The 288358-nt window shown below is 41.3% G+C and overlaps 2 protein-coding genes and 3 long non-coding RNA genes across 12 annotated transcripts; 3 read left to right on the top strand and 2 right to left on the bottom strand.

Annotated features, from left to right (window-relative positions):
• Positions 1-98196: 98196 nt before the first annotated feature.
• On the bottom strand, positions 98197-129323 carry FGF9 (fibroblast growth factor 9). Its single transcript, XM_052671181.1, has 3 exons — positions 128214-129323; positions 122445-122548; positions 98197-99589 (listed from the first exon to the last, which is right to left on the bottom strand). The coding sequence occupies exons 1-3, from the start codon at positions 128488-128490 to the stop codon at positions 99344-99346; spliced, it is 627 nt and encodes a 208-aa protein (XP_052527141.1). The 5' UTR covers positions 128491-129323; the 3' UTR covers positions 98197-99343.
• LOC128074884 (uncharacterized) lies at positions 127277-132468 on the top strand. Its single transcript, XR_008203497.1, has 2 exons — positions 127277-127848; positions 132235-132468. It is a non-coding gene; the product is annotated as an uncharacterized LOC128074884 (long non-coding RNA).
• A 9541-nt stretch (positions 132469-142009) lies between these two features.
• On the bottom strand, positions 142010-152901 carry LOC128074993 (uncharacterized). The gene is made up of 3 exons (XR_008203552.1): positions 152819-152901; positions 143853-144011; positions 142010-143219 (listed from the first exon to the last, which is right to left on the bottom strand). It is a non-coding gene; the product is annotated as an uncharacterized LOC128074993 (long non-coding RNA).
• A 7-nt stretch (positions 152902-152908) lies between these two features.
• MICU2 (mitochondrial calcium uptake 2) lies at positions 152909-284242 on the top strand. 8 transcript variants are annotated; one of them, XM_052671399.1, is made up of 12 exons: positions 152909-153163; positions 225594-225741; positions 250317-250348; positions 250457-250532; positions 255708-255755; positions 260235-260317; positions 263646-263708; positions 272826-272923; positions 281639-281810; positions 282091-282199; positions 283287-283444; positions 283751-284242. In XM_052671399.1, exons 1-12 carry the CDS (start codon positions 152924-152926, stop codon positions 283853-283855), a joined length of 1332 nt encoding a protein of 443 aa, XP_052527359.1. In that variant the 5' UTR covers positions 152909-152923; the 3' UTR covers positions 283856-284242. The 8 variants fall into 8 exon arrangements, with proteins under 8 accessions (XP_052527359.1, XP_052527360.1, XP_052527365.1 ...); XM_052671405.1 differs by lacking the exon at positions 152909-153163 and adding an exon at positions 177699-177740; XM_052671403.1 differs by lacking the exon at positions 152909-153163 and adding an exon at positions 210571-210618.
• Positions 178904-202017, top strand: LOC128074994 (uncharacterized). The gene is made up of 2 exons (XR_008203553.1): positions 178904-184458; positions 196797-202017. It is a non-coding gene; the product is annotated as an uncharacterized LOC128074994 (long non-coding RNA).
• Positions 284243-288358: the final 4116 nt, after the last annotated feature.

The raw sequence follows: 288358 nt of genomic DNA, 5'->3' as shown, positions 1-288358 counted from the left end.
ATGGAAGCATCCTCCGATCTCACCATAGTGAAAACAGCTGCAAGCCCTGCTGTTTGTCCTCCCACAGGGTGACACTAGATGGCAGCAATTAAAATGGCAGCTGGAACTTCAGATCTCTCTGGTCCTAGGAGAAACTCTGGAAAGCAGCTGACCTGGTTTTGGTGACCCCAGCTGGCAGTCACCTCTTCTCTGTCTGCCACAGTGCCACAGAAGTTGCTGCAGTGCTCAGGCAGCTTGTGAGCTGAGTGCAGGCATGCAAATGAAATCACTCACACTGTAGCTGTTACATTCACTCATGCTTTTCTCTAAACTGACTTGCCCGTATCTGGTAGACCAGTTTTACACCTGAGGCCTCTCTGTAAACATTTCCCAAACTAGCAAGATAGAATCTATTAACCATCCTGGTGTTCTAATTGCTGCTTTGGAGATGAGCAGACAGAAATGCTTTTGCCCAGCATTTTAGAGATGCTAACAGTAATAACCTTGGCAATATCAATTACAGAATCAACAAGCACAATAATAGATTAATAATATCATAACCACTATCCAGAGATTTTGTTGCACATCCTCCCACTTCTGAAGGAAGCTGATGGAGGACAATTCTGAGACTCTCCAAAAAACAAGCAGCACCAGTGTAGGATACTTTCCTCTTGTTCCAGTATAACAAGCCAACAAAATCACAGACTGCTCAAAGTTTAACAATGATATGTCAAGAGACAATGAGCAGCAATCAAAATAAATATTTCCTTGGAATATTCACGTGCCTCTTCACACTGGTTTTCTCAATAGCTCTGCCACAGTTTACAGTTTAAGTTGTCCCACCGTTGTTATACCTGTTTTTTTTTCCCAGGGAAGTAATTGCCAAGTTCTGAAAATATATCTGGGCATTTAATCTGGAGTTCAGGCTTTCAACTTGGGAAAAAAGATCAACCTTTGCAAATTAACTCAGATGCTGACTTTGATTTAACGAAAATGAAATCCAGTGCTTAGTCACTGATGAGAACTACAGTCATTTTACTCAGGACCTTAGGACTCAATTGTTTGATGCAACTTCTGGTGCTGCAATGTAAGGGAAGTTACCTAAAGATAAGTGCCTTATGAGACAGCCAAACCAGTGACTTCTTTGGTTGAGCAATTCTGGCAGTGGCCGTGCTATCTGTCTGCCAAGCCACAGGTAAGTAGAAGGGAAGGGCAGAGACATTAATTGTCACTGTGCATAAGCATACAAGAGGTGAGAGCAGGGGCAGGTGACCTAGGGGGAATAGAAACACTGCTGAAGCACGCAGGGACAGGATTTGGGAAACTGAAGTCCACCAGGAGATTAATCAAGAAAGGGACATGAAAGGCAGCAAGTAAGTCGTCTTTGAACATAAGAGCAGAAAAAAAGGAGGTCCAACAAAAATATGGGCCAGCTGCTGAATGGGAGAAGAGACTTGGAGAGAAAGAAAATGGAGAAGGCTAAAGTTTTCAATATCATTTTCATCTTAGTCTTTACTGGTATGAGCAGGCTTCAGCAATCCCAAACCCTGAGACAGAGGAAAAATCTGAAGCAAAGACAACTTATACTCAGTAGAGAAAAATCAGATTAGGGAACATGTAAGCAAAATGGACGAAAACAAGTTCATAGGATGCATAAACAAATGCTGAGGGAGTGGGCAAGCATCATTGCTAAGCCAATCTCAATTACCTTTGAAAAATTATGGCAATCAGAAGAAACTCCTAGCAACTGGAGGACAGCAAATACCACTCCTACCTTCAAAAAGGGCAGGAGGAAAGATCTGTGAAACTACAGGACAGTCGGTTGCTAGGAAAGGAGGAGGATCAAGACATTTTGGAGGCCATTTACATCCGTAAAGGACAGGAAGATAATTGGAAGAAGCCAGTGTGGATGGCAAAGATGAACTAATGCCTGATCAGCCTGATAGCTTTGCACGATGAAATGACTAGCTTGGTAGATAAGGGGAGAGCAGAAGATGAAGCGTCTTGATTTTAGCAAGGGTTTCAACACTGTCCCTTGTAACACTATCAGTGAAAAACTGAAGTGTGAGCTAGATAAGTGGATAGTGAAATGGAAAACTGGCTGAACTGCCAGGCTCAGAGAACTGTGATCATGCCATGAAGTTCAGTCACTGATGGACTACCTCAAGGGTTGGCACTGGGGCCATTACTGTTCATCATCATTAATGATGATAATGACAAGACAGTGCACTCTCAGCAAGTGTCCACGTGACACATTGGAAGATGAGACTAATACTTTAATCTGATACAGATGGGCGTCTACCACCCAGAAGGACCTTAGCAAGGTGTAGAAATGGGTCAACAGGAGTTTCGTGGTGCTTAATGGGAAAAAAGCTAAATATTGCAGCTTTAATCCCAGGCACCAGGACAGGCTGGTGGCTAATTGGGTGGAAATCAGCTTTGCTGAAAAAGACCTGGAATTCATGGTGAGGGAGCAGTGTTTATTACCCATACTGAATGCAGGCACCTCAGCATGCTGTGTTCATAGAAAGTGTTTTTAGGATTCCTTCATAATGATGCCTCATGGGCATTTCCTTGCAAGTGCTGGAGGTAACCCCATTTACTCTCCTTTTGTTGATTTTTATTATGTCTCTGTCTCACATAATCCCATGTCCTTTGTTCATCAACCCTGTGCATCACTCCCTCACAAGACTGCTGGTTACCATCTCCTTCCTCCTTTCTATTTTAAAGTCATTCTCATAAGGTCAGACATCCTATTGACAGTTTGTCTGCACTGCCTAGTGAGGTCAATCATGTCTCCCAACCAGACATCAGTCCTCAAATAGTTCATATGGTCATATAATGTGCCCTATTCCTTTACATCACAGAGCTAGTGGTATCTTTGGCTGCATAAGAAAAGCATTACCAGCATGCTGACAGAGGGAACCCTCTCCCTCCTCTCAGCACCAGTGAGACACATCCAGAGAGCTGGTTTTATGTCTGGGCTCCTCAGCACAAGAGGTGGACATACTGGAGTGATTTCAAGGAAGGACCACAAAGATGATTAATGCACCAGAGTATTTGTCATGCAAGGACAGGATGGAAGAAATGGGACTTTTTAATATAGAAAAAAAGGAGTCTCAGGAGGACCATAGTGACCTGATGGGGACAGAAGTGGAGCCAGATACTTTTCAGTGATATCCAGTGGAAGGACAGGACAACAGCCACAATCTAAGATTCAAGAAATACAAGCATGAAAAAAATCTTTTTTATTGTGCGAGTTATCAAATTCTTACTTGTCAGGTATAATTGCCCAGAAATGTTGAGGACTGCCCACTTCCAAAAAAAACCCGATTGAACACAGTCCTGGCTCTAGATGAGCTTGCTTTGAGAAGAGGCATTGGAGTAAGTGATCTCCAGAGGTCCCATCCAACCCAAACCTTTCTGTCACTATGTGAATATGTGATTCTGTGTCCAGCTTAGCCTTTAGATGTCCTTCGTTGCCTTATACTCAGCAGAGACCTCATACCTTTGTCCAGAGGAGTGCTGCAGGGCTAGTATGTGTGTATACCATAAGTACACATAGCAGTCTGTACCTTACAGTTATGCCTGATTTCTTTGTGCTGTGATCATTGTAACAAACAGAGAAGATGCCTCAAGAAGTCTGTGCAGAGATATCATTTTTCAACAGTAGCAGGAAATGAAAAATCATCTTCACAGCCCAGGGACAAAGCATCTTTTCTGGCAGCTCTCTAGGGAGCTGGCTTTGGCTCAGTCTCGTTTCCTCAGCAGCACAAGAGACTGTAGGATTGAGAAAATAACAGGAAAAGATTAGCAAGCACCTTCTGGAGTCCTGCTTGTAAGATATCTGGTGTTCTGTTTGAGCTGTACATATATGACATTTTAAAGAAATAATTGTGATTCTGAGGAAACAATTATTCAAACCTTACTGAATTGGAAGAAAATTGAAATTAGTCTGAAATTGGTGCTCTCTGCCAGTATAAAACACTTTTCAGGATGAATAAACATTTGCTAAACTGACAGAACCTGTGAACAAAACTAATTATCACCTATACTATAAAATTAACAGCGGAAAACATCCTGGTTGTGAAACTGTGACAGTTAAGGCTGACCAGGCCCAGTTGCACCAAATGAACACTTCCATCAGAAATACTATAATATTTGATGGTTTTTCTTTCTCAAAATTAGTGCAGCCCCAAACATAATATCAATGCTGTGAACGCATGAAAATTTATCTGAAGTTGTCCAAACCTTGTAAATACTGGCAAAGGCTTGAAAACACAAATTCTGAAATGTCAGATGTCTACATGGCAACAACAGCCTGGATTAATGATAGTTGCAGAGAGCCTATTCACAGCATTTCAACACATGGGACCAATGGAGTTCCTTGTTGTTCCTCCTCTCTTTTCTTTAGACAAAGAAGTCATCCTCTGCTGCTATTGTAGGGCCCAGTCATCTGTGCGAGGCCACTTTTCGTTTTCTTTTTGAAGAGTCAGGTAATGAGTGTTCCTGCAAAGATGAAATTTATAGTCTCCATGAAAAGTGGGGATCAAGAGGTCTAAGAACCTCTTCTTAACATAGCCCAATAGTTTATTTCTTCCTTGAATCATATCCTATTGACATCGACTAACTTTATAAACATCATTATTTTTATTAATAAATACCCCATAAAATTTAGCAGCAGCTCCAGTGGCACCATGTGTTACAGCTCAGAAGATTTTCAACTTACTGTCAACTCTCAACTTTTTACTCATCATACCAAGTTCAGTATGTTAAAGTTTAATAAAAATCACCATGATATAAAATTATTCTTATTTTTCAGATGGCATTTTAAAAATGTTTTTATTGAGCTCTTAAACAGAATATGCTTTTTCCATTTTTTCTCCTTTTACAAAAAAAAAAAAAAAGTATGCTATTGAGATATTTTGAGAATACTTCTGACTGCCAATGCTCTATGAACAACAGGAGACCTTGCTGACCCCACCAGAGATTAATGGATCAAAATCTGTGTCTTCCTGCAGAATGGAAGACGTCAACACTAAAAGCTCCCTAACCCCACAGATAGCTGGTCTCAGTCCTTTTGTTTTTTCCAGTTTTCAGAAAAATCCTTGGCAAGAACTGTCATTTTTCCAATCATCAAATTTCCAAGAATCTTTCCTTCACATCCCTCTTTTTCTTTTGATGGACTCTCACATCATAGTAAAAGCAAACCTCCTACAGGAATGTGGGCCAGACATGTCTGTAAGCCAAATGGCTAATGCCTGGAACAACAGCAAATGAGCAATGAAGTCCAGCAACTAGAAGGAAAAAAAAAATCACAAGGATTATTTTTTTTCCATGAGTGTTTCTCCATGTTTTAATTGTTTTGACTTAACTGTGCAGTCAGCTGTGGCCCACTGCATGGCCATCTAATCCTGTGGGGACACTGTATGCTGTGCCTCCTTACACAAATTTCAAATTGTTTTTTCAAAACTGGCAACACTGCAGAAGTTTTTTCACACTTAACCGAAGACAAATCAGGCAGAAGATTTTTTTTTGCTTTTTTGTCTGAGTTCAGGTATACCCTTTTGGGTACCTTGTTTCTTCTAATAGATGAGGTGAATTTCTGTAAATGAGTGGACATGTTGTTGCCCTCTACTGACTGACCCATAAAAACTGAAGTTGACCTATCAGTAAGTAATTTCTGTTAAAATGGCAGAGTTTTGATTTTTTGACTCGCCTTTTGCAAGTGTGAGACTCTGATTTATAAAATTAGATACACATTTTTTTTCTTTTGAAGTCTTGATCCAACAAATGCTTTAGTAAGTGTTTTATATCAGGTGCACTACACAAACTTCTTAACCTAAACATAGATTTAATTGCTTAAATAGTTAGACTCCTCATTTGGGGTGTACAGTTTTATGTAATCTGACTTTCAGATATCCTCAAGGGATATGTCTTAGACTATTATTCTTCAAAATTTTTACTACTCCTCTAATGCTGTCTGGCCTCCAATAAGTTAAGAAGTAGAATATTCTTTGTCTTCTAGATATGAAGGCATACAAAAATGCTTTTAGTTAGGTAAAGAGAGAAACTCTAAGGAATAGATAACTGATCCCTTAGGAACGCTCTTATTTACATCTTAGTCTACAACACCAAAATTAATAGTTCTCATATATGAAGAACATGATAAAACTACAAAAAAAATGGTCAGCATCACTGTAGACCCTGTAAAGAATATGCACTAATTCATTAATAAAGCCATTTTCAGGAAGCAGAAGGTGTGACTGCAAACAACCAGAACAGATTTACCAAGAACAAGTTGTGCTGGCCAACCCAATTGTCCTCTGTAAAAAGATACTTGATTCTATGGACAAGCGGAGAGCAGAAAATGCCATTTACCCAAACTTTATCTGGGCTTTTGATATCATTTTCCATAGCCATGGTCCAAGTCCTCCCTGAAGCCAGACTGGAGGATTTGGACCATGGGCAGGTTCAAAGGGGAGTGGAAAATTTTGCTAGACTGTTGTTCTTAGAGGGCAATAGTCAATGCCTTTAAGAAATGACATGTTTATAATCAGTGTCCCTTGACAATAGATACTGGGGCTGATACTGTCATCATCAACAGCTTCAGTAGTGACATGGATTGCACCCTCAGCAGACTGACATTACCATCTGGAGAAGTGAGTTTTTCCAGCTTGAAGAAGACAAGGAAGGGTCTTTTTGCTATCTTCAACTGCCTAGAGGGAATTTTTAGAGAGGTCTTAGAAGAGCACAGTAAAGGCGAAGAGACAGCAATCACATTCTGCAGCAAAGGAAAATCTGACCAGATCTTGTAAGGGTGGTAGCTCTGGAACAGGGGCTCAGAGGGGTGGTGGCATCTCCATCCCTTTATGTATTCAAAATATATCCGGGCAAGGCTTTGAGCGATTGGATCTAGCTTTAATCTTTGAGCAGGAGTTTTGTCTGGATGACCTCCAAGGTCCCTTATGACCTCAGTTATCCTGTGTCTGTAGCTCTAAGGATATTTTAGGTACTGTGCAGTATGGAGCAGCAGTAGTCACACCCAGGAGCCCAAAGAGTGTTAAGATACAGGACTTAACATCCTTCCTATCTATAGAAATGTTAGGAACCCATGGCAGGGGAGTTGGAACTAGATTGTCTTAAAGCTCCCTCCCAACTCAAACCATTCTATGATTCCATGATTCTGTGAAATGTATCTCAACTCATATTTGAAAATACTTCTCCTTCTTTACTCTTATTGGGAAAAAAAGACAATATGCAGTTTAAAATCCTGACTATGAAGTGCTGGGAGGAAGAATTCACTGATGAAGAGAAAGGAGGCTGTGATGCCACTAAGCCAGTAAAATCACATTTTGCTCTTTTCCACTCTGCTACCAAGAGGGGACAAATATAGAGGAGAGTGACCAGGGAGCCAGGGTGACCAGTGCCTTCTTCTGTGAGGCCATCTTGTGTAAAGCCACCCGTGGCCACGAGCAAGAGATTCTAGTCAACCCAACCCCTTTCCACCATCACCATGCTTGTTCCCAAGGCAATAAATAGAAAGGCTATTTTGTCAAGCCCAGCTGTTTTTATTCAGGAACTTCTCAGAGGAAGCCGACGTGCATAAACAGGAAAGCAGGGGCTGTTTTTACCTCACCCATCTATAGCCAGCACACGCGGGCTGACATCAGGCGAGGGCCAGCTGCACTGAGCGCACCCAATAATTTGCTCCCAAGGCAGCACTGCCAGTGTCAGAGGGAAGCACAGACAGACAAGCAGCCCCTCCAGGTACCCCTTCACCCTCTCCAGTCACCCCCATTGCACTCAGAGGAGCACCCTTCCTCCTCAGGTGTTTTCTCCTAAATGGGAGCCAGCGCCTCAGAGCAGCTTGCTGATGATAAAGAGCCTCATCGTGGGCCCCCAGCACCCATCCCCATGCTTGTTTGATGTAGAGTGAGCTAGGAGCACTGGACACCTAATTTTAGCCCCCATGGGCTGGAATTGCAGTCTGCATAACAGATCTCCCTACAGAAACACTGGTGGAAGGAAAAGCAATACCACACTGTAATTTTGTCTCCAGTGATGGGGTTTTCTTTCTAAAACCTGAGTATCAGTTTCATTCACTGCTCCAGGCTACAAAAAATATGCTTTGCCTGCAGCCATAACATCTCCTCTCCTGCCTATATGTCACTGTATAATAAAACGTGAACAGTTTTACAGTCACTACAGAGTTATTATATGACATATGTATATAAAGCACACTGGCTTATATGACCACACAAGTGATTAATAAAACCGGTTGCCTGCTAGATGTGATCTTTAACTAAAGGTTCAACAAAATTGGTTTGAAAGCCTTGAGAATAATTTGAAGTGGTTGCTTAAATCACAGAGACACAAAGCCTGCAGGAGATAGATCTTCATGCAGCGCTTTTTGGTGCTGTCTTCCTCCCTAAAATCTCAACACCTTTAAATAGAACCTCCTTCCAAATAATATTGATGTTAATTTGTTTATTTGCTACCATAGAAAAAAGAAACAACTGCAACAACACTGTTAAGAGAATCAGCATGAATAGTAGTGAAGAAGTGCCTTGGCTATGAGTAATTTCTGCCTCTATTTTAAACACAGTGAGTAAATTCTGCCCTCAATTACACCAGCCAAAATTGGATAAAGGTGAATTCTATGAGAACTCAGAATTAGATTTAGCCTGCAAGTTCAAATCTCACTTCAGAAAGTAGTCAAATTGAGCAATTAATTATATTAATCGTTGTCATCTTATTTTATGTCTTCCTTCTAGTCAATTGCATGCTGGCATATGTAAACTGAACATAAAATTAATTTCCTCTTGTGTTTTACAGCTTGCTATTAACTTGAAAGCCACAACAGTAGTGATTTAATTTATACCAGAGAGTAGAAGAGCCATGAGCTCTGCAACAGAAAATGATGGGAGGTATGGAACTAGCGAGCTCTGGTCTGCCACAGCTGCACCACCTCATGCTTAGTTTTGTTGTACAAATCAGGCTAAAAAGCAAGAGCCCTCAGATATAGACTTACCCCACCATTTTCTGGCTCTTCGATTCACAATGAAGAAAATCACACTAAGGCCTGTTGGGAGGCATCCATTTTTCTGCATTTATCCTAGCAGTAAGTGCACTTACTCATTTCCCTCTCTGCCTTTAGCCTGGAAAGGATAGAAATAAGGAAATAGCAAGGTAGATTCTTCCTTACTATTAACCAGCTGACTTCCAATTAACACTCACCTTCCTTTTCTAAACACCCCTTCTGCTTTAACTCTAAGCAGGAGTCATATGCAATTCCCAAGAATCACTGGATAGACTTCAGAATTTATTGAATTTATTTAAACTCATCAGGGATCTCTACAGCTGTACAGAACGGACAGAAGTGTTGTGCATTTTACCCAGGATTTAATGTTAAAACTTCCAACAAACACACACCATTTTTTGTGGGCTTTCTCTTACAATGAAAATGCAGAATTTTCTGGGTTTGCCAGTTCAAATTGAATAGGTAACAACAGACACTGGCTGTTTTGGCTGAGTTTCATAGAATCGTAGAATCACCAAATGGTCTCGTTTGAAAGGGACCCTTAAGATCATCTAATTCCAACCCCCCAGTATAGGCAGGGATACCTCCAACCTGACCAGGTTGTTCACAGCCCCATTGAGCTTGGCCTTGAATGTCTCCTGAAGGGCATCCACAAACTCCCTGGGCAATATGGTCCAGTGTGTCACCACTCATAAAGAATTTCTTCCTCATATCTAGGCTAAATCTAGCCTCTTCTGCTTTAAAACCATTTCCTTTCATCCTGTTGCTACCTGCCCTTGTAAAAAGTCCCTCCCCAGCTTTCCTGTGAGCCCCCTTCAGGTACTAGAAGGCCACTATAATGTTTCCTTGGAGCCTTCTCTTCTCCAGGCTGAATAGCCCCAGCTCTTTCAGCCTGTCCTCATAGGGGAAGTGCTCCAGCTCTCAAATTGGATTTGTTGAACTTATGCAAATAAGGAGACAACAACTCCTAGAAATTCAAGCAGCATAAATCAAGTATAAGCTACATAAAATTAATGGAGTTACTCTCATGCAAACAAGAGCAGAGCCAGACTTGAGTCTCCTACAGGGAACACAGCTGTGTTTTCTGAAGGAGATGGCTCTGTCCATTCATATGGACATCTAGTGAGTCTACCAGATGCTTTTAAGAGCAACTTCTATTTCACAGCTACTCTCAGTCAGGATAGAGCAGGTTCTTCTTCAGCCATATTCATGAATCAGTGTGCCAATAGAGAGGTAAGTGAGCTCCTGTCTGGATGTATCACAGCATTCTTTCCTAGTTCCTTCTGTTCTAGCCTTTCAGGAAGTGCAGTTATCAAGCCTTTCCTCATCCCAACACAAGCGAGCAGTATGCTGGTGTCCAAACTCATTTGCACATCTTCACAGATAACATAACACAACATTTCACCAGTCTCTACTTCTCCAGACCTCTGAAAGCCCAAGACAGGCTTCCACCTAGATGTGGAGGGAAGCCACCTTTGTATCCTGTAACTGCTGAGTGGCAGTTCAAGGCCAGCAGTTTTCTATCTGGATGATCCCAAAACCAATAGTATTTCAGTGCCTTATTTTGTAGAATTGCCTAGATTGGAAGGAATCTTAAAGATGACCCAGTTCCAACCCCCCGCTGTGGGCTGGATGCCACCCATCAGATTTCCACAGCTTCTCTGGGCAGTCTATACCAGTACCTCACCACCCTCTGAGTAAACAATTTTCTCCTAACATCTAACCTAAATCTCCCCTCTTTTAGGTCTAAACCATTCCCCTTTTTCCTACCACTATGATTCTACGATTATATATGACTATCACACCATGTAAAAAGTTGCTCTCCCTCCTCTTCATAAGCTCCCTTTTGTTTCCCTCAGGGAGGAAGAAAGTGCCTTTTTATCATGAAAAATCAGTTTTTCAATTTGAAAACAAAAACAGCAAGATAGATCAATAGATCAAGCAAGCTTTTACCGTTCTGCTCCAAGGGAGGTTTCTGGCCTCCCTGAGCTTGCCTTAGGACACCTGTGTTACACTTTGACAGGTGTACCGCCCCGGTCAAACTTCCCACCTGATGTTGTCCTCAGAGCAAACGTATGAATGCCATCCATTTTTGTAGGAGATGGGAAGCTGGAAAGTGAAGCCTCAGACTAAGCTGGGGACTTCAGGACTGAGCCTCTTGCTGCCCCCACCTGTAAGCCTTTAGATTTTGTAAACTCCTGCCCCTCTCCCAAAAGCAGCTCACATGCATGTAGAACAGCACAGAGGTTAACAGTGAGATGGAGGATGAGCTACATACACACAGGCGGGAATTTGGAGCAGCTCAGTTGTTGGTTTGTGCAAAAGAGAATGAAGTCACCTAGCATTTCCACGTCTGGGAATAAGAGAGTTGCAAGTGTGAAAACAAAGGAAGGCATGGTAAAAAGCTAGAAGCTTCCCAGAGAATCCTGAGGTACCTGTTTTCAAAAAACAACCGTTTCTGGGATGAAAGGAAAAATAAAGAAGAAAAATATGCCTGGAGATCCACTGCAACATTCAGTACCGTGCGTCATGGTACCCAGAAGAAATAAAATGTGAACTCAATAGGTTCTGCATTTCTGAATAATTTGCTTTTTCCTTTCCTTTTACACTTCCCTTTCAAGCCTTTTTTCTTGATTTCTGAATGAAATTTCTGCCTTGCCTTTGTGGTCAACCATGCCAGCCATCTAAAGGTCTCTTGAGAGGGAGACTCTTTTTAAGAGTTAGTAATCATGTGTGAAGAATTTTCTTCATAAATACTTCAGGGATGTTGTCAAGAATAAGATGCTTCAGAAATAGTCAAGTTTAAAAAAAAAACAGGCACAGTCTTGCAGATCCAACTGCACTTCTTTCTGTCACATGGTCCTCTCTGTTTCATTCAGCACAGGGCAATTTAGAGGATCACATTAATTTCTTCTGCTAGAAGAAACTGCTGGGCATATCCTCAAGAAACTCAAATCTTCCTTTATTAATGGATGCCAAGGGTAAACATCAAAAAAATTTGGGAGCAGCCATCTAGCAATCACCACTGGCTTAAGCGTACACTCATAGTTTCTGAAATTACTAATGATTTCTCTGTCTGCACTGACAAGGACTTGGTAGACAGCAGCTACAATATGCCCAGAAAAAAATAGGAAAAGCACTTGTTGAGGCTGCCTTTGCTGATAATCTGGTAGTCTGTGTCTCATACACAGTATGAATCATATAACCATAGAATCATTTGAGTTGGAAGGGACCCTTAAAGGCCATCTAGTCCAAGTTCTCTGCCATGAACAGGGATACCTGCAGCTCCATCAGTTGTTCAGAACCACATCCAGCCTGACCTTGTGTATCTCCAGGGATGGGGATCCACCACCTCTCTGGACAATCTGTGCCAGTGCCTCACAATCCCTATTGTAAAAAACTTCTTCATTATATCCAATCTATATCTCTCCTCTTTTAGTTTGGAACTGTTTTCCTTTGCCCTATCACAACAGACCTTGTTAAAGAGTCTGTCCCCTTCTTTCTTATAGACTCCATTTAGATACTGAAAGGAATGCCAAATGCATCCTCAAAACATCACTTCTCCTCTGCCAAACATGCTGCAGGGCTCCATTTCACTGGATGTTGTCCTGCAGCCCGTGTGGCCCTGCCTGGTGAAAGCACAGTGTGGTCAGGAAGAAGGACCTCCGTGGGAGCTGTCAGCCTTGCTGCTCTCCAGCAAAGTTCCAGCCAGAAGCCAAAAACAGAGAGATGTTACATCTTGTTTAATGCTTGTCATCCATTGAAGAGCACTTTTTAACAGCAGAGGTTCCTTGTGAAGGAGAAGTCAGTCTCTAAAGTCCTCTAAGAAAATCTTCCACATTGTTTGCCACAATGCAGGTGTCCTTTTCTGAACAGGTAGGACTTCATTTCTGAACTCTGTTGGATTTCTGCTTTGTATTAGTTTACAGAAACTCCTGAAGTAATTTCTGAATAAGGGCTTTATTTGAAGCTCTCTTTGTGCAAGTGTTGTGCCTATCAGTAAGATAGGGCAGCAATTGTTCCCTCTGTTTGTTCATTCAGCCTGATGTTCTCTTCTGGCTAAAATAATGCCATAAAATAAAGCAGTCTGATGTCCTCCCCTCCCTCCTCCTCTCCTTTTCTTTAAAAAGAAAATCATTCATTATGAGAGAACAGAAGTCCATCACATGACAAAGCTTCAGTGATTTCATTATGACTGAAGTCAGGTGGAAGGCACTTACTGTTAGGGAACACATGCTCACAGAAGTGTAGTTTGCACCTTGTCTCTGCCATAAGAATCGATTACTTAGAGGACAGAGCTCCTTCCCAACAACCAAGTGAACTGAGATTCCCTTAAGCCTCTAAAGAAATAGACACATTTAATGATCAGAATATCCTTGCTTGCAGACCGGGAGGCCAAGTGAGAGTCAAAATCCAGGAGACACATTTACAACATCCAATCCATTCCCACTGAATCCGGTTCATAGATCATAATGTGAAGGCAGAGCAAAGCACTTAGCAACTACTGCTCTGCTCAAAGTAACAAATGACTTTTCTCAAAGTTTGGACAAATAAATAGATGTTCTTATTACATGTTTATATGAATCATTTGAAATGATTTATTGGTTTGTTTTGTCATTAAAACTACAGGCGCTGAGTATCGTTCAACTTCTGTTGTGTGTGTTCAATTTTATCAGTCACATGAACTTTAATTTGGCTCTATTAATGGCTCCGGCTTCTTGAGTTTGAAGAGACCATGGGGAATAATGCAAGGAACTATTTTAAGTCTGTAGCTATTTTCTATGTTGGCAAGAAATAACTGACAGTAAATAAACATCATGCCATCATTTAGATACACGTAGATGATTCTGGATGACCTTATGCAGCCCAACAAAATAGGAAGCAAAAAAAAGTCAGCAGCCAACATAAGGAATGTGCAAAGATGAGCATAATACCGTTAAATTGCTAGCAAATGGAAGCTTAACTGTACTGAACTAATTTGAACACTTCTTCCTTTTCAAAATTGAGTCTGAAATGAGCAGTTCCTGCTGGACTCATTGCAGCTCTAGAGTCTACTTCTTGAAAGAAAACATTTGTGACATTCTATTCACAATGCCTTAATTAGACCACTTCTATAGTTTTTCTCATGCTTCAATTTCTAAGATCTAAAGTTTATGGGAATACATATGGAATTCTGCATCACTATGCACCACAGTCCATTTCTCACATTGGCTTACCTTTCCAGACTAAAGCTGCACACTGCCTCCGTTTCCACTCTGATAGAAAGAGCAGCACCTGATAACTCTTTACTTATCTTTCATGCTATTTCATAAGATCTTAAAAACAGCTGCAGTAGTTTGGGCAAGCTTCCAGCAGTGCCCAGAAGTAAATACTTGAGGAGAAAACTCAAGGGTAGAATGCCTTTACAAAAAATTCTCCTAAATTTTCGATTCATTTCTTCCTTAGAGACATCAATCTGCTGTCTTATCCCACCAGGAGGTGACATTAGGTTCTTGTGTTATTAGAAGTGCAAACAGCCATACTATATTCACTTTCTCCTGCCATTCAAGATTTCCTCAGAGCCAGTGTGGTTCTGTCATTAGCAGTCCTTAAATTGCAGAAAGCAGTTTCCACAACTGAAGCAAATCCAGCATATGCCACACCTTCCTTCTTCCTCTCCACACATCAGATCTTTGGTCCCATAATACAATACTGCAACATAACATTGCTGTACCAACCCAGGTGTGATGAGTGCCTTTTTGAGACCACGCTGTAAACCACATCAGCTGTGGTTGATCACAGAGCGATCTGTGATTAAAATGTTTTTTCATCAAAACCCCTGTATGATTAGACTCCAATCTAGCATTTGAGAGGTTAGATCCTAGTCTACATGAACCGTAATAGATATTACTCTGTGAGTGCCATTCTGGCTAAATATTTCACAAGGCTATCTTTTTTCTGATTAAAACATCCTGTGGTCATCACATAACAGTAGCTGTATGGGTTAAAGTGCTTCTTTAATTTTTGAAAGCCTACTTGTGAAGTGGTACTTTATTTCCCTTCAGTCCATTCAGCTCACTATACTTAATTCCCAAAAATCCAGTAGCTTTGAAAGCATGGGAGATCATAAAGCTCTGGATGAGTACCTTCTACAGGCACATCATGTATGTTTGGGTATTAGGAAAAGAATTTTCTCAGAAAGAGTGGTGATGCATTGGAACAGGCTGCCTAGGGTGGTGGTGGAGTCATCATCCCTGAAGGTGTTCAAGAGATACATGGATGTGTCACTGAAGGACATGGTTTAGTGGGCACGGTGGTAATAGCTCAACAGTTGGACTTGATAATCTTAGTGGACTTTTCCAACCTTAATGATTCTACGTTTCTATGTGCAGGCAACTGAACCAAGGTCATATGTTATCTCTTCAAACTTTTCTTCATCTGCAGAGAAAGCAAAAATAGTTGCAAACCAAAATTTCTACCTCTTTCCAGGCCATTTTAATGACTCAGTAGAGCAATGACTGCTTTTAACATACTCTCCTTTAAGAGTGGATGTAACAAAGGAGCCCCTTAGATGGGAGTTGAATTTATCCTGTTGTGCAGATTCTCCTTGTCCCATTTTCTAGCTTGTCTTTATCACCACTGAGATTACAGAAGTCCTTCCCCCCACAAGGAACTGGGCTTGCTTTAGCTGGTAGTGCTCCAACTAACGTTATCTTTATCACTAAAATTGCTAGAATTCCTTAGAAATCCTATGTGGGATGATATTCGCTTATTTGGCTAATAGTTTTAGAATATTTGTTTGTTTTCTCTCAGACAAAAATATTCAGGCCATTACACTGTCTAGTACATTAGGGCTGAACTCACCTCCTCTGCTGCAGGGCATGTCAGGACTGGCAAGATCTACCCACAGGACAAACCTCTTCCCTGCCTGTGCTGGTGATATGCCCAGCACAGCTGTCACTGCTGCCACATCAGAACAAGTTCTAGAGATGCTTGACAAAACCAAGATCAGCTCACATGAGAAAGTTCAATGATAAAGGCAAAGACATCTGCTTGTAGGGTGAGGGAGGTGATTGCTCCTTTTGCTCTGCCCTTGTAAGGCCCCTCCTGGAGTACTGCACCCAGGACTGGTGTCCACAACAAAAGAAAGATGTGGAGCTGTTGGAGAGGGTCCAGAGGAGGGCCATGAGGATGATCATAGGGCTCGAGCACCTCTCCTGTGAAGAAATCCTGAGGGAGTTGGGCTTGTTCAGCATGGAAAAGGCTGCGGAGTGACTTCATTGTGGCCTTAGACTACTTGAAGAGAGCTTTACAAGGAAGGAAATCAACTTTTCACACAGTCTGATAGTAATAGGACATGGGGGAATGGCTTTAAATCAAGATAGGGGAGATTTGGATTGGATGTCAGGAGGAAATTCTTTACTTGGTGAGGCATTGGCACAGGCTGCCCGGAGAAACTGTGGATGTCCCATACCCGGAGGTTGGATGGAGCCCTGGTCAGCCTGGTCTGGTGGATGGCAACCCTGAACACAGCAGGAGAGTTGAACTAGATGATCAGTGGGCTGGAGCACCTGTCCTGTGAAGAAAATCTGAGGGAGCTGGGCTTGTTCAGCCTGGAGAAAAGAAGGCTGCAGGGTGACATCACTGCAGCATTTCAGTACCTAAGGGGAGTCTATAAACAGGAAGGGAGTCAACTCTTTGAAAGGGTAGATAACAGCAGGACAAGGGGAAATGGTTTTAAGTTGAGGGAGGGAAGATTTAGGTTGGATATCAGGGGAAAATTCTTTATAGAGAGAGTGGTGAGGTGCTGGAACAGGCTGTCCAGAGAGGCTGTGGATGCCCCATCCCTGGAGGTGTTCAAGGCCAGGTTGGATGGGGCCCTGGGCAGCCTGGTCTAGTATTAAATGTGGAGGTTGGTGGCCCTGCCCATGGCAGGGATGTTGGAGCTTGATGATCCTTGAGGTCCCTTCCAACCCGGGCCATTCTGTGATTCTGTGACCTTTGAGGTCTCTTCCAACCTTAATCATTCTATGATTCTAGAATTTTACACATTTATTCTTGCACTCTCTCTCACATCTTCTTTGAGCTACCTAAAGTTTTTTGCTACCTAAAGGTATTCTACTGTATCGTGGCTATGCCATAGCACAGAGAAAACCAGAATGTTTAGCAGTAGTCCAAAGAGACAAAGCTCTTGAACACAAATCAAGAGTTAAGCCTGCAGTAGGTAGAAATTGATCTATTTTCATTGATTCCTTTCGGTCTATGACATTATGGTTTTCATTGGGTCATCTTGCAGGTAAATTTTTCAGTTTTCAATACTAAGACACAACAAAATTATCTGGCACAGTTCTTAATGGAATGGTCTCCATTGTGAAACACAGATCATCAGCTTGCTGTTAAAAAAAGAATAAAAAAGTCTCTAAGTTCATTCACAGGTTGCTTTCATTTGCTGTTGAGGTTTTGGGTCATTGGGTTGTTTTTTGTTTGTGGAAGTATTTTTTTAGAAAGTTCATCACTCATCCATATCCACACCTTTCAAAAATCACTTTGTTGTTCTTAAGGAACTTGCTTTCAAAATAAAAAACTCATCCACATGTCCCAGCGCTGGAGCTGCTGGAGTGCAAATCAGAGCTGCAGCCAGTACACTGCAAAGCTTTATTCACTTAGCAGACTGCTTCGTTTACACAAATTGCATACTTGCTGGTTTCACCTGTCCAAATTACAAAAACAACCATGTACAAAAGAGTCAAAGTAAAATCTGAGCACACATTCAGAAGACAAATGACACTGAAATTGAACTTTTTGTGGCCGGAGAGCATTTACACTTGCATTCAGTACAGAGTTATCAACGTGACAGCTTCCTTTTGTTCTTGCTATGCATTGGCTTCTATTACAAACCACCACAGAGCTGAGGAAAAAGCAAAACTTTCACATTTCCCAAATTATTTCTGGAACATATGAAGGTCAGAAGGGCGAATTCTGCTCCACACCACACCCGCCAAGCTGACATCAGGGAACATATCTGCAGAGGGAGAGCAGCACTGACAGACCTTAGAGGAAACTGTGATAGCTGGGTTACACCAGTTCATCTAAGATGCTACAGGGAAGTAAAAAAAAATTACAGTTCTGCTTCTACTGGGTCATGTCTCCCAGTTCAGTGGTTATGGGCTTGACTGCCCATTGATCTTTTTAATAATAAGGCATGTTGCTTTTTTTTTCTACTATCTATCTCTGTGCTTCCACGACTCATATCTCCTTCCCAGTCTCAGTGGACCACATGTTCTTCCTCTCTAGCCTCCCCCACCTTGTTTCAGATATTTCTCTACTGCTGTAACCATGGCTATCAAAGCAATGCCACAGCAGACATGCAATCAGTGTCCAGGGTAATACTGCAGCTCTGGATCTCTTGCTAACACTACACAGGCACTTCTCTCAATCCTTCTCTCAATCAAAAATCCTGCATATTTTTTTGCATCTTTCTTGTCTCCACTTGTCCCCAGGCACTTTCCCTTCATACCTATTGCAAAACACCAAATTTTCTACGATAATACAGTAAGAAAACTGAGTTCCTCACTTAATGCAAGCACTGGCTTTATTTCTACTGCCACTGGATGCCACATGCGTCTTGCATTTCACACTCTCACGTAATGGAGGGTTCAGGTGTTTCTGATGTTGCTGCCAGGCACTAAAAGAAAAACGATACAAATGTGAGCTAAAAAGAATCCTTCGATCCTGAACTGCAGTCATGGATAAAGCTGGGAATTATCCAGCACACGCTGAGCAGCTGCTGCTGTGAACAGGCTCCAGGGATGTACTTTGGTGCATTCCTGGCCTGACTTAGTGCCTCGTGCTAACTCCATTCTCAACCACAGTCATTTTTGCACTGACTCATTGTTATAGCACTGTAAAAATAAAATGTTTGGACAGAATCTCCTTCTTTCTACTGCTCTCATTTGCATAGCAGGCTGTTATTAGGTATAAAGGAGTGGCAGTTGTTTCCATCAGAGCACTTCTGTAATTTTCCTATCAGATTATTTCTTCAGCTTTTGTACACCTCTGGTACAACTAACAGGATGCTTGGTTCATCTCTGAATAGCAAAAGTGGTACACAACTCAGCAGGACAAATGTAAGATCTTCTGGACTCGATATTGTTAACTGAGTTGTTAACTGGAGATAACACTGAACTTCACTGTTAATGTTCTGAAGCATTTTCTTGCATTTTTATGTTTATTAAAAAAATCATTGCATTGTAATCATTAGGAAAATATGTTTTCTAGTGATTAACAACTTTGTATGTATGTAAGCAGCTAAATAGAATGAATTTGAGCTCTGTTTTAATTTGGATGATATTAGACTTTTCAACATTTGATGGAGTGAGTTCTATCCACTCTTGAGACAGATGATTGTATAGTGTCTTACTTTTCTGTTGCTATTTCAAGTTCTGACTAAAATTTACAGGAAAAGAAACAACTACATTCAAGACACCGTGATTCTTACAGCTATAAATCTCTCTGGCTCATGAAAATGCTCAGTAAATATTGGTTCCTCTGTCTCAAACTTGCTCACCAAAACACTTCCAAAATACGTTTGTCTTCAAGACCCTCCAGTCACTCCACTGAGGGTCTTCAGACTAAAATATTAAGGAAAATTGATTTCTTCATATTCATCTTTCCAGTCTACTCCTTGAGTACTCTCTGCTCCCATCAAAAGGGCATGGACCTGCTGGAGCAGGTCCAGAGGAGGTCACAGGGATGATCAGAGAGCTGGAGCAGCTCTCCTGTGAAGACAAATAGGATGAAGAGCAATGATTTTAAACTAAAAAATGGCACGTTTTGACTACATATAAGGAGGAAAATCTTTGCTCAGACTGTGGAGAGACACTGGAACGTGTTGCCCAGAGAAGTTGTCAATCACTACTGCCCATGGCAAAGGACATTGAACCTAGCTAATCTTTAAGGTTCCTTCCAACCATATGATTCTATGATTATAACATTAATCTGATGTTTTCATTTTAGTTTTGGACCTCAATGACACCTTTGAGGCAACTGATACTTTCAAAAAGTGCTTTTAAACAAAGACAAAAAAAAACAGCTTTTGCAACGAGGCACTAAAATGCAGAATTGGATAAGAGGTGTGTGGGAACTATGACTGCCTTCTGTAGTACATAATCTGTTATGAACATTCTTCATTGTTTCCCAGGCCATATATAAGACTGACAGTCTCTATCCCAGGGAAAAAAAAAAAAAAGCCATTTCAGTGATTACTGTAGGTTATGTCCTGGGGAGGCATTACCTCTTCCAAGCTTCTGGATGGAATTTGACCTACATCAAGGTGAATCTGAGGTATGCACAAGTATCTAAGGTATGCCCTTTCTGGGTGTTCAGTTGCCAAAGGACACTTGCAAAACAGTCCCACCACCCTACTGTGACCAAACCTGGACAACTGAGACCAAGACCTGTAAATAGGCTGTCCACTCCTGACAAATATTTCAGGCAACGTCTTCACTAACGTCATAGCATTAATCCTACAGAGATGCTGCATACGGTAAAATTTAATATTGTGGTTCTTAATGTTCCAGAACAAAAGACGTTTTATGTATTGTCTATATTGTCTTGGGCAGTCCATATCTACAAATGAAGAAAACCAGTGCAGATGCTTACAAAAACAATGCTGGTAAGATTAGGAGTGAGTCAGCCTTCTTTATACCCAGAACCAGATCATAATTGACAGTATTCAATAAGAGAAAAATTGGTAAAAATTCAAGCGTGGTATGTATTTGGCTCCCAGAGCAGGGGAGGAAAAGGAATGTAGAGAAGAATTATCAAATTTCATCAGAGAAAGTGCTGAGGAATAAAAGCAGCCATTACATTAATCCCCGTCTTCAGACAAATGCTACTTCATGTCAGCAGTGGGGAAAAGGAGTGGCCGAAAGGTGACAATGGGTAATCTGCTCTTTCCATGTTCTTAAGCTTCTTGGCAACTCCACTGCCTCCACAAGAGCTGGACTTTTAACCCTTCAGATAATGGATGGAAGTTGCATTCTTTTTCAAACATAGAGAAAAATGCATTTTTCTCATCTGAAAGCTGCCTTGGCACTCAGTTAACATTGTGACAAACGTGTGTCAGTAATTGTATTCACCTTCACTTGACCTGCAGATAAAGCCTCTGAGTCTCAGCCCAGAATCAATTCTTTCCTGTCTTGGTGGGAAGATCTCAGTCAGACATCAGAAGTCAGGCACCTCATCCAAACAGGTGGCCTGGGCATATGTGATGGTTTCATCACCCCCTTCTCTTTCCACAGAGCAGACTAGACCGCTGGCTTAAACCAGACCTGTAGCTTATAAAAAGCTTGTGCTAGACTGAATAAACTCACCTCCCTGAATTTTTTGGTCTTTGGACAACTTCCAGTTGCTCTAGCTCCACTCTGTCTTGAGTGTCCTGACCACTGCATACTGGGAGCAGGTAATACCCACAGTTTTAAGTGCTTTTTAACAGACCGACGTGGCAGCAGTATCATGTGCCTGCTGAACAGGTCCTCAGGCAATTTACTCCTGACCTCTTTTAGTAAAAGAAGCTTAAAGACAACAAAATTTTGAAAGAGAAGCTAAGTAGAGCTTGTTTGCATGCAGGTCATATCTGTAAAATGTCTACTAAAAACAGAACACTCACTGACTTAAAAGTCATTTGATTCTTAAACAGCATCAAAATCCAAACAAACTGATCTTTAAATTGAACTTGTAACTCCTTTAACAAAATCAGCCCTACTGTTGAGGAGTCTCTGACGAGCCTGGAGGCAGATCATTTTTTCTATGCATGAGTATTTCAGTAAGTTTGCAGATGAATTCTGTGAGCTTTGGTGCATAGTGAGGCTGTACACTGAATGTGCTCTTTTCAGCTCCTGCCAAACTCCAGCTCACTGCAGGATTAACACATGTAGCATTACAGCTGTGGGATGTATCTGAAAGGACAATTCAGCATGGTCCTCACTACAGCAGTGCCATAACATACCTTCTAGTCACCATAAAAACCACATCAACCTTACCCACAATTAGGCACAACTGAACTAATAATGAGAGTGAGAGGGCTGGTGACCTACTTGTCTAGACACTCTTTAGAGACAATATAGAAGGAGACAAGTACTGCTTCAGTGGAATGCATGTTGTAAGGGGATGGCATGGCATGGCATGGCATGGCATGGCATGGCATGGCATGGCATGGCATGGCATGGCATGGCATGGCATGGCATGGCATGGAGTGATGGGATGAGATGAGATGAGATGAGATGAGATGAGATGAGATGAGATGAGATGAGATGAGATGAGATGAGATGAGATGAGATGAGATGAGATGAGATGAGAGGGGATGAGGGTGGGGGAGTGGGTAGGATAGGAGGAACAAAATGGGACTGGATGGAAAATATAGCCTCTCTGGAAATGTTATCCCATGTTACTAATGCAGGGAGTCAAGACAATTATCTTAGGATAAATCTCTGACTTCATGGTATACAGTCTGTTGAGATGAAACCTGTCCATCTCTGAACAGGAGAAAGTTCACACTTCCCTTATTTTAATCCAACTTCTCTTTACCCTGAAACGAACTCCCCTTAAGGTCAGAGTAGGTCATGCCTAAGAAGTAGTTTGTGAAGCTGTTTTTTGTCTTCTTCACATTTCAGCTTTCATTTTCCAGCTTCCAGCTCATCCCAGATCCCTGGCCATGACTGTGTGCATAGTCATGATGCTAAGCATGTCAGGACTGTTCTCAAAATAGGGAGATCAGCCACTGAGTTGCATAGACAGCCTTTGTCATCTCACTAAAGAAGGGGCAGTAGGAACTTTATGTTTCTGGAATTGCCTTGTTTCCTTAAATGATGCCTCAAGTTTACTCATTTTCTTGTTCTTTTCTTCCTGGGAGTCAACACTGTTTTTATTCAATCACGGGAAAGGGACAAATGATAGGACATGAAGCATATGTAAGTTAGAGAAGATTGTCTGAGTGCTAAACTCAAGTGTACTGGAGCCGTAACATTTATCAGGCCTTATATCAAGCTCTATTTTCTCTGTATTATGTTCGTGCTGGCTATTAATATCCTATATGACACCCATATGACCAAATAAATCTGGCCACTATGGAGGACTCATTGGAAGTGTGTGCTTGCACTGTGTGTGGCCTGAGTTTATGAGGAGATTTTGAGGAAGCTGTTCAGGGATTTCATTGCCCTCCAGAGATGCATCATACACAGGAGCACTTTTGGGATAGAAAGAAGAGTAGAGGAGGAAAGTGAGACCTCCAGTGTGAGTGTGATACCTCCAGCTACTGCCTGCCCAGGGCCAGAGTGGAACTGGGGACTTTGCCTTCCAGCACCGGTGCCCCAAACTCCTTGTTTCCCCTCCTGATGAGTGAGAATTTCAGTCTTTCTTTGTAATTTGACTTTATTCCATTTTGAAGCATCTAAATGGTAAGACAAGCCGGTACTTAAAATTCAGGCTTTCTCTATTTCTAATCGGTCTCCTAAAGACTAAGGGCAAATCAGTCTGCTAAGTCTAAGGGCTTGGATCATTAGGTTTTTACAATTGTAATTCTTTTTCAACAGTGTAAATGCCAAAGTGCTGATATATTCCTTAATATGGTTAAAATCACAGATTCACGGAATCACAGAATCACAGAATGGCCTGGGTTGGAAGGAACCTCAAGGATCATCAAGCTCCAACACCCCTGCCACAGGCAGGGCCACTGACCTCCCCATTTAATACTAGACCAGGCTGCCCAGGGCCCCATCCAACCTGGCCTTGAACACCTCCAGGGACGGGGCATCCACAACCTCTCTGGGCAGCCTGTTCCAGCACCTCACCACTCTCCTAGTAAAGAACTTACCCATGACATCCAACCTAAATCTTCCCTCCCTCAACTTAAAACCATTTCCCCTTGTCCTGCTGCTATCTACCCTTTCAAAGAGTTGACTCCCTTCCTGTTTATAGGCTCCCCTTAGGTACTGAAATGCTGCAATGAGGTCAACCCACAGCCTTCTTTTCTCCAGGCTGAACAAGAGCAGAGTAGAGACGGACAATCTCCTCCCTGTCCCTGCTGGCCACCCCTCTTCTGGTGGAGCCCAGGATATCATTTGCTTTCTGAGCTGCAAGTACATACTGCTTGCTTGAGTTAAGTTTTTCATCCATCAGAACTCCCAGGTCCTTCTCTGCAGGGCTACTCTCAAGGACTGCTGCTTCCAGTCTGTATAAATGCCATATTTAGAAAAAAAAATCTGCGATTAAGCAAGGTGGGTTTTTTTGTTGTTGTTGTTGTTTTTTTTTTTTCATTTTACTTAAAAAATCAATAATGAAATTTTTTAAAATTGTTTGCTTTGCCTTTCCCTGAGAGGCCTTGGCTAAGTACTGGTTTAGATATGGCAGTACATACAAGTTACATGCTAAAGGGACTATCCCAGAGCTGAATTTACTGCAGAACAAACAGAAGTGACATAAGCAAACAGGTGAACTCCTGAAAAGCTGGGCTGGGCAGGGCAAAGATTCAAGTTATCTTTCAATGGTTTTTCTGGTTCAAATGGCTTAATTTCTCAGAAAGAAAAGAAAAAAAAATTGTAGTGTATGGCCAGGCAGTACTAGTGACGCATGTTAACTAAATAAGCAATTTTAAACCATTCAATCAAGCTAACCAAGGGGAGTGGATGAAAAAGACATTTTTAAAAGATATTTCTTGTAGTTGAGGTGTCTTTTTTCATTCCTCTGGTCTCCATATTCCAGGACATGTCTTTGCACATCCCCAAAATCTATATGAAATCTCAAACAATAAAATTCTCTACTGGGGGCTCAGGTAGAATGTGAGCAGTCATAAATTTTAAATCACCTGATACATGGAAGGAATTTCATTCAGTGGATTCCTTTGGTATTCTACTAAGTATATTTTATTTACATTTTGTAACTGTATCTCCTGCCTGCACTACTGGAACCTTGTAGCAACTTTTCGGCAATGAATCTTCTGTGTAATGTGCTTTTTAAAGCTTCCTGAAATGAACTCTTCACACTGTATATATTATAGAACTAATATTGTGCTAAAACTCTCTTTTGACTGCATTTTTTGAAGAGGCAGAGGAATTCATTCTTCCCATGCCTCTCAATGGTACGTATCTCAGAATCATCCATCATGCACAGATCAGCAAGGTCGTCATCAGAATGAAGAAATAAGAGTTTTAAATTGCAGCCTTACTACCTGAGATATCCCCAGCTTAAGACTTAGCAGGGTGTTTGCATTCCTGTCATGTAACCTTGCACATCCATTTAAGGCTAAGGCTATGTCTGAAATATGGCATTCTCTGGGAATAGCTCTATGGATCACAGCGTGGCTGATCTATGGATGAAGTGATACTTTCTTTGAACCTTTTATGTTAGAGGATCACTCTGATGCTGGAATTTTACCATCTGATGCATATTTTATTGGCAGTTCAAATAAGAATTGCTCATGTCTTCTGAGAAGCAAGTTAAGTTGTCAGTAAGTAGAGGCAGAAGTATATGCCCTGTTGTTATTCTGTGCAGGAAGACTTGGTTGGACTGCCTGCATTTCCCCAATGTGATCAAACTGTACTCATAGCCATATAAACACAAGAAGAAATCAAACTAATTTTCCATTGAGATCAAAAGGCAACCATTTTTTCTGGCATGATACATGTTATGTGAGATCTTGTGTATGACTTAAAAATTGCTACCTTCCAAGATATTTTATATGGAAAATGAAATACATTAAAACATATAGAAGGTGCCAGGAAGACCTGAGAGCAGCCTTTTTGTATCTAAAGAGAGGCTGTAAGAAAGAAGGGAACAGATATTTTAGCAGGGTCTGTTGTGACAGGACAAGGGGAAATGAGTTCAGACTAAAAGAGGAGAGATCTAGATTGGATATAAGGCAAAGTTTTTACCATAAGGGTGGTGAGGCACTGGCACAGGTTGTCCAGAGAGGTGATAGATGCCCCATCCCTGAAGACATTCAAGGTCGGGCTGGATGGGGCTCTGAGCACCTGATGGAGCTGTGCATGTCCTTGTTCACTGAGGAGGAGTTGGACTTCCAACTTAAACGATTCTGTGATTCTCTGATTGTATAATATGTCTCCACTTTTTGAATAGAATGAAATTAAAGCAGAGGCTTCTAAAAAGACTCAAGAAATGAGTTTCTCTATCTGTGTTCACTCTATTGTGCATTTTGGACAAGGTTTCAAAGGGCTTCCACAGCCAGCAGGCTCAGCAGTAGTCATAGTTAAGCAAGCTCAGAGAAAGTGTGATGGCATGTTTAAATGAGTTTAGTTGCCACCAGCCTAGATCTGTTTCAGAATTTGATATACAGAGAGACGCTTACGGGCCTCTCTGAAGCTTCATCTTCATTCTGCAGACCCATTCTTTTAATGTCCATGTTTACCTTTTCTAGATGCAAGCCAAAGCATCATTTGAATGTGACAGAAGAGAATAGGAGCATCTCATTTCTTTAACAGCAGAGCATTTTCTTTACCTCTATCAAGAAGCATACAATACAGAATAAAATCAGTAAATCTGCTCTGATTCAGACAGAGTCTGTCTTCTCTTGGTGGTTTTTAGACACACTTAAACATGCTAACTAATGTATCAAATGGTTAATCAAAATATTTTGGTACATGGTGCAGACGATTCAACCTCCTCCAAAGCTCCAGAGAGATGTACTAACATGCATGCTACGTATCTTCTTAAGTAATATGTAGTTTTTCAAGTCCAAACTCAATATGAAAGTACGTGTCAATAAAAACATCCACTTGCTAAACACTGCTTGTAACATCACCTGAGAGATGCTTTTTACCTGTTTCATATGCTGAAAAATGTAAATATTTATATCATAAAACCAATCCTAAACACGGGGTATATCTGTAATATTTCTTCCTCACCCTTTTTCTTTGTTTTATCTCTGCTGTCCCATCGTCCCAAACACCACCTTCATTCTCCCCTCTTGTGTTTCGGGATCCTGCCATAACCTGCTTCCTTTGCACTTTCTGAAGAGTTGAATTTCAGCCACTGCATGCTTTGACACTTGGAAAATACAACAGAAGATGGAAAGGAAGCAATGCATATTTACAGCTAATGAAATAAAAAAGAAGTAAAAGACATTAGAATTGTAAAATGTGATAAGAATAGCACATGATTCCCCAAGGGGAAGGAACTATTATTTTTATCTTTGTATGGGAAAAGGTGATACTGCAGTCACCTAACACATTGGTGAGATTAAAGGCTGCTGATATCATTCTTTGGCAGCATTCAGAAGGTGAAAAAGGCACACGACAGTCATATGAGGAATATAGAAAGATGGCAACGAAACACCTGCATTACTTCCACCTCAGCTTTGAAGTCTACTGCCAAAATGCAGCTTTTACATTTGGAAACTCTTAATCTATATTCTCCTCAGCTGTACTTTCATAAATCCACTTACTGAGATAGATAGCTGCTAATTATTTGCACTCTGTAAGTCAGACTGGAACCCAAAAATGTGCATTCAGATCTTCACCTGAATAAGAATGTGTAAACTCACTGAAAAGGTATGAAGAAGCCAACATCCATGTACAGACTTTCCAGGGATAACCAGCCTCTAGAAGCAGTCCTATGATTTTATTCTGATTTGTATGGTAGATCAAGCATAGATAAAGAAATCACTAAGATATATCAGGTGGAAATGTTCATACTGCAAAAGGAGAATAAATGAAAACATACCTGCAAAATGCTGTTTTTACTGTGTGACATTTTTACCACCAGAGCATAAAGCCTTGTTTATTCAGTTTTGGTGATAACATTGACTCACCTTCCGAGCAGCAAACCAAAGATTTCTCCTTTGTGTTTGTTTTGCAGATGCAACTTGCAAAACAGGCAGTCCTTTTAGGAGCAATAACATTTTATAAACACAGAAGGGCTGTCATTTTTGGGGCTGGGAACATAAAATAGCACTTTATATTTACTGTGTTCATACTCACAAATTTAAGATGATCCTTGTGTATCCCTTCCATCTCAGGATACTCTGTGTTTCTATGTTTCTAAATACTCTGGAGTGGAAGACTTGAAAGGCTTTGCATACAAGCTACCTTGCACGGAGTTTCCTGTATTCTCTTTTTTTTTTTTTTTTTTTTTTTTTTATATTAACAGCTTCTGCTTTCTCCTGGGTTGTTCTTCCCTCTGCTGAGCTTCATCCCCCCTGAGGTCAGAGGTTGTATATGTGTACTGTGTTGAACTCTATGTGATCAGGGAGGTCAGTGTGGCCATTCAGAGATGCAGAAGCTGGCTCTGTGTTTGGGTCATGCTGTGAAGAAGACAGCCTGTCCTTCAGCTTTTACTCAGAATTTCCACCTGCTTTAGTGAGGTTTCTTGTTACCAGAAGAGACCTCAGGAAAAAATGCAAGTGCATCAGACTTGTTACCTCAGCTGAGACAGCATCTTCTTACAACAGTGAGATATGGCCCTGCAGTGCATGGAGATATGCTTTAGCTATATAGTCCACCACCTCAAAACTTTTGAGTTAATAGTGGTCTTTAAATCTCTCCCACTTTTTGCAAGAAGCAGAAGAAAATGAATAAAACTAACAGACTTCTTTAACCCCTGTTAGACCAAATCTTTCTCAAACCAAGGAAGAATACATCCAGCCAGACATAAATAAATCAAAGTTAGGAGAATGTAACTGCATAGGATTTTGTCCCATGCTGGGGGACAGCCCGTGGGGAAGTCTAAGTACACATAAAGCAGAGGCACAGTTTGCAGATACAGCCTGCTTGAGACAAGGAGAGCTGGATTCAGTTCAGAGCTTGGCAACAGGCCCATTTCCTCCAGTTCACATAGAACATCAGGATAATGCATTAGCAGGTTCATGAGGAGAAGGGGAGATGTGGGCTGCTGTCTCCCATTAACGTCTTCTATCTTGCTGATCACACCTAACAAGACATACGCACGTGAAAAGCTCTGCTTTTATTTTTTTCTTGCACTGCCAGCAGCAGGTTTGAAAAGTCATTGTCCAAAGTACCTAAAGGGGTGAATTCCTCATTAGGAAAATTGCAGCTATGAGTCCTCAGTAGAGAAGAGTACATGCACATCTTCAGCACAGGGTATGGGGCTTGGCTGGCAACAGCGCAGCACCTGTGGGTATGTGAGAGTAAAACTCACTGTTTAACAGCACAGCCATTTTACTTATTCAGTCAGAAAACCAGACTTCAGCCTGATTCTCCTTAGAGACTGGTTGCATGGAAAGTTTCAGCTTGTAATGGTGTCATTTTGGTTATGGAAGTGAACACAGAAATGGAAGAGCTTGACTGAAAAAGCATTCAGCACCTGCAGCTCCTGTGGACTTCTGTGGGATTTCTGACTGCTTGACACTTCTGAAAATGAAACTGATGATCGTATGGCCGAAAAAGGGTTTTTTTCTTCATCGCAACACAAAACTGATCGATATGTTATATACTGACTTGGGGGAAAAAGGGATCTTTTAGGGTTGAAACCACACAGGGAATTTTCATCCAAACAATGCAGTAGAGACATATGTATTCATAGAATTCCCTGGTTGTGCTGCAACATAGTGTTCTGCTGCAATACAAAAAAAGAAATGATATGAGTATGATTACTAGAGTTGCACTAAGTGATTACAGCAGTCACCAAACTCATTTTAACTTCACGTCCTCATTTGTCTCCCTGGGATTTTTTGTTTTGTTTGTTTTGGTGTTTTTTTTCAAGTGAGTACAAACTGTTTTTTGCCTTTTGCAGGCTCTAATGTTCTAACTCCATTTTTACATATCTCAAAAACAGCAACTTCTGATTTAAATGGCTCTGAGCAAGCATTTTTAATTGAATTCTACTACAATTTTTGAATGACACCACAGATAGGTTGTTTGTTTTTTCAAGCTAAAATTAGTCATAGCCATCAATACAAATGTGCTACGTACCTGCAAGTCTGTGTCCTGGGCTGCCCACAGCACCCGCATGGTGCCAGGTACAAACACAAACTAGCAATTTGGAAGGATTTCAACATCAGCCTTCCCGATTTCTCTGTCTAGGGGCTTTCTGCATAATTAAAGATTTCCAGGCTCTTGCTGGAGGCTACCAGGTTATTAGCAAGTGTCAACACTGGGCTCTGATGAACTGTCACCACCTGGACTTAGCACTGCCTAAGTGACAACACTTCTGAGAGAGGGCACCTGCTTGGGAAGAAGCAGTGGTTGTACACACATTGCTATAAGACAGGATTTCCAAGGGACGATCTGGAGCAAACTGGGAAAAAAAATAAAGAAAACTATCTCAGTAAGATGCTTTCAAGGCTTATAGGAAATGGTGCCTTTGGAAAGCACATTTCAGTACTATTCTATTAGAACAGAAGGACATTTAAAAGCATAGCTTTTCAAGACTGGTACTACTCCATATTTTCAGTGGACAACTCAATATAATGCATCTTTCTAGTTTGCAGACCATAGAATCATTGAATAAACATGTAAGTTCATAGGGGCATAAATCTACAGAATGACTTAGGTTGGAAGGGACCTCATAGATCATCCAGTTCCAATCTTGTGCTATAGGCAGGGTTGCCACCCACCAGCTGAGGCTGTCCAGACCCCCCAGCCTGGCCCTGAACACCTCCAGGGATGGAGCATCCACAGCTTCTTTGGGCAGCCTGTGCCAGTGCCTCACCACCCTCTGAATAAACATCCAACTTAAATTTCCCCCCTTTTATTTTAAAGCCATTCCCCCTTCTCCCATCAGTATCACACTGTAAAAAGTCAGTCCCCCTCATGCTTGTAAGCTCCCTCATGTTCTGGAAGGCCACACTGAGGTCTCCCCAGAGCACTTTTGAAGCTAAACAAGTCCAACTCCCCTCAGCCTTTCTTCATAGGAGAGGTGCACCAGCTCTCTGATCATCATTAATGTGACCAATAAAGTGCTCTTTAATGGGACCAATACTCTTTAATATCTTCATCAGTAACATTGACAGTGGGGTCAAGTGCACCGTCAGCGAGTTTGTGGATGACACAAAGCTGTGGGGTACAGTCAACACATCAGAGGGACAGGATGCCGTTCAGAGAGACCTTGACAGTCTTGAGCATTTGGTCCAGGTGAATCTCATGTTGTTCAATAAATCCAAGTGCAACGTCTTACACCTGCACCGAGGCAGGTCCCTGAAGACTTTCAAGGCAAGGCTGGATCTGGCCCTAGGCAACCTAATTGAGCTGTGCATGTCCCTGTTCATTGCAGAGGAATTGGATAAGATGACTTTGAATGCTCCCTTCCAAGTCTAAGGATTCTAGGATTCTAGGATTCTACGATCTTCATGGCCCTTCCCTAGACATGTTCCAACAGCTCTGTACCTCTGTACAACAATATCCCTTCTGGTACTGGGGGCCAGAATAAATGTCAAATTTACTCCAGAGGGGACCTTAAAAAGGCAGAGTAGAGGGAGACAATCTGCTCCCTCTCCCTGCTGGGCACCTCTCTTTTGATAGAGTCCAGAATACTGTTGGACTTCCAGGCTGCAAGCACACACTGCTGGCTCATGTTAATAGATGATATCAAATAGAGAGTCTTTAGGCCTGTGGAAGGAAAGGATAAACATTCAAAAGTGTCTTGAAAAATAGGTAAAAAATAGTCTAAAAACGATAGAAGACAGTTCTCGAATGTACAAAGTCATAGAGTTAGGGAGCAATAACAAACCCCTCAAGTATGAGAGCATGAAGAATGGTTGTTCCTCAATCAGCTTGCAGTAGGTGAGCACTAGTGACCAGTATCTTGCTGACATAAAGAAATAAATACACTGAAACACAATGTCAGATTCAGTGTAAATCTGCATTTCCCAGAAGAAAAAAAAAAAAAAAAGAAAGAAAGAAAAAAAAGAAAAAAAGCTTAGCAGGAATGTTCTGTACAGCTCTCAGACAGAAAGTTCAAGGAAAACAAGGAGGAGTGGAAAGAAATCAAAGGAAAGCAGTAAGAAGCCCCAGAGGCACATGGTCTGTGATGGACAGCTGAAGGAAACAAAACATTCAGTGAGGAAAAGAGGGAGGGAGATCTATCATCTTCAAAAGCAAAAAGGTAATTACAAAGAAGAATCAAATAGATGGGTCTTCTCATTCAACGTGCAAAAATGAGAAAGAAAAGCTGTGGAAAGACAGAAGAAAAAAAAAGGTGAAGATCTTTCTAGTGAAAAAGTTGCTTAAGAAGAGGAACAGACCATCTAGGGAACAAAGTAGACAAACATTTTCTAGGAATAAGGTGGGTGCCACCCTTGGATGAGGGACAGAACTCTCCTCTGTGTCTGCTTGGTTTCCATGGATGTCCAAGGCATTCCCAGTCAGCTGACAATGTATGAGGAAGAATCTTGGCTTCCAGTGACTTTTAATTGTATACTACTCTCTAAAACCAGGCAGTAACCCCTGGAATTGAATCTTACTACAAGGCAATATACTGTTCAGTATTCCACTACCCTCTAGTGTGGACTTTTTCCATAACTGTGACTTTGCAATGCAGTTGTTGTCCAAATGTCCCTGAAAAACGTATTTCTGTTTGAAGATCTTAGAATCACAGAATGGCTTGGGTTGGAAGGGACCTCAAGGATCATTAGGTTCCAACCTCCCTGCCACATACAGGTTGCCAACCACTAGATCAAGTACAAGATCAGGTTGCCCAGTGCCCCATCCAGCCTGGCCTTAAAGACCTCCATGGACAACCTCTCTGGGCAGCCTGTTCCAGCACCTCTCCACTCTCTCAGTAAAAAACTTACCTCTGACATCTAATAGAAATCTCCCCTCCTTTAGTTTAAAACTATTTTCCCTTGTCCATTCACTATCTACTCATGAAAAAAGTTGATTTCCCTCATGTTTATTAACTCCCTTTAATTACTGAAAGGCTGCAATGAGGCTTCCCGGCAGCCTTTTCTTCTCCAGGCTGAACAAGCCCAGTTTCCTCAGTCTGTCTTTATAGGAAAGGTGCTCCAGCCCTTGGATCATCTTTGTGGCCCTCCTGTGGACCCTCTCCTAAAGCTCTACATCTTGCCTGTGTTGGGGGCCTCAGACTTAGGTGCAGTACTCAATATGGGGCTTCACTAAGGCAGAGGAGAGTGGCAAAGTGACATCCTTCACCCTGCTGGTTACTCCTTTTTTGATGGAACCAGGATAACACTGGCTTTCTGGGCTGCAAGCACACACTGCTGGCTCACTTTAAGTTCTTCATCAACCAGGACCCCTAAGTCCTTCTCAGCAGGGCTGCTCTCAAGGTGTTCTTCTCCCAGTTTCTATGTGGACCTGGGATTACTTCAACCCAAGTGAAAAATCTTACACTTTGCTTTGTTGAATCTTGTTAACATAATCTTATATGTTTGTATGGATGGATGGAACAATATTTGAGAAAATGTTTTCCTTCACCATTGTATGGTTTTATTAATATTACTTTAGTTTCTAACATGATTATTGAAAGCACAGATCCTAGGATAGAGATCTGTATAGTTATCCTTACCGAGCCCTCATAACAACAAGAATTCTGAGGGAAAAATGTTTTTCCATGAACTCAAATGCTTTCATATTGGAATAAGATAATAACATAATCACAAGAAAGAGAGAAGATGGAAAATAAGCTGCACAGGAAGGAGATGACTTAGACCTACTGTACCACTTCTGCTGGAAGAAACTGAATGTAGACTGGCATGTAAATTCTCCTGCCTCAGATCCACAATCAAGAGGAGAGAAGAGGGTAAAGAGAGCCTACATTGTCAGCAGGAAGATGAGACCACATGAAAACTGAAATCAGACCATTAATATTTATTATTGGCATGTTTCCCTTACATAGCAAAAATACCAACTTCTTACTTATAAGTGGCCTGAAAGTGAACAGTAGTGCCTGTGGCCCTGAGGCTGAGGAAAAGAGGTGATGCTGGAGAGTTGCACAGGGAGGAACCTGATCAGGTTTAACAAGACCAAGTATAGAGTCTTGCACCCGGAGAAGAACATCTGCATGCATCAGTGCAGGTTAGGGGCTGGAAAGGAACTCTACAGAGAAGGACCTGGGTGTTCTTGCGGCCATGAGCCAGCAGTGTGTCCTTGTGGCCAAGAAAACCAATGGCATTCTGGGGTGCATTAAAAAGAATGCTGCCAGCAGGTCCAGGGAGGTGATCCTCCCCCTCTATTCTGTCTTGGTGAGGTCACATTTGGAGTGCTATATCAGTTCTGGGCTCCTTTGTTCAAGACAGACAGGGATCTTCTACAGAGAGCACAGTGGAGGCCTACAAAGATGTTGAGTGGCCTGGAATATCTCCCTTACAAGGAAAAGATGAGAGATCTAGGGCTAGACTAGCTAGAGGAGTCTGAGAGGTCATCTTATTAACGCTTAAAAATATCTAAAGGGCAGGAGTCAAACGGATGTGCCAAGCTCTTTTCACTAGCTCCCAGTGACAGGACAAGGGACAATAGGCAAAATGGAACACAGAAAGTTCCATACAAACATGAGGAAAACCTTACATGCTATGAGGGTGACAGAGCACTGGAACAAGCTGCACAGAGAGGTTCTGGAATCTCCTCTGGAGATATTCAAAATTCCCCTGGACATTTCCCCATATAACCTTTTGTAGGGAACCGCTTTTAGTTCTCTTTGACAAGATCATCTCCAGAGGTTCCTTCCAACCACTATGATTCTGTGATCTTTCGGTCTCAAAGTGCCAGATGGGACAAATATTACAACTGAATATATAGAACTGGCAAATTTGGAAGCAAATTTTGATCTCTGACTCAGGGAAGCCTCAAACTGTATTAATTAACACAGTACAGTATAGAAATAGAAAAAACAGAGAATACAGTGCAGAAATTCAGTGTGCTTCTATTGGAAACACAGGAATCCCCATTTAGCACTGCATTTAGTAGGTAATCTGTTCTGCCATCTGCCCTGCCAAACAGCAAGTACTTCAGGGGCAAGTACATTTAATCTCATTCTAAGAAGTTACAAAGCAATACACCAATGAAAACATTTCTTCCTAACCATGATCATATTTGTATCACTTTAAAGATATATTAATACAGAAATATAAACCTTGTACAATAGTATATATTAGGTAGTTAATGTTATGCAAAGGTGCTAGCACTCCAGGATGATTTTAGAAATACATAGAGTTGATTACTTCACAGAATCCCAGTATCATCAAGATTGGAAAAGACCTTCAAGATTATCCAGTCCAACCACCCACCTATCACCAATAGTACACACTACACCACGTCCCTCAACACAAAATCCAACCTTTCCTTGAACACCTCCAGGATCGGTGACTCCACCACCTCCCTGGGCAGCCCATTCCATCCTTGCCTGACCACTCTTTCAGAATAGTAGTACTTCCTAACGTCCAGTCTAAATCTGCCCTGGTGCAGCTTGAAGCCATTCCCTCTAGCCCTATCACCAGTTACAGGAGAGAAGAGGCCAACCCCCAGCTCACTGCAACCTCCCTTCAGGTAGTTGCAGAGAGCAGTGAGGTCTTCCCTGAGCCTCCTCTTCTCCAGGCTGAACAATCCCAGCTCCTTCAGCCGCTCCTTATAAGCCCTGTGCTCCAGACCTCTCACCAGCTTTGTTGCCCTTCTTGGCCTCAATGCCTTTCTTGCAGTGAGGGGCCCAAAACTGGACACAGAACTTGAGGTGCGGCCTCACCAGAGCTGAGTACAGGGACACAATCACTTTCCTGTTCCTGCTGGCAACACCATTCTTGATGCAAGCCAGGATGCCATTGGCCTTCTTGGCCACCTGGGCTCACTGCTGGCTCATGTTCAGCCCAGCATCAATCAATACCCCCAGGTCCATTTCCTCTATGCATCTTCCAGCAACTCTGCCCCAAGCCTTGCCTGGGGTAGCGTTGCCTGGGGTTGCTGTGGCCAAAGTGCAGGACCTGGCATTTGGCCTTGTTGAACCTCATCCCACTGGCTTCAGCCCATCTATCCAGCCTGTCCAGACCGCTCTGCAGGGCCTCACTACCCCCTTGCTACTACCAGCCAACTTGGTGTCATCCATAAACTTATTGAGGGTGCACTCAATGCCCTCATCCAGGTGATCAATAAAGACATTGAAGAGGACAGGCCCCAGCACCGATCCCTGGGATCACCACTTGTTTCCAGTCGCCAGCTGCATTTAGCTCCATTCACCGCCACTCTCTGGGCCCGGCCTTCCAGCCAGTTCCTTATCCAGACAAGAGTGCACCTGTCCAAGCCACAGGCTACCAGCCTATGGAGGAGAATGCTGTGGGAGACAGCGTCAAAGGCCTTGCTGAAGTCCATGTAGGCTACATCAACAGCCTTTCCCTCGTCTACCAGATGGGTCACTGGATCACAGAAAGAGATCAGGTTGGTCAAGCAGGACCTGCACTTTGTGAACCCATGCTGGCCAGGCCTGACCCCCAGTTGTCCCACACATGCCGCATGATCTCCCTCAAGGCAATCTGGTCCGTAACCTTCCCTGGCACTGAGGTCAGGCTAACAGGCCTGTGGGTCCCCGGATCCTCCTTACAACCCTTCTTGTAGATGGGAGTCACACTGGCAAGCCTCCAGTCTTCTGGGACCTCACCAGTCAACAGAGAGCACTGATAAATAACGGTGAGCGGCTCGGCTGTCACCTCCGCTAATTCCCTCAGCTCTATCAGGTGAATCCCATCCTGCCCCATGGACTTGTGACAGTGCAGCTGGAGTAGTAGGTCTGTGACTGTGTCCTCTTGAATTGTGGGGGATTCTGTCCATACCCAGCTGAGACTACCAGGTCAAAGAGTGGAGTACACTGAGGATAACTGTTCTGACCTTTAAAGACAGATGTAAAGAAGGCATTCAGAACCTCTGCCTCTTCCTTATCCTCAGTGATCACATTCCCAGCCTCATCCAGTAAAGAATGAAGATTCTCCTTAGTCCTCCTCTTACTGTTGATGCATTTGTAAAAGAGTTTCTTGTTCCTTTTTACCCCAGTGTCCAGGTTGAGTTCAAGCTGGGCTTTTGCCTTTTTGATTTTCTCTCTACACATCTTAACAAGTTCTCTGTACTCTTTCTGAGTTGCCCATCCCTTCGTACTAGAGTCTACAGGATTTTTCCACACAGAGATCTTTTAAGCAAATTCATTCTACAGTTCAAAATCAACAAATGGCGTAACAAACAAGTTGCAGTATCTCTATGAGTTTTGTGCTGGCATAAGGAATAACACTTGACAAACCCAGGTTTAACATGCTGAAAGCCTCCTAAAGAAAGCAGATTGACTTTATAATTTTGCTAATATTTGCATAAAATTAACATTACTACTGAGATGATTGTTTTATTAATGCATTCCAACTTGCAAATGTAAATATTTGCCAATCCAAAAGTGATTTTCCTTAGTCTAGTTTCAGGCTTAACTCCTTATTCAGCTTCTGATGGTCAGTTACACAAACACAGGCAGCATATCGGAGCAACCAGCAAACTGCTCTGTTATACCAACGCAGTACAGCATAGAAACTTTAGACAGGATCTGTCAGGAGATATTTGTCTCCATTTGTGTGATGTTCTTTAACCAGTTTTCATACATTCCCATTTCATGTAAATATAGCCATGTAGAGCTAATTCTGTGGTACAGGCAATCGTTTGAGACTCAGCAAAGATTAAAGGGATACTGTTAACCTCACTTTTGCCTCTAGCTGGAATATTTCCTGAATTTTTTGAAGCTTTTATGTATTTTTTCAATAATCTAGGAGCAAAAATAATTAAAATGCCCCTTTATTTTTCTGTCAATTCCTTGCACTTTGAATGCCAGAAGCCACAAACTTGTTATAGGAACCTAGCAGCCTTGACATGGTGATACTAAGAGTTCTTAAAATAAAGGAGAAAGAATAAAATAACCCTTTGAACCTAATTTCAATTCAAAAGAAAAAAGAAAAAAAATCCCAGGCTTGTTAACATAAATAGTATGTGCAAATATGCATAAGACAACAGCCCCTTGGTAACATTTTTCCCACAGGAGGGAATTCCAGCAAAATTGAAGGCTATGTACAGATACTTTATTTTCTAAACAAAAATCGCATTATGCCAAAAGACGTATACATTTCATCTACTATTAGAGTATAATTAAATTATGTTAGTTATCTTTGTTTGTAATACAAGGAACAAGATTCCTGTTGAAAGAACAAGGCGCTCCTGAGTTAATATCCTTTCATCTCACTAAGTGTCACACTGTAGGTGGTCTGCAGTGCTTTCTTTTATACAGAACTTTTCATGGGATTTGCTTGATTCAATGCTACTTTTTAGCTTCTGGGTCAAGTGAAAAAAAAATAGCAGGAAAGCCACAAGAGGACAAATTCTCCTTTCAGTGACACCGTGTAAATCCTGTTGAATGGGGAAAGCGGGACAAAGACTAAATACTGTGCCTTTGACATAAGGGGGAATACAAATACTCCATGAACAGGCAACAAATATCTTTGAAATGTTCTACAAAGTACCAATTTCAGTAAAACTGCAGGCCCTATTATTTCCTATTCATTAAAAACATATGTTGATTCTGATGATCAGAAGCAATCAGAAGTCATTTTATTTCTCATTCCACAGACTAAAACAGTAGCTTATTTTTAATTCAGAACCAATTGTTACAAAACATCTGGTGAGCTGTACCTTTCATAGTTTATAGACAAATTTTTTCTTTAAAACCAAATTGGAAAAAATCATGCCTTTTTTCCCTATAAATACAGCATTCCCTCAGCCCCTGTAGAATTTCTTTGCCCTCCTTACTCACTATTTCCACACAGCCAGTGAACAGGAATATTGCACATATAGCTTTAAAAAGAAAAAATAGATTTTTTAGGACAAACTCTTGCTCTCCCCCTCTTCACTTCCCACCTTCCTCTTTTCCTTGCACCTAACTGTGTCACATTTTATTCCATGCGTTCCTTGCTCCACATTGCTTCTCAGCAGCCTGGAGCCTTGCATGGTATGGCTGTTAGCACAAAGCTTCCATGCATTAAGGAAAAAAACAATGTCATGCCAAACATTCCCAGTGTATGATATGAACAACCTCCTTCCCTTAAGAAGGAAGCCACTAAATTTTGTGTATACCAAGGTCTTAATTGCTAAGACACATTACGCTGATCTCTCTTAATATATTAGATCTTTAAAACATTTCTTCAGGATAGAATCATTTGAGAATGGACCTTTGAAGGTCATCTAGTCCAACTCTCCAGCAACTCTCCAACAGGAACACCTACAGCTAGATCACGTTGCTCAGAGCCCCATCCAGCTTGACCTTGATTGTCTTCAGGGACAGGGCATTCACCACCTTTCTGGACAGCCTGTGCCGGTGCCTCACCACCCTTGTTGTCAAAAGCATCTTCCTTATATCCAATCTAAATCTCCCCTCTTTAAGTTTGAAACCATTTTCCCTTGTCCTATCCCAACAGACCCTGCTAAATAGTCTTCTATTTACAGCCCCCCTTCAGATACTGAAAGGCCGCTCTTGGGTCTCCCTGAAGCGTTCTCTTCTCCAGGCTGAACAGCCCCAGCTATCTCTGTGTTGCATTTGCCTCATAAATCTTACCAATTATTACAGATTCTCATAGCAGCTGACCCCACTGTAATTTCAAAACTCTCCTACTGTACAGAATTTCAGCTTCTGTGAAGTTTGCAGACTGTGCTGAAGTATCAGCCTCCAAACACACAGAACAACCTTTTTGATTGCTAACCATGACACTGGAATAGATTATCAAGTGATAATCCAAGAGGCACAGCCATGCCTTTAAACCAAGGAGGACCAAGGAATTATGGGGAGTATACAGAATGGAAGAGGGCCTGCCATTACACAGCACTGCAGCATATATTGCTACAGGGGCATATAAGGAGCATTAGGATGATACATAATCCAGAAAAAAGAGTTGGAAGGCAGATCTGAAACATGGAAAGAATGGTCTCAGTAATCCTCCAGCAGCAAAAAGAGAAGAATCCCAAAGAGACAAGGATGTTAAAAATGATTCCTAAACGGGAAAGTGCACCAGATCCATGTTTAGTTGTAACATGAGCAACAAGAGGATGTGGTTTTAGTGAAGACAGACTTTACGCAGAAGGATGAGGCAATGGTTATCTAAATACAGCAAAAGGACTTATGTTTCCCAAAGGCTCAATATACACGAGTTTGCCCCATAATCCAGAATTTTAGCAATCAGCTCAGATATGAAAGAACTCTACCATCTCCAGAGCTCTGGGGTGCCAACTGCAGTAGGTAAATATAAATTAATATTAGTTATAGGTTAGGGGCAACAGCAATCTAATCTAGCACCCAAGCACATATCACAGTTCCTAAATAAGGGAAATTTGAAATTTGTAGGACAATGTGTTTGATGGATTTGAATGTGAAAACAAGGGGAAAAAAACAATAAATTATAAGTTCCTAAATATAATCGGAAAATCAAGAAAGAAGTAGTTCAGCAGAGAAGGAAAGCAATCAACAGAGGATGCCAAGAAAGGCCAACTGTTTAATAGCTTTCTCCTTCCTTTTGCCACTAAAATGGCAGCTGACAACTATGATGATTGACAAAGGAAAAAATAGCCAAAATGAGTAATAAAAAGCACATAGGTAACATATGAAACGATGGGTGCTGTGAAAGATACCAAAAGTTGTCTGGAGAACTAGCTTATGCAGTCTCTGAAATATGATCAGTTGTCTTTAGAAAGCTGTTGTGGACTATGTCATTCCATCTGACTGGAAAAAGGCAAATATAGCAGTAATTCTTCAAACAGATGCAAAATTAGCTAGGAAACAATAGGCCAGTTCATTTTTTAAGTCTCCTACAGTAACAGAACAAATAATTTCTCCTGCAACACAAAAGAAAGAAATGACACACATACAAAAAAAAAAAAAAAAAAGATGTAGTAGTAGCGAAAGTATCTGTAAACTTCAGACCCTGTAAAACCAATCTAATTTCCTGCAGTGACCGACAAACTTGCTTTGAAGATGAAGGAAGGAACACTGGGAAAGAAGACAAATAGTAAGTGTCATGTAGTTTAACAATAACGTATAGCTTTACATTATTAAATCTTCTGGCACTGCCTAGCATGACATTTTTGTAAGCTTCTTCAGAAAAGGTTGATTATAAGTGGGGGTGGAGTTCAAAACCATACACAGAACCAAACAGAGAAAGCAATTTCAAGTGGTTCATTAAAAAAAAAAAATGTATTGAACAGTTTATATTTAATAATATCCATTCTTTTCCTGAATGACTTAGATTATGGAGTAAATATCCATTACTAAATATACATATACATAGAAAGATTCAGATACACTGATATACAAATATATATCATGCATAAGTTGCAGTCAACAGCTATTGCAAAGCACTGAAAAAAAAGAGCAAGATTAAAATCCAAAATTATTTTTTTCGGAAACTAGATACAGATTACAAAAGATCAGGATGTGATTAAGTAAGGACAAAGTGTTACAGGTAGGTAGAAATAACCAATTACATAAGTACAAATAGAGAATTAAAGGAAAATATGGTTACAGGAAAGCAAAACCAGACCATGAGTCACCATGTTGTTCTACTGCCAAAACCCAAGCCTCACTCTGGAGATACTGTCAGAAGGAATTGCTCTCAGGGATCTGAGATAGTTCTTACACCTTGCTAGGCTCTGGAAAAGCTGAGTATGAGTTTCTGTCCAGTTTGGGGCACAACAAGTTCAAAAGATCCTTTTAGATAAATTATAATGGGAGATTTGTCCTCAGAAGTTGTAGAGTTGGTACTATTCATCTGAGAGAGCATGCAAGGCATCACAAATTTCTGCAGAGGAAATCCTGAAAAATTTTGTAATGCTGTATATCATTAATAACTAGAACAAACTTTAAGAAGTTGCATTTATCCTATCACTAGAGTTACTCATTCTGTTGGACAAATATTTAAGGCAATTGGTGTTGTCTTCATGGAAAGGAACGAGCTAGCCAACTTCTTGGGATCCATTCTTACCCAACTGGATGGTTTTGTATCAAGTTTTGGCAGTTACTACTTACCTGGAATTGATACTTACTTGGAATTTATTGTGAACTAGAACATCTTGCCCAGTGAGGTTGTGAATGCACCCACCCTGGAGGCATTCAAGGCCAGGCTGGATGACGTTTTAAGCAACTTGGTCTAGAGGGAGATGCTCCTGCCTATAGGAGGGGTTTGGAACTAGATAATCTTAAAGGTCCCTTCCAACCAAGCCATTCAATGATTCTATGATTTTATGATATCTTCTATCACACCTACAGCTAGATATCTGATCTCACTTGACTGGTAGTTGGCCCATTTCTCTTTTTATTAATAACAATTTAGCAAATTTTTCTCTGACATGTTCCTTGTTCACGGAGGAGTAACTCTCTGTTGCCTTTTTCAAGTCTGAAAAACAAACCATGTAATCTAAAGCAGTGTCCCCAAATATCTGCACAGTCACCAGCCTTCACAAGGCCGGGCCAATTCATTCTCTGATGTGCCAATGGCCTTGTGGTCAATGCCCACTGTTGCCACATTTCTTCTCATCTTCTCCTTGACTGTTGTTCCACCAGCTCTGCTCCCTTCTGACATGCGATGGGTTCTGTGGGTGGAGCTGTCCTTTCTGCTCTTTGTTCACACGGAACAACTCCTGAAAAAAAGTCCCAGGAGCTACAATTAATTCATGATTACTGATTATAGCAGTGTTAATGCTTTCTGTTTACAATTCCACACATACATTCTTTTATTCTGTTTGTACTAAATATATATTGAAAGAGAGGTGATATTTCATGTTTTCTGAATAATCTACTTCCAAGATTCTTTGAGATTGCCAGATATGAAATATTGTGTTTCTTCTATATGAAGTACAACACAGTGATTTGGGGAAGGCAGAGATAAGGAAGGGGACGAGGCTTGTTTTCCTTGTTAAGTTTTCAGTGAACTCTTCTAGGGAAATATTGCTCTGCCTGTTATTCTTATAGCAGACAAATATTAATTCTTATCTTGCATCCACCTGCTTATCTACCACATTACAGAGGGGTCCTGCCCACATTTAATCTACTGGTTAAATGCCAGTTTAATTCTTCTATGCTGTAGGCCACAAGAAATGTGTTCAAAGGACAGCCCCTCATATACACACTACAGTATAAACATTTTAATGAAAGAGAATTTTTTGTAGGAGGAAAGTAGTTTCTTTGAAAATAATGAATAAGCTCTCATTGAAATGAACCCTTTATGTATATCTTTATGTTTCTGATCTGGCAGCTTTGAAGAGCTGATATCATCAGTTTTAGATCCTGGAGTCTGGCCACTATTTTCTGAAAAATGCTTTACAATGGAAAAGACCATTTGAAAGCAAGTAAAACAATACAGAGCAAAAAATGCAGGTACTTTTCAAAGCTTGCAAACTTTTTATTACTCTTCAGACCTTTTTCCCTAACTTCTGAACAACTCCATGTCTCTCATTTATTCACACTGCTGCCCTGCTGCTCTGCTGCTGCATTTGAGATGCTAGAGCTACCAATGGCAGTTTACGCACAGTATTACTTTTCCATTGGAAACTTATTGTGTAATTCCCGTTGCATGATGCTGTGCTGATGTTCTTGCCAGTGTGTACAATGATTGGCCAAAGCAAGTAAACAGTGCTTTCAGTTCCTCTCATTTCTAAGCACAAAGGCATACTCATGTAAGCCCGATTGCACTGATATTAGAAGCAAACTCTCTTGTGAGCTTCAGCAGAGGTGGGAAACTTGCTCTAACAACATTCATCAGTTACACAGCACTTCCCACAGGAATTACCCGAGTTAAATTTAACTCTCTTCTGTGGACAGAGGAACTGAGGCAGTGGCCATAAGGATCAGCAAGCCTTAAAGTCTGACCCCTGAATTCAGCAAAAGCAAAGGTGGAGCTTTTGGATCCCTTCCTCCCCTGCTCCCCACAATTTACTCACCCAGAGCTGCAGCAAGAATCAGAACTGGAGCCTTTCTGCAAGAAGGCTCAAGAGTTGACCGACTAAATGCCTCTGAAGGGCAGCTTTATAGACTTTCATCCCACCACCTGTGCTGATATTCCTGGCAGGTCCATGTGCTGCAGTGCTCCTACTCCACAGGAGCTCCCCATCATACTGCTAAAGGGCTCCCAGGCGTCCCTCATTCCAAAACTGCCCCAGAAGAAACTAAAGGCTCAAACTGTAGGAGTATTTTTAAACCATTCAAAAATGCATCAAAAGCTGAGGTGCCACAGTGTTTCAAACCATTCAAGTATTATCAGGCTTTTAGCTTATAATGAAAAAAATCAAAAACAATTTCCTTCTCCTTTTATAATCATTTCATAGCTTTCCAAAAGGGCAGAATCCATATCAAGATGTGCTCTGGATGCTCTTGCAACAGGAATTTGTTCTGAGCATCTCAAGTCCTGGAGGCACAACTCCTTTCCTGTACATTCTGGTCAGATACATGTCAGAAGACAGAGAGAAGATCTCAATAGAAGCCTTCAAATATTCTGTGGAGCCAACAGGAGACAGCAGTTGGATAGAATGTCTGAAAACAAAATCACGAGATATCAAAGAAAGACTTCTGGAGTAATCCAAGGAGAAAACACCAACTCCAGCAACCAATGTTCTCCAGTGAACCTCGGTGTTTCACACATGGACTGTCCACCTCTGCTTGAGAACTACTTTGTCACAGCAAAAGTCAAAAGTATTCAAGGGCTTCTCCATATCCCAAAATTAGCCTTATCCTATTGGAGCTTGTGCTGGTGGAGGGTCAGGCAGTGCGGAGCGCAGCTCTTATGAGCTCACTTGCTAATTATCCTGCTATCAGCGTATCCCTTCCTCCCACTTGCACCAAGAGGGAGGGAGCAGCAGGCAGAGAAGGTGGCTCCATAAATTTGGTAAATCAGAATATCAGTACCCATGAACTCTCTGGATTTACATTTATGAGCAGCATCTAGCCTTGGAACCATCAGAATTAGTCTCTGGGCTCTGCAGTCCCCGAATTATAAAAGTTTCTTACATTCATGTAAATGTTTAGCATAAGGAAAACAAGATTATTCCACTCACAGGCAAACTGAATAACAACAATCCAGTGCTGAGATCTGATGAGGATGGCACTCACAGCACATTTCAATATAGCACTACTCTCCTGCATGAGCTGTTGTGGATGGGTAACCAAGCTCAGCTCTGAGGCGCCAGGACTTTGTTCTTGCCCAGGGATGACCCAAAGCTCCTCATATTCCTTCTGATGTACTCTACCAGAAAGGTAGTAGACCAGATGCGTTTGGGCTCATCACCTGCCAGTGTGCAGGTCACAGAATCACAGAATCACAGAATCACAGAATCACCTGGGTTGGAAGGGACCTCAAGGATCATGTAGTTCCAACCCCCCTGCCTAGCAGGGCCACCATGCAGGTCTCATGCGGGTCTTTCTATCACAGCCAGTCCCATGGCCATAGCCCTGGAAGAATCATAGAATCTTTTGAGTTGGTAGGGATCATCTAGTCCAAATCTCCAGCAATGAGCAGGGACACCTACAGCTCAGTCAGGTTGCTCAAGGTACCGTTTACCCTGACCTTGAAAGTCTCCAGGGAAAGGGCATCCACCACCTCTCTGGGCAACTTGTGCCAGTGCCTCACCAGCCTTACTGTAAATAACGTCTTCCTTACATGCAATCTACATCTCCCATGTTTGAAACCAGTTCCCTTGTTCTATCATAACAGACCCTACTAAATAGCCTGCCTCCTTCCTTCTCCAGGCTGAACAGCTCCAGCTCTCTCAGCCGGTCTTCACAGGAGAAGTATTCCATTCCTTGGATCATTTTTGTGGCCCTAAAGCACAGGCACTCCCTAAAAGCTAATACTCTTACCCAGGAGATATCTGAAAGTCTTTACATATTTTTCTCTTGCCTAGAAAGAGAATCAAAACTCACATGTAGTCAACAGCATTTGATCATTTGAACCCCACACACTTTCTCACTGTCCTGACTCCCTCAATGTCCCCGTTTTCCCTCCTCCTTTCTTCTTCCTCTTCAACATATGGAAGAATCAGGACTACAAGTAAATACTGCAGAATGGAAAATGTGAACAAACAGGCAGCCTCCTTTGCTTGCAACTACTTGGTGACATTTTCTTGTACTTCCATGGCTAATTCATGGCACAGTGACTTTGTACTTTGTTCAGTTCATACATACAGTTTTTTCAGGAGGGTTTGTGGCCAATGCCTGTAGCTCATTTCCTATATATGTCTCTGCATAGTGCGGCTGACAAGCTCTAAGCAAGGAATAAGATGCCCTGTAGTACATCAAGGGCTGCTGGGCACCCACCAGTTCTTTGCTTCAGCCACAGTTCAGATTGAATATTAAGAACTTCTTCTCAGAAAGCATGGTGAGGCACTGGCAAAGGTTGCCCGGGGAGATGGGAAAGTCACTGTCCTTGGGAGTGTTCAAGAAATGTGGAGATATGGTACTGAGGAATATGGTTAGTGGGTGTGGTGGGGATAGGTTGATGGTTGGATTGGATGATCCTGGAGGACTTTTCCAACCTTAAAGATTCTATGATTAAAAGTTCACTTATCTGAAGATCCATTCAACATAATCAAGTAAGATCTAATTGTCCTCTCAGTTTTAGTAGTGGAAATTATGACGGCAATGGAGCTGCACAGAAGAAGATGATCAGTTCTGTAGTTCCTGCTGATCACCTTGCTGGCCACACTCAGAATCCCTGCAAACAGGCAGACCCCAGAGGTGGCACCTGACAGCAGGCACAAGCTGGCACAGTCCTTCTCTCAGAAGAGAACTGAGAGGAAAGCCACTCAAGCAGGTAGGTCATCTCTGAGAAACTGGAAAGATCTGCACAAAAATACGTGACATGCTGAACTGCCACAAAGCATTTTCTGTGATTTTCCAAAGTGAGAAATGAAAAAAAGTACATTATGTTTCTGGTCAGTTATTGGTTTTTATTTCCATTGTTCCACTGGCCTCACTCAAACACTTTCCTCTCCCAGATCTCAACTAAAACAGCTCAACTGTGTTTTCCCTTTAATAATACTTACTTCTTTCTTCATTTCTTCTTTTTTCAGAGCAAAAGTCTGCTCTTTTTACATTTGCTATATAGGCAAATTTCACATAGAGTTCACTTGCGTATCCTAATGTAGGCTTATTGAAGGCAGGTGCACACTTTAATATATATGGGCAAAGAGACCCCCTTCTAGACTATAAAAGAATACTAGGCATGTCCTCATGTGGAATATCTCTAGGGGTTTTTTTTTAACATAAACCTAAAAATATGAGCTGTTCTTTTGCCTGTACACGTTACAAGTGAGTGTGAACAGGGAGGCACTATATTTCTACATTACACAGGGACTGTATTAAAATGGCCACGTTAGCTGTTTGCTGGCATGTTGTCTTTATGTGACAGTAATGAGAAAAGAAAATGTTATTGCAATATTGGACACAAGAAAACATAAGAGGTTAAAGTAGCTTCAGCTAGCCTAACTGCCATCATTTTATTTAGTCTGGAAAGAGGTGATATGGTGTGCTGTCAAACCAAAATCCTTCACTTGCAAGCTAGCAATCCAATTGCATTAGTAATGCACAATGGGTACTATGGGAGGAAAACAATTATTCTGTCTGCAACAAAGGAACATGGCCCACGTGATGCTATACTCCTAGACTGAGATTGTTACAATGTGGTGCCCGTTTTTATTTTGATAGATATCTGCAAAAAGTGATGATGTTAAAAGAATATAGTTTCCCTTTCTGAAAGCCAAAGAGAATAAGAGAGGTTCCATAGCTCATTTTTTTTATACCCATTTCATTGTCCCTGTTCACTCAAACCTATGTAAAGCCAAATCTATACAACCTGCAACTCCACACAGGTGGCATTATGGGCTGTGACACATGCCAGGCCATCTCCTGTTCACCCAGACCAGTGACATACTGGAAAAGGCAGCTCTTCCTCCCTAAAGCAGTTGTTTATGTTTCCTGTCCTTGGAAAAAAAATAAAGGAGACATGAGGAAAACAGAAAGAGATGGTGGAGCTGTGTGTGCACAGGGTTTCCCTCAGCATGGAGTCAGGGTGCAGTGCCCAATGCTTAGATGTGGCTGAAGTATCTGGCAAGAGATTTCCAGGGTATCTAAATACTTCTGTGAGCCTGAAAGTGCTTCTACACCAGTAACTGAGGGAGTTTCCTGGGAATGACAATTCTGTTGTCCAACGTGATAATTTGTTAGTTCAGTCTCTGATATGAATTGAGCACACACTGCCTAGATGTCCCCAAACATACCTGAAGCTGGGAGTAACTGTGAGTAAAGAACTATCCCCAAGAGGGAACAGGGAAGCAGCTCCCCAGGTGTGGAGGAGAAGAGAGCATAACCACATCTGCACTTGCCCTTCTGTGCCAGGCACCCTTAGAGCCAGAAGGAAATTTTCCAAAGTTTCCAAACCTTTCCAAAGGCTTTGTTACTCAACATTCACACCTATTTTTTTCTAAGGATTTGTTTGGGATCGTGCTTTTTCCCTCCACACAACAAAAAGTTGCAGCACCTATGGTGCTTCCCCCCTCTGAATTTGGGTTTGTCATATCAGCTGCCAAGACGCTTCTGCTTCTTAATTCTTAGATCACACTAAATAGGGAATCAGGCTTCTAAGTCATCTGTGAGTAAACAAAAATTGTATCTTTGATTCAGTCAATGAGTTTGCTTATGATGGCATCAGCACCCTTGTGTGTTCTGGTTCAGATGGCAATTGCCTTTAACTACATTTAAGAGGTTACTTTCACTCCTTCTGAAATCCATACCTACAAGACGTTTCTCTAAAATCATGGGTTGCAACGGCAGCCTATCATAAAGTTACATACTTCAGAAAGCACAGGGCTATGCACTGCAGACTTGCCTCAAGTCTGTGCCAAGGAGCAGCAGGGCCCTGATCTGGCCTAAAATTTGCACTCAAGCACCGACATACACCCACGCAGCAATGACAGGAGATGAACTTGGGCTCTGGCCAGAGCTCAGGCCCCAGCCGACTCCTTAGTTATACATTCTGTTTCTCTGTTAGTTTCTGGAGAATTTTAGAGGCTCCCTACATTGCTTCTTTACCCTCTGAAGTCTGTACTGTGAGGAGAGGAAATTTCCTTTGACTTGCAACCAAAATATACCATATTCATTTGTGCTGATGTGTACATGTATGCATAAACATATAAACAAATGCTCACTGGTCACCCAACACATGCATGCACACTCAAATTATTTTCTGACTATTTTCCCCATTACATTAGATCAAAAACAATAAGCTTCAGCAGAAGAATTCCATTCCATCCATAAAAGGGGCTGAAAATGGAGAAAAAAAATCTCCTATGCAATCTTCTCATCTCAAAAACAAACAAGAATTGTTGCTGTACCATTTTGAAACGTTGAGTGTGCAGCTTTGATGCTCTAGCTCACATCCCCACCGCATCCCTTCTGTGCTCCAACCTTACTTACAACTCACTAGAACAATACTAGACTTCTGATAAAGTTTTGACAATATCAGCTGTCAAAGAATGGACTTTCTCAAAGACCTGTGTAATTCAGTATTTATTCTTCCACTGACAGATGCAGCATTCCTGCGTAAGTAGCCAATACAGACAGTGAACTGTTATCTACTGCTTCATTACTATTACCTCCCACCAGTTTGGTGTGAATGTCTTACTCAAAGAGCTCCTTTATACCTGCATTTATATTTTGTTTTCTTTTCTCACATCTATTTTTTCCCTGGTAACAGAGTTGGCAAGTGTAAACAATATTAGCTGCTTCGGTGCTGGAAGTGGTATCACTTCCAGATCTATCAGTATAACTAAAGGAATAACAATGGCACAGGAATTAAATCCACTTCTTTTTAACTACCTGAGACTGACAGAATCAAGATTTAAAAACCTGTTATCATGTACATGCATAAATCATGAGCCAGAAAAAAATTTCATCTTTGATCTCTCACCACTGAAACAAAAGGGAAGATATTTTGCAGGCGAGGCTTCCTTGGTGGTATCTGTGTTCTTAGCTATGTTAGAAAATTGTGAAATCCTCAGTGAATTCTCTACTTTAAACCTTGTACTAGGAGAGAAAACACATTAAAGCACAATTCTCCAAGAAATGACTGGAACATCAGCACCTTTTCACTCTGTTTATCTTCCCCCATGCATGTATTCAGAGACATCTCTTCTTCCATTAGTGATAATGGGAGGCTTTTTCTACATTTTATTCCTTTTATCACTGCAGAGGTCGTCCTGGTAAGATAGCTCTGCATCATTAACAGCATTATGAAGCCAAGCACCAGCTCCCACATAGAACAGAGAGATAGAAGCACAAACTGAAGACGATGAGATGACACAACTCAAGTATCTGAGAGTTTTGCTGAGCAGTATTTGTCCCAGGACAGAGGAGGTCCAAGACAACAGATCCAGTTTAGTTTTCTCTTCCCTCACAGCATTTACAGACCTGACAGTTAGAAACAGCATCTCTTCACAAACTGAGAGTTTGAATTAGAAATATCTGAGATGCAGTAATGTAGAGTGTCTTTAAGTACCTTTCTTCATTTTTCTGATCAAAGATGAACACTCATATGTTAGAACCTAGGCTGTCATCACCAGAATACTTCCTCTGCAGCCCTGCACAGAGAAAGGAATGCTTCCAGACATTGCCCCATTTCTGAACCATTCATGACATTCTGAAGAAATGTCATATGAAAACTTCATGGGTAGCTGATAACACCTCAATTCCACTAAAAAGAGGTCATCTTGCTCTCCCTCTCTGTTCACTGCTCTCCCTTCCCTCACTTTGCCCAAATGATTTTTTACCAAGCTGGGTGGTTAAATTACTTCACAAAAAGGCCTAATGAGCCAGCACACAATAAACAGAAGATACATCATATAATCCTAGTATCCTTAGAGTTGGAAGGGACCTTTAAAGGTCATATAGTCCAACTCCCCTGATATGAACAGGGAGATGCTCAGCTTGACCATGTTGCCCAGGGCCTGATCCAGCCTTCCCTTAAGATGTCCAGGGATGGGGCATCCACTACATCTCTGGGCAACCTGTTCCAGTGCCTCAGCACTCTCACAGTAAAAGATCTTTTCCTTATATCTAACGTAAATCTCCCCCTTGTTAGCTTGAAACCATTTCCCCTTGTTCTGTCACAACAGGTCCTGCTAAAGAGTCTGCCCTCTCTTTCCTGTAGCCCCTCTTTAGATATGAAAAGGCAGCTATCAGGTCACCTAGGAGTTTCTAATGATCAAGAGTGGTAGGGCAAGAGATAATGGCTCCTAGTTGTTCCAAGGGAGGTTCAGATTGGGTATTAGGAATAACTTTTTCTCTGAAAGAATGGTGAGGTATTGGAACAGGCTGCCTAGGGAGGTGGTGGAGTTACCATCCTTGGAAGTGATTAAGAAATGTGGAGATGTGGCACTGAGTGGTACAGTTATAGGGTGAGGATGGGTTGATGGTTCGACTACATGATCTTAGAAGTCTCTTCATACCTTAATGACTGTGTGATTCTATGATTCTATTCTAGGAGCAGTATTTGAGAGTGGAAGAATAAGGGACCTTACCCTTTCAGCAACAGTAAGCTGTTAAAACAATCATTACATCTCAGGGAACCACAGCCTAAATTAGGTGTGAGGAACTGGGCAGTGCCTGCCTTTTTCCATTGACTGTAGGCAGACTCTAGAGCTCAGACATCTAGCCTCTAGACAGCTGCACTTCGGTGAAATCAATCCCCACAGGAGTACTTTAACTGCCAAGGCAGATCAGGCTTGCTTCATTTTTATCACATTTCCATCCAGGACAAATCTTTAGGTCCTTTTCAATCTCAGTGCTCAGAACCACTGCAGTGATAAAGAAAGGAGTAAAATGTATTTAAGTATTTACAGACAACCCTGGAATTACAGCTTAATTGTGGAGCCTTCTCAATGCAGCACAGACATTCTCAGTAGAACACTCAGGAACCTGACAGTGAACTCACAGCTATTTTAACTTCTATTTTCACATATTTTTCCAGGAAAAAGTAAGTACCTACATCCAGAGTTGAACAAGATAAGAGAAACAAGTCCACTGTTTTAAAGGAGGAAGAGGTTAGTGACAGGAATGAAGGTGTGCTGACCGGCATAGTGTGTGGTAGTTGTACAACAATATTTATGCACCAAAAGTAGATGAGACAATAAGGAAGAGATGAAAATTTGCCCTTATGACTACTCCCTTCAAAAACACTGGTCTCTGTTTACTAATCTGATTCAAGTGAGATTTCTAGGAAAGTACTGACGGAAAATAAGAGAATTAAATATAACTTCTTTTCAAAGGATAAGCATACATTCACATTAAAGACTTGGATTCCCTAAAGACAGAAGAGAGAACTGTATGCCAAACCTGCACTCTTAGGGTGTCTCAACATAACTTCCCCAACCTACTGAGCATACTGTGAACTTGGATATATAAGAAGACATTCAAGGCATTTTTATGCTAATATAACAGTACATTTACAGAAGAGACCAAGGTATCATATATAAGAAAGAAAGTACCAAGTTTAATGTGAAGGCAATAGAGTTCAATGAATGGATCCAGAAAAAAAAAGGCTCAGAAAATGCAACAGGCACATCAAAGAGAAATCAGTCTTTTCTCCAGTGTCCAAGCAGAGTTAGAGAGCCATTTGGGGGATGAAGCCAGATACTATGAGCTGAAGTGAATTGTCCTGAAAAGCCTTTGGAGGCATTTTCTGTGACTCTGGGACAAGGACTATTTGTAGGACACCAACTTAAAATCTGGTAGATTTTAGAGATTTTGAGATTATTTGGAAGATAATCCCAAGATCACAAAATTCAGACTGTGTACAAAAAAATGCTTGTGATTAACTGAATCACATATGGTCATTCTCTATTGTAACTGATTCATTTGATGCTGATAAACCACTGATCCTTTTATTATCAAATATTGCTAACATATTTTCCTTTTAAGCACATTCTGTTCACAACATGCCTTGGTAAGAGATATATTCTTTGGTTTTTTTCAGCCATTCTTGTTAATGTGCTAAGTTCTTCCATCCATTACCTTAGAAATAGGCAGCAAGCTTTAATTTAGAAGGTGGTTTCCTGTCCCTTGATGATCTGGCTCTTTAGCAAATCCTTCTGTGTTAAGCTTTGTTTTTATTACTAACTGACAACATTAGGACTTAGAAAATTTGTACAGCTAAAGTAGGTGTGGTACTATTTATAAATCAAGGGCAAGTTATGCAGTTTTCATAAGGTGGTTTATATTGCATATTTGAAATCTGGATGTGTTTCAGGAATGTATCATAAAAACCACCTTCTATAAACTGTCTCTCAGGAAACAGTAATGATAACAGAGGCAGACAGATCTCACTTTAAAGAAGTTACCTTGTACCCTCAATTTACTAAATTTCTGGCATTTCTTAACCAGATTGAAAATCTTTCCAATTTTTTGAAGTCTTATCAACTGAGTTTTCAGATTTGCTCCACTGCTAACATTTCCAAACACTCAGTAATATGAGTCTATATGTCAGTACAAATCTAGCTCCATATTTTCTACAGAATTATGACAATCTTCACTGTATATAAAGTATGGGATAAAAAGTAAAAATAATTCCAGATACAAAATGATAAAAGGACACACATTAATTAAGCTACCAGACCCAAAAGTGTGTATTATGAAAAAAGATCTGATATCCATATGATGTAGTGAACACAAACTGTAACCTTAGGATTTCGTCTCTCTTATTTCACAGAAGAATGCATGCAAATCTTCATGGCTGACAATGTGGGTGTCAGAAGCCTGAAAAAGGTGAAACAAATTGGAAAAGTAGAATAAAAATATATAAAAACCTGTAAAATTGCTATGTTCCCTGACTGTAGGCAAGAATTATATTTAGACCTGGTAACCATAATTCGACATTGGTCAGAAGATGAAGCACAAATTTCAATACATGTTCATTACTTTAAAGAAATTACACCTTGGAGTAAAAGCCTTTTATATTGAAAAGAAGTACAGCAATGGAAAAACGAAAGGTTTCAGATGGAGTCTATATTCTTCTGTGCTCATTCTACTTTTATTGAATGTATCTGTGTAAATAAGAAGTGTCTTTCACAGCTCAGGTTCTCCATTTGCTCACTCAATCCGTGAAGTCTGCTCACAGCATCACAACCCATTACTGTGTGACAAAGCACTGGGAAAGTTTTATTTTATTTTTCCCGAAATACTTTTCTTGCTCATTTATTATTGAAGTTCTAATAAAACCTGCCTATCATCTGATATTTATCTCATTTGTTATTGTTGTTTTGTTGTTTTTCTTTGTGGAAGACCTTGAAGACCCAGAGGAATGGTTAAGATACCACAGATAAAACATAGATACTGAGTTTTTACAAAGGACCGTTTCTTCTAACTGCTTCCCAAGTATTTGAGCTTAATGTGCATTAATTGAAATGCACAAATAAAGTACTAAATGATTTCATTCCTCTAAGCAACTCTAAATAATTCCCTTTTTATACAATGATGTTATAATCACACTGACTACACCAATACCTACTGAAAACAGTCTGGATTTGTTACATTAAATACAAACACCCATAAACCAGAAAAGCAGCAGTAATAAAAATAAACCTTTCCAGATTCTCTTCCAACAGTCAGGAATTACCAGTAGAAATACTCCTTTGAGGAACACTTCTTATGGAATTGTTTAGAAAAGTTAAACAAGTCTGAGCTTTGATTATTGCATATTGTACAATATTGTGTATATACACCCAATTATACATGCAGAGTAAAATTAATATTTATAAAAGATAGCATGTCGTAATAGCTTAAAGCTAATAATAAGATAGAAAAATAACAAAGCAAAAAAGCTTCACTGGAACTCAATCTGATTCAAGAGATTCTGATTCCAACATGATGCACTTGAAATGGAGACATAACAGTGGAATGTCCAAAAGGAGGTGGCTACTGCCCCCATCCCACTTCCTCCTCTCAGCCTGCTTCCTCTGGGACAGCTGTGAGAGCTGGTTATTCAGCAGACCTGATGCTTCAGAGCTTAATTCCAAAGTGAAGTCACAAAGGCTTCCAGATGCATAATGTAATGACATTAAAATCCACTTCAGCCTCACTGTGCATTAGTGAGAATACGATAACCTTCCAACTCCATACAGATGGGAAAAATAAGGCATGAACAGGTCACTACTGTAAAGCAGTGGCCAGAACGCATGTTACTTGGAAGCTAGTCACCTGGCACAGGCTGCCCAAAGATCTATGGATGTCCCAACCCTGGAGAAGTTCAAGACCAGGTTGGATGGGGCCCTAGACAATCTCAGCTGGTGGGTGGCAGCCCTGCCTATGGCAAGGAGTTGGAGCTCAATGATCTTTAAGGTCTCTTCTAACCTAAGCCATTCATTGATTCTACTTTTATCCTCTGACAACCAGGACACATTGCCATATTTCAACTAAGTTTATTCTCACAGTGAGTACTAAAGCATCTAACACAGACAGCTAATCCTGCTGCATCCTGTAGAGCCCAGAAATGTCCAGGACAGGACCGGAGCTGGTAGGGTCTGGTTCTTGTATTGTGACCTCAAGTTAGATATGGCTTCTGCCTACAGCTGATCTTATGTGCAACTCCCAGGTTCCAGCCTGAATACATTACCTCATCTCTTTGTGCAAGGAAACATCAAAGGAAAATACATAGCAGCTAAAGGGATGAAAAAGAACCAGTCACCTAAAACCTAGAAATCCTTTCCCAAAGTCTGACCAAAAAAAAGCAGTGAAAATTTTCTCCCTAGCTTTCACATGCCAGTTTGGAATCTCTGTGGGGACCTCTGGGTGGAGGAGGCAGAAAACATAGCTGTGCATCCCTTTGGATCAGCAGTGCCACCCTAACATGCAGCTGACAGGCCTATGACCACATTCTTCTTCCTCATCTCACGGATGCCTGGAGGACAGGTACATGGCAAGCACAACCTGCCTTGGATGCTGCTTGCTTGGCATATACCCAACCTCTGGGCCCCAAGAAGTGACAGTCCCAGACTGGGCTCAAATGGGGCCTGAGGACATGGGCAGGGTTAGGAAAGACACGGAGTGGGAAATTTTAAAAACCTATGTTTTTTCCCTTCTGGACACTGGACATTAGTTCACACTACTTTGCTGTTAATGATACCTCTGTGTTGCTTGTCATCTGCAGATGGAGTGTTCCGCCACACCAGACTCAAAAGAGCTCTACTCAAAACAAGATCCACCCAAAGATAGAGAAAAATGTTAAAAGAGAAGATGCGGCTGTTTGATATATTGTGGATACAAAAGCTGGATATGTTGTGGATACAAAAGCTGGATAAATGCTGAGCGTATCTCCTATGAAGACAAGCTGAGGAAGCTGGACTTGTTTAGCATGGAGACGAAAAGGCTCCAGGGAGACCTCAATGCAGCATTCCAATACTTAAAGAGAGCAGGATAGAAATCAATTTTTTACACAGGTAGACAGAGAAAGGACAGGGAGGAAGGGTTTTAAACTAAAAAAGGGGGATTTTTAGTTTAGATGTTGGGGAGAAGATTTTCACTCAGAGGGTGCTGAGACACTGGCACAGGTTGCCAAGAGAGACTACGTTGGATAGGGCCCTGGGCAACCTGATCTGGTAATTGATCTGGTTGGCAACCATGCATGCAGCATGAGTGATGAAACATCATGAACTTTGAGGTCACTTCTGACCCAAGCCACTCTATGATTCAAGATTATCTGTATATTGCCCAGAATAAGACTATCCTGCTGCCTTTTCAGTGCAACTGATGGCATAGGTCTGCTCTGTGATCAATGAAGATGTGTATGATCATCAAAATAGTGCCTTCAGCAAAGAACACAATTCCAAGAACTGAAAAAACTTCTTGTTATTCACTTGGGAGTGGGTAGATGGACAACCTTACAATCTGTCTTCTGCTGACGTTTTCACTGTGCTGTGAAAACTGGAATGTAAAAATGCACATCAAAAAGTCCAAAAGAGTAGACAACATAGTCTTTAACTTGGAAGGAAAATAAATGATCTTGAGATCTAGAGCCTGATAGTTGAACTCAACACCATGCATAACTTGAAAACAAAATACTTGAAGGGAATAATTAAAGACAAGGTGATAAATAGAATATGAGATAAAAGGTTTACCAAAAGCATCACACTAGATTCAAAAGAGCTCTTGTTCTGAAAGATTAAATTAAAAAAAATAAATTTATATGGGAGATATAATCTTTCTTCGGAAAATTAATCAGCATATGGGATTAATGCAAGAATTGCAAGGTGCATAAGGAACTGGCTGAGGGCAACCAGCAAACAGGGAAGTACCTTGCCACAAAAATGTTGGCATGCTAATGAAATTTTCTGATAAGGAAAATTTGGAAGGCATTCTTATGAGGGAGGAGAATCTGAATAAACAGGAAGAACTGGATGACCTTAAGGAGTGAAGCAATGGAAATGGTATAACATGTAATAGTATCAAATGGCATGCTTTGTACCTAAGGATTTATAAAACAGATTTATGCAATAAACTGGGAGTGCACCAGCTCAAAAGCTGAGAATGGGCTAACCGTCCACGGGATCTGTTGCAAATGTAGTGCAAACCTAAAATGTTTCTAGGGACATTTCTAATACAGTTCAGCAAGTATTGGCGCTATTGTTAAAACCCTGGGAAATGATGTCTGGACTGCTTTATATAGTCACAAGGAAAGACTTGTCTGTCTCCTTTAGGTTAGGCATTTAAAGGTTGAATATTTTAGCATGAACTAGTCACCCAAGATTCTTTTAAAAATCCACAAGACCACAGACTCCAGTATATAATCGTGTCTAACACGAATCTAATGCAATGGCTTCTGAAGATTTCTCTTTTATTTTTCTTGTCTTTGATTGTAAGGATGGTCAAAGCTGCACACCTCACACACGTGACAATAGGTAAGGTGAATCCAGGTCAGGAAAAGAGGATGAACTCTATATGAACACTACAAGAGGATGAATTTCACTAGAATAAAAAAGATAAAAATTGACAAGGAATTAACTGAGTCTGAGAATAGATGTGTCTATCACAGCAGTGAGGGTTTACAGCCATCGTGCAAAAAGATAAAACAGGTTTTAAGATGAAGACCAGTGCTGAAGAAGAGCAGCAGAGAAGGTTTGAATGACTCCACTCAGTCCCATGGTCCTATCTTGCTAGTTATCCATTCTTTAATCAACTTCTTGTTTTGCCAGCTATTTAGGGATAGCCATTCAATAGTATAGACAACTTTATGACTTTCTAGTACTTGCAGTGTATTTATAGCAGACTCCATCCTAAAGTAAGACACTGTGTAAACAAAGCTGTTCTAGGCTAGCCTGCTCCTATTTGTCAGTGGCTGGCAAACCACAGTGTTTGTCTGTTTGCTAAAGTCATCTTTGTTTTACCATTACCTTTCTTTGTTTTTCTCCTATTCACAAATTGGCAGAGATACTGGCTGAAGAGGAGTATCAGTATTAGAACTTTGTGAAAAATATCACTTAACACTCTAACCATGCGCATCATCCACGTCAATAAATGCAAAATCTTTTCAAATAAACAATGTAAATCTTTGAAAACATCTTGTAGAGAAAATGATGGAACTTCAAATAAAGCTGTCTTATCTTCTTAGTATAAAGCTTTTCCATTGCTATGAATTGCGTTAGCACACATCAAATATTCTATTTCTGCACGTATGTTTCTTAGATAGTATGTTTCTGGATTATTTTGTTAACTTGCAACTTAGCCTAGCATTAAATCATGAAAAGTTCGGCAGCTGAGTTTTATCATTGCCTGCAGAATAAACTAACTGTTACTGCCTCCATAAATGCCATTAGTCATTTAAACCTGCACGATATATCCATACAAATATCTACATTGTCTTTTTCTTACACATAACAAAGAATCATTAAAATTAGTGCATTCTTTCTATGTCTCATGATTTTCACAAAGAATACACTGGAAGGTTTGCTTATGACCACACACCTCTCTGCTCTAACCACAGAACAGTCCTTTGGCTGAACACCTATAATTGAACCTTTTCTTTCCTGTACCTCTTTCTTGCTAATGCAACCTGAGCTATAAAACCAAGGATAAAGCCTTCTTTCTAGGCAGGCATCAGATCCCTTATGTGGATCTCAGTCAGGTGGAAAATTTGCAGCAAACATGGAATGTATTAGCTGTGATATCTTCAATATCCTGCCTGAAGGTGTCTGTGCTCTTCATGCTTCTCTACAATGGCTGACCCATAGAAAGTCCATCAACCAGTTACAGCTGCTGGATAATGGAGTTATTGACTTCTGTGCGGTATTTATTCTGTGGTTTTGTTTAGTTTTGAAAAAAAAAGAAGAAAGAAAGGAAGAAAGGAAGAAGGGAAGAAGGAAAGAAAGAAGGAAAGAGAGAAAGAGAGAAAGAAAAAGAGAGAGAAAGAAAGAGAAGACAGGCAGGCAGGCAGGCACGCAGGCAAGCAAGCAAGCAAGCAAGCAGGAAAGAAAGAAAGACAAGCTTATGTAACTGCAGTGTCAGGCAGCTCCTGTGATAGATAACTCCTGGAGCCACTGGCCTAATACAGCTGAATCTGGAAGAGCTTCAAAAACAAATTAACTTCCTGGAGTTCTGTGGGGAAGAGTCAGTGAGGTAGAGAAGGTAAAGCCCCAAGACAAGGGTCAGAAGGGCAGTGCAGGGCAGACTGCTTTGTACCATCTGCTGGGAAGCAGTGGCCTCTGGATAGGTATCTTGGGGAGGCTGGACAGTTGGCTCATTTTCTGACAGGTAAAGTCCAGCACAATCTTTTCCTCTTGGAAGTCAAATTCAGATTTGACCACAAAGATAAGAGAACCAGTGGAAAGACCTGTTTGGCTAAAATTTTCCCCCCCTAGGGAAAGCTCCAGCCCAGGCAGAACAGCACCCACACCTCCACTGTAGCTGGTGACTGCCCATCTTAGCATCACTCTTTCCTATGGCCGTGCAACTGAATCACAGCAACATAAATAACCTAAGAATATCACAACAGTTTTACCCTTTTGCTTGCTTTACAAGACGTAAAATTCTTGTAATAGAAGTAAAATATTCCCCACAAGAATATAATCCTCATTATGCTATGAAGTTTGTAACTTCTTCCAAAATTTACTCCAAATGCCACAACTCATACCAGTGATTCTGCTTGGAAACAGCAATCAGGGCACAGAACTGGGGAGCTTTCTAATGAAAATAGTTCATTCCACCATAAGTCAACAAGATCTGCGTTTCAATGTAAATCTGTGCCACAAAAGTAGACATTGAACCATTCTGTCATTCATTTCTTAATGAATAAACACTGATTTTTCCTCTTTTGTGAAATACTTAGGTGACTGAAATTGGAAAAGATCAGTATGAGTCTTCAGGGAAAGGAGTACAAGATTTTGCTTGTCCAAAACACACTGAAGCAGATCTGTTTTACAGGGAATTAACATACACCAAGGAATATTTGAAAGAAGGATCCTTAAGTCATTCACCAGTTTAATATGATCGGCTCTTGGATGCTTGCAGGCATGTTTAAATTAAGCAGAGCTCTCCAGATCTGCAGAAAAGGGAATGCTGCTGTGTCAGTTGAATTCCCATATGATCATACTCTCCAAGGAAGGAAGGAAAAATTTTATTATTGCATGCAAATATTTCTTTCTGTGGAAACTAAACTTATATGGTTTAGCAGCTTGAAATTGCTGTGAACACTTCCAGCTCCATTCCCCAGAACAGGATCAGAGCAGACTCCTGAAATTTATTACAAATAGAAGGGGGATGAGCTGCACCTTGGAGAAAAAAATCTCCCAAGAACAAGCCACAGTCAACATGTCATCCAGACAAATTAATAACCCTACTCCCAGACAGAGAATTTTTTTTTTTTAAAGGGAGGGAGAAGGGGTGCTATTTAGATTTATAGGAATACTTCAGAATTCAAGGCTCAGTTGTACTTCAGGCACATGAGCTTTCTGAAGGTACTGCTTCTTTCAAGCAGTTATCTCCTTGTTCCCTTCTTGAAACTCAAAATAATCTCTAGCAATACTTCCTTGAGCATGTAACAACACACTGAGATGGAACTCCAGGCTGTAAACAGCAAACTGCAAACAGATTAAAATCATTAACATGAAGGAAAACACAAAGCTTGTTCCATTCCTAAACAAAGTTTTTATCCTTTTTATTTCCTGATTCACCTATCAAAGATAACTATATTTGTTAGAAGGACCTTCTGAGTCCAGCAACAATGAAAGTTCTCAGTGTTACCAGGGAGCTCCTTGCGTGTCACAGCTTCACACTCTGATAAATTAGTGCCTAATCCCAAAGACTGCCCATTGGTTTTCAGTATTAGGCTCTTAATCTCCTTCTCTAGCTCAGGAATCTTCTCACCCTGCACCGAGAGTCCATCTGTCATTCCTTGCCCAGAGTTACCAAACAGCATTCAGGTTTTTAGCGAAGATGTCGAAGTGTCTGTCTAAACATCTTTGGGTTTTGGCCTGAAACTGATATGGCTTGAAAGTCTCCTGCTTTTCACTAAATCCTGACAGTTGGCTAACAACAAGTAAAAAACAGTCCAGTGATTTACTGTTTCGATCCCACATGGTTGTGCTCTGTGTTTCTTTAAGAAAGGTGTGAGTATATGTGTAAGAGTCTTGAAATACAGTGGTTACCATGGGAATTATCTGTGTTTAGAGAGCCGAGGAGAGTAAAGTTCCATGTAAGTGGCCAGAGTAGAGCGCAAGTTAAACATGCCTCTTTGCAGGTCTAAATTATGTACTTTTCTCCCCCCCACTGAAAATATTTGTGAAAATATGCATAGATTGTCTGATGAGCTCCAAACTATTTTGCAACAGGGCCAATATTTACTCCATATTCCCTTCACCTGTAATTCCTGGAAGAATAAAGCACAAGCAGAGGAAGAAGAAGGTTTTTTCTGAACATAGGCTTTCCTGAATTGCCTGACTGCACTCCCGTCCTGGACTTTGCTTATCTGGTTCACTTCTCCTTAATGGTACAGAGTGCATTACTCTTACTGAACTAACAGATCAAAAATAGAGGTACAGCTAAATGGATGTAAATTTAATTGGAAGATAATGTTAGATTTGTATAAATCAACAGGACAAATAACCCTTAGCATTTATATTGTGCTTTACATTTTCTAACTACTCTGTGGACTTGTTATTTTTTAACAAATGTGCATTGTGCTTGGAATGGAAAGGCCATACTCCATAAATCTTTGCTCTCTCATTCTCTCTTATTTTCTTTTATCAACTTAGATTTTTCCCCCTTTCCTTGCCCTCATGATAAGAGTATGATTCACAGCCTCCACATGCACACATGCAATTTGGGTCCTTCATGTGCCATGTGTTCAGTTCTTAAAGCTGGCTCTAAAGCTCGGTGCAGGGCTCTTTTTGCCTATGAAAATTCTCGTGCTTACATACAGAGATCATCAACAAAGGCTGGGCAGTCTGATGACTGCTTTCTCTGATTCCACAGGGAAGATGTTCATCTTGGATTCCAATGAAAAAAAATAGTGATTTTTTAAATATCCACAGATTACCAAAATACAGTCACAGTCAATTAAGGTGTATGAATCAGGATCACGTCTGCACAGCAGGTTGATTTATTAGGTAAGTATACTCCCTTCTTGTAGGCAATGGGGGAAGAAGGGTAGCAACTTAGGAGGGATCTAGGTAAGACAATACTGATGAACAGACAGAGAATAGATGCGGGAGAAGTTTTTTATGATTAGAGATGTACTACCATCAACAGAGTAAGAGTGCCATAAAAGTAACTGTGCCCTTTCCCACTACAATACAGTTCCTGTATTCCAAGCCCTGTATTTCCAAGCCCTGGAGAATGGTAGATTTTGGGGATCCCACTACATCCTCAATTGCAAAGGAAGCACTATATGAGTATGAACTTCTGACTGAGCTAAACTGAACTTATAATATCCAACAGAAAAAAATCTCCCAAATCCACCATCACAGAAAAATTGCATTTTACATCTATATAATGCACTCATTTCCCTAACATTTTATTTACCCCCGTTACTGCTATTCAGTTTGTTCTCTTGTTTGTTCCCTGCTGATTCGATAAGTATGGGAGCATGTTGCTGACTCCCCAGATAATCCTAATAGTGTTACTTAGTGTGTCTCAAAGCATGCTAGATGCTTCTCAGGGTCAATAAAGAGCCTTCCCTGTAGATCCCACTACCTAAATATTCAATAAATATGGTAACTTCTAGAAATAAACAGCAATAAATAGCATTTTCCATCAGGCTAGTTCCGTTTCAAAAAGTAATCACTTTCTTATGCATGGTATTACTGTTCTCTCCATAAGCCAACATCACATCACCTCCTTCATTCTGTTCCTGTGGCAGCATGCAGCAAGCAGTCCTCATGCTAGTCTGTGGTTTAACCCACTGTCTGAAGACATGGGCTAAATTTGTATTGTTCTTCTCATGTATATGCACACTGTCTGAAAATATTCAAAAAGTTCAGGAGCATAAGATTGAAAGAAAAAGGCAACATAGCAGAGTAAAAATTTACTGGTAACCAAGAAGTCCTTTGATTGCCTTGGTCACTTTTAAGGAGACAGGTTAAAAATGCAGGAGTCTGGAGAGAGAAAACAGCCATCTTGTCACAACGGTGTCCTGCAAGTCCACACTATTCAGTGAAAATTAGTATAGATAACTGCCCTGTTATACTCAAGAATGTAGGCTTATGAAACTCCAAATGACAGTGTTACTGTGCGACCATTTATGATCTGTTCCTCTTCACCATGTGCCTTCCCAAAAATCCCACCCTTCCCTACTAGATTGTGGGTCAGTTTTATCCTCAGTTCACTCTCACACCTCCACAGCACACCCAAGTCATGATTAGCCCCCTATGAGTGTCACGGTGATGGGACAACTCTGTCAGATGGACATGGCTGTATCATTGCTCCTGGGGAGTCTGTGGCACATGGGACAAGACGCTCAGCTCAGCCCATTCAGTCCATCCAGACATGGAGTGGTGTGCGGCTCAGGTGTTTTCTAGATCTTACAGAGTTATTCGAGTTGGGAGGGACCCTTAAAGGTCACCTGGTCCAATTCCTTGCAATGAACAGTGACACCTACAGCTAGATGACGTTGCTCAAAGCCCCATCCAGCCTGTCCTTGAATGTCTCCAGGGATGGCACATCCACCACCTCTCTCAGCAAGATGTCCCAGTGCCTCAACATTTTTAAAAATGTTTGCCCTTGTATCCAACCTAAATCTCCCCTCTTTTTGTTTGAACTCATTTCCCCTTGCCCTATCACAACAGGTAAAGAATCTATTCTTGATTCTTTCTTACAGCCTTTCAGAGAATGAAAGGGCCCTCTCAGATATCCCCAGAGCCTTCTATTCTTCAGGATGAACAGGAAAGTGTTCCACCCCTTGCATGATTTTTGTGGCCTTCCTCTGGACACATTTCAACAGGTCCACGTCTCTTAACATTATTTTAGCTTTATAGAAAGCATTAGATATTACAAAATAATTTGTAGATGGTGCATCTAGAGTGCAATTTTTTCAGGACTTTCTCTATGCTTAAAACACGTTTTGCTGGATTGGTTCTCAAAGACCCAGGTACTATTCAGTTCATTCATGTACCACAATGAGATAGTTTATACCAGATTTTCAATTTCTTGTAGTGCTTGGTCCATTTCAGCAGTCATTCTTCATGGCATATGTGCTAAAAATCAAGAAGCATTACTGTGCAGTAGAACTGTGGAGGGCTGACTACCTGCAGTTCAATTTGCCTCTGAAAACAAGTAGCATGTCTCATTTGTAAATTTTAAAACAAATCAATTAGCGTGGGAAAGGTATTAAATAGAGATGCCTTAAAAACAAGTAGGGAAACTCAGTCTTTCTCATTATGTTAAGAGAGTGTGACAGCATATGGTACATAGTGGGTGGCTGTTCTAAACATAACATGTATGTGTTCGACCTAAAATATTTTATTGGTTCTTACTTTATGAGAGCAGCAGCTAAAAATGAATGATGACTATTCTTTCTGTATGAGCAGCGTGTAAAGACCCTAGGAAAAAAAGTCTTTATATTCATAAACACATTTTAAGCAGCTATAAGACTGTTTAACATAATGCTTTTTTAAAGTACCCCAAGTTTAATGTTTCCTCTTCATGAAACCATAGCAGTATAGCATTATTAATTACTACTATGATTTGTAGGTAATTCTAAATACGTCCAAAAGAGGAAACAGTTTTCTGTTCCCTCAGTTACTGATGGGAACAACAGCCTTTGAGAGCATAGGTTTACGGCACTACACTGAGCACCCAGGTTAGCTTAATAAAAAGGAAAATGCAAGTCATGTACGTGCACCCTAGATCTACAGGAGAAAACAGTTTTCTCCCCATTATCTCTGTGACCAAGTACCTTATAAACATGAACATTGCACAGAGAGAGAAATCTCACCACTGTCCCCTCCTTTCTCCCCTCTGAGAGATGCTATCATGCAAGGAACTGAGGCCAAACATGGGGAATCTTGTGGCATGCCCTACATAAGGCCAGCTTGGTACTAACCTGTCCTCCTGTAGCAGTTCTCATTTAGAGGCCAGCTGCCAAGCATGCTGCTTCTGCCTCCCACGTGAGTTTTGTCCATGTGGTCAGCTGTTTCTTGGAAGCTAAGGAGCATAATTGATACTGCAAACTGCATGCAGAATGAGCTAACACAACATTGTGAACATGCTTTTCTTGCCCTCTCCACCCACCTTTCTCTAGAGCTATGTCTTTGGTGGAAACAATAGGGCTCAAGTGTCAGTTCTGTGGGTGGAGCTCAGGTGCCTCTGGCAGATCACCATACTAATCTCCCCTTCCATGGATCAGATCATGCCCAGGTGAGTGAGCTCAACCCAACAGCACGAGGGGGCCATTCCACATCCCCTGCATGTCAGCAGTGCCAGCATTACTGGCTGGTGAAGGACCTCTGGGCGTAGTGGGAGGCTCAGTGGGTGGGTAGTTTGTGTGCTGGGAATGGAGACATGTTGCATATGTGCCTTCTGAACCCATCCCATGTAGCTCTCTCAGTATCTATTTAGTCTCTTTGATCGCTAGGTGTTCAGAAAGAAATGTCTGGCCTGGTGGGTGTGAGATAATTCCCTAACCACTGGCACATTGTGTGCATTTGTCCCAAAGCAGCACAGCAAATTGGAGAAGTTTTGAAACTAATTCAGAATTGTCTGTGGGCTCTATGGCTGTTTTTGTGGGGTGTTTTTTGGGTTGGGTGGGTGAGGGGTTTTTTTTTTTGCTTTTATTTCTTCATCATACAGCACAACTGCATGCCTTTCCAAGAAAAGAACTACAAAGCTGCTCGGCAGCCACTGCCATGACCTCAGGAGTAATGACACCCATGGGCTGCACTAAAGGGTTCTGGGACAGAAGTCTGCTTTGTATTTGCACAGGGTTTTCTCCCTGAAAAATGAAAAAAGTCATCCACCCAAGCTGTAGTAGTAAGCTTTTGTCAGAATTAGAGCACAAGAAGATCATTCTTTTCTATTCTTCTGTGATTTGTCCAAGTCTGGAAAAGGAGACACCACTGAGATATTATGTCCTTCAATTGTTATTGTCATAAGAACATCCTATCTCCTTTTTCATGAAAAAAAAGAGTACATCTATCTCCATATGTGGAGTCTGAATTAAAACCATTATTGCTTTTGTTGAATGTTGATCTGAGAAAGCATTCAGATAGCCTGCCTAGGATGAAATCTGTGCACCCTTATTTCACTGTTTATTATGCACATAGCCTCAAACACCTGAGTATGCTCTTAAAATGCCTGAGAGATTCTTGTCCCAGAAGATTCTAATCTATCTACTGTACAAATCACTGAGTGAAGATATGCAAATTACTGTGGGGGAAAAGGGAAAGAAAAACAATCACAACAAAGACAAGTGTGGGAATTTGGTTGCAATAACATTATATGATCTCTGGTAATACACACGTCATATTATGTACTTTTCCCAGATGAATTAGATTACTTTAGATTTATATAGCATCTCTCATTTATTTTACTAATGCCAAATGTGTTTACATTGGAGGTTTCTACAGAGCTACTTGGGAAACTTCACATAGTGTTGCAGTACAACACACAGATAAATCCTGAGCACACAGGACCAGCACTACCCTTGCCTATTGCAGCACTGTGAAGTCAAATGCCATGTAGAAGGAAGTGTCAGGTGACAGAACAGCTCAAAAGACTGAGACAAGAAAAATTGCCAAAGAGTAGCCACCACCCCCTTCGAAACTACTCTTCCAGCTGTATAATATTCCATGATGGTGGAAAGAACCTCGTTTATTAAACGCAGAAACAGAAATTCACTATATTTGGGTCCTTGGGAGTATGATTACGAAAACTGACAGAATGTGAACTTTGATATAACTCAGAATGGTTAATATCAAGATTTCCAGTGGGGTTTTAAATTTGTTGTTTGAGACTACCTGTATTTCTGGCAAGGAGTTTGCTGCAGTGCTTTTCTTTAGTGGTATTAAAGGTGTTCTCCTATATTAAAAGTTTTATATTTTGATGGGTATTAAAATTAAAGGAAAACTTTATTAAATCACTGTATAATATAGTAAATGTAATGAAGCACATTTCAAATTGAATGGATTGGAAGGAAAATCTGTGTAACCGTTGTCAAGCAGGGTTCTCTTCAGAAGTAAAATTGCAGTTTTAATATACAATTCTTTCTGACTCTAGTATGAATTGCCCAGTTTTTCAGTATTAAAAGATTGAAGAAAGCATAGAAAATTTTCATGTGAAAAGCATTCACTTCCTTAAATTTAAAGCAGTTTTGTCTAACTAGTTCAAATACTGATTTGGAGTGCATAAAGCTGAGAGGGAACTCACTGAACATCTGCAAATAGGGAAGAAACCAATAGGTGAGATTTATTTGCATGTCTTCAATTAACCACAATAATCTTTTTCAATGGAAAAGATTATGGAGCAGCTCAGTTGCATGAGTGAGTGAGGTCAGAAGCTTCTCTCAACCCAAGAGCACCATCATGATGGATGAAGCCTGCTGTAAGTATTTGTTTTCTTTTAATAGTTTTCTATAGTACCTAGACATGATTTATTTCAAATGGAAGTACTGAGAGCAGCTAAAATGAGAGAAGTCATCTCAAAGTTTTATTGAGTGATTCTATCAGTAGCATTGAGAGAAAAAAATTACCTTGATATTACAGATGTTTAAAAGCTAGTGAAAACAAATAATGCACCAAATCACAACTTTAATGCATTATTTCATAACGCACTACACAGACGAATAAAATCCATTGTCATTCTTCTAGTTTCTCCAGAAGCACTTGCTGTAGGGCCTCAATGGACGTACTAAGTACAGCAACATGGGTGAGAATGGACACAAAACCCTTGATATGGTTGAAGAAGCAACTCATGGCAGTGTCAGTGGGTTACACAATCAGGGAAGCTGCCAAGCCAAGGCACATGAGGATTGGAGCATTGTAAGAACATCTTTGGATGCATGTCTCTGTGCAGCAGCTCTAAGGATACCTTCCACACAGAAAATAAATTGATAGTTAAGATGATCATAGAATCATAGAATCACAGAATGGCCCAAGTTGTAAGGGACCTCAAGGATCATGGAGCTCCAATCCCCCTGCCGCAGGGAGGGCCACCCACCTCCATATCTAATCCCAGACTAGGCTGCCCAGGGCCCCATCCAACCTGGCCTTGAACACCTCCAGCAACAGCACATCCAGAACGTATCTGGGCAGCCCGTTCCATCACCTCACCATTCTCTTGGTCATGATATTGGGAGACATCTCACATACATAGGTGGGACTTTATCCTAAAAGGTGTTGGCATGGCTCCAAAAGTCATCTCCAGCTGTGAGAAACACGGGCACAGTTACTCATAGAGGTCCCTGGATCTGCTCCAAAATAGGTAATGAGTCTGCCCCAGAGATGTTTCCTCCTTGTGCTTCCTCCTTCAGCACCTGCTGTGATAGACTCTGGTCTATCACACCATGTCTTCCTATTATCTTTGCAACCCATTCACTCAAAGAGCTCTCAGACATAACTGACTGATACTTAGAGGAGTGTTTGTGTCAGTACTTGCCAAGCCCTCTCTTTTATTAGGTACTCAGAGTTAAGCATATGCTTAAATATTTTGCTGGATCTGGGCCCATTCTCACACACAGAAACCAGAGAAGGACAGCTAGAAATGGTGAAAGAACGATGGGACAGTTCTCTCTAGGATAACACATGAAATGTCATTAAATGGCACGAATTGAAAAAAAAATAATAATAAAATATTGATACCATTATCCAGCTGTTGAGTGACCAGATATCCAGTGTGCACACACTTCTGAGAAAAATTAAATTATGGGCCTAAGGCAAGCTGTTGCCTGGCAGACTGCTGAGTGTATGGGATTTATGTTGGAGTAGTTAGTTTTAAATTACACTCACAATGTAGTATCCAAATATCAGCAGCTGTGTCTTGTATCCATTATTTCTCTTCTCCCCCACATATAAACCTTCCTTACCTTTTTAATTAGAAAAGCTGTTTATTGACTATGACATGGAAACATCCTAGATGTTGTTGTCCAAAAATGCCGTAATTAAATAAGCACTAAAATATGTTCAGTGCAAAATAGAGATGACCTTTAAAACAATGTCAGACCCACACACTCCATGACTTTCATGTAGGTATGTGTTACTCTAAGAAGAGAAGTTGCTGTATATTACCAGTTACGTGACACGGAAAGCTGCTATGGAAAGTATCTTTGGTTAAAGAGGTGTAGGGCAAATAACTAATTAAAAGCTAAAGTGCATAACTACGAACAAGTAACTTAAGCAGAAAACCACCAAATTCAAAGCTGATCATGGGACACCTGTTTTTATATTCATTGTAACTCAGATAAAAATTAATCAATTTTTTATGTTGAAAAACAACTTGTAGAAGTTAACCGAGGTCAGGACATCTACTTTTCGGCTGACTCATCTATCACATGTATGGCAGCCTTCTCATGCATAACAGAGAAGCACTGGAATTGTATAAGGAGAGAAGTGGCATTGAGAAATCCATGAAAGACTGAATTGACTTGTGTAAAAGGATGCCATTTTTCAGAAATCATTTACAGAAAAATAATGACAAGAATTAATCCTCTCTGCTCCCCATAACATGCCAGTGAAATGGGAAGGTTGTGGCACTTCAACCTGGCAATTCCAGGAAATCAGCAAATATTTGCATTTTATTATTCAGTTTGGTTTGTGTGTAGAGGAGAGAGAAAGGAGAGCAAGAAAAGCTCTTTATACGACAACAGGGCAAAACACTTACTGGTAAATTATTGCTAAAGTATTGTGAACTTATACCAAGAAGCCCCAGTAAACTGCTTTAATGAGGATGCAAATGTAAGTGGGTAAGAGACTCCATGTGTAACATTTCTTGTTGGTAACAATCCTGTGTCTGTAAGAGCTTCATTCACTATGAGAATATCCAGCTTCAAAGTCTGCACTACTAGGCACCCATGCCTTTACTATCCGTACCATCACTGAGAAACCATCACACAAATGATGGTGTCTATTCTATTTGTTTTCTGTTACTTCTTTTTAAAGGCTATGGCTGGATGTAAGAAGTAACTGGATGTAACTCATTGCCTTGGCATTATGTGGGGCTTACTTGAAGGAGGGAACCCTGTGTTTGAAAAATCACTGGGTGAGGCAGCCAGGAAAGCCATGGACCTGTGCTCCCCATGTACTGGTGTTCTGCAAAACAGCATTTCGGAATCTACTGCAAGCAGCACAGAGCAGGCATCCACCAGAGACAGAAGAGGGATGGATGGATGGATGGATGGATGGATGGATGGATGGATGGATGGATGGATGGATGGATGGATGGAGCTTGTTCTCATGACACAGACTAACTGTGTGGTGTCAGTGGACCTCCAAAATTTAGGAAGCTGGCAGTGTGCAGCCATACCTAGAGGAGAAGGCCTACCTGCAGAAACTTGGGATGCAGAGGAAGATGACTCTGTAAATCTCTTCCTATTTTTTGAGCTCCATTAAAGATATATATATCATTTATAGAATCTGTTCAGACCACTCTGAATTTTAATAGCCCTTTCCATAGCTTTAGAGTCCTCTCCCTCAGGGTAGGCTTCCAGGCAGCCTTACCCAAATGCCCTGCCAGAGGTAAGTGCCACCACTTTTTCCCTCTGTGGCAGAGCTCTAACACCCAAGCTGGTCAGGTGAAGCTGTGAGAAAGAGGATCAGATTGAGATCCAGCATGCCCAGGGGTTAACCAGACCCTTGAGTAAGAAAGGGAGTGACAGATAGACTTTGAGCTCAGTGCAATCCTGACGCAAGAGCTGAATACTTTACAGGATCCTCGTTCCCCAATACACCATGGGAACCACACATGGAGGGCAAGGGTTGATAGAAGGAGGGAGCAAGATGCAAATAAATAAATGTTTTTCTTTAGTAAAAATGAGAGGTCTGTGGAGAGAAGGGTGGAAGGCTCATTTCACAAGGACAGACAAGAGTATGGCAAGTGTATGTGAAGGCAGTCCCTAAGGTGCTTTCCTAGAGGTTTGGTGAAGAAATCAACTGAACAAATCTCTGGAAAAAATTGCTGATTTGGTAATATCACCAGTTTTCATTGAAGCCTACCTGTTCTAATTAAAGTTTACTGAGAAAGTGGCCCAGAAGCACTGAATGAAACATGAAGACAAAGAGAGGGAATAAGCCATTGCAACATGTTGGTGTTCAAAGTATCCAGTTATCAGAGAAAAAATGTTTTGACTCAATCTAGAACAGAAGTTGGAGCATGAATCTTCCTTCCCGTGAGTGAGTTCAGTAACAAATATGAGATAAGAAAACAAGGAAAACAATGTCTTAAATTTCAATTCTGCTCCCATCCTTCCTGGGCATATTGTTCTTTGTCATGTGTGTTTTCTCAGTCACCCCAATGATCCTGAATAATTTGACAAGTTCTACTACTTGCACTGTCTTTGTTCAGGACTCTTCCATCTGCTTCACCTTAGTTTTTTCTCCATTGCTGAATTTTTCACCAATTTTGCCTCTGCCTGTGCTAAGTGAATAAGGCCTCCTTTTACTTGCTTTGTATAAATGCATGGATGCATGCATGCATGCATGGATGGAACTGTATAAATAATTAATACACACCTTGATTTGAAGATTGTGAAGAAGAAGGTGGCGATTGCTGCAGGAAGATTAACGTGCATTGAAATAACTCAACCAGGCTATAATTTTCTCTGGCGACCCATGAAATAATTAACCCAAAGGAGGCCCCTTTAAGTACTTTTGCAGATAGCCCAATAAATTCCAGGTATGCCTTCACTTTTCATTCTTCATTTTCCTCTTTCTTCCAAGACATATCTGCATATCTTATATGCAAGCATATATGTATCCTTGCCTGTCCTCTAGTTTCTTCAAGTCATTTTAAGCTGTGGATTCTGCTATGTAGTGTAAATCTTTTCATGATGCAGGCATCATGAAGCTGAAGGGCAGAGGAGGGGCAATTACCCACGTACCTTCTTGCAGAGTCCTCTAGTCGTGCTGCGCACAGCTCTCAAAACAAGAACTCATCGTCCCATGGAAGATGGTTACAGATTTGCTTGCTGGTTCTAAGCCTCTTATTTTCTAAACACATCCTGAACCCTCGAACTCAGTGCCCGATGAGAGGTAGGACAGACAGAGCAAAACAGGCAGGGGTCCATCAGAAAGCTGCCCAAACCTCCACAGGATGATGTTGTCAGCCCAATTCTTTGGTCAAGTTAATCAGTCTTTCACAAGGATCTATTAACAAGGAGTAGCCTGGTGACAGCCAAGGTATACTGCTACTCAAATCCCAAACTCAGTACCTTTGTACCTATTACCTGATCTCACTTCAGCTTGGATCTGCCTTATTTTTAGGGGACTTGAAACAGCTCAGCTGGGTGGGAGCTGGATATCACCACGCAGAGGTGTTTTGCCACCCAACATGGGAGCTCAGTGACCTTCAGTGGCAGCAGGAGTCCAAGACTGGCTTTTTTTCCTCGGATTACAAGTGTTGTTTTTTTTTAAACCTTCTATTTTCTTGGTCCTTTCCTCCAAGATGCTGTAAGAATGGATGAATCTGGACAGATTGTGAGGACTGTAAAGAGGGAGGGGGACAAAGAAAGGAAGCACCTGTGACCAGCTAGAATGAATGCAGCTACAATAGGGGAAAGGTCTTTTTTCACCCATCTGTCTTTCTAGCTGTGCCTTAGAGGGAGAAAGTAATTTTATAATGGCTAGAGTTTTCTGATGCCAAAGGGGAATGAAGGAAAGTTACTTAAAAGCCAAGAGCAGGCTTGCACCAGACACCATGGTAGCAGCAGCCGAGTGTAGCACTGATAGTTTCCACCCATGGAAAAGCCTTCATAGAGAGCAGGACAGAAGTGGCTTGGGCTCTCAGGGCTGGCAAGGGAAGCAGAGCACATTTAAGCCTGAGGTTTTATGACTAAAGTGGGAACTGTGTCCTATTAGGCGCTGCAGGGTGGGAACTTCAGGAGAGCATATACAGCTGGGCTTGAGGTCTCAGTGAAACACAGCCGTGTATCATCTGATCATGACAAAATGGCAGGGGAATTTTTAAATTGTAAATGCAATAAATCATCAGAAAAAGCTGATTCAGCTCTATGCAGAAGACATTCAACTTCCACTGATTTGAGCGGAAGCTAAGGTTACTCAGCATTTTGCTTGATCAGACCTTATAAGCAAACTTAATGGTAGCCCCTGAAGCTCAGCTTTCTCTTTTAATTTACATCAAGAAATGACTACCATTTGTTCTCCTCTGTAAATTTGCAAGTCTTTACCAAAAACGCTGATTTTCTTGCTGGTGTAACCTACTACATTCCATTTATCAACCTATTAAAAAAAATGGGTACAGTAATTTTTTATATGGATTAGGTGTCTCAGATAATTCCCAGATACTGCTTTTCAACTTTTGCAGATTTCTGTGCTCACCTGCAAGTTCCACCTTGATCCCTTTCTCTGCTTGGCTCCCACACATAAAAAGGGAGCCTCAAGTGCCCAAACACGCATTCTTCACCAACAGTTTACATTAATGTCTCTCTGCTTATCCTGTAATTGCAGTGTATGTACTCTACAAACATGAATGCAAAGAATTAGAAATGGATGTAACTCATGTGTACCTGCTTTACCTGTCATAGCACCAAGAAAACAGAGACATTTTGAAATGCACAATTGGAAAGCATGTGGCCAAACTGTTCATAAATAAGCTGGCTGGCCTCTTCACCCAACAGTGAAAAAGGCTGCCTCAGTCTTAAGAAATGTTGGGAGTGTGGGGCGTTACGTGTGTTCAATTGCCTTACGTTCCAAGATCAAATTGAAAATTGTTCTTACAGGTAGTTTTAGGCCTTTAACTTTACAGTCAATGCTGGTGTTTGGAGTAAAAAAAGAATGACCATCAGCCACAGTTTTTTATCACACAATCAAGATGTCACAACCATGCAATAACTACACCATATTGTGGTTGCTATTAACATGGTGTTTTTTGTCTCTAGTCCAAAAATCTTATCTAAATAGTAGTGCTTTGAGTAACTACATTAAATAAATAGATAATGGCATTAAGTAACTGCTGAGGGTGAATAAAAGGGCTTTAACATGAAATTTACATGGGCATATAGTGATAGGACAATGGGGAATGAGTTTAAACTAGAAGTGGGGAGATTCACATTAGATGTTAGGAAAAAATTCTTAACTCAGAGGGAAGTGAGATACTGGCACAGCTGCCCAGCAAAGCTGTGGGTGCCCCATCCTGGAGGTGTTCAAGGCCAGGCTGGATGGGGCTGTAGGCAGCCAGGTCTGGAGAATGACAACCCTGCCCATGGCAGGGGATTGGAACTGTATGATCCCACCCAAACTAATTCATTCTGTGATTATGAGTCTGTGATTCTATGAAATTAGGGGATAAGTGCTCCCTTATATGCCTAGCTATATCATGCACTGCAGGATGTCTATGAAACAATTTAGGATGGAAAGGCTCAATCATGCGGCATGCTACATGTTCTGGCCACTCTGTAAGTACAGTCTAAATTTCAACCAAATTTCAACTAAATTAAATCTGGGGAGTGTAGAGGAGGTGGGGACTAGTCCCCATGCACAGGCTCCTGCTGGAGTTAGTGGTTGGGGATCAGATCAAAAAGGAGTTCAGCTGTCACTGAAAAACAGATGGGGAGTTGGTGAGGTGGAAGGAGAGCATAAGCAATTACTGCAGACAGCTGGCAGGGCTGCAAGGCAGCTCTGACCACCAGTGGTAGAAGGAAGCAGAGAGCCAAGGGATGGCTGGTAACAGGGTTTGCTCCAATTTCCAGGGAACAGGCATAAAAGGCTTGAGTTCTAGACCAGAAAATGAGGTTGTTGAAGCTGATGGTGGTCTGATAATCTATACCTCATCATGCTGGCAGCAGGAACCTCAAAAGTCAGTGATGCCCCTCAGTAATGTGATATCCTGCTTGGGTGAGTGGAGAGGGATCCCGCAACACCAACAGCAGCCTGGCTTCTGTGGGGCTCTGGAAAAATGCCCAGTAAGGAACAGGAGCTGCAGGAGCAGCATGTAAATGAGTAATCAGCAGAGCATGCTTTAAGCAAGGGAATCAAATTTGCAGAAAGGCTACTTGCCTTGTAGAAAACAAGATGCCAGGTGGAGCATCCTCCTGAGACCTGCATACTGAGCCTTACAAGTGCCACCATCAGGGCTGACGTGAAGCACTGTGCAAGAACTTCCCACAAGGAGCTGCCTATGGTACCAGGAGTCTGCAGGCTTTCCTGGACTTCTTGGGATAATCTTTACATCCTGATACCTGGAGTTGTTTTTATGTAAGTGGAGTTTCAGCATTCACTTTCCTGAAGAAGACAGTCTGGGACCTTGTTACAGTGGAAATCTTGAAATGTTTGAAAAGGACAAATCAAGAGCTTCAGGATCTGCTCAAAAAAGTCACAATATTTACTTGTGTTTGATGGCACCATGGGGCTTGTGGTGGTTTCAGACCACTTGGTATGGGTGGGAGCTGAGCATCACCTCCTTCTGCAGTGTCTCCAGGGTCAGTGCCTGGTCACCTGTAGAGCTCAGTTCTGCAAAGCAGCTTTTGTCTTAGGCCATCCTGGGCAACACAGCAAGCTCTGATTTTGAGTAGGTGGAAAAAATACTTCCACTATTTAAAAAATATTAACTTCAGCTAGCATTAACTTATATTTCTTTTGGTTTTCTCCTTCTCTTCTTACTCAGGACTGTACATACTGTACAGTTAGGCTGCATTCACTATCAAAGACCCTACAGAGCAGAGAACACTATCTGAAGACTGATGAATCCCTACTGAAGGAGACCCTGTGATGTGGCTGCCCACAGAAGCAGAGCAGATTCAGTGACCATAGAGGTCCCCTCCAGCCCTGCCCACACCTTCCTCCCATGGTGCAGCTTCGTACTGGGGTGTTTTATGTTTAAACAGAACTTTTAAAAGCTGCTGAAAAACCTGTGAAACCACAGATGGCAATCTGACATGTGAAGCAGACTTAAAAAAATCCGTGCATCTCATCATCTGATCCACTAAACCAACTCTCCTAATTCTGGTTGTGCAGCAAGAAGGGCAGATAAGCATAAAGAGGTGTCTGATTGTGCCACAGTTAGGGAGAATAGGTAGCTAGAGAGCTGCTTATTGCAGCTATGGTATAATAAATGTTAACTCAAAAACTTAAGCAAAACCAAGCCAAACTAACTCTTCAAGCTTCTGGTTTCATATGGTTAATAAAGCTGTGCAGAACTGCAGGGTCCAAGCGCAGCTATCTCCATTCTAACTATGCTTTTTACTGGCTGAAGCTCACCATATAAATCTAGATGTTTGGTTATGTGTTATTTTAGTATTCTGCTGTAAAAATAATTTTTTGGAAACAAATAAAACAAAACCAACTCCACAAGTCTAAATTACTAATAGTTTTTGCCAGCACAATTGCTGAAAGCAGTACAATTAATGCAATTATCACCAGTTGTACGGTATAAAGTAAAACATATATTCTACATTGTAAAATCCTTTTCAGTGTTATAAAAATTAAGCTTAAGCAAATTTCCTTTTGTGCCACCTTGAAGTAGAAATGTTTATTTTACATTAAAACAGCTGAACTCAACATTGTTTTTTTTTAAAACATAGCTTGATTTTTTTTAATTCTAATGGCTGTTAGTTTTCATATGCAGCATGTGGAACCTGTTAATTAAAAGCTACTTCCTTGTGTTAGGTCTTGATCATGTTCCAGAGCCTCATACCTAATGTGCTATTAAAATCACTCTTTGACAGCCCGAACCTGGGAGGTGCTGAATACCATCAACTCCCTGTGAACTTTCCAGGTCGCTTTGCACTTTGGAGGTTTTCTGTGGGTTAAGAATCAGGCCGGACTGTTGTTTCTCCCAGCTGGCCAAACATCCATGCCCCAGCAATGCATACTCCCCAGAGCCTCAAGTCTGGTGCTGTGCCCACATCAAAATTAAATTTTGAGCAGCTTAGAGAAGGCATTAGCCATTCTTATCTGATGGCTCATTGCTTTTGCTCATGTGCTTCTAAAGGAAGAAGTACAGATGCAGAACTCAGAGCTCAGTTTTCTCAAATAAAAATATTACTTGTTCTGGATGCCATCTCCAAGCAATTGGAAGAAAAGAAGCTTATCAAGTGTAGACAATATGTATTCACCAAGGAGAAATCATGCCCAATCAACCTAGTAGCTTTCTATGATGTCATTACTGGCTCAGTAGATGGAAGGAGCAGTGGATGTTGTGTACCTTGTGTACCTTGTTGTGTACTCAGCAAGGCTTTTGAAGCCATCTCCCACAGCATCCCTGTTATGAAACTTAGAGCAGAATAGATGACTGGACAGCAATGTGGATTGAGAACAAGATCTGGAAAACTGGGCAGGGAGGAACCTGATGAGTTTTAACAAGAGCAAGTATTAAGTCTTGCATGTGGGGAGGAATAACCACATGCATCAGTACAAGTTAGGGGATGACCTGCTGGAGAGGAGCTCTGTCAAGAAGGACCTGGATGTCCCGGTGGACAGCAGATTAGCCATGAGCCAGCAGTGTGCCCTGGTGGCCAAGAAAGCCAATGGTATTCTGCGGTGTATTAAAAAGAGCATGGCCAGCAGATCAAGGGAGGTGATCCTCCTCTTCTACTCTGTCCTGGTGAGGCCACATTTAGAATACTGCATCCAATTCTGGGATCCCCAGTTGAAAAAAGACAGGGAAAAAAGAAGGAGTCCAAGAGAGGGCCACAAAGATGATAAAGGGTCTGGAGCATCTCCTGTACAAGAAAAGGCTGAGTAACTGGGTCTGTTCAGCCTGAGGAAAAGGAGACTGAGGAGAGCATGAGACAGACAGGTCAGTGAAATGGCATTCCTAGACCTTGCCAGAGCAGCTTTAGTGCACTGAACATCTAGCTGAGCCTTTGCATAAAGCTCATCATGGAATTCATCCCAGTGATTCCTCCATCAAGAGCAATATCTTACTACAGAGAGTAAAGACAGTGCTTTAAGGTTTCTAGTCTTGATTTCAATCTTCAAGTGATGCAGTCTACTACATCTCCTTCATGAACGTTTCCAATGGTTAACTGTCCACGCCGTTAAAATTCCCACCATCTGTAAGTGCTCTCCTAGCACCTTTCGTCCTCTTGTTCTGTTACTTTTGATTTTGGGTGGTCCTGTGTGGAGCCAGGGGTTGGACTTAAAGATCTTTGTGGGTCCCTTCCAACTCAGATATTCTATGACTCTGTGATAAAAATAAGAAATAGTGAAACAGAAAGTTAGGTCTGGATCTCACATCTCTCCCCACTCTGGTAAATAACTTCATCCCTAAAAAAATAAATCTTCAGTGATTAACTATGACTTGCAGGCAGTCTCCATGCATACTGAGAACTGAATTAAAGACTGTGCAATTTGAGAAGAGAGCTGTTAACAAGTGTCTGAAACACACCACTTTCCTTCCTGTCTTGTCTCTGTCTCCTGGCTTCTGAGCTGCTCAGCTGGGCCTATCTGAGGACCCACAAAGCTGGAGGACTGAGACCGAGGTGCAGACGATGGGAAGGTGACTCTGCACATGCTAGTCCTCAGCCCCGGGACCTGGACGGATGGTGGCCACTGATTTCCACTTAGCATGGTGTAGAGACTCAGCAGAAATTAACATTTTGAGGCAAACCTACGGGTGAGTGCTAAAGGTCAGGATGCTGGCAGGGAAAATCTACAGTGGAGCATAAAGGATCTTTTCTGCGGAAGTGCTGTTGGATAAATATACTTAGTTGTGAGGAAATGCCAGAGTAGGCAGCAAGGGGATTGAAAGCCATCCAGCTCACCGGGGAGGAGGCAGCAGCACCCGCACAGGGCACCTCACTGTATGCCCTCCTGCATAAAAGCAATGAGCAGGGCTTGGAAATGCTGACTGAAATCCCAGCACCATGGGGGGACATGCTAATGGTGAGCTCCAAGCACATGCTCACTTCCCGCCAGCTGCTGAGCACATGCCATCAGGTAGCAATGCTATTTGCTTGCTACTGAACTGTGCTGGCCTCCAACCCTGCTCCCAACGCCTGGTAGACCTCACTGCCACCCAAAACATTTTTTTAAAGAGAAAATAGTTACCAAGATGTATTACGCATAGCAGGTTAAGATTAATGCTATTGTTTTCACCTAATAGCCATGCACTGCTAAAGCTCTATGAACTGGCAAAGGAAAAAGTACACCTATTCATAAAGATTTTCTGTGAAAGTGTTCTTGCATAAACAGGAGTTCTTGTAAACACTGTGTACTCTCCAGATGTAAATATTCAGAAGAGGTGTTCAAAACACCTGAGATGGTTCCAGCTCAGCATTTTATTGATAGGAGATGGTGAATTTTTGGTCAGCTATTAAGTACTGTTTAATACGATAAAGTGTTTGTTTGCCTATCAAGACTGGCTGCTTACACTGACTTACCTGCAAGGTTTTGATAACAGATACTTTAAATGCTAGCAAATACCTTGTGCAATATAGGGAGACTAGATAGGGAGCACGTTGTTGAATGCAGGCTAAAATGTAGACCAGGGAGTTTACAGAGTTCAAACGGGTAAAACAGGTTTGATTTGGGAATTCTGGGGATATCAAGAAGACATTTTTTACAGTAAGGGTAGTGTGGCACTGGCACAGGTTGTCAGGTGGTGGATGCCACATCCTTGGAGACAATCAAGGTCAGGCTAGACAGGGCTCTGAGCACCTGATTAACTGTAGGTGTCTCTGTTCACTGCAGTGAGTTGGACCAGACGGCCTTTAAGGGTCCACTCCAACTTGATTCTGTGATTCTATGGTTCTAATATGTTGTTTTGCATTATTATGAAATTAAAGACTAGCAGCTAATTTTATTTTTTTTCAATCGTTGCTCACATCTGAGCTGTCTGAACCCAGAGTCTACACTTTCTGTGCTAAAGTGAAGGATGCATCGTTTGTTCACTGTATTTGGTGATGATGTGATGTGATGTCCCAGCTGAGGAGCACATCTAGGGCAAAGGTTCAGGAGCACTGCTCTGCTCTGTGGGTGTGGGTACAGGGGAGAAGTTGTCCAAGGGCTTGCATCCTCATCATGACCCTGCAGGGACTTTCAGGAGGGGACGCTGCACTGTGTTCAGCCAGGCAGTCCCAGCTGACCAAACTCAGCACTATTTTTCCTAGCTTGTCCTCAGTCTTAATTACTGTTGCTGGAAGAACACTGCCATCCTCCTTCTGTGCAAGTTGGACAGAAAGCACCTGCTGGGGTCAGGCAGTTCAATTCCCTCCTGCTTTGGGAGTATTCCTACTGTACTTTATTTATTTTTACCCCAGAATAACTCTGAACCTCCAAGAAGCAAGGCTGCTGCCCACTGCTTCATCGGACTGGGAGAGCTCAGCACCTAGCCCTTCTGTGCTGAGTTTGTCCATTGTGTGTGCTCTCAGCACAAAAAAATGGAACTTAGGTGAAATTGGAATGAAGATTGTGCCAAAATAATGGGATATGATGGCATCCCAGCTGTGAGCAAAACCCTCTGAGGGACGTGTGCCTTCCCACAGCACATCGCAATTCCGTGACACAGTGCCAGTGGTGGGAGAAAACAGACAGTGCTACCAGAAATGAGACATAAGAGGACACAGAGGTTTGTCCTCCTCCCTGCAGTGATGTGGTGCTGTGAGGTGTTTGAGCCGGCCCTTCTGAAGTGGGACAGGATGGCACCTCACACCTCCACTATTGTGGCTATGCCAGAGGTTACTGCTGCTTGGAATCACCACAGCATACATAGCAGCAGATCCCTGATCCACCAATAGAGTTGTGAGAGGAGACCCATAAACCACACATCAGAGGTGCATTGCACAAAAAATGATGTCTTCTGTGCTCATCACTGTAGGGATGGGTGGCCCTGGGCCACAAGAGGCTGCTGCAAAGAGCACATACACATGAGGGAAGGTCTAGCAGCATCTCCTGATACATGACAATTGTATCACATACCATTGCTAGGACAATCTGCCTTCCTCCATCTCCCTGCAGATACGTACCACTGGGGATATCAGCCTTGTCTCACCTCGCTTCCTCCTCAGAAATCTGGCAGAGACTGCAGCCTCCAAGCTTGAATCCTAAATAGGGCTGTACTCCAAAGAGCATCTCATCTCACATGGGACATGCCCTGGAGGTACCTGCCTGAAGAAGACCGAATTGCACCTCAGCCTGAAGCCTGACACAGCCTAAACCAGACAGCCTGAGCCACCTCCCTCCTATTTTTTCCCCTGGATCACATACTGGTGAATGCCAGACATCCCTCATTACACTGCTTTAAATCATAGCATGCAAAACTTTTTAGTGTATTGACTGCTGCCACAAATCCTTTATATACTGTGGCATTAGAGGCAGTTTTTGGCTCATTCTTCACTTCTTTATGTTTAGAGCAGCGAAACAAAGGAAGGGGAGGGTGGAGTAATCTTTACACTGTCTATTTAAAGGCAGAGATGGCTGCGTGCAAACCAAAGCACACAGCAATGGGAATTACGTGGCTGGAGAAAGCAGTTGGATAGGTGTCTGTCTTCTATGACAATTTTTTTCCTAATGTTTAGAGAAGTAGAAGAGGTGCAGAATTTGCACATCATGCAAACTACAAACATTATTGAGAATGTACTAATGAGAATTAAATTCTGGTAGTTGCTTTCAGATGTCATCTGAGAAACTGAAGCGGTGAGTCCCAGAAATAGGTTGCCAGCTGTCTCTGGTCATATTCTTTGTACAAGAATGCTAACAGTTCCCCCTCCTATCCGCCCAGGGACAAACCCTGCTGTCATGTAAATCCATGTGAGCCTCCAGCTTCTCCAGAACTGCACAGCTGTAAAAGGAATCTCACAGTTTTATTAAAGGCTGAGAAAAAACACTTGGCACTGCTGCCTGCTGTCAGCTACCAGTTTTCTGGGAAGCGCTGGCGGTCCAGCCCAGCTTGCAGTTTCTTGCCTCTGCAACAGGCTCCATGTGGGCACGTTGTTGGGTGCCCAAGAGGTTGGTGCCAAGAGCTTGGATGTAAGTCCCCCTATTACTTGCAACTGCGTTATTCCCTGTGCTTCTCACTCCCAGGGTGCTGAAGCCTTTCCCTGCAGCTCTGCATCTCTCTGCTCAGTTTTGAGGAAATCCCATTTCAGACTGGTGGAGCACAGACCTTGCAGCCTCCTTCCTCACATCACCCAGCAAAGCAGTCAGGGCTGTCCTGAGGTACACGTTATGAATCTCACACACCTACAAGTGAGAGGGGTACTTCCCAAAGCCCTCTCCTGCCAATGATAGCATTGGCTCAGTTCTCACTGTGATAAGCCACATATTTAATTTTGGAAGTGAATATGCCAAACTGATTGCCTTATGAACAGCATTTGTTCTCAGGGGCTTACACATGTTGCCACAATAATTGTACCTCTGGTTTGAAAACTGCCTAACTGGAATATCCTCTGATATCTTGATTCTAGCCCTTTGTACAAATGATACATGAATAATTTTCAACTTTACTTTATGCTTAACAGTTACTGGAAAAAGTCCACCTTTCTCTCCTGGAGCTTTATCAGTTTTTTCTATTTCACACCTTATTCCTGAAGAATTTTCTCTCTCTGAACATCCATGTGCCCTCTGCTTTTCTCTGGTACCGACTCTTTGTGACTTGAGCAAGTAGCAGCCAGTCATTCAGTGTCCTACATGTTGTTTCCACTGGAAGAGAATGACGCAGACAAGGATTTATGTTATTTTCTGCTGTAATCTTGTTTATTTAAAGGCCACATATAAAGCTCTGCTTTGGATGGACTCAAAACCCAGAATGGTTTCTTTGCTTATTTATGCAACAATTGCCCTGTTCCCCAAATTGGCCCACAGCATGTGTTGCCCAATGTCTTCCCCACTCACCCACAGCCCTTACCTGCTTCCCCACTCACTCCCTTCTGGGTTCCATTCTTTTTCTGCCTACATATATGTAGCTGCCATCTCACAGGCTTGCCTGAGGTCAGCAGCCTGAGCAGCCCCTTCCACCAGCCCAGCACCAAGCTCTGGTGGTTCTCCTGGTGTTTCAGCTGGCTGTAAGATGAAAGCTGCTTCATTCTCGTGTTGAGCTTGAATCATACCTTGTCACATCCACTAGAAGGAACGAGGCTTCTCCCAAGTTATCGGTGAGAAAAAACACTATCTCTATTGTACTGTTCACCTCTGTTTTGTTGATGGCTGTTGTCTGCATTTGTCAGAGCATTCCTAGAGCCTAATGAAGTCCTCAACACTTCAGTATTTATGGCAACAAGGACAGCCCGACATGGTGGCTGCTGTATCAGCTCTCCTGGAGTCAAGCTGACATTTTTAGAGGCAATGAAGCAGGCATGCACTGAGCAAGCTGTGCACAACTAGCAGAAAACATTTCTTTGATAAAAACCTTTAACAAATGAGAACTGGAGGAAATGTTGCCTGGATTTTCTTTTGAAAGTGGAAATTGCTGCCTCCTAAAATTAAATTACAGAAAGCTGGGCAAAGAAAGATAGCAAACTACATGCTAGACACATTGTGACTCAGCTAATATATTGCTTTCTAAATATAAAAACAACCTACTGGCAGTTCAGTGCATAAGCAAGAAGGGAATGATGTACAACACCAGACTGAGCAGAGGCTGCAGAAGTACTGATGAGTTTTAGTTTCCTTTCCGTGATAATTTATGGAAGAATGCTGGGGAGACAGGGTAAGGCACATCCAAGGTGGAGCAGCAGTACAGAAGTCGCTCAGCAGAGCCCCTGTAGCAGCAGCGGCTGTCCAAACCCACAGCAACAGCCAAAGGACTTCTGCTCTATTTCCCACAAGATGCCTTTCCTTGTCCTTTCATCTAACTACTTATTAACACTTATTAAAAGGAATGCCTATAGGCCATGGCAGTAGCTTCTGACTCGCTTGGCCACAAAGACAATGTAGGGCTCTCCCTGAAGTTACCCTGAATCTCATTCCTGGAGAAAAGCAGAATGTAAAATGTTCAGTTGTTCATACCCTTTCCTGTTTTGCTCAGCGCATTCAGCACTGCAGATTACAAATAACCTTCCATCTCACAAATGTCAAGTATAGGACACTATGAAGACTGTCAGGTTTTTTATCTTATTCCAATTCCCTAGTCTCATTCAGCCAGGGAGTAAAACAGTGAAAAGAAAGGAGCAGATAATTTTCTTGTTCTTAGTTCTCTAACCTCAGTTTCTCCCCTGGCCAACCTCACCAGAATGCCATTTTTACAGTGGGCTTCTCATCGCTTTTCAAATTGTAATAAAATCAATTCACTTGTGAAAGAAGTTATTTTTAGATCTCATTTAATAAAATTAAAAATTAATCTGTAACACTTTTCTGTAGTTGAATTATCTAAAAAACAGCATTTTGGAGACCATGATTCATAATACTGAATCTCACATATAAAATCCAATTGATAATTTAAAAACTTACACAATTACATCCTTTTTTTGTTTGAAATTCAAAGCAAGATTTCAGATCTATTAGACTGGATATAAGGAAGAAGCTTTTTACAATAAGGTTGAAGCACTGGCACAGACACCCAGTGAGGTGGTAGATGCCCCATCCCTGGAGATGCTCAAGGTCAGGCTGACCAAGGCTCTGAGCACCTGATGGAGCTGCAGGTGTCCCTGTTCTTCGCAGGAGAGTTGGACGAGATGGCCTTTAAGGGTCCCTTCCTACTCAAATGATTCTGCGGTTCTATGAACCTAGGAGACCCAACAGGTCTTTGATTAGGTATAGTTGTGTCAATGCAAAGTGAAGTTCTTTTTCCTTGAAGAAGAAAGAAGAACCACAACATTCTACCTTCATGCTTCTCCAGCACTCTAAGCATCAGTTCTCAACAGATTTTCAATGCTGCACTCTCAGACTCTGAGAACCAGAAGCATTCTCATTAGTCATCAGCTCCAGCAGCTAGGGAGGGTCCTTTGGCACAGTTCTATGTCAGCAAAGTATGAAAACACAGATTACTGTGAGGATGGCAAATCTCTTCCCACACCTGCACTTTGATGGCCATTTTCTCACAGAGAGATTCTGCTATGGCACAGTCTCTGCGAGGGCCAGCTTGGGTTTGGGGAGAGAGGAAACACAGCAGCCTCCTGGATATTCATTTCTCAAAATTCCAGAAATTGTTGATACCTGACACAATTTAATGGTGCAAAAATGTTGAGAAATGATTTTGATTAATTAGATAGCTCCTGCATTTTGAGGCTGAGCATTGCATAACATGCCTGGGCTAGGAGTACTTTGGAAGACAATGCAGAGGAACTCTCAGCATCAGTTTCAACAGGGCAGAACTGACAAATCTGCAGCACAGGCTTTCTAGAACCTTTTCTAAGTAATCAACCTGAAAAGGACGAGTTTGGTTTCGTGGCTACTTTCAGCAGCTGGACTCCCAGCCAGCAGGAGTGCTTTGTGTTAATTTCAAACGCCTCAATCATGATTCGAATATGTTCCTATGCCAAGTGGTTTCCACTGAGTTAACAAACAGAAGTATTCAGCCTTGTGCTGGAAATCTATTCGCATTCCAGAGGACTTGAGTCGATGGGCATTGGCTTGTCATTCACATACTCTGTCTAGCAAAACAACGTTCCCTGCTTACTTACACAGAGCAGAAGTGTTCTAGGAATTTGCAAGTGTGGTGTTCTTAGAAACAGTGACTTGCAGCCACTTCTCCCTAAAGCATTAACTTTTGTGGAGTGATGGGGGTAGAGCCTCTGTGAGGAACATTTGCATTGAAAAGGTTGGACAAGTAATGGGTGAACAACTTCATGAAAATCACAGTGCTACTGTTCCTCTTGGGGGTACTCCACAGTGTTGTAAGCACAGGATGCAGGAAGGACTTCCCGACTCTTACCAGGACAAGGTGGGGGAGCTCTCCCCCCAGATGTCCATCTTTCTGTCCATTTAGTGGAAGGTTGTGCCTGAAAGAAGGTAAAACCTGATGGCCCCATATAGGAAATACTCTACCTATGCAATCAGTAATCTAAAAATAGAAAGTGTCAAATAGAGAAATATAAGAGAAATCAAGTTCAGTGTGGAGCCGGAAGGAATAAACTGCTTCCAGCACTGAGCCATTTGTGTAAGAGACTACAGACACTTGGGTATCCTCACAGTATTTCCTATTTTGCAGCTGAAATTACATCAGTAGGTCAGGCAGACCCACTTGTGCAACGTTCATGTGGTTTTCAACTCAGCATCACCATCCATCCTGTGAGGGAATTGCCACCTCCCACCTTCTCCAGTTTTAAACACCATCGCTCATCAGCACAGAGAGTCATTGACCAGGAGCTCACAGATTCCCTCAGTCTGCCGTAATAAGAATGACCAAACAACTCAACATTTCATGACTCCTTTTGCATTGTGGGAGCTCCCAAAATCACCCTTTGGTCTGCTCTGCTTTAGTTGTCTCACATATACAAGAAAAAAAGTGTTCAAGACTTGAGGAGCATGTGTGGCCTTGCACGGACTGTCAGACTGGAGTCCAGTCTGACAGAAAATGGCCAATTTAAATATTGCTCCAATGTTGCATATCCAAAGTACATTTTCCACACAGGTCTCTTCTCTTGAACTGTCTAGCTCAGCTGAAGTTTTCTCCCTGAAGGCTTTGGTTGCTGTTGTTTTTCCACCTCTAGCAAAAAAGGCCTCCAATGCCTCTGAAATGGAAGCTTTCCACTTCAGTGGATTTAAAATATATTTAAAAAAAAAAATCCAGTAAGAAATAATTCTAGTTCTTGCATGATGCCCCAAGAAGTTTTTTCACTTCTGTGATCCAAGTTTTCAGATAGAGTATATCAAAAAATATATGCACCAGTTCTAAATAACAGATTGATTTTTGCATATGTTTATAATGAAATAATTTGGTAGAGCAACTTGACTACCTTCCCTATGATTAGGTAAAAAGAAAAAAACTCAAACCTTGTCAAATTCAGCAGCAAAATTGGTGACTGATATTCAGAGCAACAGGCACTTGCCCATAATCTATATCATAAAACCATAACTGGCTCTCTCCATTAGGACCAAAGTGACAGGAATGTTGCAGGTTGGGACAAAGGTGTATTTGCAGCCTGCATACTTTCTGCACGCATTAATAGTCCTTCATGAGTATTATGCTCACATTTTTCAGAATGTATTTATGGTATTTTATTTGCTAAAGCCTGGCTGGGTGGTCACTGCTGTCTGAGACATAAAATTATGAAAGCCCCTGGCCTAATCTGCAAAACCAAACAGTCAGAGCTCACTCAGGCTGCTCAACAAGCCGTGCCTGGCAGGGAGCGGTGCCATCCTCTGAGTATCCTTCTTGTTCTGCCTTGGCTGGAACATCAGCAATCAGAGAGGAGAGAAACCTCCTTGGGAAGGATGAGAGAAATGCTGAAAATGCACAGTACGCACAGCAGCAGAACTGTACCATTTGCTTAATTTACCTCTTTTTTTTTTTTTTCTTTTTTTTTTTTGTCCCAGCATGAGAGGAAGCTGAGTTTACAAAATAGCAACCACCTAACAGCAGGGAACGTGCTTACCGAGCCCTGACTCATGCTGCTGGTCTTTCCAGGGTCAGGAACTCTGCTTTTGCTTACTCACTGCTGCAGCAGTCAAAGAAAATCAAATCTGGTGCATGAGACAGGATCAGTGTCTGCCAGTGTTCTGCCTGGCACCTGCATAATGTTTGACTTTCAGGATTGGCTCATCGGCTTTGACAGGAGTTTTTGGGTGGCCAAAAGAAAGGCAAGCAAAGGGTGCCCTGAGCAGGAGATGAGCCCCTTCCTGGTGCCCCAGCTGTGTCCCCACCACAGGAGTTGCCACCTCATTCCTTGGGCTGGCCCAGGGCTGATCAGCATTCGTGGGCCTCCAACATCCCCATGGACTGATAAGCCCCTTGGACAACAATGCTGTGAGCCCACAGCTGCCTCCCCACCAGTAGCAGTGTGCAGCAAGCAAACTTCTGATGCTTTACAGCAATAAAGGTGCCTTGCAGGGAGATAATGTTTTCATCTCTCTCTCTCAGCCCTTTGTTTCTCAGCTACATTTTCATGCAACTCAGACAGGTCAGTCCAAAAGCTGGTAACTTAAAAACTCCAGTAAAAGCAACCCATGTGAAGCGAAATGGTAAAAACTCCCCTAAAATGCCACTGGTCCAGATTCCATAGTCAGTACTGATATTTTTCAACAGCTTCTCCTCAAATATGTGTTGTCATTAGCACAAATTAAAACCAAGCCTGATAGCCTGCTAACTGCAGATTAATTAACATTCCAGATGAATGTTTTTTGTTTTCAGAGAAAGGACCAATCTGCTGAAGGTCACTGTGCTCTGAGGGAGCTGGGAAGAACACACTCTGCTGCACCACACTCTGCAGAGCCCAGAGATTTAGTCTTGTGAACCAAATGCTTCTAGCAGATCTCCACATTTTGATATACAGAAATAACTGGACACAACACTGTAACACAATGCTTCAAAGCAGGGACAAGAAATAGGATTAGGGTTTAGTAACTGCATCCCATGGTATGAAAGGGTCTTGGCTCATTGGAGTCCCTGGAGATTATTTTTTATGAAGGAGATGATAGGACATCTCTGCAGTACATAGTACTGGGATGTTCAGGAGTGCTGTGCCCAGTTTTGCACAACACATGCAAGTCAAGAGGAACAGTGAGAAACCAGAGAGATTCTAAACTGCAGAGTCACTGAGATGGTGACAGCAAATGACCTGCAAGGACAGGTGAGCATCTTGCAGCTACCTGAAGGACAGGGACAGCAAGACTCAAGCCAAGATCGGAGCAGACAACAAAGCAGGGAAAAGCACAGGGAAGACAAGGGGCTTCTATATATCTGCCGATGAAATACCCATTTCAGCCCTTCCACTTCACCTCACTAAGTAACATAGCTATCCATTTGTCAAAGACAGTTTTCCAATTTGGAGATTTCAGGAGCCAGTGATCTCTGTTTTTACAGATCTCACAAGAGTTCTGGTGCTGAATGCTCAGCCTCAAAAAGATTTGGGAAAATATACAGGGCAAAACTTCAGTCAGGAAGGGCAATCATTCTTCCCAGTGTTTCATTATATCAATGTTGGGTTTTTTTTGTCTGATATTCCCTAGATTTATTTTATTTCAGTTCAGAAATCCAGCATTCTCCTATATTTTCTGTTACCATACTGTCAAATATAGACTGTTTGGCTGCAATTAGAATCAGCTGCCTCCCAGAACTGCAAAATGTGTTCAGGTCCTGGTTCATCAATTCCTGTTCCAATACTCACACAGTTTGGAGATCAAGATGTCAGTGAGCATAATCACAGCCAGAGAAACACCCCTACACAAAACATCCAGTTGTGTATTTGAGGAGTAACATTACAGAAGAAAGGAAAACTTCAGAGTTTTCCTACCTTCTCTCACCATTAAGCCTGGTTCATTAGTTACACTGGTTATACTGATCACACAAGTTTTAGCTATCTCCAAGCCAGAGTTTAGCTGTTAATCCATTTATATGAAGACAAATTAAGAGCAAGTTTTTCATGCCTTCAATAATGCCCTGTTGTCCTGGGGATGTTGCAAAGAAGGGACATGGGTATCTCCTTCACATTGGACTCTCTCATATCTCAGCCAGCTTCCTCCTCGCCATTTGCTCATGTCAACTTCCTCACGGCTTGCTCCAAAAGTAATGCCTCCAATTTATTTGCATGGAAACCACTACTGATACAAATAGCACAATAACATTTGCTTTTAGAGCAAATTCTCAGCTACAAAACTCTATTTTTCAATGTAGTTGCTACCATTGGCTAGGCATTTTTGCCAGCAGTGAATAAGAGCCTGTGTGCCACACTTGTAAAAATCTGCATGACAGTCTGTAAAGTGGCTTTTTTTTACATAGCTGCCACACACTTCCATGTCAGACACCATCCTGTCAGACTGCCCCTCTGCTGCCATCTGTCACACAGCAACAACATGTAACAGGATATTGGCAGGAAGGCTCGGCCTCTACTGCCATACCACCATCAACTCCCTCTGAATGTCATGGGCCAACGTAATAGAACAGGAGGCATTACTTTCAGAGCAGCCCTCATCGATCTTTACAGACCTTAGCACATGCAGAAAGGTCCCAGCAGGCTGCAAACCAAACTCCCCTCTTTGGTCTAAATGCTTTTAGTGCCACTTGTATTGTGGAAATAACCCTAGAGGACAGAGATCACTCATTAAAAGTGCACAGTGAATGATCTAGAGCTGCTAAAAAGAAAAAAAATATATTTCCACAATCTATATGTTTTCATACTGTGCTAGTACTCCCCAGGTAAACCCAAGACCTTTGTTGTATATGTTTTGAAATGAACCTAATTTCCTCCACTTCTCTGTTTGCCACCTCACTCCTCTTTACAAGGCTGTGGCTTCACCTCCTTGGGAAGGACTTTCCCTGCAGAGGGAAAGGCTCTGGTGGAAGCTCAGCCTCACAGCTGGCAACAGGCAGCTGAAGGGAAGGTTTAATGAGCGTCTGTGGCAGGTGGGCAGTAAGCACTTTTACTGGGCATTAAAAGCTCAGCATAGCCACGTAACAGCTGGACGCAGTCTCCAAGACTACATTTCTGTGAACAAATCACATTGTCCATCAAGAAGACAAGTAATGTTCTGCTGCACATTGCTTCATAGGCTGTGGAGAAGTTCGCTATTAACATCTCTGCAACTATGACTATAAGTAACAAGGCTTTGAATGTACAATTGCAGCTCAGGATTATCTTGACCAATTTTTAAATGGTTATTTATGTGAAGTAAGAACAAAATTGGAAAGGTGCATATTCACATATACCCTCAAGTTTGTTGTCCATCCAGAGCATGTTTTTTAAAGTCACAGCCACTACGTTTATGTACCAAACGGTATCCTGGGCTCCATCAGAAGAGGGGTAGCCAGCAGGGCCAGGGAGATGATTGGCTTTCTCTATTCTGCCCGCATGAGCTCCCATCCGGAGTACTGCATCCAGGTCTGGGATGTCTCACAGAAAGACCATTAAGAGTACAGAAATTTCCTCATATGTATCTTAACAAAGGAAAGTTCACACTAGCTCTCGTTCAAACCCACTTGAAATAAATGGTAGCATTGTATAATCTTCTTTTCCATCACTGTTTTTATCTCTTTTTTTTTTTTTTCTCCCCTTTTTCTCCAGTGAATACAGGCTGGCTTGATTAGAAATGAGATTGCATTGGATCCGACCACAACTGTTACAAAAAAAAACAGATTTCCTAGACGGTATCTGTCTCAACAACCAAATACTACAAAATAGCATTAAGATTAAAACTAATGGTTGGAAGAGAATGAAAAGGAAAAGAGCTAATACTGAAGAGCAGGTGACACAGCAGGTCATTTGGTACTGATTTCCATGCCAACTGAGAAAGCCAAAAGAGCCACTTCTCTCTAAAGGACAATGGGATGGACTGGCACCAGTGAGGACAACTTTCTTACTGAAATTGGGAATGTGTACGTGATTTTCATTCTCCAGAATATACCTCAAGTCTTATGACGAATGTGACTGACAAGTGAACTCTACAACTTTAACGTATGTGTTGAGTCATTACATGACTCAAATGAGAAGTCATATAATCATAAAATTATAGAATGTCTTGGGTTGAAAGGTACCTCAAAAATCGTGAAGCTTCAGCCCCCTGCCACAGGCAAGGCCACCAACCTCCCCGTTTAATACCAGACCAGGCTGCCCAGGGCCCCTTCCAACCTGGCCTTGAACACCTCCAGGGACAGGGCATCCACAACCTCTCTGGCAGCCTGTTTCAGCACCTCCTCACTCTCTCTCTGTGAAGATCTTCCTCCTGATATCCAACCTAAATCTTCCCTCCTTCAACTTAAAACCACTTCCCCTTAAAAAGGGACCTGGCAGTCCTGGTAGATGAAAAACAACATGAGCCAGCAGTGTGCTCTTGCAGCTCAGAAGGCAAATGGTATCCTGGTCTCCATCAGAAGAGGAGTGGCCAGCAGGGAGGTGATTGTCCTTCTCTACTCTGCTCTTGTGAGGCCCTATCTAGAGTACTGTGTCCATGCGTGGGGACCCCGGTACAAGAAAGAAGTAATACAGTGAAGATGAGAAGGAGAGACTTCAAGTTAACCAGACCACAAATGAATAAACTGATAGAATATATGGGGCAGTCTTCTAATGAGTCTGTTCGGAGGCAAGGCGTGAGATAGACCCAAACCATCCTGAAGAAGAAGATATGAGCACTTATTTCATCTGGAGTCAAACCAAACAATGTTCCAAAGGAGAAGAAAATGCACTGACAATCACAGCCAGCAAGTCTTCTTCTTCCTTAGAATGAAGATGAGGCTGAACACGGATCTCAGCCCACGGCTTCTTTATGAAGAGCTATGAAATTAATTACAGTCTCCACATGAAAAATAATGGTTTTATCAGGATGAGAAAAAAAAAAAAAGAAGCTAGCTGAGAAATGTTATGTAATATTACTGTCTTGTCTGCCAAAACATGGGAGAACTAGAAAATTAGGTTATCTGAAGAAGGTAGTCATACATAATTTAGCTGTAACAAAGTCAACGTGTGTAGGATATTTATACAATGCAAAGGTTTCTAAAAAGAAGTAGAAATTACATTACATAAGAGGTGTAAAATAAAGAAATAGACACTCAAGCACAGCTGTAAGAGAATATTTCATGGCACTGTTTCAGTGTTTACATCTACCCTTTCAGAAAAGGTAGGAATAATAATAGTTTTATTTAAAGCTACACTCAGGGAGACAGTTTCAATAAAATAAATGTATTACAGCATTTCAGAAATGCTCCTTTCACCTAGACTTACTGCCTCCAGTAAGTAAGATATACATACATATTCAGGACCTTTGAACATGAAAAATCTACAGGACAGAGCTTGCATATCACCATAGTTTTATTGTCTGTGATTTCTCAAGAAAACAGAAATGGGAGAAATATGTTGACAGTTCAGTCTAATTGCAGAATTCTTTTGACTTAGTGCCATAGTTGCTACGTGTGAGTATTGCATATAAAAATAACTTTCTCTGACCTAAAAATACATAAATGAATAAATAAGGTTGGGTTTTTTGTTTTGTTTTGTTTTGCTATGAGATGAAAACCCCCTGCATCACTAAGCAATACAGCTAAACTGTAATTTATACACTGCTCTCCGTGGTAGGACAGCTGTGAGTGTCTGTTTGAGAGACTGGCTTAATAAAGTCTGAGTGACTTGAGGACTATTTTAAAAGATCTCTCCCAGGAAAACATCAAGATATAATGCTTTATGCAATCAATAATGTTGCGGCCTTCTGTTGATAGCTACCACAGGACAAGGTCATCCTATAGACTACACCATCCAGTCTGAGCATCACTGCAGCATCTTTGTAATGCACACAGTCATCTGTCCTAACCAAGGATCTCACACTGAATTTCCTGCCACAGGGCACAGACCAGAATAGCTCTAAAAAATTATATGTAGAAAACCAGACTTCAGAAACACTGAATGAAAAATTAAAGAATCTTTTCTAATAGAATCAGGTACGGGAAAATGTACACAAGCTATTAACGTTATATAATCATTGGAGGAAAAAAAAAAGACAACAGAACTGTTTTATAAACTCCTTAACAGGTCAAACTTGATTATTATTCTCATTCTAAATTCCTGACCATTAAAAAGTATTTTTTTATTTCAATTTTCAAGGTAAGCACACAACAGAACCATTGAGACACTTTGCACGATAGCATCTCCTTTGTTTTAATCACTAATTGTCGTGGGTGTTCTTGTGCTTGGTGGATAAGTTTTATAAATCCTAAATTTCAAGCATAAATTAGTCATGCCTTGCTCACTTCATAATGCCAAATGTTCAGCTGCAAGGTGCTGGGAAGGCCTCTCCCAATTCCTGACAACAGGAGTTCAGTTTATGTCCCTGGTACTGAGTCAGCAGGTAGATGTAAAGCCCCTTTTGATGCTCTCTGAAGGTGAAAACTGATGCTAAGGCAGAGCAGGATTGCACTGTGAGCAACCCATGGACAGCTCAAGAGCTTAAGAGAAGAGAGAAAAGTCTGGAAAACAGAAGTCTTTTGGTTTTTGTTCGTAGATCAGTAAATGATGTGCCACGAGGAAAAAATATTGAGGAGGATGTTGGCTGCTTCTTCACTGAGGTCCCTGCTTCCAAATATGACTGCCTGCACCTATCTAGCTACACCAGCAGGAGCCAAATCTCCAAGATTTCAGCCAAATTTCTAAAAAAAACAGAACCTCGCACATCTGCAGTAGAAGCTGTAATTGTAAGGAGACAGATCTCCACATTTGCAAAGCAAGGACAATTTGTGATGGGCGTCACAGGTATCATGTGTGATGTCATGAGCCGGGACAGGAGCTTGAACAAAGAGGTACCCAGTATGAGTGGCCACTCATTTATTTCTGCTTCCATAGCCAAGGGTAGCAGAGCTGGAGCTTATATTTGCTTCTTTGCTTGATACAAAAGAGAGACTGAGAGAGCTGGGGCTGTTCAGCCTGGAGAAGAGAAGGCTCTGGGGAAAGCTGAGAATGGCCTTTCAGTATTTAAGGGGGGCTGCAAGAAAGAAGGGGACAGACTCTTTAGTAGCATCTGTTGTGATAGGACAAGGGGAAAAGGGTTCAGTCTAAAAGAGGGGAGACTGTAGTTGAATACAAGGAAAAAAATATTCACAATAAGGATGGTGAGGCACTGGTACAAGTTGCCCAAAGAGATGGTAGATGCCCTGTCCCCGGAGACACTCAAGGTCAGGCTGGATGGGGCTCTAAGCACCTGATTGAGCTGTAGGTGTCCCTGTTCACTGCAGGGAGTTGTACTATATGACCTTTAAGAGTCCCTTCCATCTCAAACAATTCTGTGATGCTATAAGATTATGCAGAGCAGAGCATAGACTAAGCAGCAGATGGCAGTGACTCTGAGACATGTAGTGAAGACATGGAAGCTCCAGGTTCATCTTCTCCTACTTCTTGCCATTTTCCATTTCCAGAGAAACCTGGGACTGCTCTGGAAGCAGTCTGATCAATTCCCTGGGATCAGTGTGTATTAAACATGTTTCTCTTCTTCCATGAGGACAGTAGTTATGAGCGACTTTTTCAGAGACTGGAGAGTCCCATCTCCAGACTTCCAATGTTACACCAGTCATTCAGATAGGTGTTTCTTTTTCCCTTCCAGTTGGCAGCAGGCAGTTCAAGTTCTGCACAAATCAGTAGTAGTCTAAAACAATTTTCCTTTGATTTTTCCCATTCTGCTCCCTGCACTGCCAAGGTTTCACCCCACCCCACTGGGCTTGGGGCTAAGCCTGACATGGTGTGCTTGTAGCCCCAAACCAGTCAGTGCCATAAAGCTTCTCTGGATCTCCATCACCTTTTTTGCCCATGCTGCTCACCCAGTAGTTGACAGATCCACGTGGGGTGAAATACTTTATCCATTTTTTGCTGTTTCTTCTGACTTAGAAAAAAAGAAAGAAAATCATCCTGCTCTTGGTTCTCCTGGAATTTTCTCACATCCTTTCCAGGCATAAAAAGATGATGTCTATTTGCAATCTCATTATTACAGATATGCACAGTTATTAAGAAAATGCTGTGAAGGCACATCAAGCAAATAATACCAATTTTCAAAATTCTATAGCAATGTATTTATACAATTTACAGAATTCTGTATGTATTTTACACACCATTACAGAATGTCAAGTAAATAACACCAATTGCTCTGTTTTTTCCCCCTCAGATTTCTCTTCAAGTGAATTTTAATGCTAAAAAGGGGTGTCAGATCGGCAGCAGTAGGAAATGAAGAGTTCTGTTTGTGCACGGCTGCGGGGCAGCAGCAGCACACGTGTGCCCATGTCAGCTCAGCTGCGTCCAACCCTACATTGGGACCAAAGCAGGGAGGAGCAAGGAGCTGAAGCGCATCCATGCCCCTGGCACGGAAGCCAAGCAGCACCCAGGGGACTAAGGCTTTGTCCACCCCCGCCAGAAAACAGAAATAACTCATTTTGCACAAGTGACTGAACAAAATCTGTTGTTCGGTCCTTGAGCCAGGCTGGATTAGGCCCAGTCAACATGCAAGGAGTGGTAAATTGCGAGCTCCTGGACCATCCAGTCTCACAGTAACGCCTATGTTAAATTACATGTTTCCATATTTACAGAAAGTCAGTATTTACACACCATTATGGGTTATTAGAGTAAATTGGATACAGTTTATTTATATGGACTGCCATAAACTCATAACATTTTTCTTGGTTTTAATCCTTTCTTTAGAAAAATACAAAAAAAAAAAAAATTAGAACATGTTAACGAGTAGTAATGATTTGTCTATGACTAAAAATCCAAATCTATTGAACATTAAGACTCAGTCCATGGCCTAGCACCCTGGCCTCTACTCGTCAGGTTTTTAAACTTTGCAGTTCACTTCTTGGCACACAAGATTTTCTGCCAAAACATAGAGTCACAGCCGTCCTTCCTTGAGTACCATTGGTCTGTTTGACAAGTGGTGAACCCAGCACGTCCCAGGAGCTCGCTTACTCGTTTGAGCTTTTGCAAGGCTTTGTGCTCCTGGCCCAACCATTCAGCACCTGGATAACCTGCAGCCACATTTACATGCAGGTTTGAAAGGGTTGGAAACCAACCGCAACCGCTGTGCTGAAGGTTGGGCTTTGGCCCCTCAGCAACAGCAGTCCCCAGGCAAGTGCATGTGTCTGACTGCATCTTACAAATCAACAATCTGCTTCCATGTGTCTTTATCACTCAAAAACATTACAACAAAATGCCATCTTGTAGTGAAGGTTGCTGGTATCTCCTAGTTGAGGCATGGCTCCTCCTACCCACAGAGCACAGAGAGCTCCCGCTCACCAAGCACACCAAGCCATGAGCTATTCCAGAGCAGACTTATGCTTCGAATCCTATCTGTTTATACTGCACAGACAGGTGTGCATCAGAGAAAAAACAAATCAGGATTACATAATTGTGAGCAGGGTACAGTTACAGCTATGCCAAAGCATGTTTTGGCTCAGCTCTAGTGCTGCCAAGGGCAGCCGGGTTATCACGCTCCCTCCAGACCCCACAGCAAAAGCTGTGCTCACATTAATGGCACCAGGTTCAAACCCTAAAGGATGCAACATCCCCAAAATGCATTTGTTGTGCGGACCTTATGTGACTTTCCTCTCTTTTTTTTTAACCTTCAGAGTACTGGGGAAAAAAAATGTTTCTTTCTACAGATTAATTCTCAAATGGTAACAGCTCATCAATGTGTTTGTGTGCTTAACATACAATGCTACAGTTCCTTAAGTATTACACACTGTTATTTCACAGTTCATGAATATCTGAACATACTTTAAGAAAAAAGTCTAATACTTTCCCCCCATTGTCATTATTGATAGAGATTTATTAGTTTCATTTTGCAAGTTTTACTTTAAGAAGGGTGCTAATATCATGTATTATGACAGTTCACACTGAAAGCAATTTTCCATAAAAGATGTTACAATGACCCCTATGGAACTTGTATAATTTCATAGTAGATAGTTAAGTGCACAAATAAAACACATTTACAAGATTGATCCTGTTAGCCTGGTTCTTGCCCTCTGAAACCCTTATGTGCTATTTGAGGAATCTTAAAATTAGTACAACTGTTGATATTACTTATGCTGTTTCTGGAATTCTGCTTTAGAGGAGAGAGAGAAAAAAAAAAAAAAGCATACTTCTCATTTAGCTTTGGTATGATCTGCAATAGGTTTTAACAAGTAGAATATATTCCAACCCTTATATTTTCCGCAGCTGTGAATTTTACAATGATGTAATAAGTCATTTTACCAGAGAGGAAATATTACAGACACAGAAAAATAGTTGGAGACCCAGTTTTCTTTTTAATCCTCTGGGGGTAAGCTATGAAACAAGCAGTCAGAAGAGTGAGTACTCAGTGTCATGAGTGGTATGCATACTTTTACAATAATATGGGCACAAAAGAGATTGTCGCCTTTAGTACATGAGGGTCACTAGAATTTATTATTATTACCTTTTTATTGTTATTCTCTTTATCCATGCACCTTTATATTTACTTGCATGAATTTACCACAGGTTCATAGTGGCCTTTGCCATTTTAATGCTTACAGAGCCTAAAGCTTCCAAAATGCCTATCTGGCCTGTACATATTTCATTAAAAATAAACTCTATATAATAAATAAATATATAAAATAAATAAAATGTTGCCTTTGGAATTTCTATAAATAAATTTAACTTTTTATTTTTATTTGTTTTTACTAAGAGGTCTTTGCTTTAAACTCAGCGGGGTGAGACCCAGCGAGCGATTAACTGAAAAGTCTCTTGTCTACGTGAGACTGCACCCTCCATGCCTTTGTAAATGCAGCGTACACTTGAGCAGGCCACCAGCCAAAAATCCCGATGAATCAAAGTATGGCAGCTATGCTGATATATGACGAAGTACAACTGATCAAAAATTTAAAAGCGTGTCCATTCCCCAGCATGCATCAGGCCGTTCTCCTCCTCCCTCTGGCTCCCCTCTCTCACCCCCATTCACGCTCTCGCTTCCTCTCGCTCTCACTCACTCTCTCGCGCTCTCCCTCTCGTACTAAATCAAGCGAGTGGGCATAGGCTCTCCTCCAGGAGGACAAACCTTTAAGTGCAGAACAAAATCAGCATGTTCCATCCAAGCCTCCATCATACATTATGCATGCGACAAAGTTTGGCAACAGTGGAGCTGATGTGATGACACAGCTAATCAATAAGAACCCACCGCATGAAACCTTTATAGTGGTTACTTTTTAAGGGCTCAAGTGAAGGAATTGTCTTTGTCAACTTTGGCTTAAAATATCCTTATATAGTTCAGGTACTTTCTCAGGGTCCACTGGTCTAGGTAAAAAATGTGTAAATTTTTGATGCCGTTTAGTCCTAGTCCCTTCTCTTGGAGTCCCATCTTTATTTAGCGCAACGTAGTATCGTCTTCCAGTGTCCACGTGTTTATATAGATTTGATGAATATGTGTTATACCAGTTTTCTTCAAACTGCTCTCTGAATACACACTCCTGGGTTAATTTTTCCTATGAAAAGAAAAGAAAAATTGGTAAGGAGTTAGCCATAAAAAAATCTACTTCGTAAAGAATTATGAATTTCACTACACAAAATCAGTACTTCCTTGTTCAATTTACAGAATGAATCCTTGCAGTGAATAATCCCAGTTTTAACTAAATAAAGCAGGATTGCTGAGTGTTTCATAAAGCAGTCACATGGGTAGCACACAGTGTGTGAAGCAAAAAAGATCCTCCAGAAGCACTGTTATCAAAATCAAGTCAGCACCAATGAAAATGGAAACAAGGATTTTAATTTATGAGGCAGCTCACAAAATATTACTGGGCTTATATAAGCAATTGCTTGATCATGAGTGCAAGTGCTTGAACAGACATTATGAAAGGTTTGTAGAGTGGTGATATCATTCAAGATCTTAAAATCTCTACATCTTTTTATCACCAGGAGTACTCAGTGCATCTCATTAATTACAAAGGATGCAATTCAATACCCATCATTTGGTTTGTTATCGCAGAACCACAATTCACAAAAGCCTCAAACAGGAGCAGTAACTCTACGTGCTGAGATGAATTTAGGTGAAGACAGGCTTCCAGACTATATAAGCATTGTTTTTGTCTTCCATCCTATGGAAGACATCCACTAAAGGCATCAGCCATTCACCATCTCCCTTGTCAGAGAGTCCCACTCCTTCCAGTTCACTTTCTCATTGAGTCAGTGCCTATCACCTACACTCTTTTGCTCTAAATGAATGAGGTTGGCTTAAAAAACAGCTGCTTATAACCTGATTTATTTGGAATAAGTTAGGAAGTGCTTACACAAATGACTGAGAAAGAAGACTAGAAAAAAAGTATTAGCCTCCAATATGGGGAAGCGGATGGAAAGTTGGGAAGAATAAACTTGGGAATAGTCTTATCAGCTGGTACAAAATATAGTAATGATAATTTAATATTTTTACAAGAGTTTTCAATCAAATAGCGCTCACATCTACCAAATTCAACTTCTACTTGAGGATCACCTCTTCTTGATTACAAAACTTCATACAGCACCGGATTCTGTAAGCATGTAAACATGTAAAGCATGTGTGCATATGCCTTAGAGAAATTAAAACTTTAAATGACCCTTTCAGATAGATACATAGAGATGGAAAAACAGAGATCAAGGACCAGGTGCAGCAAAGCCTTTATGGCACATACACCTACAACCTGAGCACAACCAAGGAGCCATATCTCAAACTCCAGTTCCTTCCAATAAACCACCATCCACAGCTTAACCCAGGAGCTTCACAAACTGTACCACCACTATGTTGCAATTTGGCCTGGGGCTGAAGGAGACTTTGAAGGTCACTTCTGTGTCTCAGGACTCACAAGCTCTTTTCCTACAGCAACATGCTGCAGTCCAGAGGTTTTTCTGCTGTTTCAGGATATACCCAGAAATGCCTTCTCCTTGACAGAGCCAAGATGGCTTAGCATGCACCTTGAGACCAAAGGGTTTGACTGGGAGTGGAGTGGTCCCAGCAATCCATGAGAGGCCCTGGCACCAAAGCACTGAGTCCTCATGGTGACACTTCATCTTGCTGACTGCATGGCAAGCACCTGCTCCCCACGAGGGGTCTGCACCCCACTGGGGCTGGAGACCAGGGTCCTTTTAGGATCCAGGGAGCCCTACATACTTCACAGGAGTCACATAGGAACCAACCCACATGGGAGAGCAACCAGTCAGTACTCCACCTACTACCTGGGGACAAGGCTGCAAATCCAAGATCTTCTTCAATGCCAAAAAGGTTAGGATTTAGAGGGGCTTTTTTCTGTGGGGTTTTTTTCCTGTAGTTAACCTGTGACTAGTCTGTTAGTCTAGAAAGGCAGCAAGCAAGCAGTTCCTGACTCTGTTGGGAACCTCATCACTTCTCAGGAAGGAGAATCCCCTCCAGGGCCAGGCAGGGGGACATTAAACACTTGAAAATTCACTATGGCAGAGGCAATGGCCCTGCATAAATTCAGTTGGCTGTAGCAGAAGAGAAGACCGCAGCCCCATTCCTCACAGCATCTCCAACCGTTCCACCACCAGATGTCCCTCCCTGCAGGCTCAGCTGAGCATAGTGCATAAAAACGTGAACAGGTCCGCAGAGCTGCTGCATATAATCATTTATGTCATTTTCTGACTATGACACTTTTACTGTGTGAAGTAGAGAGTCTTTGGAGTTCCCCTCCCTAGAGATCTTCCAAAGGTGCCTGGCCATGGCCCTGGGCATCCTGCTCTGGTGTCTCTGCTGGAGCAGGGGTGAAGCAGGTGACCTCCAGAGGTCCCTGCCCACCTCAGGCATCCTGCCATACTGTGAAATAGCTCAAACACAGCAACACCCATGCTGTTTAGAGAAAGAAAAGAAACACGTACTTGTTTACATTAAATCTTTGTATATGAGCCAAATCCTGCAATCAGCCATTGATAATTTCCTCCTATGTAGTCTGACAGCTAGAAATTGCAGCAGCAATGTGTATCACCGGACATCTGCAGCAGCTAAATGTTAGGCACATTGCAGTAGCCCCTTGTACAGCCTCTAAGTACTATAAAAAATATTCAGCTTCTACAAAGATCATTTTTAAGCACAGCTCTCATTAGTGTTTTATTTTGCATGATGTTCAAAATCACTTTCTTTGCTTTAATGCAAAAGCAGATGCTAAGAGATACTATATGCTGAATCTGTCAGACCATTGGGGAAAGAGAAACTAATGCAAATTGTTTTCCTGCTCTCAGAAGGCAATAGGATCACATGACAAGCACTGCAGAAGCGCTCCTTACTAAAAATAGCAACAATTTAGAAGGATATTTCAGTCCTGTCTTGAATTCATTAATTATTCACTTCATCTGCATCTTTTTTAGCATCATCATAAATTTCTATCTTCGTGTGAGCAGTACTTTCCCGTGCCCTGAAGGAGAAATTTTAAAATAGCCTCTCTTTATCTGGCAGGTTTGATCGATTATGACAGTGCTGTGGTGCGCTGAGCTGGCAGACCTTGGATAAGGTCTGCATGCTGGGTGAGCTCAATGGATTTCAGGCTTACAAACTGAATCTTCATTTTACAAGTTCAGTCTGCTTTTACTTTTCGTTCTCTCACAACACAGCTAGTTCTCTCCTACCTTTTATGTGATTCTGAGAAATCCATACAAGAACTTTAGGGAAATATTTCAATAAAAACCTCACAGAGCAATCAGGATGCAGGGTCAGATCTGTAATTATACTAATAACCACACATTCAGAAAAGTTAAATAATCACACTTTCAGTGAAGTTCAATATTTTCATTAGAAATTCTTTAAACAGTTCTCTAGAAATTCTATTTAACACTAGTTCACACTCACGCTTTGAGCATGTGTTTTATCCTGCCAGCAAGAAGATAATGCAGGGGTGAGGCCAGTCCATCCTGCCAACACACATCTTGTTGCCTCACCAGATTGGGATGGGAAACATGCTGGAAGCCACCACTGCCAGCACAGGGTGGCAATCATGTCTGCTGATTGCAGGTGGCTGCATTTTATAGAATGACAGACTCATTGGAGCTCAAAGGAACCCTTAAGGCCACCTACTCCAACCCTTGCAATGAATAGGGACACCTACAGCTTGATCAGGTGCTCAGAGCCTGGTCCAGCCTGACCTTGAGTGTATCCTCTCAAGGAGGGATAGGGCATCCACCACTTCTCAGGGCAGTGCCAGTGCCTCACTACTCATCATAAAAAACTGTTTTTCCTTATATCCAATTACAGTCTCCCTTCTTTTAGATTGAACTCATTTTCTCCAGTCCTATCACAATAGACTCTGCAAAGAGTCTGTCCCCTTCTTTCTTACAGCCCCTTTAGATACTGGAAGGCTGTTCTTGTGTCTCCCCAGAGCCTTCTCTTCTCCAGGGTGAACAGCCCCAGCTCTCAGCCTGTCTTCATAGGCTACACGTTCCATTCCTTGGATCATTTTTCTGGTCCTCCTCTGGACATGCTCTTACAGTCCTTTCCCTTCTGGCTGTGACCTTTACAAAGCCCCTAAATACAGCTGAAAATATTTGGACCTTAGATTCAGAACTTCTAGAATCAACTGATTTCTCTGTTATTTTCCAGTGCCAATATTTTATTGCACTACACCTGATGTCACCTGACATCTCTGTCGAAGGCTGACACAAATACCAAACATACCCAGCTGGAGCAGTAGTGGAAAGCAACCTGCTTTCCTACACAAGGGGAGGCTGCCTGCCTTGAGCAAATTGTTCAATTCAGGGACCAAATAAGGAGGTGACCTCAAAATTATATAAATCATGTGTTTCACCGCATAGCACATGTTTTCAATGAAGTCTGTTCATATAGTATTCAACTATGAATTGATCAATTTCCAGTTTACTACATTCCCACTTTCTACCTGTGTTTTTAAGCTTTTATTTAACTCAAATAGTTCAAGTAATTAAAGTGTTCAAAGATGCACCTATCACAAAAGTAAATAAACCGGTGGATTTAATTCAGAAGCCTGACAACATCTGGTTCGCAGCTAAATATGGAGCAAAACAATTATACTGTTCTATTTCCAGGTAGACCCATTAACAGTGAGACTGTAAATTAGTGTAGCAGACAGTTACAGCAACCACAAGGAAAGTTTTGGCAACCTATTTAAAACAGATATCCCTGTGAAGCAGCTAACTGGAAATAAGTGGAAATAGGAAAAATCCTGCCCAGAGGATGGTTTCATAATTTAAAGAATGGTTAGACATTAGTATTGCTTCACAAATGAAAGCACAGGACAGGGTCCTGTATAACTCTCATCAATATTCTTTTTTTGTTTTCTTTTTTTTTTTTTTTTAATAAACTGCAGAGCACAAATTTATTTTGTAATATGACAAAAGGAAATAGCTCAAAAGGCCAAAAGGAATGGCTCCTCAGATCACCAGACCTATTACCACAGCAAACAGGTTTCATGTTTAGCAAATGACTCCATACCACATACAGTTCTGCCTTAGGTAAATTACTACACTGAATCAATATAGGAACTTTACAAGAAAATATCTATCCAGAAGTCCAAACAACCATTAAAAAGAAGCGTATAGGATGCAGTCAGCACTTCCTATGTATCTGCTGTGTGTTACCATTGTGTTAATCCATGCTGTGTTAATAAAATTATGTTTAAATAGATTGTCTTCTAAATAAGTTCACACAAATCCCTTTCATGCCTGTATAACATTAATAAAAACGGCCTATGTGGTGAAGAGAAGCAAGCAAAAAATTCCCTGTCCTCCTCTGAAGTGGTTTTCTTTGCTCCTCTGCCTACAAACACATGCATGTTACATATGGTTGGCCCTTCCCATGCCATAAGGCAAACACCCTCTAGAGCACACTATCTTCAGCTAATAATTAACACTCATCCAGAGTGGTCATAAATAAAGGTGCAGTTTAGCATGCTATGTTGGGAAGTCTCTGGCTGCATGGACAACATCTAGCCACAAACAGAAGCCAAATCTCAGAGTCCAGGCAGTGCCACTTTCCTCCTAAGTTAGCGGAGAGCAGTGTGAGGCAAGCACTGCATACTGAATGCCTGATCCAGTGAGTGTCAGAGTTATCCCAAACCATTTCATTCAGCAGTGTTTTTCAGAACACCATTTAATAATCTCATAGAATATTAAAAGAGAGAATGAAAACAGGCCTGTCAAAAGGACTAGTTGCCTTTTTTAGCATGTTTGCACCACTGCTTCTCCATGAGCACTACACAGAGATGGCAGGAAACCCTGCATGGCCAAAAGACAGACCTAGCAAATACCTATGCCTCCGTTCTGCCATTCTGATGCACTGCATATTCCACAGCAAAAGACAAGGGAAATGAGGCAAGTGCCATGGCAAAACTACCATTGGGCAATCGCATTTTCCCTACCTGAGGTCACCTGATACTCTGGCATGAATGGAGTGTTCATCAGCTTCTCCTCCCAGACTTTTAATTCATTTCATACAGGCCTTTATTATACATACACCCTCACTTAAACATAATAAATAAATAAATATTGTTTTTTAAAAAGTTTGAATGTATTGTACTGTGCAAAGCAGTTACGAGAGCGCCTGAAGATGAACGCTTTCACACAAAAAGTTAGTAAGAGCTGGCACAGCCCTCTCTCCTTGGGAGCCTTACCATAAAAAACATCTACACTGGCACAGGAACAGAGCTATCTCCATGTCCTGATGAAGGCAGCAGAAAACCAGCATTTCGTGAGCAAAGCCAGCAGGCTTCAGCATCAACAATGAAATACCAAGGGGACCATCGTGGTCTCTCTGTTGGGCCCCATCGCTCCTTTTTTCCTATTCCCATGTCCTCTGCACCACCCGGACCTCCTCTGGCAGGAGCAGATGGGGATCCAGCATTACGTTATCCCAGCACGCCAGGGTTGTTTACAGAGCTCTCCAACACGAGAGATGCCAATTAGGCCCCCACCCATTTCTGCCACTGCCAAATCTGCAGCTCGTGGTTTTAGTGATATCTGCTCCTTGGAGGTTTCAAGTTTGCAGCAGCTGTCACGCTTCATGCATGCAATCCCCAAACACAAAGCCATTACAGGAGGACCGCCCCTTGGTACTAGAGCTTACGTCTGCCAGCATAGGCTGCCTACCAGCAGCCATCTTCTGTCCCTCAGGGTTTCCTCTAACCCTGCCCAACCAAGCAAGCAGGAGGAAGGCCCACTGCCACCTCAGCACCTGGGCTCTGCTCACACTTCATAGAATCACAGAATCACAGAATGGCTTAGGTTCAAGGCAACCTTAGGGATCATCTAGTTCCAATCTCCTTTGTGTTCAGGGTTGTTCCCCACCAGCTGAGACTGGCCAGTGTCCCATCCTGCCTGGCCTTGAGCACCTCTAGGATGGGGCACCCACAGAATCACAGAATCACAGAATCACAGAATCACAGAATCACCCAGGTTGGAAGGGACCTCAAGGATCATGTAGTTCCAACCCCCCTGCCTAGCAGGGCCACCAAACGTACACATTCAGATCAGGTTGCCCAAGACCCCGTCCAACCTGGCCTTGAACACGTCCAAGGACGGGGCATCCACAACCTCCCTGGGCAGTGTCAGAAGTGGGATACAAGCCCACGCCTCCAAGGGAGACAGCTCTCTATGCAGCCTGTGCCAGTGCTTCATTGCCCCCTGAGTAAAAAATTTCTTCATCACATCTAATCTAAATCTCACCTTTTTTTGTTTAAAGCCATTCCCCCTTGTCCTATCACTATCAAACCGTGTAAAAAGTTGGTTTTCCTCCTGCTTGTAAACACCCTTCACGTTCTGGAAGGCCTCAATGCTGTCTCCCCAGAGCCTTCTCTGCTCCAAGCTGAACAAGCCCAATTCCTTCAGCCTTTTTTCACAGGAGAGATGCTCCAGCTTTCTGATCATCCTCATGCCCTGTCCTGGACTCACTCCAGCAGCTTCACATCCTTGCTGAACTGGGGATCCCAGACCTGGATGCAGTACTTCAGACAGGATCTCACAAAGACAGAACAGAGGAGAACAATTCCCTCCTTCTCCCTGCTGGCCACCAATCTTTTGATGCAGCACAGGATACAGTTGGTCTTCTGGGTTGCAAGCACACACTGCTGGCTCATGTGAAGCTTTTCATCCACCAGGGCCCCCAAGTCCTTCTCCACAGGGATGCTCTCACTGAGTTTTCACAGTCTGTACTCATATCTGGGATGGCTTCAACTAAAGTGCAATATCTTCAGTTGGAGGCCAAGCTGACATTCCAGGGAGAGACCATTGAGGGCTTTGCACAGTGCCACGGTACCATTCCCCTGAGAGCTAGGAGCTCCCTCCTCCACGCTGGCAACAACAATAATGGCATGGGGAAGAAGTAAACTTTTCAAAACCATGTGAACAAGCAGGTGTGTTCCCCTCTGTCCCTGCCAGCAGGACCAGACCCATACCATGCCACTTACCATTCACACTTCTGACCTCTATTTTATTTTTGGTTTCCCTGGCATAATCAAGAGCTGTAGTCATCAGTGTTATCTAAGCATCTAATTCATCACGCTTGGCTGAATCCTTCCAAGAATCAGAAAACAAGGTGGTATGCAATCTGATACAGGGCCTGAGCCAATTTTTAAAGAAGACAGCAGAAAAGTTACCATCAGTTTAAATGGAACTTGAATCAGGCTTGTGATGATATAAAGGCAGCAAATATTTTGAGACATTAAAAGAGCCATTTCAGGCATGCTCAGATTTACTGAAAGCTGTAACCTGACCCACACTAGCTTCCCGCTCCACAAATTCTCTTCTGTCAAAAGACAACATGTATATCAACCCAGATCTGCTCTCCTGCAGCTATACACATACTCTTCAGGCTGTACAACTGAAATGCTAGTCGAGCTTTTCACTGAGTAGAGATTATAAATAAATTGTGTTTTGTTTAAATACAGCTAAGATTGAGCACAGCATCAAAGGGTTTCATCGGTGTTTTTTATTTTGCTTTGCAGTTCTTTAAATACAGAACATCAGATTAAAGGAGATAGCCCTCCTTGAGCAGAAAGCACATGACTTCTGCAGGATCAGCTAAACTCACATTCTAAAGACCTTATAGCACGAGGGATGGTAGTAGTTGATCTACATGAGTGTTTACACTCAGCAGGTACCTCCCAGACTTGAGTTACCCATAATCAGAGAAGCACTTGATTCCTCCACAGTGTCATCATAAAAGCTGCAGAACACTCAAGACTCTTCATAAAACACATTGCTATGGAGATCAAATAATTATAATAGATATGCAGTGACAAAAATTCATCCCATTCAAGTACTTTATGTTTTACTCTTTCATCAAGATTATTTGGCCAAGGACTGACAACAAAAGCCTGACTCCAGATAGCTTTATGTAAAGCCAATAACAACATCTGCTAGGTGCTAGCTCAGAGGACAGGGACATCAGTGACTACAGTGTCATTCTGGAAAGGGACTGATCTGGATGTACTTTAAGTATCACCAAGCAAAGCATCCCAAGCTAAGGCATTTTGGAAAGATCCAGTCTTTCTCACTAAAATGCCGAGCAGCATCCTGGAAAACAACAAATTTGCTAGACAGACTTTAAAAGTTGTAGTGCTCCAGGATCTGCTGCTCTGAGATCTTCACCAAAAAAAAAAAAAAAAAAAAAAAAAAAAAAAAATCCCAAAGATTTCCACATATCTTTGGTGCTGCTGTGCCCTCACCTAGATTGCCAGTGACACAGCTGACCCATCAAATTCTTAAGCAGGTCAGGTAGCTCTGCTCTTCTGCTGTCCCCCTGATCCTCACACTAGCACAACACTGGAACCTGTCTTTTAATGGGTCAGACTTGAGCCATGCAATTAATTTTGGCTTTGATGAAAGAAGTTCAATCTGACTGGAAAAAAAGAAAAGAAAAAAAAAAAAGAAACAAAAAAAAACCTAGTTATGTAGTAGCAATTTCAACAGAAGGGGTGAGTGAAGAGGTCAGAGATCAGGCAGTTAGACTACCAGGAACAAAAAGCACGTGGACCTTCCAAAGAACTTCTAAAATGCAAAAAAAAAAAAAAAATCACGAGAGTTCTTTTTTCCAACTTTACACATTTGTATATTCTAAAGTGACCCAAAGGATTTTCCTCAAATCTTCCCAACTAAGTTTCCTGTACTGAGTTCAGATTATGCATTAGTTGCTTTCCTAATGAAGGCACCAGCAGGCCAAATATCTGCCTAGGTATTCAAAAGCAATAAACGTTTATATGCTAAAAGACTATCTTTATATTGCAGACTCTTACAGGAAGAAACTCTGTCTAGATTTAGGTTTTTAAAATAATGAATACAGTAGTGCTCTTATCTTGATCAGGGTCTGCTGACACAACCGTAAAATTAATAGGTGGTTTACAGGAGCAGGTCCAATCCTGCTTCCATTAAAGTCGGTGTCATATCAACCGTAATAGAATCAAGTCAAAATTTCTCCTGAGTCACAACTGCAGTGCCTCCATAATTGTGTTGAAGCCAAAGAATGAAGCTGAGCAGATGAGAGCTGCCCGGCCTGGGCCAGGCTCAGGAGCTTGCAGCATCTGCAGCAGAAGCCAATTTATTTCCCAGCAGTGGTCATGGAGCACAAATTTAAAATCTCAGCTTCAGATCAAAAGTAACAGCAGAAACCTGACATTACAAAAGGAATGAAAAAGAAGCCAAAGGGCCTCAGAAAAGGGAAAAAATGGATTTGCACTGCAACAAGCTTTGTTTCTTAAGCTTTCTGAATGCAACACAAATGAACTGCATTATTGAACATCACCAGATCAGCCCAAGCACATTCAGACTGCAAAGCCAATCTCAACCTAGACAAAATCCCTAATGAAGTCCCCGTGGGGCAGACTTTTTCTGCACTGCCTTTGAAAATGATGAATGGTGAAGTGGAAAAGAGAGCCACATTCACATCCCACTGGCTCCTGAGTCAGAAACAGAGCACATCAGATCTTTATCTGATGCAGCGAATAATCCCCAAGCATATCTCGGTGTGTCACTGCTGATGATGCTCTTTTAGTGTGTCATTTCAACACGCTATTCTCAGATCAACTCAGTATGCAGAAGCTTTTCACACTCCTGTACTGCTAACAAGGCTGACTGCAAAAACATTCAGGGCAACAGAAACTGGGGAGCTGTACAACCACAGAGAAGCAAATCAGAAGAAATTCAAGCTGAACAAGCCCAGCATTTTCTGGATGAGTAGGATCTAGTTTTACAGTACAGTTCTGCCTCTACAAGAATGGCTGGTACCATCAGGCCAGTACCCAAGGTTCAAGATCTTGCTTTATCACAGCTTAGCTAAATTCATAGACACTGTCCAATAAATTCTATTTATCGATATATAAGCACACAGAAGATATTCTAAAACTCTCCTGTTCCAGGAATGTAACCATAATCCATATTCAGCACAGAATCATAGAGATCGAGACAAGGAGATCACTGAGAGTTTTCTCCCTTATAAAACTAACATCTGACCTAGCAAGCACCTGCAGTAAGTCCTCTGAGGAAAATCAAAGACCTAAGGAAAAGTGCAGTACCTATCCCACAGGGCACTGTTAGCAGCCTGTGGTGACAGGTGTTAGCATCTGTGAAAGTCTGATCTGAAAAACAGGCTGAAATCTTAGTTTAACAAGAACCACAGTAGCTGCAGTTTCACACACAGAATTCCCAGACTCCCTGGGTTAAGTGGATTCACCTATCGGTTTTTCCTACCCCTATTTCAAAAGACCTTTCTCCCTGCAGAATCCTTCATGCCTTGCTACCATCCTGCTGGCTGGCTTGCATTCACTCCCAATGCTGGTTCATCCAAAAGTCACATACAATAGTACAGTTTTCAGAAAGGCTGCCCATGTAAAAGCAGAGAAGGGCTTTCTGCAAAGGTACGGGAGATGAGATTGTGAGCAAATCTAGCCAAGTAACTCAAGTTTCAGGGCTCTTCTGGAAACTACACCTTCAGTGAAGAAACTGTCCATGGTAATAGATCTATTGCCTACCATTTAGTGTATGGAGGAAGCGGTTTCAGCTTCATCTCCCAATTCGCTGCAGAAGTTCTTCAGGCTAACTCAAAATCTCACTTCCTTCTGACCCAAAATTTCCTAGTTATCCAACCTCAGTTTCCTTATGATCCATTAAAACTTATTTTCTTGTCCTTTTTTTCAAGGACTTTTTTTCTCTTCTTGGCACTAAACATCAGTGTATTTACAGAGACCAGCAGTGTATCATCTCAGTTTTAATTCTGCAGGCTAAATAAATCAAGATCTTTAAACTCTGCCATTTATTAGCTTTTTCATCCTCTGATCATCCCATTCTGCACATATGCCAGTTTCAATTCATCTTCTTTATCACAAAAGACCAGAAGTGCACTTTGCCTTTGGACCAGATCTGACCAGCAGCACTAACAGCTTTCCCTGAGCCCAAGCCTAAGAATTCACATTTTTTGCACTGTAGGTCAGAATCCCTTACATGAGGGATGGGCTGAAAACTCTGCCCAACTTTGCAACATCTGCAGATTTCAATAACATACAACTACTTTTTTATTTTATGACAAGATGTTTAATGTCCCTAATAAAAGCAGAGCGTAAAACCAGCCCAAGGACCAACTCATGAAAACTCTTCACTGCCTATGAAGATATTACCTCTAATACCTCTCAACTCCTCATTGCTGTCTTCTTCTCAGTTTTTTCATCATCTATCATACAAGTTTTCCACTAACTCCCATTTTAAATACTTCTTCTGCTGGGCCATAACCTAACACAGCCCTGCAGTTTAGAATCATACAATGGTTTGAATTGGAAGATACTGTTAAAGGCCATTTGGTCCAATTCCCTTGCAATGAACAAGAACATCTACCACTTGATCAGGTTGCTCAGAGCAACCTTATTTCTCACTTCTAAAAGAAGGAATTCCCACATAAAGTAAAACAAGCAAGATTTCCTGACACTATCTATCCAATTTTAGTAACCTCACCTCACAGGCCCTCCTCTCTTCCTCCATGCAACAACATCCTGCCATACGGTGAGCACAACCCAGGTCAGACCAAGAGCTCTGCAGCTTCCCGAGTCCTGTCCCGAAACACAAGCCATGCAGCAAGAGGTTCACTGACACGTGAAGCAGGTAAGCACCTGCATGCATTGTCCCCGATTGAAGCAGCCTCTCCCTCAGTCGAGTTTGTTCCCCTCTTTGCACATCATAAGGCCACACAGTGAACTTAATGGGGATCCACCATTACTGAACATAGCCCTTCGGCATGGCCAGGCTGACTTCCAGCTTCCCTGCTTCAATTTGCCATGCGGCAGCAGAAAGGCTCGTGCCACAGCATTCAGGGAAAATGGCCTCTTCTCTGCCCACACTTTGTCAGCTCATGAAGTGAATCAAGTGACAACCCAAGGTGCCTATCAGGCACTCACTAGCCCAGACAGCGTGTTGTGCAGCCACGGGCAGATTAGCCTGCATCTGTACAGTTTATATTGTATAACATATACTACAAATTATACATTTATTATTTATTACATTCATATTATACAGAGAGTTTGTAAAGATCATAGAATCATAGAATGGCCTGGGTTGAAAAGGACTACAATGATCATCTAGTTTCAACCCCCTGCTTTGTGCATGGTCACCAACCACCAGACCAGGCTGCCCAGAGCCACATCCAGCCTGGCCTTGAAAGCCTCCAGGAATGGGGCATCCACAGCCTCCTTGGGCAACCTGTTCCAGTGCGTCACCACTCTCTGTGTGAAAAACTTCCCCCTGATATCTAACCTAAACCTCCCCTGTCTTAAATTTCTGTACACTTTCCATTTCTATAGCTTCAAATTTTTTTGCCTATCCTTTTTTGCACCTGACTCAGCTTCACTGCAGGAATTGCCGTTCCGTCCCTGTGCTTCTCTCTATGACCCTTTTGCTTTTGCTTTTCTGCAATCTGTCCTTCTTCACAGACTTCTGCCAAGCAATCACAGCCTGTTAGACCTCAGATCTCTCCCTGCACTTAATCCTTACTGGGATATTGTTCTCCAGAATTTCTAACAAGTTTTGAGTTTCCTTCACATCTAGGACCATTTGTCATAAAATCATAGAATCATAGAATCATTTGAGCTGGAAGGGATCTTTAAAGGTCCAACCCCCATGCACTGAACAGGGACACCTACAGCTCCATCAGGCTGCTCAGAGCCCCATCCAGCCTGACCATGCCAGTGCCTCACCGCCCTAAGCATAAAAAATATTTTCCTTATGCCCCTCCTGGCCTCGCTTCTTTTGATGCAGCCCCTGATATGTTTGACTTTCTGTGCTGACCTTAGAATCATAGAAGGTTTAGGGTGGATGGCACCTCAGAGAATACACAGTTCTGACCCCCCTGCCATGGGCAGGGTTGCCACACACCATATCAGGCTGCCCAGGATCCCACCCAACCAGACCCTGAACGCCTACAAAGATGGGATATCCATAACCTCTCTGTGCAGCCTGTGCTAGCACCTCAATGCTCTCTGAGTAAAAAATTTCTTCACAGCGCCCATCCAGAACCTCCCCTCTTTTAGTTTAAAGCCATTCCCCCTTGTCCTATCACTGTCAGACCATATAAAAAGTCAGTCTCCCTCCAGCTTGTAAGCTCACTTCGAGTACTGGAAGGCCGCAATGAGGTCTTCTCAGAACCTTCTTTTCTCCAGGCTGAACAAGCTCAACTCCCTCAACTTTTCTTCACAGGAGAGGTGCTCCAGACCTCTGACCATCCTCATGCCCTCCCCTGGATCCACTCCAACAGCTCCACATCCTTGCTGTGCTAGGGATCCCAGACCTGGTGAAGTACTCCAGGTGGGGTCTCACAGGGGCAGAGCAGAGGGGAACAATGCCCTCCCTCTCTCTGCTGGCCAAACTCTTTTGGTGCAGCCCAAGACACTGTTGGCCTTCTGAGATACAAGAGCACACTGCTGGCTCATATCCAGCTTTTTATTCACCAAGACTTCAAGTCTTCCTCCATAGGGCTGCTCTCAATGAGTTCTTCTCGTAGTCTGTACTTGTATCTGGGATTGCTTCAACCAAAGTACAACACACCTTGCACTGGGCCTTGTTGAACCTCATTAGATTTTCCTGTGGCTACTTTTTTGAGTATGTCTTTGTCCCTCTGAACAGCATCCCTCCCTTCTATTGTGTTAACTGCACCACTCAGCTCAGTGTCATCAGGAAGCTTGCTGAAGGTACACTCAATCCCAGTGTCACACCAGTCCCAACATGGACCCCTGGGGGAAAACACACATGATCAGCCTCATCCTGGACACAGAGCTGGTGACAACAACCCTCTGGATATGACCATCCAACCAAATATTTATCCACCTAATAGCCCAGCTTTCAAATCTACCTTTCTACAATTTAGAGACAAGGATGTGGTGGAGGACTATCTCAAAGGCCTTGCACAAGTCCAGACAAACAATATCAGTTGCCCTTCCTTTGTCCACAAATTCCATCACTCCATCACAGAAGAGCACCATATTGGTGAAGCATAATCTGCCCTTGGTGAAGCTATGCTGGCTGTCTCAGATCACCACATTGTCTCACGTGTGCCTTAACATGATCTTCCCAGGCGCAGACATGAAGCTCAACTGACATGTAGCTCCCCAGATCTTTCTCCTTTTCTTGAATATCAGAGTTATGTTTCCCTATTTCCAGTTATACGCCCATTTCACCTGACACAGTCACAGTTTTTCAGATATGATGGAGAGCAGTTTGTCACAACAACCAGTTCCTTCAAAACCCTGAGATGCAAGTTATCTGGTCATACAGACTTGTATACATTCAGTCTCATGAGGTGGTCTCAGTCTTGCTTCGATCTAACACTGGGAGACATTTTGCTCCCCCAACCCCCCTTAGATATGCAGGGACAGGAGAGGCATGAGAAGCCTGACTGGACATGAAAACCAAGGCAAATAACTCATTAAGTACCTCAGCCTTCTCCATGTCTGAGGGCGTCAGTTCTCCCTTTTCATTTATCAGAGGGGGTACACTCTCCTTTGCTTCTGTGTTCTGCCCGATACATCTAAAGAATCCCTTCTTGTTGTTTTTCACATCTCTTGCCAAGTTCAATTGCACTTTGGCATTCCTGACTCCAACCCTCCACATTCAAATAGCATTCCTATATTCTTCCCAGGCCACCCATCCCTGCTTCCATTGCTGACACTTTTTTTCCCTCAGCCTGGCCAGCAGGTCCTTGCTCAGCCATGCTGATTTCCAGTCTCCTCTCCCTGGTTTCTTATTCTGAGGGATGGAGAGCTCCTGTGCTCTCAGAAAGGCATCCTTAAAGTGCTGCCAGCTCTGTTCTATTCCTTTGTCCCTAAGGACAGTTTCCCAGGGGAGCTCATCCAACAATTCCCTGAACAGTCCAAAGTTCACTCTCCTGAAGTTCAAGGTCCAGTCTCTAATCTTTGTCAGACTCACACTCCTTCAGATCACGAACTTGACAGGTCATGATCACTGCAGCCCAGGCTGTCTCCAATATTAACCTCTTTCACGATTTCTTTCACATTAGTAAGCACCAGGTCCAGCAACACTTCACCTCCAGGAGGTCAGGACTCCAGGAGTCTCTTGGACTGCTTGCAGCCTAGAATACTTATCATAAGATGCAGCAGATTGAGAGCCTCCACTAGCACCTTATATTTCTAACTTAGCTATGCTGTCCCACGCTTAGTTGTGGGCAGGCTCAGTATCACCCCCTACACCCTTCACAGTATCATAGATCATTTAAAGCCCTGTCATTGAGCTGTGGCAGCTCTTGGGCCAGAACTCTTTCCACTCCTATGACCCAGGTGGATCCCATCAGCAGCCATCAGTCCAGGTGCTGAGTAAATCAGCCCATGGTTGAAAAAGCCAAAATTCCTGCAGTGGCACCAGCCTCTTAGCCATGTATTTATCAGGTAGGTTTTCCTTGTCCTCTCAGTATCCCTCGCTGCTACTGAAGAGACAAACACCACCTGTACCCCCACTCTGTCCACTAACTGCCCAGTCCCCTGAAGTCCCTTTTGATAGCTCTCAGGCTTCTCTCAGGGACATTATCGCTGCCAGTTTGAACTATCAGTAAGGGATAATAATCAGATCTGATATTCTGATAATAAGGGATAAAAATAATCTGATACAGTCAGCTTTCTGGACTGAGAGTACCTTTATGAAGCTTTTAAGAACCTTTATGACCCCTTCAAATCTCAAAGCCTGCACTTTCAAACCACTTGCAAGCCTGCTTCTTGCAACTGTCAGGAAAGCATGAGTCACTGCTGCTAACCAGCACTACTGGGTAGTTCATCATGGGGTGCCGCATCCTCCTGCACAATTTGCTTGAGTTGAAAGCCAGAGCACTCTGCTCCCCACAGCTCCACTGTCGCAGGGGCTACCCTCTGCCTCCCGCATCTCACCGTTCAGCAAAAGGTACTTTATTTTACACACAAGCAGAAGAGGGTTTCAGGCACTATCAGAGCCACTGTCCCTGCTGGGCTTTGACCACTCTCAGCCTGGAAGTCTTCACCTTCATCACTCTGCCCTGTTCCCAGGCTCACTCCAGGCACAGGTGCCTGCTTGCACACTGAGGGACAGATAACCTGAGTTATAAAAAGAATAAATAAATGAATTGGAAGCCTATGGAACCCTTCAGATGAGAGGTGTTTAAGATTAACAGGAAAGTGTCAACAACTCTGCGGGGTAATTTTATTATCTGTCCTATTCTTGGATACCTGCACCGACCATGCACTCGGTTCCAGCACTGTTCCCAACATGCATCTGCACTGTTTTTTTCTTCACGTTGTTTTTGTGCACCTTGCCCTGTCATTGGAAAGCTGAGCAATTCCCTTCCCTTATTTGCCTGGGAACATAAAAAGTATTTCTAGAGTGCAGCAACACCTACACCAACTCATTTCCAGTGAACTACAAAAATGCGTCCCTTTTTACACAAAAGCTTCTGTTTGCCTCTCTCTGTACTGCAGTCCTCCCCACACTGTGAGACCCAAACAATCACACAACGCCTGCAGGTGCAGCTGCTGGGACAATAAAGAGGCGTATCGTCACCTCCCTGCACACTTACTGGGAAAATATGTTTCCTCAAGGACAGCACTCTCTCTCCCTTCTTCTACTGTTTCCCCAGGAATTATAGAAGCAAAAGACAGGTCCAGTGTCCCAAAAACATTGGGACAAACAACATTCCAGTTAATGTTTCAAAGGATAGCAATGTATTATATATAAGCAGTCCTAAGTCTCACTGTGCCGTGTGTACCTGTAAGTCTGAATTGCAGAGGAATTGCAGAGCTCACTCCCCAGCTCCAAATCTGATCTTCTTGGCTCTGTCCGAGCTGTTCCATGGGCACCTGAAGTCCTTCTCTACTCTTCCTCTACTTCCACATGCTCCCAGCCCTCTTCCCTTCCCCAGCAAGCCCACTGGCTTCTTTCTGCCTTGCTCTTCTTCTCAGCATAACAGCCTCTGTAGCTGCTCCACATCTTCCCATTATCATTTTTCCTCCCAGTCAGCCAAGCTGCCCTGCCTCTTGCCACATGCCAATGACACAAAGGGCAATAGGGACACCAGTTTTTGAGGAGGAGTGGGGCAGCTCTGTGACTGTGGGAAACAAATAGGGCAGGGACACCAGCAGGGAGATGGAGCACAGCTTTCTATGGGAGGAGAGCCCAGGACACAGGGCATCTAGGCTGAAGGTGTCAAAAGAAGGACAACAAAACTGGTGAAGGGTCTGGAACTCAAGTCTTACGGGGAATGGCTGAGGGAACTAAGGTTGTTCAGTTTGGAGGAGGCTTCAGGGAGATCTTATTGCTCTCTAAAACTGCCTGAAAGGAGGTTGTGGCTATGTAGAGTTGGCTTTTTCTCCCACATAACAGTGATAGGACAAGAGGGAATGGCTTCGGGTAGTACCAGGGAGGATTCAGGTTGGATATTAGGAGAAGTTTCTACTGAAAAGGTGTGGTGAGGCATTGGAATGGGCTTCCCAGAGAGGTGGTGGAGTCACCATCCCTAGAGGTGCTCAAGAAACATGGAGATGTGGCAGTGAGGGATATGGTTAATGGGCATGGTGGGGATGGGCTGACAGTTGGACTAGGTGATTTTCATGGATATCTTTTCCAGCCTTACTGCTGCTATAATTCCATGTCCCATGCTCCTGTCATGTTCAAGGAAGCACAAGTACTGCCTGAGAGGCCAGCCCAGGATAGGAACCCCATGTGCTACATGAGTGCCAACTATGGATACTCACAAGGCAGAGGTGTGGGGCAGTGTGAGTTTGGGGACAGCCCACAAAGGCATGAGGGTCATGGGACTCAGCATGAAGATCTTCACTGCATAGCACCAAGGAGCACAGCTACAAAACACTTGTTGACACTCTTGCAGAGGTGTTAGAAAGTCTCAGCTGGCACTCCAGGAGGGAAAAGGAGTTCACGTCTCATCTTAACACCCTTTGGATCCTATCTGGAGTTTTGATTTTTCCTTCTCCCCAGTGACAAGCACAGGAGCTGCTGTGAAATGATGAGTCATAGCTGCAGGCTGCAAGGGGAAGGCAAGGTAAAAGGAGAGCAGGAAAAGAGCCAGACAGACAGAGCAAGAAAGGCTGCTGTCACCACTTAGCTCCAAGTCTGTGCTACACAGCCACCTCTGGCTTCCTTGCTGAGCCACACACATATACTACCTGCAGCTTTGCCTAGCTAAATCCATGGGGTGAGAAGGAACATGGGAACAGCCACCCTGTGATACGCGGTCCTAAGAACAGCATGACAGTCACAGAGCTTTTTGAACCAGAAGATGTGAATTAACCCCTGTAAAGGTGACAAGTTGGGAAGTGCGTTTGTTGAGCAGCTAATTTAGATTTAGGAGGAAAGCAGCACTTTCAGAAGGCCAAGAGGAGCACGTCTGGATCAAGATATGCTAAAACTGCCTCTCCTGTTGCCTTTCAACAAAATTGGCAGCAATTTCCCATCCTGGCTGATCTGCCTCACCGTATGTCCCATCCCTAGCGGCACCACAAATACACTGGGAAAAATCCTCCTGTGCCAAATGTTTTACACATACATGTAGAAGGACATGTGTCTTTCAGGGAGCTGATTTGATTGCATCTCATATACTTTTCATACAGAAATCTGAATATGGATCTGATGCTGCCAGAGACATGGGGCACCTCATCCAACAGCACCAAGTATGGCAGAAACACACCTGGGTAGATCTTCAACACTGATGTAGAGCAGGACAGGGATTTCACCGGTTGCTGCTCAGTTATGAGTGGGAAGCAGTTTCTCCAACTTACAGAGCATGTCCACAGTTTCACAACCATACTTGCTCCATGACAAAGGCAATACTGTTGTTCATGGCCTTCTGTCAAAGACTCACGACAAAGAGCCAGCTCCCAGAAGTGTGGAGACCTTGCTGGTGCTGCAGCACCTTACAGGTTCCCTGCTTCATCCAAGTGATAACTTGAAACCCCAGCCAGTCATACAGCAGACATTAATTTCAATTAAACTGATCTCCTCTATCCGTGCCTGGACTGTAACTTGTTTCTGGTTCAAACTGTGGCATTTATTCCCACCAGAGAACTTCACTTTCAATTAATCATCCTTTTCTTTTTCACCAAAACCAAAAGCAAAATGCTGTCACTTAAAAATGCTCAGCCATTTCTACATGAAAACATGCTCCGAGGACTGCTTATCTCAGAGTTTCTACCAGAACTGACAGTTGCTGAAATATAGGCACTAGGATTGCTAGTGTTGACAAGGCTTTAAAGCATCATCACACTGAGTAGCCATTAGAGGTTATATTTCAATGGAAGTAATGTAATTCAATTACCATCACTCTTCAGCATGTGCCATCTCTGGAGGCTGACAATAAGCCATATCATCCATCAGATTTTAACATGAACTTTGCATTCTGGCCCTATAGATTGCCACTTCTCCATTATGAATGGCTTCATATTTTTAGCCTCATTTATTAGGGAAAAGAGGTTATCTAATTACACTGTCCATCCGTCTGCCTGCCTGCCAACCCTCCTCAACTTTTCAACCAGTTTCAATCAAGAGGCAAAGGTCATCAAGAAAATTAAGTCCCTATCAGTTTTGCAACTAATCAGAGGCAGAGTAAAGTAAAGAAATCATTTGAACATCCCACCTGGGAGCTCCATGCAAACCAACAATCCAGCAAGTATGGACATCTAACACCACCTCTCTATGTGCAAGGCACATAAAAGCCCGGGGAAATTGTGTTACTGCAGGGAGAGAAGGTAAGAGAGGTCCATGCCTGGGAATGAGACACAAATCCTTAGGAAAGTGGGGCTTTTTGAGCACTGCTCTTCATGGAACAACTGTTTTATCAATGCAGTAGTCATTGACAAAGAATTTCTTATGCATATTAGCCAAAAAAAAAAAAAAATCGCTCACAAAATACAAATTACACAGAAAAAAACAATGTAACATTGGCTTTCCAAGTCTATGCATTTAATCTCTACCAATGCCAGCCACATCCACGATTCTTTTTCTGAATATTTGAAACATAGAATAACTTTACTGTTTCACTGACTATGTGCATCCTTTTAAATGATTCCTCCTACTGATGATTTTCAACCTTACTGATTCACAGTACTATTGCTCTTCTGCCTCTGTACTGCCATAGAAGTACTCCTGACTTGGCTACTTCTTTATGCCGTGGATCAGCTGTACAATTACTCTGATTTATGAAAACTTATTTACTTTTCACAGGCAATTTGTGTGCATCTGTCATTGCATCTATTCCTTTTCTCTCTTCCCCTCCATCCTTGCAACCTTTTCCTCCTCCTCCTCCTTCATACTGCCATTTATTCTAAATCTCTTTCTTTTTTCTATTCCCACTCGCTAGTTCCTGTCATCTCTGTATCTCCCCTTTTCCTCCTTCTCCACACGTTCTCCATCCCAGCCTTGCCCCTCATTTGCCACCTCTTCTTTTGCCTCCCACATACACTTTCACACTGTACACCTTCTGGCTTCTTCTTCTAACTTGCTCTTTGCTCAGAAGATGGACCGTAGATGCCCCGTCCCTGGAGACACTCTAGCTAAGGCTGAACAGGCTCTGGACAACCTGATTGAGCTGAAGTTGCACCTGTTCATTGCAGGGGAGTTGGAATACATGACCTTTAAAATTCCTCAAATGATTCTATGATTCTGTGGTTGATTCTAAAGTTGACTGTGACTCTAAGATAGTCACCTTCCATCCCTCACACACAGTAATACAAGAAAGAAACCAAGAGTCAAACTGGACACCTTGTTACAACACTTCTAGTCTTGTTTCCTCTCACTACTCTATAGATCTATTGGGAAGCTGAACTCTCAGTCCTGCTCTCACCTGCAGCATCGTCATCTTCTCACATCCCTCCCACTCTCACAATTGTCCCACTTTTCCCAGTCACCATTTCCAGTTATTTCCCAATTATTTCCCTGTAATACAAGGGACTTCAGTCACACCCAAGACTATATTGTCAATTCAGCTCTTTATGAATGTCTTTCCCTGCAATGTTCATGCTCTGCCTCTGGTTTACCACTGGCATCTTTCCCTCTGTGCCTCTGAAGAGCCCCAGTGCACAGAGCCTCCCTTCACTTCAAACATTTGTTTTCCCTCCAAACCTCTTCCTCCAGTACAGCAGTTTCTCTAATTCTTGCCACTGTTGGAAGCTGGCATTTGTCTGCTAGAAGTGGTTGCCTTCTATTGTCTGAAAAGTTACCTACGTCAGACACCCACTGCCCACAGTGTACCCCACTGGGAGCCCCAGTGCACAGCAGATGTCCAAAGGAAGGGACATACAGCACACAAACACAGCTGGGTAGCCATTCTACTCCCACAGCAGAAGCACCAAGCCTTACTCCTGCCCCAAGCCCATCACCAGCTCCTGCTGAGAGCCCACAGAAAACACCAGCTGAACTTTCAGGACATGACCACCCAGTCTTTTGCCTTCTTTTACAATTTATAACTTTTATCTACTCCTCATTTTCTCATCCACATATGCCACCCTTTACCTCCCCCTCGACTCGCTTTTGTCAATTCCTAGCAAATTCTCTGCCCACACACAAAACACAGTGACTTTGTCTCACTTCAGTCTCTACAGAAAGGACACTTTTGCAAACCCTGCAGTACATACATCCTTCAGCCCTCAGTGGCCAGCAGTCTCCACTCTTCACACCCATATTGCCATCAGCCCACATCATCACTCTTTCTGGTTTTTGTCACCATTTTCTCTCCCTTCCATGATATTTGTTTCTTATTAGACATTAAGACTTCTCAAGCAGAAGCAGTACTCGCACAGCAATGAGGCCTTGCAGGAGCAACCAGGTATTCTTACCACAGAACAGAAGGATTAGAACCTCCCAGGACAAGTAGGGACTTACCGAGCCGTAGAGTTCCCCTTTCTCATTCATTCCAAGGTAGAGTCCGCTGTCTACTCCTCGGATGCTGACCAGGCCCACTGCTATACTGATGAACTCCAGTATACCTAGAACATACAGGAAAAAGCACACAATGTACACGTTGTACACTCTGGAAGGTTTTTTCCCAGATGTGACTGATCCCTCAGTGACAATCAGCTGGTGCCAAGGGTTGCTTTCCCTTTTCAGTGTTGATTGGACAAAGATGAGGAACAAATGAATGCACCTTAAATACGATGCTCGAATGGTGAAGTCCTTTAATTTCTGCTCAAAGGATGCATTGCAGACAATATTAATGTGTCAAATTAAACGATTATTCTTACGCTTTCCTGTCATTTCTGAACACAAAAATGAAGCTCATCCCTAATGTAAACTTGTCAGCATTGTGATTTGTGCAACGCATAAAGCATTCAATGAAAAAAACTGAGTTTTGGGACAGACAGAATTACCTTTATTAAAGCACCTATGAAATCTGTCTTGCCGAGTAAACTTTAAAGAAAAAAAGAAAAAGAAAAAAAACAAAACAACATTTGAGTCAGCATTGTGAGATGAAAATAACTTTACACATGGAGCCAGAACTCTACTTCCAGGCATCAATGAATCAGGAATACGTGGAAAGGTTTACTCACAGTGTCATCTTCAGAGGCTTGAGAAATGAGATCTGTAGCACAGTCCAGAGGCTCACACTATTCCTCTAGATACTAGGTATTCTCACTGGTATGGTATTTTTTTACTCATCTCAGACTTGAAAATCGAAATACTCTAAACCCAAGGGATAGTGTATGAACAGTTACATCCTCTTGTACAGGCAGCAGGGAGCTCACACAGATGTTTGCGCCCCGCAGACAGGGCATTCTGCAGACAAGCTCTCCCTCCTGCAGATCTCCCAGGTTCATCATCCGTGTGCCCAGTACTGAGAGAATCAACTCAGGCACCGCCTCCTCTGCGTCTGAGCTCTGGTTTTCTGGCAGCCTTTCCATCTCAGTGAGGATGCTACCAGCCAGACCTCACCCACAGCCAGAACTGTGTGGAATCAAAGGGGATCATTCCCTATTCCAGACTGTTCATGAAGACCACAGAGTGACCCAGCCCCATTCAGAATCACCACGCAGTCGCACCAAGCTGCGTTCCAAGCCACAAAGTAAAAGCCCAGCACAGCATTTCCAATGGAGTTTGTGAATTCTCATGTCTAAGCCCATCACATAACTATTTTAAAAGCTCGTTGGGAATTATATTTGCATGAAACAATAAAATAACAGCATAGTATGTGTTGAGCCTCACGTGGCCAATAAAAAAGCACTTTCATGGATTTTTGGAACAATTAATTTGGCATCTCCCACAAAATAGTTGTGCTCTAATCAATAGCAGGCATGAATCACATAAATTTAACAAAGCACAAGCTGAAGCCAACAGGGAGAATTTACAGCCAATCTAATGTAAAGATGAAATGTATTCCCTGCAAGGGACTATTGATCATTGCCTTATATATTATTCAGCACTACAAATGCCACAGTCTATTGTTTTGATAACCCTGCTTTAAGGGTTCATCTTAAATTATCCTCTACATATGCACAAATCTTAAAACACTGGGAGGAAATATTTAGTAATTACAGAATTTTTTGAAGCCATAAAAAGTGGCCCCGTGCTGTTTATCTGGTGTGCACAGTATCACCGATACAATCGATCCATTGAAACAATCCAAACATCCCCGCTCTCTCTGGCAGTGCAATACTGCCAGACTTCTTACTAAAGCTTTTTCCGTAAAGCTTTTACCAAATGATCACGTTACTCGATACGTATTACCAAGAACTTGAACTGAAGTTAGATGCTATGTGAAGCATTATCCCATGCTGTAAGTCAGTGAGTCTGGCACCTTTCACATTAATACGAATATAGACTTTAATTGCTGTCCTCATTGCAAATATTTGGGCACATGCTGCTTAGTATGTCAAAGGAACAAAAAGCACTGTCACATCCCATTGCAAATACCAAGAGAATTTAAGGTACTTGGCAAAGAGCATCCACATATCTGGGATCAGAATAGAGATTTCCTCATTTAAAACAGTCAGAAGACTCTTAGCAGCGTTATTCTATCTGGAGCCAATTGTGAAGTCGTAAGCAAGTTGAAGTGTTGCATGGTTTGGCCCAAACTTCCACGTCTTTTTTCACTTTATCATTTCTGTAACATACACACAGTGCACAGCACCTGAACCAGATATTAAAATAGACATCTCTCAAAATGGGGCTGGGCCAAAGGAAAATCAGGACAGCTCCAAACTTTATAAGCTACGGCCCTATTAATAGCTGACAGTGGGGAAGAGAAGAAAAGGAGAGAGGAAACGCATCTCATTACATGGAGTCCTGAGCGTCCTCTTGTCAGACAACAGACATTTACTATAGCGAAACCACTCCAAAGGAAGGACCAACAAAGAGCTTGGGAGAATGCTTGGAGAGATGATTCCTTGCAACCCTCCATGCACCTCCTTCACTACAGCCCAGCTCAGGCATGGAACAGCACACCAAGAACTTGGGGCCAGTCCCACCGCCATCCCATCGCAGGTCCTCCACAGAAGGTGACACTGTGACTGCCACAGGACACGCTTCCTCCAGCTCTAAGCAACGAGCATCTTAGCAACTTCCTTGGTTCATTCTGCCCTTTGGACATTTTGGTCGTTTTCTATATATAGATTCTTTTCCTGTTGTCGGATCAAAGCAGCGCAGCTTCAACTGCGCATTCTAAACACAGCTACGGGAGGAGGCCGGAGGGGATCTGCGGGCAGTACGTGGGGTGCTGCAGTGCGGTTGGCATCTGCGGAGGGGGGAACCGAGAGGATGAAGGGAGCAGACCTGGGGCTTTCCCCCCACCCCCAGCTCTCAGCAGCCCCGGTTCCCAGTGACGGAGCTCGAGCTCTCAGCTCGGACGCACCCGCGTGTCCCAGCTGTCACCGCTCCTCCCACTCCCCCTCCCTGTTCCAATTAAGGGACCGAAGCGCAGACAGCCCCGGCCTCCCCCCCCCCATCCCCCCCCCGCCCCCCCACGAGTCAGCGGGGCCCTGCTTCACTTCTAGGCTGTCTCAGCGTGCATCGTCCCCGCACCCTCTTATGGGGGCACTTGGGGAGATCCGCGCAGACCCTCCCCAGGGGATGGACCAGAGGGTGGGTGAGGGCCGCTCCTCTTCCCTATAAATCCACCCCCTTCGAACTCACCCCCATAAACCCAACCCCCCACAAACCCGCCTCTATTTCCACAGCCCCAGAGGGCTCAGACCCCTGTGCTCATCCATGCCCCGCACCCAACGCTCAGAGAAAGCTGCAGCCCCGATCCGCGCCCCCCGCCCCCATCAGCACCCTAGGGCGGAGATGCACCCCCCAGCTACAGCCGCGCCCACAGCCGCTGGGCGCCTCGGTTCCCTGCGGCAGCAGCGCAGCAGCACGGCACAGCAGGTACCAGGGAGAAGATTTCACCTGCTGACAGCTTTTTTTCCCCCCTTTTCCTGCACGCTCCTATTTTTTTTTAATGCTGTGCATGCAGTCCTTGTGCTGACGCACAGGGACACGCCTCTCCGCTCTTACAGAGTTCCTGAATTTACAATGACTCCACTGTGTGGCAAATGCTCTAGACGAAAGGAGACTGCATTAAAAAAAAAAAAAAAAAAAAAAAAAACCTTTTGTCACCCAGATGAGATAATACGGCTTTGATCACCCACAACTGCATTCCGAGGGGAACCGGGCCGTACCCTCCCGGGGAGCTTTTCCCTCCGACATGGACATCTCCGAGTGCTGCTGCCTCTGCTGCTACGGGCATTGCGAAACGCCGGGCTGCTGGAGCCGGGCGAGTAGAGACACACAACATGGCTCGGCTTATTGTACGCCACAGGCACGCATCCAACATCGCATCACAAAAGAATTGCTCTTATCTGATGTCTCTCCAGAGGGGTGTGTGTGCGCGCGCGAGCGGGGAGGGGGATTCCCACCGTACAGAGCCCCGAGAAGAGTTTGCGCGCAGCCCCCGGGGTTCTCTTTGTCCTTATTCTTGAAGGAAAACTTCCTCCCCCCAAGAGAACCCCCTGTTCACGCAGGTTTCCTTCACATGCTCCGAGGTTCCGAGTTCACCGCTCTCCCTGGGCAACACCCGGACATCACCACCCCTAAACCTGAATAGCGACCGCCGCTAGGGTCACCTCTGGGCGGACACAGAGGCAGCGCCGCGGCGCCGGTACGGCACCGGTACGGCACCGCCGCTCCTGTCCCCACACGCAGAGCAGCACGGAGCCCCAGCGCATCCCGCGGCTCCGGCTGCGCGCTGGGGGGCACCGAGAGGGGAGAACCGAGAGTCGTTGCCGAGGCGTAGCCTGAGGAACCACATCGATGAGGACAAATAATGCTAAAAAAAAAAAAATCTACGTAATGCCTGGGGTGCAGTAGAGCTGCCCCGGAACCCCTCAGCAGTGGCCGCCAAGCCATTTTTAAAGGCAGGGTCCCGCAGAACGCGCCCCCACCCCGCAGGCAGCAGCCGGCGGCTATACCCCCCCCCCTCTTCCCACACCAAGGTGCCCCGCGGTGCCGCCGCACTGCCCTCCACCTGCCGGGCCCGGCCCCGCGCTGCGATGCGCGGTGTGAGCGCAGGGAAACCCGCGCGGGTGTGCGTGTGCTGTGCGGCTGAGTCTCCGTGTGTCAGGAAAAAAAAGCACCGTGGGTGAGAAATTCCTCCATTCCCCGCGCCGTGCCGCCGCCTCTCCGCGCCGCGCGGGCACTTTGCGCACTTTCTCCCCGCTCCGCTTCCCCCAGTGCGCGGGGCGGCGGAGATGGGCGCAGAGTCCCTCCGCACCCTGCGGGGATTCCCTCCCGCAACACCGCGATCGCCTACACGGCTCACAAAGCCGTAAAAGGCAGTTTAGATACCGCTCAACATCTGGCATTAAAACACGAGAGGAAGAAAAAAAAAAGAAAAAAAACAGAAAAAAAAAAAAAAAAAAAAAAAAAAAGCCTTCACCACGGGACTTTGTTTTTACGACCGAGTGCGCGCTGTCAGGTTGGGTCGCTCCCGAGTTAACTCCTTCCCGCAGCGCGGAGCGCCGCGCCTTACAGCCTGGCGCATTCCCCTCACCCCTCCGTAACACACAGCCCCGGCTCCCCCGGGCGTTCCGAGGCGCTTCGGTGCGTTCTGTCCCCGGCCCCAAGGCAGCTCACTTCCTCCCCCCCCCCCCGCCAACTCCGGGCTCCGGGGTGCGGGCAGAGTACGGAGCCCTCCGCCGAAGCCACAGAGAGACCGAGAGCCGCGGAGCGCTGCGGGATCGCCGCGGGAGAGCCCCGCACGCTTCGCCAGGAGAGCCCCGCACCGAGAGGGGGGGGGCCGCCGCCCGGGCAGGTAACCGGGAGGGAACCGAAAGAGGAAAAGCCTCGTGCATTTGCGTACGGGACGGCAGCCACTCCCTTCGGGAAAGTCGGTGTGTTTTAAATCGGAGCGGTTAATGATTAAAGCCCCTTTAAACTCGCGAAATCGCGGCGCTCCGGTGAGACGTCCCGAGCGAAATTTCCTCCCCGCGTGGATCGGAGCGGAGCTCGGCCCCCGGCTCGGTCCGGCCCCGCATCCGCCGCACCCCGCAGTGCTCCGTTCGCCCCCGGGCAGCGCCGCGGCCCCTCTGCCCGCCGCCCACCCTCCCCCCCTCCCGTCCTCGGTCCCAGCGCGTTATTCCATCACATGACCCCTCAAGGGTTAAGGAGAGTACCTACCGAATCGGCTGTGGTCTTGCCTGGTGCCCTGGATAGTACCATTGGGGAAGATTTCTAAATGAAATCCAGTCCTGCAGTAGAGCTGCCTCCGCCTGAGGATCCCCTTTAAATGGTCCAAGTCCGTGACCGCGGGGCCCCTGGGCAGCCCACCTGCCTCAGCCTGGCCCAGGTGGTCACTGAGCAAAACCGGGCTGTCCGCCGGCAGCGCGGGCACGTTCCCAAAGGGCACCGCGTCCTGCACACCGAAATAGTTCCCAACTTCACCTAAGGGAGCCATCAGAAGATTCTGCTTTTAGAGAATAAGAATAAACAGTAATGATGGTGCCAAACCCAGGAGATATAAGATAGGTATATTCCACTCCTCTCCCCTCCCTAGCGCGGTTACAGAGAGAATGTTCTTTCTTCAATCCATTAAACGCATAAATAAAAGTAATATTCTGCTTTGACTGGTACAGGTTCAAGGTCAAACCAGTTAGTCTAAGAAACCACCACTTTATACTCACACACTGACATATTTATAAACATATAGATGTGTATATCTATAGAAACGCATATATCCCCAGCTCTTAGCAAGCAATAAGGTCTTCAGCCCATCCAACCATAATAAAGAAAAAAATCCGTAGTTTCTCCATTTGGTTTAAGAATAGAATGACCATAGCAACTTAAATACCTAGGCGGTAGAGGGGTTTTTTTAAGATGCACAGGCTACGTCAGGATTTATGGATTCTGACTCCAGAAAGGCATGCGCTGTTTTTACTCTATAACAGACTGCATACATCAGCATGAATCCCGCAAAGGGGGAGGGGGGGATCTCACGGTGTTGGCTGAGATAAATCCAAAAAAAAAAAAAGAAAAAGAAAAATGCAAAAAAAAAAAAAAAAAAAAAAAAAAAAACTTTTGACGTCCAATTCTATTATCCAGAATTCTCAGGAGGCTCAGCAGATGTCCACTGGTTTGGGGGTATTGCCGATCCACAAGCAAAGCAGCACCATACAAGTGCTGGTGTCTCTCTTGGCTGGCTCGGAACAGGTGTTGCTCCTGCAGGGCTCCCTGGGCAATGTTGTACTCCAGCACTGAGCTGCGGCTCTTGACTGTGGATCTCCATCCAGCACGCAGAGTGGCGCAGGAAGAGGCATTGGGCTGGGTTTAAGGTAGTCCTGAGTGCTGCTGGAAGGATTCTGCGAGGTCCTAGCGCTCAGCCCTACCTGCTGCAATACAGAACCGCTTCCAGCGCCGGGCACAGCGCTTACTGCTCTGCGGCAGCGCGGGCGGGGGGGCACCGACCACAAAGAAACCACCGCGAGAATTATTTTTCTTTTCCCGTGGGCTGTGCTTCGGGACCCAGTCAGCATCCCCCACGACCCCTCCCCATATTTACACCCAAGTGGGGCGCAAACTCAAATTGGCACTGCCAATGGGAAGTTTGGGAGAAATTTTATATCTTTTTTTTTTTTTTTTTTTCGGGGGGGGGGGGGAGGAAGGGGGGGCGTGGTTCAGTGCCACTCCACATGGTTTCCCCTCCCCCCGCGATCCAAAAGCCCTCCCCGCAGTGCCCCGCGCTGATTTTCGGGGATGCTCCGTGTCGCCGCATGGTGCCCCGAAGCTTCAGGCCCCCGCCGCCCGCAGCGCTCGGGGCACCCCGCGGCGCCAACAGTGTTCTCCTCCCGCATGCAGAAGTTATTTAAAACCGCCAGGAGAGAGCCACTGGAAGCGGGGTGAGGGGAGGAGGGAGAGGGGGAGAGGATTTATGTTTCTTCTGTGATGTCGATGATGGATGTTATTGTTGTTTCGCAGCGCTCCAATATAGCTGCATTAATTAGCAAAGGGACAGAAGGGTCTCTCTCCTTCAGGAAGAGCCCGAGGACCGGGCTCAGCGCAGAGGCTATTTGGTATTAAATGCAAAACCTGAAGATAGGCTCTTTTATCTATCTATCTATCTATCTATCTATCTATCTATCTATCTATCTATTTTATTTTATTTTTGCAAGGGAGAGAGAGGGAGGAAAGAAAAAAAAAAAAAAAGAAAAGAAATGCAGTATCATGGGAGTGATTGCACGACGCCAATGACGATGCGCACCCCAGAGGTGTCAGGGTCCAGGAAGGTCCCTTGGTGGAAAATGGAAACAGAGCCCTGGGAAAGGAGAATTTCACAAAGGGGGTATTTAAAAAATGCTCAACTCTGTGCATGTCTCCCTGCTGGGTTGGAACAGTTCTCCCAGGCTTCCCCACCACCGAGCCAGCAGCCTCACTGCATCATCCCTTGTCACCCCAACTTAACACTTGGGAGGAAGGAAGGGGACTCCCAGTTTCCACGTCTGTGGGGAGGGCTGAGTCCTAAACCCCCAAGGATGTGCAGGGAGTGGAGGTGCTCCAACCCTTTCAGTCACTTCCATTGGTCCATATTTCCATCTGAAAGATGGGATTCAGGAGCTTCAGGGCAGGGTCCCTTCCTGCCCATCCTGCACAAGCCTACCAGGAGCAGCAGCTCTGTGTCAGCTCATGTAAGAGCCAAGCAGCACCCCCACCCCTAAGCAGGGACGTCTCCAGTCATGTTCCGTGGCATTTGCCATATATATCAGGTTTAAGGACACTCCTCACACACACAATGGGTGTATCAGTGTGAACAACTGCAGAATGACTTGGGAAAAACTGCAGAACTCGCCATGTCAAAAATCATTACTCTTTATCAACTTGATCACGGCAGCACCCGGAGGCCCCGCTCGGGGATCACAGTCCCATTGTGCTGGATACTGTAGACACATGTAATCAGAGAGATGGTCTATGCCCAAAGAGCTTATGATCTTAACCCATGATGAAAGACAACAGGTGTATACCACAGACACATGGGGGAAGGATAAGGGAAAAGCAGCGTTGAGAATAAAAAGCAACAGGCTTGGCCAATGGCAAGAGTTGTGCAGCAGAAGGAAGTTTTAAGGAGATTTGAAGGAGAACAATAAAGCAGCTTTATGGTTATTAATGGGAAGCTTTTTCTATGCACAATGTGTAACTTGGAAGGGAACATAAAATTGCTTGTTAGGAAATTGGGCTGCTGAGGAGTGAAGGCTTGTGCCACTAGCAGAGAAAAAGGGAGTATCTCAGAGCGGCCAAAGGGCCTGGGATCTGCAGTGCTGCTCCTTCTGGGAACAGCTGAACTCCTTCCAGTGCCTTGAAATTTACAGTCATAGCCCCAGAGAAAAGGAAAAGAGGGAATTTTATTTTATTTTTTTCTCTAGGCCAGGTTTCATTATTTTCTATCTTGTACTTTAGGCCAGCATACCTCGTGAAAAATATCTGAAGGTAAGAAGGAGGTATTGGCATCGTTATTTTTTTTTTTTTTAGGGAACTTAAAAGAAAGCCCACATATTATTGGCTCTAGGAAGTTTAGTGTTATAAAAGTGTTATCTAAGTTGAGGCTTTGATGTCTGAATTACTCATAAGTATCAAAGCCACACATGAATTATGCAGGACATCCCCAAAATTATACCCATCTGTGAGTAGGTGGTGTTCCAACCCTGCTTCACATAAAATCTATGTGTGATGTGTAATGTCAAACTTTCCCTTTACAGAAGTATGGCTTCACTGATAGCTCAGGCTGTATTAAAAACCTACACTTTTATCCCCAAGACACAGAGGCATCCCCAGCTCCCCTCAACTAGAGATTCACACCCACTTCCCTTATACCCTTCTGGAATTAAAGATTGCATCCGCCACAGTGACTCATCTTGAGCTTCCTCATCAGCTTTTGCAGGATTTTACCTCCAGCTAGCAGAGCTGGTCAGAAGGATCCTGCATTTCTTAAGTAGTTCCTGGCACACATTCTCCTCACCCACACTGTGCTGATGTGACACCTCTGGCAAGCTTCAGGCACCATGACTTCTTTTTTCTTAACTATTTCACCTGTACTCTGCAAAACCATTGAGATTAATAAGAAATTGTCACATAACAAATGGTGAATGTCATTTAAAAAAAAATAATAAATCAGACTGCCATAAGAATTTGTTTTGTTTTGTTTTCTATACAGTGCACAATTTCACCAGAAGTATGGCATCCTATTCTGAATCTACAATACAACCAACCTGCTTATTTCCCAGTCCTGCAGAGGAAGAATTGGAAGATTTGTACAAGTAAATGAGAGGTTCTACAACTTTCCAGTGAGACAGATGGCATTTGCCAATGTTACTAAAATGCCTTGAGTCAGCAAACTGTAAAAAGCTGCCTTTGCATAAATAGAAAACAGTACAGAAATTAATGTTAATTTCAGATCTGTTTACAAACTGGAATTCTTAAGGTATGTTGGAAGCGTGGTATAAACATGAATGTGATAAGAGCATAATTCATCTTACATCACTTCAATCTGCAAAAATGGAGACATCTAGATAACTTGTTCTTTAATGCAGAGAAATGGGAGCAATTTTAGGGCACAAATCATCTGGCCTATTTGAGGCGTCCACTTTAGGATGACATGACTCATGCGCTAAAGATGCTTAATTCTTTCCTGTGTATGAAGGAAGCCTATATTAGATATAGACTTCTCCATGACAGAGGTCTAGATAGGGCTGGATGGGTCCCACCTGCTGTGCCATACACGTGATTCAGCATTTCCCCAGAACGGGTGGTGAGGGCATTAAACTATTAATACAGCTGCACAAATTAATCCTCCACATAAAACTCGGTGTAGTCTCAGCAAGGAAAATCCACTGAAACGCATGATTGTGAAACGTGAGGTTACCTGGCAGTAAGTATTTGTGAAAACCTATTACCCGTGAGACTTAAGTTGATTGGATTAACTTAAGAAGTGCCTATGGGTTTAGGAAAAGTGATGTAGAGGAAATCTTTCCTTTCTCACTTCAGAATTGGTAGGAAAAAAAAAATAACAGGAAAAAACATGACCCCCCCCTCCAAAAAAAAAAAAATCCTGTAGGAATCTATGGGCCTATTTTGTGAGAGGGGCACCCCATTCCCACATTTTCAGATGACGGGATTGTAAAACATAACACAGCTGAGATGCAATATTCCAATAAAATGTGGGCACCAGAGTCAGCACACACACACGGCTGCAGCGCGGTGTCTGAGGCAGATTTCTTATGCCGTTACAGCGCTCTGCTGTGTACAGAAATAGGTGAGCAGTCGTTAAAGCACAGCAGGCTGCGACCTCTGAGACTGTCCCTGAGAGGAAGCTATCAGGTTACATCTGTTAAGACAGCCGAAGTACGAAAGTAATAATGTCATTATTGGTCAAATACGGCGCAGCACTCTGGCACAGGTATGGATAAAGCCTCCTGGAACGCTGCATGCCTTGGTGACACGTGAAGGCACGCGAGGTGCTGTTAGTGTGCACGCCGACAGACGCGTTTCTCCGAGGCACGCCCCGTGCACAGCGGGTTCCCCACGTTGCTGGGCGCCCCTCCAGCCGCGATGCCGGGCAGACGTGAGGCGCGGCCGTGCGCAGGCCGGCAGGGATGCGGAGGGCTCAGCCCTCGGCCGCTGGCGCTTCTCCTTCGGGCGTTTCACCTTTTGGAAGACGGAGCGGCCTCCCTCCGCCGCGCGCACGCCGATCCCCTCGGAGCCCCTCGGCGGCCCCGGACCGGGCGCAGGTCCCGCTCCCCGCCCCGGGGCCGGCCGGTGGGCGCCGCCCCGGAGCGGCCGCGGCCCTCCGCTTCGGAGCTTCCCCCGCCGCCCCGCGCCGGCTCCGGGCCGAGCCGCGCCCGCCTGCGGGCCTCCACGGCACCCGGAGCGGCCATAACGAGGCCGGCCGCGACGCGTCCCGCTGCCCGGCCCGGGGCCCGCCCTCGCCCTCCCCCGGTGCGCATCCATCCCCGCGTGGCCGCGGCCCCTCCTCGCCGCGTTCCCTCCGCCGCTCGCCCCGAGAGGCCGCCGCGGCGCGCTCCCTCGTTTCCCCGGGCCGGGCGGGAGACGGCTGGCGGGCGGAGGGCGGCCGGGCAGGGCCGGGGGCACGGCCCCGTCGCGCTTGTGCGGGGCTCTCTTGCCCTCTAGCGGGCAAAGGCAGCGGGGCGGCCCCGCCGTACTCCCGGCGGCCTGCCGCTCCTCCTCGGCCCGCCCGCCTCCGTCCCCGCCCCGCGCCGGAGACCCAGGGCCAGGGGACGCCGCCGGTGACCCCTCCGTCGCGGGCTGTGCCGGTGGGTGGGTAGGGGTCCCGGAAGATTCCCCCGCCGAGACACGGCGCTCAGCAGGCGGTCCCAGCGCCCAGCGCCGTGCTGTGCCTCAGGAGCCTCCTGTCCCTTTCAGGCTCACGTCGGTGAAAACTTTGGCTTTTCCCACGTTATTTCAGATGTGCTTTCTCCACCTAACAAAAGGTTTTGTACCATCCTCAGCAATTCTCGTGTTACAAGTATGGTTTAGAAAATGTACATCTTTTTAAGGCTGTCTGTGGCTGATATTCTTCCTCCAATCTATCACTTAAACGTTCCTATTTTGTCAACCAGTTTCATACTTCTGTTCTCTCACCATTTTGAAATTATTACTATTATATATTGCATTTTTGGTCTGACTGTTGCAATCATTTAACTGTAGGTTCACTAGTAGAAATTGTCCTTTTTCTTTTTTTCTTTCTCTTTCTTCTCTTTATTTTTCTTCTTTTTCTATTTCTTTTTCGTCTTTTGCTTTTTCTTTTCTTGTTCCTTTTCCTGAAGTACACAATTTGTCTCCTCTCAGTTTTACCTGTAATTTCCCATTCTTTGGGAAGCCCTAATATCCGTACGGTGCTTGTGTTCTCTGGTTGCGGCTCCATGAAGCTGAGCCATGACAAGAAATCCCTCCTTTTGCTGGTAGCAAATGTAGTCAGATCACTTGGAATGTAATCCCTTGGAAACCTCCACTCTCTGCTACAGTATTATAATCCTCTGTAATGTTTTGCATGCCTGTGTCTCTTTCATTTGCTTAAACGCTGTCCAATTCCTTTGTTGATAACTAACATATTTTACGTGTTTTTGCCTGTTGATTTCTTTAATCATCCTGCCACTATTTCACAATAACACACCAGCATAGCATGTAACTGCGCTCTGATTCAGTGATGTAAAGAGAGAGAAAATAATATAACCATTTTATTCAAATAATTACTCTGGATATGTACTAATGTTTTCCTTTTAGCTGGCCAAGACAAAAGCATCTCTAACTAGAATCCAGACTGAGCGTTACCTCAGTTTGTTTGCCCTGAATTTCTCGCTTTTGCCAAGACTGGAGACTCCTCCCTCTAGGACATGGAGTGAAAGGGATGCTCAAGCGAAGACCACATCTGTGGGGAGCAGAAGAACTGAATGATTCCTAAGCCATTCCCCATGGAGGACAGCAATGTTCTGCTTTATTTCTGTTTTATTTCTGTTTGCCCAGTCTGAAGAAATTTATAATGGAGCTGGACAAAAGTATGAGAACAAATGCTTTACATTTTGGAGAGAGTGGAAGGTTGTGGAAAATGCATTTCATCTTTTGGGTTCAAGAAACTGTGTTTGATTCTCTAATTAAAGTACGAACATAAGTGTGAGGTTCTAAGAGGTTTGGGTACAGCTATGCCACTGCCTTCTCTAGGACAATGGCAGTGGAAACACCATTTGGGAAGTATATGTGTTCCACTTAGCACAATGTGTTCCTCTGGCTGTTCCCTAAGAACCACAACTGCTGGATTAGGGATGTCAGAAGGTACATTGCTGTATATTTCCACTACTATCTGTCTACAGTCTGACTGTTCCTGAATTTGGATAACCCCACATTTATCCTGACTCCATATTTCGTCTTCTATGACAACAAATTCTGAAAATTCACTATTCTCTGGAAAAAAAAAAAACAAACAAACTGACTTCTGACTTTCTTCTGTCAGTTTCAAACCAACCTCTTATTAGTTTCGTTGACCGACTCCTAATCCTTGTGTTATAGCAACAGAATAACAGTTATGCATCTGTCCTCCCTATTCCCTTCCTGTTTTTGTGAACCTTACTCTTTGTCCTTAACCCTCTTTCCAAACTGACGAGTCCCAGCCTGTGGAGCTTCTTATCAGGCACTCAAGAGATGTGAGGGTCTTAGCTTCCCTTGAGAAGACAATAAACACTATAAAGATTACTGAAAACTCAAGTAATAGCAAGCTTAGGTAAAATAAAATAAGCTTAGTGAGCAGGCTTGTATGAGATGTTATGTGCAGCCCACAAGGCAGGCTATCCCAGTCATTTCAACCAAAAGAATCCCAGGGACAGGTTTTGTTTGTTCACTGTTAGGAACTGGTCATGTGTATAGTGTGTCAAATATTTAGTAGAACCGATCAACTCCTTAAAAAATACTTTTAGAGTGACCATCATCGTAGATGCAGAGAGTAGTGGACCTTTCGTATGATGGATCTACTAGTGCACCAAAGAAGTATCCAAGTGTTGACCATTATATTGCTCTGGTGAGCACAGAACACAGTTTTAACCATATCAAAAATTTACCTCAAGTCTTGATTGACCAACCAAATGTGCTAATGCTGTGTGCAACCAAAAATGTTTCTGTTTGATCCTAGAAGAAAATTCAGTGGTGGTCAAGACAATAGCATGGTGGAGTGCTGATCCTCAGCAGCAACATCACAGGCATTTTAATGACATTGGGTAGACTTTCTGAGTTTGGTGGTATTCACTGTCTTACACTGATAAATGTACACTGACAAGGTGAAGGGAGAGAAGATGTACTGCATTATATAAATTGCCATCTGTGTCATCTTTTCATGTGTCATTGTGTGCCTCCAAAAGTATTTTCAGTGTCATCACCAGGTGCTGGTGAAGTGTTGGAAATGCTGGTGAGTTTGAGTTGTTCTCTTCTAGACCTTTAGCATGCACAGCTACAATACACATTTGGTGTCACACGAGGAGTTAACTGATCTTAGTAGTGGTCTCTTCAGGTTTTTTACTGCATGAAAAACAGACTTTAGGGAAAAGAACAGAGCAGTGGTTCTAAGCTGCTGCACATCCCCAGATCTGACTCTCCCTCCCGCTCTAGCTGCCAATGCGCTGTTCTCACAAGGCTCACCAACACAGTTATGAATGTCAGACTGTTTCTCCTCAGAGAATATACTTCCCCATGGAGGAGCTGAAGAAGAAAATGTCTCTGTGTCTCTGCCTCCAGCCCTCAAAATTCAGAGTGTGATTCCATGTCCTGTCTTTCATTTCTCAGAAAAAAAATCTCTCTGCTTTCATAGCTGCCCTTGATAAAGCAAAGCTTTCCCACTCCGTTTTTCAGAGATTTTGTCTCTTTCTGTGAACCTGAAATCCACCATGGGGATTCCAGTTCCCCCCCCAGCAGCTGTTATTCCAAGAGAGCTTAGAAATTTGTCAGAGGATCTGAAAAACATAGCAGCCGTAGGAATTCACACCAGAAATAGATGCTGTCTGAACAGCTTTGCTTTCTCTAGACACTGCAGTGAAAACACTGACAGGCAATTGGGGAAGAATTCATTCAGGAGGTTCCTCTGCTTCCCCCACTTTAAACATTGCTCTAGGTTTAAGGAAGAGAACTGCAATTAACCATTCTCAGAGTGGATTTACAGCACAGCCACGCACTGAGAACTCACTTCTGCAGATATGGACAAATTGGCTCTGACTCCTGCCCTTACTGCAGTAGCACTGCAGCCAACAGAACTATGCGTGTAAATGTTGAGACATCAGGCAGACCTCCTGTATTAGGTATCCTGATTTTTTTAGTGGGGGCCAAGCTTCTAAAGAAACACATGGCAAAACTGAAGGAAAATTTATCTTGCCAAGCCTCCAGTTATGCTATTTGTAAAAATCTTGATACGAACAAGCAAAAGGAATTTGCTTGAACTCCCTGGAATTCATACCTCTTATTCCTGTAATCGTCAAATTGTTCCAGCTCTGTATCTGGGAACGTGGTTCTGCTGAGGGCTCAGATACAGAGCCGGTAAATTTGCTCCCTTGTTTAGAGAACATCTTTTGTGGTTGTGTCTTCCAGCAGCCACATTGCAAACCCCATTCCTCCAAAATACTCTGGATTAGATTATTTGCTTAGGTAACTTGGCAGAGCACCATGCCATTGTTGGATATTTGATGTGAACAGAGGGTAAGCACATCTGGGTCCTTTATTTCCCCAGGTTAAAAAAGAAAAAAGCCCTCTTAACAGTTCATTGTTGTAAAACCTCAGAGTCTGTGGGCCGTTTTTGGCTGCAGCTTCCATAATGATGGAAAACTGTACTCAGCTGCAGAAGTGTGAGAACTGAGTCCTTCATAAATATTCTTGAATATTCCTTTCTGTAGATTTGACCATCGGTAAATTTTTCCCTCGTACAGATTTTGATCCAGTAGTCCCTATAGTTCTGTTATAATTTGAGTCATATGCTGCTTTCCTAATTTTTTGTCTAGTCATTTTAAATATTTTTGTATGGTATTCAGACAACAACAGCGAATCTTGTAGCTATTATTATCTTTGCAATTTCCCCTGAGTGTTAGTGAAGTCTACATAATGCAGAGCCCATCCACTACTTCAAAGTTATTGCATTCCAAAGCTATTAAAATGAGAGGCTTTTATTTGGGATGTCTTTTAATTTAACAGTGAGGATGAAGCTTATTTCTCAGCATTTTTGCAAGGTAAAAATAAATCTAGAAGACACACACAGATGCCGTGCTTGAAAAATAGCAGCATTCTGGTAATATGCTTGGGTAGAGTTGATCATTTATAGGGGTATTTTACATGCAGCATCTCCGTTCTGGAGAGTTAAGCAATTTCCATGACTGAAATTATTTGAAATCTTGTGTTCTGTAAGGCCAAGGACAAATATTCAAAAAACAAGGACTAAATTAAGACTGAAAAGCTAAGGTTCACAAAATGGCTCTTTGCTGTCTCATTTTGGGCAATTAAGTTAAAAAATTCTGAAGATGCCTCATGTGAGTGCTAAGTAAGTGAATTTCAGAAAGTGCATATAGAGAACTAGACCCATTAAGATCTCTTAGTGTCTTTAATTATTTACTTAATTCACTTAGAATGAGGATTTCAGTGCTTGACTTTAAGATATCACCATCTTAAATTCCTGCCCTCATCCTTCTGCAGTGATAGTATGTTTAATGCCACGTTAATCTGTGGCATTTTTGTCACGTGAAAATCTCAAATACTTGCTTTACTTCACTTCATACCTTCTTAGCACTTCTAAAAAGACTGTCAACCAAGTCTAAATCACTGAAGGCTTCCTATTCCATAGGATACACAGCTATGATGTATGCATTAGGATATTTGGGTAGTCACTGAGGTAGTCCCACCAGGTTACAGAGAAGCAGATAAGCACTGTACTTTTTTATTCATGGCACATTTTTATTCACATAATAATTATTAAGTAAACTGAGGAGGAAATCTGGTGCAGGCAACAAGACAACATCAAGACTGTATACAATATATGCTACAAGACAAAGAACATTTATTTCCTACCAAATTCTGCCAGTATTCAGTCTTCCAGCTTGATCTTGTAAGCAGCTTCTTTCAAGATTTAGAAAAGGAAGTTCTGAAGTAGGAAGCTCTAAAATGGCTTTTTTTTTTTTTTTTTACTATCATTTAAGCAAACAGAGATCACAGACTTCACTGCTTTCCCTTTCAGATGCAGGGCAGCCTACTTTCATTCTCCCATACTCTTGCTATTGACACAAAAGAAGGGAAAAACTCAGAATTCCTGTCTAATGAGAGATACTTGTCCCAGTCCAATAAACACACCACCGGTATAAAGAGGCAGGTCGGGATTCTCCCCACATTGCAGAATGCTGATGCTCTTCCGAAGACTTCTGCTTCCAGTCACTGTTAATTGGTTCCTATCACTTCCAGCACTGCACATACTGCTAGCTGCTGCCACATGGCCATTCCTGTTGAGCCTGCAGAAAACTCACCATTTTTTTGCTGACAGCATAACCCATAAGACTGCAGTGTCATGCAAGCAATTTCTCAGGTTCTTTTGTTTCAACTTTTTTTGCTCTGTTTTCTTAGAATCATTGAAAAGTTCTTACTCTTCCCTGCTTCTTTGCATTTTACAGAAGGTGCAGTCAACTGAAGTCATTCATCTATTTCACCTCCAACCTGTTCTCAGCGGCTATCTCATCAGCTCCACATTCCACAGCAGCCTTGCCTTTCATCTTACTCATTCTTTGGTGTGGCTGTTTGACGACTGGAGCAAGAACTACTTGTTCATGTATGGACTCCTTAATCACCAAGCGTCTAGAGCAGAAATTCTAGTGTTTTGCCTTTAATAATACCCAGTGACCTTGCACTGGGTATTGCGGCATTTCATCTTGTTCCTACTCATCTACTAAAAGCTCATTAGTTCTTCTCTTGTAACAATCAGATCCTTTTCCATTTTGCTTCTCAAATTTGTCATCCTCAAACTGTTTGATTCTTCCATGTGTGTAAAAAAGAGACTAAAATAGTACAACATTTTAGGGTGAGATCATGTGCCTTCCTACCAGCTGTGGCTCCTGTGCCATAAACTCATCACAGCTACCTCCAGCACCCAGGGCTTTGCATTTTAGCATGCTCATCCTCTGAAACATTGGAAGCAGTTTGTGTATCCTCCTCTCCTTTCTGATGTGAAATTCTCAGCTGTGCATAGCTAGAGCAGAGCCAGGTGAATGGCTGTCTTACTCTGTCCGACAGATGATATGCCACAGGCACACAGTGCCAACCCACTTTTTGTAAGGAGCTCAGTAGGAATTGGCAGACCTCCAAGTCCTTCCTCAGTTAAGTTTTTCAAAATCAAGTAAATTTCATAGATCTCCAGTGCTCTTTTTTCTCTTTGTGTGATCATTATTCTCGCTGTTACTCTTGGTGGCAACATACCTTCAGGGAACCAATACCCTGCCGTATCCTGGTTCTCTGTAATACTGTTTTTTTCATCCTCCTTAACCCCTCTGCCAGTTTTTGCATAGCCAACATTCTTTAACAGAAGATGAATCAAGGAGATTCACAACTTCAGATTCTAAATATATGAAAGTCAGCAGAGGTCACTGTGAAGAGCAGAAACTCTTCTTAAATATAAATAGAGTACACAAAAGCTGGCAGTACCTTTTGGAATTAAAAATCTCCACAGCACAAATGCAATTAATGTGATCATGAAGTAAAAGCTACATTAACATCTGAAAACAAAATAAGATCTGTGTCACAGACATTGCTAACTAATAGGAGAGAGGTTTGGGGAACTGAGACTCAGAGAAGATTGTCAGCAATATGGAAAGATTGCTTGTTTGTTTGCTTTTGAAAAAGCTTTGATTGAGATTCTTCTGATGTGAGAACCTTGACTTGGAAGCCTTCCAAGCACAGACATCACTCAGAATTCTGCAGAAATTCTGTGGATGTAGAACTTGCAGGATTACATCAGGTACACAGCACACCTGCACATAAACAACTGCATCTGCTTCTCTAGCAGTGATTTGGAGATCTGTAGGCAGAACTGTAGGCTAAGTCATAGAAAAATCTAAAAAGAAGACACTTTCCTCTTGACTGAAGTTCTGGGCTCAGGTTCTAGCCTTCGTTTCAGCTTAAATGCACTCTTACATATAGAACATGCAAAGACAACAATATCCTCTTTATCCTATAGCTGTGATGCTCTTGACCACAGAGCGTCACAAAATCATCAGACATTTTTCAGGCTGCCCATTGGCAGTTCTGCTCTTTACTCTTCAAATACACTTTGTAGGTATCTTCTCTGAAATTCACATTGGGCAAATATTAAAAAAATGGATTGTACCTTAGGTTACTGGGATTTGTTTTCTGTGGGTTTTTGTTTTTTCAGCAAGAGCACAGAATCTATAGGAGAAAAAGCTGCAAATTACAGCTCAGCAAGAGCACAGAATCTAAAGGAGAAAAAGCTGCAAATTACAGCTGACAGGTTCAATGCTCTTATAACTATTTTAATAAAAGATGTTGTGATTTCGAGTAGATAACAGTCTTGTAAAAACAGCTTAGGTGAACTGAGAAAATAATGGTAACAGTTTTGCAAAACTTTACTTGCAATTTAAAATAATTTGGGCGATGGGGAAAATGTGTCTGACTCTGAAGACTACAAAGTGTTCCAAACTACATTAAATTCACAATTGCAGAATCTCTGCTTTTGTGCAATACAGTGGCAGTAATTTCTACTTTAATAGCTGGCAAGGGCAGATTAACATCAAGTATGGAGAAACCAGGCAAAACACCTTTTGCAAGTAAATCCTGCAATTTTTCTCGTTTGCCAGAAAAAAATATGTAGTTTAGAATATACACTTAGCTTGCATTCACAGGCTTAACACATAATATTATTACCAGAATGATAACAGGGTAGTATATTTTACAGTATCGAAGTTTTAACTCTGAGACTCTTTGGAGAAGGCAGGCAGAGGACTTTAACGACATATTAAAGGAGTCAGGAAAGAAACTAGTAGCAATGTACAGCACAAAGAGTGGCACTCTTGTCCTTTGACCAAAGACTTGATCACCTGAAACAAGCTGCGTCACTTCTGTTTGTACATGACCTATAATTACAGCACTTTTTATTTTATGCTATTTCGATAGAAAGCTTGGCATAAAAAAAAAAAAAAAAACATCCTGTCACATTAAATAGTCACCAAATTCCTAAAGCCTACCTGAAAAGCCATCTCAAATTGACTGTCAGCAACCCACAGCTACCTTTCAAAAGTAGTATTGCTGATCATTTGTCCTCCTCTATCCTCACCTTCTAATGATTTTATCTAGGATGTACTTGTTCAGTTACTTACAAGTATCAACAGGGAACATAGTAATATTTACTGCTTCATCTGTATCTAGTAGGCAATATGTAGAAGAAGCACATTAGTTTGGTTTGGTATCACATGTTGTTGATAGAGGCATGTCAGCAAGTTTTTATCGCCTTTCATTTAGAAACTGGTAATTTTTTTCTGAAATCCAGGAAGTTAGGCTACCTAATTAAAATTACTTGGGTACTCTTCCATCTATTTTTCTAAGAGTTATTTATTCAGTCTTCTGCTGTCTCTTCTATCCTCCATGAGTTTTCAAAGCCATGTGAAATACCTGGAAACAGTTCAGAGTTTACTTAGGCTAGTTCCTGAATCACTTCAGTAGTCTCTTCAAAATATAAGTTACAAGAAAGTAGAATCATTAAAGTTACAGCTGAGAAAATTAAAAAATTAAATGTAAGTTGAATATCAGCAGATAGATGAGCAGTAGCAGGATACAGACATAGACATCCTCGGATGCTAAATGTAGACCCCACAAGATCAACAGAGCAGAACTTTTGTCTTTAAAAAAGTAATTGATGATCAACTGAAAACCATCCAAATAATGCAATAATATTTGCAGAAAATATTTTAAAAATAGCTTTTGTCTTCAAGAGTTATTTGCAGCTCTGTCATCAAGCCTTCACAGATGATATAATACTTGGTTCTCGTTGAGGTACCTCAATCCTTTCAAGCAGTCTCCTGTTTCTGAAGAAGAAAATAGACTGCACAGGCAATTTCAATCCCACTTAATATGTAATAATTGCTAACCTATAGTTTATTCAATATAATACTTCAATAATTCAAACTTGCTTTCCACTTGCTTCCTCTACTCAGGTTTGATAGAAGTACTTGGCTCTTTTGGGTGCCAGGATGTTATCACGTGTCATGGACAGCTGTTCTGAGTAAATCTGGGGTAAGATCACACCTTAGACAGTCCTTGGTTTCCAGCAGTTGGTCTGCAGGCTCTGCTGGTCCTCAGTCCTCCACTATTGCCACAGCCACTGGACCTTCTCATTGCTTATCAAGTGGGATGCTCCAGGCAGACCTCAGGTCCTCTGAGTCAATACAGCTGTCTCTTTTGCTGCTGTGGAGAACAATAAACAATAAACTCCCCCTTCATACTCACCACCTGCCACTCAACTAAGCTTACGAGCAGCTGATAGCATGGTAAGAAGCCTCAATAAGTACACAGGTTGTTCCAAAAGTAATACCTCCTATTTATTTCCATGGAAACAACAAGAGATACAAAGAACACAATAATACTATTTGATGATCAAATTCTCAAACATATTTCTCAACATAGTCACCATCATCAGCAGATTCATGTGGATGAGCTGATCAAGATGCTCTTCATTTCATGGGTTGGCATCTGTGCGGGCAGCTTGGAACATGGTTTGTCTTTCACGTCACTGTTGCTACTGCTGAAATGCACCACCCACCACCTCACTGTGCTCACATCTACTGTTCGGTCTCCATAAATGTTCAGCAAGTGCCAATGAATGTCAATGGATGCAATTTTTTCTGTCTTAAGGAATTTAATTCCACACCTTTGCTTCATATGCACTTCCACGTCAGATGTTGTTCTGTCAGACTGGCCCTCTGCTGCCATCTGTCACACAGCAACAAAATATGATGGAATATTGGTGGAAGGTTCAACCTCTGCTGCCATACCACCACCATCTGCTTCTGACATCACAAACATAATAAAAGAGGAGGCATTACTTTTGGGGCAGCCCTTGTATTTTCAGCCACCACAGGCAAGCAGCCTCTGTCACACCAGCCAATTTGCCTTTGTGTTACAGCTGATTTGCTATGGATCCTGACTAACGTTCTATGGGTACATCTTTTGTGTTACATAGAGGCACGGAGAGGGCTCATGGATCAGAACCAGCATCATACAGTCCCTGGCTGTGCTACGGACTGCTAAAACTAAATTTCTCCATTCCAGATCAGACAGACAGAAGCTATACCCAAGCCACATAAACATGAGACCTTAAACACTATGAACGCTATATCAATATGAGATCACCCCAAGTATTATGAACATGAGCCAATCTGTGTATCTCGGCATCCTGCTGCTGGAACAATTTGCCTCCTTGCACACAAGCAATTCGGATGCTGTTCCAGGCAGGGTCTAGTAGCAGACTAGAAGTCCGTGCTGAGTGCACTCAGGTGTTCTCCTGACAATGGCTAACTCCTGTCTGAATGGAGCCAGGTGGGGGCCGTTTTCCAAATAGCAGCTTGATGCACAGCTTCTGCAGGATTTTTATTACTATTATTCCTTTGTGAGTGGCCGTGCAGACCCTTTTGATGTAGTGGCAGATGAAGGACCTCTTTACTAGCAAATATACAAAGACTGCTATGATATTTATACAAGTAGTGTAGATGTTTTTCTACTCCATAATTGCCAAAGGCAGATATCAGTGGAAACAGAGCAATGCTGCCAAGTACAGTGAACTTTGGATTAGGACTTCCACGTTTTTATGAAAGGATCTCAGAACCTTTTATAGTGAAGGACTGTGTCTAACACACATGTACCTGTGCTCCTAGCTTCAATCAGATTCTATACTTTTAGCTACTACAATACCAAAGACAAATATTTCGAAAATAATCCTTCTTTCCCTTATACAAAAACATTTGCAATCAAATATCATAAATGGTATTCTGAGCAAGGGAAGTAAACACTATTTGAAATAATGGCAATGTGTTACAGAAAACAGTAATTTAAAATTTTATAATTCCTTTCTTTTTCAAAGAAATAATTATATACACTTTACCATCACCAGCAGTATTAAAGATGTTACAATTTAAGACAATTTTAATTAATAAATCATAGTGCTGGTACAAAGTGTTGCTAATATTAGCCTTAAGCAGTAGTCTGGGAAAAACAAGAAGGTATATGATGCTTCTTTAACATTGTTGGAAAACATGTATTTTTAAAATATTTTATAGGTTAAAATACTGATAATTCTCTATTTGTTTCTTTAGTAACGCTGTGAAGTAATGTCTTTGCCATTCTTTTGAACTACATAACAATAATTATTTAAAATTATATCAGTCAAATTGCACTTAAAAATACAAGACTGAGTCCCTAATAAATCTTTCTGGTTTTTGAAGTAAGCCAGATAAAATTAACTTTGCTAATCTTGACTTGTTTTATTGTACCCTCTCCCTCTCTTCTTATGTACAGAATCCATACAACAGAAAGTGTTAGGCAACCTTAACTGTAGTTATTGCTACAACTCTTCCCATAAAACTTAAGGTAAAATACGGGTATAATTAAACTGAGGGGAGTGCTCACACTGATTTCAGAGAATGAAAGAGAAAATAAGTGTTTTCTGAAATACAGTAATGTCTCCACAATAAAAATTTGTATTTACATGGAGAGCACTGGTAATAATATTTCAGGAAATCCAATAATTAAAGTATTATATGAAAAAAGCATAGATAAATGTCTCTAAAAATGTGGCTATGAATATAAAGATACATGTAAGAAGTCTATATTTGATTATTGCAATTATACGTGGGTTTATCTTTTTTAATCCATGCTAGGAATGCTATCAAAATTGTTTGAAAGGAAAGAAAAAATGAAGTACAATTCACTCATCTGGAACCACAAGGAAAATACTAACCACTAAAGCACACAGTGTAATTCCATTACTTACAGTGTTTTCAAGGGACTGTGAGACTTCTATTACTGTTGCAACAGTACCGTGGGATCTTATCACTGAAAGATATAAGAGCAGCCGAAGCACAGATCTCACCTAATAGTGAGCAAGTGCCTACTCATCAGTGACTCATGTATACAATCTATTTTATGCAAAAGCAACCTTGCTTCAAACCACAAAACTACAAAATGTGCAAAGTTAGGCACGTACCTTTTCACCAGCCTAAGCTGCAGAGTCACAGTACTTGCACCAAGATATGCACATTGCTTTACAAAGAACATTAGTTTTGACCTGCTCTGGTTTTATTCACATAAAAGCATTATTTCAGCAGCCTACATACCATTTCTTTAATGAATCAAATCTTTATCAGGAAAAGGTAACTACTAACTTAGAAACTGTATTTTAACATCTTTCCGGTGTTGTCTCTAATGTCTTCACACGTCAGAATACTTTTTTCAACATTTAAGAAATCACAGAATCAGAAGGGATCTCAAGAGATCATCAAGTCCAACCCCCTGCTGAAGCAGCTTCCCTACAGTAGGTCACACAGGTGGTGTCTAGATAGGTCTTGAATAGCTCCCTAGGAGACTGCATATCTAGGGCCTGTTCCATTGCTCCATCCCCCTTACCTTAAAGAAGTTCTGCATGTTAGTATGGAACTTCCTATGTACCAGTTTTAGGCCCTGACTCCTTGTCCTATCCCTACATACCACTGAGAAGAGCCTGGACTCATACATTTGCCTCTCACCTCCATTCAGATATTTATAAACATGTATCAGATTTCCCTTCAGTCTTCTTTTTCCCAGGCTAAACAGAGTTGAGTTACTCAGCCTTTCCTCATATGGGGGATGCTCCAGGCCCTTTATCATCTTTGTGGCCTTCTGCTGGGCTCCTTCTAGGAAATATCTGTTCTTTCAACTGGACACAGTAGCCTAAACGTGGCCTCACCAGGGCAGAGCAGAGAGGGAGGATGATCTCTCTCGACCTGCTGGCCACACTCTTTATCAACTTGTTTTTCTTCTGATTTTCAATTAGACTCAAAAAGTAGTTCTGAAGTCTGAGGGAACTCATTACATACAGCAGCATTATGAGAGGTATTTGGGGACATATCAAATTAATGCATCTTCAGAATTTCACATAAATCTTCATTCTTTTCACTTCAAATGGACTCTATCATGATAAGCTTTTGAGTATCTTTAGTGAGTTGAAAATATTTGAAGACACACAATATTTACATCCTAGCTCCTAAATGCAATGATTGCTGTAAATTCTTTTTTATGAGCTGAATGGTATTATCTAGCCACAAAATTGCATTTGTTCTCATCCTTACTGGTGCATGAATGTTGACTGTCTGGTAGTGAGGTCAATTTCTATCATCTCCAAATCCTGTAAAATAACTGGACTTTCTGTTAACAAACAGCACAATGTCATCCTTGGCCTTCTTCACCACAGGAGGATATTTCAGCTTCCTTGAAACTGATATCAACTTACTCTTTATTTGCTTTGGAAGGGGAGTGGTTAGGCATGATGGAGTAATAGTCTCTCTAGTGTACATTAGAAATCCTTTAAATCTCCTCCCAGCCTTCAGAATAAACAACTTTGGTACAGAGCCTTAGAGACTCTGGGTAGAGATGAAGATATCAGCTGGCCAACTTTTAAGATGGTCTAATTTCACCTTCCAGTTTTCAAGGTGTGCAAGGACTATTTTATTGCTTTCAACAAAATGTGTCTTCATTGTCATCCCCATCTGATTTTGAGTGTTTTCCTTGTCGTCAATGGGAGACAAATTGCTCTCACTTCTGTTACAATGAAATATAAGTGATATTCTTAACTGGACTGATGCTATTTTGAAGGCCTGGGATTGTGAGAACTTTTGTTTCAAGGCTTCTGTCTGACTTTGGACAGAATTTAATTCACGCTCCAGTTCTTCACTCACAAAATAAAGCTGTGATATTTCCCATCTTTCAGTCTTGCTTGTTCAATTCCTCCAGGAAAGAACTACCCATCTATCATTAGTACAGTGCCTAGCCTACTAAAATCTTACTTTTGTTTGGCACTTGCTGTCAAATAGCATACATAGTAAATAAATCAGACATCCCCATGCCTTTGCTCCCCCACTATAAAGGGGGGCTTCTCAGCCCTCCCTCCATTCAGAAATCACTGGTCCCTCCCTGAGCCCTTCTACACACCATTTTAAGTCTCCACAGACAAACTGGCAAGATGGGTGGCCCTCAGACTGGATGATTGAATCCATCTCTCAACTCTTATTCTATCTAAAGTAGTAAGAAAGGGCTTGAATTAACAGGAGTTAATTTAAGCCGTTACAAGAGTCAATGAATGCTGGCGTTAAGCCCAATGCTCTTGAGGGGATTGGAGTTCTAACAGAGACTGAATCCATGCTGGAACCTGGCCTAACACTCTTAAAAAACACTGATACGTGGAGGTGGATGTTCAGGGATGTGAAGCTGCAGGTTTACTTCCTATTTTAACATTTCACTTTGTAATAAAATCATAGAAGAAAATGAAGTTTATGTCAGAAATTATTTCCTAAGTATCAGAGGATTCCCATGGGCTTTGTTTCATGATAGTATGTGTTCATTTTGTGATGTGATTACACATTATGCTCATTATGCCTAATAAGCAATAACTGCATTTAAGTATTGCTCTATTACAATTCAGTGGAGCATTGAATCTTGCAGGAAAATTACATACTTAAGCATTTAAGAAAATCTTTAATTAGGCTTTTCGTTTTCTTTTGAAATTTTCATCAGTGCAAATATCTCTAGAAGAAAGTCTGAAGCCAACATGTAGAAAATACTTGTTAAAAAAACAGGTAAAGCTTGCTAAACATTATGATTTGGGCCCCTCACTGCAAGAAAGATATTGAGGCCCTGGAACGTGTTCAGAGGAGGGCAACAAAGCTGGTGAGGGGTCTGGAACACAGGCCATATGAGGAGAGGCTGAAGGAGCTGGGAATGTTCAGCCTGGAGAAGAGGAGGCTCAGGGGAGACCTCATTGCTCTCTATAACTTCCTGAAGGGAGGCTGTAGTGAGCTGGGGGTCGGCCTCTTCTCTCGTGTCATTAGTGATAGGACCAGGGGGAATGGCTTCAAGCTACGGCAGGGGAGATTCAGGCTGGACATGAGGAAGTATTACTTTTCAGAAAGGGTGGTCAGGCACTGGAATGGATGCCCAGGGAGGTGGTGGAGTCACCGAGCCTGGGGGTGTTCAAGGAAAGACTGGATGTTGTGTTGAGGGACATGGTTTAGTGGGAGCTATTGGGAATAGATGAACGGTTGGACTGGGTGATCTTTTAGGTCTTTTCCAACCTTGGTGATTCTATGATTCTATGATTGCTGCTTGTGAAGGTCAAGGAAGAGAAAACTGTGCAGGGTGGGAAAGACAGCCTCTGAAATAAAATTTAAGCGCTGCAGATCATAGTAGTTGATGACGTTTGTCACCTCTGTTGTGTTTACCAGATTGTCAGTGTCATTTTTCTGGATCTTCGCTTTCTGACACAAACCACCCTATACTGATACTGCACCAGGTGAAATAGGACTACCTCTTCATAGCCTTTCTGACTACTTAGGCATACATTCTAGCACCCAGAATATAGGAGTCTGGTTACTGCAACATGATTGTGGGCCTTGTAAGCACAGCAGTAGCTGAGCACTCCTCTGAGATGCTACACACAGGGTAGCTAAGGACATCTCACCTCCCCACCAGCATTGCGTGCTTACAGCCATTGGGGAGTAGCTCGCCTTTCACTCAGCAGCTGTGTCTGTTCCAGTCAAGAATGTCATCCAAGGAAAGGCAAATGACCTACTTAGTCGTTCTTACTCAAAGAAAAACTGAAGATGCCTGGCAGGGTGCTGAATTCACCCCATTTACCTATGCTGCAGTCGTATGTTCAACATAATGGGATCTGGCATTCTGAATTCAAACCCCTCAGCTATCTTTTACAATGCTTCTGGGATGTTGCCAGCATCCATGAGGTGCATATTATTGCTAGACACAGAAAGGGAAGTACTCATAATGTGTTTGTGCAAATACTCTGTCAAGTAATAAGGCTGGGACAGAAAATATTTTGTCTGTCTGGAGAGAAGTTAAAACAAGGAACAGGAATTTGCTGTAAGTTTTACTGCTCTGCAGCAGAAGTGGGATTTTTCAGTATGTGTTTTATGCATGACAGGGATTTTGCTGCTATGTTTTACAGTATCTGGGGATTATAGAGGATTTCTTGTATGAGTTACTTTCTGTGTCTCTGAGGATAAAAAAAAGATTTTGCAATGTATATTACGGTCCACGGAAATGGAAACCATTCACCCTGCATGTTGCACTCTTGGGTGATTTTGCAATGAGCAGTCATTTATATTCCCCAGAGAAGGTGTTTTTGAAGAGTCTGTGTGCTGCTAAGGATTCAGGTGGCACATTCCTGAAGATGTCCCAGACACGTTGCTGAATGACATTCAATGGACAACACATACTAATGGAAGTCTGGATAAATTCTGAGATGCCACTATTCAGATGTCTGAAATTACCACATACAAAACTGAATTCATGTCTCTAAGTTCAGAGTGGTGAAGGACAGCAAACTAAAAGTCCTTTACTTGCACAGAGTAATCACCATTTGTCAGTAGATAGAAGGCAAAAAGGCATTTCCATGTTTTCATGTCTCTAATACTTGCACCTCATTCAAAGAGGTGAATGGCACAGCTTACTACAACAGACAGAATGCGCTTTTTTTAACCAAAGTAATGGGAAACTGCCAAATGCCTTAAATTTAGAATGACCCTGAGCAATTCTCTCCAGCTTTTTCCACTCTCACATTTGCCAGGTAAATACTCCAAAAGCTTGAATCATAGCATTACAAACCTACAAATGGTGTCTGGTTTCCCATGTGACCATATCACCAGTTCCCAGATGGCCCAATCATGGAATATGAATCATAGAATCACAGAACCTTTAGAGTTGGAAAAGACCACCAAGATCATCTAGTCCAACCATCAATCCACTACCATCATGACCACTAATCATGTCCTTAAGAGCCACATTTCCAGAATCTCCACAAACGGTAACTCCAGCACCTCCTCCTGCAGCCTGTCCCAATGCCTCACCACTCATTCTGAAAATAAATTTTTGATTGATAAAAATGTATCAATATACATATGGCAAGCAATTGTATTGAAAAATGTGTTTTGCTATTGGGAAAAAGGGATTAAAGCACTATTTAGGACTAAGTAGAAAAGGACAGGCCTCTGCTGGAAAAAAAAAAAAAAAAAAAAAGTAATACAAAATATTTAGAATCACTAAGGTTGGAAAAGATTTTCCGGAACATCTAGTCCAGCCATCCATTTACCACCAATATTTCCCCAGTAACTATGTCCCTCAGAGACACATCTCCACGTTTCTTGAACGCCTGCAGGGATGGTGACTCCACCACCTCCCAGGACAGCCTGTTCCAGCGCCTGACAATTCTTACAGAGAACTTTTTCGTAACATCCAACCTGAACCTCCCCTCAACTTCAGGCTGACCCCCACCTCACCACAGCCTCCTTTCAGGCAGTTGCAGAGAGCGATAAGGTCACCTCTGACTCCCCTCTTCTCCTCATTGAGCAATCACAGTTCCCTCAGCCGCTCCTCATAAGACTGACAACTCACTAATAGCAAATACCAAGCTCAATCCAGCCAAGGCTTAGAGCATTTCAGTAGAACAGAAGTGGCAGTGGACCAAAGCACATGTTGAAAAACCCAGGGTGAGGAGCTGTCTCTGACATAAGTGACGGCAGGGGTCAGCTCCACCTGTCACACTCTTCAGCAGCCACATCTGCCATGACACTTTGTATAAGCAACATCTCCTGTCGTCTGTATCTCATGAGAAGCTCTACTCCACGAGGATGTTTCAGACCCACTCACGTTCCAGCTGCCATTCACCTGGCACACGCGCAGCGCAAAGTACGCCTACACGACATTCCCAACACTCAGAAAACCCCACAGCACCGAGTCAATGCTGCAGCACTGACACAGCCCTGACTTAACCATCCCCGCCCGCTGAGCTTCCCACAGTGTCATGGAATCGCCGAAGTTGGAAAAGACCTCTAAGACCATTAAGTCCAGCCACAGCTCAACTCCTGCCCCCACCATCCCTTCCACTGCCGGGAAACCGCCGAGCGGGCAAGTCCCAGCTCCCGTTTTCAGCGAGCGGCCTCCGATGTCCTGTGCACCTCCTCCTCCGTTACCATTCCGCACGCCCCGCGGGCAGCTCCCGTCCCGCCGGGCGCACCGGGGCCACGGATCCCCGCTCGCCCCATCCGCCCCGCTCGCCGCGCATGCGCTCCATGTCAGCGGTTTCCGGGAAGATGGCGGCGTGGAGAGCTGCGCTGGTGGTGGGCACCCGAGCTCCGCTGAGGGGACGGCTGCTCGGGCCGCGGCCCGCCCGGAGTCAGCGACGCCCGCCCGGCTGGAGGATGGCCGCTGCCGCCGCCCTGCTCGGGGGAGGCTCGGTGGCGGCGTGCTGCGGCGGCTGGGGACCGCCGGGGGCGGGCGCGTTCCTCACCGTTCTGGCTCAGGTGAGCGGCCGCTCCGAGAGCCGGCGGGGTGCCGGGCCTCGCGCATCGCGGGCGCCTCAGGAAGGCGACGGGGCTCGGGGGGGCCGTGCTGCGCGCGGGGGGCGGGGCGGGGCGGCGGCCCTGGGGGCTGCGGCTGTTGGGTCGGGCAGGGGATGCGGGTGGCGGGACGGGCCGGTGGTATTTCGCTCGAGCTGTTCTCGGCCCCTCTTCGTTAATGAGCGCTTGGCCCCTTTCTGCAGTGGATTTTCGTCTAAGCGCTGCTCGGGTGCCTGGCCGCCCCGGCGGCAGCGAGCTGGGCGTGAGTTCTCGTAGTGTGTGCGAGGTGTGGGCTGTGCTGAGCTGTCCTGTGTGCTGGAGGCGGCTCCTTTCACAGAATCGCAGAATTGTAGGGGATGGAAGGGACCTCCAGCGCATGTCGCCGTGCCCGGCCTCGCTTCGGGCGCTGTGACACGGTGGGATACCTCTCTTCCCCTTAACAAAGAATAGTTCCATCTTTTATGTTTCATCTGAATTGCGTGACTTGCAGTGGGTAGGATGGCACCTGGATGGTTTGCTCAATACCTGGCGCTGAACATTGGGATGAACCTTGCCTTGGAGTGTCAGTACCATTCAGATTGGGCTCCTGAACTATTTGCACCATTTCCAAAGTAATCACCACAAGTTCCAAAACACAGTGATGCTTTTCCCCTGCTGTTGCTCTTTTTGTGTAGGTAGTGAACTTTTACCCCACCCTTCTTCCAGAGAGGAAATCTAGTTTTAGGTGGGGTGAAGGAGATTAGCGTGCACGTGTGTTGCCATTTGCTTCTGTCCAGAGGACTGAGGAAGCATTCAATGGTTTCTATGCTTGGAAGTTGTGTCTCAACCACTGAACAGGCAGAACTGCAGACAGATGAATTGCAACTTGAAGTATTCTTAAGTCAAGAACAAGAAGTGATTTGCTTTTTGATATTGAAATCTTAATTGTGGAGATATTCTAAGCTGTTTCTTTGTAGAAAACTCGTGTGTGTGTGCGTTTCTGAAACAGACTGTGTTAGTCCTGAGTCCTTGAACAGCACGTGTTAAAAAGTTGGTTTTCTGGATGCAGCTCCCCATGAGAAAGGCATCCACTGTTCCCCTATAAATCTTATTGGAAATGCATCTCCTTACTGTATAGAACCAGAAGTATATTTAGCTCAGTGGCAAAGCAACTTTATATTATGTTTAAAAAATCCTATTGTAGAGGCCTATTTCATATATATGGGACTTTTGCTTAAGCAGATCTGTAGATAGGTACATAAAAAATGTGTTAATGCAGTGCATAGGCTCACAGCATGGTTGGGATTGGAAGGGACCCTGCAGTCCATCCAATTCCAACCTCATGCCATGGGTAGGGCTGCCACCCAACAGGTCAGGCTGCCCCATCCAACCTGGTCTTGAACATCTCCAGAGATGAAGGCTGTTGAGTTGAAATGATAAAACTTTGGTGCTCTTGTGTTCTTGGTCTGACTTCCACATAATGCAGTGATATCCTTTCTAATACACTTTCTAATGTTCTGAGGGAACTCTGAAGATCTGCAGCTTCTTGGATTGATTCATTTTTGGAGACAGAAAATTGATGGGCTCTGCAAAATGTTAAGCAGTTTATTCAATTTGAACTTTCTGGTCTTCTGATAAAAAGATTGTAGAATGTCCCATTGTAGCAGCAGACATATGTCTTGTATTTTGTGTTGCTGCAATTAATGCAGTGACCTATTTAAAAGTACTTAGTGTCGCACTGTACCTGATCAGTTCCTAAGGGCAGTGAGCTGAAGGCAGAACAGGCTTGTGAAAGTGGTGAGGACAGCATGACAGAACCAAAGCAGCATGCTGCATTTGTTTGAAGCAGTTCAGATGCTGCTGGTGGCTTCTTGTTCTTCATTTAGTTTACATAGCTGAAATTTGTAGGTGTTTATATTTGCCATTAGTGTTCAACTACTCTCCACCTAGTTAGGACATTTTCAGCTTTATAAGTGATTTATGAAGTTATTTTCATTCTCTGTTTGCTGACCGAATGTTTAAAAAGGCGTAAGGTGTCTGGCGTATGTCCTTACTTATGATGGGGACTCTCTACGTTACAGAAACATTATAGCAAAAGCAATGTACTCTTATTTTTTTTCCCCTCAATCTGTGTAGATAATGGTCTAAGTTTATCTACTTTTCCTATTTATCAGTGAAGCTGATGCAGTCTGTACTGGGGAAATCTGGATCTGTTTTTCTAGCTGAAAGGAACTATCAGTTTTTATGAAGGATCAGGTGGCAGTGATGAGAGCCTTTGTTCTGCCGTGTGACTGAAAATGCTGATTTTTACCTTAGGTGAGTCAAAAGTGTTCATGTTGCACTGTGCACTGCAGTGATGATTCCTAAGTCATTGACAGAATGATGTGTGATTGAGAGCCTTGATCAGACATGCAGTATTGTGTGACTACTTGTCACTTTGGTATCACAAACTGTATGGCCTGCTGTTGGAATCCTTGGGTTAAAACCGGCTGTTATCACCAGTCAGCTTTGCAGTCTCTACTACCTGAGTAGTCTTTGTCATGGTGAAGCATCAAGTACACAGCGCAGGGCGTGCAAGGGAATTTGGGATGGCTCACATCAGGAAACTGCCATCTATGTTGGGAATTTGCCAAGGGACTGTAGCTTTGCTCTCATGCTCACACATGGTACAAATGGCAAGGCAACTCTGAGCAGCACCAAGCTGCCAGAGGCAGCATCTCCTGCCCTTGCTGAGGGTTTTATGGACATGTTTGATTTCTGGTTTGGGAAAGAACAATGCAATTTGATTCACCCTGAAGAAATTGCCATCTCTGTAGCATTTTGTGCTACAATCTGTCACTGTTTCCAAATGAGAGTAAAGTTGTTACCAGTGCTTGTTTGAAATTCTAAGATATTCAGAGTCCTGTCTGTTTGTTGCCCATAGAAGTGATAGTGTTACAACATTCTTTTCCTAGGGCTCAAGGAGCTTTAAGTGGTGGTTAAATATTTGGTATTCCTTTCCTGAGATGAAGTGGAAAGCACAACTTGACCAGGCTCAACCATTCTGTGAACTTAACCAACAGCATTCATCTCTCTGTCTTGGTTACTGGTTTCTGTTAGGTGATTGTAGCCATTGTTTCTCTTCCTTCTTTTGGTGGAGCTGTCTCAGCAGTATGCTATGGCTCTTCCAGATGAGCAGAGACTCAATTCCCATCCTGGTAGTCTTAAACAACACATTAATTGTGTTTGATCATACTGAAAATGTTAAGAGAATTCTATTCTCTGAACAATGGAATATGAACCACTTGTGCCTTTTTTAGTGGCTGATATTTATGAAATTCACATTTTATTTAAAGTGTGTTTATTGAACCAGGAAATAGATTTTATATTTGAAGGAGGGGAGGGAGAAAGGTCCTCTAATCTTTTTTGGAACTGTGTTAAGCTGTATGAAGTGTTTCACCCTTCTCTAGTTTTCTAATGTTAGTAATTGCTGGGAGAAGACATGCATGGCAGTGGTAATTCAGTGCTCTAGAAGAACTCTTATTCTGAACAATTGTAAAATATTTCTGTTGATCAAAACTTCACCTTCAATTCATTCTTGGGCTGTCTGTGTAACCACCACACAACGTTGTTTTGTAACGATTGCCTGACACTTTTAAAAATGAAGAATAACGTAAAAGATTCTCTGAACAGCAGTTTTGTTCTGGGATGATGCTCTTGGTTCTGACACTGCCGTAAAATGGGCCTCTCCACCAATTTGGGAGCAGTAGAGGGTGCCACAGTTCATAGCCTAAACTATGGGAACCAAATATAGCTCACTTTGTCAGGGTTGTACTAGAAGTCCTTTGGGCTTCCAGCCTTGGAAGTTGACAAATGGGTTTGAAAGCTGTAAGATATTCTCTGTGTTTCTTGATCCTTCTTTGAGTCTGCAAAGAACTGACTGCTGAGATGGATCCATTTCAGACAGATTCTGGTACATTGTGTTTGGTTTGCACTTGGGTAAATTTTCCAGTCCAAATCAAGAGGTGATTTACTCACTGATGTTACCTTTTTAGCCTATTTTTGCTCGATGAGTTAATTCAGACATAGATGAGAATACAGCATGGCAGTACTGTCACTGCCCCTCACATGCTTCCAAAAGACTTCAGTTGCATGCATGCAAAAGCTTTTTGTTCAAATTATCTGATGAGATTTTGTTAGAGCAGTGGAAGGAAGAACTACGTTGCTCTCAGCTTTTCATGATTTTTATGTATCCTGTGGGCCACTTTGGCTTAAGCTTCGTTTACACAACTTTTAGTCCACAGTTCTTCACTCACTATATTAATTTGTTTCTAGGAAGGTACAACGTGCATAAAAGCTGCATGGAGAAGGTTTTCGGTATTGACAGATAGGATGTGTATGTGCACCATCTGACTTCAGTCACCAAATAGAAACAAAAAAAAGAAGAGGAATAACATTTATTCATAGGAGCCACTGTTTGGTTGTAATTCATGTGTCAGTGCTTTAAACTGAGAGGCTTGCTGGCACATCTTGCTGAAATGGACTTGCTTTAATGGGGGTTTCTTTGCAATCTGCTTTAAAAGACTGGTTCATGCAAAGGAAGAACGTTGTTGTTAAATGAGGTATCTTGATAAATATAGAACTCTGGATACAGTTGCATAAGGATTTATAGTGATGTATGGAATTGCCAGGAGGAATCTGGTTCTAAAATAAAACCAGAGTGAATGTGTACAGCCTAATCTGAGGAATAGACAAGAAGGCTCTTGTGTTTTGACATAAAATACAAAACCAAATTGCTTGCCTTCATTTGACCAAGAATCCTAGCATAGGTTTTGTGTCCTGAGAACTAATCTAAGTGTTTGTTTTTGAATCTTTATTCTATTAGAAATTAAGAATGCAAGTGCAATAGCACGTATGACAGCTGACTGGCACGCACACAAAATAAAACTAAGCATGTATTAAATAAAAGTATGCAGCATAATACCTTGATAGAATATTCATGGAAAGGTTTTTGATCCACATTGAGCATGCTTCTCTCTGATATTAAACAGACCTCAGTGAAGCCTCCTGCTTCAATTCAGCTGGTGGACACCTGACCACAGAGTCAGATTGTCAGTGCTTAATAACATCTGTCTAATGAAACAAGACTATGTTAAAAATGATGCAAATTACCATTACTTGTAGTGACTTGGAGCCTCTTTAAGTAAAAATCACAATTACAATCCAGCCCTAAGGTTGCACCTGGACATCTTCTCACTGAAGCATCAGCAAAATTGGCAGCCTTCACGTGGTTTCCAGGTTTGCTACCAGCACTCTTGGAGCACCTGTGTTTCTTTACAGCAGGGCCCAGGGCTGGGACAGCCTTTTGTGGATGCGCAGTGAGTGCAGTCAGTATTCTTGTCAGCACAGGTAGCATCCCTGTACCAGCTTCGTGTTGTACTTGCTGCTGTATCTTCTATATTTACTATCCTGATAAATATTACGTGGCATATTGTCTCAGATCATGATGGGACTTGAACTCATCATGAAATCTTTCTATTTCTGAAAGGAAATGAGCAGTCAGTCTGTGATTACTTACCTGGGATATCAATAGTCCGTGCCTACATAAGACGTTTGAACACAGTTCGTGTTTGTCTTCTCACTCTGGTGTATTGTGTGACTATATGAAGGTTTTTCCTCTCCTGGGCATCTAGACTTGGTTTGGTTTTGTGCCTGTAAATACCTCGGTAACATTGTTAACTCCTAATCCATCGAGAATGAGTAAGTTTCAGTTAATAGAGTATTCTAAAATGCATTTTAAGACAACGTTGCTCTAGTAATTAAGTGTTAATAAGTATGACTCACCTAAAAGGAGAAATATTTGGAACTGTATTAACAGCTCAGCCATCTCTGTTTTTTGTTGTTTTCTGGTTGTTGTTTTTTTTCCCCCCTCTGGAAGATACTTCAGTCTTTCTGAACTGCTTCACTTGTGCAGCCAAACACAGTAACCCTAGCTACCTCTTGTTTAATTCTGTATTTCTCTGTGTTTTGGAAATACTGTATGTATCAGGTGTCTAAATCAATAACTGAGCTATTAAATATATCACAAACATCATTCTCCACATTAGTGGCATACAGGCATTGTCATGTTGTGTGCCCAAAATAGAATGTGATATAGGGAGTATGGAATCTGTAGGGCCATGATGTTATAATTAATTATAGACTTAGATATTACTTATGGACATACATTTGTTTCACAACTTTAAATATGTGGTATCCATTTCAGCCTTTTGAATGTGAGATATTTATATCCTGAAGTTTTTGGCTTTGAAATTATCTGCATTTATTCCCTTCTCAGTACGCACTGAGATTCTTTGTACAGGTGTTTTCACTGATACTGAAACAACACATCAAATGTAATCTTAAGGGTCAAGGTTAAAATTTAACTCTCTTTCATCAGCTGCCACCAGTGAAATTTGGAGAAAGATGCTGTAAACAATAGCACTGAGGCTGTTCATAGAATGGACTTCTCTTTATTTCCTGTGCTGGGTACTTCCAGGTCACTCATTTTCATACTTTGTAATGTTTAATTTTTCTGTTACTGTGGTTCCTATCATGATACTTGACTTAACATAGTAGGCTTCTTTTTGTTTGAATAATATTCCAGAAAAGCACTTCTTAAAGTAAACTGTATTAGCATAGAAAATGAACATGAATCATATACATACAGCTGGCTGTATCTCTTTCCTGTTGCTCCTGACAGTTCTCTGTGCTCTGTGAGCTGGAAGATAAGAGAAGGGAATGTTGCCAGGCTGAAACACCAAGGCAGCATTTAAATTTGTTCCTTAAGGTTTGTGTCCCATTCAGCGTAGGAGAAATTTCACGAGTGACTGTCCTGCGGTGATGAAATCTATATAAAGCAGTTCTAACAGATGTAGCTAATAAATACTGTCTTATCTGCACTGATCCCTTCCTTGCTTCTTTGCCAAATCAGCTGAGAAAGTCCTTAGTCAACCTCCACAAACTGCAGACTATCTCTAGCACAGACAAAAAAATGATATGGACTGAAGTCAGTATTTCCAGAAGCCTTTTTTTCTTAGTCTTACCCCATTTATTTATTTATTTATATGATATTTTCTTTGATGAAGTCTACTGTTAGAGAAACTACCATATTATATTAATGATATATTAAATTATGGTGTGATGTTAAAATACGCTGAGCTGCATACAAAGCTATATACATAAATATGCTTACAAGGTAAGTTATATTTTATGCATATATTTGTAAGGATATCAATTTTGCATATGTATAATGCATACTTAAAATACTATGCAAATACAGTGTTAAAAATAAATATAGTAGTATGATAGTAATGACGTTAAGCTCTCTTTTATTTAAGCAACTTTACTTTAGTGCTAAAGATCTAGAAGTATTTAGACCATGAGCTATAGAGAGGACTCAACACAAAGAACAAAAATTGCAATATTTAAAGCAATTGGAGTTGTGTTCAGAGAAGGGCAGTAAAGCTGTGAAGGGTGTGGAGCACAGGTCCTATGGGGAGCTGCTGAGGGAATGTTCAGTTTGGAGAAGAAGAGGCTCAGGGGAGACCGTATCACTCTCTGCAACTGCCTGAAGGGAGCGTGTGGTGAGGTGGGAGTTGGCCTCGCCTCCGTGCTCCTGCTGACTGCACTACTGCTGATACAAGGCAGGATGCCATTGGCCTTCTTGGCCTCCCTCTTGGCACATTGCTGGCTCATGTTTAGCCAAGCATTGACCAACACCCCCAAATGTGTAGAAACTTCTACTTCATGTAAGGCATTATTATATAATCTAGATTTTTCCATAGGGAACGAGTGAGAAGAATTGATATGGGCTTTAGTTGTTTGCATTAGATTGACTTCTCATTCTTAATGCTTAGCTGTTCTTTCTGAGATCCCTCTCCACTTATGCACAGGTTTTCTGTTATTTTGCAGTATGTTGCATCCACGTTTAAATCATCCTGGGATGTTAATAGATTAATTCATTTTAAGCACTAATGTTCATATGGCAGAGAACATAAACATTTGTTTCAGTGCTTCAAGTGCAAGATCTGGTTTCTCTTCCCGAATTGCTTGTCTCACTAATGTAATGTAGAGGAAGACTTTAAAACAAATGAATTGCTGCAGTTACATGTGGCCATGTTTTAGTATAAAGTTAGCAGTGGGAGAAACATAGTCTTTCATGTTCTGGTTCTGTGTTGGGCCTGGGAGGTTTATAAGCACGTGAGAAACAAGTGAGTAATGGAAATAGAGCTACTTAGACAGCGTGCAGATTCCATTGGTGCTTAGCTGTGTGAGCCCTACAATGTGCAGATGCTTTTCTTGTTCTATGACTTAGTTTGTCTGAAATTAGTTCTTTCTAGCCCTCCACCAAATTATCTGTCAGTGCAAGCTGCTATTTTTTCCTTATTTGACTGACAATTTCTTAAGCTCTGCAAACTCTTTTCATTTACACTTGGTGTAGCCAGACATCTCTGTATGAAAGCTTTTAGGCAAAATCTGTTGGGAATAATTGATGGTAGCGACAAGTGCTCTGTGGCGTGGTTAAAATGTGACATTTATTTTGCCATTTAAAGTAAACTAATTTCTGTATTTTATCAGAGCTGGACTTAGGTTTTATTACTTGGTGGTTAATGTTCATGTGTGTGTGTTACTGCTGCATGATTATTTCTTCTGAGGAAAAAGAATTGTTCATTTTTTCCTGTAGAGCTGTAGTTAAGTGCTTGTGTAAACAAATTTGTGCTTGTCTCAAATTCTTCTTTATTTAAGCAGTTTTACTTAGAGGAGTGCTAAAGATCTAAATGTAATAAATGCATTTAGGCTGTGAGCTATGGGAAAGACTCAATAAAGAGAAGACTGCAAAGCTTAAAGCAAATTGCAAAACTTAAAGCAACCATTATGTGTCTGGATTTTTTTTTAAATTACATTTTCAGCTCAGGTAGAGAGTCATCATTGACAATAAGCAGCATAAAATGTAGAAAATGACTTTTTGTTTTGTTCTAAATGTGCTTCTAGTATGGAATGTTCCTACTCAACCTCCCAGAAATTTTTATTTGTATTAATGTGTATAAATTTGTAGGAAATTGCTGACATACTTTTTTCTCAGCTGCAGTTAAATTTGGAAAATTGATGAGGTCATACTGCCAAATAGTGTTCCATTGTTCTTCTTCGATTTTGAGATTGGTGTTTTTACTTCTCTTCAACTTTGAGTATGAAATACGACGGAAAGTATGGAAACTTCCATGCACCAGAAATACTGTGTGTGCGAGTTGAGCACAAATTTGTATAGCAATAAATAGTGGATTCTTTCTGTGAACACCTCTGTATAAAGGAATGTATTTTCATCTGCTAATATGCCATCCGTTTGCTGTATGTTTATCATCAGTGCTTCTTTTTTTTGCATGTGGTGAAGAGGTTCCTGGACAGTTCTTCTTGAAATGACAGTGATGCATTCAAGATGCATTGTCAGTGACAGTGAGTCATAGTCGGGCTCTCTGCTGTGAAAAACTTGAAGCAGCTGGTAATGTTTCTTTCACTCTGTACTCTCATTCCCAGAGGCAGGGGTAGGAGGCAGCGCTTCCAGTGAATAGTGGTTCAAGCATAGCAATTATACTGAGTGCCATGGCACAGCCAACTCTTTTTGGGCAAGTATTTGTAAGGCTGTAGTTGCAGACCTAATGGGGCATCTCTCTCACTTCTTCATCCCTTCATTACCGGTCAATTTGATCCTTCTTGGAGGGGGGGGTGTCTGGGTGCTTACCCTGTAGGACTTGTTGCTCATAGCACGCTCTACAGGATGAGATTGCTCAGAGGGCCCTGGGTGCTCTCTGCTTCCCACAGCCCCTGGGGAAGGAGCTGCTGGGGAGCTTGCTTTGTTGCTGAAACAGAGGGGCTGATTTGGGCTCTGGGTACCGTGTCAGAAAGGGAGGTGGATACAGAGTGACTCTGGGCCAGGCTGGGTAGTCTTACATTAAGGATGTTGCGTTAATGTGATGGAATCAGACTCTGGTATGGTTTAGTAGAGTTTGCAATTGCATATCATCTCTTCAAATTCATATTATGCACATCTGTTTCTAGCCATTGGAAATATCCAATTCATCTAACTGCTGGACAGTGGATTGCACAAGTGGAATTCAAAAGTTGCTCACAGTTCTTTGGAGTGTATTTACTTCATGCAAAATATGTTGTGGTGACACCAGAGCTGTTACTTATCATCCCAGGCCTGCAGATGGTCAGGTTTCCCGTTGCTTCATGCTTGAGGGACACTCACAGCCATTTAATATCCCTATGGATGTGTTTGGCAGAACTACAGCAATAGAGGCGATATCCTCTATCAGACAAAATGCTAGGACTGGGGAAGGTTCAACAAGCTTTTGATTACCACGCAAGCCCTTATATCTGAAGTAAAAGCAAATTTAAAAGCTGAGATTTCTGAAGAAACGATGCTCTGCTGGTACTACAGAAATTGTAAAATGTGCCTTCTCTGTCAGAAAACCTTGAATAGACAGATAAGAGGGTACTAGTGGTGATCAACTTGTGTTCAGGTAGTCATGAGATGGGCATCTATAAATGAATAGGAGACCGTACTATGCAAGGAGCAGAGTCCACAAATAGTTTCATAAGAAAATGAAGATAACATACTCGAAGCACTCATGCGTGTTTGTTAGCTGAGTAATTTTTCACATTCACATATTTTGCTGAATGTGAGAAACTTCATCTATAGACAGCCCATAAAAGCCTTTTCTAGTTTTGCAGAGAAAATATACTTTATTCCATTTTGATCCTGGAATCCTTCTATTTGATGTAATACTTGTATAGTAAGGGAAGGAAGGGAGGAGAAGTGAATCTGCTGCCCTCCAGAGTTTGTTCTGCTGGTTTTGGACCTGATGGATGCATAAGGCACTAAGTATCCTGTGATATCAGTCATCTTATAAATGTTACTATATGTAACAAGTTCAATAAATAGTGTTATTCATATGCATTTTCCAAAGTGAATGTTCATGAGGTGATTAAAAAAATTGTTTTCAGAGGCAGTTTACCTATCATGTAACCAACCTATTAATGCTGTAAACATGCTTTGGCTACAGTTGAAGTTGAGCTTCTCTGAGTGGTGGTGTAGCCAGAAAGACTGTCCTCTGAAACTTAAGAGTCAAAATAATTATTTTTATGGAGCATCTGAAGGGCTCATGCACAGATAACTTTTCATGAAAGTACAGTTGCTTCAGCACAACTCATGCAAGCATCTGTGTGAACTGTATCATTAATTTGCCTGATTTTCAGTATGGTATTAGATTAGAGGTGGAGAGATAACACAATAATTTACAAAGTGCTAAACTGGGTTTAAAATCCTCCTTAATGGTATAACCTGAAGTATGCATCTCAATCGTGTTAAAGATACTCAAGTTAAAAATACAGGGGAGGAGGAAAGGCATATCTGCGGTGTCACCAAGGCATGTGGTGAGTTGATGTATAAAGGGAACGTAATGGATCTGCTTGGATTCCAGCCAATGTTGCTGGACACAGGCATTCAGTGAGGCACATTCCGGGGCATTAAGTGCAATCCCTTCCCAAAGCATAGTGAGCCTTCTGTGTAATTCATCTTCCTGCAGCCTGCTCAGCCAGGGGCTGGACATGTGGCTTAGCCGGTACCATTACCTCTGCAGCTCCTGAGTAGTTGCTTTTTTAAATCAAGGCAGCATTTGACTTATACACAGGTAGCTGTGTTTGAATGTACTGTGAAGGCATTTTCGACTTGCTTTTGTATTTGAACATTGTTTTTTTTCTAAATTATAAACAAATCATTGTAAAAAGATGTCTTTTTCATCTACAGTTTTGATTTATAAAAATTAGTGTGCAAAATGGTGGTAGTGGGATTTCTTTTTATATTCTCTATCATGTTAGCAACTCACTCTGATACTGCAAGTGTTTGCTACCTTATAGGAAAATAACGGGGTGAGTGCAAAGAGAATGAAAGAGGAATTCATCTGTGGAAGTCATCTGTGTTTGGCAACAATGATAAGTGAGGTGCTACAGTAGAACTCGCTTTCTAAAAGTGTCCAAAATGAAGTTTACCTGCTCTGGACTTGGAGAAGCATGACACCCATTTTCCTCACAAGCCTTATTTTCTATATATTTTCCATTTTCTTGGCCATTTAAAGTCAACGTGAATTAAGCATCCAGCTCTCTTTTGTCTCTCCTCGAATAAAAGCTTTAAAGACATTCAGAAATATAGGAGTTTCTTCTGTGGATCACCTGCAGGCAGAGTTAGGTGCCGTGTCATGCCAAGAGGTTCAAGTGGCCTCATGGGAGGCTGGAGTGGAAGCAAAGCTGTTCTGGCACCAGAAGCATTGGCCTCCTACTTCCAGTGCTCAGAGGGATGAGTTACTTCAAATTGCTTATTGACCAACAAATACTGTTTTGCGAAATCAATTCCTCTGAGGTCATCTTTGACTGCCAGGATTATTTGGCCACTTGTTAGATGGGATGGCCAGAGCAGGTGTGAATGTATTGGCGTAGCTTTGTGTGCTTGGTTGTGTGCAACTCATTTATAGAACAAAAATGTTATGAAAGTATTTAACAAAACCATGAATGTTTATAATATTATAGCTTGTAGTATCAATCTGTTGTGCTAGTAGCTGTGGTTACTTTTCACTGTTAATTAAAGGCTGTTTTGTAACAAGAAGCTTTATATAAGTATTTAATGTCAAGCAGGGCTGAAATTAATCTTAGAGCTACTAATATGCCCGAGGCAACTGCAACCTGCACTTCGTGGAGATGTTGTGTCTTCAAAATATAAAGTGACCTGCCTTTTTAATATATGAGTTAGAAACATGGTTTTTAAGAGTCTAATTGGCCAAAATCTAATCTTAAAATAACTTGTTTTTCTGATGTGTACCCAGCAATTAATTCTTATTCAAAGATGTACTGCTGCTAGCTGAGCTTGTTAAACTGTTTGATTTACCTTTCATTTTTGCTGCCTCCTTAGAAAATCTTAGTTCAGTGCTGTGTGATAATGTCTCTAGTTGGGCACATGAAGAACTATAGTCATTGGAAGGGGATGACGTTTTTCTTGTCTAGAATTAAGAACATCATGCACTGAAGTCTGTCCTCCATCATTCCCAATATCCTGCTGTAATAGAAGCAAAGGTCAGAAAAACTTGAGGCTGTCATTTCACGTTCTCCATACTTGTGGAACAAAGCTATTTAAGCCTGGGACCTAAATAACTGTTCACAGCTGCTACCAGCTTATACTCCAGTGATGGTTAGAGCTGCTTACCATAAGAGTGGAGAGACTTCTTTTAAATATAGTATTTTGACAAAACACTGTGTTCCTTGATTAAAGCCCTTGTCTAACCCTCCTTGTATTTCACACATTTAGAAGAAATTACACTAAGCTCATCTGTTAAATTTGGAGAGCCATGCTCAGCTTATGGAGAACAAACAGATACATGATATGTACTGTGCTGTAGCAGTCTGTTGTCTAAGCAATAGAATCACATTCAGTTTTGGCAAGATCTTCTGCTTCTGATGGTACCATTCTGTAGTTTGAGTGGAACTCCTCTGTTCCAGTTCTTTAACTATACTTTTCCAGTAGTTTTTACAGTGTCTTCCCAAGCACTTTGATTCATGGGTCTCTCCAGAGAAATTAATATAAATCTAAATCTAGGGCAGTTATGTTTATGTTGTAAAATGTATAAGCGGAGAAATAGCTTTTCATCATCTCTTTCTCAATTCTGTTCTCTTCATTCCGTAATTCTATCAAAGTAAAGATAAGAAAGAATCTCAATTTTATGTCGTGCTATTCTATAGCTTGGAGTGGGAAGAATGGCCCACTGCAGCTTCTGACCTACTGGTCTCACTTCCCAGATAAGAATTTTCTAATTTCCAGTTCATTCCTAGCCTGCCGCCTTCTTTCCTGTAAGAAGCATCCATAGCCATCTTGGTTTCCTGCTGTTCCTTTTTTTTCAGTGCAATTTCAGTTTTAAATAAGCATTTGTTTGAGGAAGGGGAAAGAGAAGTATCTTCTGAAATAAGAACAGAAAAAGCTTCAAGAAATAGGTTAGAAATTATGAAATTTTTCTCTTTCTACAGAAAGTAGCATAGTTTAGGATTATTTTAAAGAGCCAAAATATGTTGGACGTGTTGTAACCAAAGAATTAACTTTTTTTTTAAAATAGTATAATTAATTTGCACAGCTAGTATTGTGCCAACCAAATTGTAGCATTATGTGATTTGCCACTCTGAAAGTATACAAAATCACTGGCTTCAAACTTAATTTTATAATAGCCTGGAAAGCAAGCATTGGAGTCTCTAATGTAGGTGCAAAATATTCAAAATATATATAGTAAAACATATACACAAAAATATTACTGGAGAGGAATGTCCATTGTTAAGAGTTTAATTGTGTTGACATGGAAAGGAATTACGCACATCCTGTTCAGTGTCCTTCTGTAACTTATTAGGATTTTTTACTTGCTATACTAAAGATGGCTCAGGCTTCCCTCAGTGGAAGATTTAATGACTAGCTTGAAGCCATTTTCTTTTCAGGAATTAATATTTAGACATAAAATTAGCTATGGAGGTAATTAGAATAATTAATGAATAAAATTTCAAGGACTGTAATTTGCATTGCCTACTACCAGATTTTATAGCTTTCTTTAAAGATTTTTGCTAATTAAAATGTTAAATTGGTTTAATTTCAAGAACAGGATATGGGAAAAACTGATGCATTGGTTTCTTTGTGGGCTGCGTTTGACTTGATGCTTCATTGAAATCAAGCCTGCATTAATGATTTACTCTTTTGTCTATGCATGTACACTGGTTGTTCAAAAGAATTCACACGCAATTCCCTATTTTAAAAACTTCTGGTATTTCATTTTATTTTGTGATCAGATTTGCTTACAAATATTTTTACCTTACAGTGAGTGTTAATGGAGAGAGTGGGAAGGAAAGAGAGAAGAGCTTCTAGGTAGGATTTCAAGTTCAGTTTTGTGCCACGACCAGATCTTTCCAAGGGTGACAAAAGCCCTTTAGCAGGGACTTGCATCATGATCCGCATGCTCCGCTGCTGTTTGAATTGAATGAAGCTAATAACGTTTATATGTGAGGAAAGGCTAGAAGCAAACATATTTTAAGTATGGACATTGTATCTAACTTTCTGTGGTTTGATATTCATCCGAATTCAGAGTTGTACTTAGGAAGTTCCTGTCTGGTGTTTGAAATCACCGTAAAAAATGGACGTTGCTGGCTGATGTGGGAGGGGCATCCCTAAGCTTCTGATCTCCGGTGTTAAACTGTTTGAAGTAGAAAAAATAATAGCTTAGAAAACCATGGTTAAAAATTACTTCAAGAAAAATGGATCTAATAAGTGGTTGCTTAATTGAAGTGTGGCCCTCAAGGTTAGAGATTCCAAACAGCAAAAACACAGTGAAACAGTTGAGCTAAACTTTACTTAAACAATCCTTTCAAATGCTATTATACATACAGATTATAATCAAAATGACTATTTTATCCAACATAGTGACCGTAAGAATGGGTACTTTATAATTAGCAGTAAATTGCTCAGGTTATTGCTTACCCCAGCTAACTGCCTTCTTTTTAATGCTTTCTGTAATCAAGGAGAAAACAGAAGTGTGACACAGCTTAGCAATGGCCAGCACTGTGCAGCAGCAGCTTTCAGCTTGCTGGTGTTGTGCTGGTGAAGTGAGTTTTGGGCTGCCTGTCAGGACAAGGTGCTCTCGGTTCTAAGGTAATTTCACTCTTTGGTACTGCTAGGTATGGCAGTATTTGTCTGGGGATACTCTGTTCCCACCCTTACCTGTATATTCAACATCTAGAGGTGTTTTGTCTGTAGTATGTTTCTAATTTTTTTGGATAATAGAAGTAAATTATCATTTTTTCTGTCTTTTAAGAATGTCATACTTCTAAAAACAGATGAGTTTTTATAATGTTGCATATGTTTTCATTTCAGTGGTAAAGTCCTTAGTTTTCTTTTCTTGATTTACTCAGTCTGTGTGTGTCTGTACCTGCATCTGAAAAGGGATAAGGTCTGATGATTACTGACATTTATTAGCATTGTTGTGTGGTGTGATGGCATGTAGCAGTTGTGAGAGAAGGGACTGTTGTCTCACTCGCTAACCCTGACTTAGCTGGGCCACTTGCAGACCATTCACATAGTCTTCATTACTTATCATTAACTTTCTGTGTCATGCTTTCTTCAAGTCTTTTGCTTGTGATCATTCCATACTTGGAATCCACCTTGAAATCTATGGTACATGAAGTAATGTGCTGCCCAGGGAAGATTAACAGGGAGCTGGCTCTTCTTGAGCCAGGTTTTTATCTGCATTATTTTGAATGGGATTTTGATCCAGAAATCTATTTCGTAGTTTTTGATTTACGGTCACAAATAATTCCAGGCTTTGCTGATACTACATGTAAAATTATTTTTGAAAACACAGTGATTATTATTAGATTTGTACACTGATGGTTTGATTTTTTTTTTTTTTTTTTTAAGAAAAAAAATCTACATTTTTTCCAGTCAGTTCTGCTTAGCAGATAATGTATTAAATTGAAACTTATGAAGTGGTGTGTTATTTATCCAAGCCTGTTCCTCACCCATGTGAAATCATTAAGAGATGGGAAATTTAATATGGAAGAATTCGTGTGTATGATATCAATGTCAGTATTGTATTAATACAGTGATTCTCTGGTGTTTCTTAATCAATTCTAATTACCTCTTAGTGTGTCTGAAGAGATTGTTTTTTATTTTTATGAAAAGGCTGGTTTTCGGTGTAGCACAGGCTAGAATTTTTCAAGTAATTTTTTTTTAAAACTATTAGAAGCTCAAATAATTTAAATAAAGATATATCTAGTTGGTTGCAGTTTAATTACGGGAAAAGTTACAGGGCTTTAAACTGGTGTGGTGGAAACATGGCCAAACTTGGTGCAGCTTGTCATTGCAAAAGGCAAGGAGAAGCAGTAATGTGTTGGATTGGGTTGGGTTTAGTTGGCAGAGAAGAAAGGTCTTCCTTACGCAGAGCATCAGATGTGAAATTGGGGTTGTGCTTTCTTTGTGTGGTATGTTGGCTGGAGTTTTGGTCTGTTTATTTTAACGCAGGAGCTTTCACTCTTAGCAGACAGTTTGTCAGTTGTACTCTTTTGCACTGACAAAATAAAAAAGACCTGCAGTTGGTGAAGAACTGCAAAAATCAGATGCAAAGATTTCATAGGACTTAACCTGTGTTGCTTGCTAGTGAAGGTATGTTTATTTATGCTAGTAACATTGCTGGGTATTTTTTGCACGTGACTGTAATAAAATGCATAGATCATTTCGATATTAAATCATTTTGTTGTCTGTGTATGTAGAAACATGTTACTGGTGGAGTACCAATTGTAGGCGCCATTGATTAGTAAGTTCAAACAAAGCTGTGAAGCAGACCAAAAAGTGAATGGCATGGATAATAAAATAATAGCAGTCTTGAGGTCTGTAATTCTTTCCTGGATTAGATACATGATATTTTGCTGGCATTGAGTTCAAAAACCTGTTGCTTTAGTATTTGTAATTTGACTTCAGTCATGCATAGACTTGCTGACAGCTATTTACTGAAAGTCTACCTTTTCAAGACACTAGTAGCCTGCTGTGTGGTAATAAATAAGGTATAAAGGTATCAGCATACTAGCTGCAAGAACTAGTTTTCACCTTTATTTATTTGTAAGTATTAAAAAATAGAAAGCATTTGCACTTTCAGCAGAGGCATGCAAATAAACTTAGTTTGCCAGATAAAACATTTGGCTGCTTGATGATGCTACTTCCAGTAGCACTGTGCTTCATCTTACTCCTTTAATAAATATCAATATTCAAATGACTTTTGAAGTTACAGTTTCCTGTGGAAAAAGTGGTCCTTCCTAACAAGTCCCTGGCTGTATTTACAGCCTGTTGTGTTGCTGTGAGTTAAACATTGTGCTACCAGATGAAAGGGCTTGTGCTGCAGTTGTGTCCCTCCCTGAATTTGTCACTGTATATGCTCAGCCTGGTTTGCTTTATCTTTGATCTGGAGGACATGTCCAGTCTAATGATTTCTTTATTCCCATTTCCATTTGAACTCATTTTGGTATTTAGTAGAAATCAACATTGTCATTTTGAGGCTGCGTCTTTTAAAACATGTACCAGTATTGAAAAGCAGGTACAAGTGTTAAAAAAATGTGCAGTGTCACTTGTCAGTATGGACTGTTCCATTTTCATACTGAAATTGCCTTGTCTTACTTGTTGTTTTCTGTCTGCTGAGTTATTAGGATGTTTGTTATAGCCTCTAATAGAATTGTGTCTTCTGATCTACCCAATAAGTTGTTTAGACTTTGGGTATTCCTACGGAAGTTCATGCATTTCATCCTGATCTGAATGGCTCCTTTTATTCACTTTTGAATCTGTTCTTAGTTCTTCTATTTCTGAATTTTATCATTTTCTGTCCTGCCCACCTATAAGGAACACTTTTTACCAAGGGTAAATAATTTCTGGCTAACGTGATTGCGTTCTATGGTAAACTGACTGGAGTTGTGGACAAGGGTCCATAAGTAGTGGGTGTCATATACCTGCATTTAAGCAAGACCTTTCAACACTGTCTCTCAAAATATTCTTTCATCCAATTTAGATTGCTACAATTTGAATGTGTGGTCGAAACAATGGATAAAATCATCTTCTTGAAAGATCATCATCAGAGGGTAATGGCTAATGAGCCATGCTTGATGTGGGGGCCGGTGAAAGTGGAGTACTACAGAGGTCTGTCCTGGGACCCATCCTGCTTAGTATCTTTATCAGTGAACCAGAGGAGGTGGCAGAGTTCACTTTCTGTGAAGCTGGCAGGTAACACAAAATTAAGGGAACCAGTGTACTTTGAAGGACAGAGGCCTACATTAGGCTGGAGCAATGGGCCAGGAACCTTATGAAATTCAGAAAAGAAATGCAAAGTCCTGCACCTTGGAATGAAGAATTTCTTGCAGTAGTGCATCCTGAGGAGTAACTTTGTAGTAAGGATCTGAGGCTTTCATTGGACAGCAGGCTGAACAGGCTGCTTGCAGGCTGTAGCAAAAAGGGCCAGCAGTATCCTGGACTGTATTAACAAGAGCAAAGCCCATAGACTTGGAAAAGATTTATCCCCCTTAACTTAGCATCCTTTAGGTCATATGTGGAACACCACTTCCAGTTTTGGGTTCTCCAGTATATGAGAGACATCAACTAGCTTCAGTGAGTTCAGTGGAGAGCCACCAATATGTCCGGGGACTGGAACACCGGCTCTGAGGAGGAGCTGAGGGACCTGGGCCTCTTCAGCCATGGTGAGGTTTCAGAGGGAGTTTCAAGGAGGCCTGATTGCAACCTTCCAGTACCTAGGAGGTAACTGTTGGCTTTTCAGTCACCAGTCAAACAAGGGAAGATGCTCTGCCAGACTTCATGCTTGCAAATAAGGAAGGAAGAACTGGTTGACGATGTGAAGGTTGGAAGCAGTTTTGACTGCAGGATCTCAGGATCCTGAGAGGACTGCACAAAGCAAAGACCAGGATCACAGCTCTGGACTTAAGGAGAATAGACTGTGGCCTGCTCAGGGATCTGCTTGGAAAATATCTTGTACAGTCCTAGAGCAAAATGGAATCCAGGAGAGCTCACCAATGTTCAGGGTTCACTTCATTCAGCCTTCGAGAATAGTTCATACCCACATGTAGGAATTCCAACAGAGGCAGCAGGAGCCTTTGTGGAGCTCCTCACTGAACTTGAACATAAGATGCAAGTGTGCAGGAGACATAAGAGATGAGTGGCCTGGAAAGAATATAGAGGCGCTGTCTGAATGTGCAGGTTTGGAGTTAGGAAAAGTAAAGCCCAGCTGGAGTTCAATCTAGAGAGAGATGATATGAAGGGCACCAAGAAAGGCATATAAAGGCTTCTGAAAGATGTCTAGTGAATGAAAGGAATGCTGGCAAGTTCAGAAAGACAGTGGTATCAATAGTGCTTTTACTTCATTGACAGTCTTGGAAGTTACATTCTCTCCCTTCCTTTGCTTGATGATGGAAAAATAGTAAAATTTTCTTGTGTGAAGCTGCTGATCCATCGTCATCTGCATTTTAAGGAGAAATATCTGACCCATAGCTTGCCTAAGTGCTGAAGATTTAACTTACAATTGAGATGAAACACAATTGTTCTCCTGGTATGGAAAGAATAGTAAAATACCAGCTTCTCTGGAATGGATGTCTGAAATGGAGCTCCCAAAATGTGCGTGACAGAAGTTTAAAATTCAGCATTAATTTAAGAGCCATAAAATCCCACTGTGCACCTCCACTATACTCATAACATTTATTATTCCCTATAGAACAGAGGAAATTTTCATTGAATCAGAATGTTTCATCCTTGCTGTGCAAAGTCTTTAAATCAATTTTGAACACGTAGTTATAATTTCCTCACGATCTTTTATTTGGCATGCATTCTCTGCTTTACTAAGAATGTTTCAAAACTTTAACTTGCACACTGAAAACCCTGTGGGCAAGGTGGCACTGCCGTTATTTCTGAAGTTAATGAGAGGCAACGATTTTATGAACATGTGGTCTTTTAATGCTGCATTTGCTGTAAGGAAAGGAGCACATACTGATAAGAGATGGGATACCTTTGAGCTGCTGCTATTGTCATTAGCTGGTGTAGAATCATGGAATCATTTGAGTTGGAAAGGACTTTTAAAGGTTCCCATTTCACAGTACTTATGTTAGAATGCTATTCAGCATTCAGAATGACATTCAGCATTGTTGGATTATGTCTAGTCCTGTGGGGCTTGGGTCAGGTTTTTGCAACTTAATTGTCTTGATATGGAATGATAACATGTAGAATTATAAAATCAACAATAGTCATTATTTCAGCACTTATGTTCTGGCTATTCAGAAAACAGAAAGAATAGAGTTATGAATACAGACATGAAAACAAAGCCTTAACAGAAAATATCTATAGGCAAAAACAATTCATCTCAGACAATTCCAGACTTGCAGAAGTGCAAATGAATAGATGAAAAATATCATTAGATCTTAATAAGTAACCTGGGGATGTCAAATGCACAGGAGCACTGCCTTTCTTTGTTGTGAAAAATTATGTTATACTTAATCTTTAATTTAATATAGAAATTTTATCCAAACTATTAGCAAAAACTTGCTATTGTCTAAATTGTTCTTAATTTGTACAGGCAGTATTACTTCCTCCATTATCTCCTTAAACATAGATTTCAATTGGATTTTGGTACTGTATAATAGATCCTCCAGAGGAAGGTCTCTTAATCTCTCATTATGGATGTATTAGATTGTGGACTTCTTTTTCTGGAACTTGGAATAAAATAGTAAGATGAGTTCCACTGTTACTCTTGGTTGCACAAATAAAAGTGTAGCACTTGAAACTATCTTTCAATTTGCCTTGTTATTATTGCATTCTTATGTGGAACATACTTTTGCAAAAATGATTTGTAGAACCTAGCTGTAGTCACATTGCTGTTAAAGGCTATGATCTGAGAAATTTCAGTCATTTGCGTCTTTAACCCCATTCTTTAAACCTGAATACCACCCACTACCTGAGATTCTCCTCTTCTGGTGTCCCTTGTGTGCCACACAGTATTTTATGTGGCCATGCTTTATTTTTGTTTATTGTATAAAACTTTCTTTTTAAGTTTTATGGTGTACTCATGTTCATGTATTTCTCTGTTGTCATAATTTGGCTTATTTTGTTCTTCAATGGCTTCTTTTTTTTTTTCCATTTGACTTTGCTTTCTTTATGGCTTTCAGAATTACCACTGTCAATGTTGTGCACCAGCAGTTCTCTCTCACCAATGAGAATGATGCAATCAGATTAAAGTGGATGATGTTACTAGGTGCGCACCCATTGTTAGGAATCAAAGAAAAGAAATAGAATTTAGCATCTTCATTTAACGTTTTATCTTTCGTATGTACGTTGTCCAGGCAGCCAGGAAGGCCAGTTGTATTCTGGGGTGCATCAGGTATGGCCTCGCTAGCAGGTCAAGGGAAGTAGTTTTCCCTTTGTGCCTCTCCTCGAGTTCTGCATGCGGTTTGATTGCCACAGTATAGAAAGGACACAGAGCTTTTAGAGAATGTCCAAACGAGGTATATGGAGATGGAGAAGGTTCTAAAGCAGAAGATGTATGAGTTGCTGGTGTGCTCAGCCCACAGCAGAGCAGGCTGAGGGGAGGCCTGATGGTGGCTGCAGCTCCTCACAGGGAGCGGAGGGCAGCGCTGAGCTCTGCTGTGTGACAGCGACAGGGAACGGCATGGAGCTGCGTCAGGGGAGGGCGGCTGGGGTGAGGGAAAGGGGCTGCGCCAGAGGGCGGTGGGCACGGAACAGCTGCCCAGGGCTGTGGGCATGGCCTTGAGGTGCTGGAGCTCAGGGAGCGTTTGGAAGCGCTCTCAGACACAGGGTTTGATTTGGGTGGTCCTGTGTGGAGCCAGGGGTTGGACTAAGTGATCCTTGTGGGTCCCTTCCAACTCGGGATATTCTGTGATTTACTCTGTTGTCATTGCTGTGGCTGTTCTCCAGAATCTTAGCCATTGTGTACAGATGACTCAACAAAAGTTATGTTTCAAGTACACTTTCTTGCACGTACGCCATTTTCAATGTACGTATTTTTGGAAAAAGTTCTGTCTAAGTCTATGGTTTTACATGTTTGGGGTGTAAGATTGTAGCAGTTTTGTAGCAGGTTAAAATATACAAGTTGCCTAGTCATATAGTGGAGAGGACGCTACAGATCACTGTGCTGGGCGATCTCTGTGGAATGGTGTGTTTGGTGATGGAGTTACGTTTCTGTCCTAAGCTTGAAATATGCCAAAGTACAAATTGTGTGGGAGTTATATTCTGATTCCCTTGAGCAGAAGAGTGTAAAAATTAAGCAGTTTGTTTATTTATGTGCATCAAATCAGAACACATACAAATGTACAAATGATGTTTTTGCCAAATATCAGTTACATAGAAGTCATAGCAGTATAACCTCTCATTTTCTGCGTTTTATCACACAATTCTTATTTCTCGTCAAATTTACTGCTCTGTTTCAAGGGGTGGGCTGAAAGCAGGCGAATATTTTTAAATAGCATTTTTTTAAATTTCCTATCATACTGAAAGGTAAACAGAAACTACTTGACCCTGTGTACTTCATAAAGTGATTATTTATACTGGTGCCATTATTCTCCAGTTATCAGAATGTTGTGTGTAACTGTTTATATGTAGTTCTTTGCATGTATATGTGTGCACATATATATGTGTATGGAGGCACAAAAACACACAAACGGCTGGGTTTAAATCTTTCAAAACAACTGTGATTTTTGTCATAAAGAAAGGAAATCATTACATATTTCTTTACAAAGAACATGTCTGTAATAGGCTGTTTGTGATGTAACACATCTAAAATCCACTTCATGTGTAGGGATCAACTAATGTGAGGAAGCTTGATGTTTCAGTTTCTTGGTTCTGGGCAGCAAGCGTGCTTGAAGATTCTGAGTTTCTAACAGTTTTACCACTTCAAGCAGCTACAGTGATGATCTTTTTCACTATTACCCATCTCAAGTTATTTCTGCAAGGCATAGGAGGGCAGAGCAAAGTACATATTGCCACCTTAGATCCCTTGTGGTTTTTTGTTTGCTTGTTGGAGAGACTGTGAAAGCCACCATCATTTTTCTTACAGCATCAGTTCGCCTGTTATTGTCATAGGTGCCAGTTTGGTACCTTTCTGAATCTTCTAATTTTTTCTTGCTATGCCTGTAGATCATACCTCAAAATGAAGAAGCTTTAAGAATTTTCTAGGAAATAACTACCCTAAAAAAAATTACTCTGTAATCTTTTCAGACGGGAGATATAGATTGAGCTCTAGATACGTTTCACAAGATGTAATCGACCTTGTAGCTCATTTTTGAACTTTACCTGCTGGGTTGTTTGGTGGGTTTTGTTTTTGTTGTTTTTTGTGTGTGTTTTTTGAGTGAGTTCCAGAATTAACCTCAAGTATTTGTGGTTTCAATTGCTCATGTGTGAACACAGTCAGATATCCATAGTCTTAGTCAGGATATCTGTTGTTTAATTCTTCTTGGCACAATATCTTGAATTTGTAATATTCAGCAAAGTATCTGTAATAAACCCTGGATAAATATGCTAAGTGCTGGCCAGGAAGCATTTCAAAGAGTTGGATGAATCTGAAATACAGAATCCAACAGGTATCATTTTTGTCTGGAATGCTAGTAGCTTATATAGATACAAAATGGAAAAAAGTGTAGTCTCCTGTGTTGGGGGAAAAAAGATAACTTTCACCATAAAAAATGACACTGCCAAATTTCTTTTCAAGTGCTGAAGTGAGGCTAGTGCAGATCATGGAAGGTGGTTAGAGGTAAATATTCTGGTGACCTTCTAATTTTCTGCATTTCAGAAAAGGCAGGTAGATATGTAACAGGATCACCAAGTCACTGGTGTCAATAATGAGGGTCTGGACCTCTTCAGTTATTGGAAAACAGTCATGAAAGTGACTCCTTGATGGATGTGTCCCAACTAAATGCCAAGGTAAATGACTTCTGGATTCCAGGACAGCAAGCCCAGTACAAACTAAGAACAAGAAATAAGTTGAAAGTTTGGGAAAAATACACAAAAATGTATTTTGCTTGTCCTCCTTGGCAGAAGAAGTCATAAGGAAATAGGTGAGTGGTACATAAATGACAGAAAGAAAGGACAACATTGAACCAATAGTTAGGTAAGTGGGCAAGCTTTGTCTTCAGTACTAAGTCTGTAGAAAATGTCACCACTCTTAATCATTTTTTACTATTCATCAGCTGCCCATTGCTCCCCACAGCCAAGCCATGTGATGTTCCCAGTCCCGCTTCAGGCAAAACTGACTGCATTAGCATGCATCACTGGTGATAAAACGGTAATGAAAAGGAGGGAAGGGAAACTGCCTCCTTCAGCTGGAACATCTGTTTGCAGAGTGGATGTCTGTGATCTTAATGAAAGGGCACTGTATCGGTTTCAAAAGAGACCTGCTGTATTCATAGGCCAAAGCACAGAGCCAAGAAAAAATCACTAGAACTACTGGATCAGGTGAAGAAAGCCAATGGTACACGGTAAAATTATTGTTTGGCCATGTCACACAAACTGGGGAGAGGTAATGGTAGGAAGTGTAAAACAATTCAGAAAGAACAGTAGATGTTTAGGAACCTGTAGGCTGGCTACAGCCCTGTGGGACCTCAAATCTAAAACCCTTCTATAGCAGGTAAATGTACAGTGCATAATTCAAGTCACAGATTGCTCTCCATTTTAACCCATTGTGTCTTTTGTTTTTGTAATCTCTTAATTGGAAGCCTGTTCTAGAATTTCATGTCGTTTGGCACATCTTATTTTAAACTTCATTTATTAACATTTTTAAAGCTATAATCATTCTTCTTAGTAAAAGAAATGTCACAAGAATCACAAGAATCACAAGGTTGGAAACGACCTATAAGATCATCCAGTCCAACTGTCTCCTCATCACCATTGCCACCACAAGCACTAAACCACATCACGCAGCACGTCATCCAGACCCCTCTTGAACACTGCCAGGGACAGCAACTCCACCACCTCCCTGGGCAGCCATTCCAGTGCCTGGCCACTCTCTGAGAGAAGAAGTTCTTCCTTATATCCAACCTGAACCTCCTCTGATACAACTTGCGGCCATTGCCCCGTGTAAGAATGTGTAAGAATTGAAGTGAAAGCAAAGCTCAGATTTGAATATGCTTGTATCAGAACGCTGTTGTTACCTGGCCACTAGTGCTGAAACTTCAGTGGGAAAAGTGTTGCGGGTGGCTATGATCCTACTTCATTGAACTCAGCTGTTTATAATTTTCACAACAAATTTCAGTGGAAAAAGTCATTAGAAATGAAGATGTAGGTGAGAGATGTGAAAAAACACAAAGAATGTACTACTTTGAGACGGTGTCACACTAATGTAGTATTGTTCTAGTGATTTTATTGAGGATACAGAGACAAATATACTCTTCTTTGTGTAAGTTCTAGCTTACAATCATCCCTGTCTTGAGATTTTTTCCAGTTGGTTCCTAAGTAGGAAATATGGAAAGGATAAAGCCATATTAACTCATCTGAAGCAGTGCTGCCAATATTTACTGCTTGTGTTATCCAGCTCACCTTCTGAGTCATCTAATAGTAACTTGATCTTTGAGGAGTGGTGCGGGATCGACTCAATAAATGTACCAGTTGTTGAGGGGGAGAGAGGAATCAGGAACAGTGAGTGCAGTCGTCTAAATATTGAGAAAAATGGTTTGTCAAACTGTTTTTATGTATCTACAAGGTATCAACAGATGAATAATTGCCAGCGTGGGCTTGTCAAGAATAAATAATCACAAACTAAGTTTAATTTCTCTATGTTAAAATAGCAGAACCTGCAAGTAGAACCAGAGGAGTAGCTGCCATTTGCTTTGACTTTACTTAAAGGCCTTAATTAGTCTTCTGTGATATTTTCACAAGTAATGCAGAGAAGTGTGGTCTAGGAGAAACTTAGGTACAGTAAGTGCAAAAATGGTTGGATTAGTTTTGCTATTAATTGTTAATGACTTTCTCTCAAAATGAAAAGATACATTTAATAGAGTTTCTTTGGAAACCTGCCTGGAGTCTTGTTCTTCTTTCTGTTTTTTACCTAATGATCTTGGTGACAGAGAATAGCTGGGATCATTGTGCAGATAACACAGAACAGGGCAGGGGCTGTACAGGAGAACAAGGTCACATTCCAAAATGATCCTGAAAAGCTGGAAGAATAATCTGCAAACCAATAGATGAATCTCAGTGGAGATAAGGAAACATTTACTTCTGGTAAATCATAGCAGTCCTCCAAAAAAAGATTATTTTGATGCATTATGCATTATTTTGATTTGATAGCACTTTACTGATCAGAGGGTGATCCTTCCACTGGAATCTATGGATAAGAGTGTAGCTGGTAAAATGAGCGGAGTCAGCCTTGTCTTCAGTCAGTGTTATGGGGGACTCTGCTGGAGCAGTGGACTCCACATGAGCATCCCCTTCCAGGGAAGGCTGGGACTCCTCAGAGTCTGGACAAAGGCTGTCTGGGTGAACAGAAGTGTAGAGAACATCCCTGGGAGAAAGAGTAAACGTTCAGTTCTTCAGTCTGCAGAGAAGACGACGTAGGCACTCTAATATGTAAAAGGCTGTCGCAGGAAAAATAGAGACATAGTCTGTTGTGCCAGCAGTGACCATGATAAGTAATGTAAGGGTTCAGAATGCTAGGAGTTACTCAAAGGAAATCTTAGAAAGAACTTTCTGAAAGTCAGATTCATGGAGTAGTGAAACATTTGATGAGGTTTTGAATTTTTATCATCGCAGGGCTTTGACGAGCTGATTAAACAAATCTGTAGCTATAGTTTTTTCCCATACTTGGGAGTATTGTGGAAATGTATTAAAAATTATATTTGTTTTAGAAAAATAGAGATTAAGGAAACTTGTGGATGCATGGCTGTATGGAATGGGCATATTATAACTTCAGCAGTTATTTGTATGTACTACTCTGCATTAATTGATCTTCCTTGAGAAGGAAAAGGGAACTTTTTCTTCATGGTAACAAAAAAAAAAAAAAAAAAGTTTGTTCAGTCTGTAAAATCTTTTTTCTTTCAGGAAGATTCTTACCATATTGGATTTGAATGGATTCAGATGTAATATATGTGATTCAAGAGACATTTTATTTTGAAATACCTTTTTATTTAATGCTAGGAAGTTACATTTTAGCAGTTGATGACTTCAGATTAATTTTTGACTATGTGTTAGTGCTTGTTAGCTTTCAAGCAGAAGTCTGTCACTCACCTTTCTCTGATTTCAACTTTAAGAGAAAATGGCTGTCATATTATTCTTCTAGCACTCATTACTTTCTCCATTCCATTGGGGGTGGCTGTCTGTGTTTTTGCTGTAATCCATATATACAGAAAAAAGCTCCATATAGCTTAATTAAAAAATTCATTGCCATTTTGTTTGAAAAAAAGCTAAACAGTGCATTAAGCTGAATTGTCCATTACATTTCTATTTAAGACATTGTAATTACATGAAAGATAGCATTACCAGTAAGAACAAAATTTATCATAGGAGAGTGCTAATGCATTTAGATGCAATGAGAGTAGTTTTAATTATTGTACATTTAGGATCGATATGCCCAGGGCAATAAACTTTACAACAACATACGAAGGTTTAATAAGCATGAAACATAAGAACAATGTAGGCTAAACCTTCCATGCATCTGAAAAGCTGAAATGCAAAGAAGTTTTTATTTATTGCCTCAGGTAAAAAAAAGTCTGCAGACACAGATAAGTGATGACAAAGCTTTGATGTTAATAAACCCAAATGGAAGTCAAAAATCAAAGTGTGTAAACGGCTTGGTTATAGAAAGAAAGATGACAGAGTTATACCCTGTAATTAGGTGTAATTTGTGCTTTTGGCACAGCTATTTGTCCTGCATGAATAAGAGGTTGTCTTATGTTTTCTTGTCCCTGTATAATAGAATTGCATTACAGGCACATCCCACTTCAAACCTCCCTTGATTTTTTTTTTTCCCAAGAACTATTTGAAAGGAGTGTGCATGTTGCTTCCTTTTTATGTGAGTGTTGCAGTCAGCTTGCCATTTCTGGTACTTGAAAATAATCATGAGCTCAGTGCTTATAAAACACTTGCAGTAAGAAACAGAGTAATAATTCTAGTAAAATGCAACCAACTCACAAAATGAGTTTCTGCCCTGAGTATAAATCAGAGATGCTTGCATGTTATACAAGTAAATTACATCAAAACTGGAAAATTAATAATCCAGTTTTAATTATTTAATGAGTTGTTCTGTTCAACAGCTGCATAATTGGTAGTCTCATCCATATTTTAAACTGTTGTGGAACAAATTGCTGTTAATTTTATTTAGTTGATTCCTGTCTTCGTTTTATGATGTCTATGCACGAGACATCAATTTTTCAGTGCTGAAACCTATTTTGCAACCATCTTTCTGTCACGCACTGTGAATATTTAAACAGAAATAATTCATTGTACTTTCCGTGTTACAAAGAAGCTGAAAAGATCTGTTGAGTCAGAGAAAAGTGCTAATTTACGTATGGCTATATATCTATACAGGTATCACTTCTTAAACTTCCCTCTTAAGGGATAATTTCCATATTTTTAAGCATGCTAAATTGTCTGTGCCTTTAATGGAACTACCACATGGTTGGCTACTGAGACATGGGTTTAATCTCTGCTGTGAAGTTCACAGTTGTCATTTGATGAGATGTGAAATCCCCTGCCAGAGCACCTTTTGCTTGGCCACATTACACGTTTGAGGTTGTAAATCCATTATGTGCAATGTGAGAATCGACTGCTCCAGCAGTGCAAAGCCACTTGCCCAAGCTCATTTTCCTCACAGTCATGAAAATGCATGAAACAAAATTAAAATTAAAAAAAAATCCTTATTTTTATCTTTACTTGAATATGATTTTCCTCTTTTTGCAGTGTCTACTGCTTTTTACTTGAAATTTGAGCCTGCCACGTTCAAGAAATTCCCAAATGTGACCATGCCTGTGAACACTGTGGAGTGGTTACATGTCAGTTATCCCTGGTGGCACGAGGTGACATTCTGCCTCCTGGATGTGTCCTGTCTTCTATTAGATCCTTACAAGGATGTATGCTTATATTATGGTGCTTAAAACTGTCCATTTCTTTTTCCTTGTCTTTTCAGTTATGAAGCTTTTTTGCATGAATTCGACTTTGGAGGACAAACTCCCGGGTGGGGAAGGTTGCCCTTTCTTGTTTCAGGCATTTCCTTTCTGTTTGGGTTGAGCAGGCTGCAGTTTCCCTTCTGGTGATGTCTGTTCATTCAGAAGTGAGGCATTCCTTCCTCCCAGCCCAGCACCATCCCTGCATTCTTACATGCCTCTCTTTCTCCCACTGTCATACCCAGTCCAGGAACTGCCTTGGGCTACACTGGGGAAGAGGATTTGCCAAGTCTGTAAGTATTTCTGCTGTTGAAGGAATAATCTTCTTGTTACAAAACCAGTTATGTAAGTATTTAATTTCAAAGGTCACATTTGGTAAGCTAAAGTGGTTGGCTAAAATTTCTGGAAGCCTACATGAGGTATTAAATTAAAAAAAAAAAAAAAAAAAAAAAAAAGGGCAAATCCCCAAACTGTATTTAAACTGTTGCCCATGCTGTCAGAACTTAAAATTAGCTTCAGAAGATTTAAGTGAAATCTGATACTTTTTGATATGATTCTACTGAAGTAATTTCACATCTTATTTTGAGACTGAATGGGATTCAGTAGGATTCCAACAAACATAGAGAGTGAATGTTATAGGAGTACAGCTTCCAGGAGAAATTCAGTAACAGTGCAGTGACCTGGTGGTTACAACTCTAGGTGCTTGTAGACGGATTGTCCGCATCGCTACAGGATTTCTGCAGCCTTAAAATATGAAGAATTCAGACATTATATGCTGTGTATATTCAACAGGTGCCAAAAGGGTACATTTTTTCTATCTCATCTGCAAAACCACTCTGTCCTTTAAATGCATTCTGATAATTTTTGATAGTATTTTGTTGGTGACACAGAGATGAGTATTTGTCATACAGTCTCCAGTCTGATCTCCAGGAGAACCCTAAGAGTAATACATGCCGATCAGTTACTTAAAGGCTTTTTGTTTTCCTCTTTTCTCCCACTGAGACACGCTTTTTGATTTGATCTGTAGCTTTAAGCTGTGTTTTCTATCTGCAGTGGAATGAAAAGATTTGATCTGTACTTCTCTGCTAAGTCAAGTGGGAGATCTGTGCTCCAATTGGTTTAGCTCATTATCTTTTTTCCTGCTAACATTGTGAGCTAAGCATTCCCAGACAGACTTGTTTAAATCTGTTTCTTGGGCTCAGATATATGGTAACAATTGTCTCTATTCTTGATGTGCCAGTGCTTGTTAAGAATTAACACGATTTTGGAGTTACTGGCACCACTCTTTCCTAGCAAGTTGACAACTCATGTGCAGCTATCAAAATCAAGGCTGAATTTTCTGAAGCCTGCCATCTGTAATCATGGAAACGTACTTTAGCTTAGGGGCTGGTATTTCCCTCTCAGTGTTTCTGATCATTATTTGCTTTCCTCTTTCACTTCCACATTATAATAATTTAAAACCTTTCTAGATCTGTGTCAGCAGAGGCTCTTGCTCAGGTTCAGTTTTCACCTGATGGACAGAAACAGAAGGACATGGAGTACATCTCCAGGTACCATTCCTCTTCAACTCTTTGGGTCAGATTCAAATTCAGGTGTCTGGTGCATTTGACTATTGATTTTCCAGTTAATTGCCTGAATTCCTCATATTGTGAAGAGAAAAAAAGGGAGAGAGAGAAAGAGAGGGGAAAAAAAAAAAGAAAAAAAAATTCTTCTTAATTTTTCTTTCAGTTTTAAATAAATGAGTTTGTAAGATTTCTGCTTAGCTATGATACATATGGAACTTCTTTGCTTGATTTTTGAGTGGAATTATTTTTTGTTTTCTGAGTGGAGGATTTTCTGTTTTCTTTGTTATCTAAAATGTGCTGCAGAAAGTAGAAGCATACCTTGGGATTACTTCTGCTGTTTGAAAATAAAATAAAACAAAAAAACCTGATCATATATGTATCTACATATACAGCTGTCAAATTTTCTAATGTTTTTTTTTCCTAAATTTGGACTTACACAGTATGGTAGTAACATACTCTATCAATACTGATTATTTCCACTGTCCATTTCCTCTGCTGAGGTACTGCAACTTGCTAAGAACAAGGAAAGTGCCTTAAGGTGAAAGGAGAATTGGTCTTCATGTATTCAGATTTGACACTTCAGTCACTATTAAAAAGAAAAAATGTGTGTGTAAGATTAATTCAAATGTGTAGTTAAAATATTTTTTCGTACTAGTTGTGAAATGTATGTAGAGATGAAAATAGAATAATGGGTAAGTTATTATCCTTTTCAAATATTTTGCTGTAATTATTTTAGATTTATAGATAGAAAAATATTTTTTTTTTACTTGCTCCCTCTCGGAAGTCTAAATCAGTTAGAGTAAATCACCACCTCTTTGTGGTGGTCTGTTTTTTCTTGAGTTGTTAATTTGAAGGATGTCAAAGTCTTGGCTTTGTTTGAAAGTGTAATAACATCTTCCTTTGAGAATGTACGGGGATGTTATGATCTGGAAATGGCAGCGGGCAGGTTTGTGGTCTTTCAAGCTCTTCTGTTCCAAATGATAATTACTCTTGTTCTACGTGGCAGTTTGAGAAAGCTGCTAGGTCCATGGCTGCTATTCTAATACAAATCTGTTCCCACTGAAAGGTGATGATAGTTCCAAATTAAATGTACTTAGGTAATTGCATTGAATAGCTGGGGGCTGCAGCCCTCTCTTAGAGTAAGGCATGATGGTATTTGTTCTTGAGGAAGCCTCAGTTGCTTTCAGCTCAAAGAGTCTTATGGTGGATGCTTGAAGAGTCTGATTACAGAGGTTTAGTGCACTTACAAGTTGCAATTCAGCAGTAACTTTTACCATTTCATGTAACTGTAGATTTAATAAGTAAAATTTAATGTCTGGAGGTAACATTCAGACTTTTATTTAGTTTTCTTTGCTTTTTTGTCTTTGGTGTATCATCTTTCCTATGACTCTACTGACATAGCACATGCTAGGTGTGCATTTCAGATTAAGTAGTAGAGAAAGCAGTAAAAGTTTTTTTTGGGTATGGGTGCATTTGATCCTTGTAAAATTCTAGGTATGTGCAATTGTACAGTTGACGTGTAGTAACATTTTCTTCAATAATTTCTGAAGAAATCGAAACGGGGGGAGTAGACAAGAAAAAAAGCATTTTTGAAGCAATTAGGCAATCACAGAATCATTAAGTTGGAAAAGACCTCTAAGATGAGCTCGTCCAGCCATCAGCCCATCAGCACCATGCCCACAAAACCATGTCCTGAAGTGCCAGATCTACACAGTTCTTGAACACCTCCAGGTATGATGATTCCACCAGCAGCCCATTCCAATACCTCAGCACTGTTTCTGAAAAATATTTTTTTCCTAATATTTTTATATTTATCTATAACTTTGTGCTGATGCTTACTTACCAGAGCTTGCTGAAAAAAAAGGAAGAAACTTCCCCTAGAATTTCACTGTTGTCCCATTAACGTGTCTGACATGGAGGAGACACCCACAGAACTGAGGATAGGGCAGTGCAGTTGATTCACATTCTGAGCCTCTGGCTTTTCTGCTGAGAATGTTAATAAAAAGGCTATGTTTTCTTTGTTTAAATCAAAATTACTCTTTGACGATGGAAAAAAAAAAAAAAAAAACCCTCCCCTTGTTTTAAAAGTAGAATTTTTTGTACAAAAATTGTACCACGTTTTATTGTATAGTGTACCTTCACTTTCTCATACTTTGATAATACCATTTTCTGCTTCCAGATTGTGACCCAGAATATAGTAAGAATTTACCCATAACATTCCTTTCAGGGACCTTTTATTTGTTTTGGTTTTAAGTTCATGTTTTTCATCATTGCAGAAAGCAAGCATCTCTGTTCATCTCTGTCATTTCACCTATGTCTGTAATTCTGTGGTTTATATTCTTCTGTGTCTTTGGATAGGAGCCCAGTAAGTTCTCTTAAGAGTTTTTGCATCTGAGGTTATGATATTTAGGTCTTTTCTAAATCAGCTTTCCAAATAAGCCTTTTATTCAGTTACTAATATTTCTCAGTGTTAAGTTTGCCATATGATTCTATTCTGCTTTTTAAAGCAGCAACTGTTTTTGTCCCTTTAAATGGAGTGAGAAGAGCATTATGTAAATGCTGTAGTTTTTAGCTCAAATTTCTGGGGTGCACCACAAAAAAAATTGTGTGTTTTCTGTGGCCATTGAAAATGTCCAAGAAAAGAATCTCGATGATTTCTAACTAACAAATGAGGGTTACTTATGGCAAGCCAGCACTGTTGAATTAGAAGCTATGTTTCCAAGCCTACTTGTAAGTCTTCACAAATCCTATCACAATGGAAGCCATGGAGTAACAAAAATATTGTGAGACAAATGCCTCCTGGGTGGCTAATTATTGGCATTCTTTCCTTTTTACTCAAAGGGAAGCTCTGTATTTTCCTTGTAAAATGCTGTCTGACTTGAGAGCAAGAATGCTGTGGGGTGGGGAGTTGGAATCTCTTCAGCGGTTCATTTGTGAAGGATTTCTTATTTATACTTTTATTTTATTGGGGGGGGAGGGAAGTTCTTATAAAGAAGTGTATTAAATCCTTACTGTCACAAAAGACTGTTTAATACCTTGGCATTCCCTATTAAAATATCATGTAAACAATTATTGCATTATTTGTGCTGGTTCATGGATGTTCCAGTTTGAAATAAATGTTGATTTCAGAAGAACAGTTAATACACAATCTTAATTTAACATACTTTGTTTAGATGAACTAATGGAGAGGACTTCTCCATTTGTTATACTTTCAAGTGAACGCCCAAGCTTTTCTGCTGATTCAAAATACGAACTTATCGCATTATTGTTTGTTGTGCACTGTAGAGGTTGCAATTATTTCCTGAATCAGCTCAATTATTCAATATTTCAGATGCCGTAATATTAATTAGAAAATGGCGGTGGTGTAATTACATACTGATCTTCATGGAAAGTGGCAGGTTCACAGAAGGAAAGAACAGAAGGCGGTCTGTGCCTTCCTGGGGCTGCCAGGAGGTGGCTGATTCTGTGGAAGCTTTTTCGTGAGTGTGGAAAACGAGATCCTCAAAGCTGAGACAGATATAGAGACACTATAGAAAAGAAACTGCCTATAAGAGGTCAAAATTTGAGGGGAAAAAACCAAGTTGCTCCAAATTATGCTCTGTTTATATTGAACATATAGGTCACTAAACCCTTTCTCTCTGTGTATTTCAGTGTAGCCACTCAGAGCTGGCTAGCTTCTGCTAGTGACCTGGTAGCTTCATTGCTCCACAGAATCTGGGGAAAGATTGCTGGAGATGTGGACAGTGACTGTCCCTGGTACTACCTTGGTAGCTTTACTTTTTGTTTTTAGCGTTCTGCAATTGGGCAGTGCTTCCTAGGAGATTAGAAATTCATTATTGTGCATCTGTTGCTCCTCCTTTGTGAGAGCTGTCAGTCTGATGTTTCGACGGGGTAATGATTTGGGGGAAGAGAGTGGATTGATTGTTCAGGAAGGGAGAATCTGTTGGTTTCTGGCCATGCTGCAAACAGGTTTCGTTACATCATTTTCGCATCGAGATTTCTCTCCTCTCTGGCATCTGACACCAGGATGTAAAGTCTGCATGTGTTTCTCATGATTTTGCTGTATATTCACAGCTTCCAGGGAGCGTTTCGTTGTTACCTTTCCTAACCGGGGAAGGGAAGAAGAGGGTTGTTGTTGTTGTTTGTTTGTTTTTTTACTGCTTTATCACAAAATCCTAATGACACAAATCTGATCACAGCGCTGGCTCATTCAGAACTGAAGTGAGAGCTGTAACTCCTGGAGAGAAGCAGCTCGCCTCACCAACAGAAAGCTGTTGCTGCAACCCAAACCTACTGCAGGCAGCTATTGGAAGTCTTTTCATTTTTATTTCCATATTTTTGGAATTAACGAATAAAAGGTTTAAAATGCAAAAGTAATTGAGTAGTTTAGTCACGGAGTGTAAAAGCAAAATTTCTATAAGCCCATTAGTGGCTCACAGTATTTAACAATTCATAATTAATTTCTTAGTTCATTTTTAAGACTGCTAGGATTACTTTTTTCTACTCTTTTAACAGTATGTATCAATGTGTGTGTCTATACATATGTATAATATGTATATAAACAGAATTGCTTTTGTAAATGATTTCAGAGCATGTTTTAGTTAAGACTGATTCTTATTAATCTCAGAGCACTACTTCAAAATCAGTCAGACTTGTAATTTTTTATACATTAATAAAAATGAAATAGATTCTCTCATGTGTACTTAGTATAAATCCACTGGCTTCCCTTGAGATTTCTGATTTACACAAGCATCACATTGTTGACAAAGGGAAAAGCTGAGTAGAAGATAGCAAAAACTGGAGAAGATAGATGGAATGCAGTGAAAATGTCCTACACTTACCTTGAAGATGAAATACAAGAAAGCAAAAAGCTGAGAAAAATCAGGCTCCCTAGTCTTGGAATGCAGAATGTGGGGAAAGTACAAAGATGGCCTTGGAATTGACCCAGGCTATTTCATTTCTAGAGACCATTATGTGTGTGTATATAGTATCATCTTTATACTTGGTTTTCAAATGTGGTGAAACAACTCAGCTAAAAAAGCACCCTAAAATACTTGCTTTGGAAATGAGATTATCAAATTATGCTTAATTTCTGTTTGCTTAAATTCTGGTTAAACTAACACAGCATAAATATATCCTTAAAGCTGAGCACAGTTCTGAGTGTTTTGTTCAAAAGCAAAGACACCTAAGCAAGTTTTGTGTGTATTTAAATGTTCTGATCTGCTGTGGTCTGGGTGCTTATACTGGGATTCTTCAGTCTAATAAAAACACAAGTGTGTGTGTCAGGTAGAAAATGTAGGGTCGTAAATGTTTGGCTTTCACGTCCTGTGTTCTTGTTGCAATTTGCAGCAGTAGGCTACTTTTGTAGTTTTAAAAAGCAGAATTGGAAACCTGGCAAAGTGTGTGGTATTTCTATAAGCTGCCCTCAACACTTCTCAGCTGTGTTATCATAATCAGACATTAGCATTTACAGAGCTAACTACAAAATAAGTTACAGAGTGACAAAACATCAATATCTACTTTTCGACCTCTTTGGCCCTTAAATCCCTCCCTCTAGAAAGAAAATGTAAGGAGTTGGGGTTGCACGTGAGCATTGAATTTTAGTTGAAGGCTGACATGAGCAAATGATGTTGGCATGTAGTTGGAAACATGAAAACCTGAAGTTCAGGTGAATCGTACTGTTCTTTAAGGTCAGATATTGTGCAAATAAAATGACACCATTGAGTGTTCTCTCTCTCATAAATGTATCTGTTGTAGTGTTGTGTTTGTGTATGTATGTATTTATGTGAAATCATTAAGTGAAAATGCGTTTTTTTTTTTCCAATATTTAAAATTATTGTATGAGTTTCTTCCCCTTCTCTCCCTTCCCAATTATGACTGCTGCTCCAAAAGCAATGCCTCCTATTTTATTATGTTGGCCCATGATGTCAGATGTGCCTCTGTGTGGAGTTTTTTAGCTATGGGGACAGCAATGAGAAGGACAAGCCATGTTCCAGATAACGATGCAGATTTCTGTGAGGATGGCATCAGGCTTTTGTTCATCAGTGGTGAGTGAAAATGCATAGCTAATGGTGGTGACTGTGCAGAAAAGTAGATTTTGTAGCTGAGAATATGCTTTTTCAAATAGTGTTATTGTGCTTTTTGTGTAAGTTGTCATTTCCATGGAAATAAATAGGAAGCATTACTTCTGGAGCAACTTCTTAATGCTCTGTTATCACAAAATGTAACGAACTCAAGACAGGGCAAGTACTGAAATCGTGGTGGTTGCTTTTCAAAATTAACATATGTCTAAGTATTGGTAATTTATATTGTAGTTTCAGTAGTTACATATGTTTTTTTTTAATCTGTGGAAGTAAGAAATGGTGATTATTCTGAAGACAGTTATTCTGAAGATTATTTTTAATGGCAGTGTTTTCCAGATATGAACAAAATCTCAGGAGCAAAACAATTAATATACTTTCAGTACAAAGAACCAATTCAAAATGGATCCGTATGGTGAGATGCAGTAGTTTCCCTGCCTTCTGGTCCTGCCCGTAGCTGCTATTGATCCTGAAAATTTGTAACAAATTTCACAGCTGCTGTTGATGAGTTTAGCTGAGGTAATAGCTTTTGTTAAGCTGCAATTGGACTCTCCCTGTCATTTCCACTAGCAGCATTTTGAAATCTAGTTAAACATTATTAAACTTGTGACACCCTGTGGCAGTGGGGAGCCATTGCATACTATGGATTGCATCAGATGTATCTTGGACATCATCTGGAGGGCAGAGCCTTTACTTTTCAAAACCAGAGTGACTGCAAACTACATATGGCCTCCAAAAATAGGCATTCTCCCTAGTGACAAGGATAGAAGATGCCAGACCAAGCAAACACGTTGTATTTTGTCCATCTTTTTTTGAAACTGCTTCATTATCACTGATGTTTCTGAAACACCCTTATGTGTGTGCACAGTGTCTGTCCAAGAAACAGCAATATTTCTCAAAGACAGGGTCTTCATTAACATTTCTGTCTTTGTTTTCTTAGGAACCCTTGAAATTCTTTTTTAAAGCAGCTCTTAGTAACATGTATTGTATTATCAACCAAGTGAGTAGGGAGCTAAAAAGACCTGAGGAGGACAGACTAGAGTGTTTCATGGGCTTTTAAATCATTACGCTTGCAGTGCTCTTCAGGGATTCCATGAAGGAGATCAGAACCACTCCTGTCATGTGCTGGCAGACGGCAGAGGATAAAGACAGTGTGGACAACTCTCAGCACATCTTGAAATGTTAACCATAACATATGCACCTTTCCACTATAAAGAAGCATTTCCTCCACAGTGCCATGTTTTGATGAAGCACTAAATTAGCTTGTCTAAACATTGTATCCCCATCTGCTGATGACTGCTCTCTTTACTGGCAATTTACTAATTTTGCTTTGTATCAAACTCAGCAGAGAAGAAAGTGGGATGTACCTCCAGTGCTTCTGCTGTTAAACTGTGGTGCTGTGATACAACTTGATGAGATACTTGTTGTTTGGCAGTAAGTACGTACACAGAATCACAGAATCACAGAATCACCCGGGTTGGAAGGGACCTCAAGGATCATGTAGTTCCAACCCCCCTGCCTAGCAGGGCCACCAAACATACACCAAACATACATACACATACATACATATGTACCTTGGACAGAAGACGGATAAATTGTGAAATTTTACTTCTGAACCTACAGCATAAATACCAGCATGTCTGTGTGCTTCTAGGAGCTGGGGCATCACTTGTGCCCTCAGGACATGCTCATAGAAGTCAAAGGGCGTCTGAAGTCGGTTTCCAAGTAGCTCCTACACTTTGCTGACAGATAATTTTACTCAACATTGTTTTTTATTTCCAGGTGTTTCTGGAAATTTCACCTATTTCCAGGTGTTTGTATGTGTTAGAATGCAACTACCTCACTCTGAAATTCTCTGTGCCAAGAGCCAGACTTAGGCTGAAGTTATTCAAAACTGTCGTGATGAAGATGAGATGGAGAATATAGGATGTCAGGGGAGGCTCTGCAATGCAGAATAAAGGAATGGGGAAGGACAGTCCTTGTGGAGTCTGTGTGCTGGGAAGTCTGGTCTGTAAAATGGCAGTCCTGGGATTCTGTTTTCCTTGATTAACCAGGGTAAGATTCTACCAAATCGACCAATTATTCCCTTTGCCCAAGTGGAGGAGGCCCGTGCTATTGTAAGAACTAATTTAATGCAGTTATGAAGTGAAAGTGGTGCTATGCAGCAGATCTGCGGGGGTTGAAGTGTATTTTAGAGTACTAAAATAACTGAAAAAACTTCCAAAATCATGTAACTACTGTATGTGTAGAAGGGGGAAGGCAAGTTTTCACTGAACTACAAGTGGTAATTGAGGAAGTTTCTTGAGTCCTTCTTTTGTGACTTTGATGTCCTGCAAAATGGGCTGTTCAGAAATGCTCACACTGAAAATATTAAAAAAAAAAAAAAAAAAAAAGTTACCATGTGAAATGCAATGAGTAAAAAGATGGAATAACCCCAGTGCTAACTGGGCAAAGCTTGAATTGTTTTTGTACTTGTTTTGAATTGATGGCAAAGCTTGAATTGTTTTTGTACTTAAAAAAAGAGAAAAGAGAGAGATGGAGGATAATGACCTTAAGTTGCACCAGGGCAGGTTCCAGTTGGATGTTATGAAAAATTTCTACTTAGTAAGAGTGTTGAGGCAGTGGAACGGGTTGTCCAGGGAGGTGGTGGAGGTCCCTGGAGGTATTCAAGAAACATGTAGATCTGGCAGTTAGGTGCATGGTTTAGTGGGCATGATTCTGATGGGTGGAGAGTTGGACTAGGTGATCTTGGGTGTGTTTTCCAACATTTATGATTCTGTGCAAAAAAAAAAAAAAGCTGAGAATGGATGAGAAGATGACACTAAACAAAACACTGAACATAATTAATAACCTTAGCTGTCATTTTCCTGCAGTGAAATTGATGTGTACTGAATGTTAAAGGATTAAATCCTCCCTATCCTTTGTCTATGTAGAAACAAAAATAGTTGCAGCAATGGTAGTTATGTGACATGCAAGGCAGGACCAGAGGATAACTTTTTGTTTGAAAAGCTGAACGGTGGGTTGGAAACAACAGTGCAAGGAATGGGGTAGGCAGTAGAATTTCTATGATGAGGGAACGGGGTGGTTGTGAGTCAGTCTGCTCCTGGGGGGAAAGCATCCCAGAGTGGGTATCAGGTTGGAACCGAGCTGCGAATTGAACTAGTCAAGAAAAGGTTAGTGGCAGAAAGGTAATATATGCATTATCAGCATATCATGATGTCTGGAGGCCTTTGCTTACAGAACAGCCATGATACACCTTGCTTTTTATGGCTTTGTACTTTGCCCGCCTATCCTTCTCTCTCTGTCAAAAATGTTAATTCATCATTGATATGAAAATAGGTGTATGATAAAAAGAGTGTTTAGGAACAAAGGGCATTTTACATTAAGATATAATTAAGAATGCTGTTTAGTTGATTGTGTGTCTTGCAGCCTTTTAGGATATGATTTATACCTCCAAAGAGTAAGCATTCTATTAAACCCTACATTTCTCTTCAAAAATACTTTGTTATAATAATTATGTTCTGTTTCTGGCTTTGGAGATTTAATGGGCTTCTTTTTAACAAGTATCACACCTCTGCATTTCATGTGTTAGTATGCTGTTGAACACAAAAGGCAAATTTGGACCATGATCAGATCCTTCACTGAGAGGAGTTCAGTGTTAAAATCAAATGAAAAAAAAAGGCTGCAGTTGTTAAGTACTGTAGCTTAAAAGTCCATTCTTCTGTTGCTAGCTGTGTTTGGTCCACACACAACCATTTGGTTTTTCCAGTAGAAGACTGGCAACCGGTTCCATCAAAAGTTGGCTCTTGTGCAAGTGAGAAAAGCAGAATTGCTAAGGTGAAGGGTGTAGGTGAGGCTGCTGCGCTGATGGAAAACTTACAGGAGCCTAATTTGCTGCTTTTCTGTTTTGAATGTAGTTTAATTCTCTTTAGAATTACATTTTCTAATGAGCAAAGGAGTGTATCTGTGGCAGAGATATGAGGATTTTACATTGTAATTGTACTTTTGTCTAACTTAGTTAACAAAGTTTACAATCACTTCTTCTGTTGACAAGTATGGTAAGATCAGAAGATTTTGCCCTTTTTCTATTTGCCTATCATAGTAGGTGCTCATAAGTGGCGTAACTGTGATATCTGCATTTTCATGTGACACCTTAATCATGTAAGGCATTCCTCAGATGTGATGTAAACAAAGGATGACTGAAGAGCAGTGATTCTGAATATAATGTAAAAATGTCAGTTAGATTAGAGAAAAGGCTGTGTTGTAGGGGAGTGTTACTGGCCAGTAGTGAACAGGGAAGCAAAGTGAGCTGTACGTGTGCTTAACACAAAGTGATATGTGGAGGACTGTGTGGGCCGTAAGATCAGTGTTGGTATTAACATTGTTCTGTTTAGTAAAATAGTGCAGTAAATTTTACTGCACTGTAAAATTATGAATTTTTGTTTGCTAGCTTATTTTCTGGAAATACACTGTGACTCTCCTTTGTAAGTCAAGATTGAAAGGGCTGAGGGGCTCTAGTTTGCTTTTCGTTTGTTATGAGACGTGGGTCTGCTGGTAGCTGGCAGCTTCTGTTTTCAGCTGTGTGAGTTTGTCCTGCTCTGCATCGGTTAGTGATTCCATTTTATGGTCTCCAGGAAGTCATTTGTTTCCTCTGGTGTGTACTCATGAAGGAAACATGAACTATGTTTCTGTACTTGTTTATAGTGGTTATTGTGGAAACAGCAAGGTGTTTCGTCAATTCTTGCAGTCTTGTTCTGTTCCACATATCACTGCTACGGATAAGGAGTTAGGTAAGGCTAAAGAAGTCTTAAGTGGAAGAGACCCTAAGGATCATGGAGTCCAGCTCCTGGCTTTACACAGCACCACCCAAAATCCAGGCCCTGTGTCTGAGAGCGCTTCCAAACGCTCCCTGAGCTCCAGCGCTTGGGCTGTGCCCACTGCCCTGGGCAGGCTGCTCCATGCCCACCGCCCTCTGGCGCAGAGCCTATTCCCAATTTCCAGCCTGAGGTGGTCCGTTAGGAAATGGCACATTGCAGATTTATTCTGGAGTCTCTGGCATAGAGAAAAAGACAGCTATTAATCTTTGATTGAACTAATGATTTCTATGCCTTAGGGTGTGTGAAAAATGGCTTTGCCAGAAGTGATAAGAGGGGACTGCTTGGCAGTAAGTCTTGGATGCCAAGAAGGTGTCTCCTACCCATGAGTCACATTTGTGCACAGGTTTATATCAGCTAACTCTGCTTTTTGGAGCCCTGCTAGAGATAGAGTGATCCATTTTGTTAAAATCTGAAATTAGAGAAAAAAAAATTACAGAATGTAATATATTTCCAGTTGTGTTTTCTCTTTGGAAATATCTATTGCATGATTGCCTTCTGACTGAATTTTGAGACCTGCCTTTTTTATTTCTGTCTCTTTTGAGAAGGCTACATTAAGTTGCAGGGCTTGAGGTGCCTTTTTTTTTTTTTTTTTTTTTTCCCCCATGTTTAGCATTGCTTCCCAGTGAATTGGTATCAAACAAGATGAGGGACACTGATTCTGCTGTTAGTCTTAGACATAATGTAACCTTTATCAAAGAGTTAATTACTGATTGCAGTGTGAAGCTCAAAACAAGTGAATATTATTAACTGGTATTTTACATTTTTCAGCTATCAAATTGGATTTGTGCTTATGCTTTCAATGAAGTACTGAAAGATTTTGTTTAAATTGCTTTTTAAGTAGCTGAATACTTGTAGAGTTGGGCTTTTCTGGGGCCTTTTGTGGGTGTTTAAAAATTAATAATCACAGAAATTTTTAAAATAGCTGGCTGGTTTATTTCTAGCATGCTTTCTTTTGCAGATGGTTTTTGAAAGCATTCTGCTTTGAAAACCTTCACACGGATTTAGAATGGCTTTGAAAAAATTTTCAAGGTGGCAGAATAGAAAGCGTGTGACATGACTACTTAATCTGTGGCTGGGGCCAAGGGTTCTTTTTACATAATCCCATCATTCTTAAAATTTGTTAATGCAATCTACCTACAGACTGATCAGCAACTGCAAAATAATATTAATAATAATAAATGAAAAAACAGTTAACCAACACCCTATAATTCAGGGCAGTAGTATACAGAAGTTCAATGGGTTTATTTAGTCTATCTTAGAAGTCTTTTCTCACCTTGATGATGCAATAGAATCATTATTACAGCTTTGCTATTTGTAAATTTAAATGTATTCTTCATTTTTTCATTTGTTTTGGTTATTGTTACAGATGCAGCATTCACGTTCCTTCTGCTAACTTTTCCCTACTGGTAGGATAAACAGAATCATTGAAGGACTACAGAATCAGAATATGTATTTCTTTAAAGAGGGTGTTGTTTCTGCTATTTCATCCAAACAAAATGAACAATTATTTTCTAATAGAATTATGACCATAAGCCAAAATGTAGAATGCCTCATTTTACTGATTTGTACCACCGAGTTCCTCATACTTGTGTTTAATAAATGTTTGTTTTGGTACCAAAGTGCACATTGCAGTTTTTACCACCCTTCATTCCTAACTTTAATAAAAGTTTGTTTTGCCTTTTTTTTTTTCCTGTAAATCTCACGCAAACATTTTGAAAATTGTCAAAAGAAATCCACCGTAGCCTTAAAAATCAATTCTGCAAAGGTGATTGAGTTTGTGCTTTTCTTTTAAAGATCAAACTTCCTGTAATACTTCCCATATAATCCCTGTGTAGTTAAATAGCCCAGCAGTCATAACATGCTTGAAATGTATGCAAAGCATCGGCCCAAAGTTTAACTCTTAATAACAGAAGGATCAAAGGACATGATTCCTTTTAAATAAAACATGATACAGACATAAATGTTAGTCTGAGTGAAAGGCTTTGAAAGCATGCATTTTGGATATTTTATATGTAGATTAAAATCAGTTTGCCTTGTCTCGGACAGAGAAAGAAATCTCGCACACCTTCGTCATTCTGAAACCAATGCTGTCATCTCAGTTTGTGCACTGATTTATGGCTCTGATGGAGGATGATGGCTCTCAGGGAGGCAATCTGTGGTATGCTTCTTGCTTCCTTGTGTACAAAAATAAAGCGTGCGTGCTCAGAAATGTGCTTTGATGTCTTAAAAAGAGACACTGGTAACAGAACAATCTTGTACATTTGTAACTTGCCGTGTAACTTGGAATTATTAAGTAAACATTCTTTGAAAGTAACTGTGTTGCTGTAGGGTACTGAAAATAATGGGAGCTGCAATATCCTAGTCATAATTTGAGTGAATTATGAAGACAGGTCAGTGGCTTTTTTTCTGTCCTGAAATTTGTCTTTAAAAAGCCAGTTGTGTGGTCTTACACAGCTGACTTCTGCTCTTCAGAGCCTCCCACTGGGATGAACCAAATCACAGAAGTGTTTGAAGAAGCTGCCTGGCACCAGTGTCCTTTTGTGGTTCAATTTAAAAGGGGGATGCTGTGTTTATAGCAAATTTATGTCCGCTTTTCCCAAGCTATTGTTCTGAAATGTCAAATTATAAAATAACCTCTGCTGTGGTGATGTGTATTTTGTCTCAGTTCTTAAAGATTTTACATCTGAAAGTTTTCCCCGTCATTAAATATAATATCTTTACTTTCACGTGCTAATGCACTGCACCATTTATGCTTTAGTGTTTCAATTAAATACTTGCTATCCAACATTTAAAAAGAACACTTTAATTGTTGAGGACAGGAACAAATTCACACAGCATGTATGTTAACTGTAGTGTTGAATCATAGAATCATAGAATGACCTGGGCTGAAAAGGCCCTCGAAGATCATCTAGTTTCAATCCCCCTGCTATGTGCAGGGTCACTACCCACCAGACCAGGCTGCCCAGAGACACAGCCTGGCCTTGAATGCCTTCAGAGATGGGACATCCACAACCTCCTTGGGCAACCTGTTCCAGTGTGTCATCAGCCTCTGTGTTGCTGACATGCAAAATATGTTTTTCTCTATTTTACAGAAGAATACACTGTATGTGCAATGTGTTTGATCGCTAGGTTTTGTAGCTCTTGTTCCACCAGAGCACACTCTATTAGCCTTATAAATAGGGATGGTATGGGAAGAGATCTAACAATGTCCACATGCAAAATATTTGCAAGGAGGGGAGAAGTGGATGTGAATTGTTGGAGTTCTTCATATGATGTGATGCTCTGTTTTTATACATTTGCAAGGAAATGATCTTGTCTGTCAGGCACATGACTCTGATTCTAACTTCATTTTTTAATTTTCTGAGCTGAAACTTTGATGTTCAGTCTTCCTTATGTAGTAACAATCATACTTCACTGCTGTTTAACTTAGCTTCCTATATTCTTCAGGGTCAAGGACAGTACTTGTGATTTTTATTACTGTGTGTATTACTATATGATTACTATGTGATTTTTAATTTTCTCCCCCAGTTGCAGAACACCACCACATCACCGTCATCTGTTGGCGTGCTTGCAGCAGGGAGGTGCCTTGGCTGCTCCAGCCCTGCCCCATTGCTGGAGCTGGCAGCCACCCAGCTTGCAGGTGATCTCTGTAACTGGGATCCAGGGCTCAGAAAGCCCTCAGAGATACGTGCGTGAGGAGGGGCCTTGTTACTTCTTACTGGATCTCTTATGATCAGATGAAAGCTTGGCTCAGCAGCCCCTGGGAGGCTTTTTCCCTTGTTTTATAACCAGAATTTTCTCTCTTAGGGCTGTTACAGGAATAGATTTTATATTCCTGTTCATAAATTTGGAGAAACTGAAAATGGCAAGAGACCTTCAGTCATAGATGAAGAAGCATATTGTGCAACTAATTGCTTGAGGAGTTGAATTAATAAAATGGAAACACATTGCAGTGTTTCTGATATGCGGGATTTGCCTGCATCTTCTGTGTGCTGCTGGTGGGCCGAGTTCAGCTCCCTTTCATGGGACAAGGGCAGTGATCAAAGCAGGGCCTGCAGGGCCTGTAAAATCTGTTATCCTGCAGCAATTGAAACCATGAGCATGGGAACATTGTAGTTAAATCTCACTCATCAGCTGCATGAGCAAATTTTCCCATGTTCTGCATGCAAGAGTTGCAGAGGAGTTCCTGAAGAATCATGGAATAGATTCATTTGAGTTGGAGGGGACCCTTAAAGGTCATGTAGTCCAACCGCCCTGCATTAACTGCAGTGAATATCTGTAAACACAGAACCCATGAGGTACAAAACCCACAGAGTTGTACAGCTCCAAATCGTTGCTTGCAAGGAGTATGTTCATTATATTGCTGTTCATGAAGTTCAGTCTTGTTTGGAGTTGAAAAATATGAATCTTTCAAGCAGAATATTGCACTCATTTGATGTTCTTTTTAATAAATCATGCAATTATCAATTAGCTACACTAATTGAATAATGGGAGATTAATTCATTGTTCATTCTTAGGTCTTTTGAAGCTGTTCAAACACTCTAGGTTTCTTAATATTACTTTTAGTAATGGAAACTAAATTAGTCCCAGAAACACCCACCAATTTAGCATGTTATAGGTAAAACATACAAAAAAGAGAGATTCCGTGTTTAGCGTAACAGACGAATGTAAATTTACCTTCTTTTAGCCTTGGTGAAGGGCATTCTCCTTAGCATCTTGGCACAGTATGTTCCAGTTTTCCAGCAGGGAAAAAAAGGTGAAGTGACTTTTCTTCAGCTACCAATGACTGCCCACTTGGAGCAGTATGAAACTTCAGGTCACTCCAGGTAAATGTCTGTGAACCAACATCAGCTGGGTTTAACTTCACCTTCCTCACGAAGTGGAGCAGAGTAATGCTTCACAATGAGGCCACTAAAACTTGGGTTATTCCAACAACACCTACATCATTCCCATATCTAAATGAATTACTATATCACAAATTATTTTAATCTGAGTTATAATCAGCCCATCCTGTTATATTTGGAATATCCATAGAATAAGCTTTTATGGTGCTGATTAGGCTGTGCTGTTATCTGACATACACTATTTTCTTTTCTCACTGCCTTTTCAGGCTATTTTCTTCCCCAAAATACTTCTCACTAGCTGTTTTTGGACTAACAAGTTAAATATCTGATTCACTTTGAACATAGCTAGTGTCTTAAAATAACATTACCTTGGAATTGGATATATTCTTTCTCTTATTTAAAAAATAATAATTATAAGGAGTAACTCAAGATACAGTTCTATGAATTTCAGGCTTGTTTTCCTCACCAGCCGAAGAAGGCTGGAGGAATAGCTGTTGAATTTCTGTTGTTTTCAGCATCTGCAATTGCAAATGGAAGTGAAGGCAATTCTATGTGCTCTGTTTGAAAACACACACGTTAAAAAAAAAAAAAAAAAAAAGTTAGTTGAATTTGCAAGATTACAAAATACTATGCAGATAAAGTGTTTTGTATACAGAAAGTTGAGGAAAGACTTTAGAAAATGATAGGCTAGATCCCTTAGTTTCCTGAGTAGGAAGATGTGTGAAGAATGAGCATAGCACAGGGCCTGGGTGTTCTGAAGGGTTGTTCAGATAATGTGTAATTTGAAACCATTGCATTTGTATTCTCAGAGAAATCCAGAGGTAATCAGAACTTCTAATACAATGAGTTTTGTTATATGTATTAGAGAAAAGGAGTAAGAGCCCTTAAAAGTGCTTTGAAGTTTTGCTTGCACGCAGCATAGCACCATAATAGCCATCAGGTGTAATCTGGACGAAAGAGACTTTGATCTTCTTGTCTTGCTGGAGTGGGCCACGTTTTGAGGCAAGATTCCAGCAAACAGATGCACAGATTGGGGATTAGCTTCAGATTTACCTTCAGTTTGTGCTTTCTTATTTCGTTTTGTGCCTTGTAATCGTGTTGCTAGTTTTGTTACTGAAGATTTAACTCTTTGCTAAAATAACATTCATGCTTTTCTGCCTTTTTTGCACAGCAATTTAGTAACAAAATTGTTCTTAGAGGAGCATAATGCATCAGTGGTGATGTATCAGAGTCTCTTCAGAGTAGAAATGTTGCTGTAGCTGCCTGACCCACTGTTTATCTGCTAAGTGCTGTATTCAGAACTCAGGAAACTGATATTCACATTCTCAGCAGTCATGCTTGTGATTGAATCTGTCACAAACTGACTGTTGTTATTCTTCTGCGGAGTGAATTTTCCTTTTCCAGTGTGTGAGAAACATTTGCTTTCCTTTTTTTCTGCCTTAAAATATTTGAGTAATGAGCTGCCAGCTGTCGTACGTTATGTACTCTCCTACATCAAGAGTTCCCAGAATTCGTACCAAGAGAAATTCAGATGCTGGTGGCCTCAGGAGGAGCTTCTGGTTTTGTCCTGCCTTTCAAACTCAAGTGCTGTGCTTACCTGGATCAGCTGATGACTGGTAGCTGCTCACTTGCACAAAGCTCAATCTGTGCACTTCACATTGTCCTGCAGCAGCTTGTGCTGCTCAGGTTGGGCCCTTCAGTGCCTTCGGATAAAGTTATTTGAAATAAAATATGAAAGCTGTATTATTGTGGCTTGTTTAATGTGTTAAAATAGTTGAGCATTGGCTACATTTTTAATAGCAAAAGATGGGATACGGCACCATTGCTGTATGTTCTACTCAGGAGTAAAAGCACCTATTTATCATGCAGAAACACTGACACATTCATGTCTATCTCCTATGACCATGAAGAAAGTCTCTAAATATAAGCATAAGCACCTTATCTTTCATTTTCTAGATTTTCTGAAACCATAAATCCGCAGGAATGGTTGCTCTCTTTTAGCCATTTAAATGAAGTGCTGGATGCTGAAAACATGAGTGTGGGTGATAACTATGTGGCTGCTGATCAAAGCAGCTACAAAGGGAGCGAGCCATCTAATGACCCAGGTGATTTTTATTAAAAGGTCCCCAGGAGCCCTAGGCCTAATCATACAAGATAATTGTACTTTGAACACATGTAAACTCACCTCGTGTTGTCCATTCTGACAACACAACAGATGTGCCCAGTGGCTTGTGAAAGAGGTGAGCAAAGGACCCGACTTGATGATCCAGGAAGTCCTTTCCAGTCCTACTTTTTTTGTGTTTCTATCTCGTGTCAAATTTTTCTCGTTTTTCTCCATTTGGTAGAAGTGCCCCAAAGGTAAGACTTTTTTTTTCCTCTAACCATGTTCCTTTGGTTCCTTGTGAGTTTTTGTTTTTTTAAGGCAGAGGTGTACTTGCTACTCATTATGTAAAGGAGATTCTCTCCATTGTAACATTTTAGTGGTCTGTGGAAAAGAAGTTAAATACATCAAACGTGTCAACCTGAGTTCTCTCCCTTTGGAGAAAGGCATAAACTTCTGCATTATGTACATTTCATCAGGTTTTAAAATCTGAAAACGCTTCGTCATTATCAAAGATGAGCTGAAAAGGAAATAGGCTGTTTTTTGGTAACCATTGTGGTCCATTGTAGTGCATGTTTGGCAATGAAAACACACTTCTGTACCTTGATGAAATTGTGTAGGAGGGTTGGTAGAGAACAATGTCTCTACCATGAGACATTTCAAAGCCAGCACTTCTGCTTTCAACACCATCCTATCTGAAGCAGCTTATTCCTTACCGAATAAGCTGGAATTACATCTGTTCTGGTGGTAGGATAGATGTAACAGCAGAATGTTGTCTCTGCTTTCACAGATAGCATAGGAGCACTCTCACTAACTAGACCAGAAGCATCCTTGAGCTCAACCATACGTGAAGCTCAGAATCCATACAGCTCATCCATACTTCAGAAACAACAGTGTGGGGCAGCTCGTGTCCCCCCAGCTCCTGTGGCTTCTGCCAGTGCTGAGACAAGGCTCTGTCCTGCTGAATGTCCAGTAGCTGTCTGTCTGTCTATCCGTAGTCCCAGTTCCATCCATTGCCCAGGTTCCTGGGCTGGTAATACTACCATGTGCAGTGGTTCTGTGTGCAGGGCCGGCTGCAGTCGTGTCAGACTGCTGATGCCGTCAAGCTGGTAGGCAGTCATCTTTATATTCTGTGGGAGAGCATTTTTACAAAGCTACAGTGGCTCACATTAACTCTTCCAGTTACAAAGTCAGAAATGAAATGCGTTCACCCGGCACACTGCTTGGAGCTACAGCTGATGGCAGTGGTAGAGCTTTATTTCCTCTGTGCTCCAGGAAAATAGGGTAAAATAATGAAAATTCAGACCATTTTTTAGCCTGCCCCAGTATTTCTATCGACTCCTTTTTTGAATTTCTTGCACATAAGTCATTTTAGAAGTGACACTAATGTAAACTTCAGTGCCCCAGTAAGGGAAACATCTTTGCGGTCTTTTAGCCGAGTGAATGAAAAAGAGACGTTGGCCAGGAGATGTTAGAGAAGGTGGCTGGATTCTTTACTTGAGTATAACGTATGCTAAATGGTTTGTAATAAAACGCTGAGCTGTTGATTCATGTTTTACTTCATTAAATAAAATAAAATACCTTGAAATTAAAAAAAAAAAAAAAAAAAAAAAAGTAGGAGAAAACTGCTTCATCAAATACTAAATTGGCAAGAATTGTGGTTGAGTGACTCAGAGTCTGTAGCCTTAATGAATTTCTGGCAGAAGCTGTAAGGATAATTAAAGAAAAGCATCCTAAAAACATTTTTGTCAAGATGTATCAGCACAGATTGCTATTTCAAATTTCTAGAAACAAAATGCAGAGTTTGTTTAATTTGAGATTAGTATTCCAGACTGATAGCTGAAGAGTGGCTGATGCTTCAGCTTTGAAGAAAAGGGACATTATAAAGCAGCACTGGAGGTTTTAAGCTACTCATTGGCAGACGTGCCTGATGAGTCAGAAGGTGACAGAGCTTTGTTTAACTGAGTGTTTTAGCTCCATGCACTTTGAAATGGAAGTGCTGATACTGCTTTGTTCTAATGCAGAGCAGAGTCCTGAATTAAGCTTCCAGAGTTTAGAAAAGGATGAGAAAGGCAGTTCAGGGCTTTCCTTTAGGAAGGAGCACATGCACTGACAGACCAGGCTGTATGGTCACTGGTAACTTATCTGTCCCTGTATGCAGGCACTGAGGTAGCCAGCGTTTGTTGCTGGGGTGCGATGAGCAGACTTACAACATTACATCAATAGTGTAACTGGGAAGGAAAACTGAAATCGTATAAATGTTATTAAAAATTGTTTTACACAACACAATGTTGCTATTTAAAATTGATACATTAGTAGTTTTCTAGCAATTAAGATTTAGAAGCAAATGTTTTGTGTATGTTAAATAGGTAGAGTTTGTGGATGTTTGATGAAACTGGTTCACAACTCATCCTTAAGGGTTCACGAAAAGAAAGGCATGAATATGTCACAGATCCCAGACAGAGCAGTGCTGACTGAGGCTGGATATTAAGCACCAGGTAAGTGTGATTTGAAGTGGCAGGATTACTTTGGGGAAAATGAGCAGGGTTTTGTGGCGGGTTTTCTCACGGCAGCTGTATGAAGCTGCTCAGAAGTGTGGAGTGCTAGAACTAGTCCCAGCAGAGATGGATTATTGGAAAAATGCGAGTGAGGTGGGCAAAGCTGCCTGATAGATTGCAAAACCATATGATAAATTATACTGATCACATGCATATGGCTCCCATATAAGTAATATATATGTATATTTGTGCACAGAGCTTTATTCCTCCCCCCAGCCCCCATACTTTTTTTTTTTTTTTTTTTTTGGTAGTAAAATTTAGAGCAGTGAATTAGGAACGATACAATCAGATATAAAAGGATTTAGAGCTGTTTAGGTGACTTGGCCAACAGCTGGCAAATGTGGTTCACTGTGGAAAAATGTGAAATAATTAGTCTGGGAGCAAGAAACCAAGGAAACACAGTGTGTGCAGAAATGGAACAATCATTCAGCACACTGACTAGGAGAAGGATTTGAAGGTTATTGTGGAAAAATCATTGAAACCATGAGGCTTGTGCACAGCTGCAAGAAGTGAGTTACTAGGTTGTATCAGAGGGATAAAACACAAAATAGGAGGCTATACAGTTACAGGAGCGTTAGGCTCCATCTGGCACAGCGTGCGTAGTGTTGGTCGCCATGCTGTACAAGGCAGACTGTCTGGGAAAGGGGGCAAAACTTGGAACAAAGATAAATATTTTGCATGTTAAGGTTATGGAAGGTGATATAGGGAAGGTGATATTGTCCTTTCTCTGTATGAGATCAAAAATGGGAATAATCTTAAAAGCGGAGCAACAGAGTAGAAGTGAACAGCTTAGAACTTCACAGAGTGAAGCATCTGGAGCACATTATTTCAGGAAGACTGTTGGTATACAGAATACACATATGTTCTGTGGACTTGGTAAAGAGAATTAAAAAGAGTGGCAGTGATAAGACTGCGGTTGAGACAGGCATGTCTTTCCGTCCTCTCTTACAATGACTTCGGATGACCAGGGTATTCAGAGTGATTGTAGCTTTTAAAGGGGATACAGAGATGTGAGACTACTGTTTCTATCTATGAATTATGCTTCTACATCTACCAGAACTGTATTTAAATACATTGGGGAGCACCTGAATTCTTTGTGCTGTGTATTAGGAATAATGTGCTCATTCTGCCCAAGTGTTTTTATATTTCAAAGCCCTGCAACCAGAAGCTAAGGCTGACTGCTTAGTGCCTCTGTGATGCAGCGTCAGGATAGTGATGCACAGTGAGCCAAAGGTCTGGAGATTTGTTCCAGACTCTAGAATCCAGCGCATCTGCTGCTTTGTCAAGTTGTGTTCTTCCATTAAAAAATCCAGGAGATATATGGATATAAAGAATATGGCATACGGAGTATAAGTAAGTGGTAAAATGCTAGCTAAGATGAGAAAATATTCTAAAGCAATTGAACTATTTCATGTAAGATAACTTTTTTAAAGATTCAGCACTTGGTTCAGTGAAGACTTAGCTCTCTCTTGATGCTTACATGCAGCAGTAAAGCAGCATGTGAATAATTCAAGGGATAACTCCATACACTTTAGTTCTGTAGAAGAAATTCTGAGTTTAACTTAGTCTGTATCACTGGGTCTACAACAAACCCAGAGGGTGATTGGGTTGTCGTTGGAGAAAGGAGCTTGTCCAACATGGTGTAAATCATTAGCTCTCCTGGGAACCTAGCCCATTTTGATGCCCAGCTTTATGAATTTTGGAGCTATTGCCCTGTTTTCACCTGTCTGTAGTGGCAAGGAACATTCTTCCACAATCTCTATGTTCCACATGCTGGGTTATTTCTCTTGGAAAACTTTTGTGGAGGTACACAACAGAACTCCACACTGAATGTTTAATGTTGCAGTTCTTCTTTTCAGGCAGTTAGTCTTGAAGCCAAGATATAGAACCTCCAAAGCTGATGTCAGAATTTCATATACATTATATATAGATTATCAAGGGAGTGGAAGAGCTTAGAAGGGGAGTTACTGAACCCAGGAGCTCTGTAGACAGCAAAATGAAGCCAGTGTGCATGGCTTCATGCAGTGTGCTTCCTCTTTTAAGGGGTGAAGCACTGGCACAGGTTGCTCAGAGAGGTTGTGGATGCCCCCTGCCTGGAAGCATTCAAGGCCAGGCTGGATGGGACTTCGAGCAACCTAATCTAAATTGAGGGGTCCTTGCTTAAAGCAGGGGCATGGAAATAGATGATCTTAAATGTCCCTTCCAGTACAAACCGTTCTGTGATTCTATGATTAACTCCTGCATGATAATACAGTGCAAGTGTCAGCTGGCATTCAGCCAGCCGCGTGCATGCCTTCAAGGAGATTTCACGGGGCCAGGAGCTGCTTCATCTCTGCGTAGAGCTGTGCTGTGCTGTGCCACTCACACAGATGGAGGGCACAGGCATTGCAAGGTGGCTCATTGTTTTCTTCGGGAATATCCCAAGGATATTGCTTTTCTGCACTTAATGCTGAGAAAGATTTCATATGTATCATGAAAAAAAGTTCTTTGTGCGGCTGTATCATAAGGTGTTGATCTTGCAGGAAAAACCTCAATTTGACTCTTAGGTAGAGTGTTTTGTTTTCCAGTGCTCATCCTCTGTACTGTCAAAAATCTACTTCTAGTCATCTGCCCAGGAGCTGCCAGCAGATGGATTTGTCTGTAGGGAAAACTTTGTGCTACATATTAAGACAGTGGTGGCAACCAGACCGTGTTTACAGGAGTAAACTTACTTCATTCTGGAACTTAGGATAAGGTCAATAAAAACCAAATTCCAATTTTGTTGTTTCCACTCATCCTTTGAACTATCACCTTTTTGTAAAGGATCTCTTAATGCAGGTGTAATCCTTTTGAAACCGGTCTTTATAGAGTCTGTGACTTGCCAGAAGCCGTGTAAAAGCAGTGCTACCTTTCTTAATCATTCAGTGTCAGCAGCAGTGTGTGTGATGGGAAGCACACGGAGCATGGGCTGGGAGTGAACCATCTACAAGTGCTTCTGCAGGAAGCTCCACAAAGAGCAAACTGACTTAATGGAGCTAAAAGCTGGAAACTTAAACAGTAAATTCAAGTAATACGGGAGATGGAGCAATGAGACCGATGCACAAATCTCCTCTGCCTCCCTTGTCCTCCCAAATGAGCCCTTGTTTTCAGCCAGATGTTTTTCAGGGCCTTGCAATACATTAGTGCAATAGTAGAGATACACAGTGCTCTATTCATCTGTATTTAATGCCCTTAGATACCTTACTGAGCAACCTGGTCCTTACATCGCCTTGGAGTCGGTGAAAAGAAGTGATCTGCTGTGGATCTCTACCATTTGGATACCAAAATGGATTCTGTTATTATTGTGATTGTAGAACCACCAGCCCCCAATTACTCTATCACTTCATGAATGACTCTAAACCAAAGATGCCTTTTAACATGTTAATCTTTAATATTTAAATACAAGAAAACCTGCTTTTCAACTGCATTGCTTTTGACCCACTTCTGAAAACAAGGTCACTTCACATTGTTTCCAAGAGCTCAAAAAGAGTAGCACATTAGATACGGATCTGAAAAGCTTCAGATGCTACATTAAGAACAGTTCTGCAATCATTAAAATGCTCCAATTGGATCTGTGAGATCAACAAAGTGTGAGAAAGTAGATCAGTTTTGAGTACAACCATGTATCATTTAGTTGGAAATGTGCAGCTGCAGTTTTGAAGAAAACAAAATATATAGCAAGCACAATGCTTTTATTCAGCTCAAAGTTAAAGCATTTTTTTCCAGCTATCAATTTACAGCTTAAGATAATGGATTTTGGCAGTGTGCAGAGCTGTTAAGTAATGTTTATTAAAATGGATAAGAGAGGACTTAAGAGGTGGTCTGTAAAAGGGAATTTTTAAAGGACTGGTTAGTGGGATAAAGAAATGGCATTTTCTCCTAGAATTGAAGTTTTATATCCCTGGACAGATCATTAATGAAAAAGATTGTGGTGATATCATCTTATTATTTAATAGTTTGTGAAATGATATGGAAACTGTACCTACAGAGGCTTTTTTTTTTTTTTTTTACCTCTACTATGAGGCTGAAAAACTTGTGTGTGTTAAATGTCTGTCCTGGAGAGAGAAATAATCAGCTGCATTTAAGTTTCCCTTAGTCACAGTGCTAGCTTATAATTTGAATTAAAGTGAACATTCCCAGGGTCTATTATTCATTGTGCAGCTCTACACAATAGGCAATAGTTGTGTGAAACTCTGTGCCAAAAGTCATTAAAGTCGCTAGAAGTTTGCATGGACTCAAGGAGATGTTGGGTAAGTGCCAGAAGGTGATATAACTGAGGGCTGTGAAATGAAAAGAAACTACATCCAGCTCAGGATGTCCCAGAGCTCAAAATAGATTTAATACTGAAGGAATATTTTTATTCCTTTCTAAGTATTTGCTTATGGCCAGTGCAAATGTGCTGTTGGGGCTGAAGCTCAGCATCGTGCTCATTCAGATGCTCTGACCCTGTAGCCCCAACCCATGGAGATGAAATGGACCTCAGCTCTGAGCTCGTGCTGTCAGTCCTCCATCCTTCTGATATCATCTCTGCCCATGTTCAGGCATATATCTAAATGTTTTTAAAATACTTTTGAGACAGAGTTAGAGGTATGAGCTAAGTCTTACTGGGTAGATGTGCATTTATTTGCTTTTTTTAATAGAAGTGCTTTTCAAACCCGTGCATCTGCTGGCAGGTCACAAAGCTGAAATATCCGAGCTGGCAAGGGCTGGGACAAAGTGTGCCATGGCACTTCTCCTGCAGTGAGAAGGACACCAGTATAACTACTTCAGATGAGTATTTTTTAATAAGCTTTCATGTCATATGTATGCTCCAAACATTTCCCCATTAAGTAAAAATGAAATATTACTGAGTTTACAAACTGACTTTTATTTGGGCTGGCTGTTTTCACTGTTTTTCATGACCAATAAAAATACTAACGCGTAATGACAGTGTTGTGTTGATGTGGCACTGTGCCTGTTTGCACTAAGGAGCACCCTGAGGCCCTCTTCTCCCCTGCAGATGTTCCCTGAAGGTCCCCAGCCCAAAAGCAAATGGTAGCAAGGAGAGCTGGAGCTTGGCTGAGCACATGCACGATGCAATGGAGACCTCAGCAATCTGCATTTCTCTTTCACTGCTGTTCAAATTGAATAGAGCTTTTTGCTAAGCTCATTAATACCAACCTTGTAATTGGTTTCTCCTCATTTCACTACTGACTTCAGAGCTCTTTGTTAATTTTTTGTTCTCCAAACCATTTTCAAGTTTGGCAGTTGCAGAGGAAATAGCATCTCTATTCATGGCAAAAATGAGCTCTTGCACAGGTAATAAGCAGGAGTCCGATAGGTGGGAGTGGGGTGGGCGGGACACAACTGAATACATTTGTCTCTTTTTCCTTGTGTTGCAAGTTACATACTGATTGCATTGTTGCATTTTAGTGTTTTATGAAAGGAGTGGTTTTAATACTTCAGATGCTATAGATAAATAGATGATATCCCTATTTTTTAAATCAAGCAAATTCTACGTTTTTATGATTATGTTCTTTATGGTGGTCCAACCAGCCCATTCATTGCTCTTAACCTGTTCTCGGCCCTTTCTCTGAGCGTCATCCTGAAATTAAATGGCAAATAGTGAATTGGCACATGAACTTTCCCACAGGGATGGTGAATGTCCCATCGCTGGAGACACTCAAGGTCAGTCTGGATGGGGCTCTGAGCACTTGATGGAGCTGGAGATGTCCCTGTTCATGGCAGGGGATTTGGACCAGATGGCCTTTAATGCTCCCTTCCAGCTCAGATGATTCTAAGATTATTCTGTGATGATGGAATTGATTCTGGAGATATTCTGGAGATATTCAAGACTTGCCTGGACACCTACTTGTGTAGGGAACCTGCTTTGGCAGGGGGGTTGGTCTCGGTGATCTCTAGAGGTCCTTTCCAATCCCTACAATTCTGTGATTCTGTGATTCTCACAGAAAAATTATTCTGGAGAATTTCAGCAGTGCCTTAAATTAGAAAATGTGGTTATCGTGGTGAAGTCTTCATTGTTCGTGTGAGTTATTTCTAAAGCCACTTCTATAAAGCTTGAACAAATCAGTGAAAGATGAGATCTGTTCTCTTGTTGTATGTTGAAATAAGCATCAGTACAGCTCCAGGTTGAGTCTATTTTCCATGGCTGATCATCGGCTAGAAATCCAGTCTTCAATTTGTGCTTGAAAATTGTAATGCTGGATGGTGAATATTCTCAAGCAGAGGAGGGAAAGACTAACTTGCATTATTTTTAGTCAGCACTGTAAACATTTACAAACAGGCCGTCTGTCATCAAAAAATGTGGGCATGCTGGAGGTCTCCGAATTTCTGAGAGGTTGTTTGAAAAAAGGTTGGACAAATACAGCATTAATTTGACTTAATCTCTGCAATCTGGTTTTTATGCAGTTTTTCCTTCTTGAATTAAATGATGTGTTCAAACTATTTCACAAACAAAGCCTGAGATAGCGATAACCTTAACAATTCTGAAGAGGAGGAGAAGGCAGAATTGCATCAGATTGGGTTCTGGACCTCCCAAAGACAAGAAGTGTTTGTAAAAACAGCCCAGGTTGCTTCCAAGAAGGTGACAGCTGTGATAAATGAACCAAAGAGGTCTTGAAGAAGAAAACCAGCAGATGCTGGTTGACCTGCTGCAGTTCACTACTACTGCAGAAAGCACTTCAAGATGCAGCCAGGATGGCTGAAAACAACTTTACCTCTGCTACAGGGAATGTCACACAGAAACAGATGACTCAGTGGCTACAGAGCTCGGGTTTTTTTGTGTTTTTTTTGATGTTTAAGGGTTTCTTTGGTTTTTTTGGTAGACTGGGGTGTTGTAGAGGAGAAAGTAACACTTTGCTGTGACCTTGCTGATGCGCTAATGGTGCAGCAGTGATGGGCTTTGAAGGGAGGATTAAGTAATGCACACCCGAGCTTTCATCATGGAAGGGAAGTTCAAATCGGAGGTTGGAATTTATAAACAGTAGTAAAAAATGATGGGTTCACAGCTCTGTGGTAATCAGGAATGCAGCAGGTTTGCACTGCGTTATGGCGCCGGTAGAAATAGGAATTTGTTACGTTATAGTATTTCATCCTGAAATTATTTCAACTTTCAGGATAACCGTGATTGAAACTACTCAGTGGAAGATGGATCTCACATTTCTCTAATGTAAATCTAATATCATGAGCAGCCATGTCCTTGATGGCCAGTTCTGAGACAGTGAGACGTCCTATCTTTGCAAATGAAATGTATCTATAAATGTTAAGAATTCAGTGAATGCAGGATTTTGTTACCTCCTTTCGGTGCCCTTAATGTTGTCACCTGTTCTGGTTTTTTATGCAGGATTTTTTTCTCTAGAAGCTGCCAGAATCTGACTGTAAAAGTTCTGGCCTAACAGCAATCTGCTGAGTTCCTTCTTATCAGCTTGGAGTATGGTGCATTCTGTGTTCTTCTCAGGACTTGAAATACTGCACAAATTTTTGGAAATCCTTTGAGGCAGTAATGCTTACTTAATTGATAATAAATATGTCAACTTGAATGAACAGAATTAGAGATTTCTGAGTAACATCACTACATCACTGTTTTGAGTCTTTTTATTTAGAACACTGAGAAAATAGAAGATGGTGTTGATGAAAATTGTTAATTAAAGAGAGGCGGTGGCGGAACTGTGGGTTTCTCCAGTGCCTCTCTGTAGCCATGCTTTCTGTGTGCTATCTCTGTGTCAGATAAAATGTTTTAGAAGAAAAATTCTGCATAGGTAGAAAGTTTAAAAAAATAAGCGAGACTAGAAAAAATAAGTGCAGTCCTTGCAAAATACAGTGTGTTTTGAGCCATGCGAGTTTTACACATGGCATTGTCACGAGTTCATTCACTCCTCCAGAAAACAAATGATTTGTTTAGAAGTGAAGTCAGCAGCTTTATGGAGAAATAAATATAACTTTACAACTTAATTACAGTATAAACATTTCTTGTGGCCAAAGTGCCTTTGTTGTTATGGCTGTATTAATCTTGGAGGACACGCGGATGTTGGTTTTGGGTCCCTCCTGGGACCTGCTGGGTCCCCCAAGCACAAGGCTGACCCATGTGGCGTGGTGATGGCCATTTGTCATGGATGTGGCCAAACCTCTACTGAAAAGTGGAAAGAAAGGGAGAAAGAAAAGAAAGCACTGAAGGAATTCTCTTTTTCTCTGCACATTGTTATTCTCTAATTAATTTACAATGGAAGTTTTATCTAATAGTGTTAGTTTGCTGTACGCAAAAGAAAAGAGTTTCACACTTCACAGATGCTGTTTAATGCTTCAAGAGGTTTGGTAAGTCTTTTCTATGGCAACCTAGTGTGTTAGCTCCCCAGCAGTAATATGCCACCTTTTTAGGTACCGGACTCTCTGAGAACTGAGGAATCATCATCATACAGCATAGGTAAAAAAGGAGGTTAAAAAATGCAAGACTTCTTTTTATAGAGTGCATAGTGACAGATTCAGTTAAGTATTTATTCAGTTTTCATTTTGATTGCTTATGCAGAAGAACCCAGAGCATACCTTGCTTTGTGTGTTTTCTTAATTCACATACTTCTTTTTTGCCATTTGCACGTCTGTCTTGGAAAATGTCATTATAAAATGGCTGGAGAAAAGCCTGGATTCCCCCTTCCCCCAAGGAAATTTTCAAGCTTTTGAGGGAGCATTAATGTGATCAGCATTGTAATGGTCACATTATCACAGAAGGAAATTCTGACTCGTTCCCAGCATTGTATTCCTGTATTTCCTATATGTAGGATTCCCAAATATGCGTTCTTAGGGGAATCATGTTTTTGGAATATTGGCAATTAGTTGAGCTTTTCTTTATTTTAGACAGTGCTTTATGCATTTTTTTTATCTCACAGTATGTATAGTAAGAGTTCCTGCAGTTGCATGCCCTTCCCTATTTTGTTTTTCATTTTAAAAAAAAAAAACCTACTTCAAAAATTTAATTACTTGACTGCTAGATGTTTTTTAAGCCTCTTTACTGTGCCCAGACATCATAGCAATGCACGAGTGGTATCTATGTTGGCATGATGTGCAGGAACTTGTGGTACTGTTAGTGCATATGTGGAATAACAAGAGCCTCCAAGCTCCAACCTGCAAATCCTGTGGCTGAGGAGCTCTGTCTCTCTATGAGGAACAAACCTATTGCTTTTGTCTCAGAATTGAGCACCAGCTCACAGAGCTTTCTTACAGGATTCACTGTGTTTTTGAACTGAATTTTCTTTAGATTTAAACCATCAAAAAGGGATACCCTGAAATTTGATTAGATTCATAAAGAACAAGAAGTCCTTTAAAAAGATTTGCAGGTTTACTAAATAGAAATACTCATTTACAGAGATTAAAAAATTTCTAGCTTAAATGATGCTTGCTTAACATTGTCATCTTTTTGTTGTTGTTGTTGTTTATTATTATTATTATTGAGAGCATGATCTGAGCTTTTTTTAAGCCTTATGTAAGCATCCTGGTTCGAGATGCATTTAATTTTCTATGTGGAAACCTGTCTCTTAGTCCAGGAAGGTAAAATCACAGGATATTTCGGCTTTGTTGGGATGGACATCCCCTGGCAGAGTGAATCCAGAGCACTCAGGTTAAGAATTGGCTGGTTCCAGTCTCTGTCTTTCAGTGAGTAATGACATCTGGCAGGCAGCATGCTGTGGTGAGACTGTTCTCCATGTGGTTTTCTGGAAGGCACTGCTTTCTCAGCCACTGTTTAAAACATTTGTGAGGTGCAAACATGTGAACAATAGTGCTTACAAAAAGATTATTATTCTGGAAAGTGTTTTGGAAATACGCAAACTGCAGTCGTTTGTGATGACAGGGAGGCAGTCCGTGCCCAGTGCTTCTCCAGGAGTGCACACACTGGCCTCAACACACCATGGCAGTGTGCTGCCTTTATGCACACATAGATGTGTGCGTATTTAATTATGAACGTATTTAACATATATATTTAACAGCCATTAAATGGTAACACAATACATTCATTTAGTTACAATACTATCTTATTATTATTCATATAGTTACAATATTATCTTATAAGATATACTGTCTTATTAATTTAACCTTTTTTTTTTTAACTGAAATACTGGACTATTCTGCTTGCATACTGCTGTGTCAGATCTAATTCCCTTATCCTCAGCTTTTCATCCCTTTAGTTGTCTTTTGAACCTGTACTGCTTATTTCTCCTATTGGAAAGTCTCCTCTTTTTCTCATCTTCTCCCAGTCTTGCTTTTGGGGATGCACTCTCTTCCATCACTCCACCATTCATTCCATAAGCAGTTTGTTTTCTCTTGTAAGCTCCTACTTATTTGCAGCGTTTCCAGGATTCATAAGTTTCCCAGTTCAGAACAAAAAATTTGTCTATCAACGATCTACTCTTAAAGTCATTAACCGTTTTTTCCTGTATGTACAGTTGTTACAGAATCAAGCACTATGACAGCAAAAAGCTCTGAAAGTTATGAAGTATTATGTAAAAATATATCACCTTGCAGTTGTCATGAATTGGACCACAACTGTACCCACAATTTGGGAATAGTAATTCCGATCAGAGTTACATAGTCCCGAAGTGAGGGGCATGCAGTTAAGCTGATGTTAAACTGTGATGTAATAAATGGATTCTCTCTTAATACAGTTCAGAACAGATCAGATAGAGCTACTTTCTTCCTTTCCAAACACAGGATAAAGCAATTCGAAAGGGGCATGTGTTTTTTTCTACAGTGCAAACACACATATAAGGCAAACTTGTATCGACTTGAGAAACCTTAAAAATCTGTATGCCCAGCATAAGCAGACAGTTCTGCATGTCCCCTGGTGCTCTGTGCAAACAGGCTGCGCAGGGAGGTGGTGCAGTCACCGTCCCTCGAGGTGTTCATGAAATGTGGAGACGTGGCACTGAGGGCTGTGGTTAGTGGGCATGGTGGGGATGGGTTGATGGTTGCATTGAATGATCGTAGTGGTCTTTTCCAACCTTTCTGATTCTGTGATTCTACAATTCTGTGATTAAGTCCTTGTAGACTGGCATGCTCAGCAGCATCCCCGCCACAGAGGTAGAATTGGTAAGTAGTGCAGTGTGACAACTTGCAAGTTGAGGTGTAAATATATGGTTTGTTAAATGTGTTGGTTCTCTGTGTTTTTAAAGCTTGTGGACCTTATCTGCCTTTGTTATGTTCTGATGGTGGAAATGTGTTAGTTTCTGACTTCTTTTGAAGTTTGCTTAAAAAATGAGCTCTGCCAGAAATGAGAGTTCTAGAAATGAATTGTGAAATGTAAAAATCTTTCAAACTGAGGCTGTTTTCTGTATTATCCTTATATCCAGTTTTATTCTGCATTTGGAACAGTTCTAGTAACAGAAGAATACCTGTTGTGTGTACACCAGCTTGGTGTAAACGTAAAGAGTGGGAGAGAAATATTCAAGCAAAAATGTCAAGGTTTTAGGTGCAAACAAACTGTTCACTTGCTCCTTCAAACTTAGCTGCCCTTAGCCAGCATGGCACAGAATTGTCAGGGCAGCTATCTGAAAGAAAGAAGGAGAATGGTACCTGTTACTGCCAAGAAAGAGATGCAGCTACTTTTAGAATATTTTTATTGAGCAATGCTGCTCCATCCTCATATACGAGTTGCACTAGCCAGTTCTTTTAGCCTGTCTCTGTCTCATGAGTGATTCCTGAGAATTCAGAGGTCTCAGTATTATTAGAGTTTCACTTTGCTAAACAGTCATACTTAGAGATTTTTTCAAACGCCTATCTTAGACTTATAGAATATCCCAAGTTGGAAAGGACCCATAAGGATCACTGAGTCCAAGCTCCACAAGGGACCACCCAAAAATTAGACCTTATGTCTGAGAGAGTTGTCCAGACACTTCTTGAATGCTGGCAGCCTGGGGCTGTAATCACTGCTGTGGGCAGCCTGTTCTGGTACACAACCATGGCTCAATGAAGAATTTGCATAAGCTAAAGCATATCAGTGATACTGACAGTGGGGTTGAGTTCACCCTCAGCAAGTTTGCTGATGACACCAATCTGTGGGGTGCAGTTGACACACCAGAGGAACAGGATGCTATCCTAGGGGACCTACACAGGCTTAAGCATTTGGCCCAGGTGAACCTCATGAGGTTCAGCAGATCCAACTGCAAGGTCTTGCACCTGGGTTGAAGCAACCCTCACTACCAATACAAGCTGGGTGATTAGAGAGTTGAGTGCAGACCTGGTGGTATCGGTGGATGGGAAGCTGGACGTGAGTAGCAATGTGCCCTCACAGCCAACTGTAGAAAGCCAACTGTATCCTGGGCTGCATCCAAAGCAGTGTGGCCAGCAGGGCAAGGGAGTGATCCTGCCCCTCTGCTCTGCACTGGTGCTCTGCCCTGGTGCGTCCAGATGTGGAGTCCTCAGTACAGAAGACACATGGAGCTGTTGGAGCACACCCAGAGGAAGGCCACAAAAATGATCCATGGAATGGAACTCTCTCCTACAAGGGCGGGTTGAGAGAGCTGGGGCTGTTGCTTGGAGAAGAGAAAGCTGCGAGGTAACCTGACAGAGGCCTTTCAGTATCGAAAGGGGAGCTGCAGGAAAGAAGGGGACAGACTTCAGCAGGGTTTGTGGTGAAAGAACTAGGAGAAATGGTTTTAAGCTACTCTTCAAGAGAGTATATTTCGTTTGGATATAAGGAAAAAGTCTTTTACAGTGAGGGTGATGAGGCATTAGAACAAGTTGCCCTTGTGGTTGAAGCCCTGTCCGTGAAGACTTTTAAGGTGAAGCTGGATTACGCCCTGGGCAACCTGATTGAGCTGTGGATGTCCATGTTGATTGCAGGGGAGATGGGCTAGATGACCTTTAAAGTTCCCTTCCAACTCAGGATTCAAAGTTTCTATGAACTTGGATGTCACTGTGATTGTTGTTCTGGGCTATGATCAGACCATCCTTCTCCAAAGCATAGATTCTGTATGCTCCAAATAAGTGCTTGTTTTCTTTTCTTCCCTGGTTTATTTTATGTCCAGATTTCTTCTAGCAGGTAAAAAAAATGGAATGTTGAAAAAACTGATATAGATTAAATCATTTCATAAGACCGTTTTGCTTTTCTTTCATCTTTGCCTCAATGTTGTTTTTGGTAACTAGTGCATTTGGTTGAGATTCTGCATAGTAAGTGGCTCATGCTGTATTGTGAAAGCACAGGGTTGTGTTTTTTTTTAATATATACATACAAGCTTTCTTCAATCTTGAAGTCCTGAGCTTTCTGTAAGTCACGTATTTGCATCAAATGGATGTCTTGTCAAGACACTTTTTTTTTCTAAATCATTGCATCATATGAAACTTTTAAACTTTGAGCTCCAGGCTTTATCCTCTACATTCATCATGCATGCTAGGTATGCTAACACGTGCAGCAGGGTCTGAGGTTAAGTTACATTTTCTGTTATTTTGATCATTTCAAATTGGATTGAGTTGAAATCGATATACAGTAATGACTCAAGTTAACTGCAAAGTTACAGAAATTTGATATTGAGTTGCTAAATCCATTTGTAGATCTATTATGAATTAATGGAAACAAACCTAAGGCTGCCAGAGAGCCTGCTGGCACCAAATGGATTTTAATTACATCCTACACGCTGGTTTGGTTATCCCTACAGCAGACAAAATGAGTGATGAGTAGCACAAATTATCTCTTCCAGGTTGATCCTCCTTTCAGATGAGAAGAAAAAATGTTTTGCAACTTCTGTTTCCCTCTATGGGAAAGGAAATGTGGAAGAGGTTGTGCAGGTGGCAGAGGAGAGAAAGTAAAAGGATACAGTGGCAAAATAAAAAAGTTATGTGGAAAGGAGTATGGAAAGGAGTTCAGAAAGGAAAGGAACTGGATAACGTGGTGTATTACATATACAAAAAAAAAAATTAGAATGAGAAAAAATATATTTGCAAATTGTTTTAAATTTTAAGAAGGGATATGCATATAAGCATATTTTAAGTCATTTCTAGTCATACTCAGCTGCAAATATTTGAGGTGATACACCTTTTGGATGGATGCCGAATTTGCTTAGCAGCATTACCAAAATCACATTGGTAAGAGTAATCAAGGTTTTATTCATGTAACCCTTAATGTTTATTAAATGTATTATTTAGAAAGAAAAAAAATGAACAATGATTTAACTTTATATAAGGTTTTCACTCAACTGAAGCATGTTATGTGTCATACCAAGAAAGATCAAAGCCAAAAACTGAACACTACGCATTCTTTAATAGCCTGCTAATTTAAGAGACTGATGCACAAATTCATTACACAAATTTGAAAATTAATGTTAAGAAATAAAGGTACTGCTCTTAGGCATTACTCAGCACAGGAAGCCAAGGAGGCCACGGTGTTCAATAATGCCCACAGACTCCAGCAGCTGACCACCATCCCTGCTGCAGAGGAAAACGCTTGCATTCTTGTAGAGTCCTTTTCAGGTCATTCAATTCTAATTTAGCATCCGCTATCCTAGCTTTGCCATTTACATTCTCAAATTAACGCTGGGGGTTTGACATAAAACCACAAAGGGGACTGAATTCCAAGTTAAAGCTGAAACTTCGATCCTAATGCTTTTGGCTGTGCTTCAGTGCTGCAGAGCATGTGGTGCATGGGAACACCCACGGCTGGGTGCCCTTGCTGTATCTGCACACAATAGGCCAAGTTAAGGATGGAATTTCAGCCTGAGCCTTAACATTAATGCAGCATAGTTTTTCTGTTGGTTAATTTCTTCTTACACAGCACTGTTAAAGACAAAAATAAGCCTAAGTCAATCACAAAGTCATTTTCAATTATGCTTACAAGAGTCTTTTGCAAATAATGACAACAGATTATTCTCACCCATTGCATTGGAGAAAATGTGCATTTTGGTATCCTCGCTGCCTTGAGTTTGCCCTGTTGGAAACCGCTGAGGTGCTTGATTACAGATACTTTAATATCTGAAGTCCAATTTTAAATGCATAATTGATTCCCACTGTATGCCTATCTTTGCTTGAAACTCCGTTTGTAGACTGGAATTAAAGAGAAGAACATTGCCTTTTGCCACGTACATGCATTTTTTATTAGCAAAATGAATGCTTTGTCAGTGTTTCAGAAATGTCAGCAATGTCAAATCGTTTCTATCTGAAGGACTCATTGAATGACTCAGGAAAAAGTACCTGGAAATTTTTCAGGACTTAATTGAAGTGGGAAGGATACAGAATTGTTGAGAGAGAGCTCACTCCCCTCTGCGTGTTTTAAGTGAGTGCTTCAAAAGAACATCCATCTTAAAATTAAGTGATTGAATCAGCCTTTTCTTCAAAACATAATTTAAATTCAGTCTTTGATCAGATATTTGGAATATTGATTAGAACAGTAACACAGCCATTTATCCCCTTGTGAGAAGAGAAGGATGCTTCTAATCTTTTTATTAAAAAAACCTCAGAACTTTCTACTACTTCCCACGTATTTTCATCTTTTGCATCTTGCACATCAGGCATCTTTACTTGCAAATATGGAAGAGACACAGTGGTGAAGAGAAAAACATGGATGGAGGGATATTTACAGCTTTACAAGAGCATGTAAGCTGCTGTTTCAAACTTGACTATATTTTGCATTTAGCCACATGATGTGTCTTGTACCTGCTTTGCAAAACCTGTGCTGCCTGCTTTCTGACAGTTCACTTTCACTAGGGACTCGGGGCTGTCTGAAGCCACACTTTAAGGAATAGTGTGATGGCTGGTAGTCCAGAAACAGCTGACACTGCGTGGTGGAAAGAAGCTGTGTAGTTAAAGCAGAGTTTCGCAATTAAGTTCCTGAACACCTTCTGAAATGACATTTTTTGTTTGGAGAATAATCATAGTAAAAAGCCAGTTATGCTCATACAGTTCATTTAGGTTATGAGGGTTTTGTACCTCTGCACTGCACTCCGTGGCCTGCAGTTGGAAGTACTTCTGCCTCAGCTGCCGTGCCAGGCGTGGGCTGGCTGCAGTGTTCCATCTTCTGTGTGGGTTCACAGAATCATAGAGCATCCCGAGTTGGAAGGGACCCACAGGAGTCATTAAGTCCAACCCCAGCTCCACACAGGACCACCCAAGTCAAACCCTGTGTCTGAGAGCGCTTCCAAACGCTCCCTGAGCTCCAGCACTGGGGCCGTGCCCACAGCCCTGGGCAGCTGTTCCGTGCCCACCGCCCTCTGGCGCAGCCCCTTTCCCTCACCCCCAGCCGCCCTCCCCTGACGCAGCTCCATGCCGTTCCCTGTCGCTGTCACACAGCAGAGCTCAGCGCTGCCCTCCGCTCCCTGTGAGGAGCTGCGGCCGCCATCAGGCCTCCCCTCAGCCTGCTCTGGTCTGAGCACACCAGGAGCCTCATCTGCTCCTTACTTATCTTTCCTTTCTGACCCTTCGCATCTTTGTTGCCCTCTTTTGGAGTCTCTCTAGTAGTTTTATGTCCTGAAATGAAATAAGCTAGCTTGGAGCAGAAGCAGCAGCTATGTGTGGTGTCAAGTCGAATCCACTGCAGCCCTCACAACCATCTGCACTGTCCTGAGACCCAAGATGATTCCCTGTATGTGTCAGCTATAGCTGAGCACGGGTCATGGACTTGACAGAACTGGAGTGTTTGTTAGATCCCTTAATCAGCTGGATGCTTTTGGAAGAGATCAAAGAAGTCATTTTGTTAACCAGAGATCCACTGTGAGAAGCCCTCTGTACCCACACAAGCACTAAGTGTTAACAATGGAGAAGAAATTAAAGTCGTACTGTTTCAGCACAGTGGAATTGTAGCAGAAATAATAAATGCATGTACTGATGTGCATTGGCATTTACATGTGGTTGGCTTCATTGAAATTGCTGGATTTAATGCAGTAGTATTTATGTGTCTCTATTCTTGAAATGAAATTTTGTTGTTGAAAATGTTTGATTACATTTAAAAAGAAAAAAAGAAGCAAACATAATTTTGATCCTAAAATAATTCTAAAATAAAAGTAACAGTGATGTTTGCTTTTTAATCTAACAGCAATGATAACTTCAGATTTTAAAGGCGTTTATTTTGTCAGCTTCCTGGTGTTTCACATAATCCATCTTTCATTATAAAAATAAAAGTAATTTTAAAAAAGCAACCTTGAGCAGATTGCCACAAGGTAACATTTACTTTTTAGAACTAAGGGGAGTTTAACGTCATTCTGCTCTTTGTTTCACCACTGCATCTACTGCAGTGAATTTATCTGCCTGTTCTGCTGTTTGATTAGTTAAGCCCACTTATTCAACACTGGATAGGAGGCAGTTTAAAGGGCAAACATCCAGATGCATTCAGTTGAATTAAAATTATACTGAATGTATTTGTCAAACTATAAGTTATATGGCTTACACCTGAGAAGTCATCACTTTCCTGATGTTGTTACAGTATAATTATGAACTTCATGTTTCTGATGCCAACTATAGCAAGCTAAAGTTCTTAATTGTTATTAAACAAATTTGAATAGTATTAGTATTGTGACAGATAGTCAGGCAAAGTTTTACGTCATCATGATGTTCTGTTTGTGTATATGGCCACTGATGTTGCTGCCTTCACCCTGGACATAAACTTCTACATATTCCTTACACACATTCAGACTGAGATCTGTAACATTCCTCCACCAGTCTTTTCCTCTAAGCTTCCATGTTCACATTGTTTGCCCAGGTTTTCCTTCTCATGCAATAAAATCGTGCTAGCATGGTTAGAGAGAAGGAAGGTCAACTTTTTTTTGCGGCAGTGTGTCTCTCCCTTCATCTTCTGAACTTTCTACACAGACAGTGAAAACAAATGATTGTAACTGCACTCCAGAACTCCTGTCCTCTCTGCTCATAAAGGCAGCGTGCATTAACCTAGTACATGTCTATAAGTCCCTGAAGGCAGAGTGCAAAGTGGATGGAGCTGGGCTCTGCTGAGTGGTAACCAGTGCCAAGACAGGAGGCGGTGGGCACAAACTGGTACACAGGAGGTTTCCTCTGAACACCGGGAGCACTTCTGTGTTGTGCAGGTGATGGAGCCCTGGCATTGGCTGCCCAGAAGCTGTGCACTCTCCTCCTTGTGGTTCTTCCAGAGCTGCCTGAATGTGGCCCTGGGCACCCCTCTCTGGGGGTCCCTTCTGGAGCCAATGGACTCAGAGGTCCCTGCCAGCCTCAGCCATACTGTGGTTCTGTAGGGAGCAGTAGCATGTGAGCAGCTTGACTCTGCTTTAGCTCTAGCTCAGATCTTGATGCTAAGCCAGAGGGGTTAGGATGCTTTTAACAAATGCTGAGATCCTCATACAGAGACAGGACTTCAAAAGTATTGCAAAAGGTTTTTAAAAAATAGTTGATAGAGCTGATGCTCTATCAACCTGTACCAGCCCGATAGAGCTGATGCTCTATCAACCTGTAGGGCTGATGTTCTGTCAACCTGTAAGATTTGCTTACGTCAGTTATCCTGGTATTTGAAGATGACTTTAATAGGAAATAGCCCTTGTTCCCAAGTCTGGCTTGCAGATCAGGGATGCAAACTTCTTGAATGGAGCTTGGTGAATTTGTCATCATGCGTTACCATTCCGATGCAATACATATTTTTCTGGATACAAGGCACTGTTTGTTAATATGTTAACTTGTACCGGTCTATTTTGGATAAAATTTTCAGTTACTGAAATTCAGTGCTTTGACATCAGTTATGAAGTTGAGCTTTAAACAGCATTCAGACAAATACTGCAAGACTTCATGCACTTGAGAGTCCAGATGGTCTGAAGGTATTGTAGGGTTTGCCATTACATCGTCTGAACCGTTTTATTTTGTGTTTGTGCAGAAAAATTGTTCCTCATTCCATCATTTCAGGTAAAGGACAGCTGTGAAGCAGTTTTCCACTTTTAAATTTCCCACAGGGCAAAAATTGCTGATTTTATTTTGAAAAGATGATGATTTTTGTAAGAATCCTGCATGTTAATAACCTACAACTATGAACTATTCATTTGATATCTGCAATGTGTTGGATCTTGTTAACAAGGTGATTATGGAATCATTTGTCTCCCAAAGTTTTAACAAGAACAAACCACAAGTTGTCAGTACATTAGATACACTTTTTAAACATTTTTCTTGGATGTGCAGATCTGAATCACAGAGTAGCAACAATGCAGTGTGTGTTGTAGACCATCACGAGGTAATACATAAAGCAGTGATATCGATACAAAATATTCACATTGAAAGCAAACAAAACTTTGGCTTAAGATAGGTAGAAGCGTTCCTCATTCACTTTGCGTATTAGATTTTGACTGGATTTTGTGAACTTTTTTTTTGTTGTTTTACTTCTTTTTTTTTTTCCTAATTGTTCCCTCCCCACATCTTTGTGAAAAGTCTGGGCTGTAGGAAAGCTACCTCACTAAAACTGACTGTAAGAGGTGATTGTGTTGTTCTGTGAAACATTAAAAATATGTGCTTCATGGTAATGCAGAGGTGAAAGGAGTAGGGTTAAATGACAGGATGCAGCATTATATTTAGAACTGTAACTAAGTATGAATGTGATAACAATTTAGGATCTGGCTGTAGTTTTACCACTAGTACCCATTGCCTTGAGATCCCCAGATCACATGGTGCAGTTGGGGAGCACAGTGGGTAAAGGAAAAGGAAGCCTGATGATGCAGAGTTGAAATACCCCATTCTCTGAAGGCTCATTGTCCACAGAACCATTTCTTCACCTGTCTTCCAGTGGAATGGGCACTGGCCACAGCTTGAGGTCCACACTTGTGCTTTAGGATTGCTTCACATCTAAAGCTTCAGTTGTTTCTTCCAGGTCCTGAACCTTGTTATTTGCAGTCCTAACTTATAAATATCTCTGTTTCACTATGTCTCCATCCTCTCTTTCTGCCCGTGAGTGCTGTTACTACTCTTCAGAAGTTTTGCCAGTTTGTGTGAGTTCCATCGTGAGTTTCTCAATAGTTTGGTGGTGGTGGTTTGTTGTTTTTTGGTTTTTTTTGAGGAGGGGTTGAAAGTTTTTTCTTTGCTTTGCTAATTGGATCTTTGGGTTTGGTGACACCATCTCTGACGTTATGGTTAATGCTTTCATTGCTTTTCCCTTTCTTCTAATTTCTCAACAAGATATGCCCATTCTGCATATGCACATGCATATTCCATTCTCATGCACCATAACGCCTTTGTTCCTCCTTCTTAGGAGCTGTTCCACAGCTTAATACTCAACCTCAGGACTGAGTCCTGAACAGATGTGGTACACATCTAAACCTTCGGTGAACTGGTCATTAACCTGGCAAATATCATTCACAGTCTGGTTGGTTTTGTTTTTTGCTGAGTTAGTGAGCTGAATTTGGCCCCAGCAGTAGCAGGGCTGGCCAACATGGAGGTACAGGACTATATGGCCAGGAGCAGGGGAGTGGGAAGCAAGGGCAGCCTTTGGTGACAGCTAGCCATTAATTTGGCTCAGCTGTGTTGTTAAAGCATGCTCTCAGAAAAGCCAGAAATACTGTGAATGTCATATAAGAATGTCGTACATTAGAACTGTGCTGTAAAAGCTTTAATCTCTTCTTGTGGATACCCACACAATACTGAGGTTAATCAAGATGAGGTATAGCATTCTTTCTAATTACAGAGTTGATCTACAAATGCAGCTGTCTTTCTGCATGGATTTTTTTCTGTTTCAGAAGGAAGATGTTGCAAATGCAGAAATGGCTGAAAGACTGTCACTTCGGAAGAATCGCTTTATGCATTTTGCATCACTGGAGTATGAAGGAGAATATTACATGACACCACGAGATTTCTTGTTTTCAGTAATGTTTGATCAAGTGCAACGTAAGTTGTTTTCTCATCACTGTATTTGTGAAGGAAAAGGAACTTGAAAGTCCCCTTAAAAATGTAATGTACAAATCACTGGGACAGGGTCCCTTATCTGACATCAGTCATCAGAAGCCAATTTATAAATGTTGGGCATGTGGATTCTCACAGGCACCACCTTGTGTGCTAGTGACGTGCTGATCATCTCAAAATCTGGTGACTGAAGGATGGCATTTCGTCTCTGCATAATTTGCATGTCTGATCAGTGTGCAATTCCTCAATTACTTACTTGGTAAGACTGTAGTGTGACTGTGCTCATTCTATTCCTGTCCCTGTTATCTGTCTGCCCGCTTTACCAGAAAGTACTCTGTGACCTTTTTTTCTCCCAGTGATGGGAGAGATGTGAATATGTGTAATGAAGCATGGAGCTCAGCTCTAGGTTTCTGATTTCAAATCTCTTCTGGTTTATAGAAGACTTGGATAAGAACAAATCAAAACTGTTTGCAAATTAAAAAAAAAAAAAAAAAAAAAGTTTTAAAAGTGTGTTTTCTGAGGAGGAGCTTGGAGCACCACACAAATATAAAGTGCATACGTTATTGTCCTCGTGATTTCCTAATCTCATTAATCTGCCCTGTTCCTTAGGCTTTTTTATGCTGACATTTCCATATTAGCATGTATTTTTAAACAATATATGTTTTCACAAAAAGAAATTGGTTTTTATTGCTTCCCCAAGAAAATTTTACTTAAATGAGGTTCAGAAATGTTAAGTTCCCTAAGTATCAGGATCACTCAGAAGACCAGTGTCCATTAGTGCACCTGCAGAGGGAAAGAGGGAAAGAGGGGAAAAACCAAGCTCTAATTGTTGTTTGCTAGCTGTTGTCTGCACATCCTAACTGACCCGTGGAGCACGTTGTGTAGCAGAAGCTATTCACAGCCTGTGGTGCTCACTGCCCATCTAGCAGGGAGATCAGCATCACTTGAGGATATCGAGAAGGAAATACAGAAGGGAATTTAGAGCTCTGTGGAAAGACATAGAGAAAGAAGGAGGTTTGGACAGGCTGTTATTCGAGCCCATGGGAAACCTGGAGCAGAACAGAGTTTACAGAGCTTCAAGTGGTCCAAGAATAGAACACAAGAACCTGTAATAAAAAAGAGTTATCTTGTGTCTGCAAAAATCTATAGTTGATAAGGGTACCTGGCTTCCCTGCTGACATTCAATTTCTAATATTATACAAAGCTGAATATAAATCCTTAGAAGGACTATATGACCTTGAGAGACATGAAGATTCTCAAAATAGCCTATTTTTATAATATATGACAAATGGAAGGAGTGTTTTTTCCCTTCAAATTTTGTATCAGTAAGTTGAAAACCTAGAATGGATTTTCTTTGGAGTTTCCCAGCCTGAAAAGTGAAAGACGGTGGGTACTGAATTTTTCAGTGTTGAAGATGTGGCTTTCAAACAGTAGTCTGTGAAAGCAAGGTTAAAGAAAGAAGTGTTTTTCAGTCTTAGCACTTCATACATATTAATTGGTTATTCCAGCTAAAATGATATACGTGCAGATTTTTAATGAAATGCTATGTGGATAAGATTGATTTGCAATGCAGCTGAGTTAATTTCTGTTACTTTGCTAATGTAAAAGTGGGAAACAGCTTCAAATAGAACAGAAAAATGACAAGAAAAATACGTGAACAAAAGAATCTTTGCGCCAACACATACAGCATTTCAGTTAATGTTAAGGTTTACAACAATGGCATTGCAGATTATTGATAGAAAAATGTTAATATGTGAATCTAATGCTCCATACAGTATTTTGAATATTTTAAAGTCACTGCCTTGTTCATTTTCTTGCAGAGAATTTCCTGGGAGAAAAATAAACAGACGTAGCTCAAGCCTCTCTCCAGGTATATTAAAGGTAGATCAGGTTCACAGAGTCATGGAATCATTAAAGTTGGAAAATACCTCTAAGTCCATCTAGTCCAACAATCAACCCTTCACCACCATGCCCAGTAAATGGTGAACTTCGTACCAAAGCAGCAATTACTTCTGGAAACTTTTGGCTTATGTTATAAAATTAATTCCTTTTTTAATCTTGAACAGTGGTTTTAGAAAGGAAAATGGGCATGCCAACACTAATCCTAGAAATTTCTTCACTTACTGACAGTGAGATGCAAATTGAAAATGTGACCCTGCACACAAATGCTGAACTTAAAGCTCTAATGATTTTATGGTTTTCCACTTGCTTTCTATTAATCACTAATTAAAAAAATCTTATAAATTTTGATGCCCTCAAGCATTCATCCTCATAAATGTTTGCTTACAAATTACTTGAGTTTGCCAATTGGTTGTGATATGTAATACAGAAGGCCTAGCTCCATCCAAGGTCTGTTCTCAAGTTTTGTTTCTGCTGTCTTTCTTGCAGACTGTAGCCCAGAACATATGATCAGTCCCATTAAAAAAAAAAGTGCTATCTCAAATACAGTCTTCACAACAGATTTGGAAAGTTGTTTAATTCTAGCTATGTTGTACTGATGCAGCAAGCAGCTTCCAAAATGGTGGGTTCCTTACTCAAAGCAGTCTGCTGGCTGCTCTGTCACTTCCCAAGGTCCAACCGAGACTGCTGGCTACAGGAGGGAAGATAGCATCTCAGCAGGAATTCTGTACATCACGAACAATATCTTCAATGTGATCCAGAAGCACCCAGTGCTGATTCTGAAACACTGATGTCAGTGCTCTTGCTGAAATGTAGTAAACAGTGAGCATGGATTTGTTTGGGGAATGTAAGAATAATAGTGCACGTTAAATCCTGGTTAGAGGTCAGCATCCATAAAGTATCTGCTACAGGTTGCAGACTAAAAATAAATTGCTGAGATGCTTGAGAGCTATTTTTACTTTTTTCTGTGATGCTTATGAAGATGGTATCAAAGGTGCTGCGATGTCGCATAGGAAAGAAACAGCTGTGTTCTGTGAAGTCTATTATGTGCTTACTGTCTTCTACATTTTGTGGAAATACAAGCTTCTGACTTCTATTACTCTTCTCTTTGCATACTCTAGCCGGTTTTCCCTCTTCACAGAACACTTTCTCAGTTTCTTACAGAGCTGTGGTCTTTTTTCTTTTGGAAATATTTGTTTTTCTTGCTTTTTCCCCCCTAACATTTTTATTCTTCCTGTTGTCTGTCCTTTTGCAAACTAAAGGAGTCCGTTCTCACTTTTATTTCTCCCTTGTTTCTTTTGTTGCTGTTGTTTTTTAACTAAGCCCCTAAAGAAGTGGATGGGGAATGTATGTATGTGTCTGTCTCCTGTAAGTGTACACAACATTGACCTGTGGGCAATGCTGCAAGGTTGGTGGTTGCAGCCTTCTGCTGTATATTTAGACAGGATAATGGGGAGGAACATGAGGTTTTTGGTTTGTTCTGTGAGTCAACCATAACACAAGGCTGGACAGCTGCTGCCAGCCTTAGAAGAGCTGGGGATCTTGGAGCATGGGGAGGTACTTTGATGGAGGTACACCATCAAAACGTGTCCTGGACATGGCTACAAGGGAAGCCATTTTCTTCTCATCAGAGATTATTCAAAACCCATGTAGTAACTTTAACATGATGCAAATATGCCCGTTTTTCTTTGATATTGAAGGAGAGATGTCTGCTTTGTGCATTTCAAACCACTGGCCTAAATGCTCTTTTGATATGATTTCTCTTATTTGCATCTGAGCTGTAATTGCATTTCATCCTCTCAGCTGTGATTGTCTTAAAACTAGAAATTAAGTTCATTGGTACAGACAGCCCAGAGAGCTGTGGGAGCCCCATCCCTGGAAATGTTCAAGATCGAGTTGGATGGGGCTCTGGGCAACCTGACCTGGTGGGTGGCAGCCTTGCCCAAGGCAGGGGGTTGGATCTGGGTGGACATTAACGTCCCTTCAACTCAAACCATTCTGTGATTCTAAGATGTAAGAGTTTGGAAAAACCATAATCCTGTTTTTATTTGCTCTATGTAAGTTACACTGGATGCTGGAGGATTCCAGGCTGAAACTGTTTGCAGTTACAGTTAATCCTATGAACTTTCATTTAATTTACTGAAGATAGAAAACCCACTTTCAAATCAGGTTCTGCCATCATTTCCAAATGGGAAGAACTGAGAAATGAAAGAGAAACTTTCAGCACAGTGATAAGCTTCTCTTCTTATCTCAGTGCCGGTCCTTTGTTTTGCCAGCAATTGCATTTATCCTATAACATTTAGTCTGCTGCTTTTGTTGGTTCCTAAAGAGAACATCAGCTTTAGGCCAAGGTTTTGGAAATAGAACTTGAGTTTGGATATAGACAAAAATGCCACAGAAATGGAACAGTGATGTTTTTCATAAGGGACTTTTTTTTTTTAATTTACAATATTAGTAGTCAAATTTTATTTCATTTCCTGCTTTTCTGAACAGAATTGATTTCTAGCCGTGTCTAGCCAAGGGTATGACAGTAGGAAACAGACAAGCAGAATGTGAGTGGTCTGAGAATGGACCAAACAGGAAACTCAGTTCCTTACACAATGGGTTGATTTCACCAATAAATTAATGTTGTTACCGGACTTTCTTCTTACTTCCCACAGGTAAGGCAGAAGTGGGGAGGACCATACTGAAGAAGGCATTAAGACTCAGGCCAGGATTTAAGTATTTAATTTACTTAAGTCCTCCAAAATCTATATGATACAGTGCTGTCTAGGTGAAACAGAACTGCTTATTTTGTATGAGCTGTGCTTAAAATGATTTTATATGTCTGGTAATGTGTGCGTGAATAGAAGACGTGGCCAGTGAACTCTACTCTTTCTCTGATTAATGTTTAGCTTAATGATTGTTCCCAGAGAGAATGTGAGCTGTCAACCATCCATCTCAGCTATCTGGCATTGCAGCCTCCCATGGATGGCAAGCAGACATAGATCAGCAGTGTTGCCTGAGAAGTGTGGAAGGAACCCCTCCAGCTCTGCCTGGCTGCTTTGCTTTCACCTCGTGCTGCCTCCCTCCCCACTGCCAGCACAAAGCATTGCAAAGCCGCGTGCTGAATCCAGCTAAGGAACTCATTTTGGGTAAAAGGAGTCATTTCTTCCTGCTGGCTTTCTGAAGTAAAGCGTTTCTCCAGTCTGCTGTGTTTGCAGTTCTCCACTTGCCCCTGGGGAGGCTGGAAATGGAAAGGCACAGAGGCAGGTCCATTGCTTTCCCAGATTGAAGCCCCTGAGACAAGATCTCTGTGAGTTCCTGAGCAAGCAGCAGCTTCTCAATTCTGTCCCTGCACCTCAGGGTATCTCGCGCTGAAGCACGTAACTCAGGCATAGCTAAACTTCAGAACACCTTTAAAAAGTGAGAACACTGAGCAATATAACTATGCACCAAGAAATATAGAAATATTGCTGAGTTTGATTGCAGCATTGTGTTGTTTTATTCCTATTCAGACAAAAACTCTCACAAGGGAGAAAAAAATAAAAATAAAAGCCTGCACAAAAACAGAATGAGAAATGGTCTTGCTTTGAGTTGGGAATAGTGGTCCTTGCCCTACAGCCCTGGGGTTTTTTGCTCCCTGGTGATTTTCACTGGAGAATTGCTGCATAATCTCCTCTTGGTTCTTAAGCATGATTCAATGTAAAAGAAAGTAGACATTGTGGTTTGTAAACCAGATAAATAATTGGATTGTCTTTGCTGCACCAGGAGTGCTGAGGGTGGAAAATACCAAAATGTTTTTGCTGTGTCCAGATTGTCCTGTGAATTCCTGAATGATGAATTCCTGTACACAGTTGGGTGGTATTTATTACTGAAGAAAAAATCTTAGGTGTGTTCTTTGACAGAGTTGCACAACGTGCAATAAATCATGATTTATTAGAGAACAACTTTGCAGGTGAGGAAACAGATGAACTGTAGTGCAAAGATACCAACTGTCATAAAATCTAACCCAGCTGATCTTGAACCCTGCTTAAGAGGCCTTGGTTCACAAGTTCTGCTCATTTGCTTTCTGCTGCGTAGATTTCTCTGTTACTCATTTTCTTTTATACAGGCCAAAAATTGTGAAATCTTGTCCTATTGATAAAATCAAAGCTGCAAATTTATTTACTGTCAGGGTGATAATGAAGAAAAATATTTGCAATCTTACCATTTAAGGAGAGTGGGCTGATAACAAATGCAGAGTTTTGTGACAGGCTTATTTTGTTTTGCATATTGACATAGCGAAGATCTTTATGAAGAATGGCTTCACACCAAACTGCTTTTGTAAATATTTGCTTAATTTTTTACCGTTAGTGGTTTTACAGCAGGAAGCAGACACCTTGTTATCAACAAAGGCATCAGTGAATGAAATCTGACGTTCTGACACAATGCCCGTGCTGGTTTAAGACACCTATGGCAGTGTTTTGTGTGGTTAACCTGTCGCATCCTGAGTGTGTATTTGCCTTCACTATTTTGCATTCGGGATTTGGGGGTTCCCAGTTATAGGCCATGTAATCTCATGTGAAACCACTGTTACTAAAGGATGTGCATCAAAACATTGCAAAACCAGCAAGCTCTTCCGGATAATCTATTGGAGGCTAATCTGAATTGCAATATTTGATGCACTGATAATACAGTGAAAAAGGGGTTGAGGTCAATTTATGATGTAAAAACTTCTCAGTGTCTAGTAATATCTATTAAGAATAATATGAATTTGCATTAAAAAGTTATTTTTTTAAGATGTCAAGTGTGAGGAGGATAAGTCTCAGCTGACTTGCACTGAATTTTTATTGAAATACAGGAGTATTTTTAAAAGACCCTTTCAGTTTCATGTAAAATTGTGTTTTATACAATTATGTGTCCTTAGCCTCACATTCCAGATTTTCCAGCCAATATTTTGTTAGAGCTTCTTCATGGAGATATAATTTCTGGTATGCTGTTACTGTAGAACAAATAAGAAGATCTGTATTAAGTTTTTGATAGAACTACAGATGCAAGAATGTTTCAGAAAATGAAGATTTTTCAATACTTTATGTCTGGACTATGTTTACATTAATTTTTTTGGATAAGATTATACTATTAGCTTGGAGAAGCGAAGACTGTAGGGAGATTTCAGTGCTGCCTTCCAGTACATGAAGAGAGCTTACAAGCAGGAGGTAGACTTCCTTTTTACACAGTCTGATACTGACAGGACATGAGGGAATGGCTTTAAACTGAAATATGAGAGTTTTAGGTTGGATGTTAGGAAGACATTCTTTACTCAGAGGGTGGTGAGGCACTGGCACGGCTGCCCAGAGAGCGATGCATGCCCAATCCCTGGAGACACTCAAGGTCAGGTTGGATGGGGCCCTGGGCAGCCTGAACTGGTGGATGGCAGCTCTGCCCATGGCAGGAGTGGTTGGATCTGAGTGGGCTTCAAGGTCCCTTCAACCCATACATTCTATGATTCCAGAAATACATTTCTCTTTCAAGTAGAAAACAAAAATTCAGGTTAGCTCGTCTCATAGTAATTGACATCTGATTGATAAAGATCTTGATCCTGGAAGTCTCTCTTTGTATATTCTGTCCAGATTTAATATATCCCAACTTGTTCACTTCCTGAACCACTCTTTATCTGCAGCCCTTTTCAGAAGTTGAACAGATTTTCCTGTGCTTGGTAACACCTGAATGCCTGAGGTGGTAGTAACATGATTAAATCCTAACACAGTACATGGCAATGTCTGTTATTAGGATTTAAGTTTGCTAGGAGAAGTTGTTAGTCTTGGTTAAGTTTTCCTTGAAAGCACAATGGGCACAGGGTAGTTTTGTGTTTGAGAGTTGGATGTGATACATGCTTCCATGCTCCCACAGCATCAGCGTGGTCAGGAATGTGAGTGAACCTGAGGAAAGGGTGTGATGCAAGACTGAAATTGCTGGAAAACAGTTGTGTCTCTGTTGTGCTTAGTGAAACTTACTTGTTTGCTCTTTTTTCAGGAAATAAGAGTTTTAGGTTCATAGTGCTGGAAAGAGAAGAGGTGCTGGCATGGGAGCAGAGGTAACAATCAGCAGCAAGGGAGCTTCAGTCACAGCAGAGAGCAAGAGGAAGGACTGAACAGCAGAGGTCAGAGGAAAGGAAACCATGCAGCAAAATCACTTACAGAGAAGTAGGTTTTGCCATGTCATTGTACAATAGGCAGGTGCCTTTGAACTGCATCACAAGACACAAGACAAGGGAGGTACCTAGGGTACACTGCTTGGAAGGTCAAACAGGAAAATATATTTTGGGTCCTCAAAGCTTTACTAAGATTTGCATTTTAGCATTTATGTCTGCATGATACAACAGCAGGCTTATAAGAAGCTCCTGGCTTTGTTTTGTTTTTTCTTGTTTCTCCTTTTGTGACAGTGCTGACTAGTTGGAGGATGATGCAGAATCAGAGTTCCTATTTGTATTGACTGCAATGCTTACTGATTAGGAAAAGGCTTGGCAAGGCACCACGATCTGGAAGTACTTTGCTAGCTATTTAGCTTTCTGAAGAACAACTGTTAATGACAAGGTATATTGCAACTTCTCGATGAATGAAAGCAGTTATTAAAACTCAGCACAAAAATAGTGTCCATACTAAAACTGCTCAGACTTCAGTAGAGCTGTAAGCAAGAGGCAAGTGGTCCCCACACATCTTGAAGGATTTAGTTATTTTAAGTGTGAAAGTTATTAGTTGTTTAATGGCACCTGAATGGAAAACAGATTCCCTGAAACGAATGAAAATATATCATGTACATACAGAATCCTTGTAGTACAAGTAATGGAAAGATCTGGTTATTAATAACAGGAGCCTGCTTGTTGTATAAACATCGGCTGCCTTCGGATTTCAGAAGTCTTGCAATGCTTTCTGCTTCAGTTAACTATTCCAGGTTTGTGACATGCTACTGTATTATTTAAGATACTTAAAAGAGAAATTGCATTCCTTTCTTTTAATACATGTGAGCAAGTTTCAAGAACTCACACAATCCTTCATGGTCTCTGAATACTTTTAATACTATTAATAAAGACTTTTTATTTTTATAAAACACCGCACACTGTATGGGCGACGTTTATAGCATACTACTGACGTAACCACAGAAAATATCTCTGGGATTTTTCTGTAATGCTGTTTAGTAGGTTACTTCAGTGTTATTTCTTTAATAAATTCAGTGGGACTTAATCAGTTCAGAAACATCCTGCTTAGCTGACAATTAAATCTTAACAGATGTAGTGTGAAAATCAGATTCCTTGAATTTTCATCACTCTTAAATGTATTTTAATTTCTTGCAGTGTATGTCCCTAGCACAGTCAGGTATTGTTTTGTACCTAAGAAGTACAATCTGTTTTTAAAATTCCTTGCATTACATTACACCGTTCAGAAATGATAGTGATGTGGTGAATGCTGGCAGGCGCCAGAAGTGCCTGGTAGGTTCCTGCCAAAATCTAGTTGCATTCTAGCCCCACAGCTGAAAAGCTGTCTGTAACTCTTCTGGTGCTCATGGGTCAGTGCTTTCACTTAGGCCAGAACAGAATTTTTGTTGTATTAGTCACACACTAATACACTTGATTCACATACTTGATTCTTTTTTGAGTAATACTGATACAAGTTGAGTTTTTTTCCATAAGAAATATTGCACTGTGATTATTTTTTTTAAATATCTCATGTGGAGCCATCAAGTACTGCTTTTCTTCTAGGCAGTCGTGACAGATAAGGTATGCAGCAAGTCACGGGAAATGAAAGGAGCCATCACTGCTTGCCGAGTGGATGGCTGGGTCTGCAGAAAGATGTTTGAGTAAATGCACTGCCCGAGCCTTGAGAACACTGGCATCTATCTCCTAAGGGGAGAAATTGCCCACCTTACATGCTTGGCTTTTGCTGCCTAGCCTTCAGGCACCTGCAGTGGTTATAGCACAGATTGCAGTCTGCAGCCTGTCATCGGCTGTGAAACAAAAGCAAATACCAAGCTCAGAGGTTGTTTCCATGCATAAAACATCCAGGTTTCTCTCATTAGAGAGGACATGTTGCAGAGCCACGTCTCAGCAGCCACACTGACCAGAGGGCCCAGCCCCTCACCCTGCCATCCCTGGGGCTGCACAACACCTGGTCCTTCGGCTGCCTAAGCCCTTGTTAAATTTTTCCCCTCAGACCTGGGAAAAGCTTGCGTACCTGACAGCCTAAGAATTGTTCAGCTGTACCTTACAGCAGCTACCACTTTTCCAACAAGTTCTGCCTTGGTTCTTACCAGATAGAATTGTGTAAACCATGGCCAAGCCAGCTACCATTTGTCTTTGTTCAGGTTATTTCAGCAGCTGACACACGAAGTCTTCTGTCTGATACAGCTTGCTTTCCCAGGTACTAAAAATACTAATTGATTACTAACTAATACTAATTAAATACAAATATTGGTCATTTTGTCTCATGTGGATGGGCATCTGCTTCTCCACTGGACCTTTTGTACTGAATTGCTCTCTTTGAGAACTTTCAAAGAGCCTCCCATGCCCTGACACAGTGAGTGGTTCTTGTCTGTGTGATTTTGGTGATGGGAAATGTGACAGCTCACTTCCGTTATGTTGTCCCTTTCTTGGAAAAATATAAACCTTAATGACCAGAAATTTCATCAGCATCTCTAGCTTGGTCTAACAGCAAAAGAGCCTGACTATTTAGCAAAAGAGAGCATTGTTTTCTGCAGAGTGTTTGATGGTAAATGTGGACTCCATTATTGAATGAATAATGAGGGGCTTTGGTATGAAATACGTATTTACAGTGGGCAGCATAAAGTGAATTCATCTTCTCAGTAAGAGAAAGCTGTCTGTTGTTTACTTTTCATTTCACAGAATCATAGAATGGCCTGGGTTGAAAAGGCCCTCAAAGATCATCTTGTTTCAATCCCTCTGACGTGGGCTGGGCCATCAACCATTAGACCAGACTGCATTCGTTTTGAGAATTGCGATGAGCCTATTTTGATTCCCATTTCAATTTAGTCTTTTTACACAGCAGCTAAAGTAAATATTCATTCCAGAACAGCCACTATTCTTTATCTTTACTGCTGTGCAGAGGATACAGGGTATCTGATCACTGTATGAACGCTTGTATCTATTACCTGTATTAACAAGTAATGTAGTGATTTTTAATGTATCTATTACCTGTATTAACAAGTAATGTAGTGATTTTTATAAGCTGTACCCTCTGTTAGGGTGATACTTAGTGGCTTAGCATTTCTTTTTAGTATTCCGTGTCTAAGTGTATCAACGTTCATCATGTATGTTCTAAAAGTCAGCTTGCATTTTAGCAGTTTCAAACTTAAAATATAGGCCTTTCATAAATATTTTCACGCTGGATTTAAAATCAGTTGTCACTGCAGCTTACACTGGAAAATGGTGACACAGCATTTTCTCTGTTGCTTGAAAACTCTTCTTGATATCCAAGCTAAAATTAATCATTCTCTGTTTAAACCCATTTGCTTTTGTGCCAGCATTTCCCATTTCCTAAAATAAGTGTTTTTCTTTGAAATCTTAACCCCATGGTGCGTAATAGATAATTATATTACTATTCAGCACTGCTCGTGTTAGGTTAAGGAAATCCAGGTTTATTTTTATCTCATCTGGATGGGGGAGGCCATCTGTTCCATGGTTTCATGTAGGTAGCTTTGTTCCGTGGTTTTTGAATTTGATTTCTTTTTATAAAGCTAACTGCATTCCTTGGCTCAGAGCACAGCCCACTCGCAATCATTATGGCCTAGGGGATGGAAAAAAGATTGAACTCAGGAACTTCCTAAGTTAATGCTGTTCATGAAACATCTGATTTGTCAAAAGGCAGCATCAGTTACAGGGAAAAGTGATACAAAGCAATGCTTAGTAGAAAAAAAAAAGAAACACTTGTATAGTATACACTTCACTCCCAGTCACTACATGTAGAACAGCATCCAGCACTGCAGGTGCTTTGGTCTCCATTTGTAGCTCCATGCATCTGCCAGCTGAACATACTGGAGTATGGCAGCAAGGAGACAATGCAAGGGTAACTAGAGGCAGCGACACAAAATCCCAGCATACTGAACTCTGCTATGAGTAAACGAGATGCTGTTAATAGGAATTCTGATGTAGAGGGTAGTTGTGCTTTTATGTTTGTCTCCTTCATTATCTTTACTGAATAAATATTTCTGTTCTATTTTGACAGGCCTAATACAGTGTTTCCTCTGCTGCTTAATGGAATCAGAAATCTTTAGAAATCTGAATGTATAATTAAAGCCAGGACAAAGACAAATGTCTTGTTGTGGTTTGCTCCTTCAGATGAGTTGAATTGGGATGGAGAAGTGATGCTGGGTAAATAGACAATTCTAGAAAAGACACAATTCCATTTCTTAAAGAGACTACTGATCTTTAACTAGATTTTTTTCTTTTTGTCAGGCTTTTCCAGTAGAATCTGAGAAGTTTGAAGTGACAGGGTCAAGAGAAGAGACTTATCTTCACTTCTCTTGTTCAGTTTGAAAGTTCACCCCTTACAGAAGAAGAGGTGCTCTGGTTAATGTTTGAGACTTTTTCTTCTACTAGTAGGGAATGCTGCTGGGCAGCATGTCAGTAATTAATTACTAAACTTTTTATTAAAAATGCTTATTTTCTTCCAGGTTGCAAATTAGCAAAACTGTTTTGGCCACTATGGTATGTCACAAGTAGCATCCATTGTTAAGCTCTTTGATTTCTCGTTGCTTTAGTCATATCTTACCTTTTGGGGAAATTCTAAGGCTTTTCATGATCTGCTCCACTTTCCATTACCCCTTCCCTTCTGAGTAAAGACGGTGTTTCACATAGTTTTAGGTAACAGCCTTCATTCTGATACTCCGAGAAACTAGCAAAAACTGGATCTTTCCAGCAGTCTTTTCATGTAACAAAGATCAGGTAAACCTTTCTTATTTAGTTTAAAATACAGAAGCCTTCTGTTACCCGTTGTGTATCCTTGGAGCCCCTGCTGTACGAAAACTTCCCAAACATCTGTTAATTGCTATGTGACAGATGTTAATGATGTATAAACAAGTCAGACTCAGCAGGGGCTATTACTTTATTTTCTCAGAGCTTCTGTATTCGCTAATAACGGCAATGAGCTCATCTTAGAAGTTACAAAGAAACTCCTGGTGAATTTAAAAGTAAAACCGATAATGGCATTGGCCAACAACTAGAGGAAAGCAAGTCAGCCACTGAAAGGAACACGTGAGAAGGAAGAAGAATGCAGCTAGAAACTGAAACTGCAATAATGTCAGAACTTTGGCACTTTGTGAAATTATGAAGTAGGTCTGCACAGGACCTGTAAAAAGCCCAAAACAGTAGGCAGCATCTCCTGTAGGAAAGTTCCCAACTTGGTAATTAGAATGTCCTTCTCATGGTGACAAAGTGGTGGAAAAAGTAATGGCATCACTGGTATCATCTGCATTAGGCTGGCCTAAAGTTTTCATGTGAGGTTGCACTTCAGAATCTTATAAAGGGAAAAGATTCCTTCTGGAAATTCTGGCATGACAGAACTGACTTCAGCAATGAATAACTACTGCATTTAGCTCTAGTCCTCTTCATGATTTCTAGGAATCTAAAATGTCTGAAGTTAAATGCTGTACTTAGGCCAAAAATCTCTTCCCCTCAAGTAGCACTTTTTTCACTTACGCCAATTCTGAGAGATCTGAAGCCAGGCCAGGCTGGATGTGGCTCTGGATGTGGTTGGTGACCCTGCACACAGCAGGGGTTTGAAACTGGATGATCATTGTGATCCTTTTCAACCCAAGCCATTCTATGATTCTATGATTCAATTCACTAAGTGCTAATGGGTGTTTGTTGTAATCGTTATGATTCTGCTGAAAAAGAAAGGGATGTGTTATGTTATGCTAGAAAAGACATCTAATACTTCAGTTCCTTCTTTCAGTAGAACAAATTGCAAAGTGGGTATGTTTCTTCTGTGTGTATTTGTTCACTCTTTTCTTTCTATGGCTGGTGTTAGGAGAGTTTGGGAGGATAAGGAGCAGATGGATAATACCACCTATTGCAAAAATACAGTTATCTGGAGCACAACCATAGAATGGATCTGAAGTGGATCTGAAAGACCCTTGTGAACTTCCTTTTGTTTTCATTCCTCACGTTTTAGAAGCTGCACGTACCTACACTGAACAAAGGTAGTAATTAATTTACTAAACCCTTTCCAAATCTCTATCGAGAAGTGTCATTTGTCCCCTTTTCTCCTGTTATACAAATGCATTTTTAGTTTCTTTGAGAAAAGCCTGCTGCAAGGCAAAGGTAAAGAGGACCTATACATACAACTAGCCCAGGTCACCCTGCACAGTAAATGGGCACCATCAATGCATGTACAGTTAATCCTTTCATTCCCAAGGTTTTATATTAGTTATAATTTTAAATCTAACTATTCTGTAAATTCAGTAGCAATGTGCTGAGACATCTAGTCACTGTAAATTCCTGTTCATAAAGGAGATGTATGTTCTAAAAGGCAATAGGATTTTGCATATTTTTGGTGTCTTACCTTGCTCTGCACAGCAAGACAAAATGTCCTAGGCCTTGATCTTAAACACAGAGCTCTCATTAATGAAATTGTCTATGTAGAACTGTCTCCTCTCAATAAAATGTCCAAATTCAGTGATCTCATGTCAGAAGAATTACAGCAAAGCTAGCTTTGCTCTCTTTGTCAGCTGTCAGTGAGATGTAAAGCCAGGATACAGTCTTAAGTGCATACTAAGGAATGTTATTGTCTTTGGTGTAAGCAAGGGGACTAAATCTTAAACCTCCACATGAGACCTGCCAGCTGAACGGCAGCAGAACCACCTGGTCTGTCAACCACACCTACCAAATTTTCATTCTTTTTGCTGTAGAGATGGGTGTGCAGTTTCCCTTAACCACAGGGAGTTCACTGTAGTTCATGGGTCCCCCCACAAACTTCTCTGAACCTTTTGCAGTCACCAAAAAGGTGGTGTCTGTGCTGTGTTCCACGGAGTTTCTTACCACTGTCAAACAGAAAAAAACTGTAAGATGCTGGGAAGAATGCATTTAATCTGTGAAGGATGTAGGCAGCCATAAGGGAGTCAAATTCTTTAGATTTGATTGAAGGACAAGGCAGTAGCAGAAAGGAACAGGAGTGAAGATTGACAGCATCATTGTAATAGTGCAGCAATCTTGATGATTGTATCTTGATGAGTTTTCCAAATTGGACGTTACTTTTTTTTTTCCCCAAACATCTGGCTAAGAATTGCTGAGGTGTAACAAGAGGAAGTTTTCCAAACTGATGCTTCCGACAAAATTTTATTGTACTTTCAAATTAGCCATCACCTCTTGGAACATTTTTTGCAATAGTTCTGAGAAATCTAAGTGCATGTTGCTGTAGTAGAAGCAAATGAATCTTCAAAAAAAAATATTGTTTTAGCAAAAAAGAAAGCATTAATGATGGTATAAATAATTTGATATGTCGTAGGGTGAAATGGAAAAAAAAGTGAGGTACTATGTAAACTGTATCTACATAGCATTTTATATTTACGGGACTCTTGAGAGCCCACTCAATTTATGTGAAATGTCAGTGCTCCCAGTTACTTACCCACTGCAGTAATTTAAATTGGCTTGATGCAGTAATATGTCAGCTATTTACTGCTTGGACACAGGCACTATAAATGCCCTCCGTCTGAACAGAATTACGGTAACAGCACTACATTTTTCATGCTGATACCATGAACAACTTCAATTTTGTCACAAAATGCTTTCATTTAAATTTTTAAATTATAGTAAGTTATTCCCTTTTTCCATTCCACTAGGAGAAATAATTAATGAAGTTTGTACCTAGATGAGTAAGTCTAAGAAAAAACAGTAGTGGTTGAATTAATGTCACTGTTGCCTTTTGAAACCCAAACTACAGTTTAGTGTTTCAAATGTGTGGCCAAGTACCAGTGTGTACATAAACTGATGAGGTAATGCATGAGCAGCAGTCTATTGGGAGCAGTAGGACAAAGTAGGTGACCCACATGGTCTTTTGTGGCCTCCTTATCTGTCATTCTTGCATATTGGAGTGTTTGTTACATATCAGAGTGCAATAAATAAATGGTAGTTGTTCCATGTAATTTGGCACAGTTTGATATGATTTGCATTTCCTGCTTAGAGTATGAATTATATCTAAGCTAGAAGGTGAAAAAGAAGAAAGTCCTGTAAGAAAAGGAAGGTTTATTGCCTATAGTAAAGAACTGCAGTTTGATTTCCTACTGCAGTTGAACCACTTACCTTTCACTGGCGCATGCCCTCTAGCATAGACAGTGATAAGACAAGGGGGAATGGTTTTAGTTCAAGGAGGGAAGGTTTAGATTGGATGTCAGGGGTAAGTTTTTCATAGAGAGAGTGGGAAGGTGCTGGAACAGGCTTTCCAAAGAGGTTGTGGATGCCCCATCCCCGGAGGTGTTCAAGGCCAGGTTGGATTTGGCCTTGGGCAGCCTGGTCTAGTATCGGATCTGGAGGTTGGTGACCCTGCCTATGGCAGGGGGGTTGGAACTTGATGGTCCTTGGGTCTCTTTCAACCCAAGGCATTCTATGATTCTATGATTCTGTGATCCTCTTTGCTCTTATTCCAGGATTAATTAGTAAGGTAGCTTTATGTTAGTCATAAATTCCCACACACAAAGGATGAATTCCTCACCTGGCACCTCAGTTATGTTTGCCAGCATATGAATCCAACTTTTGATAATTACATTTTTACAATTCTTATATTATCATTGCATTCTTTATATTCTTGTCTTTAACTGCACTTTCATTTTCTTACATTTTGCAAGACGTGTGGAAGCAGTGACAGTAGGTAAGACCTTCAGACAACGAATGGAAGAGTACAAATTGCAGAGGAAGTGGTTGAATAAGATACAACAGGGATAGTTGCTGTGGTAGTGATGGCAGCTAATCATTGAGCACATAAGCTTAAATCAAGTCTTACAGAGGGAGATTAGAGTAAACTTCTGGTGCTGTTAAGGCACTGACCTTTTTTCATTCTTTATGATTGTGGGATGAATGATGTGCATGCATTTTCATTCTGAATCCAAATTAATCTCTGTAACTGAGAGGCAATTTTTTCAAGTTGTGCATGCAGTTACATTTTTAGTTGTGTCATTTCATCATTGCTCTTATTGCTGTACTTTACTTACCTCTTCATTCATTTTTGTTACATTTCTCTAGCCTTCAAAGAGACTTCAGAGCTCTTAGGCCAGGAATCTGGTTTTCTAGAAGAACAGAATTAAAACTCCAGTGCTTCTAAGATGTCTTAATAGTTTATCTTCATTTGTTGCTAGTACCTTAACCTAACATGTGCTCCAGCACTACTCTACTTCAAGAAGTGGTGTTTTTTAGCAATAGGGGACGATGACAACATAATGCTCCATGGTGCAGGCTTGTGCCAGTTCAAGAGATGCTATCCCAGAAGTCTGAATGTATAATATTCTCTGTAGGTTGGCAAGAGCCATTCTCCACTTTTGTCTCTGCAATGCACAACATGGATACAGCTTCTTTCAGCAATTGTCCTCTATAATACCTCATTGCTCTAATTATGCAACTTACTCTGCGTCCTCTACTATAATCCACGTTACCCTTTGCATTTGATAAAGTTGTTAATAAAACAGAATTCCTGCCTTTAGTACTCCTGACATCAATCTGGAGAGTGGAAAACAATACATCACAGATGATAACAAGTAGAAAAAGCAATCATGGTTTGAATTTTCTGGTTGCTTGCGGAAGGATGCATCTATTCAATTTAGATATATAAAAGTGAATGTCAGGTTAGAGCAAGTGGCTGCAGGATCTCCTAAAAGTTAATGGAAGGAAACAGGTAGGTTCAAGGCCTGTGGTAGGCACCTATCTCAGTGTGGAATAGATAGCTTTTTTGTTATGTCTGTTCTCTCTTGACAATTAAGGGATCCTGGAGTCAGGGTGAGGTTTGTATCTCTGTTTGTAGACAGAGATAATATCTTTTATTAGACCAGATGCTCTAAGTTGGAAAAATTAGACAAGCTTTTGAGCATCCGAGCTCTTTTTCAGCTCAGAAATAGGAGAAGCACATTTTGAGGCTAATTATAAACCCTTTCCTATATACGCCATCATATACAGCAAAGCTCCATAGATTTAGGCATCTAATTTTTAGCTGTCTGAATGAAGCCAGGGCAACCAAGCTTGGGAGGCTCATTTGGGAGTTTGGAGACTCGCACATCACACCGCGTATTTTTCTTCTGGATGCTGCCTCCAGTCCTGGCCTCACTACCAGCCCAGTGGGCAACCTCAGGTAGCTGCTCAGCAGCTGCTGCATGCTCTTCTTTGCTTTGTGCTCTTCAGCCAGTGCCAAGGGTTAGTTCGGAATTCCTAGTAACATGGGGAACTGTGTGCCACTGTCTCTTCAACAGGTTTTGAAAACTGACCTATCCAATATTTTCACTCCGTTTCAATTTCCTGAAAGACTGTGTCATCCTTTGAAGTTCCCTGCCCATATCATTTCCCACCCCAGCTACCCCAGGCTGCCTTACTCATGGAGAAGCCTTCTGGCATCGGGTGGTTCTGGTACAAGCACTGCTCTGAAATGGAGACCTGCCAGCACTGGCCTGCACCCAGCACTGTGTATCCCTCACTTCCTGGGAAGAACAATTGCTCTAAATAAAGGGCAGATGCAAAGCCTGTTTCCAAAAGATGCAGAGCTTGTTTTGTAAAGTACATCAAGCTTCTGTTATTGTAAATTTACTTTTCCACTGAGCATACTTCGATTTTAATTCAGGTGGTTTGATTCACTAATTTGTGTGATTGAAATGACTTTTATCAATTATAGTTCAATGGAGCAATGCAATAATTCAGTAAAAGCTTTCTAGCTGAAGTGGTTTCTTAATTCATTTAAATAGCACTCTCATTTATTATTCAGATATTGGTTTGCCAGTAGTTATCATGGGAATCTGACTGCTTGGTCGTGTGCCTTCAAAAGGCTTCCATTTATTTAGCTACCCATGATTTCTCTCTGTCACCACTATTTCACAAGGAGGCTTTAAAGTAGTAATTACTTGTTTCAGTAGTGCCCCTTACATTCATAGTTTTAACATTAAGCTCTAAAGTTTTAAAGAACTGAGAATGTAAGAAAAAAGGGCAACCAAAAGAGAACTTGCTGACATAAGTTACCTGTCCACTATTGTGTTCAAAAATCATATCATATCATAGAATCATAGAATGGCCTGGATTGAAAAGGACCACAATGATCATGAAGTTTCAATCCCCCTGCTATGTGCAGGGTCACCAACCACCAGACCAGGCTGCCCAGAGCCACATCCAGCCTTGCCTGGAGTGCTTAAAGGGATGGAGCATCCACAGCCTCCTTGGGCAAGGATATGTGAGAGAGAGATGGGAAATTAATAGAAACTACTGCATTTCAATGACTTTGTATGTTGGGCTAATTTAAACAAAAATTTTAACCCGGTCTCCTGAATGAAATTCAGCATCCGTGATTCTTATCTAACCCAGCTCACTGGGACCAGGGGCAGAAGTTGCAGGGTTTGGCTTGTGTGGAGGTTGGTGGTGGTCTCAGAGGAGGAAGAACAAACTCGTGTTCCCATTACAGACATGGCTGCAGCAGGAACTCCTCTATATAGGCCCCAGTATGAGCTGCTCATGGCATTTTTGATTTTAGAAAGACTCCAACCCTCGCAGCCCACAGTTTACATCTGTGCTGCCCATCCTGCCTAAGATCCTTCCACCCATCATTCTGCAGAATTTGAGTTGGGTTGAATTGTCTTCATGTTTTCTCCAGGAAAAAAAACAGATAACTTCCTCATTCCTCAGCATGACTTTGAACTCAGCAAGCTCCTGCAAAGCTAGTGTTGGTTCCTGCCTAAATTAAAAAAAAAACTTTAAGTAGATTTTTTTTTCACTTGGTTTTCACTGTGGCCATCTGAGGTAGAGCTGAAGAGACATCCTGGACAAACATTCTCACTGACTTTGCTGATGAAAGGGACAGGAGTCTGTTGTTCTTCTATGGAAAGATCCCTATTTTATAGTGTTCTAATTTGAATTTAAGTCTGTGAGAAATACCTTTTTTTAAATTAATTTTAATTTCCATGTTAGAAAAATAGTGCGGTCTTGCAGAGACATACAATTCTGCTTTCTCTACCATCAGATTATAGTAATTTTTCTACTTTACTTTGGAATTTACTTGTTGTTATAATGATGGATCTTGGTGCTTTCTTTCATTCTTTGGCTCTGAACATTCTTTGTCAGATCTGAGCTTTTCCTTGGCTGCATGGGTTGGGTGTAAATGGCACTTAGGGAGTGCAAGTGGGTACTTGTTCAATTCAGCCTTTTCCTCATGTTAATCCTAACATCAATGTCGGGTTCCTTTTGCATCATGGTGTGGAAAATTGAGAGTTGATGGAAACTCTTCTATAGTAAGGAATGTATGTGACAAAATATGCAGGCTTGCCGAGGGCAAGTAGAAGCTGAAGTAGCTGCTCTTGGCAGTATTTTCTTAATTACATTTGTCAGCTAACTTTCTTGGCTAACAGCACAGCATTTGTCTGCTTGCAAGTAGGCTCGGTATTCGTTCAATTTAAAAACTAGAATGGCTTTTATTCTGTAAAGATGTGTCTGTACCCTGTGATTGTTTCATGGATCCACTACCAATAGTGAAAATGAGACAATGGCATCTGTGAGATAGATAGAGAGCCATGAAAATGTTTGTTGGACTTCAGGCCAGAATTCCATCACGGTCTTGGCAGCCAAAGTGCATCGTACAGATCTTCTACATATTACATGAAGTAGTTCCTAATAATTAGATCCTTGCGTATATTCCTCAGAGGGGGACTGAGAGCCTGGAATGTTTGTGATCACGGGTCAGCAATGGCAGCACCAAGATCTAACCTATAGACGAAGAGGCATTTTTTCAACTGGGTAAGAAAGCCATTCCTACTTTCACAGTGCATTCCTAGCAAAGAAGAATTAACCACACTCTCCTAATTACTATAGACAAGGCCTTAAAAGATGTTGTTCCTCAGAGGGCTGCACATTTGATATGCGAGAGAGCAATATTAACAGAGCTTTCCTTGTTGGTCTTCTAAAGGGACTTCATTGTTAGGAAAGGAATAAATGGGAAAGGTAGGCTCCACGAGCTAAATCAGTATTCAAGGAATATTACAGGTGCTACAATTAAAGTAGGTAATGTTTCCAAGTGAAATCTGAGATGTGAACCTTCTCAGATGATTTTATATGCTGACAGTACCAACACAGGGTATAAATGGACTTCATTCTCAGAAAATAAGCAGGTAATTATTAGAGGAAACCCATTCTTTAGTTTAAATTATAACATTGTTGTAAGATTGCATTCTAATACTTTACCCAAAGAGCAACGTGAAAAATACCACCAGTGCCCTAAATGTCAGCTGCGGGTTTTTTTTCCCAGAGAGGTACTGGTGTGCTAGCACACATGCTTGCAGACATCTGCATGCCTTTTTCATTCGCCTAGGTTATAAGAAATTTTGATTTGCAATACCATTTGAGAAGAGCAGTGCTAAACAAAAAAATGGCTCCACTTTTCCTAATCTGCTGTATCAGCTACTTAGCAAAGAAGAAAAATGTCTTAATTTATCTTTCAGTCCCATTTCCTCCTGCCCTTCCACCTCTTGTGTTGGAGTAGCTGCCCCTCACTACATTCTGGAATGTCGTGGCAGTCCTCCTCTTCCTCCTTCTCCTTCTCTTTAACCTCTTCCTATTTCTCCTCTTCTGCCACTCAGCCAAGGCTGCATCTCCTCCGTCAGACCTCTCCCACAAGCCAAGTTTGCCTAGACAGTGGTAGCATGAGCACCTCTGTGTCACTGCTGCTACTGTCTTTTCAGCTCCAAAATAGGTCAGCTGATATGTCAACTTCTTAACCTTCCTCTGGAGGGATGCCATAGCTGAATGCAGGACAGGAGGTGTTGACAACTGCTACAGGTCTTCATGTAAGTTGTAAACAATTGCATTTATGACTGCAGGATGATGAAAGGAGGGCCCACACATCTGTAAGATATTTTCCTCCTCTTTCCTAATTTTTATCAAGGTGGACTTATCCTCACTGAGGACATATTCCCTAAAACTGAGTAGCTGAAGTGTTTCAGTTATTGTGCTGAATGCAGCATAGAGGAGAAGCACAGATGTAACCAAGCCTCACAAAATTGACTAAATAGTGTCTCAGCTGCAGCTTCCAGTACTCTCTCCATTCCTCGCATCAATTACCCAATCCAGCTTGCAGAATTCAGCTTGTCTCCTTCCCCATCCTCCTAGAAGCTGACAGTAGGTACTGCCTGCCTCCTAGGATGATGCTTTGTCATCCTCCAGGAGAGTGGAATGAGCAGAGTTGCTGCAAACCAGATAAGGCTTTGTGGTTGGATTCAAAACTGTAACAACAAGAAGGAGCATTTTCAGCAAAAATGATGGCAGGGTGATTTTTCTCTTTGTTCCTTCATGGTCCTGCAGCCTGACTCATTCTCTTTTACAGGGCTTTTTGCCATGTGGGGCTCCCAGGGACAAAAGAGCTGCCATGGTGCAATTTAATTCCGTGCTGAAATTTGCTGTTTGGAGGAGATGACATTTCAAAGCTGAGCTCTGAATCACAGCCTTTGCTAACCAGCCTTTCATTACAGGGCTCTGTGGCATTTTAACATGGCCCTGCTCAGCACTCAGCCCTGCTGGGCACAGGGATTTTACTTGCTCTCCCAAACTGTTTGTAGCCTGACTTCTTTTATCTCAAATGAGGCAAAGTAGAGGATTTCATGCTTCCTTTGAGCTAGGAGATATCTATCCTTGTGGCTTTATATATGTGCGTGTGTAAATATATTTACACACGCTGTACAAAAATGTATTCATGTGCAGTGACAGGTGGTGCTGGCAACACCTGTTGCTGGGGTCACTCAACACTCCAGTTATAAAACCCTAATTTTAGTTGCTTATAACTTTTGTCAAACTTAAACATTTGGGCTGAAATGTTATGTGCCAGGTGTCTGCCTTAGGCTAATTTGGGGGCTGGGGAGAGGAATTTTTCAGCAAAAAAAAACATTACTGCCAGTTTGGGGAGCAGAGACGAAGGCACTGGTTTGCCCATACTGAAAGCAAACTGTTGCTGATTGAGATGCTCCGGCAGCTTCCTTGGTTTGATGCTAAAAGTTGCCAGTGGGGTTCCCCTGCTGCTGGACATATCTTTTCCCACTGTTATGGAACTTTGCAGTTTGGGTGAGATTGCACCCATTTTGGCTGGGTTACAGGCCTATGAACATGCTTGGTGGAAGGTTGTGGGCTGCTGCCCTTCAGGCTGCCTCTATCGTGCCCCGTTCCCATAGGCAGCACAGTGCTGGGGGCCATGTGTGTGCAAGAGGCCCATGGAGCAGCCCGGAGCCTGAGCACAAAGCAGGGAAAATGTGTTAGGAAAGATTTCTTGTCAGGAAGAATGGTGAGGCAGTGGCACAGGTTGCCCAGGGAGGTGGTGCAGAAAAGGTAAAGATTTGGCACTGAAGAATGTGGTTAGTGGGCATGGTGAGGATGGGAGGGCAGTTGGACTAGATAATCTTAGAGGTCTTCTACAGCCTTAATGATTTTGTGATTCAGTAATTCAGGCTGCATTGGTGGCATCAGTCCAGAGAGCAAACAAAGCAGCTCTGCTTATGTTTACCCAGCATCAGAAAGCTGGGTAAGGAATGACTGGTCCACAGGAGTGGTGGTGGTGGAAGGGAGCAATGAGAGCAGGAGGAGTGAAGATTTTAGGATCTTTATGAGAAGAAATGCTGAGGAAACAGAGGGGATCCAAGGAGCACTGGAGCACAGGCTTTATGTGGCTGCAGTCGCAGCAGCTGAGACATGCTGCCGGTAACACAACGCAGCCCTGCAGCCAGGTGGTTGCACAGGAGGATGACCTCGTGCTTCACCAATGCTCTCCCTGCATGAGTGTATAGGCTTGAACCTACTGTTAGGCACTTGTCATGAACCATAGAATGGTTTGGGTTGGAAGGGCCTTAGCAGTACACCCAGTCCCACTCTCCTGCCACCACCAGCCCAGGCTGCCCCAGGCCCATCCAACCTGGCCTTGAGCTCCGCCAGGGATGGGGCACCCACAGCTCTCTGGGAAAACTGAACTTCAGAGCCTGTATGGTTTCATCCTTATGCTGTTTCAGGAGGAAGAGTTGTTCAATTTACTTCTGCTTGGTAACATCACATTTTTCTTGCTTTTTTTTTTTTTTGTATTTCTTAGCATTTGAATATGCAACCTGCACTGGAAGGCTTCTTATGCATATGTACAAATCCTTTTGTAAATAATACAACTATTTCTTACTGTATAATCATACTTTGGAATCTGTACTGCATTGGTAGCCCGCAAAATGCAAAATCACACCCATAAATTAGTCATAGATACCGAGGTGGTTTGTGATTTCACTGAGGTTGAAGAGCATTTGGATAGGTTGCTCGTATTATTTTGAAGTTGTCCATTCTGGATCATTGTGGAAATTAGAAACAAACTGCCTGCTGCAAAATATTCTGTTTCGTATTACTTACCACTTTCCCATAAAAATCTGAAGAAATGTCACAGAACCTGATCAAAGTTTAAAGTCAGACTTTGTTATTGAATTATGATGATTTTTTTTTATTGTAGGTAAAAGCTCGGCCAAGAAACTGACAAAAAAGGTAAGCAAAATGTTCCTTTCGTTCTTCAAAAGAATTTGCATTCTTTCTGTTTCTCAACCAAAAAGACTTCTGTTTCTAAACTGGTTTTCCTTTTTTGTGTCTCTAAAGGAGGTGGATGCTGCACTGCTGTGTGTTACAAAAGCTAAACCAGGACCGACCTTTTTTAGAGAGCTTGGTGATAAAGGTAACGAAATACTTTCGGTACCGAGAAACACATCTTGTTTTTTATCTCATCAGACAGTATGAATTGAATCTAGTTTTAAAGACAGTTGCATGGATTTGACTTCATCCCCATCTCAGCAGCTGCTGCCACCTTGGCATGTCTCAGTTACACGAGGAGGAGGCAGGAGGCAGGGCTGGGGGCTGAGAGTCTCCTGGAGAAATTAAAAAGCAGTCTTAGAGAAGAGAAGAGGCTAAAAGGGTACAAAGTGGACTTCTAAGGCTTGTTAATAAACTGCTGTTTCATTGTATAACTTAAATGCGTGGAAGCAAAGAAAAAAAGAAAATTTGTATCTGATTATGTAAAGTGTCCCCCCTGGTTCCAGGGGCAGTGACAGTTGTTTCTGCTTCATTGGGAGCTCAGTGCTGCCCCACAGGAGCAGTGTGCTGGGGTTTCTTTTAACCCAGCAGTTCCACCTTTCAACTGGCAACACAGGAAGAGAAAATGCTGAGGGCTGGGATATTGTTTGTGAAACAACGGGGAATTAAAAACACCAAATAAACACCTCATTAACATAAATTAATTGAAGGGAGGGAAAACAAACAAGAGGATCAAGGAAAACAAATAAATGAGTAATTAACCATTTCAATCAGTAACAAAGACTGAACTCTCCAGACTAATGAGAAGGACTGGCAGTGTCTATTCACAAAGTGCATGGTAGAGGTCAGCCCACATCCCTTGGTCCATGGTTGTTTCTCTTTCTGTCTGTGTAATGTGGAGGCTGTGAGCATCCCCTGCCTGCAGCCCTGTCACCTCTCTGAACAAGTTCAACATTTCTTTCCAATCCTGAGGAAGTCTGTTTCATGCTGAATATTTACCTCCTGTCTTTTCAAATTACTATTTGTTATCTTCTTTCCCAGGACAGGATTTAAAGGATTCCCAGCATTTAATTCTTGGATATTGTTTCCCTATCACTGCTTTCTTAAGGCTTTTCTTTCTGTAGTGGTTGACAGCACAAATCCCTAACACGTTCTGCCTGGGAAAATCAGGAATCCACCAAGAGAAAGCAAGAACATAGCAAAGCAGCAGAGCCCCCTGGCACTGTACTACGCCAGCTGGCTGCTTGGGGCTGCTGGAATGTCTTTTCTGTCCTGGGACCACCAGCCTCCTCTCATGTGGCTCTGTGGGTCCTCATACTTTGCCCTTCAAGGATCTGGTAGGAATTGGAGATGATGCAGAAACACACAGTGCTGTCATCTCTATGACTTTACAGCACGTGCAGTTTTTGGTCATGATCTCCCTGTACTGACATCGACGCTTTTGTCTTCAGATCCAGCTATAAATATTTATGCATTAAATACCACTTTTACACATACCGAAATAATGAATCTACACCTGTTCCGTGGTTTAGCTGAGATTTATTTTAACTACCATCAAATTCTTTTTTAAACATAGAGTGGAGGGAGTGCTCTCAGTCCAGTTTGTGAAGTGTAAAGCTGGGGAACTCTGCCTTCTAGTGGCTGTTTTAAAATGTACACCATCTTTTGTGGTATATTAATGATTTGTTCGATAGTGAGTATATCGTCCTGTCGGCATTTGCTATAAAGCCTGAGGGTGGAGATTTCCAAGGAGGCACAGGAAAGCTTCATATAGTCTTAGAAAATTATAATGTTTTGCCAATGCTAAATGAAAATACTTGGCTGCAAGTCTGCTGAGTCATTCGACAGCAGGTGAAGCTTTAACTTGGACATGAATGCAGTTTGCTTTGCTATTTTTTTAATGTTCCACTGCATCTTTTAAATGTAAAATTTGAGTAACTTCGTAATGATTACTGTGCAATGAAAATTACTGAACTGACTAATTTACTTTATGGTTAAGGTAAGTTGGCAATTCACTGCAGACAATGATAGAACAAAAAGATCAAATGAAGAATTTTTATCGTAATCAAACCATGGGTCAAAAGAAATTACATCTCAAGTGATTTTGATATAATCAGCCTGCCAAAAAATATTAAACGTGGTATGGATTGACTTTAAGATACTGAGGCTTTAAAGAGCAATCAAGACAGTTTTCACTATTTTCATTTCTTGTATCTTTTCGCCTGTTTCCCTTTAGTGACTTCCCACTCAGCTTAAGGTAGTGGAATGAAAACTGCCCTTCCACTTCTTGCAGGGCCGTCTCCTTGCAGCCCTTTGCAGTCAGTGATTGGTGCCATTGCACTCCTCCTTTAAGCCATGAGCAGGGTTGTCTTTATCAAAACATTTTGAAATTGCTTTAAAATGGGAGAGCGTAGATTCAGAGTAGACATTAGGAAGAAATGCTTTACTCTGAGGCTGGTGAGACACTGGCACAGGTTCCCAGAGAGGTTGTGGATTCCCCCTCCATGGAAGCATTCAAGGCCAGGCTGGACGGGGCTTTGAGCAACCCAGTCTAGAGGGAGGTGTCCCTGCCTATAGCAGGGGGTTGGAACTAGATGATCTTCCAATTACTTTTATTATTTTATCTGCCATGTCCATATCCTTCCTAATGCTTTGCTAACAATGTTTTTCTGTGGTCATCTACAAAGTACATTATCTCCTACTGCATATCTCAGCAACACGGGGCCTCCTTTTACTCTGCTGAGCAGAAGCACTTTGTTTCCACCTTCCACGTCTGCCATGAGCAGTTGCTGTGCAGAACAGCTGAGAGGGAGACACCCCATCCACTTGGCCAGCGATCGTCATTGACAGTTGGACTACGTGATCTTTGTGGTCTTTTCCAACCATAATGGTACTGTGATTCAATGATCCCTTGCTCGTAAAATCTTCAGATGGTGATCTCTGTGCCAAGTCCACAGTTGTCCAAGCCTAGGAGGTGTTTTCTCTATCCACTTGAAAAGTTACCTCCTTGTCTTCCCTTATCTTCTTCTTTTTAACTGCATTTGCTGTGACACGTATAAAACAAAACTAGAGAGCAAAGTGTCACTGCTTGATTTTTTTCCTCTCCTATTTATTTCTGACCATTTTCTATCTCATCTTAAGTGTGTAGCATAAAAAATGGGGTAAGATCTCTGTTTCCAATTGTTTGATTTTGAATTTGTAGAAGTCTTGGACATTGTCTAGGAACAAGATAGCAAGTTTTACAGCAATGCTAATAATTTATATCCTCGCAATGGCCATATTAAGTTTATTGGCAACACATGAGAATCATAGAATCATAGAATCACAGAATTGCTCAGGTTGGAAAAGACCTTAAAGATCATCAAGTCCAATCGCAACCTAACCATCCTACCCTAACTCTATCAACCCTCCACTAAAGCATGTCCTTGAGCACCACATCCAAATGGTTTTTAAACACATCCAGGGATGGTGACTCAACCACCTCCCTGGGGAGCCTATTCCAGTGCTTCACAACCCTTTCTGTAAATAAGTTTTCCCTGATGTCCAACCTGAACTTACCCTGGCACAACTTGAGGCCATTTCCCCTCGTCCTGTCACCTGTCACCAGTGAGAAGAGACCAGCCCCGCTCTCGCTGTAAGCACCTTTCAGATATTGGGAGAGAGCAATAAGGTCTCCCCTCAGCCTCCTTTTCCCCTGACTAAAAAACCCTACAACTTGTAAGCAAAACTAAACATTTGAGATGACATTTTCCCAGGCAACAAGCAAGACACGGGGAAATGTCCGCAAGTTGTATCAGAGGAGGTTTAGAGTAGATGTAAGGAAGAACTATTTCTCTCAGAGAGTGGCCAGGCACTGGAATGGCTGCCCGGGGAGGTGGTGGAGTCGCCGTCCCTGGCAGTGTTCAAGAGGGGTCTGGATGACGTGCTGCGTGATGTGGTTTAGTGCTTGTGGTGGCAGTGGTGATGAGGAGACGGTTGGACTGGATGATCTTACAGGTCGTTTCCAACCTTGTGATTCTATGATTCTATGACAATGATTCTGTGATTCTGTGCAAAGTATTTTTTATTTGCACAGTGCATTGTGAGTGCAGTACTGTGCTGAGTTACACATGGTGCGTGCTGGAAAGTGGAGTGAATGAATAGCCCTATTTTGATGGAGAGGAAAGCTGGAGCTCAGATGCAGAGTGGGTCGGCAGAGGGAGCAGCGTCAGGCCTGGCTTTGGAGATCTGTTCTCAGATTTTCAGACTGTTGCTTCCAGCAGCCCAATATTCCTAAACTCTGGAAGTTAAAACTTAAAGTAAGTCACTGTCTGAGACCAAATACAAATGTTGTCAGTTCAGAACAGTGATTTATCAGAAGTTAATCGTCTATTGGTGAAGCTTAAGTGGATTCTTTATCTATCAATTAACTCTATATAAATTATTATAAATAGTTTATCTTTACACAGATGGGCACGTTTGAACTTCATTATTTTAAGCAGCTTCAGCATTACACAATGTTTAGCTCAGGCGTTAAAAGTAGCTCAGTTATTTTGAAAAGTGATTTATAGAAAAGCCCTTTACATTTTTTCTCCCAACGTTATTGCAGTGCAGATGGTTCAGATTGTGCTGCTCAGCCACCCTCGTTGCGCGCTCTATCTTTAGCTTCTACGCTCTATTTTGACGCTATCGCATCTCTGTGTTTGTTCAGGCTTTTTGCTTAAGGCGGTATTTCAAAGGAAAACACTGGAATTTTCCTTCAAAAGGGGGGAAAATACTTTCACCTTGTAGAAAGGACGTGTTCCTATTTAAAATAAAAAAAAAAAAAAGAAGGCTCCCTTGGCAGGCAGCCCAGCCGCACTATCAGTGCAATCTCTTAGCTTGGCAGCTCTGCACGCTGCCATGTTCCCCATGGGAAGCTGCTCCCCTCCTGGCCCAGCTGCCAGGGGATGGAGCACTTTGATCCATCCAGGCAGCGCTGAGTGCTTCTCCTCCCGGGTACTAAATGTGACAAAGCACTCCAAATTTATTTGCCTTTTCTATAAACACTGAATGTTTGCAGTGTGAACGCAGAGATTTATGCAGACCTGTTGTTAATACCAAATAAACCTGACTCTCCTGATGAGATGGGGACATTGATGAGTCTCCGGATAGGGAATTTTACCTTTGGAGCACTAAAAAAAGAAGTAAAAACTTTATTAAATAATTATGAGGCTTACTTCAGTGACCTATTTTAAATGATGTTGAACTGCAGTTTTCACATTTATGAGATCTGATCTTTCAAATCTCGTTATAGGGATATATATTTTATGTGAGTCATTTTTTAACTGTTTCATTTCAGGGCTGATATCTTATGCAGAGTACCTGTTTTTGCTGACGATCCTTACAAGTAAGTGTTACATATTTAAAATACGTATGCATCGCTACTCAGCTTTTGACATCTTTCTGGAAACTTTTTCTGGTACTTTTTAACTAAATTTCTGTGCTGTAGTTTAAGAAACTTGAATATAGAGTGATAAGGCAGTGACATAAATGGCTATAACTTTGGTTGATCGCTGCTTGGCTCCATAATGTCATTGCTGTTCCATAGCAGCATGTCAGAAATCTGGGCAAGCTGCACGCCACAGGGTCAGGAAAGTCCTCCAAGAGTCATTGCAAAATGGGAAGAGTTGTGCATAGGAGCACATAAGGAGGGGAAGAACACAGTGAGGGGAAGTAAATAATTTCTCACCTGCACAGTGGTTTCAATCATTTTGCACAGTGAGATGTGAGCTTTGAAGTTCATGCGTCAGTGTAAAGAACTATAGCAGTGTCTGTAAGGTTGTTGCTTTTTATGTATATGCTCAGATATGTAATGGATGATGTGCAGAAGCACCATGTCAGCACATGTTTTTTGTCTGACTTCTTTCTCTTCTCTTTGTTTCTCTTCCTGTTGACTATTTCCCCATGTATTTTACATGTATTTCCTACTCCTCCTCCACCTCCTTCCCCTTTCACTCTCAGACACTTTTTAAAGAACATGTTGTTTGGTAACCTCGATAGCCAGAGTCTCCATCCACTTGAGCTAAGAGATGTCACTCTCATGTTTTGTCGTGGAAGTGGAGAGGAGAGTTTGGGCAACTTCAGTAGGGCTCAGAGCTGAACCCATGGCCTGTGCTTGCAGACAGTGTCACCCTGCTGCATAACACAGCATGAAATATAATGCTTTATCTGCGAACAGCAAGCATTTTTTGCTTGTGGGTGGAACTGATCTTGGATTTTCTAAGTTTTCTCACTCATAATTACTCTCTGCTGTTCCTGCCACCTCCCCATGCTATTCTCATGAAGTGCAAGTGAAGCTGGAAAATACCAAGGTTTGAAATAAAATGCATACGACAAATGTTGTGCAGAAAGACCATGGTGGTAAAATAGCACACGTCCATGTATCCAAGTCTGTCTGACTTACACAGATCTGACAACTTAAGCAAGAGACAAAAACAATCTTAAGCATACTGAATCTTGTGGTATCAAGGGATGAAGAGAGGAGAGAAGGAATTAGCCACTCTTAACCCAACAGGCTCATTACCTCCTTGGCCACAGGATTCATTGCCTGAGACTGAACAACATGGCAAATGTTCCTTGCTCTAGAAATGCACTGTCTCAAGGTCCAGCACCAACCACTGGCAATATACACAGTCTCTAAAGAGCAGAGAAGTTACGTGAAGTTTTAACAGACACTGACTGCTGGTGTACAGCACTTGGGCCATTCAGCCCTTTTACAGCATATATCATTTCTCAGCAGGAAAAGATTCCTGCCTGCAACACAGCAAGAAGGGGGATTAGATTGGACATGAAGAAAAACTTCTCTGAAAGAATGGTCAGGCACAGGAATGGGCTGCCCCGGGAGGCTGTGGAGTTACCAGCTCTGGAGGTGTTCAAGAAATGTTCAGATGAGGGGGGTGATTTAATGGGAAATATTGGTAAGTGGGCAACCGAACTGGATGATCTTGGAGGTCTTTTCCAACCTTGGTGATTCTATGATTCTGTGATCTGCTAGGGAACCTCATCCAGTACATGATATTACATAGTGTATATACGCTAACAAAGTCCATTTGCAATACAAATATGCTGTTTCACCTTACTGGATGAAACAATTTGAAAATTGAAGCAGTACCAGCGCGAATTGTTTCACTACTCTAAGCCATCAAATGTTATTTTTCACATAATTTATATAGCAGTGAACTGAACTGTAAGAACAGAGGCACATTTTGATGCAGGGTGTCCAGTTACGCAGAGGCCTGTAGAATCACAGAATCGTTAAGGTTGGAAAAAAACAGTAAGATCATCTGGTCCAACCGTCAGCCCATCCCCACCGTGCCCACTGTTGCTGACAACACCCACTAGCCATGGCCTTCAGTGCCACGTCTCCATGGTTCTTGAACATCTCCAGGGACAGTGACTGCCCCACCTCCCCACCTCCCTGAGCAGCCTTTGCCACTGCCTCACCACTGTTTCAGAGAAGAAATTTTTCCTAATATCCAACCTATCATACAGGGCTGTTTGAAAGTGAATGTCAGCAACTTGGTGCCTCATTGCCTAACAAGTATGCCATGTCAGTCAGACCTCAGCAAAATGACCTTCCTCTCTCATAGTGAGAATTAAAGCAAGATTTCTTAGACAAATTAATGCTTAAATGACTTCTTCTGAATTACCAGTGCAATGGGGAAACCAGAAAAGTGACTCCTAGCTTCAGAATGCTGCTGGTCAGCCCGTGCTGTCCATCGTATAAAAGCAGCATCTGTAGCACTAAGCCTCCAAATGTAAATCTGTGGGAGACAAAGGCTTTATTTTGCCCACTGTGATCCCCTTTCTCTTTTCTGTGTTCCGTGTATCATCATCGTCTTTTTTCTTTCAGTGCTGTATTGGATTTCATTTTCAGCAATTGGTTAATGGAGCTTTCTGTAAAGCCCTGCTTGCTGAACAGGCCCAGGAACTGAAATTGTCACCATGACTAAAAGCATTGCTCCAATTAGCCAGTCACCAAAGTTGACAGTTTGGTCAACGCAGGAATGATTTCAGGGGAAGCACCTTTGTGTAGCCTGCACTCACAGCTAAGATGAAGCTCTTGGGTTCAGATTTTGGAATTTTGCCTGATTCTAATTAAATACAAATACATCTGAAGTAGTCTTTGAACTATGCTTATTTTACGAACACATACCTTTGAGGTTGCATCATATCAGATAAGTATGTCATTTGAACAGTATAAGCAGCTTTAGGTCCTATATTTTCAGTAACAGCTTTCTTATCTGAAAACTGCAACACAGATGGTATGAATTACTATTAAATACATCAATTACTTTTATTCCCTGAATACGTTACAGGATAGGCTCTTCTTGCTTTAGTAGTAGTAACACAAATCTAGAGTGTGGCATTTCCACGGAAAAGAAGCCCGTTTTGATTATTATGGCCCAGTTGCCAGGGAAAGGCTCTGCTATGTAGATTGCAGTGGTATTTATAAACTATCCTTACATCACAAGGTTGCTTCACAGAGGACGTTAATTGGCAGCTGAAGATAAAGTTATTTCTAAAATGTAAAAATAGTTCTTTGTTTAACCATCTTGCTATCACTTAAAAAAGAAGAGGCTATTTCTGTAACTTCTTGCCTTTTCAGGAAGCCTCTCTAAACAGAAGCAAGATTAAAGCTTTACAGGGTGGAACTGGAAGAATGTGCTTCCAAAATAAAAGAAAATCTCTGGAGGCATTAGTAATTGTAGAGAAACTGCTTCACTGCCCTCATGAGTCCAACATTGCTCTTGGAAACATGAATGTATGCTAGAGAAGATAACTCCGTGGCTTTCACATTAATGCCTGACATGACTGTGCTGTGGAATTAATTCACCTGCTCCAGAAATGACTGGGCTAAGTGCTGGCTACTGCAGCGAGCCAGTGAGTAAATATACTTCAGCAGCACGCTCCTCCTGTGTGGGCTTGCTAATGAGCGAGGTCACCTCGTGTAAGCAAAGTCAGAGCAGGAAACTGTGGGAAGGAGCTCAAAACACCCAGTGTTTTTACAGCGCCTGCAAAACTCAGAACTCATTAAATGTTCGTGTTGAAAAGAAACATCCACTGGGTGAAGGAAATGCACAGCAATGTTGTATAAAATTCCCAAAAAATCAGCGTAATGGGAGGTGTACAAACATGCTTTAGCAAAGAAAAGAAGGCCAGAAGGAGCAGTTTATTACGTCTCAGTAACACTGGAGTTGGTTGTTTAGGGAGGTTGGAGAAGAGAATGGAACAACACCATGGGAATAGGAACTGGGAGAACGTGGACAAGACCAGTCTGTCTTCTGGACTAGCGAAGACTGAAAATAGCAGCATGCAGCAACATGTGCAAGAAGTGCTGGAGAAAGACTCTATCTCTTTCTTTCTCATTAATTACCCAGTTTGGGGGCTAGTTAATGGTCTCTCACAGCACTTTCCAGTATTCTCAGCTAAAAGTAGCTCCAAACAGGGGGTAAAGCTAGATTTCAGAAGTGAGCAAGGATTACAGAGAAATCTGTAGATGCTGTCTATGAAAGACCACAACAGTAGGACAACATTTTCACAGTCATTGGGAGCAGGTATTTATTTAGCAGGCTGTATTTAGACACTGCCAGCATTTGCTGCTTTGCTACTGCTTTAATAACAGCAAAAAGGTGTTTGTCTTATTTAAGAGTTTGTTTATATTGGATGGGGTACACATTGCTTACTGGAAATAGGATGCATGTGCACAGCGATGTCAAACAGAATCTATATTTCCTTTAGATTAAATATTCCTGTACAAGTGTAACTGCATGTGCATGGGTGTGTGTGTGCATACGTCATAAAGTTTTTTCACACTTTGTTGCAGAACCCCAGACTGGGTTTCAGATTGCTTTTAAAATGTTAGATACGGATGGCAATGAGCAAGTTGAAAAGAAAGAATTTTTTAAGGTATGTATCTTCTCATGCTTATTGATTTTAAAGCTAATAAGCAGCGGCATAGCTTCTGTTTGTTAAATGAAGATTCATTAAAATCTTCAAGCCCATTTTTCCATCCAATCTGAGATCACGTTTGCTAGAATATGTTGTATGAAAGGAGTACATAGCAAAGCATTGCTTTGTATTGCTTAAAACAATCTCCAACAGAAAGAAAAATGGTGTGGCTTTAATGTTTTCAAATGCTTGTATAAGAACAGCTGAGTTAGGCTGCACAGAGAGTCCATTAGACAAACAGTAAGATACTGCCCAACACATTCACATGAGACTTGACAAGGGGGATTTCCAGATGTGCATCTCTTGATTAGGAACTTGATACTGGTGCACATAATAACCCAGGCACAGTCACCTGAGACCTCCCATCAAGGATAAGGCCACCAAAGGTCTCCAAATCACCAATGAGGAATTTCCCTAATAGCTCTGGTGCGTGATTTCTAAGTAAAATTAATAACTTCATTGGGAGTGGAAGTACAATAACTTCACTGGCACATGCAAGAGCTGTGCGATTCAGATTTAATTGACATCTTTACACAGTTGTTCAGGACTGAGCAAACAAGCACTCTGCATTGTCAGCTGTTGTCAAGGTTGGTATTGACCACCAATACTGTACAGTCTGATAGCATCCACATGCACCAAACTCTCTCCAACAAATTTACAATAGGCAAAATCCCTTCTTGTTTTTTTCTTGAAAATGGACGTATCTTTTCAGCCAGCTGATCTTTAGAAAATGTTGCTTCTTTGTATGCCTTTAGGAGAGAGGCATGCATTATGCATAATAGGCATCACTCTCTTTGAATTAGCCATTAGTATCATACGGCAGTGAACAGATATAAATATTAAATGCAGATAAATGTTACATAGGGAAATTGAGTACTGGAATACTAGAGTCCATTGCTCGAAGGCAGAATTCACATCCTTCTGTGAGTAGCAGCTACATTGTGCCGGAAAAAATGTGCAAGCTACTGGAAATTATCATCATTCTTTCCAAAATAATAATTTCAAAAGTAATATGGATTTACATGTCATGTAAGAAAACAATAAAACCTGCCAGAACACTTGCAAGAAAATACTGTGAGTCAGTGTTGCTTAGTATTCTTCACAAATTTTCTAAGAGTCCTTTAAAAATGCAACACAACAGAAAAAAAGAACAGCACATTTTCTGTCATTCGGAAAGCATTTCCTATTGTATCTCTTGTTTCAGCTAGATTTTTTCAGTTAAGTAAAAATGCGGTTTTTCAGAAGGAAAATGGGGAAGCAGTTGTTTTTGTACCCAGAGGTCAATACTGCTATTTTGCCATCAGGAAATTCGTAGTGTTTTTGCTGTATCGTTTTGTAGTGATTAAAAGAGAAAATCAGAAGTGTGGCCAGGAGGGACAGGGAGGTGATCGTCTCTCTCTATTCTGCCCTCATGAGGCCCCATCTGGAGTACTTTGTCCAGGTCTGGGGCCCCAGTACATGAAAGACGGGGAGATGTTGGAGCAGGTCTAGAAGCAGGCCACAGAGATGATCAGGGGGCTGGAGCACCTCTTCTATGAAGACAGGCTGAGGGAGCTGGGCTTTTCAGCTTGGAGAAAAGAAGGCTACGGGGTGACCTCATTGCAGCCTTTCAGTACCTAAAGGGAGCCTGCAAACAGGAGAGGAGTCAACTTTTTGAAAGGGTAGATAACAGCAGGACAAGAGGAAATGGTTTTAAGTTGATGGAGGGAAGATTTAGGTTGGATGTCATGGGGAAGTTCTTTACTAGGAGAGTGGTGAGGTGCTGGAACAGGCTGCCCAGAGAGGTTGTGGATGCCCCGTCCCTGGAGGTGTTCAAGGCCAGGTTGGATGGGGCCCTGGGCAGCCTGGTCTGGTATTAAATGGGGAGGTTGTTGGCCCTGCCTGCGGCAGGGGGGTTGAAGATTCATGGTCCTTGAGGTCCCTTCCAACCCTGGCCATTCTGTGATTCTGTGATTCTGTGAAAAAGAACTTAGAGAAACTTGGAGGAATTCATATGTTGAACTGTCTTGTCTTTAGATTGTCAAGTCGAGCTGTTCAAACAATACTAGTAGAAATTAACTATCCCAAGGAACTCAAAAACTATGATTAAAAAAAAAAAACAACAGGTGAATTAGTTAAAAGTTTAAGGTCATGAGAAGATCTGTGGCAAAACAAATAGCATGCAGGTTTTTCCTACTCACTGCTTGCAAACCTATGTTCCTTCTCTGAACTACACAGCAAAAAAGAAAAGAAAAAAAAGGAGGGGGGAAATATAAAGCCCTAAGGAGAGATTTGAAAAACTTACAAAATAATGGCCATGCAGATTTGGTCATGGGTGAGGAATTGCTCAGAAATGCTTGGTAAACAAGCAGCAGCCTGAACTTTAGAACTGTCTTTCCTAAAAACCCCATATCCAGAATGCTCAGTGTAACTCCACGTTTATGCCTTAGATTTGATAAGTCCTTTCTTCTTTCATTTTTGCTGTCGCTTCAAGGATTCATTCTAATGTCTGTGAAAGGTAGGTGCACATTGTGCTTTGTTAGATCTCTCATTCTTTGGCACTGTTGACTTCCCAGGCTGAAATACAATCATAAAGAAAGCTTGCAGCCAAGGAACACTTGAGGTGATTTTAATAATCAGCAAATTAATGCATTTTTAATATTACCTTAAACTTCTACTTCAGACAGTTTTTAAGTGTGAGTCATTTCAGTACTTCTAAAGATCACATTAGCTAATTCATTCAGTATTCATTTCATTTGTGGGATGGAGGGGAAGCTCAGAACGCATTGTGCTTCATGCCAGTTCTGAAAATATGGTTGCTTATTTAATTGAATTACTCTTGTTTTTGTTAATTGTACTGTATACCTCATTTGAACAGACATGTCTTTCGTGTCTAGAAGATCTTGTCTGTAGCAGTAAAGATGACTAGAAGGACAGCATGAGATTCACAGGATAATTTCTCTTCTCCAGATGGCCCTTGATGTTCTGTCTATGAGTTTCAAGATTTTATGGAGTGGATGCTAAACTTGTGGTGCAAGACCATCTCTTCTAAAAGTGTCCACTGGATTGCAAAAGACAGATTCGTATGCTCTGCTAGGCAATATTAACCACAATAGATCAGGCTTTCTCAGAAAGTGTATCTGAATAGCAAAATATCCTTAATATGCAAATACTTTGTCATAAAAAGAGAACCTGGCAAAAACCTAAATGAGTTTCCAGTTATTGTGAAATTAGTGCAAGTTTCTGAGAGACTCTTTTAATACCAATCTTGTAATTTTCCTGTTTTGTTATGTCTAAATGAATGCAGATGCAGAGAATCATTGGAAAAGAAGATGATTTGAAAACAGCTGGAGATGAAACCGTATTTCAGGTATGAAATAGAGATGCATTTTTCTTAACAAAGGCACTGTCGTATTTCCTGTTGACTTTGTTATATTTTTATGTGTATATAAGCATCAATGACTGTTATAATTAATATAAGTGCATTGGATGTCAATTTTGTAACTTGGGAAGAAAAATTATTTTCGTTTCTGCATGTCCTGATGAAGTTTATGCAATTAATTTATTCTACTTCTGTGTAATATAAATATATACATATTAATAACTGTGTAGCCATTATTTAGTTTCTGCAAGGTTCTGTTTTAAAGTAATTTCATTATACTTAACGAAAAATCCAGAAAACCCTCTGTATTGATACATGAGAAAAAATGGCTGCAAACATGAATTGATACCTTCAACTTAATGTAAGTGCTGCTGCTGCAGTAATATCAGCTTATTTTGAGTTGGTTTGTGTCAGGATGGAATTACTTTCTTCAGAGTGTTTGGTAGGGTGGTATGTTTTTGATCTAGGAGAAAAACAATGTTGATAATACAGCAATGCTAATTGCTGCTAAGCAGTGCTATACAGAGCTAAGGCCTTTCACAGTGAAGGGCCCAGGAAGCTGGGTGGAAACAGAATTAGGACAGCTGACTTAAACTGGCCAAGTGTAATTCCATGACATGTGGCATCACGCAGGAATTTTGAAGGGGATGAGAGTTATCTGGCTCTCTTCTGCCACTTAGGGAAAGCTGGGCATCAGCTGGGGAGTGGTGAGCAATTGCTTGTATAAAGACTTGTTCTTTATATTCATATATATATATATATATATATAGTCATAACTATTTTCCTTTCCCTTTTCTCTATCTTATTAAATAGTTTTACCTCAACCCCTAAGTGCTACTTTGTTGTTGTTTTTCTTATTCTCTCTCCCTTCACTCTGAGAAGGAGGGGAGTGAGCGTTTGGTGCTGAGCCATCTGCGGGACAGACCACAACAGTTTGAAATATATTTGCTGTGGTTCAGGTGACAAAGGCACGCATTGCCTTTGTTAGTTCCATTTCCAAAAACAAATAGCTTAATTGCAGACCAGAAAAGGAAGCAATCTTAGAATGCTGTCTTCAGGCTGGGTTAGAAGGGACTGGGACCATTAGGAAATGGCAAATGCACACCATCAGGGAAAGAAGAAGGTAAATTCCTGCTCCGTTCTGGCTGTTTTTCCCTAAATCTTGCCAGTGTAACCTACCTTATTTTCTGAGATGAGTGTTTGGCAGCTGTCATCTCTTCTTCAGTCTCTGTTCAGCACAGTGACATTGTGTTGCCTGAATGAGATTGAATGAGACTGAAAACAGAGGAGGAACATCTCAGTGTACTGAGAACACCTCGGCAGAAGCCGATGAACTGAGGCAGAGAGGAGAGTGCAGATGAGCTATCTCCATCTGGAGTGTTTCCTGCATCCTCAACATTATCTCTGTTGCATTGCTTATTCTCTCCACAGACTTGCTTTCAGTCTTAAACTGAAAATGGATAGTTGGGAATGGGACATCAACTGCTGATGTTACAAGCTAAGCAAATGCTAATGTTGTTTCAATAAGAAATTAATACAGGGATCTGCTTTATAAACCCCACTGTGCATCAGCAGTTTCTACAAAGAGTAAGGTTAGTTTGTGTTATTTGCTTTTTCACCAATCTCAGACAAAACAGAAGTGACAGTATGGGTAACACCTTTAGTATTGACTAGGCATAAACATAAATTGCCTTTTGTTGCATGCAGGTATTTGGTCCCTCACTGTGCGTACAGAGTTCAACTGAAAATTATTTGGCTGAACAACAACCAACTCTTCAGTCACCAGATTAAAATAGCTACAAGTAATGGGGTTGTCTGCTCCTTCAAACCGATTTCCACTGAGACTTAATTTCTGTAAGAGTGAAAGAAAAATAATCTTCATTCTATCAGATTTCCAGAGAAACTTTGATACAGTTGGACAGATTTGTCTAAAAACACATAAGTGTAGTAGGAGCTAATTAGTTACCTGAGCCAGGATGTCTCCATTTTGTTGTGCCTCTTCATAATGCTCCATTGCAAAATATCTGAAATTACTGTAACAAAAAAAAAAAATTAAAAGCAGTTTCTTAACAAATTATAAATGGATTATAGTGTACTCAAAAGATGAAATAAATGCATTTATAGAGTACAAATATCTTGAAATTCTTCTGTTTTCCATATTTTTACTCGGGAAAATCCAATTTGTCATTTTTATTTTTACTTCCTGTCTCTGTCTCTCTAAGCACAAGTTGATTATAAGCAGTGCATCTAACAGTGCAATGTGGTATCAATTTTCGTATGTTTACTCCCTATTTCTCACAGCTATGGCACTTACAGTATTATTTTCAATCAAAGCAGGTAAAGCATAAAAATATTTACGTTTACACTGTTCTTCAAAAGCTGGGAAGTTGCAACAGAAGTTTGCTGTTTGGGACAGTTCTTTGCTCCCCTTCCTTTGTAATTTGCATGCACGTTCACTGCTCTTTCAGAGTAATCCCAGTTTGATTTGTGATACCAGATGAAAAAAGTGTCACTGCCTTATGACAGTAAGATTTAAATGGCAGTCTGCAACTTCATTTCACCTCCAGACATGTCGAGGTTTGTTCCCTGCCCAGCAGGCAGGCAGAAGCCCAGGTCAGTCGTATAATGGTGAGATATACCCCTCAATACTCATTGAGAGACTGTGCTAGGAAAAGAAATAGCCTTTTTTTGCTTTGCACCATCTTTGGTCCATGCATCTCTGTTTCTGGGATTGGGAGTCTGAATATGCCACTAACATTCAGAATGTTACCAGTTATGAGTGGCCTTTGACAGGGATTGCAGTGAGCTTGGTTGTCCAAGTAAACACATTTCGATTGAGAGATTTTTCTTTTTCCAATATACTGTTGTTATCAATGCGGGAAGGACATCAGAAAAAGTTGCCTCGCCTTAACCAGCCCAGTCATTTAGGAGGCTCTTTGCTGATTTTTTCCCATGCGATTTACTTACAGCACAGGCACACATACAGATAGATGCAGGCAGGCTTACAGAACCGTCAACCTGTTTGGTGTATTTTGAAAAAGGTGTTGTCCAGTTAAATGCAGTAGTTGCTTCTTGGTATTGGTTGCCTGAGTTCCTTTAAAAGGTTGCTGTAACAGTGTTATCTGCATCAGCGTTGCTGTAGTGAAACCAAAGCGAATGTTTGCTGATATCTGCCCTACAGCTAGAGCAGGGACTTTGTTCCTGGGTCCTTCTGTTTAGATTAATGAGTTGTCAGGCAGTTTCAATACTTCCAATTTAATATGCTTTGTGCAATGGATCAACTTAGAAAATAAGTTTAGCTATTGCTTGGTGTTCGGGAAGGAATGACAATGCAGAATCTTCTATAATTGTTTTTAAAATTGAATTAATGTGGGGAAATATTACCTGCATTGTTAAGTTCCAAATGGTTAAACATATGCTCCTGAATTCCATAATGAATGCATTTTCACACAAAGAATCTAACTTCTGTGTGCTTTTTTTAAACATTTAACTAGTACTTGGGGACATAGCTATTAATCTCTCTTAAATGGTCTACTTTTATGGTAGCACATGGGTATTTTCCTATTGTTGTGTAGCAATTGTTTTAGCCTGTTTACTTCTCTCTTTTTCTTCTCTTTATTTTCTCCTAAGAGTGGTGAATGACATCAGTTGTCCTCACGTTTGTCACCACGTATGACCTTCAAACATTGCAGCACTGCAGTGCATCTCAGCCCCAGAGACTGGGCAGGCCATCTCATAACTTGTCCATCTGCTTATTAGAATTCCTAAGTAATTTAAAATTTTCTGTCCATAACTTCAAAGTCTGCAAAGCCCTGGGCTCATGATAACTGAGAACTGCCTAAATTGAATGGGTGAAGGTGGTGGTTAACAGCTATGCTTTTATATTGCAGTAACATTCTGTAACAGGGCTACGGCGTATCTATGCAACACATCAAATTTTCAAAGGACACAGCCCAAAACTAAAATTGATGTCCCTCTCCAAACAGTGTCATAAATATTGTCACCTTTTACTTCGTTTATAGTGCACATTTCTTCTTGAACCATCTTATGCTACGTATATGTTTTGTATTAGCTAAATGACATTGAATTCTGTTGAACAGCTTTGGGATATGTTGAACCCTCGTTGTTTAAAAGAATCCCTCCAGGCAGGTAACCCCCTGAAAAGCCAAGCAGTGCTGCATCAAAATACCAAGCTATTAAAAAACTGCTGGGTCACTGCTTACCTCACAGACAAGGAAAATATTTTATTTTTCCACATGATCTGATGCCATTACATCCTCAAGAGAGATGGAGACACATCCCTTCTGGCAGTGTTCCACTAGTCCCATCTTCAGGTGAATGACCTTTAAAGATCCCTTCCAACTCAAATGATTCTGTGATTCTATGATTTTTCTAGACACCTATTATGCAAGTACATTACCTTGGACTTGGATAGTGAAAGTCTCTCCCACAAGAAATTCATCTGGAAGCCTGCTGTGGTCACAGCAGCATTGCTTTCTGTTTTACAGGCATGAGGCAAGGTTACCCCTTTCATCCCTGCTGTGTAACCTCATTCAGCTCTGCTCTCTGTGACAGCAACAGGGCCCAAGGAAATGGCATGGAGCTGCGTCAGGAGAGGGCAGCTGGGAGTGAGGGAAAGGGTCTGCAGCAGAAGGCGGTGGGCATGGAGCAGCCTGCCCAGGGCTGTGGGCACGGGAGTGTTTGGACAGCCTCTCAGACACAGGAACTGGATTTGGGGTGGTGCTGTGCAGAGCTGGGGTCGGACCCCATGATCCTTATGGATCCCAAAAAACAGCAATGTAGGCTCCACACAAGGGAGGGAGGGCACAGGTCTGGCCCAATACCTACACATCTATCAGCTGTAGCCCTGGCATCAGAGCAGGAAGAATCTAGTATAGTGTTGCTCTGCTTTACATAGTGCACTGGCTTATAAAATCAATTGGAATGAACTGGAAAAGCTGCATGTATGCAGGTCCAGTCGGCATACACACACTGCCTGTCAGGGAGGCAGTGGGATGGTGGGGTGGAGATGCAGGCTTTGCCTCAGAGGCCGCATTAACATTAATCGGAATAATGAGCTTCACAGAGCTTAATACCTCCTGAAGGGGTTCCTTGTGACAAATTCTCTGCTTTTTATGGAAATTAATATTTCTAAAGTATGACGTGGCAGGGAGGCAGGACCTGTACCCCTGCGAGGGCTGAGCCCAGCCACACAGAGGCGGCTTCCCCAGCACACCAGACAGGCCCTGTACAGCCAGGCTGGGTGCCCTCAGCCTGCTGGCAGCAAAGCAAGCCAGAACCCACTCTGATTTCTGTCATCGAGCATCTCCCACAAGATTGGCTTCCAGATTAGCATAATCTTATTTGGCTGGCAACCATTTTTATTCAGTGCCTCCTAAGGAACAGCAGCAGGCTTTGGAGTGAGGTGCTGCAAACTGAAGACATTCAAGAAGCTAGGTTTTCCTCCTTGCTAAGGCACTGATGCTATGGCATAGCCACTCCATGGCATCAGCTGTCATTAACAAACAGCCAACCCACAGATAATGGCAGCGTTCACTCCCAAGTGCTGAATATAAATTTCCTCATAAGTTAATGTCTGTTATATCTTCTGTACAAAAAGTGAAGTGCACAGCCTTACCTGCCTGTACCAGACCTGGTGTATTCTTGAACCCTACCAAGTGAGAATCTGAGAAAGCAAAGTGTTCGAAACTGCAGTATGGATTTACGTGATTAAAGCTGACGCATCCTAAAATGATGTGCTCATTCTGGAGCCCTCTTCAGGCCATCTGGGCTTTGCCAAAAAAAGGCTGCTTTTGGAGACCTGGATCCCCTAGTCTCACTCATTTGCCTGCTTTTAGTTGTTCTGGCTGGCTGTACCTGGTGGGATTCATATCATAATGGCTACGTCTTTAAAAACTGCTTCCTGAAGCTGAGTTGCAGGATATATTCCAACATCTTGGAGCTCTCTGAGTGACAGAAACCACAGTGCTCTTGAGCCATATTTGAGCAAAGCTGTTAGATTGAAGGCTGGATGGCTTGAGGAAGTGAGGCATGGCCTGAGGAAGTGACTAACTTAGCAACTGAAAAACAAGTAATAGTTCAGAGGAATGGACTGGGAAAAAAAAAATTGCAAGGTTTTAGTCTTAGTTTTAGAAAGATTTTGATCTTCACTAGCAGATAGAAATTAGTGACTCTCCTTTCTTTACCACCTCTTCAACCATTCTCTCACCTTCTATCTTAACAAAAAATTTTTTTTTTTTTAAATTAATCCAAAATGTATATTATTTTTACATTTTCTATGAAAACAAGATATTACACAGCAAATATCATCTCCCAGGATGTAAGTAAGATTAGGAACATACTACAGATTTTAATTGTGATGAATACTTTCATGCCTCAAGCAAATTCTACAATGGAAAGTGGTAAGAATCCAGAGACAGCGCGTCTATTAACATTTCAGATGAGTTTGAAAATCAGTTAGATACATTATTCTGAAAATATTGTCTTGCCATGTGATAAGTTTCTCCAGTGGCACTCGTTGCTACTTGCTGCAATGCCAGGTCCTAAATGTGAAAAGCTTGGTGGGAAGTTACAGGATTATGTAGGTTCGATATTAACAGTCTGTGTAACATAAAAAGGAAATACCTGATTGTGTTATCTGATTTCATTTTAAAATGATCTCTTGAATGATCAGTTGATGACATTTTTGAAGGTTTATAAGATGTTAAAATTACTCCAGGAACATGAGTTTAATGTTTCCAGTATGTACACATCTGCTCCTTAGTTCATATAGACTTGGGCAACATCAGAGATTGGTCTTTGGGATCCTCTGTCTGAGGCAATGGACCCAGGAGAATGTCTGAGCTCCCCAGATGAGACACGTGTCCATGCCCCATCAACATGCATACATCCAGATGAGAACATCACCATCCATTCTTCTTTCTGTGACTCATCTTTCTCTAAGGCATGAACCCAAAAAGGTGCTGAAGTGCAACCTGCAAAGGCTGAAGCCACCACACACACCTGAGTACAGTCAGTTTAGTTAGTGGCTCTGTAACTGAAAACTACCACTCTGATCCTTTTTGCAGCCACAAGGTTAGGTTAGCATTTCTTTCTCATTGCCAAGAGACATTCCAAACCTAAGTTGTTCTACCTAAGCTCGGGACGGTGAGGTGTTGAAAATATTAATAGAGCTCTCATTATCTTCTAACAAACATTTGTCATGTTGGTACTAATTTATGCAGTTCAGCAGCAAAAGCTCCTAATGATTCTGTGGGAAAAAATGAATTACGTACTAGCATGTACTTTAATAGCATTAACTTTAGTAAAAGCATTTCTTTTTCTGCAGTTTTACCCTTAAGCTGTAGTTTCTCTGGTCTCCTATTGCATATTCTCGTTTGAAGAAATGTGCTGCTTTGTAGTTTTAAAATACATTTAACTCTAACCAGTGTTTGGACATCTGCCAATTCCACTTTGGAATTTCAGCTGATAAAGAGGGTAGTGAACGAGTAGGTCCGTATTTGTTATAAATCCAGGGATAGGCTTTGTCGTCTTAGATAAGATGAGATGGGTATTGTTTGTATGTCTTCATCTGGCTTGTAGCTACAGGAACCTGAATAGAAGAAAATTATTTTTCTGTTGCAGATTTAGCTTTTAAGAGGTTGTCTTAAACTTTGTTTTTCAGATCGCTTTCAGTACAACACTGGTTTTAATACAGAGTTGTTAAATTGGAAGTATTAAATTCCATAATCACGAGCTTCGTTTTAAAAATAACATCAGAAATTTATTCCTTGTATTTTTCAAGTGCTCTTTGAACAAGCAAACAAAAAGCAGATTAGAATCTCACTGCAATGGGAAATGCATTGATTCTTTTCTGTTTCTTCTTAGAAAACTTTGCATTCCAACGCTAATAGTCAGGGGTTGACTTTCAAACAAGCATACACAAGCATTTGACTTTTGACTTTCAAAAAAGCCCGTACGAATGTTTATGCATCAGTCTTCACAGCAATCTGAACTGTTTAAACTTTAGAAGGATGGACCTCGTGGGTATTTAAATATTCTTTGCCTGCAGTTAAATGATAAAGTTCAAAAAGTACAGTTTGCTTGTGTCTTGAAAACTTTTTTTTCTAGATTCACTCATTCATGACTTGCATCACTGACATTTAGTGCATTGTGGTTTGCAGTGGAAATGAGGAATGTTACATTTTAACTATAACATAACTGTGTCCCGTATGCAGTAAGCATGAAACGCAGTGGACTAATGGGACTTGTTATTGATGATGCTGAAAGCTAAATAACCATTAGTATTAAATCTTATGAATAGACTCTTGTCTTTCATCTTACCTCTTCAACCAGATAAAAGACACAGAGGCTATTTAGATGTCATAAGAATAGTTTGTTGAAATCCCTCTGGACTTAAAAAAAAATCTCTCTTCATGTTTCCCAGTGTTTCGTTGCGTTCAAAGAAATGCCAGTACACTGGTGCTGAAAGAAGTAAAGGACAGAAACCCAGCATTATGTGTGGGTTTAGGCTTGTTAAAGATGCTGTTGAGTTGAAATAGCATGCATCGTTTTTCTGCAGAAATCTCTTTATCAGATTTTTAAGAACAGAACATTGAATAGCACTGAAGATTGGCAAGAAGCCTTCCGAGACCAAACTATAATAGAACACTGTGAATGTTTTTGTTTTTCTTGTTCCACTTTGTGAAGTCTCATAAATGTTCTTAAACGACTGTAACAAACTAGAAATGCCTAAGAACTTTCTTTTACAGAGATGTTACATTTATGTAAAGCCTCAGTTCACCTAAAGGTAAAGCCTTACAACACTTTATCTAGCAACCTTTTCCATTCTAATAATAAACTGTAACAGAGGTGGTTGTAAATTGTACTCAACTTTCATACAGAATATTTAGGAGCAGAATGTACATACACTGTTACCAGCTGATGTGGAAGAAATATTCAGCTTGGAGATTCTTGTGTGGTAGCTTTGGGAACAGTAATTTAATTACAAGCATCTCTTGTGAAATTGTACTTCCCATAAATACTTCCAGATTTGCAGTGAGTAGATAGCAATAATCATCAGGGATTTTTTTGTTTGTTTTATAGGAAGCCGAATTGGAAAGCTGTGGTGTTAATACCATGCTGCTGGTGCATTTCTTTGGAAAAGAAGGAAAGGAAAAACTTCGCTATTCTGAGTTTTTCAGGTATTTTTGCAGCCAGTCCTGTTTGTAACACCTCTGCTCTGCATTAACACTGGTATTAGCCTGACCCTATGCTGAGTTGGTTCAGAAAGTTAAATGGATAACCAGGTAGAAGACCATTTGTGGTTTTACATGATTGAAGTTCTGGTGTAGCTCCTTGGACCTATTGTCTGCAGGGAAATCGTGCTCAATTTTCTGCATCCTACCCTGATGAACTCAAAAGCAGCAAAAGGGCTGGAGGTCACAAGGGTTGAGATTACCATTCTTGGCAGCTGTGTGCTGCCAACACACAGCATACTGTAAGACAGTATGATTCATGAATATTGTTTTAGAACAGTGCTAATCAATTAAACTTTACTGAATTGAGATGTTCCCCATTACAGCTGTAATGTTACAATACAGGAAACATTTCTGCTTGCTTCAAATTCCAACTTCTGTTGAAATTTCAGTGGTACCTTTTTTCACCCTTTGAACTATTGCACTAGGGCAGTGCAGATACTTTGTGGCACTTGTGCTGGTACTTAAAATTGAGCCAGATGGTAAACAGGATCAGACGGAAGCTGTGGTGCGTTACCAAGTAGCCACTACTGCTGGAAAAGCATTTCTTGTAAGTCTGTTTCACTGCAAGTTTGAAAAACCAGAAGCTCAAATGAAGTTCTAAGACTGGAGTCATTCAGTGCACGCGTTACACGTGTCAGAAAAATGCTCTAATCCCTGTCCACATTACAGCATGAAGCTCTGCTGTGGTTGATTTCAACTCGAAAATCCAACTGGTATCAGGTGTTTGTGTTTTCACTGAAGGGTTCTTTCTTCCAGTGTTCCTTTAAATCAGTCATGATGACCATCAGTGACACAGCATCAACATTTAACTGGTTAAAACTCTCTGTTACTTGGGAGATCAATTTCTACTTTTAGTATGAAGCCAGGACACATCTCGTTACGTGAATGTTGGGCCAGAAGCCAAATGCACACTTTGAAATAAATGGAAGTTAAATGCCTGTACATCTCTGTGATTCTTGACTTGCATTTTGAACACAACATCAAGAGAAGATTATCTACATTAGTATTACTTCTACAAAAATAATTGGACATTTACAGACTGTGGAAACAAATTGGGATAATTGTTTACTTGAATTTTTGTTCAGAATCGGGGAATCTGTGCCAGCCCCCTTAAAAAATGGATGTTGTTTCAGTCAGTAAAGGTTTGAGGGAAGCCAGAGTGAAAAAGGAAGACAATTTTCTTAACTCTAAAGAGCGTTCCACTCTACTGGCTCGAGTACATACCAGTCTTCAAATAAACAGCCTTTCTCTTTTGAAGACCTCCTACTCAATAGGAATCTGAGTAAAATAAGTTTAAGATGCCAGCAGCTCCCTTCTGTATAAATAGCATAGATTCTCTCAATGAAATAAAAGGCAGAGAGCACCAGTAAAAGGTTGTGTTTGCATATACAGTGTAAACTGAAATGCCTTGGCTTTTAGATAAAATCCCATGCTGACCCAATGAGGCATGACATTGATGAAGCTATGTACCGAGTACGATCAGAACGTATGGGTTAAAGACCTTTGCCTACCACACAGATAGAAGCCTGTAATCAAAATCAGACTCCCACATCTTGCTCTTAAAATCTGTGGGATAAGTGTAAGGTTTAATGCAGGTAATTTTTCAACAGTGGCAGTTATTTTTCATAGAGTTGGAATGAGCCTCTTTATCACTGTGTAGACACTCCATCTCAGTTGCAACATGACAGTGAAGTTTGTTTAACACACAGAAAGGTGAATAAAAGAATCAGTGTCTTTTTAACCTGTGTGAAGATATCACTTTTCACGTGATTTTATTTGCAAGTAAATCAAGCACATCACTTCTAGGTTCCTATTGTTCAGAGAAAATGTGATTTCTATCTGATGGCCTCTCATAACATTTTACCTTACGCGGGCAGCTATTGTTGGCTGTTTGATCAAAGTGCCACTCTGTTTTTACAAGAGATGACTGATGAGCTGTACAGACACAGATCATTGTCAAAAGAAGAAAAGAATGGTGGTAAATGCTTTTATCGTTTTCCAGGTTGTTGCCTAGAAAGCTTTTCCATTGATCAGTGTAGCACCTAGCGGAACGTAGAGGTGATTAGATTTGATTAGGACACACTAAAACGTGTCACATTAGTTAAATACACAGATATTACTGCATTACAGAGCCATACAGGCTTGAAACTTTTTTTTTTAAAAAAAAAAAAAGGAATGCCTTCTTAGTGAAATTTCACTTTACTTGTATGGGAATTCAGAAATCTGAGACTGATGTTCTCACCTCATTACTTACAGATATTTTCCTCATGCTTCTACTTTGCAGTTGGGCTGACTTAAAAATCTTTTTGGAAGTGCAGCCATCTGTATCTGCACCAATGATGTCCGACCCTTTTAGTCTGCAGCCCAAACACTTTAAAAATGTCAGACAGCCACAGTATCAGGGCACTTCATTTGCCTTGTTCTCCTTTGCATTCAGATGACACAAAGAAAATGGAAACTGTCTGTGTCTCTTGAGTCAGTGTGAAGCTGAAGTAAGCCAGTCCTTGTGCCTCCTCCCTTCCTACAGCCTCAAACACAGGAGGCAAATGGGTTATAGGGAGGGAACGTGGTTGATCATTCCATTCTCCATCTCCCTGCAGCTGCTGTATGTATAGGGGTCCCCTTGTGTGTATTCCCTACCTATGATTTCTAAAGAAATCAGACTGCTTTTTACTGGACAAGAACAAGACCATGAAACAATATCAGATCATTTCTCAGCTTATTCTTGTTCTGTTGTGAAAGCAGAAGTAAAGAAGTAATCCACAAATAGTAAGAATCCATGTAGAAGCAATTCCATATATATTTTATGACACCAGTTAAGCTCTTTCTCACTATTGTACAGAACGTAGTCAAAACAGCAACCAAAGCTGCTCCTTTCCATCCTCCATGGTGGGATTTCCACTTCTGCAGCTTCTGCTGGAACCACAGACAAGTTGAGGAGGCTGTCAAGGCAGCGCATCCTCCTGTGCCATTCACGTAGTAACAGGATGGTCTCAGAGCTCTTAAGACATGACCCAAGGAACACGTGTGCAGCCCCAGACTGCAGCACGATTTCTTGCCAGTTGTCTTGTCCTTAACATCACCATTCACATCTTCAAAACAGTTTTTTTTTCACTGGCAAAAGGTAGAAAACATTAATCAAATTTATTTTGTAGAGTGCTTATGTAAATCACTATCAGAAGTGGTGCCTCAAAGCCAGGTGCAATTGGAATGTTTATTGTCCTGTGTCAGTTTAAGAAGATATAAAAAAACACACAACAAGCTCATTGTATGTGTGTATATACACATATAGATATAACAAAGAAGGGTAAATTAAATACAAGAAGCTGTAACTCAGAAATGTGAATAAATTTCTGTCTCAGGTGACCACCACTTCGTTTTTACAACAGTATCATCTTCTAATACCTGCCCTCATCTTAGAGATTGTCACACTTCAAACATAAAGCCAGAAATCCACTGAAATTCCAGGCTTTTTTTTTTTTCATTCTCATGCCTGGCAGTTTCCCTGGAATTTTTGAGACAGAAACTATTTTTTGTACTTTTCCTCCAAAACTTTTTCAGTTGTGCTTTAAATTCAGCTATGTAGTGTGTGGGGGTTTTATTATTATTATTATTATGAGTAGAAGGCTATTTAGTTTTCTGGGTTTAGCACATATTTCTTCTTGACAGCCACTGTGGTGTTTTGTTATGTTTTTTTCTAAAAGTCCCTTGCTGATCTTGTTTAAGTATGTCTAATCCCAAATAAAAGAGGAGACAGTAATTCACTCCCTAGACAGTTTATGACTGCTATGACTTTTTTCCTGTAATCTGTCCCCAAGCAAGCTTAAATCTCTCACAATCTCCTTCAAGGGTGAAAAAAAAAAAAAAAAGGAATAAGTGAGAGAGTATGGAAAAAATATTAAAAAATACTTCTAATTGATTCTGGGAGGAGAAATGAAAAATTACTTTCCAGTATGGTTAAACAATGATCATAATTTAATCGTATAAGAAAAAATAAATCCTGTTAGTTTTCTGTCCTGATTTGTTGCTTTCAGACTTCTCATCAATTAATTGAAGTTCACACCTCTTTATTCATTTTTTTCTTCTCTAGCTCAGAGGTCACCAGTTGTACAACCATGCACAAAACACTGCCTTTCATTTACTTGCCCTGTTTCTCTTTCTCTTGGTATTTTCAAACTCCTTGGTACATTCATTTAAGAAACCAAAATATATACACTAAACCACACTGATAGAACTGAAATTCGTTTGGTGCTCTTTCTGTGTTCGTGCCAAGGCACACAGGCAGGATTTCAAGTAGCATCATCAACCAGTGATGTTTTTGCTGTGGTGACAATTTGCCCATTTCCAGTGATTTTCATCTAGAGATTTGGAAGTGCAGTTATGATTGCCTTTTTCTGTGTCCCTGTACCTACACTTCTATCTGTCTATAGACCCCAAATTCACTTAGAGATGACATACAAGCAGGATCAGACTGAGAAAAGAAAAGGGATAAGAACAAAATCTGGCTTCTGGTTCTATATTCCTATTGTAAGTGAATCTGAGCATTTCCCAAATATTTAGTAGTGAGGCTGAGAAGAATCCCCATTTCTTCCTTTTCTGTATACTTATCAGACAAATAGCTTGATTTGTTTCCACAAAGTGCTTATAGATGAACGTGATTAGTTTGATTATGTTTGGTTTGGAAACACTGAGGACACTAAATCAATGGGAGTTTTGCCTGTAATTCTGACAACACTGAGATTGATTAACTGCTTCAGCACTTGCTAAGCTGAGTTTGCAAGCATGTATGTAAGTGGTCTGTGAAGGTTAGTGGTCAAGTCCTTATTAGGTTTTCCATATTCTCTTCTGGAAAGTCATGTTTGCCAAAAGGCAGCCTTGCAGCTGTTATTAGCAGTCATTTGCTGCAGAGATGATTATCGAGTCTCCAGCAGGACTGCAGTGTCTGAAGAGAAGCCAAAGCAGAGTAGAAATGCTGGAGTGATGTATTCACCTCTGTCTTAGTTGTCAAGTTTCCTTCCTACAAACCTGTATATCACAAGCACTGGTCGGTTCTGTATTAGAGTACTGAAGCTCTGTACAGACTTTGAATTCAGATCAAAAAGTATAGGAAGGAAAACATTCCCTAAACTTTCCTTTTGTGTTTCATTCTCTATTTCATGTGCCATAAGGAAGCTAGCACTTCATTGCAACATCTCAGGTTGGAGAAAGAATAGCTGCATTCCTGAGGTTCCGCACTTTTCACTTCTATTAAAGCTGAGTTGCCAAAAAGTCCTAAGAGACTCCCTCTTGCTATGGGTTTGTAAAGCATGTTACAAAATGGGGGCTAACTTCTGATAAGGCTTCTGGATGCTGTTGTAACATAAAACAGGCTGTCTTAAAGAAAGTACTGTCTGCTCCCAGCCTTTTCTCCATCTTACAAATTTGTGATTGATCTTTTCTTTTTGTTATTTGGAAACTCAGGAGTTGCTTTTATCCTTAAGCTGCAGTGCAAGAGCATTTCCAGTGCAGTTATTCTTGAATTGTAGAACACATCTAATATGCAAATCCCATTCCCACAGCTGAATTTTGTCTTTTGCCATTGACTTTAGGAGAGCAGGAATTCCATTAGTATGCTTGTTTTTCCTAATATATGAAGAAATTGTGAAGGAATTTCTAACTGAAAATTGTCACACTGTGATCCAGAAGATAAAGAATCAAGTATCCCTAGTGGTGTTGCGGCATAAAACTATCAGGTTTTACTTCCTAACCAGAAAGCTATTTTTAATAACTTCTAATAACTTTCTTTTTAAAAAACTCATTAGGATTTTTAACTCTCACATCTGGGAATAACAGTGACCTAGAATGCTGATGTGATGATTCATGGTATTTTAATTTTTGTAATATGGGAATCTATCAGATATAAATTTTACATTACGTATTTCAGCTGCTGAATTTGGTATGGCAGGAAATCTTCCCACTCTAGCTTGCCAGGAGCAAGCCTACGTGTTGAAATGCAGGATCCATTAATTTTTTTCATACCTAAAGAAGTAATTCCTGCTCTCCTCCCCACTCTAAGTACGATGCATGGCTGTTGTGCAACCATCAGTGTGCAGTGACATTGCCTGGAAGCAACTGGAGAGGACAAGATTCCAGGCTTGAGAAAAGGCAGCAGAAACCATGGAAAGATTCAATGCCTCATTCCCTATGAGACGGAAGCAGAATCAAGCATATGTCAGAAATGCTAGAGCCAAATGCTTCCCTTTCCTTTTTGGTTCCCTTGCACCATTCAGCTGGCTGATGTATGCAGATCACTGGCTCCTTCCTCGGCATATAGAAATGCTTGGTCACCCAGTGCTGCCCTGTCAGGGTACAGCCCTGGGTGGATCACTGAGAGATTTGTGCTTAAGTGAAACCTGCAAATGCAATATTTAGACATGATGGAGGAACATGTCATTTGTCATCACCTGGCTACTGACCAGCTAATGACAGAGAGGCGGCTCTCCAAAATGAAGAGCTTATCCTATCGAGGACAGACCTTACACCTATCACAAGATGTATTTTACTTCCACAGAGTAAAAGCCAAGAAAATAAAACACCAAATTACACCCTGTCTTTTTTTCCTACATTCATGGCTTAAACGTATTTCTGAAAGCAACCTTATTTTCAGCAGCTTCTCCTCCCCCAGACCAGGCATTCCATCAACTGCAGTCAAAGATGTGGTTACTGCTCTGCATGACCTGTGCTGTCTTCCAGCCATACGTGAGCCACACATCCCAGATACTGCACTCTCACTTCTGCTGGGCACTCCCAAAACGCAGCAAAGCTCTGTTAGGTTGCCTGCATGGCTTTGGTCTGCAAGGCCTGTTCTGCCCAACTGCTCAGCACAGGCAGACATGGGTGTTTAAAAAAAAGAGGTCTCAGGATCACAGCCTTCAAAACAGTGCAGCCAGCTTTTGAAAGGCTGTTAAGGCAATGGTACTCTGAGTACCCCAGCCAAGAAAACCTGCCTGCTGTAATGCTGTCCATGGGGGGGAGGGGGGGGGAGGGGGCACCTCTGCTGTGCAGGGGCCTTGAAACTACCTTCACTGGACCACAGTGTATAAAATGTGGGAGCATAGCACACACATACTCAGTATTACAGTAATAGAACTCCAGCCTGAATCTTAAATTTCCTCTCAGTGTCAGGCTTTCCATCACCTGTGTGTCCTGAGCAGTGAAGCATTTGTTGGCCCTTTATTTGCATGTGCAGCTCTAATTATTAGAGAAGAAAATACAAGAGAGAGCTTATGCTGCAGCAGCAGCCTTCAGCTAACCCCTTATAGACTTCACAGAGCTTCAAGCTACTAATTGTCCGAGTGATCTCATTAAAGAACTAAAGATAGCTGTGCAGGCTAAAATGCTTTAATTTCAGGGAAAATAATTCAAATCCAGTGAGGCCATGCAAACACTGACAAGCAAATGAGGCTCTGCTGCTCTTTGCTGCCCAGACCCTTAGCTGTCTTCTCCAACTAATTGCTTTGTCCCAATATAGAAGTATTTCATTCCCTCCTGTCAGTAAATTTTGCAACTCAATTAAGCAGGGTTCTTTTGATGTAATGAAAAGATTCTGGCAAGTCTAGTTGTGTTTTTAACCTCTATATTCACAGGGGGAAAAAAAATTGTACACAGCCCATCTCTAAATGGCTCATATACCACTGGTTTTCTCTATCTTGAAGTTCATATCAGTCCCTCCACCCCAGAAAATGATAAATGGCTATGTGGGCCAAAATGGGGAAATTTAAAGCTACTGCTCTGCTTGTGGTTCCAGCTTCTGGAGGGTAGTGGAGTGAAGGGTGGTGAGGTGCTGGCATGGGTTGCCCAGAGAGGTGATGGGTGCCTCAACCCTGGAGACACTCGAGATCAGGCTGGACAGGGCTCTGAACACCTGATGGAGCTGCAGGTGTCCCTGCTCATGACAGGGAGTTGTATCAGATGGCCTCTAAGAGTCGCTTCCAACTCAAACGGTTCTGTGATTCTGTACCCTCACATTAGTACTTGATTCTTGTGCTGCTTTAGTTTTTCTCCCTAAAGAATGAGTGCCTTCTAAAACCGCTGATGTTCACAGCCTCCTTTTTCAGACAACTCTTTCCTGAAATACCTGCAACATCATTTTCTGTGCTCTTCCAAACCGTCTGCATGCCATCTGTAGTCCCAGCGAACCCATTCTCTCAGTATTAAAGAACAAATTTGCCAAGCTTCTCTTCTGCCATCTGAGGCTTTGCAGTCTTTGAGGCTTTTAGTTGTCCTTTCATGTAGCGATGATTTCAAGGTTCCTCTTTTCTTTCACCTTTGTAATAGTTGGGGCCTCTTCTTTGGAGGTGTTTTCCAACCTTAAATTCCTCTCTTATTAATATGAAATTTCATAAAGAACACATCGAGCCTTTAGCTGCCGTGTCCTTTTCCACTCATTCATTACAACACTGCCTCATCCATCATTTTAACTCATTATCTGCACCTTTTCAAACATTTCTTTCTCACGTGAAAACTATGGACGATCTCTGCATGCTGTCTTAGCGTGGGCTTAGGGAGCGCCCTGCTGGTGTCCCTGCTGAAATGCAGCCCTGGGAACAAGTCAGCTCCCAGGCTGTATCTGCGGCCAGCTGGTGGTGTCTAATGCATATTCACTATTTGTTCTCACAGGTTCATGGAAAATTTGCAAACAGAAGTGCAAGAAATGGAATTCATACAGTTTTCCAAGGGATTGAATGTCATGAGAAAGGAGGACTTTGCAGAATGGCTACTGTATTTCACTGACGAGGAAAATAATGAAATTTACTGGCAAAACGTGAAAGACAGATTTGAAGCAGGAGAGGTTGGTACCTGGAGTGTGCTTTGTTTTGCTTCCTTGTTTCTGCATACAGGTTTTCATGTGAATGCAAGTATCTAAAAATAAAACCAGTTTCCAAATCAATTATGGCAGCTCTTGATTTTTATGCAAATAAGAACCATGACAATTTATTAACTGAGAAATACAAGTATTGAGAACAAGTGTTCACATCCAAATGTTAAGTCCATTGGATTTAACAAAATAGATTTACTTTGCTTTTGAAAGTACTATCCAGTATATATCATCTAATTCTTTGATACTCTAGAATATCAGTCTGGAGGAATTCAAGACTTTCTGCAAGTTTACAAACAACTTAGAAGACTTTTCTATTGCCATGCAGATGTTCACTGTAGCCAACCGTCCCGTTAAGCGAGGTGAGTGCTCCACAGCTTCACATCTGTATTTTTAAAAAAGAAAAGATGCACTTTTCTTACAGAATTTTGTGCAGTGCTACACAATCATGCCTATGAAAAACAAGTAAGGTATTTTTCAAACCAAAGAACTGAGGGAGTTGTGCCTTTCACATATAACAGACATTTAGGAGCAATGCGGCAACATTTTTGTGGAAATACAAGTGTCTTTTGTTGTGATTCTGACGTTGTTACATACTTGTGATACTTGAAAAACAGATCTCCTGAGTTATCTGAAAACAGTAACAAAAGTTCCTGAGAAGGGTTGTTGAGACATTAACATTCGTTTAGATGCATAATTGGTTGGCTCACTTGAAACTGAACAGTGTGTCATGGCAAGATCCTTCTCCTTTTCTTTGTGTTCTACTCACAAAGGTGCAGTGCCATGTCTTGATTTATACTTAACATAAGGAGCTGAAACAGTTAACATCTTTTTGAAGACAAAGTTAGGACTGTATATAATGTATGTTGGGACCTTTTTAAGTTGTGGTATATCCTTTTTCAGGAGGATTTTCTACTCAATTATATTTAAATGAAATGTAGAAGAATCAACTGCATTTACAGAGAAATTATTGAAAGAGGCAAAGATGAGTGATGGAGTGCTCTTTTTTCTAGTAAGCTTCAGAACTAAGCATATTTATATAATTAGTTATAAACATCATTTGCTATGAAATCAGAAGCACAACATTGCTGTATTTATCACTTAGTGGAGATAACTTGCTGTAATAATCTACAGTGCTACTCTAATATAGTAACCTTCACTTCCTCCTTGAAACTCAGACATCTGTGATGCCTTCAAAAATGCATACCATTCATGTGGCAGAATGTGCTTGCAGTGATAATCTACAACGATTTCCCTCTTGTTATCTTCTGTTTTATGACAATCCCATACATTTTCTTATTTTACTTGAGGCAAAACTCCAAATTCTTTACACCACAAAATATTCTAACTAGAGGACATTGCAAGATCTACAGAATGCTGCAATGTGTGTGCTTTGCAGTGCCTTTCAATGTTCAGTAATGTAATGATGTCGTATTCTGTCTTCACTAGCTGAGTTCAAGAGAGCAGTGAAGGTGGCGACAGGACAGGAGCTCTCAGATAATATTCTGGATACCATCTTCAAGATTTTTGATCTCGATGGAGATGACTGCCTCAGCCACAGCGAGTTCCTCGGTGTCCTGAAGAAGCGAATTCATCGAGGTTTGAGGGTGAGAAGCTGATGGCATCTATTCTTCCCATTAACATACTTGCTTCTGAATACCACAGATTATTCTTACAACTGTCTTATTAATGTTTGTAGAAACACAAGTAGAGATAGTGAATGGAAAGAAATTATATTTTAAATTGAAGACTCCTTACTGCTTATGAATCTGGGAGGAGTGCTGCCATCATTGGTAATATACATCTGAACTATGGGAGCAGCAGCATTGCTCTACATATTATATTTATAACACAGTCTGCAATTAAGAGTCTTTTTTGTGTAAATGTTAAACATGCTCTAATTTTATTAACAGGTACCACAACAGCAAGGCATTCAAGGGTACTGGAAGTGCGTGAAAAGGGAAAGCATTAAAGGAGCAAAAGAATTGTGGAAGCAAAGTGGGAAAAGTCCTTTTTAAAAGTGTCCATTATTGCTGGTTTGCTGTAAATGTTGTGTAGGGTTTTTTTTGTCTGTCCTGTTTACATAAAAGCTGAATCAAAAATACTTTTTTTTACTACAGCTGAGCTAAATTAACCCAATATCTAATGCAAAAAAAAAAAAAAAAAAAAAAAAAAAATTATATCGTTCTAGTGTAATCAGTTGGGTTTACAGAATTGTTATCATGTTTGACCTCCCTACAGAAATACTCTTGTTCTAGGGAATAATGCTATTTATTTTTTTGTGGAGTCTGACCCTGCACTGTGACCTCTGGGATGCATAGGATTTAATAGTGGCCACTGGCTGGAACAATCCAACAGTATCATCTCCTGGTGGAAGAATGGCCATCATCTCATCCGGCCACTGACAAAGACAGGGGTCCAAAAAGGGAAACCATTTGCACAGTCCATGCAAGTCAAGGTACCTGCATCAAAAACGAAATCTCACGTGGCTTGTGCCCCCATTACTGTGAGCTGGTTGTTGCTAGTTCCTGGCAGATGGTTCCACCAGGTCCAGGGTAGATGTCTGCTTTGTCTGCTTTTGTTGATAATAGCTTTAAACTGGAAATATAAGGCTGCTAATGCAGGCTTTAAAAGTTACATGTTGATCTATGAATGTGTATTGAGACTCTCAGACCTCTTCAACAAACAGTATAAACAAGAAGGAAAAATCCTCATCCTCATTCTATCATAAGCAGTGATTACACCTTGATTTGTAAATGTTTTGCTTAATTGTAATGCAGAAGATAAATGTGTAACAAATATTTACTTTGTGTTAGTAACAATTATGACAGGGAATGCTGCAGTATCTCAGGAACTCAATGTTATAACAAGCGTTGGCAGGAATAATAGACCCAACAAAAAGTAAACAAATTGTTTAATTGCAAAGCTAGACAATTAATTGCAAATCCAAATTGCAAAGCTAGACATAAGATGTCAAACAATAAAACAAAAAGAAGGTAAAAATTAACATGAATGTTTTTCAGCCATATCACAGTGTGCTTCTCTGTATACACACATATGCATGGTACATGAGTTTTTTTCTTACAGACTCAAGAGCCTGTAGTCACAGGTCCGGATCACTGGTTGGTCACTGCATATAGGAGACAGACTTTAACACACAGAGCTGTCTGCATTGTCTGTTTTGTCCAGGCTGGGGTAAAGGCCTGACTTTTCAAGACAGGTTTGTTCTAACAGACTCAAAAAAACGAACTGGGTAAAACAACTGAGAAATCTCACCACTGCAGATCCCACCTAAGGAGGGTTACAGGTAAGATATTTGGTATGTCAGTGGCCATCAGGCAAGCTAGCGCTAAGGAAGAGTCCTCCCAGGTCTCAGCACTCTAGAGAGAAGCAAGCAAAGCAGCAGCATGCAACCACCTGCTACTCCTCCCTGTGCAGCATTCTCTTGGAGCTTTAATTTAAATTGTGTGAAAGAGAAAATGCTTTTCTTTGTGTGATCTGTAAGCATGCACCCAGTCTCGTCCATATGAACAGGAACGTGACTGTGGGTGCCTCAAGACCTGTCTAGAAAATCAGGTACCAGTGACTGCCAAGGATCCCTCTGCTTCCACCAGGAGCCTCTCAAAAATGCAATAAAATGCAGTAAATGCCACTGCCTCTCCCCCTTAAGCTGAAATGGCACTGCTCTGTGGGCAATGAGAAATCAGGCAGCTGTTTTCACTCTGTGCTTTTGGAAGCTGCTTATGGTGATGGGAACTATGAATAAGAGCTGCTGGGAGCAGAGGTGGGGCAGCAGGGCTGGCATGGAAGTACCACAACCAGCTTCAGATCACTAAACAATATTTTTTTAAAGGACAAAATCAAGCAAGACACTTCTGTATCACAGAAGTGTGTGTGTTCCCATACAGTGGGCGTTGTTCCAGCTCTGCTATAATATAAGGCAGCCTTTTACTTGTTGCTGTTCATATTTTGGCAAATTGTTTTTACTTTGGAACAGACACAATTGTTTAACAATTTATTCTGTGAGTTCTTAATAGGTTTTTGATGTTCTACATTGCTTTTGTGGTTGTTTCTTGTTTTGTTTTGTTTACCAATGACACATATCCTGCAAACTGTTTGGTTTTCTGTTGGAAAAATCAATTCATCTAGCTTTAGTGTATCTAGGAGTTTAATGCCTCATTGCTCATTCGTATCTGGGTTTGTGCAATCAGCAATATCGGCTTTTGGCAGCAAGTTACTAAAAATGGATTTCAAGCTTTATTTCTTAGCTAAGGATCTGGTATCCAGTTCAGAGGAAAAAGAAAACAGATACGTTTATTTTAAAACAAACATCATGTCTATAGTAAAATAAGAAATGGAATGATTTCTTAGGAATTAAAGTGCAATTAACATTTTCAGAAGAAACTATCCTGAAAGAACAGCTAGGAAGGAATTCCTCTGAATGCCAGGGAAGATTTGTCCGTTGAAAAATCAGGCTCTGTGTTTAATCTGTAGCTTGTTTTTGTTTGTTTTCACCAAAAAGATTTGTGAAACAGTCTTAAAATCATTTCTCAGATAAAATATCTTAGACTGAAAGAGCTGTTTACATAAGTGTTTAGGCCGACCTTGTCTGATGAAGAGTCCATTGTAGTTTTAATTTTTTTAAGCTCCTCTTAGTAACTGTATGGTATTTGCAAGCTGTCTGTCAACATTACTCAACACAATTTATTCAAAGGTCTTGCCTACGGCCAACGTGCCAATGAAGTGTATCAATTACAACTTTTTTAACCTTACAAATTCTTCCTCTGAACAGAAATATACTAAAAATGAAATAAAATTAAATGCTAAAAAAAAACCCTCCAACTTTGCTTTTGAGTGTTATTTGGAATAAAAAAAAATAATATATTACGTATTGTGGAGGTCTCATAAACTGTTTTAAAACTATTTTAAAAGAATACACAAGATGAGAACTGCCAGATAAAGGGCCGAAATGGGAACAAATCCAGAGAGTTAGAGGAAGTATTTCAAAATTCGTATCTATTGTCCATACTTTGACTTAAGCATAGAGATGGATTAATAAATGTACATTGGAGTTTCAAATACAGTTTTCTTCTCATGGAAGAGTGCCAAAATCTCGTGTCTTCAACCTTTCCTATTAAACAGCCACAGCAGGTCAGGAAACTATTCCAGTGAAGAAAGAAACCTTCAGTCCTTCTGAACAGACAGTATGCATCCCAGTGATGTGGATGTTATTACTGAGATCCACACTGACCAAGCAACAGCCCCTCTAATGCCACTGGGCACTGAGGAAGCATGATGGCAAAACCTGTGGACATAGACACATATTGTGTCACACATTTGTGCGCCAGGCAGCCATAGAAATTCCTCCTAGAGAAACTGAAGATGTTGCCCAACAAGAAGTGGAAAGGAAACCTGAGAGACTTGAGCATGTACAAAATTAATCCACAAACAAGCTTGCAGCTCCTCGCTCATTTACTTTCTGAAGGTTTCCTGCTGTCTTTGTTGATTAAACAATTCCTGGTTGGTTCAATAATGTAGAAATTATGCAGCATATGTGGAGACAGATTTCCCATTAGGCTGGTGTTGGCTCAGTTAATAAAGTTTTTGCTTCGTTAACCAGAAGGCTGTGGTGCAGAGCTCTCCTCATGGACCCCAGGAACTGCGCTGTGGCTCCTGCACACCATCCATCCAGCATTGCACAACTGTGCCCACCTGTGTCATGCCAGAAAGCACACATCAGTCCTTGGAGAGCAAAAAGCTGTGCTTTTTCACACCCACATGCCCAAATGGAAGTTTGTTTTTCTGTTTCCTGTCCCAGCTGATGGTGGTCGGCCTTTCCTCACCAACTGTGATGTGGAAATCAAATCATAGAATGATTAAGGTTGGAAAAAAACGCTAAGATCATCCAGTTCAACCATCAGCACGTCCCTACCATGCCCATTAACTGTGTCCCTCTGTGCCACATCTCCACATTTCTTGAATCCCTCCAGGGACTGGGCATCCTGTGCCCCTGCCTCACCACTCCTTCCGATAAGAAATTTTTCATGATATGCAACCTGAACTTCCCCTGGTACAACTTAAAGAGAGGAAGGTTCTGGGATGCTCTGGCTAACTTAAAAATTGAAGGCTCTGGGAGTACACACTCTCCATTTGGCAAAATGTGAGATTCACTTTGGCCTCATATCAAATGCTCTCAGACAGGAAAATCTGGGAGAAAGGAGACTCTGTAGTCAAAGCAGAGAAATGTGTGGGATTTCAGACACCAGCAAGTGCCAAAACATCCTCTGAAGAGTCTGTCCTTGTCATAGAATCATAGAATACCCTGAGTTGGAAGGGACCCACGAAGATCATCAAATCCAGCTTCTGGCTTTACCCAGGACCACCCACAAATCAGACCATATGCCTGAAGAGCGTTGCCCAGACACCTGTTGGTCAGTGTTGTGACCACTGGGCTCTGTTCCAGGGCCTGACCACCCTCTGGTGAAGAACCTTTTCCTGATCTCCAACCCGACCTTCCCCTG

Source organism: Tympanuchus pallidicinctus, unplaced genomic scaffold, assembly GCF_026119805.1.
Source record: "Tympanuchus pallidicinctus isolate F22 unplaced genomic scaffold, pur_lepc_1.0 scaffold11, whole genome shotgun sequence".
NCBI classification, from domain to species: Eukaryota; Metazoa; Chordata; class Aves; order Galliformes; family Phasianidae; genus Tympanuchus; species Tympanuchus pallidicinctus.
This window is presented reverse-complemented; position numbering and strand designations above follow the sequence as displayed.

Coding starts and splice junctions, on each gene's coding strand:
- MICU2 (XM_052671399.1), top strand. CDS start 152,924: ATGCGCTCCATGTCAGCGGTTTCCGGGAAGATGGCGGCGTGGAGAGCT. Junction 153,164..225,593: donor TCCTCACCGTTCTGGCTCAG/GTGAGCGGCCGC, acceptor TTTCTGTTTCAG/AAGGAAGATGTTGCAAATGC. Junction 260,318..263,645: donor AAAAGAAAGAATTTTTTAAG/GTATGTATCTTC, acceptor AAATGAATGCAG/ATGCAGAGAATCATTGGAAA.
- FGF9 (XM_052671181.1), bottom strand. CDS start 128,490: ATGGCTCCCTTAGGTGAAGTTGGGAACTATTTCGGTGTGCAGGACGCG. Junction 122,549..128,213: donor GCAAGACCACAGCCGATTCG/GTAGGTACTCTC, acceptor TGTATGTTCTAG/GTATACTGGAGTTCATCAGT. Junction 99,590..122,444: donor AAGGGGAACTCTACGGCTCG/GTAAGTCCCTAC, acceptor TTCTTTTCATAG/GAAAAATTAACCCAGGAGTG.